Source organism: Pristiophorus japonicus, chromosome 15 (genome assembly GCF_044704955.1).
Source record: "Pristiophorus japonicus isolate sPriJap1 chromosome 15, sPriJap1.hap1, whole genome shotgun sequence".
Lineage (NCBI taxonomy): Eukaryota > Metazoa > Chordata > Chondrichthyes > Pristiophoridae > Pristiophorus > Pristiophorus japonicus.
This window is the reverse complement of record NC_091991.1, coordinates 162651506-162905585: the sequence shown is the minus strand read 5'-3', so window position 1 is coordinate 162905585 and position 254080 is coordinate 162651506. Positions and strand designations below refer to the sequence as shown.

Below are 254080 nucleotides of genomic sequence, written 5' to 3'. Positions count from 1 at the left end.
ATGCACTTTCACTACCCAGCACTTGTTTGGTCTCTCAATTCTTTTCTTAAGTCTGCAGTAGCTCATCTTAATAGGCTTTGTATTCATTTCATGTGAGAAAATTGTTTGTGTTTTAATCAATACCGTTGCAGCATTTAAAATTAATATAATCTTAGAGCTTCAATATTACAGATAGGAATTTAATTAAATTTAAAAACACAACCTAATCGGAAAACGTTACTACATGGATTCGATGGGCAGCTGACGAGTGTTTTGGTACAGTACAACTATCGAGCTGGCCAGAGCAAAGACAACAAGTAGATAATAGACCAAGCGTTATGCAGCTTATAGATAACTAAAGGTGGATACTTTATCCTGATATGGTCCGTAGATCAACAAAAAAGGTTAGATTACACTGCAGGTCCTTGTTTGATAAATCTGCTACAATTAGCGCTACCTAGCAACCTGCATCAAGTAGCAAGTGAGTGAAGTTTGAACATCTCCCAGCTTGAAAATAACAGGGAGTTACAAGACTGCTGACATCAGTTCCATCTTGAAATTTGTGTAGCTTCGAACTCATGCTCCCATTTGTTTTATTTAATATAGTTCCCACAACAAAAATGTAGCTCTTACGTAAATGAAAAAATGTTATTCTCATATGGTATAGTACACATGGTGATATAAGCAACTAGCAGAAAGAAAGAAAGACAGAAAGAAAGACTTGCATTTATATAGCGCCTTTCACGACAACCAGACGTCTCAAAGCGCTTTGCAGCCAATGGGGTACTTTTGGAGTGTAGTCACTGTTGTAATGTGGGAAACGTGGCAGCCAATTTGTGCACAGCAAGCTCCCACAAACAGCAATGTGATAATGACCAGATAATCTGTTTTTGTTAGGTTGAGGGATAAATATTGGCCAGGACACCAGGAATAACTCCCCTACTCTTCTTTGAAATAGTGCCACGGGATATTTTACGTCCACCTGAGAGAGCAGAAGGGGCTTCGGGTTAACGCCTCATCCGGAGGACGGCACCTCCACCAGTGCAGCACTCCCTCAGCACTGCACTGGGAGAAGCTACAAGGTGTATTTCTTGGCGTAAGCAAGCTGCAAGTTATCAGTCACATGACTAATAGAAGGGCCAACACAAAGCTCTTTTGCGAAGCTGTTGTACTGAAAATTATGCTTTGTCGCAAAATATTTTTAATCTCACAGTAGCACAAGACAAGCAGTACAACTTTGCTGAACTCACATTGATTCACAAGAGCCGATTTTAACGCCGGCCGCGAATCAGGCAGGCGGAACGAGCATGAAAACCCCCCCCCCCACCGAGTGTGAGGCAATGTCATGGGAGGGGCTTCATGTCTCTACGATTGCTGGGTGTGCCCAACTGATCGCATCAGGGAACGGGCAGCTAGCCCGCTTTATGCGCCCAATTTCCAGTAGGCCTCCCGAGGCCTTTTCTGAGCGAGAATGTATCTCTTAAAGCGAGGTTGCATTTCCTGAAGACAGACTGCATTTCAAGACTGTGCACAATTCTGCTGGGACTGAAGGGTCAGAGGGCTGTCCCCCCTCCCCACCCACCCCCCAGATTTTTTGATGTCTTCCTGGAGGTTCCTGTGGAGGAGGTCAGGGCTTGGAGAGAGGTAGGACCCCCCAGTACCAGCATGCCAATATCTTTATCCAGCTGACCTGGACAGGGGTGGCTGACAGGGTCAGTGCGGAAGCATTGACATCAGTGTAGGAAGAAGTTCAATGGCCTCAAAGAGCAGCAAGGATGACTACAGCTCTTCATCTCTCCAGTTCGCTTAACAGCCCCTTGACAACACTGGCCTTGCTAGGACTCCTGACAGTAACATTGGTGCACTCCAGCAATGCTGTCTCTGGTACTGAACTGGTACTGGTAAACATCTTGGGCCACATGTCTCAGTTCCATATTAGGCACTGAACCATCAGGACTTCCCTTCCCCCACCATTCTCAACAATTCCCTTACTTCCTTCACATCCTTCCGAATACAATCACAAGGGCACCTTATGACACCTCCCTTCCTCGTGCAAAGCACACTCACCTCTCTCTTTGCACCCTTCATACCACACATACCATACATCCCACATCCTAGCACTTACACAACCCCCGAGCCCTGCCGCCACACCTTTCTTACTTCACTTGGCTTTACATTCGGCACCTCCCCAGTCTCGCTCCACCTTGCTTCCCCACCTCTGAACACGTACACTATATGCACAAGCCCTACACATCTCCACTTACCTTTTCAACAGCCACTGACTAACTGTCACTCTCTCAGCTGGACAACACAGCACATAATGCAAGGGAGAGGAGCAAGGATGGAGCGTCCAAGAGCAAACAGAGCAAGAAGCCCTGGAGATTAGTGGCTCGGGCGAAGCCATGTGCAGCGGGGAAGGCGAGCCTGGTGGATTATCTGAGCAGGGTGCCTGCGTATTAATTGTAACCCTTCACTCTCCTCAGCAAATATTCAGCAAGCTTCACAACTTCAAGCTTCTCAAGATTCTCATTTGCTGTTGTCCAGCTTCTCAGTGGTCTCTCCTAACTCTTGTCCCTTTTCTCTTTCCTCTCGGTCCTTCTCAGCAGCAAGAGCTTCCTGAAGAAGACAACTCGGAGGAGGACAATCCTCCTGAGGGTGCATCTTCACGCGCTCCATCCATCTTAAGCACCAGTGGAGATATTAACACTCCATGTGGGATGGTTAATGAGGCAAAGGAGTCTGAGGGGCCAAATTTCGGCCTGAGTTGCTCCTGATTTTTTGGAGCAACTGGCTTAGAATGGAGTATCTTAGAAATTTAAATTCTCGGCATTTAGTTTGCTCCAGTTCTAGTCAGTTAGAACAGTTTCACTTTGGAACAGAATTTTTTTTTCAAAAGGGGGCGTGTCCGGCCACTTAAGCCTGTTTTCAAAGTTTAGGCAGTGAAAACTTACTCCAAACTAACTTAGAATGGAGTAAGTGAAGATTTTTGTACGTTCGAAAAAACCTTGTCTACACTTTAGAAAATCAGGCGTAGATTACAAATTAGGTGTAGGGAATGGAGGGGGGTGGGGGGTTTAAAGGGAAGTTTACAAACATTAAACACTTCAGTTTTACAAATAAAGAGCCATTATCAATAATAAATGATAAATACATCAATAAATCAACCAATAAATCAATCCAAAAAAATTAATAAAAAAATATATTTTTTTTAAAATCAATAAATAAAACATTTTCTACTTACTGACTGCAGCACGGGAGTCCTTCAACAGCATGCTGGGATGCACCCCCAGTGTGTCTCTGTCAGTGTCTCTATCTCTCTGTCTGTCTGTGTGTGTATCTCTCATTCTCTCTGTCTGTCAGTGTCTGTGTTTCTGACAGCGAGGGGAGGGGGAGAAGGTGGGTGGAAGGGGGAGTGGGGTTGAGGGGGTGGGGTGGAGGGGGAGGAGGGAGGAGGAGGGGGGGTGGGGGGTGGAGGGGGAGGAGGAGGGGGAGGGGGAGGGGGGAGGAGGAGGGGGTGGGGGTGAGGTGGAGGGGGGGAGTTGGAATGGGGTGGGGGGAGGTGGAGGGGGGAGCAGGAGGGGCAGGAGGGGGGTGGGGGGGGAAGAGGTGGGGTGGGGGGTAGGTGGAGGGGGGTGGGGGGGGAGGAGGAGGGGGAGGTGGAGGGGGGTAGTGTGGAGAGGAGGGGGAGGGGGGAGGGGGAAAAGGAAGAGAGGATGGAGGGAGGGGGGAGAAGGGAGAGAGGAGGGAGGGAGGGAAGGAAGGGAGAGAAGGAGGCTGAACGGCCGGTTCCAAGACTTCGGGCTAGATTTACAGGTATTACAGGTAGGTGGCGTCGGGTGTCGGGACGGGGGGGGGGGCGTCGCAGAGGTCCGGGGAGGGGGGTGGAGAGAGAGAGCCGCGGAGGTCCGGGGGGGCAGTCGCGGAGGTCACGGGGGGTGGGAAGAGAGAGAGTCGTGGGGTTGGGGGGGGGGGGGAGCAGTGGTGGGGTCGGGGGGGGAGCGGAGGTCGGGTCGCCGGGGGAGTGGGGCGGGGGGAAGTAGAGGTTGGGTGGGAGGAGCCTTATGCATGCAGCCCCAGCGAGGCCACACAGTTTTGGGCGCCTGGAGCTACTGCACATGCGTGCCCACTGTAGTGCGCATGTGCAGAGGTCCCGGCACCGTTTTCAGCGCAGGGACCTAGCTCCGCCCCCCACAGCTCGTGCTGCGCCGCGCCCGGCTCCAGAGGACCTGCAGGGAGCCAGAGAATAAGTACGTTTTTTTTCGGCGCACTTTGTGGCGCGAAAAACGGGTGTCCAGGTTCGGGCTGCGCCGTTTTAGGCATGGCCCGAAACTTGGGCCCTGAATGTGGTGAAATGCCAAGCACCAGTGAGCAGCAGCAAGTACTGGTGACAGGGGAAGCTCAGAAAACAGCAAGGTTCTTTTTCAGCTCTGCAGAGCTGGACAGAGATGAGGACTTCAGGGTCTCAGCCATAAAAAAAGAAAAAGCAGTTGTATGAGGTACTGGAAGGCCTGTCAAGGAATTTGAGCACTGTGGCTAAGAGTGTGGAGGCGTCCTCATGCAGCCTGTAGCTCTCTGATTCTGAAGTTTGTTGGTTCAAGTCCTGCTTCAGAGACTGGAACATAAAATCTAGGCTGACATTTTAGTGAAGGAGTGCTGCACTGTCGGAGATGCTGTCTTTCAGATGAGACATTGAACCAATAGATGTCTGCTCTCTCAGATGGATGTAAAAGATCCCATGGCACTATTTTGAAGAAGTTCTTCCCAGTAACCTAGCCAACATTTATGCCTCAACCAACATTACTAAAAGCAGATTATCTGGTCATTATCACATTACTACTTGTGGGACCTTTCTGTGCACAAATTGGCTGTCGTGTTTCCTATATTACAACAGTGACTACACTTCAAAGGAACGTAATTGGCTGCGCAGTGCTTTGCGATGTCCTAAGGTCTTCAAAAGCGCGATATAAATCCAAGGGGGAAAAATTTTGGTACCGCGAGGACGAGACTCAAGCAGAGTGCCGGGCTGAACGATCGAGGCATGGACCCCGTGTCGAAAGCACCAAGGGGCCCCAGGAAAAAGTGTCATCATTTTTTTCTAAATGCATTACACCTTCCCTTTAAGTTGAGCCCCACGAGCGGCCGGCCGCCCAGGATGTGTCCCTGAAGCTGTCGCAGTGTCAGGGGGTGATATCCAATTTAGGGTTTGGGGCACTGCGTGTGGCGATGACGTCATCATTGCCGGTGCAGCGGAGATGGGTGCTACGAGTTACCGCTGCCACTAAACCCCCCCCGAATTTAGCAGGAGTCGTTAGCGGTGCCGCGCCCAGGCGAAAAGTCACTTGTGCCCCATTGGTAACGGGAGGCATAAACAACCTGAATTTCTAGTCCCAAGTCTTTTTTGCTTTCTGTGTGGTGGCATCTCGCAGGCCATCAGTACTCTACAGTCCACCTTGAAGAGTGGGCTGGCCACCTCCAGGGATGTTGCAGCCAGGCCCACACAAAGGGAATCAGTGTCACCGGCCTTTGTAGCTTTAGTGGAAGCTCAAATGGCTGCCATACAAACCGTGGGCTGAAACTTGTGCTCTGCCTTGCAGGGTTAGACGTCCGCTTGGGACAGATTGGTGGAGCAAATGGATAGATGTTTTTCCAGAAATCAGCCATCTGCCCTCTCGCAGATCAGTGCAAGTGATAAGTCCGAGCCCCACTGACATGGCAGTGGCACAAGGCAAGCAGTGCATATTGTCCTCTTTTTGGATGACAGCACGTCTGCTCCTTTGCCACCCCCGCAACTAATACCCGCCATGGTGCCCACAAGTCAGCTGGGCCAGACTGCTCCGACAGCAGTCGAGGTGCAGCAATCTGTAGTCAGGCCCTCACAGGCTCGAGCACCTTGAGGTTACTGGCCACCAGCATCTCAAGGGTCCACACTTGAGCAACAGCAGATGTCCACTAGCTTTTCTGAGGCCCTGGAGCACATTATAGGAGTAGTCGAATTAGGAAACCTTCTTATATGAAAGGCACCATGGGTTGACACTTAGGCGAGAAATGAATGGAAGGCAATTCTTGTTTTGGGAACTAAATTAATCACATTTGACACTTTGATCCCCAGTGTGCTGTCCAATTCTGCATTGTTAATATGTCATTGATATAGAATCTGGCTGAATGGTTATAATGTGGTTACACGCCGCCCAATCTTTTCCACAACCACAATTTGAGGCCACATTTTATTGATTGGCTACGTAGCGCTTGCAGTGTGACCTCAAATTGCGCAAAGCTAAATTTTGCAACCTCGGAGTAGAATTCCTGATGGTCTACCGTAATTTAAGCGGAAGATCAGCGGAAACTCCGTGTATGCCATTTCTCCAGGGTTTTCCCAAATCTTCCACCAAATTTAAGGTGGATGATCGGGAGAGCCCCTGCGGAAATGAATGTCTTCAGTGTTAAAGATGGTTCATCGGAGCAACTGGCTTATTTTTCGAGTCAGAAAGTACCAATGACAATCAGCTCTTTTCGGTTATTGGAAACTTGCACCTGGAATTGCTGCGGAGGTTCTTCTGATCTGTGTTAATAGAATCGGCACATCGGGATTGTGCTGACCCTTTGAAACAGCTCTCCAACTTGTCCCACTCCCTGGTTTTTCCCCATAGCCCTGCAAATTTCTCCTTTTCAAGTAGTTATCCAATTCCCTTTTGAAAATTACTATTGAATCTGCTTCTACCTCCCTTTCAGGCAGGGCATTTCAGATCATAACAACTCACTGTGCAAACAAAAAAAATTATTCTAATTTCTCCCCTGGATTTTTTCCCAATTATCTTAAATCTGTGTCCTCTAGTTAATGACCCTCCTGCCACTGGAAACAGTTTCTCCCTATCTGCTCTATCAATGTTGAACACCTCTATTAAATCTCCCCTTAACCTTCTCTGCTCTAAGGAGAACAATCCCAGCTTCTCTAGATTCTCCACATAACTGAAGTCCTTCATTCCTGCTACCACTCTAGTAAATCTCCTCTGGACTCCCTCCAAGGCCTTGACATCCTTCCTTAAAGTGTGGCGCTTAGAATTGGATACAATACTGCAGCTGAGATCTAATCGGTGGTTTATTAAGGTTTACCATAACCATCTTGCTTTTGTAATCTATTATTAAGTAAACATCGTGGGCTGCCTTGACCTGTCTGAGAACACCACCGCAGATCAGGGTTATAAATAGAGCTGGGGCGCCAGGCCCTGGAATATCGTGAGCCGCCCCGACCTGTCTGAGAACACCACCGCAGATCAGGGCTATAAATAGAGCTGGGGCGCCAGGCCCTGGAATATTGTGGGCCGCCCCGACCTGTCTGAGAACACCACCGCAGATCAGGGTTATAAATAGAGCTGGAGCGCCGGGCCCTGGAATATTGTGGGCTGCCCCGACCTGTGTGAGAACACCACTGCAGATCAGGGCTATAAATAGAGCTGGAGCGCCGGGCCCTGGAATATTGTGGGCCGCCCCGACCTGTCTGAGAACACCACCGCAGGTTGGGGCTATAAATAGAGCTGGAGCGCCGGGCCCTGGAATATCGTGGGCCCCCCGACCTGTGTGAGAACACCACCACAGGTTGGGGCTATATATAGAGCTGGAGTGCCGGGGCCCTGGAACATTGTGGCAGAGGTGCAGCGAATGCGGGTACGGGGCCCAGATGAGCTGAGGGCCCATGGGAAGCACGGGTCAGCCCACACTGCGATATGTGTGCGTACTAGGCCTGTGCAGCAGAGCAGGTCTTCAGTCGTCCTGGTTCAACCCTTGCCACTGGATAAAGGCCTAGCTCTGTCAAGCCCGTGTGGTGGCTGATGTGCAACGGTCACCACATGTTAAAAAAATTCACGCACAGGCATCTTCCACCCCCTCAACTGGAGTTCAGGACTAGAACATCGGGTCCTTCATTGAAACATCTGTGAACTCTCGTGGAAGCAAGTCATCCTCGTTCGAGGGACCTATGATGATAAAGCCAACGATCCCGTATGCTTTTTAACAGCCTTATCAACTTGTCCTGCCACCTTCAAAGACTTGTGTATGTAGATCGCTCTGTTCCTGTGCACCTTTTAAAATTGTACTATTTAATTTATATTGCCTCTCCTCAATTTTCCTTCCAAAATGCATCACTTCACACGTTGCTGCTATGTGTCTGCCCATTACACCAGTCTGTCTATGTCCTCCTGAGGTCTGGAACTATTCTCCTCGCTGTTTACTACATCTCCAAGCTTTGTGTCATATGCAAACTTTGTAATTATGCTCCTATGCCCAAGTCCAGGTCATTGATGTATATCAGAAAGAGCAGTGGTCCCAATACCAACCTCTGGGAGACACCTCTGTATACCTCAGGCAAGACTGCATTTATTTCTCTTCCTTAGTTGCCCTGAGAAGATGGTGCTGGGCCTTGGCCTTGAAGCCCTGCAGTACGTGTGGTGTTGTTGCTGTCACAACGGTGCTGGGTAGGGAATTCCAGGATTTCAAAAACTTACCCTTTTGATAGCAGTCTCAAGGCCTAGTTTTACTGATCAGGTAATGTCAGTTGCCTCAGGGCAAACCAATCTTGCAGTGGGAGCCTCAAATAGGCATTTACATATGCAAAAGAGCTAATGCCCATTTTAGGGGTGGCCCATGGATGCCTATTTATTTCCTTCACCAATATGGTGACTGGCGCACTTCCGGCCAGAAATGCGCATGTGCTTCCTGCCCGCCATATCGGGGGCTTAGTAGCCAGGTTAGTGCGTGAAAAATGTATAGGCCTATGTCTGAAAATCCTAGTGTCTGCCTTCCAATAGTTCCCCCAGTGTTCTTCTACTTTTCCTTTCTTACATTTTTGATCGGCTTATTTATTAAAAAGAAATACTTGTGTATGATATAAAGCCAAGATGTTAGAACTTAGCTGAATGGCAATTTATGATTGAATTGAAGCCTCTGCATATAATGAAGACCAAAGAGAAGGATATTATTTGGCCCATTGAATCTATGAGTTCTGCAACTTCAATATTTGCTGCCTTGTGTTTCTATTTTATATTGCAAGGACAGTAACGTACAAGTCCAACACAGCTGAAAGGTATATGATTAATATTTAGGAAATCATTTTGAAATAAAAGGAAAGAACCACATCAGAAAACCCTTTAAAGGTGAATGTTCTTTAACATGATGCCAATGGAAGGAATGAAGTAATTCCGGGACCTTTCATCTCATGGAAATTGATAGCTCTGGTCAGTGGATGTCAGACACAGTAGGTTGTTTAACTAACTGTATCTGCACTGCCTGTGGCTATGTATAAATCGGTGACATTAAATAGCTCCCTAGGTTTCTGCTAACTGACTTAAAAGAGAGTGCAACTTTGCTATGATCACTTGTAATTAAATATGTCTCTCAAAAGGTTCCCAAACTTTCATTTTAAATGTGGACATGTTGAAAGCTTATTGGGACTCCTTAAAATTAGGTGATAGACAGAATTACTTCCAGTTGTCCCCAACTTACTGCCTTTTCATTTTATTTATGCTTCGCCCCAGTATATAAACCAATAAATAAGAAATAAGTAGTACCTTATTCTCATCCTTGTTTACAAATCCCTCCATGGCCTCGCCCCTCCCTAGCTCTATAATCTCCTTCAGCCTCACAACCCCCACCGCCCTCACCCCCCCCCATCCCCCCCCCCTGAGATATCTGCACTCCTCAAATTCTGCCTTCTTAAGCATCCCTCATTATAATCGCTCAACCATCGGTGGCTGTGCCTTTAGCTGCCTAGGCCCTAAGCTCTGGAACTCTCTCCCTAAACCTCTCCGCCTCTACCTCTCTTTCCTCCTTTAAGACGCTCTTTAAAACCTACCTCTTTGGTCATCTGTCGTAATTTCTTCTTATGTGGCTCAGTGTCAAATTTTTGTCTTATAACATTCCTGTGTAGTGCCTTGAGACGTTTTACCACGTTAAAGGCACTATATAAATAAAGTTGTTGTTGTTGTACATGGGGGACATAGTCTCAGAATAAGGGGCTGCTGATTTCAAACTGAGATGAGGTGGAATTTCTTCTCTTAGAGGGTTGTACATCTATGGAATTCTCTGCCCCAGAGAGCTGTGGAGGCTGGGTCATTGAATATATTTAAGGCGGAGATTGCCAGATTTTTGAGCGATAAGGGAATAAAGGGTTATGGGGAACGGGCAGGGAAGTGGAGCTGAGTCCGTGATCAGATCAGCCATGATCTTATTAAATGGTGGAGCAGGCTCAAGGGGCCAGGTGACCTATTCCTGCTCCTATTTCTTATGTTCTTATGTACCTGTATTAAAGGGAAAAGGGCTGCTCGGATTCATCAGAAACCTCCTTAACTAAAATTCTCTAGCTTTTAGCTTTTGGCTGGCCCTCGAGTCCTTGAAATTGTTCCTGCTATCTCCAGTTTCTAAAATGAACTGTTTGAAACATTATTCACAATCATTAATTGTTGTGGTGAAGGTTTGTTTAGGTCAAGTTGAGTCAATGCTGCTGGAGCTGGAAGTTGCTCATAACCCATCTATAAGTTTGTAAAGATCAATACAATGATTTTATTAACTGTTGCTATAACTAAGTTAGTGCCCTTGAATTAAGAGGTGTTCATCTTAATGGTCACCAAGGCATCCTGGCACGAAGGAACTCTGAATCGAATAGAAAATCACACAATTTAATCAATCTAATATTAATCGAAATTCAGTAAAATCTCAGTTGTTATTTGTCAATCCAATAACATTCAGAAAATACAAAACAAATTAGAAACATAGACGTATCAACTAATAGAATCTACGAGTCCTATATGAGCATTGAAACGTCCCACCAAGAAATGAAAGTTTTTAACAGTATAGCTAAACAAAAAACTTAAGGGAAAGATCATCAATAGTCCGGCACGGGCTCGACAGGCCGAATGGCCTCTTTCTGTGCTGAAACCATTCTATAATTCTATGAACTGATTTGGATTTTGGCTGTAAAGGAAGGAAATTATCCACTGACAATTTTAGTGAAAAAGCAATCGTGAGTCTTTAAATTGGCTGCACTTTGAAGAAGGACATCACAGGGGAAGATTTATTGTCAATCGTGAACTAGTGGGTCATAGTCTCAGGATAAGGGGTCGGCCATTTAAGACTGAGATGAGGAGAAATTTCACTCAGAGGGGTGTGAATCTTTGGAATTCTATGCCCCAAAAGGCTGTTTATGTTGAGTCAATGACTGAGATCAATAGATCTTTGGGATCGGACGGGAAAGGGGAGTTGATGTAGAAGATCAACCATGATCTTATTGAATGGCAGAGCAGGCTCAAGAGGCCATATGGCCTACTCCTGATCCTATTTCTTATGTTACATATAAGCCATACTAGGTGCTCAGAATCGACCATTGACAGGAAAATACATAAAAATAAATACCATGTAAAATTTTTAATTTTAAGTGTTTAATCAATTTGTGATAATGAAGCTGTGGTTCGGCAGTAAGAGGCAACTAAAGGCAGCAGTTTCATTGAAAGATAATTGTTCCTCCGTGAAGTAGGCTATCGTCAATCACAATTAATGAGTTCTCGCATGTCTATCATACAACAAGCTGACTTTACATTGCGCCTTTAATGTCAAAAAACATTCCAAGGATCTTCACAGAAGTGTAATCAGTCAAAAATGGATGCCAAGCCAAGGAAAGAGATATTCGGAAGGATGGCTAAAAGGTTGGACAAAGAGATGGGTTTTAAATAGGGTCTTAAAGGAAGAGAGGGAGGTGGAGAGGCCAAGGGGTATTAGAGAGGGAATTCCAGATGTGAGGGCAAGATGGCTGAATGTGAAGTGAGAGGGGTTGCACAAGACGGCAGAATCTTGTTGTGTGCGTGGTGCGTATGGGCTGCATAGCGGGTCGGGATCGCGATGTTCTGCTCAGCTCATTCTTCAGGGCAACTTTAACTTAATGGCCCCATTTAAAGCAGTCATGCGCGCTTCCCGGCCCAATTAAATGGAACGGGTGTGATGATGACTCGTTTCCAACACCAAAATTTAAAGCAGCATTGCACACAACTCATTTGAAGGTTGCTAGAGGAGTGTGAGAGCTGAAATACAAGTGGGCTGACTACTGTTCAAAACTACCAATGATGGATCGTCAAAGGCAGAAGGCTGCACCACGATTTTCTGACGCACCTCTGCATATTCTGGTGGAGGCAGTGAGTGCATGCAGGGAGGTCCTGTTCCCTGCAGATAGGCACAGGAGACCTCCCAAAGTCACCGAAAGGGCCTGGCTGGATGTAGCAGAGGGGATCAGCAGCAGGGATGTGGTCAGGAGGAGCTGGATCCAGTGAAGGAAACGATTCAATGATCTCAGGAGTTCAGGAAAGGTGAGTGCAATGCTACACACACCTTCATCCTGATGTGCCTGTCACCACATCCCCATCACTCTGCCTTCCCAAGCCTACTCCTGTACATCATTCCTCACACCAACATACCTTGCACATCCACCCATCCCTCTCTAAGTACATAGTCGCATCCCCATCTCACTAATCACCTCTGACACTCACCCTCATTCTAATGCAACCATAGCAAGTAACACTGCAGAAGGAGGCCATTTGGCAATGTCACCCCACTCCCTCAGTCACTCACTACAGATGTCACCCACACATTCCTTACACTCATTCCATCACTCTTACTCCAACTTCTCTTCTTTCCCTCCTTGCAGGAGAAAAGACCCCAGAACACGTGGGAGAAGCAGAGAACCGGAGGTGGCCCTCCAGTATTCACCCATCAACACCAGAAGAAGAGGAGATCCTGGAGATACCATGAGTTGCGCAACTGCTGATGGTGGGAGATGGAGAGAGGGGGACATCCCAGCAACCTGGTGATAGAATTACATCTCATGCAGCCACATGGCACACAGCAGTCAATCATTTGGTGACTGATGTCAGCAGCCAGTGAAATGCCATCATGTGCATAATGGTAACATTACCCAGTCTTATTATAACATCTCTAATTCATCTCTTTACTCTCACACAGGTCCATCAAGTGCCCAGACGACGACTCCTCAGAGGAACCTTCAGCCCCTGAGGGTGCACCATCAGCAGACCAAAACACAGCCAGCATAGAGCAAGGGACAAAGTGGCACCACCCATGAGTTAAGTTTCTTGTCAAAGCCAGGATGTCAATGCAATCGTCCACAATAAGTTCATGGATGGCAAGGGCCTTGTTCACGAGTGAACGGACATTCTTGAGGGAAATGCAGAGAGGGGCGATGATTGTTGTGTCCAAGGGGGCAGGGGTGGGCAGGGTGAGCGGGACGAGAAGGAGGTTGGCGAGATTAGCCTCTGGTGGACACTCTAGGGGGCAAGGTCTGCCCGAGAGTACGGAGATGGGCCAGTTGGGGTTCCTGCTCATAAGGAGGCTATGAGGGGGTCTTAATGGGGCCTTTATAGAGTGGCGTGGAAGGCACAGAGTGTAGCTGTAATATACTGATGGAAACCTTAGATTCATGAGCCTCTTACAACAGTGTAAATAATGAACATATCACTAGCTCTATAACAACTTGAGATTCCTACTCAGAGGCATCAAGCAAAATGGCAGAGAAACTGAGGGCAGTTTACAATGTTTCCAGCATAACGCATAACAATTAACTGTTTCTTATTTCAAATCAATGCACTTGTTATTGATCAGTTATGAATATTTCAGTTGGATGAGCAGATTAGATGGTTCTCAATAACACTGAGCCTCAATGCTCGTTAGTCACACACCGATCGTAAATCGCTTCAAACAGATCAACAAATGAACATTATTCCGTCTCAGCTCGACATGACCTCCTTATCAAAATCTTTCCAAAATTAAAAATTGCTTCTCATAAACCAAAATCAAATAGCAATAATGCAGTCAAACAGCAAGGAACTGCAGACAGACAGTTTGACATAAGGACAGCCTGATGGTCTCATCCTTCAGTCAAGATGACATTCCTCAATTATTTCTACACATCCATTATTACGGAGGACTACAGAGTATACATGCTCTATCCACAATACACACGAGCGGTCCATGGCTGCATTGACGGATAGCTTATTAAACAATTTCACATAATTTAGTCAGTAAGACAACATATTATAATCAGAGCTCACTATAATTTGGTTGGACATGTTTGTTTGCTTGGGGAGATATGTTGCTGTAGTTACAACAGATTTCAATTAAAAACTGCTGCTCTTAATGGCAATTTAATTGCATTCTTCCAATAGAGATGTGGTTGTAAACTGATTGACTTGGGGAAAATGAATCACAACATATGTTGCAGATTTATCAGTAATACTTTAATATTTCATTACAAAGAGAGTTAACTTATTATTTTTGTTAAAACTGGGGGAAAGGTAAAACTAGCACTCTATCATATTCAACATCCAAGAGGGTAGATTGTTGTAGAATAATAGATTGATTCAATTATAAAACAGGTTATGGTTAAACCTGTACTCGGTAGAAGTACTGTTTGGATATTGGGTTGCTTTTATCACTGTTTCTAACCCCACTCGACCATATCCAAGGCATTCACTACCACATGCTGCTTTTAATTGGAGAAGGGGGAGGTTACATCAACAGGAGAAATGATCAGGAACAGCTAGTTTCTGGGAGCGTTTTGATGAAGGGAAATGCTTCACCTAATTGAGCCACATCACATAGATTCCCGAGATTGGTAATATGCTTTGTTTTTTTTTTCAGTTCAAAGTCAAAAACAGCATGCAGGCCTTAAGGAACCGTCAAATATCTACACGGCCTGATTGGTCACTGGAAGCCGCATTACTACTTCTGTGAGCTTTTAGCTTGCTGCTAATGATAAAGTAATAAGAATAAGAATTAGGAGCAGAAGTAGGCCATTTGGTCCCTCAAGCCTGCTCCGTCATTCAATAAGATCATGGCTGATCTTCTACTTCACCAACACTTTCCTGCACAATCCCCATAATCCCTTGATTCCCTTAATATTGAAAAATCTATCGATCTCTGTCTTGAATATACTCAATGACTGAGCATCCACAGCCCTCTGGGATAGAGAATTCCAAAGATTCACCACCCTCTGAGTGAAGAAATTTCTCCTCATCTCAGTCCTAAATGACCTACCCCTTATCCTGAGACTGTGACCCCTGGTTCTAGACTCCCCAGACAGGGGAAACATCCTCCCTGCATACTGACATGCTTTAGTTTACCTTTCTTTCTCGCACCAGCTCCTCTCAAGATATTAATGGGACCTTCTCTCTGACTCTTAAGGAAAGATGGAAATTAGTGGAGGAAGACAGGGTATGACTATTGGTCCATCGTTTGGTTTACCTTATACAGTGGCTGAGACTGTGACATAGGAATATAGGGCTCAAGTTTCGAGCCGCGCCTAGAACGGCGCAGTCCCGACCTGGACGCCCGTTTTTCGCACTACAAAGTGCGCCTAAAAAAACCCTCCGTATTCTCCAACTCCCTGCAGGTCCTCTGGCCCTCGGCGCAGCGCAGCAGGAGCTGTAGGGGGCGGAGCCAGGTCCCTGCGCTGAAAACAGTGCCGGGACCTCTGCACATGTGCGCTACAGTGGGCACGCAAGTGCAGTAGCTCCAGGCGCCCGAAACTGTGTGGGAGGGGCCTGAAGCACGCAGCCCCTAGCCCTGGTCGAATGGCCTCACTGGGGCTGCGTGAATAAGGCTCCTCCCACGGCCAGCTCCTGCTTCCTCCCCCGACCAGACCCGACACCCGCTTCCCGCCCCCCGCCCCTGCCTCCGGACCGGACCCGACACCCACTCCCCGCCGCCCCCCCCCCGCCCCCTGACCGGACCCAACACCCGCTCCCCCCCCCCGCCCCGCCGCTCCCGGACCGGACCCGACACCCACTCCCCCCCCGCCCCCGAACCGGGACCGGACCCAACACCCGCTCCCCCCACCCGCCTCCGGGCTGGATCCGACCTGACCTCCCTCCCCCCGACCTGACCTCCCTCTCCCTCCCTCCCTCCCCCCCCCAGAACCGAACCGACTGCCCTCCCACCACCTCCCCGACCCGACCCAACGCCACCTACCTGTAAATCTGGTGCTGGGGACGGGCCCTGCCCGAAGTCTCGGGCCCGGCCCGTTCAGCCTCCCTCCCCCTTCTCCTTCCCCCCCCCCCATCTCCTTTCTCCCCTTCTCCCCCCCTCTCCCCCCCCACCTCCCCTCCCCTTCTCCCCCATCCCTCCCCCTTCTCCCCATCCCTCCCCCTTCTCCCCATCCCTCCCCTTCTCCCCCTTCCCTCCCCCTTCTCCCCCATCCCTCCCCCTTCCCTCCCTCTGCTCCCCCCCTCTCTCCCTCTACCCACTTCCTTCCCCTCCCCTCGCTGTCAGAAACACAGACACTGACAGACAGAGAATGAGAGACACACACAGACAGACAGACAGAGAGATAGAGACACTGACAGAGACACACTGAGAGGGGCATCCCAGCACGCTGTTGGAGGGCTCCCGGTGCTGCAGTCGGTAAGTAGAAAATGTTTTATTTATTGATTTAAAAAAAAAATTATTTCTTATTAATTTTTTTTTGATTGATTTATTGGTTGATTTATTGATGTATTTATCATTTATTATTGATGATGGCTCTTTATTTGTAAAACTGAAGTGTTTAATGTTTGTAAACTTCCCTTTAAACACTCCCCCCACCATTCCCTATGCCTGATTTGTAACCTACGCCTGATTTTCTAAAGTGTAGACAAGGTTTTTTCGAGCGTACAAAAATCTTCACTTACTCCATTCTAAGTTAGTTTGGAGTAAGTTTTCACTCACGAAACTTTGAAATCAGGCGTAAGTGGCCGGACACGCCCCCTTTTGAAAAAAAATTCTGTTCCAAAGTGAAACTGTTCTAACTGACTAGAACTGGAGCAAACTAAATGACGAGAATTCCGATTTCTAAGATACTCCGTTCTACACCAGTTGCTCCTAAAAATCAGGAGCAAATCATGTGGAAACTTGGGGCCATAATCAACAGGTGCCTGTTGCTATCCTCACTGCTGTGAGATTTTCCAAGAAGTAAATTTTTGAGCCTACTTATCCTAAAAGACAAGAGTCAATTCCAGTCTGTCAGCAACAGCCTGGGAAAATAATGTGAACATATTTAAATACTGTGACAACTCCCAGGAAGAGAAATTCAGAAATAAACCTGGAGCAGATTTTATGACGGCACCATTGTCACAAAACCCACTACTTCCCATTACAAAGCTACAGCCTTTAATGACCACTTAATCTCCAGTATCCATTAACGCCTCAGGAATTGTCACCAGATTTGTGAGGCATGATCATTGAAATAGTTATTTGCCTCCAAGATCTGTAAATATTTTTAATTTAAAAATTCTAACCATTATAGATAATCAATTATGATTGGATTCCACTACTGAGGTTATTATTGGACACCAAGGGCTAAATTATGAGGAGAGATCGCACAAACTAGGGTCAAATTCCCTGGAATTTAGAAGGTTAAGGGGTGATTTAATCAAAGTTTTCAAGATATTAAGGGGAACAGATGGGGTAGATGGAGAGAAACTATTTCTGCTGGTTGATGTGTCTAGGACTAGGAGGCATGGTCTAAAATTTAGAGCCAGGCCTTTCAGGAGTGAAATTAGGAAACACTTCTACACACAAAGGGTGGTAGAAGTTTGGAACTCTTTTCCGCAAATGGCAATTGATGCTAAATCAATTGTTCATTTTAAATCGGAGATTGATAGATTTTTGTTAACCAGAGCTATTAAGGGATATGGGGCAAAGGTGGGTATATGGAGTTAGGTCACAGATCAGGGACTGCAGGGAGGATGAGCAAACTGACCACAGCACCGTGGTACAGGGGGCTATTCAAGTGGAGCGAGTAAAAAAAAATGTAGTGGTAGTGATAGGGGACAGTATCATTAGGGGGATAGATGTGGTACTCTGCAGCTGAGAGCGTGAGTCCCGAAGGCTGTGTTGCCTGCCCGGTGCCAGGGTTAAGGACATCTCCTCAGGGCTGGAGAGGAACTTGGAGTGGGAGGGGCAAGATCCAGTTGTCGTAGTCCACGTGGATACCAACGACATAGATAGGACAAAGAACAGGTTCTGCTGAGAGAGTATGAGCAGCTAGGGGCCAAATTAAAAAGCACAACCACAAAGCTATTAAGGGGTATGGGGCAAAGGCGGGTATATGGAGTTAGGTCACAGATCAGAGACTGCAGGGAAGATGAGCAAACTGACCACAGTGCCGAGGTCTCTGGATTACTACCCGAGCCACGAGCAAATTTGCATAGGGTAAATAAGATCAGAAAGTTAAACACGTGGCTCAAAGAAATGGGTTTTGGCTAGTGGGGCAGTGGCACCAGTACTGGGGTAAGAGGGAGCTGTTCCATTGGGACGGGCTCCACTTAGACCGTGCTGGGACTAGGGTCCTGGTGAATCAAGTAACTCGGGCTGTAGAGAGGGCTTTAAACTAATTAGTGGGGGGGAGGATTCAGGTGAGCGAAAATTAAAAAAGTCAAAGAACAAGGAGAAGGCAATAGATCAGGGTAGCACCGGGGGAAATAAAAACCTGAGCGTGACAGGAAGGGACAGAGTGTATAAACATAAAGTTGAATCAGAAAGTGGGGTCAAAGCAGGAAAAAATGGTAAAAAAAAACTAATTTAAAAGCTCTTTATCTGAATGCGCATAGCATTCGTGATAAAATAGATGATTTGATGGCACAAATAGATACAAATGGGTATGATCTGATAGCCGTTACAGAGACATGGTTGCAAGGTGACCAGGACTGGGGTATTTGATAATTCAGAAGGACAGACAAAAAAGAAAAGGAGGTGGGGTAGCACTGTTAATAAAGGATGGGATCAGTGCGTTAGTGAGAAATGATATTGGCTCAGAAGATCAAGATGTTGAATCAGTTTGGATGGAGATAAGGAATAATAAGTGGAAAATGTTGCTGGTGGGCATAGTCTATAGGCCCCCTAACAGTAGCTACACTGTTGGACGAAGTATAAATCAAGAAATAATGGAGGATTGTAATAAGGGAACAGCAATAATCATGGGGGATTTTAACCTTCATATTGATTGGACCAAGCAAATTGGCCAGGGCAGCCTTGAGGAAGAGTTCATAGAGTGTTCCAGGATAGTTTCCTTGAACAGTACATTGCAGAACCAACCAGGGAGCAGGCTATCTTAGATCTGGTACTGTGTAATGAGACAGGATTAATAAATGATCTCCTAGTAAACGATCCACTAGGAATGAGTGACCATAACATGGTTGAATTTCAAATTCAGTTGGAGGGTGAAAAAGTTGGTTCTCAAAAGCTTAAATAAAGGAGACTACAAAGGTATGAGGGCAGAGTTGGCTAAAGTGGACTGGGAAAATAGACTAAAGTATGGAACGGTTGATGAGCAATGGCAGACATTTAAGGAGCTATTTCATAACTCGCAACAAAAATATATTCCAATGAGAAGGAAAGACTGTAAGAGAAGGGATAACCATCCGTGCCAACTAAGGAAATAAGGGATGGTATCAAATTGAAAACAAGGGCATACAATGTGGCCAAGACTAGTAGGGGGCCAAAGGATTGGGAAACTTTTAAAAGCCAGCAAAGAATGACTTAAAAAATGATAAAAAGAGGGAAGAAAGATTATGAAAGTAAACTAGCATGAAATATAAAAACAGATCCTAAGAGTTTCTACAGGTAAAGGAAAAGAGTGGTTAAAGTAAATGTTGGTCCCCTAGAGGATGAGACTGGGAAATTAATAATGGAGAACAGGGAAATTGCAGAGACATTGAACAAATATTTTGTATCGGTCTTCATGGTAGAAGACACTAAAAACATTCTAATAATAGATAATCAAGGGGCTATAGGGAGGGAGGAACTTAATGCAATCACTATCACTAATGAAATAGGATTCGGTAAAATAATGGGTTTAAAGGCGGACAAGTCCCCTGGACCTGATGGCTTACATCCTAGGGTCTTAAAAGAGGTGGCTGCAGAAATAGTGGATGCATTAGTTGTAATCTACCAAAATTCCCTGGATTCTGAGGTGGTCCTAGCGGATTGGAAAACCGCTATTTAAAGCCCCTATTTAAAAAAGGAGGCAAACAAAAAGCAGGAAACTATAGACCAGATGGCCTAACATCTGTCGTTGGGAAAATGCTGGAGTCCATTATTAAGGAAGCAACAGCGGGACATTTGGAAAAGCATAATTCAATCAAGCAGAGTCAGCATGCTTTTATGAAAGGGAAATCGTGTTTGATAAATTTGCTGGAGTTCTTTGAGGATGTAATGAGCAGGGTGGATAAGGGGACACCAGTGGATGTGGTGTATTTGGATTTCCAGAAGGCATTCAATAAGGTGCCACGTAAAAGGTTACTGCACAAGATAAAAGCTCACGGGGTTGGGGGTAATATATTAGCATGGATAGAGGATGGCTAACTAACAGAAAACAGAGAGTCGGGATAAATGGGTCATTTTCCAGTTGGCAAACTATTTACAATCTATATTAATGACTTGGATGAAGGGACCGAGTGCAATGTAGCCAAGTTTGCTGATGATACAAAGATGGGTGAGAAAGCAAATTGTGAGAAGGACACAAAAAATCTGCAAAGGGATATAGTCAGGCTAAGTGAGTGAGCAAAAATTTGGCAGATGGAGTATAATGTGGGAAAATGTGAGGTTATCCACTTTGGCAGAAAAAATAGAAAAGCAAATTACAATTTAAATGGAGAAAAATTGCAAAATACAGAGGGACCTGGAGGTCCTTGTGCATGAAACACAAAAAGTTAGTATGCAGATACAGCAAGTAATCAGGAAGGCAAATGGAATGTTAGCCTTTATTGCAAGTGGTATAGAATATAAAAGCAGAGAAGTCCTGCTACAACTGTACAGGGTATTGGTAAGGCCACACCTAGAGTACGGCATACTGTTTTGCTCTCCGTATTTAAGGAAGGATATACTGGCATTGGAGGCTGTTCAGAGAAGGTTCACTAGGTTGATTACGGAGATGAGGGGGTTGACTTATGAAGATAGGTTGAGTAGGTTGGGCCTATACACATTGGAGTTCAGAAAAATGAGAGGTGATCTTGTCAAAACATAAGATAATGAGGGGGCTCAACAAGGTGGATGCGGAAAGGATATTTCCATTCATAGGGGAAACTAAAACTAGAGGACATAGTCTCAGAATAAGAGGCCGCTCATTTAAAACTGAGATGAGGAGGAATTTCTTCTCTCAGACGGTTGTAAATCTATGGAATTCTCTGCCCCAGAGAGCTGTGGAGGCTGAGTCACTAAATATATTTAAGGTGGAGATAGACTGATTTTTGAGAGATAAGGGAGTAAAGGGTTATGGGGAGCAGGTGGGGCAGTGGAGCTGAGTCCATGGTGGAACAGGCTCGATGGACCAAATGGCCTACTCCTGTTCCTATTTCTTATGTTCTTATGTATCACACTTAATATTGACTTTTATTTTTTGGAGCGTGAATATGTTTCATATTTTATCTCCTTCCATTTTGTCAGGCCACTCATTGAACGACAGAGGGCTGAATGGCCTGCTCCTATTCCTATGGTCCTATGTTGACCCTTAATACCCTAGGTTTTGTTTTCACATCTTCTTAAAAAATACTTCAGAGTTTCACTAACCATCTGGATATATCCTCTGTTTATAAAATGTTATGAAAATGTATGTCAAAGCCTGATTACTCTCTTCATTCCTGGACAATTCCACGTGTTCTATCAGGTCTAAGTAACATCCAGTTCCATCAATTTCATTAGAATTGTTCCTTTACAGATATTTATGTCTGTTGTAGGATTTGATCATCCTGCTTACAGGATCTGGAGTCCGTTCTTCCAAGTTTCTGGCCCTATGTTAATAATAAACCACGATTATCCTTTACAGTACCAAATTGCTGTTTAATCTTTCACTTATTGTACATGAAATTAAAACATTTTTTACAAATTCCTTTGATGTCTCTTGCAATTGACTTCCCTCTTTTTCTCTTTTATCTGTTGTTTTCAGTCTGTAATTCTTGATTTATTTTTGTGTTTAACTTGTCTTTATCCCTTTCAGTTCTTTCCCTATTTAAAAACTGTCGCATTTTCACATATACTTCTCTTGATCTGACAATTCAACAAAATTATATATGAATTGCTTGCTTACTAGAGCGTATTTTAACTTCAAATCTTTTGTTTTTCCTTTCAGCATGTTATTTTCCCTCTATGTTATCACCTAACAAAGCTTTGCCAATTAATTCTGCCTAATAGTTGGTTGACATTTGGGTGCCCGACTTTAGAAAGCATGTCAAGGTCATGGAGAGGGTACAGAACAGATTTTCTAAGATGATACCAAGAATAAGGGAAGACAAAAGAGACGAGGGGCTGAATTTGGTCAAGGCCTCCACCCACCCAAGTGCCGCCCAAAGTGCCGCCCATGGCCACCGAGGTACCGGACAGTACTTACGGCGGGGTTTTCATCGCCGATGTCCCTCGAAGGTCGGCTGACAGCAAATGAACGACGTACGCCACCAATCTGGGTGGCAGCGGGCGGGAGGTCTCATTCTCGGCGGCAGAGGCGCTTGCCGCCCAAGCACCGCCGAGAATGGAGTCGAACAGCTGAAAATAAAAATCATGATGAAAAAATTCAGGGGATCCCATCCAGGTAAGTCGCCGTGGAAAAAAAAAAATGTTCACTAACCTTTTTTTCAGGATCTTCATACTTACCATCGGGGACAGACCAGCCTCCAGCCAACGCTCCACCCCCGTTCTGGCGCCAAGTCCCGCTCTCATGAATACGGGAGTTCGGCGGGCGGGAGGTCAGTTGTGCGACTTGCCTGCCCGCTGAGGTCAGCGGGCGCTTCCCGGCGACTCTCCTCTCCTGCCCGCTCCAGACCACCCCGAAAGTGGTACTGGGCGGATCTTGCGGAGGAATGTCGGCAGCAGTGGGCGATAAGTTGATCAATTTCGGTCCCTAGGGCTCACCAGAACTGAGAAAGTTAAGAGGAAATCTGATCGAAGTGTTCAAGCTATTAAGAGTTTTGATGAAGTAAATAGGGAAAACTATCTGCCACTAGTTGGTGAGCCAGTAACTAGAGGGCAGAAATATAAGATCATGACCAAAAGAATGAAGTGAGAATTTTTTTTTAAACTGATTCTTGTCAGGGCATGAAATGCCAAACCAGAAACAGTGGTGGAAGCAGAATCCATAATAGTTTTTAAAAGGGAAGTGGGTAAATATTTGTAAAATGATTTTAAAAGATATAAAGGATCGGGGAACAGGATTAAGTAGATAGCTCTTTCAGGCTTGATGGGCCAAATGGCTTACTCCTGCTCCTAATTTTTATTCTTATTACTTTATCATTAGCAGCAAGCTAAAAGTTCACAGAAGTAGTCACATAGTTTCCAGCTTTATAAATAAAGTAATCTGCTTTACTTTATTATGCTACTTCTAATTACATCACAAATCATGAGTCTTTCACACACTCCCATATCCCACTGGCTCACAATGATCCCTTGGACCAGGGTTTAACATCAAATTTGATGAAGTGAATTTCCTGTTGGCTTGTCCATGTGTGAAACAATCTACTTTAAAGTACAAAACTCATTTGAAAAAATGCAAATATTTTTAATTTTAAAATTCTAACCACTTATCCTAATTTGAAACACTGAATTATGATTATTGTGGACAGATCTCAATCTGTCATTATTTCATTACAAACTACCATCTGTTAGCAGTTTATTAAAAACTTCAAATCGGATGGTGGTAGAGTCAGAATGCTGTACTGTTAGCTCTTGGTCCAAATTAAAGGCCAGATTTGAAAGATGGGATAAATGTTTATTCTCTTTGATTGATATTGTAAGACAACGAGCTCTGTCAATCACACCAGATACATTTCATAGAAAATACAAGATAATTTCAGTGGACAGAACTACCTATAATCTGCACTATTTACGAAGCTTACTTAGAAAAATGTGTGTAATTAAAAATGACATTCTGGCCCATTGTGTGTGCTGGGCGACACAGCTCTAGTTGTTTTTGGATCAAGGAAAGTGTGTGAATAGTGCCAAAGTAAATATAGAATGCATCTGGTCCATGCTGCAACAGTCTGTTGGATTGTTTGAAAAAGTTTAAAGGCAAAGGTAATGACTGATTAGTGAATCAGGTTTTTCAGAGCTTGTGCTGGTCTGTGTGAACTTATGGCATGTTTGTTTGTGTCCAGTACAATTCCTCCAAGTCTTTCCCTGTCCCCAGCAACCACAGGAATAACTGATGAGACAAGTACTTCTTTACAGGTACTTTTGGCCCCATCTAGCAGTGCACCGTCTAATACTTTAGTTAGCTGATCTCACCCAGTGCCCCAGTAAAGGTCTCAGTGCACTAGATTAGGCAGGGGAATAGTCAAAGAAGGGTTCTCACTCCCGATTCCTATCTAGTGGTCCCTGCTGGAACCGTCTACATGTGGATATCAGGTGAGGTTAGATTCTCCTCCATCTGACATTACCAATCCTTCTGCCTGTTCTTTGATCTGACAGTGGTTCTTACTCTGGTCAGGAGAAAGAAAACATTTTCAACACCATCAAAATGTAGTTATTGTGCTGCTAATTAGTCACTCGAACTATTGGCCAAAAATAAATGAGAAGTAAGGGAATGGAAGGGAAAGGAAATGAAGGAAGTCGAAAGTGCTTTAAAACCAATGAATCACTTTTCAAATGTAGTTACTCTTGTTTTTTAGGTAAACATGGCAGTCAAATTATGCACAGCGAGATCCCACGGACAGCGACCAGTTAATCTGGTGGTGTTGGCTGAGGGATAAATATTGACCAGAACATCAGGAGAAGTGCCCTGCTCGTTTTTGAGTGGTGCTTTGGGATATTTTATATCCACCCGAGCAGCCAACAAGGGCCTCTGCTTCAAGTCTCATCTGATAAAACAGTATCACTGACAATGCAGCACTCCCTCTGTACTGCGTGGAGTGTCGGCCTTGATTATGTGCTTGAATTCTGGAGTGGGACTTGAACCCACAACCTTCTTGACTCACAGGCAAGAGTGCTACCCATTGAGGCAATGCTGGCTGTCCAGGTGTGGTAGTGCCATATTCATTGACGTAATTGGGTCAGGTTGGCCAGTTTTTGATGCCCCACTGGCCACTCCCGAAACTCTCTGTCAAGGCTCGCAAAGGAATAGTGGTTACTTAGAAGGGGGTCCCAGAGGATGAGCAAAACCATACCACTATTAGGGGTCAATGCCTTCAAGAGAGGAGGGGTGGGGAGAAATGTGATGAGAAGTTAAGTAGAATGTTCCATTCCCAGCATTGGCATTCCACAAAACATCAAGGTAAATTAACTTAAAAACATGTGACTTCTTCTAAAGAAACACATTTCACCATATACCCCATCTTGTAAATCTCGGTCCAACGAACTTCACTCTCATTTAAATTGCAGCTCATGTGCATTTAGTTAGACGTGAGAAATGTATTATCCATCTGTAATTTGGAGATTTCTACACTGACAAGTACATCTGTTGGACACTACATTAGGAATGTCTCAACAACAAAAAAGCCTAAAGGATTATATTAGTTCTATTGTTGCCATTTCAACAGTTCCTTTTGATGCTTTGACATTACATCATACATCTCTCAAGTTCTTGCCATTTCCATATTTCAGGTTGTATTACATTGGTATTTTTCCATTCATCCGTTTGAAAATTAACATTTGATATTCAGCTGATTCTATTGCTCATGAAGTAAAATAAGGGATGCTTAACACAGCTTATTTAGAAAAATTGTCTTATATTTCTCATGTATATATTTCAATGAATTGGTGAATTAGGTCTTGAAAATTCAAACTAATTTTGAAATGGATTTGAAAAAATGCACAAGCCTTTCCTGTACCTCATAAGTGAGAAATAAAATATAGTGCATCTTTAATGGCTTGCAATTATGTAATAAGAGACAGGATTTGAAAGGGATGGCATAAGTGCACATAAAAAGTATTTATGGTATGTCCTGGCTCATATTCAGTCTGGTTTTACTTTGAAAGCAATATTTTATCCCCGCACGCCCTTGCATTACCAATCCTACTGCGCATCCTTTGATCTGACAAGGGCTCTTACTCTGGATCTTTGGGACCAGAGAAAGGAAATAGTGTCCAACGGCTCCAAGATTTACAGTAATGGTGCACCAAATTAATTAATTGAACTGACAGCCAAAATAAATGAAAATAATTACTACAAAAAACCATCTAACCAACCATTCCATGCATGATAGTGTCATATTAATTGAAGTAATTAGATCAGCCATTCTGTGAGTAACTGGCCTGAAGGGCATCCTGCTAATCGAGCTCGCTTGTGTCCTAAATCGCACCAAGTCCCGCTCACCCATCATCATCATCATAGGCAGTCACTCGGAATCGAGGAAGCCTTGCTTCCACTCTTAAAATGAGTCCTTAGGTGGCTGAACAGTCCAATATGAGAACCACAGTCCCTGTCACAGGTGGGACAGATAGTCGTTGAGGGAAAGGGTGGATGGGACAGGTTTGACGCACGCTCTTTCCGCTGCCTGCGCTTGATTTCTGCATGCTCTCCTCGATGAGCCTCAAGCTGCTCAGCGCCCTCCTGGATGCACTTCCTCCACTTAGGGCGGTCTTTGACCAGGGACTCCCAGGTGTCAATGGGGATGTTGCACTTTTTCAGGGAGGCTTTGAGGGTGTCCCTGTTACGTTTCATCTGCCCACCTTTGGCTCGTTTGCCGTGAAGGAGTTCCGAGTATAGCGCTTGCTTTGGGAGTCTCGTGTCTGGCATGCGAACGATATGGCCTGCTCAGCGGAGCTGATCGAGTGTGGTCAGTGCTTCAATGCTGGGGATTTTGGCCTGATCGAGGCTGCTGATGTTGGTGCGTCTATCCTCCCAGGGGCTTGAGGTGTCTACTGTACATGGTCCATGTCATCATCATCATCATAGGCAGTCCCGCGGAATCGAGGAAGACTTGCTTCCACTCCTGAAGTGAGTTCTTTGGTGGCTGAACAGTCCCATACGAGAGACACAGACTCTGTCACAGGTGGGACAGATAGTCGTTGAGGGAAGGGGTGGGTGGGACTGGTTTTCCGCATGCTCTTTCCGCTGCCTGCACTTGATTTCTGCATGCTCTCCTCGATGAGACTCAAGCTGCTCAGCGCTCTCCCGGATGCACTTCCTCTACTTAGGGCAGTCTTTGGCCAGGGACTCCCAGGTGTCAGTGGGGATGTCACACTTTATCAGGGAGGCTTTGAGGGTGTCTTTGTAACATTTCCGCTGCCCACCTTTGGCTCGTTTGCCGTGAAAGAGCTTTGAGTAGAGCACTTGCTTTGGGAGTCTCGTGTCTGGCATGTGAACTATGTGGCCTGCCCAGCAGAGCTGATCGAGTGTGGCCAGTGCTTCAATGCTGGGGATGTTAGCCTGGATGAGGATGCTGGTGTTGGTGCGTCTATCCTCCCAGGGGATTTGTAGGATCTTGCAGAGACATCGTTGGTGATATTTTTCCAGTGACTTGAGGTGTCTACTGTACATGGTCCATGTCTCTGAGCCACACAGGAGGGCGGGTATTACTACAGCCCTTTAGACCATGAGCTTGGTGGCAGTTTTGAGGGCCCGGTCTTTAAACACTCTTTTCCTCAGGCGGCCGAAGGCTGCACTGGTGCACTGGAGGCAGTGTTGGATCTCGTCATCGATGCCTGCTCTTGTTGATAGGAGGCTCCCGAGATATGGGAAGTGGTCCATGGTGTACAGGGCTGCATCGTGGATCTTGATAACTGGGGGGTAGTGCTGTGTGGCAAGGACAGGCTGGTGGAGGATCTTTGTCTTACAGATGTTTAGCATAAGTCCCATGCTTTCATACGCCTCAGTAAATACGTCGACTATGTCCTGGAGTTCAGCCTCTATGTGTGCAGAGGCAGGCGTTGTCCGCGTACTATAGCTCGATGACAGAGGTTGGGGTGGTCTTGGACCTGGCCCGGAGATGGCGCAGGTTGAACAGGTTCCCACTGGTTCTGTAGTTTAGTTCCATGTACCCCTGTGCTCGCTGACCTACTTTGGCTTCTGGTTAAGCAATGCCTCAATTTCAAAATTCTCATCCTTGTTTTCAAATTCCTCCATGGCCTTCGATTCTCCCTATCTCTGTAATCTCCTCCAGCCCCACAACCCCCTCCCTCCCCCCCCACCCCGCCCCCGAGATGTCTGCGCTCTTCTAACTGTGCCCTCTTGAGCATCCCTGATTATAATTGCTCAACCATCGCTGGCCGTGCCTTCTATTGCCTAGGCCCTAAGCTCTGGAACTCCCTGCCTAAACCTCTCCTCCTCTCTACCTCTCTTTCCTCCTTCAAGACGCTCCTTAAAACCTACCTCTTTGACCAAGCTTTTGGTCACCTGCCCTAATTTCTCCTATGCGGCTCGGTGTCAAATGTTTTGTCCGATAATACGCCTGTGAAGCGCCTTGGGACGTTTCACTACTTTAAAGGCGCTATATAAATACAAGTTGTTGTTATTTTGATAGCAAATAATGTTCAAGATTTTGGGGTCAATATAGAAAATGCGTTTTACAATCCTTGCCTTTTCAGTGCACATGTAGAATTATACACATTTTTTCACATCAATATTTTAAACTATTAAATTAATTTGCCACAGGAAGTAACAATTCAAAGATCCACAAAATGGATGAATTCAGTCATCGTCACGTTTAACATAAAAATACAATGCTAATTGTCACTGAGGATGAGCTGAAAACTTTGATTTGATTGTTTTTTTGTTGAAAAGAGCTAAACTGGTGTGACAGATTGTAGGCAGCTTTCTCAACTTGGCTAGAGTTTTCCATTCTGCCCCAGAAGGCAGTTTGGCAGTTGGTAACATCAAGTCACAAGGTTGCGGATTCATGCACCACATTAGGCTTGAGCACGTAATCTAGGCCGAGCGCTGCAATGTTGCGAGGTAGTCGTTTAGAGTACAACAACAACTCACATTTATATCGCACCTTCAACACAGTAATACATCCCAAGGTGCTTCACAGGAGCATTATTAGACAAAGTGTGACATTGATTCGATTAGATTAGAAGTTAGACTGAGATTCTAATACAAAAGCAAAATACTGCGGATGCTGGAAATCTGAAATCAAAACAAAAAATGCTGGAAATCTCAGCGGGTCAGGCAGCATCTGTGGAGAGAGAAACTGACTGAGATTCTAGCTGCCTCTTCCAGAAGATTAGGATATTGTCCTGTGAATGTTCCCGCCTCAACCAACACCACCAAATACAGATTAATTGCTCATTCATCTCGTTTGTTTTATGTGAGATCTTGTTGTGCCAGAATTGCCTGCCACCGTTGCCTACATAACAACAGTAACTGCACTTCAAAAGCTTCTAACGAAAGGTCATTGACCTGAACCGTTAACTCTGTTTCTCTCTCCACAGATGCTGCCTGACCTGCTGAGTATTTCTAGCATTTTCTGCTTTTACTTCAGTTTTCCAGCATCCGCAGTATTTTGCTTTGGCTTCAGAAGAAATTCATTGACTGTGAAGCATTTTGGGACGTCCTGAGGACATCAACAGCACTATCGAAATGAAAGTTCATTCTTTTTTTTTCTGCCCAGGACCAATTTATTTTTTAGGCTTTGGCGCCCTTACCAAAATAGCTTACATGCTTACACGTGGCCGCAATGTGTTTAGCCTTCTGTCGCTGGTTCTCCATGGTTTCTTTTCTTCCTGCATCGGATTCATTGTGACCTGTTGTACGATCTCCCTATCATTGCCCTGTATCGATGTACAAGTTCCACATTTTAGTGCCATTTTTGTGATCGTTTCTTATTCATTTCGATGAACTCACTGAGTGATACGAGTGAGGCTGGGGTATTTCAACACGTTGTATAAAGAGGAATTAGCCAGCGTGTAGGAACTTACAATAGCGTATTTATTCAAGAATTCGCTTGGTGTATTCCAGTAATGCTAGCAAAGCATTCTTGACACTTTTAACAATAGGGCGTTGGAAAAATGTGGAGAGAATTCATGGGGGTAGCTTTAACTCACCCTGGCCGTTGGGACGGGCGCAGGCATGCAGTTAGACTTCCCGCCTCAATCCTGCTTGATTGCTGTCCACCGCCATCTTAATCGGGTGGCCTCCGGGACATGTGATTCCGGCCTCCTTAAAGTCCTCCAGCTGCTGCTTCCTGCTTGTTTCGGGCAGACAGCTGGCCAGCGGAATGCAATTGCAGCCTGAGAACGAAAATAGCCCGGGCCTCAAACAGACAACGCCCCCTGTTCACCCATAACCCGCTCCCAGTTAAAATCCCCCGCCATATTGGAAAGGTCAGCTGTGGGGGGAAAAAAAGATGTAACTTATACTGCGTGCAGAAAGGCAACGAACTGAGAGTATTTGTAAGAGTCTGGCTTATAGGCGCCCATCATCCATCTCTTAATTTCATACTGCGACCGTTCCATCAGTTCTTAATGATCTCTTTTTGATGAACATTCGCACAGTCCTCGGAAAGCCACAGCCAACGTCTTTGGTCAACCTCCCAGCTCAGTCTTGAGCTTTAGCAGGGATTCCATTATCTCAGGCCTTCTTCCCATCAGACGACCAACTTTTGTGTTTTCCTTTAATCTTGCAGCCTCGAATCTAAGTCTCAAAACCAGTGTAATGTAGGTACCTAACCAGTCTAAACCTGGAGATTAAACTTCACCCCTTGAAAGGGCAGTTGTTGCAAACATAGTGTAACAGAGTACTTCACCTCCTCTGATGCATGTTAATATGCCCCACAATGGTGTTAGGCACAAGTAAAGTCTTTCATCCACAAAACTGAAAACACAGAATTCCTGATTAAACTTGTCTACATGTGGTCTAATGGAATCTTTTCTGCTGTGACCACAAAGTTCAAATGTTGGAACAAGTGCTTTGGAAAGTATGAGTATCTGTGCCGAGATCTCACTGTTAATGGCAGCGGGAGCAGAGATCTGATGGACCAATTATGTTAAGCCCTTGAGTGCTCCATTAGTTGCCCTAGAAGCAGACCTGACAGTGTGTAAAGAAATGTTATTGTTTGAATGCTTAAAAAAAAACCTCTCTTTCCACATTGCCATTTAACCCCTTGCGCACTCAAGATTTCCATGTCAAAATAATACAAGATTAAAGCATTTCAATTGATTGTGAATTATACAATGCTTGTATTTCCCATTCTATGACATGGAAAGTCTTGTTGATGGACATTCCACAATACAGGACTAACACTGATATGAAATGGACATTCTGTTTTATTATTGGTGGTTTAAAACAGATTTGGAACCAGAGTTTATGTTACATACTGACATCTAACCTGTCAAGGGCCTTCTCTTTATCAACGAAAACTGCTCCCATTGCGGTGTACAATGTATGTAACAGAACTGAATGACTTCATGAATTCTTGGTATCATGGAAAAGAAAGAAGACTTGGATTTATATAGCGCTTTTCACAACCACCGGACGTCTCAAAGCACTTTACAGCCAATGAAGTACTTTTTGGAGTGTAGTCACTGTTGTAATGTGGGAAATGTGACAGCGAATTTGCGCACAGCAAACTCCCACAAACAGCAATGTGATAATGACCAGATACTTTGTTTTTTTGTTATGTTGATTGAGGGATAAATATTGGCCAGGACACCGGGGATAACTCCTCTGCTCTTCTTCGAAATAGTGCCATGGATCTTTTATGTCCATTTGAGAGAGAAGACGGGGCCACAGTTTAATGTCTCATCCAAAAGACGGCACCTCCGACAGTGCAGCACTCCCTCAGCATTGCACTGGGGCCATGGTGGCAGCGGTGAGCTGTGGCCTGGAGCAGCAAGGTACAGCGTGAGCTGGTGCAGGAGGGTGATGACAGCGAAGAGAGCAACTGGATTGGATGTCATCAAGGTCCAGGTCGCTGATTGGAGCGTGGGCAGGAACAGCAGGAGCGGCGAGTGATTGTGGAGCGACACGATCGGGGCCCAGGAGAGGCATGAGTGTGGGGCCAGAAGAGGCGAGGGCCCAGCTGCAGCACGGGCCAGCCCAGACTGTGATTGTGTGCGCACTGGATCCATGCAGCAGAGCTGGTCTCCAGTCATCTTGGTTAATCTTTGCCACTGGACCAAGACCTCACTCTGTCAAGCCTGTGTGGTGGCTGGTATGGAACGGCCACCACACGTTAAAAAAATCCACGCACAGGCATCTTCCACCCTTCAGGATGTAGTTCGGGACCTGGAATATTAGGTCCTTCTTTGAACCACCTGTGAACTCATCCCTTTTTGGCATGGAAGCAAGTCATCCTCGATATGAGGAACCGCCTATGATGGAGTGTCAGCCTAGATCTATGTGCTCAAGTTTCTGGAGTGGGACTTAAACCCACAACCTTCTGACTCAGAGGCGAGGGTGCTACCCACTGACCCACAGCTGACACTGCAGTGAAAGCCAATCATGAAGTGAAAACCAACTTGTTGCTCTCAGTTATAGAGAATAACTTTGGATCATTCTTTGCCAGAACTTTAGCTTGGCCTTTTACCCTGTTGAATAATGCTGGCCTTGCTAGTGATGCCCCTATCCCAAGAATGAACAAAAAATAAATAAAAGGAAGCTTCAGAAATTACCCACAACAAACTCTGTTATGTTTGTAATGCTGCATTCACGATTGTGTATTTATTATATCAAGCCTTGCACTGTGAACATTTTAACAGAATAACCCTGGCGCTGAGTTTGCACTGTACGTTCAATAGTACAAATCTTACTTTGTCGGTCCATTAGGGTAAAATTCCTAACATACATACACTTACAGAATGCTGTGAGCTCAGGAGCACCAGGATAACACTTTATTTACAGGACTGTTTTGACTGTCATGAAGCGTGTCACGTGACCAGGTCGCTGCCGTCACTACCCCATTCATATTTCTCTTCCTCCCAATCCCCTATATAAAAAAACGCGACACCAATACACAGAAATAAAGTTAAACATATGAAAACACCTACAAAGCCGAGCTGCAAGATTTAGGCTGACCCTTGTCCACAGCTCACGAATCACATTCAGCTACCGGCACTGCGACTGAATGAATCGCCACATGCTCTAAAGCATCCCCACACACTAATGATTATCAGAGTAAAGTAGTCCCTCAAATTCTTTAGGTTTTTCTCTAAGTCAATCTTTAAGAACAAAAAAACCCAGAATTATTTACCAATTATATAAATCTAACAGCCCCTGTTCTTGATAGTAGAAAAATCTCTTCGTAAGGCATACACAACAGGACTTGCAAAATCCACTATGAATTTATTCAGTATAAAATTCAACTCATAACTTACTGGAGGCATTTCCATTTAGAAAGGTTAATTTCCGATACACCCAGATAATTGCTGACAATATAAAACAAAGGAACATTTTAGCTTAATCTTTGGTCTTGTTGCTTAGTATGTCTAATCACCTCTTTTCTGAAGTTCTGAGATGCTTGTTATCAGAAGGTCTACTTTTAATAATTGTAAGTGGACAAAAGTTTCTCCTGTGCTTATTTAATGAAACATTCACTTTACGCAGAACACTCTTCTCTGCTACCCCTGACCCTGGGCCCACTTGACTAATTTGAATGTGATTAACTAATTGTGCAGTTGTTCACATTACGGTATAACCCTGTACTTAACCCTTTGATCCCTGTATTCCAATTCCAATTGATTTTTGGAAAATACTGCACCAGATCATCACTTTAATTATCCTAATCAACACAGTCACTACTGGTCAGAAAAGCATCATTACACTCAACAAATGGGCATTACTGATAATAGGCACAGTAATGAGCGAGCTAGTGCTCCTACAAGTAATGAGACCCATTTCAACATCTTTAAAGGAAATACGAATTTTGAATTTGATATCATTGATAATTGTTTGTGTCTTAGTCTTAGCCTTTTGCTCGTGTCATTGTCAATGACTATCACCGGGAAACTCTACTTTTCCTGTCGGACATTTCTCATCCTACTGTCATAGTGGGTCATGTAATGTATGTACCTTTGAGGATGCTCACAGATTTGTAGAGCTGTAAAAAACAAGGGGACACTTGATTGAAAGTTTTTGGAGTGTGACCCTCCCTTTAATCAGGGGACACTTGATTAATGTCCACAACTAAAATAGTTGTAGAGCTGTTGCATTGTGAGTGGCTTAGCCAAACACGTGATGTTCACAAGACTCAATAAAACCCCAGTCAGTTGGGTCTAGGTCATCCACGATGAAGTATGCTTAGTGGATGAACTGGCAATGTGTAGTGTGACTGTTAAACCTTTATTAATAAACCAACTAGTTCTTAATATGTTGCTATGAATTCTTAAGCAAAGAATCCATGAAGTAAATACATTACAGGTCGTGAAGCAAAGGAGAATGTTGAGAAAGAGGTAAGTGTACCTACCCCGGTCCATATGCACATGATCTGCCAATGAGGAAAAATAAATTCTCACCCTTTTTTGTTTTGTTTTGTCCTCCCTCCCCCAAAGGCAACAACTTACTCATAGCTCCACAGGTGCGCGCGGCCTTTCAGTACCTCACCTACGTGGCCGTTCGTTGCGCGACTGCCTTACAGAGAAGTGTCTTATTTTGCTCCACAGTAGCTGTCCCCCATGATAGCTGAGTGACAATGCTGATGGTGGCCATGGAGAAATCTGCAAGACACAACCACTTACCTTGCTGAAAGAACGTTGCAAATTGTAAATAAAAGGATTTGTCACAACACTATAATTTGGAATGGAGAAAGAGTTTATTTGCATCTCTCTCTTTGGCCTTTCTGGCTGGAATGTTGAAATAAGATTTCTAAAAGCAGATTATATGAGAATGAGATATCCATGTATCTTCTGCAACTGAGAATTACACTAATCATGGAAAAAAGACAGCAGAACATAATTTTGAGTCACAGATGGTAAAGTTCTTGCAGCATTACATTTTTTCAAATGACTGACTGACACTTCAGTGTGTGGCAAGATTTAATGAAATACGATTAGAATGTAAAGGAGAACGAGAAATTAACTTTCAAGAAATCTATTTCCTGTAATAAGTCTTCTGTATACTTTGTTATGTGGTCTGTAATTCTAGATTTACCATTTTGTTTTTTCTAGTAGATTACTTAAGAAATAAAATGAGTGCCTCATTAAGTAAGGGCTTAAGAACAATAGGATTTTTAGAAGATGCAAGACTCTTAAATCAAACAACTGCATCGCTTTCTGAGAGATCTCAATCCCACGAGTCCCTTCTTCCTCTCCAGAAATATATCTAATTGCCTCCTGAATCCATTTATACTGTCTGCTTCAATGGCCATCCTGGTAACTTATTCCACAACTCTATTACGCTTGTGTGATAAAGTTTCACTTGGCTTCCTTTCTTACTCCTAACTTCTTAATGTTTAACTTGTGTCCCCTGGTATTTCAAACTTTCCCAGCAGTGCACGATTTGCCTGCATCACTCTCATAACATTATAAATTTCAATTAGGGCACCTCAAAGCCTCCTCTTCACTAAAGAGAACAAGCCCAACCGATCTGTCCTTATAAATTAAATTCCTGGAATATTTTTTGCTGGTTTGCCTCTGTGCCTTCTCGGAGGCAATAAACAGCGCCTTCATGTGATTAGGTGCCCAGAGCTGCCACAGTACTCCAAATAGCATCCAGTCAATGCCTTATACAACATGTCATTGTTTTTTCATTTATTTTCGGTGCATTTTATTGTCTCACTCAAAATATGTAATTTTCCAAAATTAGTACTTCAGATATTGACTTGAAAATATCATTTGGATTACACTTTAATTTATTTTATAAATGTAACGATTTCTGACTGAGAAAAAAAAAAGCTGGCAACAGTCGCTGTGAATTCCCTGAAGCAATTGCGGACAGTTTTCCAGCAGTTATCTAAATTTACTTTTTTATATTTCTACACCTCACCTCCGATTGGATAAAATGGGGTAGAAATTGGACCTCATTGCACTAATTTCCTGGGTGGAAAACGAGGGTAAAAAGGACCAATTTTGCGGGGCCTTGTCTTGTGCCTGAAATGGGGTCAGCCGATTTTTCAGGCATTCCTGGCTGCTGCCTAAAACAGGGGTTAGACCCCTTGCATATGCTATTGAGGGACCTAACGCCTGTTTTAGGATCCTTTCCAAACATTGAACTGAGGTACCAGGCTTTCCCACAGTGGATGGGGTCTAACAAATGGCCGCCAACATAAAGTTATTTTTTTAAACTCCTCCTGGCTCCAGAATCCTTAGTAGGGTTGCCAATTCTGGTTGGCCATATTTCTGGAGGTTTTATCAAATGACTTTCTGCTTCCAAGGCTCCTGCCCACTCAAGCAGCCTTTTTTTCCCCCCATCGCTAATATTCTTATAACTAATAAAGAAAAGACTTCAAAGAAAATGGAGAGGGGATAAACTTTTTTCAAGACCCTTCGATTTTTCTCCTGGGTTTCTCGGAGCAGTGCCCTGGAGACTAATCGTTAGTTTCTGGAGATTCGTGGACAAGCCTGGAGGGTTGGTAACCCTACTCCTAAGGGCCACTGATAGCCCCGTTCACCCTGTCCTCTTCTCCTCCCCTCTCCCGGAACTTACTGGAGGGCAAAATTGGATGGATCGAAATGGACAAGGTGCCTCTGGAAGCTCCGGCAGCTCTCCCAATTATTACAATGATGCCTGAGCACAACAACAACTTGCATTTATATAGCACCTTTAATGTAGTAAAACATCCCAAGGTGCTTCACAGGAGCATTATGGAACAAAATTTGATACAGAGCCACATAGGAGTTATTAGGGCAAATGTTCAGAGAGCATCTTAAAGGAGGTTAGCGAGGTGGTGAGGTTTAGGGAGGGAATTCCAGGCCTCAGCAGCTGCAAGCATGGCCACCAATGGTGGAGTGATTAAAATTGTGAATGTGCAAGAGGCCAGAATTGGGGGAGCGCAGATATCTCGAAGGGTTGTGGGGCAGGAGAAGATTACAGAGATAGGGAGCGGTGAGGCCATGGAGGTATTTGAAAACAAAGATGAGAATTTTAAAATTGAGGCCTTGTTGGACCGGGAGCCAATGTAGGTCAGTGAGCATAAGGGATGGGTGAACTGGACTCGGTGCAAGTTAGGACACAGTTTTGGATGAACTTATGTTTATGGAGGCTGGAAGATGGGAGGCAGGCCAGTAGTCAAGTCTAGAGGTAACAAAGGCATAGATGAGGGTTTTGTAATATAGAGCGCCACCTAATGGACTACTGTGGTAATGCAAATGCTGCTGTAAATACAATAAAAGTCACGTGATGTGCTAGAGCCATCTTGTAAAGTCTGTGTTTGTGATGTCATAAAGAATATATCACATGGGCGACTGAGAATAGGAGAATCGGATTTCCTAGCTGAAATTTTTGTTGGTGAATGATCCAGCCAACCAACAGAGCGACTTTGAGAGGTTCTTTGTTTTGCAGCACAGCTAAAAATCCAAGGTAAATTACAAGCACACTTGGTTGAATTGCCAGAGTCCAGATGGCTGTGCCTATGGGAATAATAGGGCGCTTGTGACCGGGAGACTTTTGGGAGCATATGTGGAGCAGCTAGAAATGTTTTTCACTGAGAATAGTATCGTCAAAGTCCCCATATGATGAAAACTGTAACCGGGTGGTGTTAGAAACAAAACGGGCTATTTTCCTGACTGAAGCAGGCCCCGAGGTGTATGAAACTCTGAAAAAGGTGCTTATTCCCATCAAGCTGAAGGGCACGCCACTGAAGGCGATTCTAACCAAGTCAGAACACCACTACAGTCCTGAGCCCCTGGAATTTGCTTAAAGTTATCGTTTTGGAATACAGGACCAATTCATTGGTGAAAGTATCAGTGAGAACATTGTAGCTTTAAAAATACTATCCATTTACTGTCATTTCAGAAACTTTCAGGACCAAGCATTGCGTGATCGCTTTGTGGGATGAAAAATGAAGCAATCAAGAAAGTTGTTGATAACCCCTAACTTGACTTTTGATTTAGCTTGTCAGATACCTATGTCAATGGATATGGCCAACCAATACTCCCGAGAATTTCGCACCATTTCCAGTCATCAGACAGCCGAAGTGAATCACCTGCAGGTTAAAAGTAAACGGCAGTTGGGCCCCAAATCCTCAGCAACTAGCCAAGGTAACAGTGCATTTAAGTCGTGCTATTGGTGTCTGGGACAACACATTGCTCAAAGCTGTCCATATGTAAAGGCTGAGTGTTTCTTCTGCAAGAAAACTGGGCATCTTGAGAAGACATGCAGACTGGAGAGTAAACCGATGTTCAATGCTAAAAGTAGAAATCACCAGAGTATACATAGCATTGAAGAGAAGCAACAGGATGAGGAGGTTCTGGAGATACATGTCATCAGGAGCACGAGGGTATCTAACAGCGATTTGCAAAGTATCATCGTCCAAGTAGACGTTGCAGGAACCAGGATACCCATGGAAATCGACACTGGTGAGCATAGTACTAGAATCACTCTATCTTGACAAGTTGAGTGATTTTCCACTGGAGAAGTCAAAGATAGAACTGCGAGGCTACTCAGGAGAGCAAATTTATATAATAGGACGTGTCACCGTACCGGTGAAATACAAGGATCAGTTTCAGAGCTTGCCTCTCTTTGTAGTGGCAGGAGACAAGCCTGACTTAATAGGTAGAAATTGGTTGGGATCACTGAAGCTGGATTGGAATGGGATCTTTTGTGTTGAAATGAGATTTTCATCAAAAGCTGATGTCATCAAGCAATATTCCAAGATGTTCCACGAAACGGGCAGTCCGATCCAAAGCTTCAAGGCCTGTGTCAGAGTACAGAAGGACTCTGACACAGTGAGACCAGTTTACTGCAAACCACGTCCCGTACCACACACATTCAAGGAGAAAGTTGAACAAGAACTCAAAAGATAGAGACTGAGAACATTATCTCTAAGGTAGATCTAAGTAATTGGGCCACATCCATTGTTGTTATACCTAAGTCAGATGGTAATACTGATGCTATGTCCAGGTTGCCATCCCCATCACAAGTTACACACAATAGGGAAGAAGTGTTCTACTTTTCATACATTGATGAGCTGCCAGTCACAGCTGAAGAGATTGCTAGAGCAACCAAACATGACCCAGTTATGTCAAAGATGTATGATTACATAGCAAATGGCTGGCCAAATGAGGCATCAGAGAAAGATGTTCATCCTAATTTCGTAGGAATGAATTATCAGTGGATAAAGATTGTATCATGTGGGGTGCAAGAGTAGTTATCCCAAATAAGTTCCGGTCCAAATTATTTGGAGATCTTCATGACCAGCACCTGGGAATGTGCTGACCACGAGTTTTGCACACAGTTACTTATGGTGGTCAGGTCTAGATAAAGATATAGAGTACATCATTAGTCAGTGTACAACATGTCAATCGGTAAACAAGATACCACCATCATCAGTACCATTACAGCCATGGAAATGGCCTCCCAGGGTGTGGCAAAGGCTATATTAGATTTTGCTGAGCTAGAAGGACAACAATTGTTCATTGTGATTGATAGCCATTCGAAGTAGGTAGAGGTGTTTCCGATGTGGAAAATAACAACAAATATAACACTAGACAATTTGTGAAGATTGTTTTCTTCATATGGCCTCCCGGAAGAAATGGTGTCTGATAATAGACTGCAATTTTGTTCAGAAGAATTTGCACAGTTCACGAGCAGAAAAGGTGTGAAACATATCAAGGTTCCATCGTACCACCCTGCTTCAAATGGTGCAGCAGAGCGCACAGTACAAATTGTAAAACGTGCCCTCATCAAGCAAATGTTGGATCCAAATCCAAAGAAACAACAGTTGTCGTTGGACCACAAACTGGCAAATTTTCTAATGACTTATCATAACACTCCTCATACAATTAGCAGAGTTGTTTCTCAAACGAGAGCCACAAACCAGATTCTCATTGTTAAAACCAAACTTGGCATAGTCCGTAGTAGAGAAACAATTAAGACAGCAAGAGAATCATGATGGAGGTAGAGTAAGAGAGAAAAGTGTTAAATTGAATCAGAAGGTGAGAGAGAAGAACCATCACCATAAATGGTTAAAGTGATTACCAGGAAGAGTAGTGAAGATATGTGGCCCTCGCACATATTTGATCAAGATGTTTGATCATGGAAAGGTTAGATTTGTTCACATTGATTATATTTTACCTACAGATGTGGAAGGGGTTGACAGTTAGGAGGATTCAATTATTTCTGATGAGTCAGATAGTCTTGTTGCAAGTAGAGTATCAGTAGCAAATCCTACATCAGATATACTAGAAACAAGTCCAAGAGAAAGTCAGAATTTAAATCTGAGTCTGAGTCAGGCAGACAAACAGTCTGAAGTTGTAAAGAGTCCAAATGTAAATCAAGGGCATCCCTTGGAGAAAAATTCTCCTCAGGCTCAGCCTAGAATGAGTCTAAGTTCGACACCAAGTTTGGAAAGTTCTGCTCAAGAGTGAAAGTATCCTCTTCGAAACAGAAAACAAGTGGTTAAGTTTGATTTGTAAATATGGCAAAATAAGTCCATGGGCTAGAACCTCCACTTTTTTTGCATGCTTAATGGCCACTTTGCCACTAAAATGTCGTATAATGCCTGTATATCACCCATTTAACCAAAAAATGTAAACTGACGCTCATTTTTCGGAAAATTATCGCCGAGCGTTACTTTGTCCATGTGCTTAACGCCGGGAAAAAATAATACTGCCCGCCCACTTTTTTGGGGCAGAATCATCAGAATGGGCGAATACAACGCCCATAATATTGTCCAGCGTTAATTTCCGCACTGATTGAACACCGAGATTCAATAATACCGCCCGCCCACTTTTTTTTGTCGTAAAGAGCATATTTACCAAAACTAGCGGTCATGAGATCGCCCAGCATCACTTTCACCACTTCGCACATATATCGGCCACAATATCGCTCACCAGAACTAACTGGAACAAATCACAGCGTTATGGACGCTATGTTCTACATCACATGTCGCATCCTTTAAAAGGCTGCTGTGCTTCAACCTCGGGAGAGTTCGAATGTACTCTGAAGGTCATTGGAGTTGATGTGAACATCTGTACAAACATCTTGACCATACTGTGACCGATTGGAATGTAATAGGTGTCTTCGTTGGGACATTCATTGTTTGTGACCAATCGGTGGAAAACAGAGAGCTTCTGCAATGGGGCCTGTCCTTTCTCACCCTCTCTTGATGGCCAATTACATGCTGCAGACTCGAGATCGCTGAAGGTATGCTCCACAGCGTTAGGTGCCCAATGTAAGACGTGCCAGACTGATGAGGAGGACCAGACGTTACACCCCCCGCAAGTACAGGGAGAAGCAGTCTTACCTCAACTTGCCCGACACCACCTGCCTTCGGAGACTGCACTTCCACAAAAAGATTATCACTAAGGTATGCCAGCTGGTAAGGGGAGATCTGCAGCCTGCCAGCACCATCACTACTGCACTGTTTGTCGAGGTCAAAGTCACCGCGGCACTGTCGTTCTATGCCTCAGGTTCTTTTCAGGCCACAGCTGGCGACATTTGTGGACTTTCTCAGCATGCCACACATTGCTGCATTAGACAGGTCACTGAAGCCCTGTACACATGCAGGAGGAACTTGATCAGCTTCCTTATGACCAAAGAGGTACAGAGTGAGAGGGCTCTAGGATTCTCCAGAATTGAAAACTACCCCAAGGTGCAGGGAGCAATAGACTGTACGCACATCATGATGCGGGCACCTTTTCAGGATGCTGAGGTTTTCAGGAACTGCAAGGAACTCCACTCCCTGAATGTCCAACTCGTTGTCGACCATCAGCAAATTATTATGGCAGTGAATGCTAAATTTCCGGACAGCATCCATGATGCTCACATCCTGTGTGAGAGCACTGTATCTGACTTGTTTAACAATCAGCCACAAAATCAATGCTGGATGCTTGATGACAAAGGATATGGCCTCACCACCTGGCTGGTGACCCCCCTGCATGACACCCACACCGAAGCTGAGAGGCGATACAACGAGAGCCACAGAGCCACTCGCAATATCATGGAGAAAACCATTGGAGAGCTTAAGCAGCGCTTTAGATGCCTGGACCACTCAGGAGGCGAGCTCCAATACCACCCTGAGCAGGTAGCTCAATTTGTGGTGGTGTGCTCCATGCTGCACAACTTGGCTATCAGGAGGGGACAAGAATTGCCTGATGAGTCTGATAGTCCACCTCACCACAGAGAGGAAGAGGAGGACGAGGAGGCGGACGCTGACGTCGGGCCAGACAATCAGGCTGACGCTGAAGCCATGAGCCCGCCCCCTGTAGACTGCATGAAAGGGCCCGTGGTGGCATTATAGCTGCAAGAGCCTTAGATCAGGAGTTCATCAATGATCACTTTACCTGAAAGAACGGTGGTTTTATTTACAAGACTGACACACTGCTGGGTGTGCAGGTCATACATCAATGGTGGGCATCACCTTGAGTTAAGTTGATTGAAGTTAAGTGTCATTATACCCTTTGATGTTAAGGAATCACTAGCGTGTAACGGTGCAGCTATCTGAGCCAATGTGCAACAAGGTTTTGTTAAATAAAAAACATTTAAACCGAACATTTGTCTGAAATCACCAGTATTTCTGTAAAAACTAACCCTCCCCTTCCCCCCCCCCCCCCCGCTTCTCCTCCCCACCTCTACCCCTTTCTCTTCCCCACCTGGCCGAGGAGCTCCTCAGGCGATGCTTCATTGGGTGGGGGTTGACAGCCGAAACGCTGCTTGGACAGATACAGGAAAGGACGTTCCTGAGGGGAACGTGCTCCGAGCCAGAAGCAAGATGTTGCTGCTGGCTCTCATGTGTGGTTGGCAATAGGGGTGCGGCACCTTGGGGTGCAGTGACGCGCTTCGGGACCGCTGGGAACCCTCTGCCACCAGTGTTCCTGGCTATCAGCTCCAGGGCCTCCACCATCCCTTCTATGTGATATATTATCTTATTTGTTGAATAAAAACTCGGTGCCAACTATGTTCTGGGTGCTTAGTAGGCGTTTTGCTGCTGGTGAATCTCCCTCGTGCCTCCCACAACAGCCAAACAAGCACACACCACAGCCGCACATGCCTTCAGTCCCTCTCAGCTCCTTCTCTCTCTGTCTCTTCTTCTGCGCATGTCATGATGACGCCTGACCTCCTGAATCGTGGGAATCGATCGTTGCCATGCTGTTGCTAAGGACGGTGACACTTTACGGCAGAAGGTCAGCGAGATTTAACGCTACCGCCCATTTCCTATCGCTCATGGTAACGCCCATTTAAAAAAATGGAGACTAGGTGCTGTAAGAATGGGCGAGAAGCCGGCAATCTGAAAACCCCTTTTTTACCGCCCAAGTCGGAAATAACGCCCATTTCTGGGTGATAAGCACAAAAGTGGAGGTTCTAGCCCTGTGTCTTTTGTTGTGTATAAGCATGCAAGATATGTATGATGATTATTTTGTTGAGATTAATTCTCCATTAAGGAGGGAGAAGTGTAATATCGAGCTCCACTCTATCGACTCTGGATCAGTTCCCATGGACTGGAGGGTAGCTAATGTAACACCACTTTTTAAAAAAGAAGGGAGAGAGAAAATGGGTAATTATAGACCGGTTAGCCTGACATCAGTAGTGGAGAAAATGTTGGAATCGATCATGAAGGATGAAATAGCAGCGCATTTGGAAAGCGGTGACAGGATCGGACCAAGTCAACATGGATTTATGAAAGGGAAATCATGCTTGACGAATCTTCTGGAATTTTTTGAGGATGTAACTAGCAGAGTGGACAAGGGAGAACCAGTGAATGTGGTGTATTTGGACTTTCAGAAGGCTTTTGACAAGGTCCCGCACAAGAGATTGTTGTGCAAAATCAAAGCACATGGTACTGACGTGGATAGGGAACTGGTTGGCAGACAGGAAGCAGAGAGTCGGGATAAACGGGTTCTTTTCAGAATGGCAGGCAGTGACTAGTGGAGTGCCGCAGGGCTCAGTGCTGGGGCCCCAGCTCTTTACATTAACGATTTGGATGAAGGGATAGAGTGTAATATCTCCAAGTTTGTAGATGACACTAAACTGGGTGGCGGTGTGAGCTGTGAGGAGGATGCTAAGAGACTGCTGGGTGACTTGGACAGGTTAGGTGAGTGGGCAAATGCATGGCAGATGCAGTATAATGTGGATAAATGTGAGGTTATCCATTTTGGGGGCAAAAACACGAAGACAGAATATTATCTGAATGGCGGCAGATTAGGAAAAGGGGAGGTGCAACGAGACCTGGGTGTCATGGTACATCAGTCACTGAAAGTGGCCACTCAGGTACAGCAGGCGGTAAAGAAGGCAAATGGTATGTTGGCCTTCATAGCTAGGGGATTTGAATATAGAAGCAGGGAGGTCTTATTACAGTTGTACAGGGCCTTAGTGAGGCCTCACCTGGAATATTGTGTTCAGTTTTGGTCTCCTAGTCTGAAGGACGTTCTTGCTATTGAGGGAGTGCAGCGAAGGTTCACCAGACTGATTCCAGGGATGGCTGGGCTGTCATATGAGGAGAGACTGGACCAACTGGGCCTTTATTCACTGGAGTTTAGAAGGATGAGAGGGGATCTCATAAAAACATAGATTCTGACGGGACTGGACAGGTTAGATGTGGGAAGAATATTTCCGATGTTGGGGAAGTCCAGAACCAGGGGACATAGTCTTAGGATAAGGGGTAGGCCATTTAGGACTGAGATGAGGAGAAACTTCTTCACTCAGAGAGTTGTTAACCTGTGGAATTCCCTGCCGCAGAGAGTTGTTGATGCCAGTTCACTGGATATATTCAAGAGAGAGTTAGATATGGCTCTTACGGTTAAGTGGATCAAGGGGTATGGAGAGAAAGCAGGAACGGGGTACTGAAGGAATGATCAGCCATGATCTTATTGAAGGCGGTGCAGGCTCGAAGGGCCGAATGGCCTACTCCTGCACCTATTTTCTATGTTTCTATGTTTCTATTTCTGTGGTAATGCAAATGCTGCTGTAAATACAATAAAAGTCACATGATGTATTGGAGCCATCTTGGCATAAAGAATATATTATAGGTTTCAGCAGCAGTTGAGCTGAGGCAGAGTCAGAGTCGGGTGATGTTATGGAATTGGAAGTAGGCGGCCTTGGTGATGGCCCAGGTATGTGGTCGGAAGCTCATCTCAGGGTCAAGTACAACATTCAGTTATGAAGAGTCTGAGGCCTAGTTTCAGGCAAGCCTCGGACCTTCCAGTTTGTAATGAGCCTGAAAATGGTTCATAATTAATTTCTACACTGATATTTATCTAGCCTGATTGTATAATGCATGAGTTTGTTATTACAGTTCAATCCGTTCATTAAATAAATATTGTATTGAGTGGAACTCATGAATTTTTTTGTTTGTATATTTTAAAAAATATTTTCAGTTGTGGGCTCTGCTTGTATTCCAGGAATTATGTGTATGAAAGGGCAATAGAGCTTCTGTAATGTTCCTGCACTCTAGAAGTAGGCTGTTCTAGTGCTGGAGTTACCAGTCCACTTACAGATTTATCTAGAAAAGATTATGGGGCTGAAATTGCTCCTTTTTATAGCTTCGTTAGCACCCCTGGAGGACGCTAATGGGACGCAATGAAGTTTTTGCCCAGGTGAGGGGGGTGAATGCGCCTCCTGGGAAATTGCCCCGGAGATTTGGGGTCGCTGTGCCGGTAGTGCCACGCACAGTGATTAGTGCCCCGGGCCGGTATACACACGGTATCGCCGTGCGCACCGACCACTCACCGTACCGCGGGGGAAATTGCCCCCATGGGCCGCAAGAATGGCACCGGCGGATGTCACCGCCAGCTTCGCGGGGCATGAAGCTGGTGGACATCCGCCGCCGGGGCCCCTAGTGGTGGCCACCAAAGCTCCTGCAGAGTGCACAGCGTCCCTCCCTTTAATTGAAGGGGAGGGGTGTTGTAGCACGTCTGGAACATCTGCGTAGCTCTGCACTCCCTCCCCAGAAGCACCTCTCCAAGTACCCGGAATGCCGGAGACAGCACTCTGCTTCCTTGGAGGAGCACACGTGTCTAATTCGGCGTTGGGGGCGGGACCTCCGGGCCGGGCGATGTTGTGCAGCGCACAGCAGACCACGACGATTCTGGAGACCCTGGCTTGTGCGTACTGAAGGGCTCTTCCAGATCTGTCAAAGCATCTGAAGTGCATTTTCAGCATGCCTATTGTTTGCTCTATGACACATCTAGTGAACATGTGGCTCTCATTATATCTTTCCTCAGCCTCAGTACTTGGCCTCCAAGTGTATCATGAACCACACCTTCAGTGGATAGCCCTTACCTCCAAGCAGCCAGCCGGAAAGTCTGTTTGGTGGTGCGAAGAGCTGTGGGAGGGTGGACTGGCGCAACATGAAAGAATCTTGACAACTGCTCGGGAATTTGGCACACACTTGCACGATGATCTTCCGACGGTTGCAGACCAGCTGTACATTGAGGGAGTGGATGCCCTTGCGGTTCAGGCCGCTGTATTTATTGTGCTCTCCATGCTCCAGATTAATGACCTCGATCAATGGCCACTGAACTTTCACCTCTGCTACACAGACGTGGTTCCCGAGCTGCGTGATTCCCGTGGTCATGCAGTGAAATCCAAACCGTCTGGTTTAAAACACGATCACAGGTCTGACAACAGGTAATAATGATCTAAATTAGGTCACCCGCGTCTGCCGTTCGGGTCGCTGCCATGCTGGCAAAAGCGCCCGAGTTGAAGGCGCGAGGAGGCGGGATGTTGGTGGGTCCCCGACGCGCACCAATTTATTTCCACTTTTACTCCCGACCGGCTCCAATCCCACACGCATAGCAGCATGAAAATTCACGCCAGAAGGATGTGGGTTCAAGCCCAACTCCAGAGACTTGAGCAAAGGAACCAGGTTGATACCTTAGTGTTGTACTGTGGGAGTGCCACACTGTTGGAGATGCCATGTTTTGGATGAGACATTAGACCAAATCCCCGTCTGCCCTCATGGCATTAGTCGAAGAAGAGACAAAGGGATCTATTTTGATTTTGGGGTAAAATGTCCCCTCGATTTTGAGGCTCTGATTTCATTTGAATCTAGCAGATGCGGGGCGCTGAACAGGCATCCCAGTGCAGTTCTCCAGATTGACGGCACAAGATCTTGCCTGGGTATCTGGCAGCAAGGCGAGTTACAGGGGCCAGGGGGCGGTGGGGAGTCGAGTTTGCAGAGTTTGGGAGCCTCTGCGGCCCACAAAAATTATTTAACACTTACCTTGAGCAGCCCACTTGGGTTCCATCGCCTATGAACCTGGTTGGAGCAGTTTTGACTTAAAATGATATTGGGGGCCTATTTATGGTCTTAGGACCCTGACTTCTATATTAAATGGTCTCTATCGCCAGAAAGAGGTTTTGCTGTGCGCAAATTGTCTGGCACTTTTCTCTACATTACAATGGTGACTACACATCAGAAGTACTTGATTGCCTGTAAAGTGCTTTGAGACGTCGTGAGGTTGTGAAAGGCATTATATAAATACAAGTTTTTTCCTATCCTTCATTGAGACTCAAAAGTGAGGAATGGTTACTTGGACAAAGAACCATAGGGCAACGTATACAACCCTTGCAACATCATTAATGAGAAGAGGATTAAGAGAGGGGAAAAGAAAGTCATATTTAAATGGTTTGGCATTAATGACTACCTCCCACAGGAATAGATTTAGCATCAGGTTGGAAAATGAAATGGCCTGCACCACAGACTTTCCATCGTAATTAGCATTCCATCACCAGCGAACCACAAATGCTATTGTTCTTGTAAACGAAGTCTAACCATTCCTCCTGACCCACAGACTGGAACACCTCACCACTGCACTGAACTAGTGAGACTCATCTGATGAGACCAAAAAAGTTAGTGAAAGCTAAATCATTTGCTGTTCATTTAGTGAGTGTGAAATAATCTATTTCTAACAGCTGTTTTTATTTAATTTTAATGTGCAGAGTCCTCGTATTACTCCCATGCCATTCCCTGCTATAATTGTTATTGTACATTACGAGCGAGCAACAAAAATAATGTTTTCCATTATGAATAAGAATTCTTTCGGGACTAATGTGAAGATGAATGAAGATGGATGAAGATGGATGAAGTTATTATCTATCTAACACCCTTTAATATCATCCAGATGCAAGTTGATTTTGTAATATTAATTCGTGCGCACTCTAGAGTATTGTAATGACACATTGATAGTAAAGAGCACTCCAATACAAGAGAGGAACAATTGCAACCTATTTCAGAGAGGAAGGATGTTCTGATCAGTTACAGGTCTCTGCAGACAATACTTTATATAGCTCTGCCTACGTAAAACAAAATGGCTCTGAGCACTTTACATTGAGGGATTTGGACATTAAGAAGTAAGTAATGAATATGGGGAAGGGGGAAACTGAACCCATGATAGGACTCATTTCCTTGACCCTCATCTTTGGGGAAGTGCCCAGTCCTGGATTGTTGGGTCTCCAGGGCGCTATTTAAGATTACCGGACGATTTTTTAAGCCGAGATAGCACCAAAAAAAAATCTGAAATTTCGCCATTTTTCCGTTTTAATTTGGCGCTAGCTTCTGGGGTGGAGCTAATTGATAGCATCGAAAAACGGAGGCCCCGTTCTGTGCATGCCCAAGCATTTAGGTTTCCAGGGTAACGTGTAATTGTACAGCTTTACTCTGTAGCTAACTCGTGCTGATTTTTCCTGTGCTGACCTGCTGAGATTTCCAGCATTTTCCGTTTTTATTCCAGAATCCAATATTTTGCTTTAGTATCCATCCTCTACCTGCCCTTTTGATGCTGAAACTCCCCGTCCCAGCCAACAGCTCGCAAATGGCTGCCGCTGCCACCCCTACCCTGGCCGAATGACCCGCTGCCACCCCTACCCTGGCCAAATGACCCACTGCTGCCACCCCTACCCTGGCCGAATGACCCACTGCTGCCACCCCTACACTGGCCGAATGGCCCGCTGCTGCCACCCCTACCCTGGCCGAATGACCCGCTGCCACCCCTACCCTGGCCAAATGACCCAATGCTGCCACCCCTACCCTGACCGAATGGCCCGCTGCTGCCACCCCTACCCTGGCCGAATGACCCGCTGCTGCCACCCCTACCCTGGCCGAATGACCCACTGCTGCCACCCCTACCCTGGCCGAATGTCCCGCTGCTGCCACCCCTACCCTGGCCAAATGGCCCGCTGCTGCCACCCCTACCCTGGCCGAATGGCCCGCTGCTGCCACCCCTATCCCTGGCCGAATGACCCCCCTCATTGTCGCCCCTATCCCTGACCGAATGGCCTCCCGCCACAGCCGCCCCATCCCTGGCTGAATGACCCCCCCCCCATTGTCGCCCCATCCCTGGCTGAATGAAACCCCTCCCCCCCCATTGTCGCCTCTATCCCTGGCCGAATGGCTTGCTACTGCCACCCCTATCCTTGACCGAATGGCCTCCCCATTGTCACCCCTATCCCTGGCCGAATGGCTCCCCCCCCATTGTCGCCCCTATCAAGGGTCCCCGCTGCCGCCCCTCTCCTCGGCTTGGCTTCTACCCCTCCCCCGGGCTTCTTTGGAAGCTGAGCGCCGAGCTCCTGTGTCCGGCCGAGGGAGCGATCCCATTGGCCGGCGCGCCGACCCTGTGTGCCTCGAGCCCGCCCAGAGCAGCGGAGGAGACAGGACATTGGGTGGTGGTTCTGGTGGGACTTAAGCACATCCCTCTCGCAATTTTACTTTTTGACTGGAATAAAGTTTCTCTTTCCCCTCCACACATTTTAAGTAGTTTATATACATTATATGTATTGTTCCTTCCCTACAAAAGCTACCAGTTAGCGAGTCGGTAGCATCGATTTTGATGGGACACCCATCTGGTAAGGTAAGGTTTTTCACGGCGGTCCTCAGCGCCATTATGAAAAAATAATTTTTGGCGAAACTCGCAAAAACGGCCAAAAATGCCACTACGGGTGGGGTTGACCCCGAGTTATGTCAAAAAAATGTTAACTAAAACAATCGGTCGTTACCTGTTAAGGATGGCATTATACCCTCGGCGAAACTTACAAAATTAAGTTACCTCCAAAAATCACTGATACCGCCAAAAATTTGGCAAATTTTGGGCCGCCACTCTTTTAATCTCACCCATGACATCTGGGCCTTTCCTGGGAGGCAGCAGTGAGGTGGGAGAGGGGGCGGGCGGGGGAGTTTGGACTGCAGTAGACATAATCCAGTTGGAGGCATTTTCCTGTTTCCGATGGATCATCGGTTGGGCGTCCCAGTGCAGAGATATGTAGAAAACAAGGCAATGTGACTGTCTTCAGACCCCTGCCAACCAGCGTGTCTGTGTGGACCTGGGAACAAGTTAAAGTCTTTGTTTTTTAACCACACCCCTGCCCCAGGATGACTCAGTCAGTTGGGATCTTCTGGCTGCCGATGCAGATTGTCATACGATTGACATCATTTGCCCAAATAAATCTGCAAAGAAACATTGGCATAGTCTTCATTTCCCAGGGTTCTCCCTTCTAGGACAGCCTTCCATTGAACCAATGGGCACGACAAGGACCAATATACCAACGGCAGCACAAATAGGCCAAGTGAGGGTCGAATTGTTTCTTGATCTGAACAAAACAGTCTCTCAAGTAGTGGATGTGCTTCATATGTTTGACTTCTTGATGGATGTGTTGAAATTGCTATTGTGTCCAAAGAAATTAGGTAAACTGTGGATTGCGTGAGCAAAAATGTCAATCAACAAGGAGTTAAAAAATCATTGACACACTAATTGTTTAACATAAAAGTTTAAAGTTCATTCTAACCTTGTTTTAACTGTATCAAAACCCACACTGTGACCGGAGTTAAGCAATAAAGATTCATGATGGATAACCCCAACAACAGCTGTATTGTTTGATTTCTATCAGCAAAACTGGAATATCATTCAGTAAAACAGATGTTTTCTTCACACTTCATTACCACATCAAAGGCCGAATGTTTTCTGTTCTCAGACTAATTGAACCAGCATTAGATCTGCAGGTGGGATGAAATGATCTGATATTCCTCTGACCTTTCTGCTCCCTCAACTATCTGACTCTTAACTGAGAGCCACATTACACGGTTTGAGTAACAATGAGCAGAGTGTTAGCACTAACCACCAAACAAATGTCAACTTAAACTTTGGAGTTCAGAATCTTATTTGAAGAATTTCCTTTGCACATTTTCCATTGTAAAAAATGTGCGCAAGATGTCTGCTGTAACTTTCTAATAGAATATCACACCTTAGTGAAACATTAATAAGTTATGTTAGGATTCATATGTTTCTCTTCTAACTCTACTCCAAATGGCATTTGGTGAATTACAAGGCACTTGTACAATAGAAAAGTTCACACTTTTAAACTTTTGACTGAACCCAGATATCATAGAATGATACATAGAATTAAACAGCACAGAAAGAGGCCATCCGGCCCATCGTGGCCGAGTTGGATATATATGTATTTCCTACATTACAACAGTGACTACACTCCAAAGTACTTCATTGGCTGTAAAGTGCCGGTTACACACCCCGCCGGTTACACACCCTGTCGGTTACACACCCGCCGATTAAACACCCGCTCGTTACACACCCTGCCCGTTACACACCCCGCCCATTACACCTGTTACACACCCCGCCCGTTACACACCCCACCCATTACACCCATTACACACCCTGCCTGTTACACACCCGCCCATTACACACCCACCCATTACACAATCGCCCGTTACACACCCCTCCCTTTACACCCATTACACACCCCGTTATACACCCCACCTGTTACACACCCCGCCCGTTAAACACCACGTTATACACGCCATCCGTTACACACCCTGCCCGTTACACACCCCGCCTGTTACACACCCCGCCCATTACACCTGTTACACACCCTGCCCTTTACACACCCTGCCCGTTACGCAACCGCCTGTTACACACCCGCCGGTTACACACCTGCCCGTTACACACCCCTCCCTTTACACCCATTACACACCCCGTTACACACCCCACCCATTACACCTGTTACACACCCCGTTATACACCCCACCTGTTACACACCCCGCTCGTTACACCCATTATACATCCCGTTATACACACCATGCCAGCTACACACCCCGCCTGTTACACCCGTTACACACCCCATTACACACCCCGCCCGTTACATACCCCGCCCCATTGACTTCAGTGGAAAAGATTCAGGCAGTGTGTTTATTGGGTGGCTGTTCCACTATTGCCAGTTTTCCACCACCGCTGTAAGTGAAGATCGGCCCCTGTCTCACTTTAGGCACCCATTCAGCATCAAGTGCTCCCAGGTTAGATAATAGTGCAGCCAGCTGCTGAGTAAAACTCCTCCTGCTCTGGCTCACCATTGTGCTTCAGCCCCAGCATTAATACAAAGCCCCTACTGCACCAATGCAACATTTCCCTTTTGCCACACCAGCCATCCTTTGCCCTCTCCATGTGAGGCTGACATTATTTTTTCAGTTTAGCAGTTAGATGTTTTGTGCTATGAGGCCTTGTCCACTACAAACTGTCAAAATTAATTTCATGTTTGAACCTTACAACTGCAAAGTAATTCCTGAATTGTCACCACGAGTAAACACTTTCTACATCAGCAATATACCCAAAATGCCTTCTGTTGCCTGGGCCCTAAGGTCTGGAATTCCCTGCCTAAACCTCTATTTCCTCCTTTAAGACACTCCTTAAAACCTACCTCTTTGACCAAGCTTTTGGTTATCTGCCCTAATTTCTGCTTATGTGGCTCGGGGTCAATGTTTTTTGCTTTATAACACTCCCGTGAAGCGTCTCAGGACATTTTACTGCATTAAATACAAAAAAAAGATAGCGCCTTTAATGACCACCGGACGTCTTAAAAGACTTTACAGCCAATGAAGTACTTTTAGAGTGTAGTCACTGTTGTAATGTGGGAAATGCAGCAGCCAATTTGCACACAGCATGCTCCCTCATATAGCAATATGACAATGACCAGATAATCTGCTTTTTGTTATTTTGATTGAGGGATACATATTGGCCAGGACACCGGGGATAACTCCCCTGCTCTTCTCCAAAATAGTGCCATGGGATCTTTTACATCCACCTGAGAGAGGAAACAGGACCTCAATTTAACATCTCATCCAAACAACAACACCTCCAACAGTGCAGCACTCCCCCTATACTGCACTGGAGTGTCAGCCTAGAATTATGTACTCAAGTCACTGGCATGGTACTTGAACCTACAACCTTCAAACTCAGAGGCGAGAGTGCTACCCCTGAGCCACAACTGACACAGTAACAAGTGATTTTTGTTGAGATGCACTGTTGTGATAAAGAACACACACAATACATTTCCCACAAGGGCCACAGAGGTTGGCCATGTAGCTTTTATACATTTTTCTTCCTTTCCACTATATATCTCGTTTCCAGCACCCTTTTGTTACGTTTCTCTTTCTATCTTCGCACCTGAACCTGAACCAGTTGTTGAAATGTGTGCTTGATTTCTCTATCCTTGTCTTGCTGGAACAAGAGAAAGCTCGAGATAGCTGTGAAGGCAAGATTATCCCAGTACTGATAATGGTAGTAAATGTCTCTATTAAAACCATAAGGCTTTACTTTATGTTGTGAATGCTAAGATAGTTTTATTAGTGAAATAAAACAAGAGAAATGCTGGGAATTACTTGTGAAGTTCCACCAGGCGTGTAATTGCCTACAAAACAGTGACCACACTTCAAAAAGCATTTCATTGGATGTGAGGTGCTGTGAGGCGTCTTATGGAAGTGATAAATGTAATAGAGTTTTTTGAAGTACCTAATTGGATAGATCATGGTAGCTGCAGTAGATAGAGTGTGTATAGATCTTTAGAAGGCATTTGATGAGTTGTCTCACAACAGAAGTTTTAGGAAAAAAATCAGGCATATTTGTAGCAACTGCTGACTACAGGTGAGATTACAGCCAGTGACAAAGTAAAAAATACAATGGCCCAAAAATTGCGGCGGATGTCTCCGACCGTGATAATTTCTACGAAAGTACCTGGTGGTCCTGGAGGTTTGGTGACTTGCAGTCCTGGGGCTCTATGCGAAGGCCAGTGTAGGCGCCCGCGTATCCCAGGATCGTAAGGGTTTCGTACGGATCTCTGGGATCACGTGGGCCGGCCCAACCAATCAGAGTAGGGGGATCCCCATTCATACTTTTGGCAATTCGGTATGTACGGAGTTGCCGTAAGTATGAATGAGAATGCCCCCCAAAACATACAATGAAAATAAATTAAAATATCACATTATATATTTAAAATTAATTCAAATGCAATTCACTTAAATATTTTATACAAATTTTTTTTTAAAGAATTTAAATTTTTTTTAACAGGGCTATAAATAAACTTATCTTAATGGATAGGGGTTTTTAATATATAAACGAGTGATAACAATTAATTTTTCTATTTGTTAAAACTCTAACACTGATAAAAACAGGATTTGCGGCCAAATAGCCCAATTCTCCGCCCGGGGAGGCCCTTTTCTGCTGGATGCGCGCAATCTGTCAAGAGATTTTTTGACAGATCGCAAGTGGGGGGTTTAGGCACATGCACTTCGCATACTTAAACCCAGAACTTGCAGGGACCCCATGGGCACGTGTACACTGCGTACGTGGGGAGCGCGATTTCAGGCCCATTTCCAAAAATTGTATTCACAAGATACACATGCTTCTCGTGCTTAATGTTCACATTGACCAAATGCTTGTTCCAGGCATCTGTTTCATCCATATTGCCACTAAGGGATTTTCCCTGTATTGACTTATGTACAACAGTCATATGCACAGTTGCCTAATATCTAGGTTTTAGGAAACAACATATATTTATATCTTAATAAACATTCTTAATGGGTATATCAGTCATTGTGAAAAGCTTTGCAAAATATTTATCCAACTTCTAGAAAGACTGGTCTCAGAGTTAATGCCACTCATATAGGCTCTGTTATATCTTCAGGACAACTCACAAACACACACATAGCCTTAAGATGGCAGAACACTCCGGAACTCTAGTCAGGTGACCTGTTCTCTCTTTATTTGTACACAGCACTGGCTGCAGTGCCACAGTAGTCCACAGGTGGCGCTATATATATATATATAATACTTCTCCCTCCTTAATGAAGAAATAATTATAACAAAATAATCATCATACATAACTTGCATGGTTATACATAACAAAAGATATGGATTTATTTTGCCATATTTACAAATCAAGCTTAACCACTTGTTTTCTGTTTCGAAGAGGATTCTTTCACTCTCGAACAGAACCTTCCAAACATGGTGTTGAATTTAAACTCATTTGAGGCTGATCCTGAGGAAAGTTTTCCTCCAAGGGATGCCCTTGATTTCCATTTGAACTCTCTCTAACTTCAAACTGTTTGTCTGCCTGACTTGGACTCAGACTTAAATTCTGACTTTCTCTTGGATTTGTTTCCAGTATATTAGATGTAGGATATACTACTGGTACTCTACTTGTATCGAAACTATCTGATGAGTCAGAAATAATTAAATCATTCCCACCTTCAACTACTTTCACGTCTGTAGGTAAAATATGATCAATGTGAACAAACCTAACCTGTCCATGATCAAACATCTTGACCAAATATGTGCGAGGACCACATATCTTTACCACTCTTCCTGGTAACCACTTTAATCATTTATGGTGATGGTTCTTCACTCTTACCTTCTGATAATTCTTGATGACATCATCCTTTGATGCAAATCTCATTTCAACACGAAAAATCTCACTCCAATCCAGCTTGGTGGTAAAAACAGAGAGACAGACTATTATCTGAATGGTGACAGATTAGGAAAAGGGGAGGTGCAAAGAGACCTGGGTGTCATGGTACATCAGTCATTGAAGGTTGGCATGCAGATGCAGCAGGCGGTTAAGAAAGCAAATGGCATGTTGGCCTTCATAGCAAGGGGATTTGAGTACAGGGGCAGGGAGGTGTTGCTACAGTTGTACAGGGCATTGGTGAGGTCACACCTGGAGTATTGTGTACAGTTTTGGTCTCCTAACCTGAGGAAGGACATTCTTGCTATTGAGGGAGTGCAGCGAAGGTTCACCAGACTGATTCCCAGGATGGCGGGACTGACCTATCAAGAAAGACTGGATCAACTGGGCTTGTATTCACTGGAGTTCAGAAGAATGAGAGGGGACCTCATAGAAACATTTAAAATTCTGACGGGGTTAGACAGGTTAGATGCAGGAAGAATGTTCCCAATGTTGGGGAAGTCCAGAACCAGAGGTCACAGTCTAAGGATAAGGGGTAAGCCATTTAGGACCGAGATGCGGAGGAACTTCTTCACCCAGAGAGTGATGAACCTGTGGAATTCTCTACCACAGAAAGTTGTTGAGGCCAATTCACTAAATATATTCAAAAAGGAGTTAGATGAGGACCTTACTACTAGGGGGATCAAGGGGTATGGCGAGAAAGCAGGAATGGGGTACTGAAGTTGAATGTTCAGCCATGAACTCATTGAATGGCAGTGCAGGCTAGAAGGGCCGAATGGCCTGCTCCTGCACCTATTTTCTATGTTTCTATGTTTCTATGTTTCAGTGATCCCAACCAATTTCATCCTAGTAAGGCAGGCTTGGCTCCTGCCACTACTAATAGAGGCAAGCTCTGAAATTGATCCTTGTATTTCACCGGTATGGTGATATGACCTACCACAGGAATGTTCTCTCCTGAGTAGCCTCGCAGCTCTGTCTTGGATTTCTCCAATGGGAAATCACGCAATTTGTCAAGGTATAGCGATTCCGGTACTACACTCACGGATGTGCCAGTGTTGATTTCCATGGGTATCTTGGTTCCTGCAACATCTATGTGGATGATGAGACTTTTTGAATCGCTGTTAGTTAACCTCGTGCTCCTGATGATGTGTAACTTTAAAACCTCCTCGTCCTGTTGTTTTTCTTCCATGTCTCTGGGGATTTTTACTTATAGCTTTGAAAGCTGGTTTACCCTTCAGTTGGCATGCCTTTGCAAGATGATCAGTTTTCCTGCAGATGAAACACTCTGCCTTCACATATGGACAACTTTGAGCAATGTGTTGTCCCAGGCACCGATAGCAGGACTTCAATGCTCTGTTACCATTGCAAGTTTCGGAGACCTTGGGACCCAACTGCCTTTTACTTTAAAACCTGCAGGCCTCGGTTGTCTGATGACTGGAAATAGTATGAAATTCTCGGGAATATTGGTCAGCCATGTTCATTGACAGCTGTCTGACAAGCTAAATCAAAAGTCAAATTAGCAGTTGTCAATAACTTTCTTCTGATCGCATCATTTTTCATCCCACAAACAAAGCGGTCACACAATGCTCGGTCCTGAAAGTTTCCAAAATTACAGTGAATAGATAGCGTTTTTAATGCTACAATGTACTCACTGATATTTTTTTCAGTTAACTCATCTCGGATTCCGAAACGATAACTTTCAGTAATTTCCAGGGGCTCAGGGCTGTAGTGCTGGAATCTGCTTAAGAGTTGTGTCCTTTGGCTTGACAGGCACAAGCAAGTTTTTCAGGGTTTCATAAACCTCGGGCCCTGCTTCAGTTAAGAAAATCGCCCGCTGTCTTTCCAACACCTCCTGGTTATGGTTTTCATCATTGGGATTTCGATTATATTATTGGCAGTGAAAAACATTTCTAGCTGCTCCACATATGCTCCAAAACTTTCACGGTCATGTTGAAACTTCCCCCAAATGCCCTATTATTCCCACAGGCGCTGCCATCTGGACTCTGGCAGTTCAAACAAGTGTGCTTGTAATTTACCTTGGATTTGTAGCTGTTGATCAAAACAAAGAAACTCTCAAAGTCTCTCTGTCGGTTGGCTGAATCCTCCACCAACAAAAATTGCAGCTTTTTTCTCCTGATTATCCCATCCTCATCGCCATTGTTATATCTTCAGTACAACTCACAAACACACACACAGCCTTAAGGTGGCAGAACACTCCAGAACTCTAGTCAGGTGACCTGTTCCCTCTTTATTTGTACACAACACTAGCTGCAGTGCCACAGTAGTCCACAGGTGGAGCTATATATATTACAGGCTCAGACGTGGACCATATATGGTAGACACCTCAAAGCGCTGGAGAAGTACCATTAGCGCTGCCTCCGCAAGATCCTGCAAATCCACTGGGAGAATAGACGCACCAACATCAGTGTTCTCGCTCAGGCCAACATCTCCAGCATCGAAGAACTGACCATACACGACCAGCTCCATTGGGCGGGCCATATTGTCCTCATGCCCGACACGAGATTTCCAAAGCAAGCGCTCTACTCAGAACTCCTACACGGCAAGCGAGCTCCCAGGTGGGCAGAAGAAACGTTTCAAGGACACCCTCAAAGCCTTCTTGATAAAGTGCAACATCCTCACCGGCACCTGGGAATCCCTGGCCCGAGACCACCCTAAGTGGAGGATGAGCATCCGGAAGGGCGCTGAGCACCTCGAGTCTCATCGCCGAGAGCGTGCAGAAACCAAGCGCAGACAGCGGAAGGAGTGTGCGGCAAACCAGACTCCCCACCCACCCTTTCCTTCAACGACTGTCTGTCCCACCTGTGACAGAGACTGTAATTCCCACATTGGACTGTACAGCCACCTGAGAACTCACTTTTAGAGTGGAAGCAATGTCCCTTGATTTCGAGGGACTGCCTATGATGATGATGATCGTATTTGTAATAATTAGGGCTTGTTTTATTGTCACACTTAGTTGTTATTCAATCAATTATAGTGCCAAATTGTGTCAACTGAGAGTACACTTGGTAAAATACAATGCTACAATGTGCGCCAGCATAATTCAGTTAATTATAATTTTTTTAGATTTGTTTTTTTTTAGGTCATAGGGGGGCGTAACCTGACACCCGTGCCAATTCTGGCCATTTAAGCAAGTTTGGCCAGCTCCGATTTACTCCAACTCTTCTTAGGATGGCGTATGTGGCCTCTGGAAAAACCTTCTGGTGAGTTAAGAAAATCAGCGCAGTTAAGTAAATCAGCACAGCAGATGCAGTTCCAGGGCAGCAGCAAAGAGGTGAGAGAGAGGGAGGGGGAAGCCTTTCGAGGAAGCGGAGCTGAGTCCATGATCAGATCAGCCATGATCTTATTGAATGGCGGAGCAGGTTCAAGGGGCCAAATGGCCTACTCCTGCTCCTATTCCTTATGTTCTTATGATCCGGAAACTGATTGAGACGCACCCTGTTCACAGCAAGATCAGACAATTACTGTTTCTCTTGCTCCCACACCACTTCCCTATTAATCCAGAATTTAAAATGGACATATGATGGTGTATAACCAGGTATACATTAGACTCCACCCCTGGATTTCTGTCTCCTCCCCTGCACAACTCCCATATGGTACGTCTTTTTCAACCGCCGGAAGTCCCGTGGTTTTTGGGTGCTCCGTGTCGGCGGCGGCGAGGTGGTGCGGGAGCGAAGTGGAACAGCGGTGTGCAGCAGAGGAGGCCTATCAACTCGGGAATCTTTGGCTCCCAAGTTGTGCGTACACGGCTGTCAAGCTCCGCCCCCCCGAGAGGCACCGACGAGAGGCCAAAGACTGCCAGCCTGAGATCGCTGTGGGGGGGGGGGGAGGGGAAGAGTGAGATCGCTGTGGGGGGTGGGGGGGAGTGAGATCGCTGTGTGTGGGGGGGAGGGGAGGGGAAGAGTGAGATCGCTGTGGGGGGGGGGGGGGGAAGTGAGATCGCTGTGGGGGGGGGGGAGGGGAAGAGTGAGATCGCTGTGGGGGGTGGGGGGGAGTGAGATCGCTGTGTGTGGGGGGGAGGGGAGGGGAAGAGTGAGATCGCTGTGGGGGGGGGGGGGGGAAGTGAGATCGCTGTGGGGGGGGGGGGGGAGAGTGAGATCGCTGTGTGTGGGGGGGAGGGGAGGGGAAGAGTGAGATCGCTGTGGGGGGGGGAGGAAGTGAGATCGCTGTGGGGGGGGGAGAGTGAGATCGCTGTGTGTGGGGGAGAGGGGAAGAGTAAGATCGCTGTGGGGGGGGGAGTGAGATCGCTGTGGGGGGGGGAGAGTGAGATCGCTGTGGGGGGGGGAGTGAGATCACTGTGGGGGTGGGGAGTGAGATCGCTGTGGGGAGGGGAGTGGGGGAGAGTGAGATCGCTGTGGGGAGGGGGGGGGGGGAGAGTGAGATCACTGTGGGGGGGGAGAGTGAGATCGCTGTGGGGAGGGGGGGGGTGAGGGAGAGTGAGATCGCTGTGGGGGTGGGGGGGAGTGAGATCGCTGTGGGGGGGTGGGAGTGAGATCGCTGTGGGGAGGGGGGTGGGGGAGAGTGAGATCGCTGTGGGGGCGGGGGAGAGTGAGATCGCTGTGGGGAGGGGGGGGAGAGTGAGATCGCTGTGGGGAGGGGAGGAGTGAGATCGCTGTGGAGGGGGGGTGGAGTGAGATCGCTGTGGGGGGGGGGGAAGAGTGAGATCGCTGTGTGTGGGGGGGGGTGGGAGGGGAAGAGTGAGATCGCTGTGGGGGGGGGGAGTGAGATCGCTGTGGGTGGGGGAGTGAGATCGCTGTGGGGAGGGGGGGGTGGGGGAGAGTGAGATCGCTGTGGGGAGGGGTGGGAGAGTGAGATCGCTGTGGGGAGAGGGGGGGAGAGTGAGATCACTGTGGGGGGGGGGAGAGTGAGATCGCTGTGGGGAGGGGGGGTGGGGGAGAGTGAGATTGCTGTGGGGGGGGGGAGAGTGAGATCGCTGTGGGGAGAGGGGGGGGGGAGTGAGATCACTGTGGGGAGGGAGGGAGAGTGAGATCGCTGTGGGGAGGGGGGGGTGGGGGAGAGTGAGATCGCTGTGAGGAGGGGAGGGGGGAAGAGTGAGATCGCTGTGGGGAGGGGGGGGTGGTGGGGGTGAGTGAGATCGCTGTGAGGAGGGGGGGGAGAGTGAGATCGCTGTGGGGAGGGGGGGGGTGGGGGAGAGTGAGATCGCTGTGAGGAGGGGAGGGGGGAGAGTGAGATCGCTGTACCTGGGCGGTAAATGGCCGATTTGAGAGGAAACTTTAGCCCATAGAAGGTACAACATAAAAGAAACGGTCCATTCAACCCAATCTTTCTGTATCAGTGTTGACCTGCCACATGAGCAAATCATTAGCTCCCTTCAAACCCTTTTCCTGCATCCACCCATCCAATCTAACCTTGAACATCGATACAGTTTCTGCCTCAAAGGTATAAAAAGTAATCAAAAAGGCAAACGGAATGTTGGCCTTTATCTCAAAGTGGTTGGAATATAAAAATGAGGAAGTGATGCTTTAGTTGTACAGAGCCTTGGTCAGACCCCATCTGGAATATTGCATTCAGTTCTGGGCACCGCATCTCAGGAAGGATATAATGGCCTTGGAGAGAGTGCAGAGCAGATTCACCAGAGTGATGCAAGGCTTAAAGAGTTAAGTTATGAGGACAGATTGCATAAACATGGCTTGTATTCCCTTGAGTTTAGAAGGTTGAGGGATAACAAAAAGTCTGCTTTCTGCACCATTGTATCCTAACTATATCTCCATGCAACTCCCTGTCATTGAAATAGAGTTGCACAATATAATTTATATTATGGATTTAATACCATTCTACATTAATGACTTTGAAAGGGAAAATGCTTTCAGTTGATGGTCACTTCTGCAGAAAGTTACAAGAGAATTGAATGTTCACAAGCTGTGCCCGCTGTCTCCAACATTGTTGATCAGTACTACTGTAATATTCTGCTGTGCATATTCAAGTGCTATTCCAAGGCAGGTTACTGACAGCAGAAACTGTTTCTAAGCATTTATGTGAGCAACAAGAATTTAGTGAATTTACCTTTGGAACATTTTGTGCAGCGCTTAACATGGAAACCTTAATTGGAGTTTAATTTGTTTGTGCTTCTGGTCTGTAATTTGATTGAAGGAGAGCTCAATCTTTTTAAAAGATAATGATAAATTTGCATAGTTAACACACTGGCAGAATCCTTGACCCAGTCTCGGAGCTCTGTGCATCCGAGTTGTGGAATGGTTCGGTCCTGTGCATCTCTCCAGATATGGGTGAGGCAGGTTGACCTTTTGGAATCCTGCTCTATGCAAAATTGCTAAGCATAGGGTAGTACTGTAACGGAGGAGGTATGGTGAGGAGTTAGGGCTCTCTTTAGAAAGATTTACTGCAGTTCTCAAGCCTATTATAATGTTGCAGTTTTCAATGAGGGCTGACATTTTGCTAATCTTTTGTTTGCCTATTAACTTCCGTGCAGACAGGTTTTCCTATAGTCACGGTCCCAGGTGTGGCACATTATGCAGTGCACCAGACTGCAAAAAAGTATTTTGCAACCCAGTACGCTAGTTAATATGTCCCACCTGTGTCCATCTTCACCAGAAAAAACTACACACCAATTAAGTCAGACCAAAGAAGTAAAAACGTCACCACCCATGCATTGAAAAGTATGGGGATGATGCCAGCTGGACAATGCAGCTCCGGGCAGAGGATTACTAATGAAATGAAACATCTTTACAACAGGATTGAGTTTCCATTTAAATTTATTAAACTCTATTCATTGATTTTGATTTAAATGTTTATTAGAATTTATGGCGGCTTGAAAGCTGCTTGGAGTTGTACTAATGAGGTCACAGAAGAGTAAGGAAATATCTTGCATCCTTAGAGAATCGGTTATGTACATTTGTCTGTATTTGTTTACACATTTTCATTAAGTTGCTCTCTTCCAATATTTTATGACAGAAGCGTCCTACAGTAATTTGTGAACTGAACACAATTTGAGGTATTAGGGTGAGGGAGCGATTTCCAGAACTCACATTAATGAATCCAAAAGCTCCATCCCATTATTATGCCAATCTTTTTGAGGAATATAAAATTCTGTCTCCTCCCCCCATCTTTGGAACTGTGGTGACTCACGCAGTTACAGAAGCGGGACCAATTAAATCTGCTGTTTCTCATTCCAGTAGGTCTATGTAGGAGATTGAAAAAGAGTTCTGGATTTAGAATCATAAAATGGTTACAGCACAGAAGGAGGCCATTCAGCCCGTCGAGCCCTTGCCGGCTCTCTGCAAGAGCACTTCAGCCAGTCCCACTCCCCCGCCCTTTCCCGTAGCCCTGCAATTTTTTTTCTTTCAGGTAATTATCCAATCGTGAAAGCCACGATTGAGTCTGCCTCCACCACCCTATCAGACAGTGCATTCCAGATCCTAATCACTCGCTGCATAAAAAGGTTTCCCCTCATGTTGCCATTGGTTCCTTTGCCAATCACCTGAGTTTTTCGCCCAAAACTGGGCGTTATTTCCGGCATGGGCGGTAAAAAAGAGTTCTCAGATCGCCGGCTTCTTGCTCATTCTCAAAATAACTAGTTTACATTTTTGAAAATGGGTGTTACCGCACGCGATATCAAATGGGCAGTAGCGTTAAATTTTTCTGATCTTCTGCCGTAAAGTGTGGCATGGCAACTCTCGATTCCTGCGATTCAGGAGGTCAAGGGGTCATCATGACATGCACAGAAGAGGAGGCAGAGAGAGAGGAAGCTCAGAGGCATTGAAAGCCTGTGTGGCTGTGGTGTGTGTTTGTTTGACTGTTGTGGGAGGAATGACAGAGATTCACCAGCAGCAAAAAGCCCACTAAGCACCAAGAATATAGTTCTCACCGAGTTTTTGTCCAACAAATAACATATAAAATGGAAGGGATGGAGGAGGCCCTGGAGCTGGTAGCCAGGAACACTGGTGGCAGAGGGCTCCCAGTGGTCCCAGAGCACCGCACTGCACCCCAAGGTGACGCACCCCCATTGCCAACGTGAGAGCCAGCAGCAACATCTTCCTTATGCCTCGGAGCACACTCCCACCTCGGGACCGTTCTCCCTTGTATCTGTCCAAGCAGCACTTCGGCCATCACCCCCCACAATGAAGCATCGCCTGAGGAGCTCCTCGGCCAGGCAGCATGGAGTCAGGAGGGGAAGGGGAAGGGGGTAGAGGTGTGGAGGAGAAGCGGGGGCGGGGGGGGGGAGGGGGTGGTGGGGGGAAGGGTTGGTTTGTACAGAAATACAGACGATTTCAGACTAATGTTCGGTTTAAATGTTTTTTTTATTTAACAAAACCTTGCTCAGATAGCTGCACCATTACACACTGGTGATTCCTTAACATCTAAGGCTATAATCACACTTAACTTTAATCAACTTAAACTTTAAGTGTCACCAAGGTGATGCCCACCATTGATGAATGACCTGCACACCCAGCAGTGTGTCAGCCTTGTAAATACCATCGTTCTTTCGGGCAAAGTGCTCATTGATAAGCTCCTGATGTAAGGCTCTTGCAGCTATCATGCCACCATGGGCCCTTTCATGCGGTCTACAGGGGGGCGGGGGCATGGCTTCAGCATCAGCCTGATTGTCTGGCCCGATGTCAGCGTCCGCCTCCTCGTCCTCTCTCTGGTGAGGTGGACTGTCAGACTCATCAGGCAATTCTTGTTCCTTCCTGATAGCCAAGTTGTGTAGCATGGAGCAGACCACCACAAATTGAGCTACCTGCTCAGGGTGGTATTGGAGCTCGCCTCCTGAGTGGTCCAGGCATCTGAAGCGTTGCTTCAGCACTCCAATGGTTTTCTCTGCGATATTGTGAGTTGCTCTGTGGCTCTTGGTATATCGCCTCTCGACCTCGGTGTGGGTGTCACGCAATGGGGTCATCAGCCAGATGGCAAAGCAATATCCTTTGTCCCCAAGCATCCAGCATTGACCTTGTGGCTCATTGTTAACCAAGTCAGATACAATGCTCTCACGCAGGATATGCGCATCATGGATGCTGCCCGAAAATTGAGCATTCACAGCCAGTATAATTTACTGGTGGTCAACAACCAGCTGGACATTCAGGGAGTGGAATCCCTTGCGGTTCCTGAAAACCTCAGCATCCTGAAAAGGTGCCCGCATCGCGATGTGCCTATTGCTCCCTGCACCTTGGGGAAGTTTGCAATTCTGGAAAAATCCTCGAGCCCTCTCACTCTGTGATGGGGAAGCTGATCAAGTTCCTCCTTCATGCATACAGGGCTTCAGTGACCTGTCTAATGATGCGATGTGTGGCATGCTGAGAAAGTCCGCAAATGTCGCCAGCCGTGGCCTGAAAAGAACCCGAGGCATAGAACGACAGTGCCGCAGTAACTTTGACCTCGACGGACAGTGCAGTTCTGATGGTGCTGGCAGGCTGCAGAACTGCCCTTATCAGCTGGCATACCTCAGTGATAACCCCTTAGTGGAAGTGTAGTCTCCGAAGGCAGGTGGTGTCGGGTAAGTTGAAGTAAGAATGTTTCTCCTTGTACTTGCAGGGGATGTAACGTCTGGTCCTCCTCATCGGTCTGTCACTTCGTACATTGGGCACATAATGCAGTGCAGCGTTCCTTCGGCGATGTCGAGTTTGCTGCATGTATTTGGTCACCAAGAGAGGGTGAAAAAGGACAGGCCCCATTGCAGTAGTTCTCTGTTTTCCACCGATTGCACACAAACAAGGAATGTCCCGATGAACACACCTCTTCAATTCCAATCGGTCACAGTGTGGTCAAGATGTTTTTAAAGATGTTTACGTCAACTCCAATGACCTGAAGAGTCCTCCGAACTCTTCCGAGGTTGAAGCACAGCAGCCTTTTAAAGGACGCGACGTGATCTATAACATTGCGTCCATAACGCTGTGATTCGTTCCGGTTAGTTCCATTTTTTGTGGGCGGTTTTTTGAGCGAGTGATATTGTGGGTGAAATGTGTGCGAGATGGTGAAATTGACGATGGGCGATCTCCATGGCCGCTAATTTGGGTAAATATGCTCTTTACGACAAAAAACAGTTGCCGGGCGTTAATAATGAATCTCGGTGTTAATTCCATGCAGAAAGTAACACTGGGCGATATTATGGGCGTTGAATTCGTCCATCCTGCTGGTTCCGCCCCAAAATAGTGGGCGGGCGATAATATTTTTTCTCGGCGTTAAGCACATGGGGAAAGTAACGCTCAGCATTAAGTTTCCGAAAAATGCCCACCAGTTTCCATTTTGTGCCAAAATGGACGCTATATGGGCATTATACGTCATTTCAGCGGTAAAATGGGCGTTAAGCAGGCAAAAAAAGTGGAGGTTCTAGCCCATGAAATTTTTTAATAGAATGTATACAACATCAGGTTAATCGTCATCTTCTTTGTATTAAAGTCAACTTGCTCACTGATTGAAACACAGCAATACCTTTTCATTGATGTCTGAGCTGAACAGTTCAGACAGTGCAAAGCTGTGTAAAAATGAATTACATGATCCTGTATGCCACACATCGCGTTTAAACACTGTAGCCAATATCCTTTTTGATGGTGTCCACTAGCTTTAGTTGAAACTTTGTCTGAGCTCTACAATCACTCTACATGACAGTTTTACTTTGGCATTCATCAATATATTTCTTTGACAGAATGCGCAGCTCAGTACTGGATGTACATTCCTGAGGACAATTCACGGTGTTCACTAATACCGAATGCACACCCGATATTGGGCCTCAGGCCTCATTTACATGACTCGGATTTGAATTTCGGGTCGCTGTGTCGCGAAAGGGATGGAAGCGATCCTGCTCCTCCTGGCTCCATATCCAGGGAAGTCTTTTTTTTTAAACTTACCTTTTTGGAACAATCTCGAGCGTTCCCTTAGGTTAGGCCGCAGGTAGACTTGGTTTTCCTGAACGCAGCCAACCTGGCACCAGCAGCGTTCAGAGCAGACCGATTTTGGGAAGGGATCCAGAAACAGGCACTAGGCTCCTTATCTGCAAAGAGCCTAATACCTCTTTCAGGCGCGGATCTTGGATACTGTTTTTGCCTTCACCAATATGGCGGTAGGCGCACTTCCAGTGCAGAATGTGCGAGCGCACGCCGCCTAGGTAGCTGTTTTATGCCTGTAAAACGAGCGTGACATCAAACAATCTGTGTGCTATCCATTCCAAGCCCAGGCTTTTCGGAGATGCTGAGGCCTTAATGTTAAATATTTAACCAAGACATTAAAAGATGCAAAAGGCAATTCAATGAATAAAGGCAATCACCTTATTGTGAAATATCCAACTTTTAGAATTTTTTATTTTCTTATTTTGGACATTAGAAACCAGTTACTGATGAGAAAATATATTTGGAAAGCATTTGGAGTAATTTGTGGGAATTCAACAACAACAACTTATATAGCGCCTTTAATGTAGTAAAACATCCCAAGGTGCTTCACACAAGTATTATAAGACAAAATAATTCACACCAAGCCACACAAAGAGAAATTAGGGCAAGTGACCAAAAGCTTGGTCAAAGAGGTATGTTTTAAGGAGCGTCTTAAAGGAGGAAAGAGAGGTAGAGAGGCAGCGAAGTTTAGGCAGGGAATTCCAGAGCTTAGGGCATAGGCAATAGAAGGCACAGCCACCAATGGTGGAGCGATTATAAACAGGGATGCTAATGAAGGCAGAATTTGAGGATCGCAGACATCTCGGGGGGGTTGTAGGGTTGGAGGAGATTACAGAGATGGGGAGGGACGAGGCTATGGAGAGATTTGAAAACAAGGATGAGAATTTTGAAATCAAGGTGTTGCTTAACCGGGAGCCATGTAGGTCAGCAAGTACAGGTGTGATGGGTGAGTGGACTTGGTGCAAGTTAGGACACGGGCAGTCAATTTTTGGATCGCCTCAAGTTTATGTAGTGTAGAATGTGGGAGGCCAGCCAGGAATGCATAAGACCGGCCTAAGTGGAGGAAGTGCATCCGGGAGGGCGTTGAGCACCTCGAGTCTCGTCATCGAGAGCATACAGAAACCAAGCGCAGACAGCAGAAGAGGCATGCGGCAAACCAGACTCCCCACCCACCCTTTCCTTCAACCACTGTCTGTCCCACCTGTGACAAAGACTGTAATTCCCGTATTGGACTGTACAGTCACCTGAGAACTCACTTTTAGAGTGGAAGCAATCTTCCTCGATTTTGAGGGGCGGCCTATGATGATGATGATGGAATAGTCAAATCTAGAAGTAACAAAGGCATGGATGAGGGTTTCAGTAGCGGATGAGCTGAGGCAGGGGCGGAGACCGGCGATGTTACGGAGGTGGAAATAGGCGGTCTTAATTATGCTGTGGATATGTGGTCGGAAGCTCATTTCAGGATCAAGGTTGCGAACAATGTGCGATTCAGTGGCTAGATTGCATAATCAGAGTGATGAGTTTACATAGACAAAATCTATTCTAAATATGGACATAGGAATTATTAAATGGGAAACAGTGACACAAAAAGTGTGACTAAAATGTTACAATTGGAAGTCAAGTTGTGCAGATTGCAAATGCACACAGCTGTAAAAAAATTTAATATATTACCGATGTTTTTCAGTGAATTTAAAAGGATTGTCCAAGGGAGGAAAGAGAAAGAGAAAAGTTTTACTCTAGATTGTATTATCAGTCGAATGAGTGTTCTTGGTTTTAATTAGGTGCCATCACAGTACAATCAGGTGTCTTCTGACTGCAAGCTGTGAAAAACAAAGAATGTGTTTTATAATTTGCTTATCCCTCAGTTCTTATAACTTTAAGAAGCCACCCTGAAGGTTGCAGGAACATTCTAAAATTCAGGAACACCTCTAAAAGCAGGCTAACAGGACGAGATTCATATATATTCGCAAAGTTTGGCCAGTTCATAAAACTCCACTTTTTGACACATTAGACAGAATTCCTTCAGCATGAGGAGCATTGATAGATACAGCCATTATTAGCTTGGCTGCTATGTGCCTTTTGTTTCCCTGACAATGTACCCATTATTATTCAGAATCTTCACGACCGTTTATTTTATTCCATTGGAGCCACTTCACCCTTTAATTTAATAAAGACTTTGCTTTAATGGGGATCATATACAGTGAGTTACAAGGACACTTAGCCAAGACTAGACAAAAGTTTTGTTCCAATGGAATGTTCAGTGGCAATGTGCTGACGTACAACATACTCTGCTTCAAACTGGTAAAAATAACCTCATGTTCACAGCTGCTCTGTGTAGATAGGTGCTTCCCCACAAGGTGAGAGAGAAAACTGAAGGCTAAGTCATGCCCGGCCATTCTTCCCAGCAGCTTGTTGATGTGCAGAAGCTTGGGAGATGGGAATACCAATGCTTATAGACAGCTGAACAGAATAAAAAGTGTAAATTTAAATACATTTTATATAAAATACAGCATAAGCTTTGAACATGTTTGTTATAATGAAATCAGAGCGTCTAGTATTTTGATCCTGTTACCAGTGCGAGTTTCATATACTAAACAGTGAACTATAATTGTATTTTTAGTACAATATTACCACCAAGTGGCTATTAACAGTATTGCTACCATTTTAGTAATATTATTATGGCCCACATATTGCAGTAAAAATAATGGTGAGGCTCACCGTTATTGAGGAGTAAAACGGACAGCATCTTTCGGCGTCCGCACATGCGCAGTTCCTATGGAGTGGAGGGTAGCCAATGTAACCCCACTTTTTAAAAAAGGAGGGAGAGAGAAAACAGGGAATTATAGACCAGTCAGCCTGACATCGATAGTGGGTAAAATGATGGAATCAATTATTAAGGATGTCATAGCAGCGCATTTGGAAAGAGGTGACATGATAGGTCCAAGTCAGCATGGATTTGTGAAAGGGAAATCATGCTTGACAAACCTTCTGGAATTTTTTGAGGATGTTTCCAGTAGAGTGGACAAGGGAGAACCAGTTGATGTGGTGTATTTGGACTTTCAGAAGGCTTTCGACAAGGTCCCATACAAGAGATTAAAAGTTAAAGCACATGGGATTGGGGGTAGTGTGCTGACGTGGATTGAGAACTGGTTGTCAGACAGGAAGCAAAGAGTAGGAGTAAATGGGTACTTTTCAGAATGGCAGGCAGTGACTAGTGGGGTACCGCAAGGTTCTGTGCTGGGGCCCCAGCTGTTTATATTGTACATTAATGATTTAGACGAGGGGATTAAATGTATTATTTGCAAATTTGCGGATGACACTAAGTTGGGTGGCAGTGTGAGCTGCGAGGAGGATGCTATGAGGCTGCAGAGTGACTTAGATAGGTTAGGTGAGTGGGCAAATGCATGGCAGATGAAGTATAATGTGGATAAATGTGAGGTTATCCACTTTGGTGGTAAAAACAGAGAGACAGACTATTATCTGAATGATGACAGATTAGGAAAAGGGGAGATGCAAAGAGACCTGGGTGTCATGGGTACATCAGTCATTGAAGGTTGGCATGCAGGTACAGCAGGCGGTTAAGAAAGCAAATGGCATGTTGGCCTTCATATCGAGGGGATTTGAGTGTTAGGGAGGTATTACTACAGTTGTACAGGGCCTTGGTGAGGCCACACCTGGAGTATTGTGTACAGTTTTGGTCTCCTAACTTGAGGAAGGATATTCTTGCTATTGAGTGAGTGCAGCGAAGGTTCACCAGACTGATTCCCGGGATGGCGGGACTGACATATGAAGAAAGACTGGATCGTTGGGCTTGTATTCACTGGGGTTCAGAAGAATGAGAGGGGATCTCATAGAAACGTTTAAAATTCTGATGGATTTAGACAGGTTAGATGCAGGAAGAACGTTCCCAATGTTAGGGAAGTCCAGAACCAGGGGTCACAGTCTATGGATAAGGAGTAAGCCATTTAGGACCGAGATGAGGAGAAACTTCTTCACCCAGAGAGTGGTGAACCTGTGGAATTCTCTACTACAGAAAGTTGTTGAGGCCCATTCACTAAATATATTCAAAAAGGAGTTAGATGTAATCCTTACTACCAGGGGGATCAAGGGGTATGGTGAGAAAGCAGGAATGGGTACTGAAGTTGCATGTTCAGCCATGAACTCGTTGAATGGAGGTGCAGGCTCGAAGGGCTGAATAGAAACATAGAAACATAGAAAATAGGTGCAGGAGCAGGCCATTCAGCCCTTCTAGCCTGCACCGCCATTCAATGAGTTCATGGCTGAACATGAAACTTCAGTACCCCCTTCCCGCTTTCTTGCCATAACCCTTGATCCCCCGAGTAGTAAGGACTTCATCTAACTCCCTTTTGAATATATTTAGTGAATTGGCCTCAACTACTTTCTGTGGTAGAGAATTCCACAGGTTCACCACTCTCTAGGTGAAGAAGTTTCTCCTCATCTCGGTCCTAAATGGCTTACCCCTTATCCTCAGACTGTGACCCCTGGTTCTGGACTTCCCCAACATTGGGAACATTCTTCCTGCATCTAACCTGTCTAAACCCGTCAGAATTTTAAACGTTTCTATGAGGTCCCCTCTCATTCTTCTGAACTCCAGTGAATACAAGCCCAGTTGATCCAGTCTTTCTTGATAGGTCAGTCCCGCCATCCCGGGAATCAGTCTGGTGAATCTTCGCTGCACTCCCTCAATAGCAAGAATGTCCTTCCTCAAGTTAGGAGACCAAAACTGTACACAATACTCCAGGTGTGGCCTCACCAAGGCCCTGTACAACTGTAGCAACACCTCCCTGCCCCTGTATTCAAATCCCCTCGCTATGAAGGCCAACATGCCATTTGCTTTCTTAACCGCCTGCTGTACCTGCATGCTAACCTTCAATGACTGATGTACCATGACACCCAGGTCTCGTTGCACCTTCCCTTTTCCTAATCTGTCACCATTCAGATAATAGTCTGTCTCTCTGTTTTTACCACCAAAGTGGATAACCTCACATTTATCCACATTATACTTCATCTGCCATGCATTTGCCCACTCACCTAACCTATCCAAGTCACTCTGCAGCCTAATAGCATCCTCCTCGCAGCTCACACTGCCACCCAACTTAGTGTCATCCGCAAATTTGGAGATACTGCATTTAATCCCCTCGTCTAAATCATTAATGTACAATGTAAACAGCTGGGGCCCCAGCACAGAACCTTGCGGCACCCCACTAGTCACTGCCTGCCATTCTGAAAGGTACCCGTTTACTCCTACTCTTTTTTTCCTGTCTGACAACCAGTTCTCAATCCACGTCAGCACACTACCCCCAATCCCATGTGCTTTAACTTTGCACATTAATCTCTTGTGTGGGACCTTGTCGAAAGCCTTCTGAAAGTCCAAATATACCACATCAACTGGTTCTCCTTTGTCCACTTTACTGGAAACATCCTCAAAAAATTCCAGAAGATTTGTCAAGCATGATTTCCCTTTCACAAATCCATGCTGACTTGGACCTATCATGTCACCATTATCCAGATGCACTGCTATGACATCTTTAATAATTGATTCCATCATTTTACCCACTACTGAGGTCAGGCTGACCGGTCTATAATTCCCTGTTTTCTCTCTCCCTCCTTTTTTAAAAAGTGGGGTTACATTGGCTACCCTCCACTCCATAGGAACTGATCCAGAGTCAATGGAATGTTGGAAAATGACTGTCAATGCATCCGCTATTTCCAAGGCCACCTCCTTAAGTACTCTGGGATGCAGTCCATCAGGCCCTGGGGATTTATCGGCCTTCAATCCCATCAATTTCCCCAACACAATTTCCCGACTAATAAAGATTTCCCTCAGTTCCCCTCCTTACTAGACCCTCTGACCCCTTTTATATCCGGAAGGTTGTTTGTATCCTCCTTAGTGAATACCGAACCAAAGTACTTGTTCAATTGGTCTGCCATTTCTTTGTTCCCCGTTATGACTTCCCCTGATTCTGACTGCAGGGGACCTACGTTTGCCTACTCCTGCACCTATTTTCTATGTTTCTATGTTTCTAAATACAGCAATCAGGAATTTGCTGTCCGAGTTATCCAGAAGCTTCACTCTAACAGTATCTCGCACAGAGACTTGGCCATCAAACACATGAAGGGCGTGAAGTTGTGGTATTTACCCACTAGATACCCAATAAACACACCAGAAAAAGTTAGGGCTTATCCATTCAAGTGCAAGTGAACTTTTAACGATGTGCTATGTCTTAATGACTGCCAAACGACCATTCTGGCACTGAAAATGTACTTTTACAAGTGTGGAGTCTTATTCCTTCAGATTGTAATTACTGTTGGAGATATGAAAAAAATTAAAATAAAAATGTTTTAAATTGCGTTTTCTTTTAGTCTATTTTATCCCTCTCTCTTAATCCGATCTTTCTTTACATCTCTTTATTTTGCTTTCTGTACATGATTTTACATTGCATTCACTATTCTAACCGACACTTCCTGGTTTCAACACTACATGACTCAGTAAGGATTCTTCAATCTGATTGGTTAAGGAGATAAACAGTTCGCACACTCCTAAATACAGTGTAGAGGGCACCGCACTGTTTCGGCTCTCTAATATCAGCAAGTCGCAATGCTAAAGCACATAGAAAGTGACCGCAAAATCTAGGCAAATGTTGATTTAAGCCAGCCTTCCAGGCTTATGAGTCCTAAACTCAGACTCACTCATTCCTCAAAAAAAGGACTATCTTTATGTTGTCAAATTTAACCTGAAAGGTAACTGTTTGTTCATGATCTCTTCCAGCTCCCTTCCTAGTAACTGTAATTGGGCTACAATTTAGGTGCATAGTTACAAAATGGTATTTCCAAAGATACTTACATCTTTTTTTGAAAAAAATCCTGCATAGTTTTTGTGTTCTTTCACCTTTATGGGCTGCTGTTCACTGGAAGAAAATGACAATAGTTAAATGTGATTGGGGCAGGGCTACAGGATAATGTCCAGTGACAGATGGACTATCGAACCATTTGCTGTGCACTGCATTCGAGGCAATCTACAATAACAGCAAATTGCATTTATATAGCGCCTTTAACATAGTAAAATGTCCCAAAGCACTTCACAGGAGTGTTATCAAACAAATTTTGACACAAGCCACATGAGAATATATGAGAGCAAATGACCAAAAGCTCGGTAAAGAGAGAGGTTTTAAAGGAGGAGAGTGAGGTACAGGTTTAGGAAGGGAATTCCAGAGCTTAGGGCCCAGGCAGCTGAAGGCACAGCCACCAAGGGTGAAAATTGGGAATGCTCAAGAGGCCAGAATTGGAGGAGCGCCGAGATTTTGGGGGGTTGTAGGGCTGGAGGAGGTTACAGAGATAGGGAGGTGGGAGGCCATGAAGGGATTTGAAAACAAGGATGAGAATTTTTAAATTGACCAGGAGTCAATGTAGGTCGATGAGCATAGGGGTGGTGGGTGAACTGGACTTGGTTATAGCTAGGATACAGGCAGCAGTTTGGATGAGCTCAAGTTTACTGAGGGTGCAAGGAGAGGCCGGCCAGCAGAGCATCTAGTGAGATATTTGTCTGTGTTGGCATCTGGCCTATGGCATCCAATTTCCAGGCATCTGTTGGGTCCAAAATTTCAAAGTTCCCAACCGTCTAACACATTTGACCCTTCAGAGTTATCTAATAGTTCATCACGGTCCTTGTCCATTTTCTCCAGTCTTTGAGCAGTGTGTTGCAGTTCCTTAGTAATATAAGGAGGCTCTTTTTCAACTGGACAATTGCATTTTAAATTATTTTCAGATTTTGACCCTCCCAAAATTAAATCGAGTTTTATTTGGATCTTTCCTACATAATTATCTATAAATTCATTTTTATGACTGTGGTGTCCTTACTCCTTACTTATAGAGTCACACGAGGTATGTACTGCAGACAAGGTCACTACGTGACCTGAACCTTTATTCCCAGGACCAAGAAGTGCTGACCCTGCGTGGGGCCTCCCTTTATATACCTGGATGACCAGGTAAGGCGCGTCTCCCACAAGTTCACCCCCTGTGGTCAAGGTGTGCATTTCTCAGGTGTATACAGTGTACAGTGTTGTTACATAAAGGTTACAGTTATGTGAAGGTTACAAACATGACATCACCTCCCCCCCAACGTCTTTGGGTTAAAGATTGAGTCTTTCAGGCGGTCGACACTCTCTCGTGGAGCGCCGCAGTTGGGGCTCTGGTGGTTGGGCCTTGTCATGCGTCTCTGTTGCCTGAGGTGATTCCGGCCTGTCCGGGCTGGCCGCAAGGACTATGCATGCTGGTGAATGTCCTTGTTGCTCGTTCACTGGCAGTGGTGTGGGTAACATCCCATGATCTTCCTCAGGTTCCTCAGTGTCCATGCTGAACCTTCTCTTTACTTGGTCCAGATGTTTGGGGCATATCTGCCCATTGTTAAGTCTGACCACTATGACCCTATTCCCCTCTTTGCCAATTAGCATACCCTCAAGCCACAAAGCATGATTGAGAATGAATACAGGGTCATCGATTTCTATGCATCTCCCCACTGAGTTGTGATCATGGCACTCGATTTGGGACTGACATTTACCCTCAACAATGTCCGACAGGACTGGATGAATGAGGGACAGCCGCGTTTTAAGCGTGCGTTTCATGAGTAGTTCCGCAGGCAGGACTCCCGTGAGCGAATGCGGGCGGGACCTATAGACCAGCAGGAGGCGCGATAGGCGGTACTGAAGGGAGGGTCCTTGAATCTGAAGCATGCTCTGTTTTATGATTTGAACCGCCCGTTCCGCCTGGCCATTGGAAGCCGGCTTGAACGGTGCTGTCCTGACATGTTTGATACCATTACCAGACATAAACTCCTGGAATTCATAGCTAGTGAAGCGCGGGCCATTGTCGCTAACCAGGATGTCCGGCAAGCTATGGGTCGCAAAGACCGTATGCAGACTCTCCACAGTGGTGGATGTCGTGCACGAATTCAATATGATACACTTGATCCATTTTGAGTATGCATTGACAACAATCAGGAACATTTTTCCCATGAACGAGCCCGCGTAGTCTATGTGAATACGTGACCATGGCCTAGTGGGCCAGGGCCACGGGCTGAGTGGGGCCTCCCTGGGGACATTTCCCAGCTGAGCACACATCGTGCACCTGCGAACACAGTGTTCCAGGTCTGAGTCAATTTCCGGACACCATACATGTGACCGGGCAATGGCCTTCATTAGCACGATGCCTGGGTGCTCGCTGTGGAGTTCCCTGATGAATGCTTCCCTTTCTTTCTGGGGCATGACTACCCGGCTGCCCCATAGCAGGCAGTCGGCTTGGATGGAGAGCTCGTCCATCCATCTGTGAAACGGTCTGACCTCCTCGGGGCACGCTCCGTGTGCAGGCGCCCAATCCCCAGTTAGGACACATTTCTTTATCAAGGATAGGAGGGGATTTCTGATGGTCCAGATTTTGATCAGGCAGGCTGTGATGGGGGAGCCTGCGGTGTTGAAAGCCTCAATGGCCATGACCATCTCCGCGCTTTGCTCCGATGCCCCCTCAGTGGGAGCCTGCTGAGTGCGTCAGCGCAATTTTCGGTGCCTGACCGGTGCCGTATGGTGTAGTCATACGCAGCCAGCGTGAGGGCCCACCGCTGTATGCGAGCTGACGCATTGGCATTGACTGCCTTGCTGTCAGACAACAGGGATGTTAACGGCTTGTGGTCCGTTTCTAACTCGAACCTTCTGCCAAAAAGGTACTGGTGCATCTTTTCCACCCCGTAGACACATGCGAGTGCTTCCTTCTCAACCTTCCCATATCCCCGTTCTGCCTGGGAGAGCGACCTGGAGGCATAAGCCACAGGTTGGAGTTGGCCCTCATCATTACTCTGCTGCAACACGCACCCAACCCCATAGGATGATGCATCACACGTTAAAAACAGTTTCTTACAGGGGTTGTACAAGGTCAACAGCTTGTTAGAACAAAGCAGGTTCCTCGCCCGATTGAAAGCCCGTTCTTGACAGTCCCCCCAAAACCATTCGCAATCCTTACGCAGGAGCACGTGTAGCGGCTCCAACAATGTGCTTAAGTTCGGCAGAAAGTTCCCGAAGTAGTTCAAGAGTCCCAGGAATGACCGCAACGCCGATGGGTTTGTGGGCCTGGGTGCACGACGGATTGCCTCCATTTTGGATTCGGTAGGCCGGATCCCGTCTGCAACAACCCTCCTGCCCAAAAACTCAACCTCTGGGGCCAAAAACATGCACTTGGACTTCTTTAGTCGCAAGCCTACCTGGTCCAGTCGGCGTAGCACCTCCTCCAGGTTGTGGAGGTGTTCCTCGGTGTCTCGACCCGTGATTAGGATGTCATCTTGGAATACGATTGTTCCAAGGATGGATTTAAGCAAGCTTTCCATGTTCCTCTGGAAGATAACGGCCGCTGAGCAAATGCCAAACGGACACCTGTTGTAAACAAATAGCCCCTTGTGCGTTGTGATGGTGGTCAGAAGCTTGGATTCTTCAACCAGTTCCTGAGTCATGTAGACTGAAGTGAGGTCCAACTTGGTGAGCAGCTTGCCACCTGCCAGCGTGGCAAAAAGATCCTCCGCTCTCGGAAGCGGGTATTGGTCCTGTAGTGACACTCGGTTGATGGTGGCCTTGTAGTCGCCACAAATCCTGACCGAGCCATCCGCTTTAAGGACAGGGATGATGGGACTTGCCCAGTCACTGAATTAAACAGGCGAAATTATGCCCTCTCTTAGCAGCCTGTCCAACTCACTCTCAATTCTCTCATGCATCACATACGGCACGGTTCTGGCTTTGCGGTCACTGGTCTGGCGCCTGGGGTGATGCATATTACTACTTTGGTGCCCTTAAAAGTCCCGACACCTGGTTGAAAAAGTGACTTGAATTTCTGTAGGACCTGTGAGCAGGAACTTCGCTCCACAGATGAAATGGCGTGCACATCCCCCCATTTCCACTTCATCTCGGCCAACCAGCTCCTCCCCAAGAGCGCAGGACCATTCCCCGGGACAATCCAGAGTGGCAGCCGGTTCTCCGATCCATTGTGTGTGACCACCAAGTTTGCACTGCCTAGTACTGGGATGATTTCTCTGGTGTACATCCTTAACTGCATGTCAATGCGTTCCAGTTTGGGCCTGTTAGCTTTGAGTGGTCATAGTTTTTCAAATTGTTGGGCACTCATAAGTGATTGGCTGGCTCCTGTGTCCAGCTCCATGCGTACCGGGATGCCATTTAATAGGACTTTCATCATCATAGGTGGCGTTTTGGTACACGAGCTGTGAATGTCTGCCACATGAACCCGCTGGACTTCAGCGTCGATAGCTTTGCCCCAAGCATCAACCTGCCTTGCAGACCCCTCGTCTGGTTCCTCTGCCTCGTAAACCAACCTCGCTATGGGCTTTCTGCACATTCTGGCCAAATGTCCACTGAAGTTACAGTTTCTACAGATAAATTGTTGGAACCTACAGGTTTTCGCAGCATGTCTGCCACCGCACCTCCAGCATGAGCTGAGATTGTTGTGAACAAAGGAACTGTTACCAGGCATTCCTCTCTAATTGTCTCTTTGATTACTCCTGAGCACTCTGTTGGTGAGTGTCAATGGTTCCATCCTGGGACACATTGTCCCTTGTGATGGCGTGAATTGCCAATCCCCCTGCCATTGTCTCTGTTGCTGGCCCACTCTAGAGTCTGTTGCTGCCTGGGCGTTGTCGAATTGCCCTTGCCTGCCTGCGGGGTTCTGAGTCGCGTTTACAATGTTAACTCCCTGGTCCATCGCCACATTGGAATCAGGGCTGCGCATGTAAATTATCTTGCTCTCCTCTTCCCCTGCCATGAAGGTCTGAGCTATCAATGCTGCCCTTTCCAAAGTCAAGTCCTTGGTCTCAATAAGCTTCCTGAAAATCCCGGCATGACCAATGCCCTCAATGAAGAAATCCCTTAACATCTCCCCCCTGCCGGCGTCTGTGAACTTACAGAGGCTGGCGAATCGCTGAAGGTCCGCAATGAAGTCCGATATGCTTTGTCCCTCCCGATGCCGGTGTGTATAGAACTGGTGCCGGGCCATGTGTATACTGCTCGCTGGTTTGAGATGCTCACTAATCAGTGTGCTGAGCTCTTCAAAGGACTTGTCCGCCGGCTTCTCGGGTGCGAGCAGGTCTTTCATCAGCGCATACGTCTTGGATCCGCAGCTGGTCAGTAGATGCGCCCTCCACTTGTCAGCCGCTTCCTCTCCCAGCCAGTCCTTCGTGACAAAGCTCTGCTGGAACCCCTCAATGAAATCGTCCCAGTCCTCACCAACACAGTACCGTTCCTCTGTGCTACTGGTGGCCATCCTCGTGGGTCGTTGATTCCCGTTTCTCGTCGCCAAATGTGGTGTCCTTACACCTTACTATCACACGAGGTATGTACTGCAGACAAGGTCCCCACTGGACCTGAACCTTTATTCCCAGGACCAAGAAGTGCTGACACTGCATGGGACCTCCCTTTATATACCTGGATGACCAGGTGAGGAGTGTCTCCCACAAGTTCACCACTTGTGGTCAAAATGTGCATTTCTCAGGTGTATAAAGTGTACAATGTTGTTACATAAAGGTTACAGTTATGTGAAGGTTACAAACATGACAATGACGATAACTATGACCTTGCAGCACCCTCTAGTGGTCAATTGCACCATCACAAAATTACCCAAAACGCTTCATAGTCAATGAATTACGTTTGAAGTACAATCTGTTTTAGGGTGTTGGTTGAAGGATAAATGTTAGCCAGGCACGGAGAGAACTCCCCAGCAATCTTGAATAGTGCCATAGAATCTTTTACATCCACCTGAGATGGCGGACAGGACCTTGGTTTAACGTGTCAGACAGTAGCAGATCAACCATTGACTCTAATGCAAAGAAGAATCGGGGAAGGTGTGTAACGTGTAGGTCATCCTCTACCACCCTGAACGGTGTTGGGAGAGGTGATCTTCTAAATTGTGATTGTAAAGGGTTTAGAAAAAGTTATCCCCAAATATTATTTTCAATTACACTGCAGAAGTAGAATTGGGGCATACCAGTTCAAACTAGTAAACGGTCATTTTAGAAATGCTATCAGGAAATATTTCTTCATACAAAGAGTGATCAACACAGGAGGTAAACTTTCTGATAGAGTAGTGGAGGTAAAAACCGTAGAATTATTTAAGACACAATTGGATTCTACATGGGCGCTGGGGATTTGGATCCCTAGACGGATGATCTGAGATAGCCAAATGGCTTCCTTATCCATCATTATCTTGTGGGCTACTTTTTGAATAATAGCTTGGAAAACTATTTTATTTTTTTTAATCAAAAGTACAGGCAACTCTCGATTATTCGGGTCCCTCGGGGATTGGGCTATGCCAGGTAAACGATTTCTCCGTTAGAGCGTGTTGACATTAGAAAGTTAAAACTTCAATGAATAAATACTGTGCAATCAGCTACAAACAGTAACAAGGCAGTTCGGTATGGACATTACCAGCATGCATGCAGGTGGCCGAAAGGACTCTGAACGCACCGGCTTGATGCCTTCCTGGGCCTAAAGGACTCCGACATCAGCGGCGACCGCAAGAGACCGCGGCTGCAGCAGCACGCACACACACGGAATTTTAAATGCCGTTACAACGGTTTCCTGTTGCATCCGTGTGCGGATAATTGCCTGTACTATCTTTGTGATACTGCCTTCACCATGAAAGGTGAGCGTTCATTCATGTGGTCTCTTGCAGGACGCTTCGTAATAATTCCAATGGGGCTACAATTCAGGTGCATATTTTGGAAAAGTGCATTTATCTGGACCAGTCAATGGTTGACCTGCTGTTGTCTGTTTTGCACCCCTGCCAAAGTTGTATTCACCCTCCTTTTCGCTAGGCTGAAAATTCCAGATTTCTCCAACTTTTCCTCATAACTCGGACCCGGAAACTGGGGATCAGCCTAGTAGTTCTTCTATGCATTGGCTCTCCATCACTTCAATGTCTCTCTTATTTCTTGGTGACCCAGAACTGGATACACTATTCAAGGTGTACTGTGAGCAGAGCACTATGGAGTTTGATCATTATCTCCTCCAATTTGCACTTTACTGTTACGGGTATGTAGTTCAACATCCTTTTGGCTTTTGACGATTGCTGTACTGCAATAGTTGGATATGCTTAGCTTTGAGTATATGAAGACTCTTGCATCATTTTAGCGTTGTCCTTAGCTGTTTCAATACTATTCCTGGAGTACACATTTATCTTTTCTTCCTATTTATGACACTTTACACTTCTCTGCATTAAATTTCATCTGCCATTGTTTTAACAAACTTTATCCAATACATTTTGAGATTGAGCTTCATCCTCAGATTTCACTGCCACTTCTAGTATAATCATACTAGTACTGCACAGAAAGGGGCTATTTGGCCCATTGAGTCTGCCTCGACTCTTCTGAAGAGCAATCCAGTTAGTCCCACCCCCCACCCTTTCCCCATATCCCTGTACTTTTTCTCCTTCAAGTATTTATCCAATTCTCTTTTGAAGGCTACTATTGAATCTGTTTCCACCACCCTATCAGGCAGTGCATTTCAATTCCTAACCACTCGTTGCAGAGAAAAGTTTGCCCTCATTTCACCTCTGCTTCTTTTGCCAATCACCTTAAATCTGCACCCTCTGGTTATCGACCCTGCAGCCACTGGCAACAATTTCTCTTTATTTACTCCATCTAAACCCTTCATGATTTCATACACCTCTATCAAATCTCCCCTAGCCTTCCCTGCTCTGAGGAGAACTATCCAAGCTTCTCCAGTCTATTCACATACCTGTAATCTCTCATCCCTGGAACCATTCCAATAAATTTCTTCTGTAGTCTCTCCAAATCATTTGCAAACTTGGCTACTTTGAATTGAGTTTCTGAATCCAGGTCATTTATGTAAATTAGAAACAGTACTGATCCCCAGCACCAAGCCTTGAGACACCCCAGTAATTACTTGTCACATTATGACATAATTCCTCTAACAAGTTTCCTCTCCTTCAATTATTTGCAGTTTACCCTGAATCTCCACAGCTTTGAATTTAATTAATAGCATTTTGTATAAAACTTTATTGGAAGCCTTTTGGAAGTCAAGATACACCACGTTACATCACAGACCACTTGAGTAGTCATTGCCTCAAAGTCATTAAGGTTGGTCAGGCAGGATCTTCCTCTTCTGAATCCACGCTGACTACTGTTAACTAGGTTATTATTGTACAGATGATCCTCAAGTTTAATGGATAACTAATACCATTATTCTACATGGAATGGAAGATGAATAGGTCTGTAGCTGTTTCGTTATGCTTTTTGACTATGGGCACCAGTTTAAACTATTTCTTTTCTAGTGTCCATTGATTCCCCATAACAATTACCAGTACCTCACAGATATCATCCCTAATCTCTCTCAGGCTTCAGACACTGGCAAGATCATATTTATTGCCCATCTGTACTTGCTCTGAGAAGGTGATGGTGGACCTTCTCCTTGAATCGCTGCAGTCTTTGTGGTGATGATGCTTCCACAATGGTGCTAGGTAAGGAATTCCAGTGTATGGATCCAGCAGCAACAAAGGAGCAGCAATATAGATCCAAGTCAGACTGGTGCGCAACTTGGAGGTGATGGTGTTCCCACAACATTGCTGTGGTTGAGATTGCATGGAAGGAAGGTGTAGTCAATGTAATCTTGAGGAGTTGCGGAAGTGTAGGTTGTACATACTGCAGCTACATTTCACTGCTGATGGAATGGGTAGTGGCAGGGACTCCGATCAAGCAAACTGCTCTTTCTTTCTGTTAATCCATTTAGCGTCAGGTTTGCTTAGTTTGAGCTTTTTGATTTTAAGAATACATTTATCCTACATGCTCAATATTGTACACGTATTATTTTTCAAATATTTCCATTTCTCTTCTATTGAAGCGTTGTTGAATAACCTTACCCAACTTCCTTGTTTTAGTTGCTCTATCAAATTTAGCCTTAGCTCATGTCTGAGTCATGGGTTCAAGCCCCAGTTCAGAGATTTGAGCATGTGGGCTGACAATTCAGTGCAGTACTGTCAGAGGTGCTGCCTTTCAGATGAAACATTAAGGGCTAAGGTCATCTCAAATTCAGATTTCCAACTGAAATTTTATGACAATTGGTGACCAGTTAAAATTACAGTATTCATAATCTAAATTAAAGCGGATATTGGAACTTTCAAAGCTTGCTTTGTGTTAAATGAAAGAAACAGGTTTAGATCAAGCACATGTATAGTTAAACAGCAGGACTGAATGTATTCAAATTGCACTATATTAAAAATAAAACTTTTTGGCATTAGCTTACTTCAAATAAGGGAAGAAGTAATAGCTGTAGGCTGGCAAACAGCTACCAACATTAATGCATACAGCCTGCACTGCAAACACCTCACAATAGGTGTCAGCCTTGACACAACAGTAGTAATCTTGGCTGGGTCAGGTTATGTGTTCAAGGCCCATGGAATGTGTTGATAAACCAAATCTACCATCTCAGGGGGATGTAAAAGATCCATGCACTATTGGAAGAGAAGAAGAAGAGTTTTTCCGATGCTCTGGCCAACATTGAACCCTCAATCATTATTACTAAAACTGATCACTGGTCATTTATCTCAATGCTGTTTCCTGGACCCTGCACATACCTACAAAACACTAACTATGCTTCAAAAATAATGAATTGAGCGTAAAGCATTTTGGGATGCCTTGAGCATGTGAAAGGTGCAAGAAAAATGCATTTTCTTTTTCTAGTGAACTTAGTACAGATGTAACAAACACTACACCAGTACAACCTTCTCCCCTCAAATAGCAATTGAAAACTGGCCAGTATTAAAAATCCAAAATTTATCTGGCATTGTGAGTGTTAACAGAAGTCTGGTCTGAAATCAAACCTACAATAAATAGGATTCACAATGTGAAGACATTATACTGACATCCAATGTTCCCCGTAACATTTATTTTGAGCGGCACAGCCCCTTTAACGGCCAATTCAAACATCCGCACATGCACGTTTTTTTCAATTTAAAAGCCGGCTCACTGGCTGCGGAGGACATAAGAACATAAGAATTAGGAACAGGAGTAGGCCATCTAGCCCCTCGAGCCTGCTCTGCCATTCAACAAGATCATGGCTGATCTGGCCGTGGATTCCACTTACCCGCCCGCTCCCCGTAACCCTTAATTCCCTTATTAGTTAAAAATCTAATTATCTGTGATTTGAATACATTCAATGAGCTAGCCTCAACTGCTTCCTTGGGCAGAGAATTGCAGAGATTCACAACCCTCTGGGAGAAGAAATTCCTTCTCAACTCAGTTTTAAATTGGCTCCCCTGTATTTTGAGGCTGTGCCCCCTAGATCTAGTCTCCCCGACCAGTGGAAACACCCTCTCTGCCTCTATTTTGTCTATCCCTTTCATTATTTTAAATGTTTCTATAAGATACCCCCTCATCCTTCTGAACTCCAACGAGTAAAGTCCCAGTCTACTCAATCTATCATAAGGTAACCCCCTCATCTCCGGAATCAGCCTAGTGAATCGTCTCTGTACCCCCTTCCAAAGCTAGTATATCCTTCCTTAAGTAAAGTGACCAAAACTACACGCAGTACTCCAGGTACGGCTTCACCAATACCCTGTACAGTTGCAGCAGGATCTCCCTGCTTTTGTACTCCATCCCTCTCGCAATGAAGGCCAACATTCCATTCGCCTTCCTGATTACCTACTGCACATGCAAAATAACTTTTTGGGATTCATGCACAAGGACCCCCAGGTCCCTCTGCACCGCAGCATGTTGTAATTTCTCCCCATTCAAATAATATTCCCTTTTATTGTTTCCCCCCCCCCCCCCCCCCCCCCAAGGTGGATGACCTCACACTTTCCAACATTGTATTCCATCTGCCAAACCTTAGCCCATTCGCATAAACTATCTAAATCTCTCTACAGCCTCTGTGTCCTCTACACAACCCACTTTCCCATTAATCTTTGTGTCATCTGCAAATTTTGTTACACTACACCCTGTCCCCTCTTCCAGGTCATCTATGTATATTGTAAACAGTTGTGGTCCCAGCACCGATCCCTGTGGCACACCACTAACCACCGATTTCCAACCCGAAAAGGACCCATTTATCCTGACTCTGCTTTCTGTTAGCCCCTGGAGCAAAGCTGACATTCTCATTTTGTGTCTGTGCACTTGAGTTTTGAATGCTCCACAAGAATCAAAATAAACATTTACAGAATGAATAATCTTTTGCTTGCCATTACTATGTATGCTCATTTTCCATTTTAGCTCCTGTAACTTTAGAACGGTATGGGATGTTGAAAGGAAAAGTAAACAAAAGTACATACTTGCATTATAACTCTTTTCCCTGCAGAGTAGTCAGTTTTAAATTGACATGTTTCATTCCATACATGTCCATCCTTGTTGTCCCCCTCTCAATTTTGTCTCCTCTTATCCTGAAGAGGACTCAGTGCCACAAGTGCAAGCAGTACACTAGTACCTCACCACACGTTATTTTTCACGAGGACTCAGACAATGCGCACTGACATACTTCATCCTCGCCAATGGTCCAAGCAGACGAAAATTAGCATAGACTAGGCACCGTGATGCTACAACTCTTTTAGGGAGTACAAAATAAACATTAGATCGAGTGCCCCTCCCGATCTGGGGGACACTCCAGGCACTTATAACTGCCCTCTTTTTTTGGGGGGTTTTTGTGTTTTTTTTTCCTTTCGTGATTTTTTTTGGGGCATTAAAATCATAATTTACAAGTGCCCCCTATAAAAGGGGAGGGGGACACTAAAACCCGGCAATTAAAACAAATTAAACTTTAAAACATATCAAGTCAAATTAAAATTTGGTTGCCGGGGGTGATGATGCACTCCAGTCCCTCCGGCACCGTGATGCTACATATGGCTCAATAGCATACCAGGTGGTGCATTTACACACTTAACCATCTATAAGGGTTACACATTTCGTGACCAAGGCACAGCAAACAGCTGGGACCCAACATCTTCTCGAGCTCCACGAGCCTACAATCGACAACAGCAGCAACTGGCTGGATGGGTGATTGTATGTCTTCGATCCATCTCTCGGAAGTATTGTTCTGCAATTTTTAGTTGGTTTTTGTGTAATAAACTAACAGTTGGGTTTAAGCTTAAACTTTGCGTTACATGGAGCCCTTCCTGTAATTCCCGAGGTCTATGAACCAGAGTGGAAAACGAACACCCTACACATCAGGCAAGTTCATTTCCTCATGCCTACGTTACTTAATCATTTTTTTCCATTCACATTAAAGTCACTCCAAGTTAAAGAAAAGAAAGCAAAGCTGTTGGTGAAATAAATGAACTGCAAGATTCAAAATATTTTTTAATTTAGAAAAATCTACAGTACATATATTGTACATTTAAAATCCAAAGAGAAACATTTCATCCAAGCAAAGTGTATAATGCTAAAAGAACCAGTGAACAGGTAAACCTCAATCTTAAATTTTATTCTTCACTTGCTCCACCGCCAACACCCACCCCCACCCAATTTTTAAAAAATAAGTCTCAGAATATTAACCGGCTACTTATTCTCCACACCTTAAAGTAACATAGTTGAGGAAGGAGGGGTGGGGGTGGCACGAAGAGAAGAAAGAATCTAGTGGGCATGACCAACAGCAACCACAAATGACATCTGGTAACTAAGGGCTCAATTTCCCCCAACCCCTTTTTTTGGCGCACTTACCCTAGATGCGCCCAAAATGGAAAAAATGTGCCCCCACCCTCGCCACTCTGCTGTGTGTCCCGGGTCCTGGCGCGGCGTATAAAGTGCAGTATGGGGCGGAGCTACAGCCCTGCGCCGAAAACAGTGCCGACAGCTGCCCGAATGCGCAGTGGTGTCGCGTCCGATGTGTGCATATGCTCAGTAGCGCCGAAACTTAGCGCACGGCCATTTTTAAAGGTAATCGCAATTGGTTTTGTTTTCATGCCAGGAGAGCTCTGAACTGAATTAACTGCTGAATATAAGCAGCAGTGTCCTGCCTGTGTTGGTTCCTCAAATTAAGTGCTGCATGCCTGGAAAAGTGACAGAAGGTGCTGTTTGTATGCTAAGTAAGGACTGTGTTTGGGATCATTGTGTTTTGAAAAATCACCGTGTGTCTAAGTGCAGTGGAAAAGTGTATCAGAGCATTGCAAAAGTGCTGAGTGTCTCAGAGCAGCAACGTACACCAAGAACAAAGAATTTCTTGCATAACGAAATCGAAACTAGTTACTGTCATTGAGAACAGACGGCAGCACCTGGATACCAGCAGAGGTCACACAAAAGGGATGAAGAAACGCTGGAACCAAGTTGCAGAAGAATTCTGCACATCGGTGAACACCAAGAGATCTGGAAGCCAGTGTAAAAAGTGTCAGGACCTTGGTCAAGTAGTCAGTGTAATATTTCCATTTATTCAATGCAATTTCAATTGTAAATGTGACCAGCTGCATATGTTCCACCCAGCAGAAAGATACCCTCTCTAAAATGCTGCATTTTCATCTTTGCAGAAGAAACTATCCCACAACAAAAGGGAAACAACTCGAATAGGAGGAGGACCGGCAAGTCTGCACCCACTGACACCCTTGGAAGAGAGGGTCGCTGCTTTGATGGGTCCTGCCTGGAGAAAAACAATCAGCACTGCACAAGCTGGGCCCACACGCGAAGGGTAAGTCATGAGAATTCATCGTAGCCCTTCAAATCAACCTACTCATGCAACCCATCCTGCCCCCTCCTCTACTGCTGACCATTTGACTGTTCTGTTATATTTTGCAGAACTTGAGGACAATCCCGATGATCCAAATCATGATTCAGACGTGGAGGAGCCTGATGAGACGATCAACCCTCCAGACCAACATGGGCGTGAGGGGCACTTTGAGTGGATGGGGGAGGGGTTTGATGATAGGAGTGTTCTACTGAATCTTGGAGGTCAACATATCTGACTTGCCAGGCCCTTCTGTGATTAGCGGTTCGAAATTATAAGGTTTCCAGCGTCCGAGGGTGCGGGTTCCAGTGGTAGTGGCGTTATGCCACAGCATTGCACACCCATGGCCCCACCGTCCAAGGTTGCAGGTCTCAGTGGTGTTGGAAATCAGCAGGGAACACCCAGGGTCCCACCGTCCCACCGTCCCAGCCTATGCCTCCCACTGCGATGCTGTGAGCCAAATCTAGGGGCAGGGGAAGGAAGGAGAAATCGACCACGCTCTCCTGAGATGCAGGATGCAACAGATGTGGTTCAGATCATAGCATTGACCTTACCCGATCACTCCTGGACACCATAACTGGGGTGAGTGAGGACGTAGCGGGACTGGTGGGAGAAGTTAACATTAATGGCACGGGAAATGGAAACCATATCCGCTAACATCAGTGAGGGAATAGTGTCCCATCAGTGAGGGAATGGTGGCCATGAGGGATGGAATATCAGGAGGTAGTGGAAAGGACAACAGTTGCAATGACCAAGGCCATGAGGGAGGGAATGTTTCAGACTGGTGAGACACTGTCAGGGTGCATGAGACCATGCGTGAGTTAGCTGCTGCAATACGGGAACGTGCCCAGACCCCGCGCCCATTGACAGAATCAACTGCCACTCCAAACTCTGAACAGCCCAAAGCCACGCCCTCCAACGCTGCCTGGGCTCTCCAACTTGGCACGTGACGCTGACGCCCCCCCCACCCCTCAAGGAGGTGTCCAGTGGCCGAGATGTTTGAAAGAAGAATCTTGGTGTGTACCCCAGAAACACTGCACCATCGCCTGCGGGCAGGGGTGGTGGAGAATCCAAGACCAAACGCAGCGGGCGGCCTTAGACTAAGGGGGATGAGAGATGGGTGCAGCCTTTCTTTGCTGCTGCTATTTGTTTTTTATTATCACTTCACTCACTGTTCTAACTGTTCTTACATTTGATTTTTTTTGTAAGTTATGTAAGTTTACAAGTTTGTACGTAATCTTAGAGTAAAGTTTGATAAAATTATTCTTGTATTACACTAAAGTTAAGTGCATTGCAAAGTTTTGAATAAAATATATTTTACATTAAAACTGAATCATGTTCCATTAACACAACGCAAGATTAGGTAGAGCTCCAAAAAACAAACATGTCCATTTGGGATAGTTGTCACTGAGTCCTCAGGAATCAGCAAAGCGTTCACGGATGAACTACTGGCGCAAGGCTCGAGCAATTGTTAAGGGGACACGATTGCCCCCCTCCTCCGACATCCTGCTCCGGCCTAAGACACTTGCATGGTTTCCTCATCATCATCATCCTCCACCTGCTAGCCACCTGTATCTTCCACATCATCATCAGCCACTCTCACCTCAGGTGGGTCTTCTTCCACTAGCAGGTGCGACTGCCTCATGATGGCTAAGTTATGCAGCAGACAGTGAACTGACCAACAATCTCGGGGGAGTATTGCAAGTAACCTCCAGAATGGTCCAGGCATCGGAAACGCTGTTTCACGATCCTCTCTATGATGCTGCGCGTCGTAAGAGCCTGAGGCCGGAGCAGGACATCGGAGGAGGGCGGGCCATCGTGCCCCCTTAACGATTGCTCAAGCCTTGCGCCAGTAGCTCATCCGCGAATGCTTTGCTGATGCCCGAGGGCTCAGCGACAGCTATCCCGCATGGACGTGTTTATTTTTTGGAGCTGTTCCTAATCTTGTGTTGTGTTAATGATCCTCTCTATGATGCTGCGCGTCACAATTTGCAACTTGTATTCACGGTCAGCTTCCGTCCGGGTTACGCATAGGGGCGACATGAGCCAGGTGGTGAGGCCGTATCCAGTAGCCAGTTCTTCCCTTCTGGCTGCTGCTCAAACATTTCTGATATAAAGCTGTCGCGTAAGATGAACGCATCATGGATGCTACCAGGGTATCTTGCATCGACTGACATGATGCGATGCATGTCGTCACACATGAGCTTCACATTAATGGAGCGGAAGCCTTCTCTATTCCTGTACATCTCGGCATCCTCCAAAGGTGCTCGCAAGGCAATGTGGGTACAATCAATGGAGCCCTGTACCTTTGGGAAGCCAGCAATCCTTGAGAACCCCACAGTCCGCTCATACATTGCTTGGCCAGTCATTGGGAACTTGATGAAGTCATTCCTCCACGCACACAGTACAGCCGTGACTTGGTGAATGGAAACATGTATTGCACGTTGAGATATGGCACACACATCTCCAGTTGTAGATTGAAACGATCCGGAGGCATAGAAGGAAAGTGCAGCAGTAACCTTCACTTCAACTGACAAAGCAGTTCAACTGACAAAGCAGTCCACCTGCTGCTTCTTGGCTGTAGGTCTGGTCTCAGCAAGTCACAGATCTCACGGACAACTTCTGTGCGGAAACGCAGCCTTCTGACACACTTTCCATCACTCAGGTCCAGGTACGAACACCTGACTCGAAATTGCAGAGGTGGGTAAGGCCTCCTGCCCAGCAGCCTACGGGCTCTGATGTTCCTGATGTGATGAGCTCTAATCAATTGTCTCCTACATAGCACAATGACAATGATGCAGAACGCTCGCAAAAGGTATGGCATTGTGAGTATTGCTCCCATAAAGTTAAACTTTCAAAGGTCAAAGTAGGCAGCACAGCACAGGTTTGCAGTTCTCTCTCTCTCTCTCCAGATGGACCACACCCAAAGGTCCTTTGTCCTCTCCTTGGGTCTTGTAACCCCCCCCCCCCCCCCCCCCCCCCCCAGGTCTATGACCTGCCTCCCTCCTCCGCCCCCCTCCCCAGCCTCCCTGTTGATTTAAAGGGCAGTATCTCTCTCTCTCTCCTTCCTCCCCACCCCCACCGATGCCACGTTCGGTCGCTCTGCTTCGCCCCCCCACCCCCCAACCGATGCTGCGTTCAGTTGCTCTGCTTCCACACACCCCCGTTCATTTGCAGCCGCCCCTAGCTCTGGATGACTGGACTCCAGGTGCTCTTCTTGCCAAATGGCCTCACGCACAGGTCTTCCCGGGCCAACTTTAAAGATTAAGGTAGGATTTACTTAATTTCTATTAGTATTTTAATTGTTTGAGCTTTTCCTTGCAATGTTTGGTGCTTGGTTGTTTAGTTTCAGGTCCTCTCCGGTTCCCTTCCCTCCCCTCCCCTATCCCTGGCCTAATGTCCGCCGATGTACTAATGTGCGCCGCTTTCTTAACTGCCTGCAAGGTTTTTCAGAACTGGCCACATACGCTGACCCAAGTTGATTTGGAGTAAGTTTTAGCTGGCCAAAGTGACATAAATGACCAAAACTGGAACACCCCCTTTTGAAAAAAAAACCAAAAAAAAATCGTACCCAACGGATTTACTCTGGAGCAAGTTTATTGGGGAAAGTGACTTTTTTTAAACTTACGCCAGAAAAACCAACTTACTCCAAAAAAATTGGAGCAAGCCGTGGCCAAAATTGAGCCCCAAGAGCGGGCATAGTGATACAAACTGAGAGCTGAGGTCAGAGGTGAAAAGTCACTGCCTAATGCACTGGTGCCATTGCAATTAGTTCCCTACTTCATTATCAGCACTGACACCAACATTGGTCACAATGCCAAGATTTATAGTGGACCATAATTCCCTGTCAGCCATGGTGATTCTCCCCCATTAGTTTTCTTCTTTACTACAAAATATATTTTTTACACAGTACTTACAATAATTTAATACAATATATAAATGTATAGCTAAAGCAATGCTGGTTTTGCATCGTATTGCAAAATTTATCAGAGATACTATTTAGTTAAGATAACAAGTACAGTTTTTGCTTCAACTGATAAGTTCAAAACTAAAATGTTGCCTTAAGATACATGTGAACAAAACATAATTTTAACAAAAGATCAAGACTGATTTCTGTTGCAAATTCCAGAGAAAAATGTGCCATTCCAAAAGATTTCCTACCCCCACATTGTGTTTTGCTTGGCACTTTCAAAAATGATTAGATTATAACATTTAAAAATCATGCCCCACTTAACACAGCAAGTATTTTTGTCAGTGTAATCATGCAAGTATCTATTTCCTGGACATTCAAGGAAGAGTTTATCCAGAAAACTTCATGTAATGACTAACCACCAAAAAAATACCAACAGAGTTCTTTGTTGCTATTTCCTAGAGGAAATAGTAATTCTGTACTTTATATTTTTAGTTACAGGGCATTTTAAAAACATTATAATCTCCAATTGATGCAAAAAACCAGTTCCATGCTCGTCTTATTTTTCCACAAGTGGTCCATTGACTGCAAATGAAAAAAAGACAATTTATATTTTGCACATCAACACATTTATTATTTTTGGTCTTTTGATAACTGGTTCATTTGAAAGTATTTAAAATCTATTTAAAAAGTCCAATAAAAGTAGTCCAATAAAATCCAGTCAATTTGAAATGAAAAGGAACAATTTGCTTAGCAGTTTTACATTATTTTTATCTGCATCTACACCATATGCAGATAGCTTTAGAAATAACGACTAGAACAAGTCTACTGAATTACTGTATTTACTAGTCAAAACAATGACTATACATAAACAGAAAAAATCTCAATGAATCAGGCTTCACAGGTTTAAGTATTTCCAGACATTTGAAAAATACTAGCAGTACTATTTAAAATTAAATAACAATGAAATTAAGTCAAAATGCAAAAGGTTAAAAATTGGCACATCAACTTTGATACCATCCCCTTATCAAATACCTTAATGCAGTTAAAGCTACAATACTCTTAAATTAAACTTATAAATTTAAGACTACTACAGAAATGCTAACACTGAACTATTGGTGATGAGAGTTTTGCTCAAAATGCTTTTTGTTGTAAACCCCGTAGTCAGTCAGTTGCACCAAAACATTTGCTGGAGTTCATCCAAATGTGTTTAATTTGAACTAGCTTTTGATTTACCTTTAGACCATCTTGCGGGGCATCAGAGATCCCCTCTTAGTCACCTCCTTTCAAGCCTGAAAAGCCAGATTCCTCCAGTCTATCTTTATAACTCAGTCCTCACTAGGGCTCAGTTGTCTAACTCTCTCCGGGACCATTTCCAGGGCTTTAAATGCCTTCCTGTTGTCTCGTCACCAAAGCTGGGGTAGAACTCTGTAGGTGTAATATGACTAATGCACTGTATAGTTTAAACAATAACCTCCTCTGACTTCCACTCTTGTTTTGGCTATCTATTTGCTTTTATACTCCAGTATTCTAATTGCTTTGTTGCTTGTTGCCCTGCTCTGATTTGCTATTAAGCCATCATCATCATAGGGAGTCCCTCGGAATCGAGGAAAACTTGCTTCCACTTCTGAAGTGAGTTCTTTGGTGGCTGAACAGTCCAATACGAGAGCCACAGACTCGGTCACAGGTGGGACAGATAGTCGTTGAAGGAAGGGATGGGTGGGGCTGGTTTGCCGCACGCTCTTTCCGCTGCCTGCGCTTGATTTCTGCATGCTCTCGGTGATGAGACTCGAGGTGCTCAACACCCTCCTCCTGGATGCACTCTCTCCAATTAGAGCGGTCTTTGGCCAAGGACTCCCAGGTGTCAGTGGGGATGTTGCAATTTATCAGGGAGGCTTTGAGAATGTCCTTGTAACGTTTCCGCTGCCCACCTTTGGCTCGTTTGCCGTGAAGGAGCTCCAAGTAGAGCACTTGCTTTGGGAGTCTCGTGTCTGGCATGCGAACTATGTGGCCTGCCCAGCGAAGCTAAGAGTGTGGTCAGTGCTTCAATGCAGGGGATGTTAGCCTGGACGAGGACACCGATGTTAGTGCGCCTGTCCTCCCAGGGGATTTGTAGGATCTTGCGGAGACATCGTTGCTGATACATCTCCAGCGACTTGAGATGTCTTCTACATCGCCCATGCCTCTGAGCCATACAGGAGCGCGGGTATTACTACAGCCCTGCAAGACCATGAACTTGGTGATAGGTTTGAGGGTCGGGTCTTCGAACTCTTTTCCTCAGGCGGCCGAAGGTTGCACTGGAGGCAGTGTTGAATCTCTGGATCAATGTCTGCTTTTGTTGATAAGAGGCTCCTGAGGTATGGGAAATGGTCCACGTTGTCAAGTGCCGCACCATGGATCTTGATGATTGGGGGCAGTGCTGTACAGCGGGGACAGGCTGGTGAAGGACCTTTGTCTTACAGATGTTTAGCGTAAGGCCCATGCTTTCGTATGCCTCAGTAAATAGGTCGACTATATCCTGGAGTTCAGCTATTAAGAACCAAGTCTATTAATACCCAAAGATCTCGCTCAGCTTTATCCTTAGTTATTCTGAAAATACTTAAGCTGCTCAGTTTGCAGTAATTTGTACCTGTCCATATTAAATTCCATCTGCCATAGCTGCACATTTTATAAATCACGTGTTCCTTTATCAGATTCAACTGCGAGTTACATTTGATAAATGTAACAAGCATTTTTACTGGCAGAAAATCAAGCGGAATTGATTGCATGTTGAAATGTCAACATTAACAGCAGCAGCAAATAAACTTACTACCAAAAGCAGCATCCCAATTTGCTTCAACTTAAATGTGCAGGAAAAAAAGGATATTACAAGTCCAAAAATTATTTTTAAAGCCAAATTCGACTTTATTGGAGATGGGAAGAGATGCTGCAAAATCTAGATTGCAAACAGTTCTGATTCAGTTGATACAGGGATTTTATTAAGCACCATCATTTCTGATTTATCTTATTGCTCCTTACTGTAGGTTTCAGCTTCAAAGCTGGTTGAGGTGAACTGGATTTAAATTTATAAAACTAACCTGAAACGGGTATGTAAAATAAATGGAGAGAAAAAAAACAAAACCATACTAGTGAGAAATTACTGTTCTTCAGCCATATATTGAGCTGTTGCAAGTTGAATTGGCCACAATGCACTTACCACTAGGGACAAATTTCAACGAGCTGCTGAATATTCAGAAACGTGACTGGCCTCGCTTGGGCCCGTCATCGAGAAACTCGTGACCAAGACCATTCCCACACTTTCCACAAGAAACCTGGAATAGAAATTTGAAAATTAACATTTTCTACTTGGGCACCTTTTTCAAAATGATCACAACCATTACATGCAGACTTGCCAGAAGATGGGAGGTTCTCCAAAGATGACAAATTTTGTTACAAGCAGTCCTGGAGTTTTGTAATTGAGCAGGAAAGCGCCGTTCATTAATATGTGTGTTTTATTGCGAATTCTGTGATGTCAGAAAGTTCACGTAGTTCATTACTCACTGGCTAGTGGTTGTATATTTTTAAATAATACATGCTCTTTCCCCGCCCTCCATGCCCTCTTCACCCCTCATCTTTTATAGCGGTCAACTAGATAAGGTGCAAACCAGATCAGGAATTGGTCAAAAGCGGTCAGGCTTCCCATCCAAAAAGCAGAAAGTTATTTTAAGAGTTAAAAGGAGAGTCACATTGCACTGGCCATATATCACCGCTGATTATGGCCCAGACTAGGTAATATCAAATACTAACAGATATATTATCAGATATACGTGAAATAATCTTAAATATTCCATTTAATACCACATTGACATCCTACCTTTAGAGCATTTTTGCTTTCCATTTTTTTAGATAAACTATCTGGATGAATGGTTTCAGTAAAAGCAGGCCATGGTGAGGAATGGTCATATTTTGATTTACTTGAAAACAATTCATGCCCACACTTTGAACAGATGTATATACCTGCATTGAAAAGAAACAATGTTTAAAGGAGACTAACATTCTGCCAACAGAATTGAAAATGAACAAGCTGCACAATAACATTTAGAGCAATTGCAGAATACATGTCCCCATATCACTAAATAAATCTCTTGTAAGGTAAAATCACATTGGCAGTTTTCCCTACATCCCAATGAACACATACATTTTTACACCTGAAATATAAAATCTAATATATTGAAGTGAGTGTCATGAAATGAAATCAGCAAACACCAGTCTTCAGCTTACTCCAAAATAACTGAGAGCTACGTGACATTATTTTAAATGCCCCGTCAGTCGTGGATCAGTGGGTAGCACTCTTGTCTCGGAGCACATAAATCTAGTCTGTCACCCCACGGCATTACTGAGTTCGCTGCACTGTCGGAGGTGCTATCGGAGGAAACGTGAAACCGAGGCCCCGTCTGTCCTCTCGGCGGATGTGTTAGATCGCATGGCACTATTTCGAAGAGGAGTAGGGGAGTTATCCCCAGTGTCCTGGCCAATATTTATCTCAATTAACATCACTAAAAAGATTATCTGTCCATCATCACATTGCTGTTTGTGGGAGCTTGCTGTGCACAAATCGGCTAGCTCATTTCCTGCATTACAACAGTGACTACACTCCAAAAATAGCTTTGGGACGTCCCATGGTGATAAAAAGCGCTTTATAACCAAGTCTTTTTTTATTTGAACTACTCTGATTTACTGCAAACCCTCTTTCGGTCCCACAGTAACAGGTCAGCACAGATTTATCAATTTAAAACAAATCACTAAGTTATTGGCACAGTTTTGTGTCAAGGGTGAAACCAAATAATGCAGGAATAGATATCACAACCGTGGCTAAACTGTGAACTTTTCTCTGCTACTAAGCTCGGCGCGGCACTCGGTCCCACAGACTGAACTCTCTCTCGGTCCCACAGACTGAACTCTCTCTCGGTCCCACAGACTGAACTCTCTCTCTCTCGGTCCCACATATCTCTCGGTCCCACAGACTGAACTCTCTCTCTCTCTCGGTCCCACATATCTCTCGGTCCCACAGGTAATGAACTCTCTCTCTCTCGGTCCCACATATCGAACTCTCTCTCTCGGTCCCACATATCTCTCGGTCCCACATTTCGAACTCTCTCTCTCGGTCCCACATTTCGAACCCTCTCTCTCGGTCCCACATATCTCTCGGTCCCACAGACTGAACCCTCTCTCTCGGTCCCACATATCTCTCGGTCCCACAGACTGAACCCTCTCTCTCGGTCCCACATATCTCTCGGTCCCACATATCGAACTCTCTCTCTCGGTTTCACAGACGAATTTCAGGTGCAGAGCTGCTGCGCACTTTCTCCAAACTCGCCATTTTACCGCCAACTAAATCCCAAAGCATAGGGGGAGGGGGCGGGTGTGGGAGAAACACTCGCTCATCCCATCCCACTACCCCAGACTGACCGCTTTCAAAGTAATCCTTGTAAATCTCTCCGCCGAAGAAGGAACAGAACGCCATTTGCTGTCTCTGCGCTGACCCGCGGACGTTGGAAGCTCCGCTCGAGCCGGCGACAACCGTTGGAGCGCGCGCATGTGCGAGTCTCCGAGCTGCTGCGGGGGCGGGGGCGGGGCCAGGTGCTGGCGGGGGCGGGGCTAAAGCCTGGCCGCGCTGGCCAGCAAGCTGGGCCCCCGGACCCACCCTCCCGGGCCAGCTGCAGTCACGGCCTGGATCCGGCGAGGCCGCCACCGCGCGGCGGAAGCGAGCCAAGCAGCTGATCAATTAGGGAAAAAAGGAGCTCTTCGCAAGTTTATTCCCCCCCCCCACCCCCTTCAAAATATTTCTTTTCGGGGTGAGAGAAAGGCAGCATTTATGGCCCATACAACAACTTGTATTTATATCGTGCCTTTAACATAGTAAAACGTCCCAAGCCGCGTCACGGGAGCGTTATCAAACATGTTTTGACACCGAGTCACATAAGGAGACATTAGCGCAGGTGACCAAAAGCTTGGTCAAAGAGGTAGGTTTTAAGGAGCGTCTTAACAGAGAATAGAGGGGAGGAGAAGTTTTGGGAAGGAATTCCAGAACTTGTGGCCTAGGCAACAGCAGGCCGTCAATGGTGGAGTGATTAAAATCGGTGATGTGCAAGAGGCCAGAATTAAACAGCAGATATCTCGGAGGATTGTAGGCAATGTTCCCTTTAATTTTTTTCTGTGCGCGGTTCCTTTAAATTTGCTGCGCAGGTGGGTATTCTCTCCGGTGACAGCAGCTGGTGAGCGGCCAGCACAGGACCTCACGATCGGTACACAGCTGCACACCTTAGGGGGAACGTTGGTTGTAGGGCTGGACAGATTAACATAGTAAAAACATCCCAAGGTGCTTCACAGAAGCATTATCAAACAAAGCTTGAAAGAAAATTTGACACCAAGCCACATAAGGAGATATTAGAACAAAAACTTGGTCAAAGAGATCATAAGAACATAAGAAATAGAAGCAGGAGTAGGCCATTTAGTCCTCGAGCTTGCTCTGCCATCCAATAAGATCATGGCTGATGTGATCTTGGCCTCAACTCCACTTTCCTGCCCACTCCCCATAACACTTGACTCCCCTGTCGTTCAAAAATCTGTCAATCTCCACCTTAAATATATTCAATGACCCAGCCTCCACAGCTCTCTGAGATAGAGAATTCCAAAGATTCACGACCCTCTGAGAGGAGAAATTCCTCCTCATCTCTGTTTTAAATGGACGACCCCCTATTCTGAAACTATGCCCCCTAGTTCTAGATGCCCCCATGAGGGGAAACAACCTCTCTGCATCTACCCTATCAAGACCCTCAGAATCATATATGTCTCATAAGATCACCTCTCATTCTTCTGAACTCCAATGAGTATAGGCCCAACCTGCTCAACCTTTCCTCATAAGACAACCCCTTCATTTTATAAATTAACCTCGTGAGCCTTCACTGAACTGCTTCCAATGCAAATATAAAGCAGCGTGGAGGCCCCGACCTGCGAGAAACCACCAGCCACAGGTCGGGGCCATAAAAGGAGTGGAGGTGCAGCGGCCCAGGAGCAGCGTGGAGATATGCCAGTTCAGGGAGCAGCGCGAGCTGGTGCAGGAGGGCCCCGACTTGGAGAAGGGCGACTGGATTGGATGTCGCCAAAATCCAGGTCGCTGATTGGAGCGTGGGCAGGTACAGGAGGAGAGGCGGCAAGCAGCAGAGGAGTGGCCAGGTCGAGGCGAAGGAGCGGCGAGAGATTGTAGAGCGACATGATCGCGGCCCAGGAGAGGCGTGAGTTCAGGACCCGGAAGAGGCGAGGGCCTAGGGGCAGCACAAGCCAGCCCACATTGTGATATGTGTGCACACTAGGTCCATACAGCAGAGCTGGTCTCCAGTCGTCTAGGTTAATCCTTGTCAAGCCCGTGTGGTGGCTGGTGTGCAACGGCCACCCCACGTTAAAAAAATCCACGCACAGGCATCTTCCACCCTTCAACATGTAGTTCTGGACCTGGAATGTCAGGTCCTTCATTGAAACACCTGTGAACTCATCCCTTTTTGGTGTGGAAGCAAATTATCCTCGCTACGAGGGACCGTCTAAGATCCCTCCTTAAATAAGGAGACCAAAATTGTACGCAGTACTCCAGGTGTGGTCTCACCAACACCCTGTACAGTTGCAGCAAGACTTACCTACTTTCATACTCCATCCTCCTAGCAATAAGGTCGGTTTTAAGGAGCATCGTAAAGGAGAAGGAAGAGGTTTAGGGTGGGAATTTCAAAATTTAGGGCCTATGCAGATGAAGGCACGGCCTCCAATGGTGGATCAATTAAAACTGGGGATACGCAAGATAATTGGTGGAGATTAGAGAACTTGGAGGGTTGTGGGGCTGGAGGAGATTACAGAGATACGGAAGGGCGAGGCCATGGAGGGATTTGTAAACAGGGATGAGAATTTTAAAATCGAGGTGTTACTGGTCCGGGAGCCAATGTACCAGCGAGGACAGGGGTGATGGGTGATCGGGACTTTGTGCGAGTTAAAATACAGACAGCAGAGTTTTTTGATGAGCTCAAGTTTTTGGAGGGAGGGAAAGGGGAGACCGGCCAGAAGATCATTGGAATAGTCAGGTCTAGAGGTAACAAAGGCATGGGTGAGAGTTTCAGCAGCAGATCAGCTGAGGCAAGGTCAGAGATGGGCAATGTTACAGAGGTGGAAGTAGGTGAATTTGGTGATGGAGCTGATATGTGGTCAGAAGCTCGTCCCAGGGTTAAATAGGATGCCAAGGTTGTGATTGGTTTGGTTCAGCCTCAAACAGTGGCCAGAGAGAGGGATGGAGTCGGTGGCTAGGGAATGGAGTTTGTTGCAGGAACCAAAGACATTGGCTTCAGTCTTCCCAATAGTTTGTGGATGTTGGATAAACAGTCTGACAATTTAGAGACCATGGAGGGGTTGGGGGAAGTGGTGGTGGGGGAGAGCTGGGTGTCACCAGCGTACATGTGGAAACTGACACTGCGTTTCAGATTATGTCACCGAGGGGCAGCATGTAGATGAGAAATAGGAGGATAGATCCTTGGGGGACACCAGAAGTAATGATGTGGGAGCAGGAAGAGAAGCCATTGCAGGTGACTCTCTGACTAAGAATGGAACCAAGTGAGTGCAGTCCCACCCAGCTGGATGACGGAGGAGAGGCGGTGGAGGAGGATGGTGAGGTCAACCATGTCAACGGCTGCAGACAGGTCAAAAAAGACAAGGAGTAATAGTTTACCAATATCACAGTGATACAAGATGTAATTTGTGACTACGATAAGAGCAATTTCGGTACTGTGGCGGGGCAGAAACCTGATTAGAGAGATTCAAACATGGAACAGAGGGGTCAAGGGTTGTTTTTTTGAGGGGAGAGCTGATGACAGCAGATTTGAAGAGGAGGAGAGACAGTACCTGAGGAGAGGGAACATGTCAGCTAATAAGGTTGCCTTGAGGAAACTAAGAGCCAATCATATGGTGTGAGACTGGAGTCACATGTAGGCCAGTAAAGGAGGCAAACAAACTTCCTTCTGAAATAGTGAACCAGTTGGATTTTTAACAACAACATGAGAGCTTTCAAGGTGTGAGCCCACAACTTGCCATGTTAGGATCTGAACTTATGACCTCAGGGTTGCTAGTCTAATATCATAATCAGTAGGCTACTGCACCCTTAACTGTACTGAATATGGCAAATTAAATTAATTACAGTTAGAATCATAGAATAATACAGCGCAGAATGAGGTCATTCTGCACATCATGCCTGCGCCGGCTCTTTGCTAGAGCTATCCAATTAATGCCACTCCCCCGCTCTTTCCCCATAGCCCTGTAAATGTTTTCCCTTCAGGTATATATCCAATTCCCTTTTGAATGTTACTATTGAATCTGCTTCCACCATCCTTTCAGGCAGCGCATTCTAGATCATAATGACTCACTGAGTAAAAAAATGTTTCCTCATGTCACCTCTGGTTCTTTTACCAATTATCTTAAATCTGTGTCCTCTGGTTACTGATCCTTCTTCCACTGGACACAGTTTCTCCTTATTTACTCTAACAAAACCGTTCATGATTTTGAACACCTCTAGCAAATCTCCTCTTAACCTTCTCTGCTCTTAAGAGAGTAAACCCAGCTTCTCCAGTCTCTCCACATAACTGAAACCCTCATTCCTGGTACCATTCTGGTAAATCTCTTCTGCAAACTGTCTAAGGCCTTGACATCCTTCCTAAAGTGTGGTGCCCAGAATACTCCAGCTGAGTCCTAACCAGCGTTTGATAAAGGTTTAGTATAATTTCCTTGCTTTTGGTACTCTATTCCTCTATTAATAAAGCCAAGAATCAGATATGCTTTTTAACAGCTTTCTCAACTTGTCCTGCCATTTTCAAAGATTTGTTCCAGCAGCCCCTTTAAAATTGTACCATTTAGTTCATGTTGTCTCTCCTCATTCTTCCTAGCAAAATGTATAACTTCATATTTCTCTGCGTTAACTTTCATCTGTCATGTGTCTGCCCATTTCACCAGTCAGCCTATGCAGGAAGCAAAGGGCAATGGTTGGTGGGTGTTTTTGTGATTGGAAGGCTGTATCCTGTGGGGTTCCACAGGGCTCAGTACTGGTTCCTTTGCTTTTTGTGGTATATATCAATGACTTGGACTTGAATGTTGGGGGTATGATTAAGAAGTTTGCAGATGACACTAAAGTAGGTTGTGTGGTTGATAATGAAGAAGAAAGCTGCGGACTGCAGAAAGATATCAATGTACTGGGGATGGGGGGTAGGCCATTTGGGACCGGGATGGGGAGAGGCTTCGTCACCCGGGGAGTGGTGGACCTGTGGGGTTCTCTGCCACAGAGAGTTGTTGAGGCCAGTTCACTGAGTGTATTCAAGAAGGAGTTAGATGTAGTCCTTACTACTGGGGGGATCAAGGGGTATGGCGAGAAAGCAGGAATGGGGTACTGAAGTTGCATGTTCAGCCATGAACTCATTGAATGGCGGTGCAGGCTCGAAGGGCCGAATGGCCTACTCCTGCACCTATTTTCTATGTTTCTATGTTTCTATGTACTGGTCAGGTGGGCAGAACAGTGGCAAATGCAATTCAATCCGGATAAGTGTGAGGTAATGCATTTGGGGTGGTCTAACAAGGCAAGGGAATACACATTAAATGGTACAACACTGAAAAGTGTAGAGGAACAAAGGGAACTTGGAGTTCAGGTCCGCAGATCCCTGAAGGTAGCAGGCCAGGTAGATAAGATGGTTAAGAAGGCATATAGAATACTTGCCTTTATTAGTCGAGGCATGGAATGCAAGAGCAAGGAGGTTATGCTTGAACTAAATAAAACACCGCTTAGGCCGCAGCTGGAGTACTGTGTGTAGTTCTGGTCACCACATTACAGAAATGATGTGATTCCATGGAAAGGGTGCAGAGGAGATTTACAAGAATGTTGCTTGGACTGAACAATTTTAGCTATGAGGAAAGATTGAAAATGCTGGGTCTGTTTTCTTTGGAATAGGGGAGGCTGAGGGGAGACCTTATTGAGGTGAAAAAAATTATGAGGGGCCTAGATAGAGTGGATAGGAAGGACCTGTTTCCCTTGGCAGAGGGGTCAACACTAGGGGACAAAGATTTAAAGTAATTGGGGTCAGGTTTAGAGGAGATATGAGGGGAAATATCTTCACCCAGAGGGTGGTGGGGGTCTGAAACTCACTGCCTGAAAGGGTAATAGAGGCAGACAGCCTCACCACGTTTAAAAGATACTTGAATGTGCACTTAAAGTGCCGTAACCAAAGGGCTACGGACCAAGAGCTGGAAAGTGGGATTAGGCTGGATAGCTCTTGGTCGGCTGGCGTGGACACGATAGGCCGAAATGCTGTAAATTTGTATGATTCTATGATTCTCTGTCTTCCTGAAGTCTGTTACTTTCATCCTCATTGTTTATTACATTTCTGAGTTTCATATCATCTGCAAACTTTGAAATTATGTCTTGAATTCCCAAGTCCAGGTCATTAATATACATCAAAAAAACCAGTGGTCCTAATACCGACCCCTGGGGAACTTCCACTGTATACTTCCCTCTAGTCTGAAACATAAGCATACACCACTACTCTCTGCTTTCTGTCCTTTAGCCAATGTTGTATCCATGCTGCTATTTTCCCTTTCGATGCTGGTACTTCTACCTGCCCAAACAAAAAGAAAATATTTTTCTGAAATCTTTTTGATAATGACAGTTCATAACTATACCAGTATTTGTAGAAGCAGTCATAAATTTATGTGGAAATTGATGACACTGGTGTGGATCTTGCTGTATATGTGAGATCACATTAGTTTCCTCCCTGGATTTACTGTAGATTCAGCAATACAGTATTTTTTTAAGTTTTGAAGAAAATAAAAAGAACAGTCACCCTATCTAGTTCGTTATTCATTAGTTCAGAGCACAAGATAGTTTGTGCCAATGATTTAAAAAAAACTGGAAATACAAGTAATGGGGAATGAACCGGAGCAGATAAGAGAAGTAAAAGTAGGGGAGCATCTAGGCAATAGTGACCATAATATAATACGCTTTAAGATGATAATAGAGAAGGACATAAGTATGACGAAAACCAAGTTAATATATTGGTGAAAAACTAATTTTGAGGGGCTGAGACTAGAACTTGGGAAGATAAAATGCGCAACAATATTGGCAAACAATGATGTAGAACAACAATGGGAAACATTTTAAAATGGTGTTCAACAGAGTGGAAGAAAAATATATTCCGCTAATAGGAAAGAAAAAGCTTAACACTGATGAGACACCATGGATGAATAGAGACATAAGGGAACAATTGAGGGTAAGGAAAGAGGCATACATTAAGTACATCGACTGCAGAGCGTATAAGAGAGAATACAAAGGGATTAGGAGAGAAGTCAAAAAACAATTCGGAAGGCAAAGAGGAACTATGAAATTAAATTTATCAAGGAACATAAAATAAAATAGATTGGAGAAAAGCTGATTTTGATATTTTACAGACACATCAATAAAAGAGGGAAGGTTGGGATGGGAATAGGACCAATAAGAGATAGAGAGGACAATACCACAGGTAACAATGGGGAGATGGCAGAAATATTAAATCATTATCTCGCTTCAGTATTTACCAGCGAGATAGAACATTGTTGTGTATGGAGAACGAGTCAGACTGAACAATGTGAGCTCAAAGTAAAGTGTGACCTTAGTCTTTTATTGGAGGTCTCCAGAGTGCCTCTCCAACCTGTGAAGCCTCCTTAAATACCTGTGCTCCCAAGGGATTATAGGATCCCTTAGGACTCCAGGGGATGAGGCCTCTGGTGACTGTACAGAGTAAATACAAGTCCACATATATAACAACACTACCCCCCCCCCCCCCCCAAAGTCAATAGTGCAACTATTTACAATGTGAGTTGATCTGGGGCCCTTCTTGCCCTGGTTGATCGTCTCGGTGTAAAAGCTGATGTTGTTGAATCATTTGTTGGTCCCTCGTTGGGCTGCTGTGCAGCTGGCCTTGCTGGGTTGCCTGGTGTGTTGGGCCCTGCAAGACTGCTGTGGATGGTGGGTTCTGCTTTGTGGTCAACCGTGGTGTCAGTTGCCACTGGTGTGTGTGTTGGGGGATCAAAAAAGGTAGGGTCCAAGGTGGGTGCTCAGGATAGTCCGTGAATCTGAGTTTGATTTGGTCCAAGTATTTCTGGTAAATGAGTCCATTTGAAAGTTTGACCCGAAACACCCTGCTCCCCTCTTTGGCCACGACAGTGCCGGGAAGCCACTTGGGACCATGTCCATAATTTAATACAAATACAGGATCATTGATTTCAATCTCGCGTGACATATTTGCGCTATCATGGTATGCACTTTGTTGAAGCCGCCTGCTCTCTACCCTTTCATGTAGATCAAGGTGAACTAACGAGAGCCTTGTCTTAAGTGCTCTTTTCATGAGCAGTTCAGCAAGTGGGGTCTTGTGCGGTAGGTAAGCAGGACTCAGGATAGGCGAGTCTGCAGTGAGCCTTCAGTTACCCTCTTCAAGCCTTGCTTGATGGTTTGCACTGCTCTCTCTGCCTGACCATTGGACGCTGGTTTAAACGGGGCAGATGTGACATGTTTGATCCCGTTACAGGTCATGAATTCTTTGAACTCAGCACTGGTAAAACATGACCTATTGTCGCTCACCAGGACATCGGGTAAGCCGTGAGTGGCAAACATGGCCCGCAGGCTTTCAGTAGTGGCAGCGAACGTGCTAGCCGACATTATCTCACATTCAATCCACTTGGAGTACACGTCTGGAACCACAAGGAACATTTTACCCAAGAATGGGCCTGCATAGTCGACGTGTACCCTGGACCACGGTTTGGAGGACCAAGACCATAAACTTAACGGCGCCTCCCTGGGTACATTGCTTAACTGCGAGCATGTATTACATCTGTGAACGCAGGACTCTAAGTCCGCATCGATACTGGGCCACCACACGTGGGATCTGGCTATCGCTTTCATCATTATGATGCCTGGGTGGGTACTGTGGAGGTCACTGATGAAGGTGTCTCTGCCCTTCTTGGGGACTACTACTCGATTGCCCCACAGAAGGCAGTCTGCCTGTATAGACGTTTCATCTTTGCACCGCTGGAACAGCTTTATCTCTTCCTGCATTTCCACTGAGACACTGGACCAGCTCCCGAGAAGCACACAGCTTTTGACGAGAGATAATAAGGGGTCCTGGCTTGTCCAGGTTTTGATCTGCCGGGCAGTGACGGGTGATTGTTCAGTCTCAAATGCTTCCATAACCATGGCTAGATCTGTGGGCTGTGCCATTTTCACCCCCGTGGTGGGCAATGGCAGTCTACTGAGGGCATCGGCGCAGTTTTCTGTGCCTGGCCTGTGGCGGATGGCGTAGTTGTATCCGGACAACGTGAGCGCCCATCTCTGGATGCGGGCCAATGCGTTGGTATTTATCCCTTTACTCTCAGAAAACAGGGATATAAGTGGCTTATGGTCAGTTTCCAATTCGAATTTTAGCTCAAACAGGTATTGATGCATTTTCTTTATGCGATAGACACATACTAATGCTTCATTTTCAATCATGCTATAGGCTCTCTCAGCCCTTAGACAGACTCCTGGATGCATAAGCAACCGGTGGCAGTTTCCCAAAATCATTAGCTTGTTGCAATACACACCCGATGCCATATGACGACGCATCACATGCTAGTACCAAACGCTTACATGGATCATACAACACAAGCAATTTGTTTGATCATAACAATTTTCTCGCTTTTACAAAGGCATTTTCTTGGCTTTTGTCCCAAACCCATTCGCCCCCTTTTCATAGTAAGACATGTAGTGGTTCTAGCAGGGTGCTGAGACCCGGTAAGAAGTTACCAAAGTAGTTCAAGAGTCCCAGAAACGACTGCAGCTCCGGCACGTTCTGTGGCCTCGGTGCGTTCTCGATTGCCTCCGTCTTCGCATTGGTGGGCCTGATACCGTCCGCCGCAATCCTCCTTCCCAAGAACTCCACTTCAGGCGCCAGGAAAACGCACTTCGAGCATTTTAACCTGAGCCCCACGCAGTTGAGTCGACTAAGAACCTCCTCCAGGTTCTGCAGAGGCTCGACTGTGTTCCGACCTGTGGCCAAGATGTCGTCCTGGAAGACCACGGTGTGCAGGACAGACTTCAGTAAACTTTCCATGTTTCTCTGGAATATCGCTGCTGCTGATCGGATTCCAAATGGGCACCTGTTATAAACAAAAAGACCTTCGTGCGTGTTGATGCAGATGAGGGCCTTCGATGATTCTTCCAGTTCCTGCGTCATGTAGGCTGAAGTCAGATCCAGCTTCATGAACGTCTTTCCTCCCGCCAGCGTTGCAAAGAGGTCATCGGCTTTTGGTAGTGGGTATTGGTCCTGTAGGGAGAAACGATTGATAGTTACTTTGTAATCGCCACAGATTCTGACGGTGCCGTCTCCCTTGAGTTCTGGGACAATAGGACTGGCCCACTCGCTGAACTCGATTGGTGAAATGATGCCCTCTCGTTGCAGCTGGTCTAGCTCGATCTCTACCCTTTCTCTCATCATGTACGATACTGCCTTCGCCTTGTGATGGATGGGTTGCGCCCCCGGAATTAGGTGGATCTGCATTTTTCCTCCTTGGAATTTCCCAATGCCTGGTTCGAACAGTGAAGGAAATTTGTTTAAGACCTGGGCACACGAAGTGTCGTCAGCGGGCGACAGCGCTCGGACGTCGTCCCAGTTCCAGCGTACCTTGCCAAGCCAGCTCCTGTCGATCAGCGTGGGACCATTGCCTGGTACCACCCAGAGTGGTAGCTTGTGCACCGCTCCATCGTAGACCTTTACGGTAGCACTGCCGATTACAGGAATCAGTTCTTTAGTGTAAGTTCTTAGTTTCATGCGAACTGGAGTTAAGACTGGCCTTGAGGCCTTGTTGCACAACAACCTTTTGAAAGTCTTTTTGCCCATGATGGACTGGCTCGCGCCCGTGTCCAGCTCCATTGACACCGGGAGTTCATTTAGTTCAACATTCAGCATTATCGGGGGACAATTCGTGGTGAATGTGTGCACCCCATGTACCTCTGCCTCCTCTGTCTGAGGCTCTGGTTTGTCGTGATCCTCCGTGGATCTGTCCTCCTCTGCAACATGGTGATTTGCAGGTTCAACAGGCTTTGCAGCTCGCCTGCACACTCGTTGGAGGTGTTCCATTGTTCCACAGCCCTTGCAAACGTATTCTTTGAAGCGGCATGAATGGAAACGATCAACCCCGCAGCGCCAACAAGGTGTTAATGGCCTAGCATTCATCACCCTTGATGGTGGATTCTGAGTCATCTGCGGACGTGCAGCTGCAAGTATGTGTGACCTGCCCTGTACGTTACGATTCAAAAACAACATCACTTTGTTCACCGTACTTGTAGCAGTACTTGTATGCTGAGAGATTTGCTTCGTATTGTCACTGGTGGCAATGAACGCCTGGGCCATCACTATGGCCTTACTCAAGGTTGGGGTCTCTATAGTCAAAAGTTTGTGAAGTATGGTTTTGTGGTCAATGCCAAGTACGAAAAAGTCTCTGAGCATGTGCTCCATATGTTCTTCAAATTTGCAATGTCCCGCAAGGCGTCTTAGTTCGGCGACATAACTCGATAACTCGCCAATTCCTGGCCTTCAGACCTTTTGTAGGTGTAGAACCGGTACCTCGCCATCAGAACGCTTTCCTTCGGGTTCAAATTCTCTCGGACCAGTGTACACAAATCATCGTACGATTTCTCCATGGGTTTCGCTGTAGTGAGCAGATTCTTCATGAGGCCATACGTTGGTGCCCCACAGACGGTGAGGAGGATCGCCCTTTGTTTGGCAGCGCTCTCTTCCCCATTTTGCTCATTGGCCACGAAGTATTGGTTGAGTCGCTCCACAAATGTTTCCCTATCATCTCCCTCCAAGAATTTCTGCAGGATGTCTACTGTTCTCTGCATCTTTGGGTTCGCTATCTGTATCTCATCGCCAATTGTTGTGTATGGAGAAAGAGTCAGATTGAACACTGTGAGCTCAAACTAAAGTATGACCTTAGTGTTTTATTGCAGATGTCCAGAGTGCCTCTCCAATCTGTGAAGCCTCCTTAAATACCTTTGCTCCCAAGGGATTATGGGATCCCTTAGGACTCCAGGGGATGAGCCCTCTGGTGGCTGTACAGAGTAAATACAAGTCCACATATATAACAGACATGATATTAGATGATGAGATGAGTAATGCGATAAGTGCATTTAAAATAAAAAAGGGGATATATTAAATAAACTAATCAAATCAAACTGGATAAAACCCTTGGTCCGGATGGATTACATGCACACATTTTAAAAGAATCTAGGGAAGAGATAGCAGAGGCTTTATATATTTAATAATTCATTAGAAAAAGGTGTAGTGCCAGACAGCAAATGTAATACCTATGTTTAAGAGTGGGAATAGAACATATCCAGGGAATAATAAACCAGTCAGCTTACCATCGGAGAATCCCTACTAAAGGAGAGAATAGAAGACCATCTAGAAACAAAAAGTATAATAATGAATAGTCAGCATGGATTTTTTGAAGAGGTAACAGAGGGAGTAGACAATGGTAATGCAGTAGATGTAATTTATCTAGATTTTCAAAAGGCCTTCGATAAGGTACCCCATAATAGACTAATGAATAAGGTCCGAGAATGCAGAATCGGGGACAAGTAGCCGAATGGATAGCTAGCTGGCTTCAAGACAGAAAGCAGAGAGCAGGGGTAAAAGTTACTATTCACAATGGCAGAAGGTGGGTAGAGGTGTTTCACAAGGATCAGTGCTGGGACCACTGCTATTCACAATTTACATTAACGATTTAGACTTTGAAATCAAAAACACAATTTCTGAATTTGCGGAAGATACTAAATTGGGGCGATAGTCAATACTGAGGAGGATTGCAACAAATTACACGAGGACATTAATAAACTTGCAGAATGGGAAATAATTGGCAAATGAAGTTCAACATAGATAAATGTGAGGTAGTATATTTTGGTAGGACGAATAGAGAGGTCACTTGTTACTCAGAAGGTGCGAGTCTGGGTGGGGTAGAGGAACAAATGGATCTCAGAGTACAAATACACAAATCACTAAAAGTAGCGACGCAGGTTAGCAAGACCATAAAAAAGCAAACCAAGCACTAGGGTTTATTTCTAGAGGGATAGAACTGAAAGGTAGGGAAGTTATACTAAACCTGTATCGAACCTTGGTTAGACCACACTTGGAGTACTGCGTACAGTTCTGGTCGCAATATTATAAAAAGGATATAGAGAAGATTTACGAGGACGATACCAGAAACGCGAGGGTATACAGATCATGAATGGATAAACAGGCTGGGTCTCGTTTCTCTTGAAAAAAGAGGGATGACCTAATAAAGGTCTTTAAAATTATGAAAGGTTTTGATAGAGTGGCTACAGAGAGAATGTTTCCACTTGTGGGGAAGAAAAGAGAATAACTAGAGGACATCAATGTAAGATAGTCACCAGGAAATCCAATAGGGAATTCAGAAAAAACTTTTTTACCCAAAGAGTGGTGAGAATGTGGAACTCGCTACCACAGGGAGTGATTGAAGTGAATTGTATCGATGCATTTAAGGGGAGGCTAGACAAACATATGAGGGAGAAGGGAATAGAGGGTTATGTGGATAGATTTAGATGAGGAAAGACGGGAGGAGGCTCGAGTGGAGCAGAAATTCCAGCATGGACTGGTTGGGCCGAATGGCCTGTTTCTGTGCCGTATGTCCTGTGTAATCCTATGTACACAGAATACTTGTCAAATCTGCAAAGCAGAATGACAATTTAGTGTCTGTTAAAGAACCCCCTGCTCTTGTTTACATAATGCCATGGGATTTTTTTACATTTTTTTAAAAACAGCATCTTCTTGTTCAGTTCTCATTGACCAAGCTTTTGTTCACTCCTCCTTCCTTGGTTCAGCGTCCATTTTTTAATGACACCTTTGTGAAGCAGCAAGAACCATTTTTTGACATTAATTGCGCTGTTATTGGCATTGTTGTTCCTAAAGAGCGAAAAGATATTAACAACTGGAGACCAGTCACAGTTGGTCCCGATTTCCTTCAACATCCGAGTGAAAGGAGTTACAGCAGCTGTATCACCTAACCCCCATCAGAAAGTGTTTGTTTCCGACTTACCCCGCAGTTAAAGTGAAAAGAATACCATCCTTGATATCATCACATGAGGTTCAATCAATACAAATTGTGATGCTTGTGATTTTTGTTTTGACGTTGTGTGGCAGATTTTCTTGCTCCTGATCCTCCCAGCATAAATGGACCAGTACATGTTTGAGATGTGCCCAACTTGCTGCACCAAAAGAAGTGCTTTCTCCAGTGAAGCATACACAGCGCCTTTAAGAGCTGGGTTGCATGCTGCGGTCTCGTAGGGTTTTCGGACAGCTGATTGGTGGAGATACAAATCCTGAGCCCATGGTGACAGCTGGATGCGGCCTACAATTGGACTGTGGTTTCTCAAGAGCAGGAGCACATGCCAGGCATCTGGCGTTGCCCCTCAAAGTGCTACTCAAGTGGCAGATTGGATGCCCTTTATCCTCTGCCCAAGTCATTCCAAGGCCATTGGCCAATATTCTTTTGTGGAATATCTCAAAGTCTCACAGATACATTAGAAATTCAAAGGCCAAAGGGCTGTGCTTTTTGAAGTCTTGATGTGAATTTAAAAAGCTAATTTAAAAAGCTTGTTCAGAGTCATAAACCCCCACTATGTTCAAAAATGGTTTATATGCACAGTGCAATTAATCCTCCGGTTTCTTCGAAATTAGGCCATTCATTGGGCTCTCGACTGTTGAATTTGCTGTTTCAATTAATAGATTTTAAAAGGAAAAAATTAAGCTAGCTAGATTGGAACATTGACACTCTTTAATATGTAGAAATGCCAGCCAGGAACCTTAATCAAGATGTCTTTTAGAGTTCATTGGTGAAAGAGGCATGAAATATAAATCAGTGGAGTGATCTGATATTAATTTAAAATGAACCCACATAGCAGGAGGCTCGGTAAAGTGCTTGCTGAAATAATGTTGACATTTCGAGGCCAGTTCTTTGTGCCTTATAGATTTTGCTACCTAATCAACTTAATGCATCATCTCAATCAATAACTAAAGAAAGTTAAATGTGTTTGTGGCTTTCAAAAAATAAAAACAACATTGGCAACCCACTGCAGCAATGGATAGATGTAGCATCAGTATATGGATGTTAGAGGCTAGTAATTACTGTTGGTGATAATAGCAGGCTTGCGTTGGTTTGGCTTTTATCTCTCTGCTATTTTAACATACGTTAATTCCTCCAATAAATTATCAGGCAAGGAAATGTCATATGATCACATTATGTGTTCTTCCACTATTATTGCTAACAGTAATTTCGAGCTTTAGGTCTCTGTATTATATACATTACATATTCTCCAAATGTATGAGGTAATACCCCAAACCAAACCTCCCTATGGTGATATAGCTAAGACCATAAACTCATCATGGGGGCAGGGGTGAGAAGGAGAAGATGTCCACTGTACACGAGCTGTAACATCGTAAATGTGTTTATAAAGAACATTCTGCTACACCTAACATACAGAGGAAACATTCCTCCCAGGTGTGGGAAATTTCTTATTAGGTTTTGTGCTACCAACATGCCAACTTTCATATTAATATACTCACTAACATGTCTTTTATACCACTAGACTTATATCTGAAAACTAAAGAAGTAATGGACTCATATTTATCAGAGTTGAATGAAGCCATTTTCATCCTGGACCATCGACCTTCAAACTCGCATCCATTGATGTTGCGTCTGCAAGTTTAAAAATGAATGAAGTGCCTCTAAGAAGACAATGCAGCCACCTGAGGTGGTGGTCTGAGCACTTATTAAGTGAGAAAGTTACTTCAACAACACTAGCTGACTTATCAACTTTCTACTTGACGCGAAAGGAAAATAAATATGCTGCCTTAAATTCGCGAGATCCAGTTTCATAGATTCTTTGCTTAAGAATTCATAGCAACACATTGCTATTAAGAACTAGTTGGTTTATTAGCAAGGGAATGTCATATGACCACATTATGTGTCCATTCACACTACACATTACCAGTTCATCCACGAGGCTCACAACCACCTGCCTCATCATGGATCCCCTGAACCCAACTGGCTGGAGTTTTATTGAGTCTTGTGAATGTGACGTGACTGGCTAAGCCACTCACAATTCAACAGCTCTACAAACATATGAGCATACTCACAGGTGTATAGTTCAAGTAAATATTCTGAATATTTGTCCTTGCATTGGTGTACTTTTGGCTTTCTCCGATGCTTACATTCAGTCACACTCGATAAAGCTGATCTCATTCATTGGACAATCATAGTTTTATGCTCTGTTTAAGCAACATTACCGGTTCAATTATTTTACCCTGTCACAATGGACAAACATACTTTGTCCAATCAGTGTGATAACAGAAAAGCTTGCTCCACAAACTGCTGCTGTTGTATTTCTCGGTCTAAAGGAGCTGGAGGTGTTGGTGCACAGAGGACATGCTGGGTAAGAACAAAATCTGGGTAAGATCAGCCATGATCTCATTGAATGGCGAAGCAGGCTCGAGGGGCCAAATGGCCTATTCCTGCTCCTATTTCTTATGTTATAAAATAGGAAGATGACATTTGAATCTTGCCAAAAAAAATCCCCTCTATATAGATATGAAATGCATAACAGCCGCACATTTGTGACTCTCACCAAAAAGGAGTTGTGCAACAGTGTATGGGCTTGGTCACACCAAGTTATCTAATATAATTCCCTTCGTTTTCACGTACTGGCACATAAAAAGATTGTCCATAGAATTTGGTTTTTAGGACACTAGACTGAAGCTTAAAATCTGGCAGCAGCCCTTAAAGGGTTAGAGCACACCATTCAAGAGGAAGTTGGGATGGATCTGCAAAAGAGAATAATTATTCACAATGGCACAACAGGGATATGGGTAACACTGCTCCCTCTGATACTGAAGAGATGGCAGTCCTGCTGCAGGAGGTTAAAAGGAAGGTGGGCCTATTTGAGACCGTATGACAATCTCCAGTGATGTTTTAATAATGCAAGGAGGAGAATTTAAAAAAAGATTATTTTAAAAACATGTGGAACTCCTGTACCGGGTAAGACACAAGTTCCAAAAATACTTTAAAATGTCTTTGGGGTCTCTGAATTTATTTAGTAAAACTACCAGTAGTCATTGCATTCTCTCCTGCGTTTGGTTCAAATGGTGAGTGAAGTGGATCAGGAGCTGATTTAAGTTCCTTATTTAAATAACATTTAAGCTATTATATAGTGTCAGTTGTGGTACAGTGGGTAGCACACTAGTCTCTTAGTCAGATGGTTGTGGGTTCAAGTCCCACTCCAGGAACTTGAGCACAAAAGATAAATCTAGGCTGACACTCCAGTGCTGCACTGTCAGAGGTGCCACCTTTTGGGTGAGACATTAAACCGAGGCCCCGTCTGCTCTCTCAAGTGGACGTGAAAGATCCCATAGAAACATAGAAAATAGGTGCAGGAATAAGCCATTTGGCCCTTCGAGCCTGCACCACCATTCAATATGATCATGGCTGATCATGCACTTCAGTACCCCATTCCTGCTTTCTCTCCATACCCCTTTAGCCGTAAGGGCCACATCTAACTCCCTTTTGAATACATCTAACGAACTGGCCTCAACAACTTTCGGTAGAGAATTCCACACGCTCACAACTCTGAGCGAAGAAGTTTCTCCTCATTTCGGTCCTAAATGGCTTACCTCTTATCCTTAGACTGTGACCCCTGGTTCTGGACTTCCCCAACATCGGGAACATTCTTCCTGCATCTAACCTGTCCAATCCTATATTGTTTTTATATGTTTCTATGAGATCCCCTCTCATTCTTTTAAATTCCAGTAAATATAAGCCTAGTCGATCCAGTCTTTCTTCAGATGTCAGTCCTGCCATCCCGGGAATCAGTCTGGTGTACCTTCGCTGCACTCCCTCAATAGCAAGAATGTCCTTCCTCAGATTAGGAGACCAAAACTGCACACACTACTCAAGGTGTGGTCTCACCAAGGCCCTGTACAACTGTAGTAAGACCTCCCTGCTCCTATACTCAAATCCTCTCGCTATGAAGGCCAACATGCCATTTGCCTTCTTCACCGCCTGCTGTACCTGTTTGCCAACTTTCAATGACTGATGTACCATGACACCCAGGTCTCGTTGCACTCTGGGTGTCCCATGGCACAATTTCGAAAGGATGTTATTCCGGTTACCTGGCCAATATTTATTCCTCAATCAAAAAAATAGATTATCTGGTCATGATCACATTGCTGTTTGTGGGAGCTTGCTTGTGCGTAAATTAGCTGCCTCCTTTCCCACGTTATAACAGTGACTACACTCTAAAAGTACTTCATTGGCTGTAAAGCGCTTTGTGATGTCTTGTGGTCATGAAAGGCGCGATATAAATCCAAGTCTTTCTGTCTTTCTTTCGTGTTAGGATTATTAGTTTTGTTATTTGTGCTGCATTTGCCCAAAGTGCAGCAAATATAGCGTAAAATTGCATTTTAGGGAAAATATTGCCTATATATATTTTATTTATTGGAATTCTGTGGTGACTTTCTGTAGTCAGCAAATATCAGATTGGAGCACTTTCCACTGTTTGGCGTACAATATCAATGTAAAGCACGAATAACTCGGAGGCAATTTATAATATAAAGCTCCTTCTATTCTGTCTCCACAGATGTCTTAACCTCAATCTGAGGTTATTGCCCCGAGTGAACCAGTATAACATCTTCATTTCTACGCCTATTATCCTTGTGCCCTCACAGAACAAGCTTGCGAATCACTGACTAAGCCCACCCTGTCCAATATGCGCCAGCAACAGACGAGGTTGGTGACCACCAGCACATGTTCAAAAGGTTACCTCTTAGTGTTTCTGGCTAGATTTCAGTGTGGGAGCCTCCTTTTAATATTTAGAACATGTAAAGCAATAGCAAAACTATAGCAATTGGATAAGTAGCAAATATTATTTAAAGACTATTCTCCCAAGTAATATTAAACTAATGTTAAAGTACTTCTTGTCGAACAGAACGGAAAGGAATATTGAAAACTATGAAGCTGCTTGGTGAAGAACTGAGGAAAATTACAGTGACTTAACTCTGTACAGTGTTCAAATGATTTAAATAAAAACAATCCTTTATGGAAATAAAAACATGAAAATAAATAAACCCCATATTCTTGATCTATGATGATTAAACAGGCTTTCAAAACCTGGGAGAGCTCATAGAGTGATCCCTTGCATTTGGGTGAAACGATGATTAAATATTTCAGTGGATAAGGACTGGAAACCATCACACTGACCAATTGTGTTACTGTACACTGGATATATATTAATGGTTATTATGGTATTTTAACCATAGCGTGACTTGTTAAGCAGCTGGTTGGGCATTTGGTCAGTGACTTAATTATCAGAGTTTTCTGTTCAACAACCAAAAGCACAGGAATATCTACAAAATCAGATCATTGACAGCACTTAAAAGAAGAAATGAGGAACTAAATGGCATAGTACGTTAGCAGCATTCCTTTCACTTCAGTGGCCTACGTTTGAATTCAGCATGCATTGATGGGATAAAAGTCCTTTATCTCTGTTGGTGGTTGATGAATCCTATTTATTTGTACCTGTTGAGTTCGGAAAGTACAGTACAGGACGGGAAAAGATTCTACAGTCCATCCACGAGTCACAAAAACAAATGCTTCAAACACATGCTCCCGTAATTCCTCCTTAAATATTCCCACACTATCTGCCTTCACTGCTTCTCTGGGCAGACTGTTCTACATCTTCACCGCCTTCTCAGTGTCAGCCTTGGTTCAGTTGGTAGCACTCTCGCTTCTGCATCAAAAGGTTTCCACGGTCGAGTCCCACTCCAGAGACTTGAGCACATAATTTAGACTGACACTTCAGTGCAGTACTGAGGGACTGCTGCACCATCGGAGGTGAGATGTTAAACCGTGGCCCCATCTGCACTCTCAGCTAAATGTAAAAGATCCCATGGCACGATTCAATCTCTGTCTCCTGGCCAATACTTATCCCTCAACCAACGTGACTAAAACAGATTATCCGGTCATTACCTCATTGCAGTTTGTGGGACCATACTGTATGTAAATTGGCTGCTGCATTTTCCTACATTACAACAGTGGCTATACTTCAAAAGTACTCCATTGGTTGTAAATCGCTTTGGGACATCCTGAGGTTAGAAAAGATTCCTTCTTACTCTGGGGAAAGTAATTGGGGTAGAAGTTGCCATGTGTTGCACCAATTTTACAGCATGTAACAGCTGCAAAAGCATACCTGTGTAGCAGTGGGATGGCCTGCACCTAATCTGCACAGATGTCAATCCCACTTCTAAATTTGTGGGGAACATATTTTAGACGTCTTGGATGGATGCCTCAAACAGGCATTAGGCCCCTTAAATATATTAAGGAGGGGCCTAATTCCTGTTTAATGACCCCTGTATATCGGGAACGCTAGCATAATGCCGATGTTATTGGGTTAGTAATCCAGAGGCCTGGACTAATGATCCAGAGACATGTTCAAATCCCACCATGGCAACTGGGGAATTTAAATTCAGTAAATGAAATAAATCTGGAATTAAAACGCTAGTGTCAATAATGGTGACCGTGAAACTACTGGATTGTCATCAAAAGCCCATCTGGTTCATCAATGTCCTTACCCAGTCTGGCCTATACGTGACTCAAGACCCGCACCAATGTGGTTGACTCTTAACTGCCCTCTGAAATGGCCTAGCAAGCCACTCAGTTGTATCAAACCACCAGGAAAACATTCACGCATGGACTGCAGTGATTCAAGTGATGGCTCATACCACCAAGGGCAATTAGGGATGAGCAATAAATGCTGGCCTTGCCAGCGACGCCCACATCCTGTGAATTCATTAAAAAAATTATAAGATTAGTTATCAATGAACAGGACAAGCATTGGGCTCAGAATTCTTCAGTGGCCCCCACATCTACCAACAAAAGTTGTTTGTTTAAAAAAAAGGAGTGTTCCTTTGGGATTGTTCAATGGCCCCACCATTTTATTTTTCACCTGCTTGTTCCACATATATTTATAGAAACACTTTTTTAAATTATTCCGTTATGCTAATCTGATTTTCTGTTTTAGCTCTCCTACCATCTTATTAACCTATTTTTTATATTATTCCTGCTCCAGTAGCCACATCAACGTTAGCATAGTAAAACATCCCCAGGCACTTCATGGGACGTAATCAGAAACAAATTGATACCGAGCCAAAGAAGGAGACTTTAGGACAGGTGACCAAAAGTTTGGTCAAAGAGGTAGGTTACAAGGATAGTGTTCAAGGAGGAGAGAGAGGTGGAGAGGTTTAGGGAGAGAAACAGACTATTTTTTTGCCTTTACTCCCTGCGTTATTTCCATATATTGATAATATATAATATATATATTAAACCTAATTCATGTACACATGCATATGTGTGTGAAAAGCATTCTGTCAGTGTTAGGTAAACAATGAGGGTATAGGATGAGGGCAATACAGAAAGGATTTGAACTATGCATTACTAATTATTTGCATTGGGAAAAAATGCAGCTGAAAATCATTAATAATTTAATGGTTTACATTATATTACTGTCTTCTTTTTGTTTGCTGAATTGCTAACTTCTGTGGGGCAATTGATCAATCAACTCTTTGTATTCATGCAGATAGAAATAGTATCTCCCATGCAGAAAGTGGCCCAGAAATTCAGTGGAGACATGCCCGACATAACCAGGTGCCTACCTAAGCCTCCAATATGGCAGGCAGGAAGCACGCGCTCATTACTAGTCTGATTGGCTAAAATAACCACTAGCTGTGCTAATGTATTCAAAAATAAGCAGGAAACGCTACAATTCAGGAGCTAACCAATAATTTCTTTAAAGCAGCTACAACAACAAACTGCATTTATATAGCGCCTTTAACGTAGTAAAATGTCACAAGGTGCTTTGCAGAAGCATTATCAAACAAACTCTGACACTGAGCCACATAAGATATTAGGGCATATGACCAAAAGCTTGGTCGAAGAGGTAGGTTTTAAGGAGTGCCTTAAAGGAGGAAAGGGAGGCGGAGAGGTTTAGGGAGAAAATTCCAGAGCTTAGGACCTAGACAGCTGAAGCCACAGCCACCTATAGTGGGGCGATTAAAATCGAGAATGCACAAGAGGCCAGAATTGGAGGAGGGCAGATATCTCGGGGGATTGTGGGGCTGGAGGAGATTACAGAGATAGGGAGGGGCGAGGTCATGGAGGGATTTGAAGACAAGGATGAGAATTAAAAATTCGAGGCATTGTTCAACCAGAAGCCAATGTAGGTGAGCGAGCACAGGATTATGGGTGAGCGGGACTTGGTGCGAGTTAGGACATGGGCAACAGAGGTTTGGATGAGTTTAAGTTTATGAATGGCGGAAGATGGGACAATCTAGAAACATCAACTGACACCAAATAAACCAATTTAATTACAAACTATTTTTTACAATTTCTTTGAGCGCCCATATTGTTTCTTTAGGAGGCCAACTACAACACTTTTTGAAATGTAATCACAGTTATAATGTATAAATGCAGCAGCCGATTTGTGCTCAGTAAGATCCCACAAACAGCAATGAGATAATGACCAGAAAATCTGTTTTTAAGTGATGTTAGTTGAGGGATAAATATGGGTCCAGGACACGGGGGGGAATTCCCCTGCTCTTCTTCGAAATAGTGCCGTGGGATCTTTTATGAGGCGGATAGGGCCTCGGTTTAACATCTCATCTGAAAGACGGAAAACTTCACTGTGAGAAATGTCATAGGTGATCCCCTAATAATAGATGTACATGTTGTTTTCCTGTACCATACGGTGAAAAAAATCCTAAAACAAACGAATGTTGTAGCAATTCATTTCGCCCAATCGATCACTATAACTGCCGATCATTATTATCAGTTTCCTATATGTACTGCAGCACAAAGTGGCACTTTTTCCATCAGCACTTTAAATATCAGCTATTAATTTCAGGTGCGCCAAATGTTGCTGCATACTTTTGCTGCCGCATTTTAGTCCCAAACTGGTGCTTTGAACAAAACGTTCCTCAGCTGCTTAAAATGCTGGTGAGCTACGTTCTTCAATAGCTGAGCAGTACTGACCAGCTGTTTAAATATCTGTCTCATGTACAACATAAAACTGCAAAATCCTTTCATCTCTCTGTTCATTCTCCAGGGTGAAGTTAACATCTCGGGGTAAACGTTCTGAGTTGATATCAGCAGCAAGCCACCTTGCCTGCTGCCAGCACACAGTGGTAAACTGCAGAAGGCACTTCTGCCACATTCCGATGCATCATCAGAATCGAGGAAGACTTGCTTCCACTCCAAAACTGAGTTCTCAGATGACTGAACAGTCCAATACGGGGAATTACAGTCTCTGTCGCAGGTGGGACAGACAGTGGTTGAAGGAAAGGGTGGGTGGTTTTCTGCACGCTCCTTCCGCTGCCTGCGCTTGTTTTCTGCATGCTCTCGGCGACGAGACTCGAGGTGCTCAGTGCCCTCCCGGATACTCTTCCTCGACTTGGGGCGGTCTTTGGCCAGGGATTCCCAGGTGTCAGTGAGGATGTTGCATTTTAACAGGGAGGCTTTGAGGTTGTCCTTGAAACATTTCCTCTATCCACCTGGGGCTCGCTTGCCGTGTAGGAGCTCCAAGTAGAGCGCTTGCTTTGGGAATCTCGTGTCAGGTATGCGAACAACGCGGCCCGCCCAATGGAGCTGATCGGGTGTGGTCAGTTCTTCGATGCTTCACACTGACGACAAGTGAGAGGCACCTTACTGCCAGCTCATACTTGGAGTATTTACCCTTCAATGTCCTGTCAGTGTTTGAGCAGCACTTTACACAGAGTGCAAATTTTTTTTTTTCCTTACCATAGTTTCCTGGCCTCGGTGATTTTGAATTTTAATACTTTAATCAATCAATTGTCTAAACAGCTTGTCAGCACTCCTCTGCTGTTCTGTAATGTTGCTGACTAGCGCTTAAAATCAGCTGAGCAATGCGCTGGGTTTGGGTTGACAGCTGTCCCAGATAGCTTCAAAAACTATCACTATAGGGCAAGCAACTTGTACATTCAGTTGGCAAAGTACAGCTTTGAATGCAATGCAATTCTGGAATTTAAAAAATGGATTGTTACATTCAATAATCACTACAAGCGGAGACCACTACAGGAACAATGCATGGCATCACTGCTGGTCAAATAAATACAGTACACCTACAGCAACCCCTTGTCCACTTCTGAAATATGAGTACTAGCAGCCTTATCTCTACCATAGGAATCTTATCAACATTCTTTATGCATAAAACAGAATGGCCTAGAAATTGGCCCTCTTACCGCCACAAGTTTTCCCCGCGATCCAGTCTACAAATGGCGGCCGACATTCTAGTGCCCTTCTCTGGCGCGGGATTTGGCGCCCGCCATTTTGATGAGGGCTTTAGTGTTGCTGTTAGCAGTGTTGACCCTGGAATTGTAAATTAAGAGAGGGTGATGCACACCAACCTAATGCCATCTCAGTGAACTTGGACCTTAGCGCTGAGTCCTGAGCTCGCCATGAAAACCCAGCAATCAGCAGACTGACAGATATTATGTTGAGCTTCATTAGAATAGTGAAGGAGACCGAGGACAGAGAGGTCACCCCCTCCCCTTCCCACGGCACCTTCCCGTTTAAGTGCAGGAGATGCAACACCTGCCCTTCACCTCCTCCATTCCCACCGTCCAGGGCCCCAAATACTTCTTCCAGATGAAACAGTGATTTACTTGTACTTCTTTCAATTTAATATACTGTACATACTGTTCACAATGCGGTCTCCTCTACATTGGGGAGACCAAATGCAAATTGGGTGACCACATTGCAGAACACATATGTTCAATCTACAAGCGTGACCCTGTGCTGTTGGTCTCCTGTCACTTTAATTTCCTGCTCCACTCCCACTCTGATCTCTCGCTCCTCAGCCTCTTACACTGTTCCAATAAAGCTCAACAGAAGCTTGAGGAACATCACCTCATCTTTCGATGAGGCACTTTACGGCTTTGCAAACTCAAAATTAAGCTCAACAATTTCAGATAATAATCTTTTTTCAGACAGCAGGTGCTGATTCTGCTATTCCCAATTACACCTCCTATAGACCCAGCGTTTGTTTCTTTACTTGTCCTATTACACAAGAACATAAGAACATAAGAAATAGGAGCAGGAGTAGGCCATTCGGCTCCTCGAGCCTGCTCCACCATTCAATAAGATCATAGCTGATCTTCTACCTCAACTCCACTTTCCTGCACTATCCCCATATTCCTTGAGTCCCTCAATATCCAAAAATCTATTGATCTCTCTTGAATATACTCAACAACTGAGCCTCCACAGCTCTCTGGGGTAGAAAATTCCAATGACTCACCATCCCTCTGTGAAGAAATTTCTCCTCATCTCAGTTCTAAATGGCCAACTCCTATTCTGAGACTATGACCCCTGGTTCTAAATTCCCCAGCCAGGGTAAACATCCTCCCTGCATCTATCCTGTCAAGCCCTGTAAGAATGATGTATGTTTCAATGAGATCACCTCTCATCACCTTCTTCTAAACTCTAGAGAATCTAGGCCTAGTCTATTCAATCTTTCCTCATAGGACAATCCCCCCGTCCCAGGAATCAGTCTCTCTATGGCAAGTATATCCTTCCTTGGGTAAGGAGACCAAAACTATACACAATACTCCATGTGTGATTTAACCAGGGCCCTATAGAATTGCAGTAAGACATCATTACTCTTGTACTCAAATCCTCTTGTAATAAAGGCCAACATACCATTTGCTTTCTTAATTGCTTGCTGTACCTGCATGTTAACTTTCAGTGATCCCAGGTCCCTCTGAACACCAACATTTCCCAATCTCTCTCCATTTAAAAAATACTCTGCTTTTCTATTTTTCCTACCAAAGTGGATCACTTCACATTTCTCCACATTATATTCCATTTGCCATGTTCTTGCCCACTCACTGTCTATATCCCTTTGAAGCCTCTTTGCATCCTCCTCACAACTTACATTCCCACCTAGCTTTGTAACATCAGAAAACTTGGATATATTATATTTGGTCCCCTCATCCAAATCATTGACATAGATTGTGAATAGCTGAGGCCCAAGCACTGATCCTTGTGGTACCCCACTAGTTACAGCCTGGCCAACCCGAAAATGACCCGTTTATTCCTACTCTCTGTTTTCTGTCCATTAACCAATCCTCAATCCATGCTGCAGGTGCAACGTCCGGAATTCCGAAAACTGGAATTGTCCAAAAACCGGACATTTCGGCGAGCAGCGAGAAGCGAAGGATCGGCGGGCGGCAATGTCCGAAATCCATCAAAAGCTGAAATCCGGCATGGATTCGGTCTCGAGGATTCGGGATTTCAGGCTATTAATTTGCTTGTCTGAAATTCAGCAAAACCTAAAAACCAGCACGGACTCTGTCCTGAGGATTCCGGATTTGAGACGTTATACCTGTAGTACATTACCCCCAAACCCAGCATCACCTCTCATTCTTCTAAACCCGAGAGAATATAGGCCTTGTCTACTCAATCTCGCCTCATAGGACAATCCCCGCATCCCAGGAATCAGTCTGGTGAACCTTTGTTGCACTCCCTCAATGGCAAGTATCCAATCCCAATTGCCACCCTCTTCCACACTATCACAGACCTTCCCTTTTGTTGTTTCTTCCCAATCCCTCCTTTCTCTGTACTTGCTTAAATCCTGTTACATAGAAACATAGAAACATAAAAAATAGGTGCAGGAGTAAGCCATTCGGCCCTTCGAGCCTGCACCACCATTCAATAAGATCATGGCTGATCATTCCCTCAATACCCCTTTCCTGCTTTCTCTCCATACCCATTGATCCCTTTAGCCGTAAGGGCCATATCTAACTCCCTCTTGAATATATCCAATGAACTGGCATCAACAACTCTCTGCGGTAGGGAATTCCTCAGGTTAACAACTCTCTGAGTGAAGAAGTTTCTCCTCATCTCAGTCCGAAATGGCCTACCGCTTATCCTAAGACTGTGACCCCTGGTTCTGGACTTCCCCATCATCGGGGACGTTCTTCCCGCATCTAACCTGTCCAGTCCTGTCAGAATCTTCTAAGTTTCTATGAGATCCCCTCTCATCCATCTAAACTCCAGTGTATAAAGGCCCAGTTGATCCAGTCTCTCCTCATATGTTAGTTCCGCCTTCCCGGGAATCAGTCTGGTGAACCTTCACTGAACTCCCTCAATAGCAAGAACGTCCTTCCTCAGATTAGGAGACCAAAACTGAACACAATATTCCAGGTGAGGCCTCACCAAGGCCCTGTACAACTACAGTAAGACCTCCCTGCTCCTATACTCAAATCCCCTAGCTATGAAGGCCAACATACTATTTGGCTTCTTCACCGCCTGCTGTACCTGCATGCCAACTTTCAATGACTGATGAACCATGACACCCAGGTCTCGTTGCACCTCGCCCTTTCCTAATCTGCCGCCATTCAGATAATATTCTGCCTTCGTGTTTTTGCCCCCAAAGTGGATAACCTCACATTTATCCACATTATACTGCATCTGCCATGCATTTGCCCACTCACCTAACCTGTCCAAGTCACCCTGCAGCCTTTTAGCGTCCTCCTCACAGCTCACACCGCCACCCAGTTTAGTGTCATCTGCAAACTTAGAGATATTACACTCAATTCCTTCATCTAAATCATTAATGTATATTGTAAAGAGCTGGGGTCCCAGTACTGAGCCCTGCGGCACTCCACTAGTCACTGCCTGCCATTCTGAAAAGGATCCGTTTATCCCGACTCTCTGCTTCCTGTCTGCCAACCAGTTCTCTATCCACGTCAGTACATTACCCAGAATACCATGTGCTTTGATTTTGCACACCAATCTCTTGTGTGGGACCTTGTCAAAAGCCTTTTGAAAGTCCAAATACACCACATCCACTGGTTCTCTGTTTTCCACTCTACTAGTTACATCCTCAAAAAATTCCAGAAGATTTGTCAAGCATGATTTCCCTTTCATAAATCCATGCTGACTTGGACCGATCCTGTCACTGCTTTCTAAATGCGCTGCTATTTCATCTTTAATAACTGATTCCAACATTTTCCCCACTGCTGATGTCAGGCTAACCGGTCTATAATTACCCGTTTTCTCTCTCCCTTCTTTTTTGAACAGTGATGTTACATTAGCTACCCTGCAGTCCATAGGAACTGATCCAGAGTCGATAGACTGTTGGAAAATGATTACCAATGCATCCACTATTTCTAGGGCCACTTCTTTAAGTACTTTGGGATGCAGACCATCAGGCCCCGGGGATTTATCGGCCTTCAATCCCATCAATTTCCCGAACACAATTTCCTTCAGTTCCTCTTTCTCACTAGACCCTCGGTCCCCTAGTACTTCCACAAGGTTATTTGTGTCTTCCTTCGTGAAAACAGAACCAAAGTATTTGGTTAACTAGTCTGCCATTTCTTTGTTCCCCATTATAAATTCACCTGAATCTGACTGCAAGGAACCTAAGTTTGTTTTCACTAATCTTTTTCTCTTCACATATCTATAGAAGCTTTTGCAGTCAGTTTTTATGTTCACAGCAAGCTTCCTCTCATACTCTATTTTCCCCCTCCTAATTAAACCCTTTGTCATCCTCTGCTGCATTACAAAATTCTCCTAGTCCTCAGGGTTGTTGCTTTTTCTGGCCAATTTATATGTCTCTTTCTTGGATTTAACATTATCCTTAATTTCCCTTGTTAGCCACGGTTGAGCCACCTTCCCCGTTTTATTTTTACTCCAGACAGGAATGTACAATTGTTGAAGTTCATCCATGTGATCTTTAAATGCTTGCCATTGCCTATCCACCATCAACCCTTTAAGTATCACTCGCCAGTCTATTCTAGTCAATTCATGTCTCATACCATCAAAGTTACCTTTCCCCAAGTTCAGGACCCTAGTCTCTGAATTAACTGTGTCACTCTCCATCTTAATAAAGAATTCTACCATATTATGGTCACTCTTCCCCAAGGGGCCTCGCACAACAAGATTGTTAATTAGTCCTTTCTCATTACACATCACCCAGTCTAGGATGGCCAGCCCTCTAGTTGGTTCCTCGACATATTGGTCTAGAAAACCATCCCGAATATACTCCAGGACATCCTCCTCCATTGCCTTGCTACCAGTTTGGTTAGCCCAGTCAATATGTAGATTAAAGTCGCCTATGATAACTGCTGTACCTTTATTGCATGCATCCCAAATTTCTTGTTTGATGTTGTCCCCATCCTCATTACTACGGTTTGGTGGTCTGTACACAATTCCCACTAGCGTTTTCTGCCCTTTGGTATTCCGTAGCTCCACCCATACAGATTCCACATCATCCAAGCTAATGTCCTTTCTTACTATTGCATTAATTTCCTCTTTAACCAGCAACGTCACCCCACCTCCTTTTCCTTTCTGTCTATCCTTCCTAAATGTTGAATACCCTTGGATGTTGAGTTCCCAGCCTTGGTCACCCTGGAGCCATGTCTCTGTGATGCCAATTACATCATATCGTTAACTGCTATCTGCACAGTTATTTCATCCACCTTATTCCGAATACTCCTCGCATTGAGACACAGAGCCTTCAGGCTTGTCTTTTTAACACCCTTTGCCCCTTTAGGATTTTGCTGTAATGTGGCCCTTTTTGCTTTACATGTCGAACATTTTCCAGTTCTAACAAAAGGTGATCGACCTGGTACATTAACTCTCGCCACAGACGCTGCCTGACCCGCTGAGTATTTTCTGGTTTTATTTCAGATTTCTAGCACCCGCAGTATTTTGCTTAGGAATAAAAATGAATGGAACTGGCTCTTATCTATTTGGAGTTGTATTCAGGACCCAGATCTCGAATACCAGCTACTCATCAGATGGTGGGTGGGGGAACCTTTGGTTCTAGTATGGAGTGTTTCCTGAGTGTCTGAGACTGCATCGGCCACTAGTTAAGGATGGGAAATGTCAGCAACAAAAGAAAACTATGACCATAGCTTTGAGACACTCCAAACTTAGGCAGCCTCAGTTTTTTGGTGTAAATGGTGTAAACTACCTCCAACTTTCCATATTCATTTGGCTTTGGATGAGTCATACACTGCACAACTTACACCAGCAGAATTCGTTTTGAAAAAAGAAAGTCGTGCATTTATATAGCACCTTTCATGGCCCCCAGACGTCCCAAGGTGCTTTACAGCCGATGGAGTACTTTTGGAGTGTAGTCACTGTTATAATGTGGGAAACGCGGCAGCTAAATTGCGCACAGCAAGCTCCCACGAACAGCAATGTGATAATGACCAGATAATCTGTTTTTGTTGTGTTGATTGAGGGATAAATATTGGCCAAGTCACCGGGGATAACTCTCCTACTCTTCTTTGAAATAGTGGCCGTGGGATCTTTTACATCCACCTGAGAGAGCAGACAGCACCTCTGACAGTACAGCGCTCTCTCAGCACCGCACTGGAGTGTCAGCATGAATTTTTTTGTGCTCAAGTCTCTGGAGTGGGAATTGAACCCACAACCTTCTGACTCTGCCAAATGGGGCAGGCTTAACGACGTGAACACTTGGAATGTGGAAAGCAGCTCAGATACAGAATGCATGCTGGCTAAGCGGGGCTGGAGCAGAGATAATCACATGTATGCAGTCTCTCAGCTGCGGCAGCTGCTGTCTGACCCACAACATAGAGGACATAACATTGGGGCATTTCTCTTGCGGCATATTCCGAGCTAGGGTCCAGTCCACACACACACACACATTGTGCCACTTCCCCCTTTCGAAGACTTGAGCAAAAAAAAAACAAAGGAAGCAAAGAAAATGCCACTAACCGTTGGCGACAAGATAAGAATCTGTTCTCACGAAGGAATAAAATGCCAAAGCTGACTTGTTGGCAGGAAATTTACGGTGGGAAGATTTGTTAAAAGTCAAATAATGAAGCAGAAACATTGAGATATTTTTCATATATCGAACGGGAATGGATCCCGCTACCGCTCTCTTAACAAACTGGTAAGCTCTGGGGTTTTTTAATCTAGCTTTTCTGTTTAGTTACTGATATTTGTACAGGGTAGTCAATATAATATAATCAAGAATTAACTACAGGAAACTAGTTAAGTTTGTGTGCTGGGTGACGGGAAAGCCAACTATTTAACACAATGATATTTAATAACAAATCTGAGACGAATCTGTCTAATAGGATGGGTTTAAATCTCCAGTTATTCTCTTGTACCACTGCATTAAAAACCAGAGGGCAATATTGTTACAACCTGGCATCTGATCACTTCTTGTACACTGCTGTAACCACGCAACATTTTTGAAAAACCTGCATCATCTGCCTCACGGGTCAATTATTTTCCATTTGATGTTTCATTGTTTAGACAATTATTTGTACTGTCATTTAAATCTTCCATTTGCTGTACATTCTGTCTTGCAACGGTGGAACACTGCGTTAACCCTACGAGCACTGAGAGATTCGTTCAAATTGAGACAGCTTTTCTTTCACACGGGAGTGATTCTGTGTGCGTTTCTAATACCGAATCCAAGTGGGGAACTGTATTTCTTTATCCATAGCCTACGTTAGAATAAGATCAAAGGATTGGAACTGTAATCCATTTAATTTTGGTGGAGCAATGCTAATGCAGTTTTCATAGTTAAACCAACAAGGAATTTGAAATACAACTTCATTCATTGAAGAGTTCGTCGTTCAATGTTTATTAAGGAGAGCTCACATTTCCAGATAAACAGGAGATTTGTTCACAAGTAAATCATGTTGCTGAAAAAACACATGGTTAATCTGGAGAGGGTGGTTTCTTCCATGACTGGAATTAGTTTGAGCACAAGATGGCTAGAAACGATACCAGATTGTGTATCTTCTGGCGCAGTTTGGGATGTATCGGATAGATTGGGATGATGATCACACTCGAAATACAGCCAGATTTCTCTTTGCTTACATCGGGATTGTGAATTTGTGTGTTCCTGGTATTCACCAGTATCTTGGGAACCATTACACATTCTGCTGTTCATTGCAACTGAGGCATCCTGGACATTATCCTTCCCAAGCCTTGCTGATAAATTTAGAAAATCAATAATCCGTAAAGCATAGTAAGGTTAGAGCTCATCCTTATGCTAGTAATGCTTTATGAAGTATTGTCAACTCTTATCCTCACTGCCACCCAATGCCATGCATCAACGATCATAGCATTAAACTGTTGAGGAATTCAAGTGTAAATGGAATTAATGACCAGATAATCTTACATTTTGTAGGGATGTCGCAATTGAAGGAACCCATTGCTAATCAAGGTTTCATTGATGATGTCTCTGAATTCACTATAGAGCCACAACACTTGTGAGTGAATGTATAACATAAACTGATTATTAGAAATATATACAAAACCCCAAATCTGAATTTGAATGTGCCATTTTGAATTTGAATCAATCTAATTAAAAAGTGCAAATATAAACAAACAAGATACAAAGCAGTTCCATTGTTCTGTGAAACATTTCTGCTTACTAAGGTTGTCATAAGTTTATGGAGCTCCTGAAATAAATGTGGTGGTGGCTCAATAATGTTCATCCATTTTATGCCTATTTTTGTGGTTTGCGTCAGTTTTTCGTGAAGAGTGTCTTTTTGCTCAAACCCTACCTATTCTGTAAAATTGTTATGTACATATCTAATTCCAGGTGGTGTGGTGGGGGGAGAACCCTGGTATGCACACAATTCCTGCCAATTTAGCGTGAAGGGGATGTGGTCGGTATGTGTTACGAATGCCACTCTGATGCAGCCGGCATCTTTTTCTGCCCTCAGTGATGGTTGTACGGTAACTGAAATTAATGCCCTTTGCAAATGGGTGTCCATGACTGTTAAGGACTGCTAAGTGAAGTTAAAGGGCATTAAAGAAGATTCTTTCATCAACTGACCTATTTTCCATAATTTCCTTTGTTTTCATTTTCCCCGACACCTAGGTTCTTGTGAGCCTTTGTACCAGTTGTTTTACTGTTACGCCCTCAGCAGAATTGCTATCCATTGCAGTAGGAATCCCCCTGTGTGGAAAGAAGAGGCAGTCTACTGAAGGGATGCTAGACAAAGTGCTCTATGGCAACACGCCTAGTGCCAGTAACCACACATGTGAATCTTCCGACAGAGGTGACCAGATCTAGCTTTGGTAGATGATTAATGCCTGCGGAGACACAGCTGGCACTGCTTTGTGAAAAGACCTGATGAACTGTTCCGCTGGACGTTTTTTCAGAAGCATTGTAATCATAGCATCTCGTGCTTTATATAGTACTGCCCAAAAGAAGGCATGCCAATCGCCAACCATAAGGCCTGACTGGCTTCAGCTGCCAAGATGCCAATGCCCATATTGCATCTACCTGGAAAAGACTCTGTGGAAGTCTCTTCACCAGATCTGAGCCAGTAGAGAGCCAGATACTGAGCTGTGGCATCTTCTGGAAGGACACCTGCTGCTAAGATCCACCCGCAGGTCACCATTGGCTCAATGGTAGGACTTTATCCTCTGAATCACAAGGTTTTGTGTTCAATAATCCAGAAATGTCAGCACACAATCTAGGCTGGCACCTCAGTGTAGTCCTGAGCGAGTGCTGCACTGTTGGAGGTGCTGTTCTTTGGAAGTGGTATTAGACCAGGTCCCTCTCGGGTAAAAAATCCTGTGGAACAATTCCAAAAAAAAAAACTGGAGAGTTCAACTGGTGTCCTGGCCAATATTTATCCCTCAACCAACATCACTAAAATAGGTTATCTGGTCATTAGTGTTATTACTGTTTGAAGGACCTTGCTGTGTGAAAATTGGCATTTCCCTATATTTCAACAATGACTACACTTCAAAAAGTACTTCATTGGCTGTGAAGCCTTTAGGATGGGGGTCGTGAAAGATACTATTTAAATGAAAGTTCTTTGTTTCTTCTTATAAGGCTGGCACAGCTAGTGACAGAACTAGTCAGCTGTAGTCTCAAGCCTGCAGATGATGGTTCCTTTCCCGTTATTTTTGTTTGTTACTTCTTAATTTCCTGTCCCTTCAGGTGATTTTACACTCTGGCCTTCTCTTCCTGTGACTAAATCAGTATATGTATTACTGATTACCAGGTCAATTGGGTCATCAGAGGCTCCTCCCTGTTCCCAAGATAAGGCAGTAAGGTGTGTTTTAAGAATAATGCCTTTGGATATGGTATAGGACAACTTCAAAGTCAAGCAATAATGATTGTTTTTAATTCATTGCATTACAATCATTCCTTTGACAGTGCAGGGTCTATGCATAATTTACCAACACCTTTCATTATCCACAGTTTATGCCATTTCTGTTCAAATTACACTTGGCTCTTTCTCAAATGTCGATCATGAAAAAAAATGGATCAATACTTAATTTTACTTTTCTGCATTTCAAACTGCAAAACTCAAAAAGAGCTCAACAAACATGAAATGATAAGCATAACATTACTGTTTGTACCCTGACTTTGGGTCAGGGAAGTAGGCGAGTGAACTGCTTGGCTTGACAGGGGACATTGGCAGCATTGACTAGGGAACAAAAACATCTGATCTAAATGACACCACAGTGTAACATTTTCCAACACCCGTATTGTCAAAATTCCCTCATCACCATACATTCCCAAGACCATCATTACCAGCTGCTGTCGTCCCATTGAAATCAATTCCTGAGAACATATGTTGGAGGATAATTAAGCGTAAGCAAAAGCACTCAAATCTGAGATGTCCTTTTAAGGGCCAGTGGGTGATAAAGTTGTCTTTAAAAATCCCAGCAATTAATTTTGAAAATGTAGACTCCAATTTTAACTCCAGGTCAGTTTTGGGTGTGTGCGTTGGAAACTTGTGCCTCATTATGTATCCCCCATACACAAGTCAAAGTGACATTTATAATTACATGACTAGAATCGGACAGAAATAAGGGCATGCCTTAGTTACTGGTTTTACAGCAGCTTTAATAGAGGGATGCTTCCTTTATCTGAAAGCTATTTTGATTGCTTTTGGAATTGCAACATCATTGTGTCATCTTACAGTGTGTAATGTTAAATCATTTAATTCGGCGATAATGCTGCTACAATACAGAACTAAAAGTCGTTTTGAGAAAGATTTTGCACTGACAGCCTGTGACCATCATATTAATTTTGTACATGTTGGATGGGAATATACCTATTTCAGTGAGTTGTTCAACACAAAATGTACTTTGTCAACATTTAAGAGGAAGCTAGATAAGTACATGAGGGAGAAAGGAATTGAAGGTTGTAAAGAAAAGAAAGACTTGCATTTATAAAGCACCTTTCACAACCACCAAACGTCTCAAACATTTTACAGCCAATGAGATACTTTTTGAAGTAGGAAACACGGCAGCCAATTTGCACACTTCAAGCTCCCACAAACAGCAATGTGATAATGACCAGATAATCTGTTTTAGTGATGATTGAATGAGGGATAAATATTGGCTAGGACATTGGGGAGAACACCCATGCTCTTCTTCAAAATAGTATCATAGGATCGTTTGCTTCCACCTGAGAGACAGCACCTCCAGCAGTGCAGCACTCCCTCAGTACTGCCCTGGAGTGTCAGCTCAGATTTTTGTGCTCAAGCCCCTGGATTGAGACTTGAACCCACAACCTCCTGACTCAGAGGCAAGAGCACTACCTGCTGAGCCACAGCTGACACTGAACTGATAGGTTTAGATGAGGCGGGAGGAGGTTTGTGTGGAGCATAAGCACCCACATTGACAAATGACCTATGCCTGCACTGTAAATTCTATGTAATTCTAAGTATTTCTATGTAACATTGAGGGAAACAAAAATCTTACATTTTCCAACACAGTTGGGATTTTTGAGACTCCCCTCGACTCTCCACTAGGTCAGAAAATAACATGAGAGAGAGCATGACATACACGTACCTCTTACTTCATATATAGAACATGTATAGCACAGTTAATAACCTTTTGATATCAAATAATTCATGTTAAATAGATTATTAATCAATCAATCAAAAATGCATCACTGAATATCTTTAGATGTAATTTTAATATGCCGTTATTATTATTGAAGCAGTTATTGTTACTAGCAGTTAGTGCAATGTACTATCAGTTTATATTTATTGGTAAAAGCAGAGACATCACTGTAAAAAATCAAGAATCAAACCAATGCTGTAAAGACTGACATTGAGCTTTTAAATGAGCTTGTAAAGGGAAGAGGTTTTGTGACCCTTCCTCTCTTAGCGTCTCCTCCAGCAACAAAACTCTTTCAATTGGTATTCTTCTTGATGAACTCACCCATTTCAAAATGGATTCTGAAATGCTGAGGTTGTTTGTAAAAATTGGATAGCGGTTAGTGGACAAGAACTGCAGTGAAGGTGGCAGGATGCTGCACCAGACAAGACACACAGATAAAGCGCTGCATCACAACACAGCTGACAATTGCTATTGACAGCAATAAAACTTAGATCCAAACCCTTGACAGACCTATCATTCCTACTTGTGGCTGACAATTATTCCACACATGAACAGTGACCTGTCCTCCATGGAGAACGAGTGAGACAATCTATTAAAACACTAGCCTTCCAGCTTTAAAACCCAAGTTCAAATCCAGCCTAGACTAATGGAACATTAGGGGGGAGAAATTCGGGAGTGACCTGCTGGGGCGTTATCTTATTGAGGAGCGGGCAGGAAATTGGAGCTGAGTTCATGATCAGATCAGCCATGATCTTATTGAATGGCGCAGCAGGCTCGAGGGGCCAAATGGCCTACTCCTGCTCTATTTCTTATGTTCTTATGTTCTCATGCGCTGCACACATCCCGCTCAGCCAACGAAAGTAGGTTACGTGAAGATAGGAGAGACACCAAGGGAGGGTGAGGGCCTGATAACTGGAACAGAAAGGCAAATTTTAATGATTATTTCTTCCGTGTTACAAGTGTACAAAGAGGAATTATTCTGCTTTTGACTGGTAAAATGGGAAGCCTTTGCGATCTCCTCCTCTCTCCTGTACAGTGCAAGCAATGTTGAGAAGGCAGAAAGGTAGCACACAAGCACCCTTCCAGTGCTATCTGTATAACAGTGCATCATACTAACGCGTCTACGTGTAACCACAGCAAAATTTCAATTCAGTCCAAGCTTCGAATCAATAATGATGCTCGGATTCATTACTCCAACATTATATCGTGATCCCATCTATCTGTTGAAAAACTTGAAGCTTTCAATTATTTATGGTTGATTAAGGTTCTGCAGAGCTAAGTGCTTTTGATAATGATGAGAAGCTGGCAAGTACACATAGTAATTAGTTGACTGTTTACTTCAGGATGAGACAGTCCTAAAGTCCTAAAACATTGCTCTTTCATTTCTGTTTTTATCTTTTATCTTTATTGAAGAGCTGAGTCGGAAAACAAATTTCTTTCCTGCTCACTTGATTCTCATCACTCTCCCTACCTCCCCCTCCATTGCGCATTGGTCTGGATGACACCCATCCCAACAATAGCCCAGGTCAGCAGAGCTGTTGACCCTACTGGTCAGTGATCTTCACGGTCCCAGTTACAGATGGACGCCATATTAGAATGCAAATTCTGGCCTTATCTGAATCAAAGTTGGGCATTATTAGGCTCAGTTTATATAGAAATTTAATTCATTTTTTCGTGGAGGATTGAAGCTCCAAAGTTGCCACTGTGCAGCAGTGTGAACCTTTGTAGCGATGATTGGTTGGATTTGACTCCTCACTTTTAGTCAACAGGAAATCAGAACAATTGTTGTTAATTCAGCAATTGGCTTCTCGTACTGCACCACAACACGTCAATGGGAATAAAAAGCGGGAGATTTGTTTTCACCTATTTTACACTATCGCACAAAGTCAAAATCTACCCCTCTGAGTGTGAAGCAGTTTGATACACTAAACACCCATCATTTTCCAAGTCTGATCCATATTGTTATCTACAAAGGTAAAAATTTCAAATGGAATGTTTTCCACTCACCTGTTAGCAGCCACTTAGGGGGCGAAATTGCCCTGCGCCCCTATTGGGGGCAGTAACCTTCAGGGCCGGACTTTTAGTGCCCGGCATGGAAGCCCCGCCCCCGTTGCGACCCGCGAAGGTTGCGTTGACATCCTCTCGCGCCGGCCTGCGGGGCAATTTCCCCCGCGGGGCATTAAGGGGTCGGGGCGGTGAGGGATCGCCACGTACGGCGATGATGTTATTGCTGATTGCGCGGTGGCCCAGAGCGCTAACCACGGGGCATGGCGCTGCCATGACAACGCCTCCATAAACTCCCGGGAAATTTCCCGCGAGGCAGTAGCGCTCCCCTCCCCTGGGCTAAAAGTGCCGTGCACCGGAGGCACTAATGGGGCTATAAAAAGGGGCAATTTTTCCCCCTTAGTGTTTTAAAGAGATCATTAAAAACACTTGTTAGTGGAACAGAAATTAATCTCCTTCCTAATTAACTATCAATTGAGGCAAATTGTTTCGAACCCAGTTTTCCTTTATTTAAATGTATTTAAATTTAAACAAGTGGCTTAATCCCAAGGAGATGGAGGTAGTCTTAGGACACTTTCCCATTTCAAACACCCATGGGGCAATTTTAACGTGCCTAGCAGAAACCGGACGGACGGGCAGTGAAAAATGGCTGGATGACTCACCCACCTGGGTCCCACCTGGGTCCCGCCATCTTCTACCTTAACCTGCTTGTCAGTGCAAGTGACAAAGGCACCCGCCTGAAGCCAGAAAGGTCCTTCTTTAAATATGCAGATCAGGATATGATGGTACCATCAGTATCAGAGCTCAATTAAAGTATTGTTACAATACTGGGTTTGTGTCAATGTAAAACTGTTTCTACATTGATATGGAGCAGTTTCGGGTGTATATCGATGAGAAAGCAGCAGTATAACTTGGGAGCCAGGAATCAACTTTACCTCACAAGCGCACTAAAGCCAGAAGGTACAAGACCTCTCGGGTACTCGATAAACTTTTGAACAATTCTAGTCTTCAGGGAATACAAATAACAAACGTGCTCCCCTAATATTAAAAGTTAGCTGGCTGTGTACATGCCCGGAGCTCTCTCCCCTCTGGGCAGAATGCAAGGAACAGTGAACCTGGCAAACAGTATAACTCAGACCTGTCGCTGCACATTGCACTCTAGTACTGACAGATGCAAAGTAAAGCTCTATATTGCTTGGCCCAACATGTGCCTTAGCCCCCAAAACTCAGAAGAGCACTTTCCGACTGCCTCAGATATCCTAATTTCCTCTCTTGAATGAGACTGCCAATACTGTGCCAAACTGGAGTAGGTTGCACTGTGAGTACACACCCATTAGGAACGAGATCGAGGCTGCCTAAAATCATCTCAAACGCAACTTGTACATCCAACAAGAAGAGATTTTCATCCCATAGGTCCACACTGGTTTGAAAGCCAGTGCCCTAGTGTTGAAAGACCAGTGTGCTACCTGACTGCGACATGCTGTGCATCTCCGTCTACAGGCCGGCCTGTGGGGATGGTCGCTCTGGCTGCCCGCCTCTCGTCCGTGGTCTTGTCTGCGCCCGGCTGTCCCTGGAGAAGGAGCACGCGGTGTCCGCTTGAGGCCTTCCACAACCGCTGGACACTGTAGGGGCTGGAGTGTGTAGTGGATACAGGGAATAATAACGGCCCAGAAATTGCGGTCGGAGGCTTCCCGCAGGCAGATGCCGCCGACCTGAAACATTTCTACGAATCTACCTGGTGATCCTGGAGGAGCATGGGATTCCAGTGGGGAGGCCTTCTCTTCCCGCGTACGAAGCGCGCCCCCATCCTCCAGGTTCCCACGCAGAAGGTGCAGTCACGTGTGACTGCTCAGTCAATCAGGTACAGTATTCCACAGCTTCCACTCATTGCTATTAATAAGAAAAAAAACAAACACACTAAACATCATATTAAAAAATAAAAAAAATAATTGAAATTAAAATTAATAAAGGCCTTAGAAAAAAATATATTTTTCTGATTTTTTAAAAAAGGTTTTGTAGTTGGAGTTAAAAATGAACTTACCTTAGTGGGCAGGGTTTTTAACGATAAAATGTGTTTTTTTAATTTAATTAAATCTTATTAAATATTTTGTATGTTTTAAAACTCTTATGCCTGTAAAAGAGTTTTAAGGACATTCGCTGGGTAAATCCCGCAATCTTGCCCTTGCAAATGTCCTCGCTCCCGATATGCATTCCAGCTTGACAGATCGGAAAAAGCTGTTTTTCAGCACATGTGCATTGTGCGCTGAAAACCGGCTTTTGCGATGCCTTCCCTGGTTCGTAGACACTCCGTACGGGCCCAGGGAGGCCGGGATTTCCAGGCCATTATTATTTAAGCTTATAACTTAATACTGCAGATGCTGGAATCCGAAATAAAAGCAGAAAATGCTGGAAATACTCAGCAGGTTAGGCAGCATCTGTGGAAAGAGAAACAGAGTTAACGTTTCAGGTTGTTGAACCTTCGTCAGACCCTTTTCCTGCCCCTGCACTTGCTTAAAAACTTGTTACATCTTTTGCCTTTTTCCAGTTCTGATAAAGGGTCATCGACCTGAACCGTTAACTCTGTTTCTCTCTCCACAGATGCTGCTCGACCTGCCGAGTGTTTCCAGCATTTTCTGCTTTTATTTTAGTTCTTTATTAGTTGTGCTCTTCTAAAAAGGGGGCACTTTGGTTGTTTTTTTGTTTATGTCACTGAGGCAACCCAGTGTCTCCTTATTGGTTTAATTAGAAAAGGCACACAGTGTTCCTAATTGCTTCATTTTGAAATGATGGACTTTACGTTTGAAGTGAATTGCAGTTGTTAAGAGGTACACAAAGTATGCGCAAGCTGTTTAGTTGAAAGATGTGAAACTGCTTTGCGGGTACTGTATGCTCTGTTGTGATTATTTTCTGGGGAATCCCAGATACTGTCTCAGTTGGAGCACTCTTTGGTGATTGGGTTTAGGGCACATGATCAGGACAAGCTAGCCAACCCCAGCCTTACATCCAATGTTCAATGTTCCCTGTCCAATGTTCCCTATGAGCTGCGCTTTGCTCTGCATGGCCTGTTACTTTCAACGCATGATCCCTTATATTTCTGCGCATGTGTGGTATTTACAATGGAAAGGCCGGTGAGCGGCCTGCGCTGGACCTTTGCCAAATACTGTAATGAACGCAAAATAGAAAATATTCCATTCCTCAGCAATGTCACTTCACAATTTAATAAGTACGCCCATGCAGTGCTATGCCTACGGTCACACGCTCACACTCATACATATACAAACACAGAAACTAAGCTCTATTGTTCACATTAAAACACCACTAAAAATAGCTTCTTGTTAAGCTCTGTCACTTTTCAATGTCATATGAACTCTGTCATATTTGAAAACTAATGCTTCTTTCATTAAGCCAAAAAGGAAGCTTGTGAGGTTTAAATCTCTGTGACTAAGTGGGTTTTACAGTGGATAAGATTGAATCCAGTGCAATGAATTGCAAAAGGTTGCTGGTAATTGTTTTGCATATGACAAAATGTGATTACATAATTTAAAATAAAGGAAATAATACTTGGTAGAATCATAACTAGATGTAAAATACAGTCACAATTTTAAATATCTTTGGAATTAATTTCTCTAATTTGTGATGCTACATTGGACAGTCATTGCAAAATAGTTCACATATTGAATCACAGATTAGGGGTTTAACATGATATACTCCATTTATCGGGATAGTGGACATAACATGCATTAAGATTAACGGAGGGAGGGGGAATTTTAAACACCAAAAAAGGGCAGGTTTGGGTCGGGTGGGAGGTTCAAGTGGTAGAAATTTGAATACCGACCCGAACCTGAACCCAACCCGTCCACTTCTGGTTTTAACAAAGGTGGACGAGGGTCAGGCGGCCAATGCACTCCCAGGAGGCTGGTTGGCACTTAAAATATTATAATGAGGTTGTGTGCTTCATTTTGAATTTCCATTTTAAATTGAACTCTGGGCGGCCAGGTTTCCCGGGCCTCGGGGAACTCACTAACTAAAGAAAGGTGAGGATTGCTGGATCCAGGAATAAAGTGCCTTTCTTCAAAACCATACTCTCCAGATCAATTAGGATGTGTTACACTCCCATTTAAAAAAATCTAAAGAGCGTACTATCACTTCAGTTAAAAAGTTGCACTATTATCTATTCAGGTTTCCAGCATCGGCAGCATTTTACCTTTTGTTTTACATTATTATCTATCTCTTCTAATTTCATTTACAATCATTATCAAATAACACTTGTACAGAGGAGAGTTCAGACAAAGAGGAGTGGACAAATCACTGCCTAGATTTTTCCAATGAAATAGCGATGGTCATATAATAATAGTTAATATAGTCATGTCATATTATTATCTCTGCGCTCCTCTGATTCTGGCTCCAAAAAAGCTTGGTCAAATGGGTAGGTTTTAAGGGACGACTTAAAGGAGGAGAGAGAGGTTTAGGGAGGGAATTCCAGAGCTTAGGGCCCAGGAGGCTGAAGACACGTCCACCAATGGTGGGGTGATTTAAAAAAGGTTGCACACGAGGTGAGAATTGGAGGAGCGCAGAAATCTCGGAGGGTTTTAGGGCTGGAGAAGATCATCAGAGGTTTATTTTGTAGGACAAACAAACCAAACAATGTGGATATGTTGAGGGCAAAAATAAGGACTCCTACTGTCCAAGAACATTATTGTGTAGAAACGGGATGGGAAAAATACATCACTCACCATCTCCATTACTCAAATGAAAGAGTCCCTGAGCATAATTTATTCTTTACAAGTATTGGTATTAACTATCAGAGAAATGGCAGCATCAAGATCAAAAGGCACATTGGTGAGGTAAGAAGATGCTGATTCAATGTAACAAGCAGAAATAGTCCTTTGGAAAAAAATATATAAGACTCCGGCTGAATGTACCCAACAGCGCAGTTCAGTACATTGTGGCAAAGTGCAAAAGAGAAGAAAGGGCCAGAACTGAGCACTTAGGCTTAATAATCAGCCCAGTAACAGCCAAAGCATTTGTCAAAGAGCTGAATAGAAATCCCAGATATAAAGCCAAGGAGATTGCCCCAGATTTATTGAAGCAAGCTGTCACATAACATGCAGAAAGAACAGGAATGCTCAACAAAAATAGATACAGTACAATGGCAGAGATGCAACAATAAAAAGCACAACTGAGGATGAAGGAAAGAAAAATGTATTTATTATCTACCAAAGAGTCCACAGAAAATTATCTCTGTCCTATTGAAATTAAATGTTAAATAAAACAGTTTATCCAATCGGAAGAATTACATTTACTAATAAAATAAAAATGTTTCATATTTTGATGTAAGAAATACTTGTAATATTTCATGAAGTATGCTTTCCTCCATTCACTAATTTTAGCACAAAAAACATATGTGGGTATAAAGCCAATATTGAATCTGCTTCCACCACCCTTTCAGACCCTGCACTCGAGATCATAATAGCTTGGTGCGTAATACGAATTCTCCTCAACTCTCCCCTGGTTCATCCACCAATGATCTTAAATATGTGTTCTCTGGTTACCCGACCCTCCTGCCAGTGGAAACAGTTTCTCCCTATCTACTCTACCAGAACTCCGCAGTGTTCTCTAGGTCGACCCCCATCTCACCCCCCCCCCCGCCACCCTTCCCCCACTGCTCACCACCATCCACGTACCAGGAGGAAAACACATCCATCTGAGCATGCTGTGTTTACCATTCTTGCATAGACAATAATAAACAGTCAGTGGTGGCAGTGCTGCAAATGTTGGTTTGATGCCACTCGTCACCTTCTTAATTATTTCTTAATCGATCACTGGCTTATTTAGGCATACAGGATACATTTTGCCTCAGTTCTGTTGTTGCACAGTAGCTGACAGCAGCTAGGTGTGAGGCAACTGCACTGGATTGGAGGCCGTTGACCACACAGGGCAATGGGCTTATGATGTAGCAATGCCAAGTGTGCAATGGGTATCTGATGGAGGTGCAGAATTATAATCTGCACATTTTAACAATCAAACGTATGGTTTGGAGATATTCCCTGAAGGCTGCAATGGCAGTGGATCCTTTCTGGATGGAGACTTAAGACGGTCTCTTGCTGCCATTCTGGGGTGAGGGCCATTTGCATTTTGAGGGTGGGTCCCAGGGCCTCTGGATGGTGCTGCTGAGGTGCTGGTCCCAGGTGGAGGGGCAGGGAATTGCTCTGATGCCTTGCTGCATTGTAGGATTGTAAAAACCGTGAAATGTGTTTTTAAATTGCCACTTAGTGTAATGCAGCTGTGATGGAAAGACAAGTGATAGTGGCGCAAGGGCTGAATATTCACAGCATCATGTAACTGGTACTTAGTAAGTTCAGTTGTATTTCCTAATCAGAATACCGGAAAGTGGTGGCAGTGCTGCAAATGTTGGTTTGATGCCACTCGTCACCTTCTTAATTATTTCTTAATCGATCACTAGCTTATTTAGGCATACAGGATACATTTTGCCTCAAAGGCCATATACTTTGGGATGTTTTGAAATTAAACCAAAATCACAAGGTAACCAGACATTTCATCTCTCCCCCCCCCAGCCTATAGTAACACTGGATGCCAGGGACTCTCAGATATCCCTTGTGTCCACTGTTGCTAGGGTGCAAATGATTGGTAATACATTGTGTGGCATCATCCTGTTACCTCCCATTATAATACACCCATCTCTGTTTGGGTAGATATGCCCATGGTCACTTCTGGTGGGAAGTCCTGCAAATGGCATCGGGTAGTGGGGAGTTCGTTGAATGGCTCCCCGCCCAATTTCTCTCCCTTGCCTGTCAGGTTTGGCCCAATAATCTTTTATAAATAGAATAGGATAAATGACTTGATAAAGTAACTGATATATAGGATAATAGCTGGGAGTGAGTTACAAGACTAAAATTCAGTTGAGAGATTCGTATGATATGATAAACTATCAGTGCAACCTCCAGACTGATCTTTTAATAAAGTAAAATTTGCATTTATAATAGCACTTTTCACAACCTCCAGATATCCCAAAGCGATTTGTAGCCAATGATGTACTTTTGACGTGTAGCCCCTGTAGGAAACGTGGCAGCTAATTTGCGCATAGCAAGATTCCACAATCAGCAAAGTAATAATAACCAGATCATTTGTTTTTAGTGATGTTGGTTGAGGGATAAACATTAGCTAGGACACTGGAAGAACTCCCTTGCTCCTCTTCGAATAGTGCCTTGGAATCTTTTCCGTTCACTTGAGAGGGTAGAGAGGGGGACTTGTTTAATGTCTCATCCGAAAGACGGCACCTCCGACAGTGCAGCCCCCGTATTGTACTGGAATGTCAGCCTAGATTTTTGTGCTTAAGTCTCTTGAGTGGGGTTTAAACCTTCTGACCCAGAGCCAAGAGTGCACCAGCTGACACCTGAACTAAACTGAATTTACCACAAGCTTTTTGTTGTATGTAATTAAACTATTTGATTGTTGAGGTTTATATTTTTTTCACGAATTTAAGTCAGCGAGAGAAAAAGTGGGTAAAGCCAGCTGCAAACAAATCCATGTTTTCTCAGGTCAAAAATAAAACAGCATGTCCATCAGGTTTAATCAGGAAATCACAGCAAATTGGAAGCCACAGGACATTCAATGTGACAGTGAGCAATGGACTGGATCAGCAAGTGGCAATCTACCATTTGCTTGCTGTGTGATGTGAGACATCCTACTCACTTATGGTGATCTGATGCATTCATTTGGCTTGAAAACAATGTTCACATTTTTGGGTTCAATCTGCATTATGAAATTCATCTTTCAGATGGGGAATGCTAATTATCACATTTCATAAAGTTAATTATATAGTTAATCAGACATTTATGCACTCCATATAATTTTAGATCACAAAAGCTTACATAAAATAAAATCATTTGCTTTTCTTGTCTTAAAATGAAACTAATGACATTTAGATTCAATGTTGTTCGAGGTTACTTAGATACATGAGCAACATCGCTGCTGGTCTCCTGTCTCTTCAACAGAACTGAGAAAATTGAAAGTTAAACCGGAAAATAGCGAATGAAATGTTCAAAAATATTCTTCAGTATATCACTGACTAAATGCCAGGCAGTAATAATATGGATTGGACAACTGCACATTCTCAGATAGTAAATTAAATCTCACTGACTTAAATTGCTGTGTAATAAGTTGGCAAGCAGCAACATTAGTGAAATATCTCTTTGTATGCTTTGTTGCAAAATAAATGGAAAAATCAATTGAAATTGCATGAAAAATATAAATAATTCCATGAATTCGTCACTTAGATTAGAACCAATGTTGAAAATTAGATTCCTGGCAGTCTTTGCAACTGAATGTTAATAACTCTAATGATTTCTACTGGCTTTTCGTACAAACATTAGGGGTACTCTTTAAATAGTTGTCTGTTTGGAAATAACAGGATTCAACCAGGAACAGTACAAAATAAATTGACCAAACTACTAAACTGATTCTACCACTGGTTGCCTGGGAGCAGAAATTTCTCACTCGTAATTTTTTCATTCCACTTAAATTGAAATTAAATCTGCTAAATGGACTTTTGCTTGATTGTCTCCATGTTTGTCCCTTTCCATCGTGGCTGCACATCTCTGTGCAACTTCCTGCAGCTGGGTAAAGACCCAAGCCCTCTTTTATCTTTCTGTTTTCTTCTCCACTTTTGTCCACTATCCTTTAAAGTGCCCTGAGACTCCTCCCCATACACAAGGAGTGCTATAGAAATGTACGAGGTTGTTATTTAACAGAGTTCATCGGAAGCCAACGGTTCTAAGGGTGAAGGAAAGAAAGTGCCAGTTTTCATATAGTCAAGATCCATGAGACATCCCAACTAATGGCTCAGCTCGAAACTGACAAAGCATAGTAGATACATTTGAGTGTCCCGTACACACTAAAAAGACAAAAAGAGAGCTTTTAAGCCCCACATTTGATAATTGTAGAAAATGCTGGAAATCTCAACGGGTCAGGCTGCATCTGTGGAGAGAGAAACAGAGTTATCGTTTCAGATGAACCTTCGTCAGGATTCTGATAAAATCGACCTGAAACGTTAACTCTGTTTGTCTCCACAGATGCTGCCCGACCCACTGAGATATCCAGCATTTTCTGTTTTTATTTCAGATTCCAGCATCCGCAATATTTTGCTTTTGATAATTATACACCCTATATATATATATATAATTATATATTTATGAGTGAAACAAGTTATAGTTATTGATGATTACCAAGTGTGAAGCTCTGTGATTTTATTTATCTAGCAAACTAAATCAAATTTTTAATTCATTCACGGGATATGGGTGTTGCTGGCAAGGCCAGCATTTATTGCCCATCCCTAATTGCCCTCAAGAAGGTGGTGAGCTGTCTTCTTGAACTGCTGCAGTCCGTGTGGTGAAGGTACACCCACAATGCCGTTGTCTAGGGAGGTCCAGGATTTTGACCCAACGACGATGAAGGAACGGCGATATATGTGCAAGTTAGGATGGTCTATGACTTGGAGGAGAACATGGAGGTGATGGTGTGTCCCTGCAGCTGCTGCCCTTGTCCTTCTAGGTGGTAGAGGTGGTAGAGGTGCTTTCTAAAGTTCTGCAATTTAGGGTTTTGATTGAGTTTGTTACCAGCTATCCATAAAATGTCAACAATGCCATTGGGAATGAGTTCCTAAACTCAGTGCATTTGCTCAGGTTTAATCTAAAAGCCATTTCCTATAGTCAATAATAAAGTACTGACTGAGGCACTATATGTTCCCATACTGCAAACAACACCAAGTAATGGATCAAGGTCCTTTTGCTCAATGTTACGTATCATAGGTCATTGTGTTGTGCCCTGTACTGTAATGGCATGTCAAGCTTTCAAGTACAAATAAGGTTCAACTTTAAATTGAAAAATTGGAATTCAATAACAGAAAGGCAGGCCTTGCACATTATCTGTTATGTAATATGATAAATTGACAAGGCCACTTGGTGCTAATCCTTTATTTCAAATATATTCCAAATCAAGAAATTGGTCTACAGATCCTTAGAAAATTATAATTGCAGTTGCTGTTTTCCAGCTGTAGAAATTCTGTTCTAATTGAGACTGACAGTTGCGGGAACTGTCGAGTAAGCTAAATGGAAAGCCCTGTCTTTGATAGTCTTACAAATATCGAAGTTACATTTCAAATGAGTCATTTACTTGCAAACGTTTATACTTCATTCTGATGTCATCAGCATGACAGGCTTATCAAGTGAGAGGCTCCAACTGTATCACAAGTTACACAGCATAGCAGAATGCCCAATTTTGATCTTTCTTGTTGTTATAAGTTTAGGATATGCTGACATATCTTTGCTGCATGTAAACACTTTCTGCTAACTCTTCATGAGACTTTACTATGAAAATGTAGAGCAATCTCTGGTGTGAATGTGAACATTATAACGTGTGATGGACTCTGCATGCTAAGTGGATTAATGAAACAATTGAAAAGAGCCTGATAGCTCAGAACAAGGTCCCTTTAAACTGTTTGACAGGTCATAAAGTTGCGTCCATCTTAAGTAAAGTCAGTACATCATGCCCAGTAATGAATTATTAACCATGTAAAAGAGACAACCGTGCCAATATTTTCAGCAATAATTACTGGTACCAAGCTTAGCTGGTTTTATTATAAATTGACATGAGGTGAGTTTGTTTGAAAATTTTTATTTATGGCACTTTAGGAGTTTAAAATTTGCTCTATTGTAAAGTTTTCTGAACAAAGCCATTTATTGCAGAATAAATTGATGCACTAATACTAATTAAGTGTAAAATATCAATCATTGTACAACTGTAAATGTTAAGTAAATGTATATATCATTTAGTGACAGTTTGAAAATGCTGCATTCCGATTGGCTGACTGTGATATATTGACATTCAATTGAGAAGCCCCCAATGAGTTGCTATAATATGTGAATTGGAGTCAACTAATCATCCCTCCAGTGACAATGGAGAGTTTCCACTACAGTTTGAATACAAATAGAAATTCTAAAATACGAAGTGTTAATTGAATATTAATGGCAGCCAACCTCTGTTTCATGTTGTAAAATTAAGGATGCAAAGAAAAATTAAGGTACTCAGCCATCATGTCCTCTCATCCTTCAAATAGACCTGCTTACCCTCAATTAGTGCGTTTCACACAATAAATGACTTTGAAGTGCAGTAACTATTATGTAGACAAACACTGCATTTCACGACATGCCTGAGGAAAGAATGTTGTCCCCTAGGAAATCAGGAGAATTCCCTGGTCTTTAGCGAGTGCTATGAGATCTTAAGCTAAAGCCCTAATGAGTGGTTCAGAGGCTATACGTCCTATCCGTAGGACATCAGTTCTGACAATGTAGCACTTCTGGAGTCCCAGCCTAGATTATGAATTCAAAACCTAGGCTGGGATTTTGCAGGCACTCAGAGGATGGGATCGGTGGTGGGCCAGCTGTCAAACTGCCATCACGCTACTTTCCCAGATGTCGGGTCTGTCAACGCTGAACAGACACGACACGCAGCAGCGGGGGAGGCAATTTAGGTCATTATGACCTTGTTAAGAGCCTATTAAAAAAGATTTTTGAGCTGAACTTATAATTTTACCAGGTTGTCCATGAGGTTCACGCTGCTCGGGGATCATGTCAGGTATGGACATCGGGAGTTGTGTGACCATGAATTCATTTCTTTACTTGACAGCTGCAATTGTGTGATAAAAGCCGCCATCTCACAACTGTTCACTTTCCAAGATCAAAAGCTGCTGCTTACTGCATTTGGAAGACAGATTGAGCTTTATGAAGATTGCAAGTGTTTGGAGCAATCTCTCTATTCAGTGTCACCTCATTGGAACAACCTCTCTCACCATTGACAGATCGCTTCTGTCACCTCAAGTTCACCTACCATCTATTACATTAGCATCGGTGCCTTTGAAACTATCTCAACTTGGTCCTCAGAATCCTACCACAATCATCTCCAACACTTGTAGCACCAGGCACACCAGCAGCACCATCAACAACACCAACCTTCTCTGCAATGAACTGATGCTGTACAGGACAGAGGGCATCAGCACCGACCACATTGCTGCCCAGGATGCCAAGGATGGCCTCACCATGGCCAGATTTACTTCACTTGATGCTGTACACCCTGGCTGCCATATGATGCGCCAGGTTGACACCATCCCACACCAACACCATAAAGCATCCCTACAATTCCCAAGACATTCCTTTCACACTCATCACCTTTGGGTGGGGATGGGGGGGGGGGTGGTGGGTACCGTTATGGCTCACCATTCACTCCAACTCACTAAGTCACTTCCAAAGGTGCACACAAAGAACCCAATATGTTGAAAATAAAGGTTTCAATGTTTGACAACACATTAGCAGAAACTTCACATTAACATTGGATAAAACACCCAAGTGCCTACCCTTGTGTGTTGTTAGTTGGTATGATTGCACTAGGATGAGGGTGGCTAATGACATGGGTGTGGTAATGTAGATAGAGTGGGATGGGTGGAGGTGCAAGGTAAGTTGGTGTGGATAAGGATGTGCAGGAGTAGGGTCGGGAAGGCAGTGTGATGGGGATGTGAGGAGTGGCACAGCAAGATGAGATTGACTGTGGCTTTGCAGTAACGTTTTATGATCCATTGAAAGGTTTGTGCCACTGCAGCCTGGTCCTCCTGATGACATCCCTGCTTGTGTCCTCCTGTCAATATGCAACCAGGCTGTGTTGATCTCCTGGGGAGGTCCCTTCCGCCCATTGGAAGGGAAAAGGACCTCCCTGCATGCTGTGACTCTCTCTATAAGCATATGGAGGAAGTCATGGGAGAGCCTGGGTGCAGCCGTGCACCTCTGTGCAGTGTGTGTCAGTGTTTGCAGCACCTCAATGCTGTAGAACACTGACAACACAACTGTCAAAATTAATTTGGACATTGTCCCTTTAAGGAAGTCGGCTGATGACGCGTCCCGCTTCCTTTAATAGGCCTGGGAAACAAGCCCAAGCAGGATTAAGAAGCCCAATCAATGGAAAATCATTTTTAAACAGCGGGCTGGAGCCAGCAGTGAGATTAGGACCCATCACCGACCCCGGTCTCATCGGACCAACAGAGGTTGGGGAAATCACGGCCCTAGTGTGCGATTGAATCCACAACTTTCTGCCCCAGAAGTGGGAGCACGACCAACCACACTTACTGACACACACACTGTGCTGACAAAGTGGTAAAACTCTATGCAACACTTTGCTATGTTTTTCACTGGTCTAGTTCCAGCTTGAAATTAATTACAACAGAGACACCGTGTGCAATTTTTGAATCATAACATAATTACTTCTTTTTATTAGCTCTATGAACACAAATGAAATTGCCTATTATGACAATTAATCCTCTAATTGTATTAAATCACTAAAATCTCCATGTTTACCAATGCCACTCCATATATGGAATTTTCTTTCAGCAGACCACAGTTGAATTAAATTGACTTAACTGGAATAATCAAGTAATATTGAAAAATATTCATCTCTGGGAGTATATATAGATGTTGGAACTTTGCAAAAAAAACAAATATAGAAAATTGCTTATTGACTATTGGTGAATGGCAAGATTATTCTTAGATATCATTTCTATGTTTACATTATTTTCATCTAATTGCTAATCTAGGTCACTTAATATCACATTTATTTCAAGATCCTGTCAAATTATTATTCAGTCACAGCTTTCGCCAAAATTGTCATGAATATGCAAACTAGATTGTAACAAACTGAGACTCGAGGGATATGGGGATAATGAGGAAAGGCGGAGTTGAGGTCGAGGGTCAGCCATGATCTTATTGAAAGGTGGAGCAAGCTCGAAGGGTTTAATCGCCTACTCCTGCTTCTTAAGTTCTTAAATTTTATCATCATCCCGTATAAATAATGATATTGTCATTTTTCCATAGTCTCCGTTATTATAATATGATCCCTATCCAATCTTGCAATAATGTCATTCATTATCGCTAATTGTCACCTTTTTGTAAAATAATATGATCATTTAGTGATCATGACCTAATCATGTCTTTGTGCTGCAAATGTTTGGTGCTCCCTCAAAATGAACAGTGCAATCGGAATTCCTGCAAACCCAATGCGGCGTTCTCTAGAAACAAGTGGGACTGACATAACCTGCAGAGAATTTAATACAAAATGGTTCATTGCGAATGGGCCTCTGAGGAGAAGAGAGTTGATTGGAGCATAAAATATTCCGTCGTTATTCAATCTTTAATATGCTTACATAACTAAACCACTGTAGAATGTCACTTAGTCTTTGGGACATTTTAGAAGTGTCATGAATTCCATATAAAATTTGTTTCTGGGAAGAGTTTTCTGTTTTTGTTTCAATTGGATTGGCAAATGAATGGTTGAATAGGTTCCCCAGTGATTCAGTTGGGCAACACAGTGCACATCTAAACCATGCACATCATCAAACATCTGTGAGATTATGAACCTTGCTTTTGTATAGATGATAAAATGTCTTGTTAAATTGCTCTTACTGCTAAAGAGATACGACTGTTGGGGAGTGTAAGAATGTAAAGGGTTAACGCAGTAACTATAAGCTTTTTGCAAAACTAAGCTAATTGATAAACGAACAGATTCTGCAAAAGCAAGAGCAGACCACAGCTACTTCCTGTTATTGATAAGGTCGTTGAAAAGCCTATGTCGAAAGTAGACATTGAGATGAAGATGCCAGATGTGAAGTGTCAAATGATCAAAACTTCGAAGGATAAAAGGCGACAGTTTGACAGATGTAGAGAGACGGAGAAACAACGGAGACATCGCACGCTGCGCTGTCCAGTAACAAAATTTGGTAATATCTTTCAGAACTGTAAATTACTGTCACTTAATATTAGTCTGTGGCGGCTGTATAGCAATAAAATATCTACCGTGCCAAGATGGAGTCACGTTCGAATTATTACGCTTGAGGTCTAAAACCTCTTACAGAACAGTGATCACACTTCAAAAGTAGTTAATTGTCTGCTGGATTTATAGTTTTTTGAGTCTCACTCAGAGTCTGTATGCCCAACCTACCTACCAAAGCGAGAAGAATCACTTAGCAGCACGTGTTATAGTCCTGTTAGCCAATGGCAAGGGTTCTATGCTCAATCCTGGATATTGATATAGTTTACCTAGATATTGGTTCGGGAAATCAGGTTTCAACCCCTGCCACAGCACTGAAATAGCTCTAATCAAATAATATCCTCTGTGACTGCCGTGGTGCAGTATCCATCCTAGTCCTCCTTAATCTCTCTGCAGTCTTTGACATGATTAACCACACCACCCACCTCCAACGCCTCTCTGTTGTCCAGCTGGGTGGAATTGTCTTTGCTTGGTTCCACTCTTACCTATCCAAACCTACGCAGAGCATCTTCTGCATTGGCTTCCCTTCTCGCCCATTCCTTTACCTTTGTGTTCTCTCCTCTTCCTCACCTGTACGCTGCTCTAGGCAGATATCATCCACAGGCAGGGAGCTCAGTTCCTCATGTAACCAGACAACACCCAACTCTGATGAAGGGTTATCGACCCGAAACGTTAACTCTGCTTCTTCTCCACAGATGCTGCCTGACCCGCTGAGATTTCCAGCATTTTCTCTTTATATTAACACCCAACTCTACCTTGCTGGTAGCAAAGGGCCTTGAAAAGTTCTAACCACTCACATCTTGCTCCTAAATTCAGTACAGTTCAAAGGCATCTGAACCAGTGAATTTGATGAGGGTGATCTACTAACTGAACCCACACTTTGCAACAGCAACTATAGTACTTTTAGTGTCATAAAATGCCCCAAATCGCTTTGCAGAAGTGAAAATAAACAAAACACTGAGCAGAGCAATATTGGAGAGATGTGGCCAGGCTGCCCCTTCTCTACACAATTACGATCAGGGAGACACTTGTTGGCATCTAAGCCGAGCTTTTATATTAATGGCAGTAACAGAAAAACTGTTAGTGTGCACCAATCCACAAAGCCGGTTCTCCTACCTGTCTTGTTGCTTGAATCTCTTTGAATGAAACCTAAATACAGAGTTAGCTATCTCTTGTTGAACCAGGGTTGCTGGAGGACTTGATAGACTTTGGGCAATCTGTGACATGCCCTTTGGCATCTTATTACTGATTCTCAAAATCCACAGTTTTCAACAGGGGGTTATTGTCCAATGATGAGTCTGAGCATTTATTACTTATTTTGAAATGCATTCTTGTTTTTTTAAACAAGTTTAATTTCTGTCACACATAACAGAGTTGAGAAATGCAAGATTTAGGGGATTTTTAAGTGTGGTAGTCCAGGTAGAAAAGGACATATAAAGGGCAAATGCGATTTGTACACGGGTCATCAAATAGAAAAGCAAGGTAGTGATGTTGAATTTGTACAAGACATTAGTTAGACCACAGTTTAATTGTAGCATGCAATTCTGGGCTCTCCATTATAGGAAGGATATTAGTGTCATGGAAAGAGTAGAGTGAAGATTGACTGGGACGAAAGCAGGAATGAAAGTTTATAGTTGTGAAGGCTCAAAAAAAACAGAGAAGGTTAAGGGGGGAAATAGGAACATAAGTAGGCCAGTCAGCCCCTCAAGCCTGTCATTCAATTAGATCATGATTGATCTATACCTCAACTGTATATAATGGAGGTTTTCATAATTATGGCAAGATTTGAGAGGGTAAATAGTGAAAGATTGTTTCCACTGGTTGGCTAATTGGTAACAAGGAGACAACTCAGGATTATCTCCAGAAGCATAAAGGGGGATGCTACTTTTTCCACATGAAAGGTTATTAAAATGTGGAATGTTTTATTACAGGTGCCCAGTGAGACAGAGAGACTATAACATCATTTATAAGAGAATTGGATAAGTATTTGAAAAGGAAGATTATCTCAAAGATTATACGAAGGAAGAGCGGGGAAATGGAATTAGAGTTGATAGCTCCAGTTGAAAGGCTAGCACAGGCAAAATGTGCCCAACCAGCTGCTTCTGTGCTGCAACTTCTATGATTCTATAAATTCCGATAATGGTCATTATGCTAATTTACACTTAATTGGTCCAGCCCATGGCATTTCCTTCCCTGAAACAACATACACTGATTTTCTTTCCATCACTGTTCTCAAACAGGGCTTTGACAAGTTATTAGGAATACTATTTATAAGAGCAGAGGTGAAGCTGATGCTCTTCACTGATAGCAGGCAGTGGATGTGCACAGTATGTGTTCAATAACTGCAGAGTGCCATTTGCTTTCTCTGTGTGCATGCTGATTGGGAGGCATTTTACGTTAACCCGTCCCCATTAAATTCTGCTGCTTTCTGTATGAACACACAGCAGGGACAGATATTAGAATAAAACAGCCACTCTTGATTGGTGTGTGTTGGAGCTGAAATGCACAACTCAATGCCAGCACCTCTCAAAGGTTCCTGCCTAATGTAATTACAATAAAGTACTTTCTATCTCTCTACTCAGTCTCCTGGGTCCTGTGAAGTGGCCCCTTCAACTGGTGATTTGTTTCAGTATACTTCCTTTACACTGTTTTTTTTTTTGAGCACTAAAATCACAATTTTTCCCCAGTGCCCCCTATAAAAGGGAAGGGGACACTAAAAGCACCGGCAATTAAAACAAATTAACTTTAAAACGTAAAATCAAATTAAAATTTGGTTGCCGGGCGTGATTTCCTTTACACTGTTTCCTTTTCAAAAGTGACAGGTGGAACATTTTCATTATCCAAATTTTCCTGTGGGAATAATTGATTGGGATTTTTATTGGATAATTAGTTGGATAATTGACTGAGCAACAGCCGTGACTCAGTGGATAGCTCCTATGTCTCGGAGTCAGAGGGTTGTGGGTTCAAGTTCCACTCCAGAGACTTGAGCATAAAATCTAGGCAGACACTCCAGTGCAGTGCTGAGGGAATGCTGCACTGTCGGAGGTGCTGACTTTCAGATGAGACGTTAAACCGTGGCCCCGTCTGTCCTCTCAGGTGGACGTAAAATATTCCATGGCACTATTCAAAGAAGAGCAGGGGAGTTCTCCCCAGTGTCCTGGTTAATATTTATCCCTTAACCAACACCACTGAAACAGATTATCTGGTCATTATTATACTGCAGTTTGTGGGATCTTGCTGGGTGTAAATTGGGCTGCCGCGTTTCCTACATTACAACAGTGACTGCATTCAAAAGTTCTCCATTGGCTGTAAATCACTTTGGGACGTCTTGAGGTTGTGAAAGGTGCTATATAAATGCAAGTCTTTCTTTATTTGGTTGGTTTCTATGGTTTTTATTTCTGATGCCAAATTTGGCTTGTGGTACATTCTATCGACACCACCTTAGTTCAAAAAGATTGAACCACTGCTTGGTTCTACCTTCCGGAAAGCCGCTAAATTCTACCGTGGTTACTATGGCAACAAAGGGTTGTTAGTCCTGCAACAATAACTTCTGTGTGATTCTGGCCTGAGTGGTTTCAAACAACAAATTTTAATGTATGTTGAGTAATAACAGTATTATTTATACAACTATGCTATTAAATGAGAAGCAAGAAAATTACATGCAAGTTCCTAGACTGCAGAGTGATCAGTTCCGACTCTCTAGGCTGCCCATTTGGCTATGGATGTCCGACCTGTCCTGAGAACGCTCTAACTTTAGGGAGGGAACAAGCTCTATCTTTGTACTATTTGGCTACCTGAGGCTGCACGCACACACCCCTGTTCTTATCTTCTAGTTGTAAATTTCCCCATCATTCTAACTCTCTAGCTGACTGCTGATGTTGTGGCCGGAGACACAGTATGTACCTCTGAGGAATGCGCAAGATTACATTACCAAAGCATTAGTCATTTTATGGCCATCAAGTCCTACAAGCAAGAGCGGTTTCTCATGTTGGATATGTGGGTTTCCTAGCAACCAGCTTTCTTATCTAGGTAAGGGCCACCTCTTGACCTGGGACAGCTAAGAGAACTTCAGCATTCTATCGGGCAGAAATTAGCTAGCCCAATGCACATTTTAATGTGATTTTTTTCACATTAAAACTGCTCTTTTGTTCTTAAAATAAACTGCACAAAATTCCCCAAAATTTAAGAATGGTGCTTTCAAAATATCGCCATTTTCCGGATCGTCATTCCTTAAAAATAGGAACACCTAAATTTGGCCATTCAGCGAACCCGTGCTCGGATCAAAAAACAATGCATGGAAAAAGCAGGCATTGCAGCCTAATAAATGTCTTTCTTTTACAGCATTACCAGGTAGTTTTGCAAAATAGGCTCAGTTGCATAAGCTTGAGAGGTTAGGGAATTTTAACTGTCCTCACACAGCAGGAATGGAACAGGTGAGCAGTTAAAATGGGGTGGCTCCATTTCGCGCTCTGTTCCACTGATCTCCGATTCTGGCGTGGCTGGTTTTGGTGGCAGATGAGGCCTCCGTCTGACTCAGGCGGGAGCTTTCTGCATAAACACTAATCGGGGTCCTCCTCCGACAATAGGATCCTGATGGCATTTTAACTGGAGCTTGAGGGGGGGCAAACAGCCACGGCTTTTCTACCAAGCCAGTCAGCATCTGGTGGGAAGGACAAAGAAGTCCTTCACGCAAGCATAAAACTTACCTTTAATCAGGCCTGAAAAAGCAGAGCACGGCCAAGGTGGCCATTAGCAGGTCCAGGCAGTGGGCAGTCGAGGGGGTCGTTCAGCCCGACTGCCTGCCTCTCTTCCACAGTTACATCCGAGCCAGGATGTCCCTGGAGATGGAGCACGCGGTGTCCACCGGTACGCTCGCGGCCTTCCGCAAGAGGTGGGTGCCGGAGGGACTGAAGTGCATCATCACCCCCGGCAACCAAATTTTAATTTGATCTAAGTTTCCGTTAAAGTTTTATTTGGAAATTTGTGGGTTCCAGTGCCAAAAGGGGACACTTGATTTAAAGCTGCTACTTAAAATAGTTGAAGGAGCAGAAGTGCTCCACCAGGCCCCACAAGGAAAGTCGCAGCCTCCGCTGCCCCGGACCTGCCCCCCCACTCTCCCGCCCCGTCTGCCCGCCTCCCAGAAGACCCTTTCGAAACCCCCTACCCACCACTAACCGGCAAGCCAGCGGACGATGAAAGGATGCCTGATCTTTCCCTCCTGGCTGCTCTGGGACCTCTTCCTACACCTTCCAGGTGAGAAGTGGATCAGCTGCATTTAAATAAAGTCCTGGAGTTAAGACTCCAGCGTTTCAGGGGGGATGTGAACATTCACCTCTCTTTTTCAATGTTTCTTCGGCTGACCGTAGAGACTGAGGGTGAATTAGGAGCAGTGACAAAGAAATTAAACTTTCATTACCTAGATTATTCAATGCGTAAATCACGCACTGCAGAAATTTCAAATGAGTCTATTTTGAGATTGATAATTGAGTGCAACCCCACCACAATCTTTACAATAATATTGCTTTCCATAAATTCCAAGGTACAGCCTTGATATTGAAGCCTCTGAAACAAAACTGCTGAATTAACAACTGCATTTTGAGAATTCACCACACGACACCATGGGATATTAATCACTATGTAGGCATGTGCACAAAAGCCTTACTGCAGAAGAACAGATTCTGCAGATTAAAGTGAGTGATTATAATCACCGTCGCATTTTCTTTTGCAGAAACACCGATCAATCTACATGATGGCAGATTTCAGAAACGAGGAACAGGATGAGGAAGTGCTGACAGACCCTTCCTGCTCGCCACCAGCACCCAAAGTACAGGAAAAGCTGCATGAACAGCAGCCTATTGTCTCTCGGGGTAAAGGTATAGTCATCCACTTAACTTCTCCAGCAAACAGTGAGGGCTGGGAGAGTTTAGAAGAAAATGAACTGGCCTTTTCGATGGCTAGGGAGGATGATGGAGTAACTGCGGCAGTGGATAAAGAAGGAATATCAGAGAGGGATGTTCCCCAATCTGAGGAATGCTTAAACCTACCCTTGCCACCTTCGTCCCTGCCTTCCTCCCCTTCCGTTTCCGGATTTTTAGGTGAATTCTTTTTCCCAACAGTATCTTCTCCTGTGCTATCTTCAGCACACTCCTGTAGTTGTTCAGAATCAACGACTCTGATTAGCCTAGTTAAATCTCTGTCCACCGAAATCGAATCCAGAGATACATCTTCCCTGAGACCAAAGCCCTTGCTAAACCTGGTTAAGTCGATTTCCACTGAAATCTCACGCCATGAGCCAGAAGTCACGCAGTCAAAATCAGACTCCAAGCTAAACCTGTACCTTTGGCGCCAGTTAACACAGCCCAAGGGAAGAAATGGAGATTCAAAAACCGCTCCACCGTCGCCTCTGCTTTCACCCGCGGAGAGCAAAATTAGTTTCTTCAAAGTTCCTGAAGTAGAAGCCAAACTGGAAGACACAAAAAGAAAGTTCTCCGAGGCTATGCAAGAACCACTGAATATGCTCAGCAAGATGATTGGAGACGAAAGTAGTGGAAGCCCCAAATCCAGAGCATCGCAATCAAATGCCTGTGGCACGGATTCCTTCTGCGTCCCTGGGACTGACGGCTGTAGCAACGATACAGGCGGTAAGAACATAAGGTCTGGGCTTGAGAAGTTCAGAATGGAGATACTTAAAGCAGAAAAGAGAGAGAGCGATAGGCCGTCCAATACAGAGACATCTCCTGGAAAACATGCAAAAGGAAAGCCGAAGAAGCCATGTCTGTCCTTTACGCAGGGCTATGGGGACAATAACAGCACAAGGTACGAGATCTGTTCGTATGGGGATGTGCTACAGGTTGTAGAGGCTGAGCCCAGTGAAGACAGCACCTTGTGCAGACAAGAACCAATGTTCTCCTGCTCCAGTAGAATGTTGACTCCACTACCGCTTTCTCCAAAAGTGCCAAGTAAAACTCTAATGTGTTTTGCCACTCTCGCCTACAGCTATTTTGTATTCCCATTGCCATCGTTCTTCTCTGGCCTCTGCCTAGGACTTGCCTGTGGATTTATGATGGGCCTGCTAATTATCTCGCTGCACACCCCTAGGTTCTCACAACCTATCCATGTAATCCACCTGGGTAATGAAAATCTTCAATCAGATAACATAATTAGGGAACCCAAGGATCCTGAAGTTGTGAAGGTAAATTGCTCTGAAATTACGGGCTTAATATTTTACAAACTGTCCTCTAAAGTGTTAGGGTAGGATTTCTCTCAACAGAATTTCTTCTTTGGGGAAAACACTGTTCAATTATTATGCATGATGATTCAATCACAATATCATGAGTATTTCCTTCATTAAATGGCAGAATCATTGAAGCATTCCTTTCCCCACTTTTGATGTAGTGTACTGTAAATAAAATGGAAGGTAAAATAAACATACTATCAGGGAATTGTCATAGGAAATAAATGTTCTGTTATTAACATGTTATTATTCGAGAGTTTTACATTGCAACAGTGACCACACTCCAAAAGTACTTCATTGGCTGTAAAGCACTTTGAGACATCCGGTGGTCGTGAAAGGCGCTATATAAATCCAAGTCTTTCTTTCTTCACATAATAAATAGCCTATACTCTGGCAAATTCTGTTTTTGGAGATAGCCAAAATAATTTACCTGTCAGTGGGGCCTGAAACTTTCACGCTATGAAGAAGGATTCAGTATCAAAAAGTTAGTGAGTTGCAGTCGGTAGCAATCAAATATTACTGTAGACTGTTTCATGGCCAGATTTGATAGCAAACCCAGACAACTTTTGCCTTATTCTTGCAATAGTAGACCTGAAACTAAGTGGATTATACTCTGGTGCAACGTACTGTTTGTGGGGTGAGTTTCACAAGTACCTTTCTGGGTCAGTGAAGAACTGATTATCCATCTAATGCATCCAGCAGATGCTCCTTTTAATCAAGCAAGTAACACCTAATGTGATCCCTTTGACACCCGGTGCGGAGGGGAGCAGGCAGGTCGGAGGGTCTCCTCGTGGGACTGCTCCTGGGCCTGGCCAAGGTGGCCATTAACAGCTCCAGGTAGCGGGTGGTCGAGGGGATCATTCAGCCCGACTGCCTGCCTCTCTTTCATGGCTATGTAGGTGCCTGGGTGTCCCTGGAGATGGAGCACGAGATGTCCACTGGTACGCTCGAGGCCTTCCGCAACCGGTCGGCATCGGAGGGACTGGAGTGCATCATCACCCCCGGCAACCACATTTTGGTTTGATTTTTTAGGTTTTCTTAAACAATTTTGGTTAGCTTGTAGGTTCTCGTAGTTGTGCTCCCTTTAACAAGGGACACATGGTTGAATTGTATTAGTTAAATGAGTTGTGATCCCTTTGTTGTTCTCTAGATCTGAACGGAAGGCGCATGTTCACGGTTAATGAGCATTGCGGAAGAGTTCAAGCAACGAAAATAATTTCTTCTGAGTTCAATCTAGTTATTTTACTTTTGTACAAAGATTGGGCTTTCTGCGTCAGCAAAAGCACAAGTAAATAGCTGTTCAACGATATAGGTAAGAAAAGGGATGAGGTCCGACGAGACGAATTTAAGGAACTAGGAGCAAAATTAAAACGTAGGACCTCAAAAGTAGTAATCTCAGGATTGCTACCAGTGCCACGTGCTAGTCAGAGTAGGAATCGCAGGATAGCTCAGATGAATACGTGGCTTGAGCAGTGGTGCAGCAGGGAGGGATTCAAATTCCTGGGGCATTGGAACCGGTTCTGGGGGAGGTGGGACCAGTACAAACCGGACTGCACCTAGGCAGGACCGGAACCAATGTCCTAGGGGGAGTGTTTGCTTGTGCTGTTGGGGAGGAGTTAAACTAATATGGCAGGCGGATGAGAACAATGCAGGGAGACAGAGGGAAACAAAAAGGAGACAAAAGCAAAAGACAGAAAGGAGATGAGTAAAAGTGGAGGGCAGAGAAACCCAAGGCAAAAAACAAAAAGGGCCACTGAATATAAAGGGGCTGCAGGAGGGGTCAAAACTAAAAATCATGATTTAAAAACTAGTATTAAAACACTCTACCTAAACGCACGCAGCATTCGAAACAAAGTAAATGAGTTGACGGCACAAATCATTACAAATGGGTATGATTTGGTGTCCATTACAGAAACGTGGTTGCAGGGTGGCCAAGACTGGGGATTAAACATACAGGGGTATCTGACGATTCGGAAAGATAGACAAGAAGGGAAAGGAGGTGGGGTAGCTCTGTTAATAAAGGATGATATCAGGGCAGTTGTGAGAGACGATATTGGCTCTAATGAACAAAATGTTGAATCATTGTGGGTGGAGATTAGAGATAGTAAGGGGAAAAAGTCACTGGTGGGTGTAGTTTATAGGCCCCCAAATAATAACTTCACGGTGGGGCGGGCAATAATCAAGGAAATAATGGAGGCATGTGAAAAAGGAACGGCAGTAATCATGGGGGATTTTAACCTACATATCGATTGGTCAAATCAAATCGCACGGGGTAGCCTGGAGGAGGAATTCATAGAATGCATACGGGATTGTTTCTTAGAACAGTATGTTACAGAACCTACAAGGGAGCAAGCTATCTTAGATCTGGTCCTGTGTAATGAGACAGGAATAATAAACGATCTCCTAGTAAAAGATCCTCTCGGAATGAGTGATCACAGTATGGTTGAATTTGTAATACAGATTGAGGATGAGGAAGTAGTGTCTCAAACGAGCGTACTATGCTTAAACAAAGGGGACTACAGTGGGATGAGGGCAGAGTTGGCTAAAGTAGACTGCAAACACAGACTAAATGGTGGCACAATTGAGGAACAGTGGAGGACTTTTAAGGAGTTCTTTCATAGTGCTCAACAAAAATATATTCCAGTGAAAAAGAGCGATAAGAGAAGGGATAACCAGCCGTGGATAACCAAGAAATAAAGGAGAGTATCAAATTAAAAACCAATGCATATAAGGTGGTCAAGGTTCGTGGGAAAATAGAAGAGTGGGAAAATTTTAAACGACAGCAAAGAATGACTAAGAAAGCAATAAAGAAAGGAAAGATAGATTACGAAGGTAAACTTGCGCAAAACATAAAAACGGATAGTAAAAGCTTTTACAGATATATAAAACGGAAAAGAGTGACTAAAGTAAATGTTGGTCCCTTAGAAGATGAGAAGAGGGATTTAATAATGGGAAATGTGGAAATGGCTGAGACCTTAAACAATTATTTTGCTTCGGTCTTCACAGTGGAAGACACAAAAACCATGCCAAAAATTGCTGGTCACAGGAATGTGGGAGGGGAGGACCTTGAGACAATCACTATCACTAGGGGGGTAGTGCTGGACAGGCTAATGGGACTCAAGTTAGACAAGTCCCCTGGTCCTAATGAAATGCATCCCAGGGTATTAAAAGAGATGGCAGAAGTTATAGCAGATGCATTCGTTATAATCTACCAAAATTCTCTGGACTCTGGGGAGGTACCAGCGGATTGGAAAGCAGCTAATGTAACGCCCCTGTTTAAAAAAGGGGGCAGACAAAAGGCAGGTAACTATAGGCTGGTTAGTTTAACATCTGCAGTGGGGAAAATGCTTGAAACTATCATTAAGGAAGAAATAGCGAGACATCTAGATAGGAATAGTGCAATCAAGCAGACGCAGCATGGATTCATGAAGGGGAAATCATGTTTAACTAATTTACTGGAATTCTTTGAGGATATAACGAGCATGGTGGATAGAGGTATACCGATGGATGTGGTGTATTTAGATTTTCAAAAGGCATTCGATAAGGTGCCACACAAAAGGTTACCGCAGAAGATAGAGGTAAGCGGAGTCAGAGGAAATGTATTAGCATGGATAGAGAATTGGCTGGCGAACAGAAAGCAGAGAGTCGGGATAAATGGGTCCTTTTCGGGTTGGAAATCGGTGGTTAGTGGTGTGCCACAGAGATCGGTGCTGGAACCACAACTGTTTACAATATACATAGATGACCTGGAAGAGGGGACAGAGTGTAGTGTAACAAAATTTGCAGATGGCACAAAGATTAGTGGAAAGTGGGTTGTGTAGAGGACACAGAAAGGCTGCAAAGAGATTTAGATAGGTTAAGCGAATGGGCTAAGGTTTGGCAGATACAATGTCGGAAAGTGTGAGGTCATCCACCTTGGGAAAAAAACAGTAAAAGGGAATATTATTTGAATGGGGAGAAATTACAACATGCTGCAGTGCAGAGGGACCTGGGGGTCCTTGTGCATGAAACTCTTTTTGGAAAATTTCTGGCAGCCAGCTAATTGACCGAGGCAGGATTCGAAGCCGAAATCTTCTGATAACTTCGTGCTTATAATCGAAGTCAGACGCCTTAACCATTAGGCCAAGCGGCCTCTGCCAAAATCACCAGATATTGCCGAAACCCGGGATTGAACCAGGGACCTTTAGATCTTCAGTCTAACGCTCTCCCAACTGAGCTATTTCAGAATCCCAAAAAGTTAGTTTGCAGGTGCAGCAGGTAATCAGGAAGGCGAATGGAATGTTGGCCTTCATTGCGAGAGGGATGGAGTACAAAAGCAGGGCGGTCCTTCTGCAACTGTATAGGGTATTGGTGAGGCTGCACCTGGAGTAGTGCGTGCAGTTTTGGTCACCTTACTTAAGGAAGGATATACTAGCTTTGGAGGGGGTACAGAGACGATTCACTAGGCTGATTCTGGAGATGAGGGGGTTACCTTATGATGATAGATTGAGTAGACTGTGTCTTTACTCGTTGGAGTTCAGAAGGATGAGGGGTGATCTTATCGAAACATTTAAAATAATGAAAGGGATAGACAAGATAGAGGCAGAGAGGTTGTTTCCACTGGTCGGGGAGACTAGAACTAGGGGGCACAGCCTCAAAATACGGGGGAGCCAATTTAAAACCGAGTTGAGAAGGAATTTCTTCTCCCAGAGGATTGTGAATCTGTGGAATTCTCTGCCCAAGGAAGCAGTTGAGGCTGGCTCATTGAATGTATTCAAGTCACAAATAGATAGATTTTTAACCAATAAGGGAATTAAGGGTTATGGGGAGCAGGTGGGTAAGTGGAGCTGAGTCCATGGCCAGATCAGCCATGATCTTGTTAAATGGCGGAGCAGGCTCGAGGGGCTAGATGGCCTACTCCTGTTCCTAATTCTTATGTTATTATGTTCTTACGTTCTCAATATACTATGGATATTCCTCTCACAGTATCGTCTGGAAGAAAAATTATTTGAGTGTAGAAAGTATTACCGTGCTCCAAGAGCCAGTAGAGGTTTAAAGCACAGAAGGAGGCCATTCGGCCCACACTATCTGTGTCAGGTCTTTGCTCATGCAATCCCACTACACTCGGTCTTTCCGCATAGCCTTGTATCTTCCTCTGATTTAGATATTTATTCAATTGTAGACCTAATATAAAAGGGGTCAGAGGGTCTAGTAAGGAGGAGGAACTGAGGGAAATCTTTATTAGTCGGGAAATTGTGTTGGGGAAATTGATGGGATTGAAGGCCGATAAATCCCCAGGGCCTGATGGACTGCATCCCAGAGTACGTAAGGAGGTGGCCTTGGAAATAGCGGATGCATTGACAGTCATTTTCCAACATTCCATTGACTCTGGATCAGTTCCTATCGAGTGGAGGGTAGCCATGTAACCCCACTTTTTAAAAAAGAGGGAGAGAGAAAACAGGGAATTATAGACCGGTTCAGCCTGACCTCAGTAGTGGGTAAAATGATGGAATCAATTATTAAGGATGTCATAGCAGCGCATTTGGAAAGAGGTGACATGATAGGTCCAAGTCAGCATGGATTTGTGAAAGGGAAATCATGCTTGACAAATCTTCTGGAATTTTTTGAGGATGTTTCCAGTAGAGTGGACAAGGGAGAACCAGTTGATGTGGTATATTTGGACTTTCAGAAGACTTTCGACAAGGTCCCACACAAGAAATTAATGTGCAAAGTTAAAGCACATGGGATTGGGGGGAGTGTGCTGACGTGGATTGAGAACTGGTTGGCAGACAGGAAACAAAGAGTAGGAGTAAATGGGTACTTTTCAGAATGGCAGGCAGTGACTAGTGGGGTACCGCAAGGTTCTGTGCTGGGGCCCCAGCTGTTTACACTGTACATTAATGATTTAGACGAGGGGATTAAATGTAGTATCTCCAAATTTGCGGATGACACTAAGTTGGGTGGCAGTGTGAGCTGCGAGGAGGATGCTATGAGGCTGCAGAGTGACTTGGATAGGTTAGGTGAGTGGGCAAATGCATGGCGGATGAAGTATAATGTGGATAAATGTGAGGTTATCCACTTTGGTGGTAAAAACAGAGAGACAGACTATTATCTGAATGGTGACAGATTTGGAAAAGGGGAGGTGCAAAGAGACCTGGGTGTCATGGTACATCAGTCATTGAAGGTTGGCATGCAGGTACAGCAGGCAGTTAAGAAAGCAAATATCATGTTGGCCTTCATAGCGAGGGGATTTGAGTACAGGAGCAGGGAGGTGTTGCTACAATTGTACAGGGCCTTGGTGAGGCCACACCTGGAGTATTGTGTACAGTTTTGGTCTCCTAACTTGAGGAAGGACATTCTTGCTATTGAGGGAGTACAGCGAAGGTTCACCAGACTGATTCCCGGGATGGTGGGACTGACCTATCAAGAAAGACTGGATCAACTGGGCTTGTATTCACTGGAGTTCAGAAGAATGAGAGGGGACCTCAAAGAAACGTTTAAAATTCTGACGGGTTCAGACAGGTTAGATGCAGGAAGAATGTTCTCAATGTTGGGGAAGTCCAGAACCAGGGGTCACAGTCTAAGGATAAGGGGTAAGCCAATCTTATATCAAAACATATAAGATAATGAGAGGGCTCGACAAGGTGGATGCAGAGAGGATATTTCCACTCATAGGGGAAACTAAAACTAGGGAACATAATCTCAGAATAAGGGGCCGTCCATTTAAAACTGAGATGAGGGGGAATTTCTTCTCTCAGAGGGTTGTAAATCTGTGGAATTCTCTGCCCCAGAGAGCTGTGGAGGCTGGGACATTGAATATATTTAAGATGGAGATAGACAGATTTTGAACGATAAGGGAATAAAGGGTTATGGGGAGTGGGCAGGGAAGTGGAGTTGAAGCCAAGATCAGATCAGCCATGATCTTATTGAATGGCGGAGTAGGCCCGAGGGGCCAAATGACCTACTCCTGCTCCTAATTCTTATGTTCTTATGAGGGGATTGCCTAATGAGAAATGATTGAGTAGCCTGTATTTCCTAGAGTTTAGAAGAATGGGAGACGGTCTAATTGAAACATTCTGGGCTGGATTTTCCTGTCCATTGCACTCGGGGTTTCGCCCCAGAGCAGAGGGAAGGGCGGCGCTGAGGTCTCCTGCATCCCGTCGCGATCCTCCGGTCGGGTTTTGTGGTGGCGCTGAGCAGCAACGCCAGGAAGAGCTGCGCCGGGTGTGCAACGCCCATGATCGCGACGCCCAATCCGCCCGCAATGACCGCCTGGGAAATCAGTGCAGTCCAGCATAGCCAGCGGCGGTGAGGAAGGTAAATACTCCAAAGGGAAGGGCGAGTGTTCGTTCTTTTAATATTTTTAGCAATTTGTGTTGCGGTGGTGTGGGCAATGTTTTGTGAATGTTTTTGTGGATTTTTTTAATGGTTTCCCCCCTGCCCTCGGGCCTCTCTCGGAGCACACATGGCCCGGCTCTTTAGCTTGGGAGTTTTCCATCCTTATTCCACGAGAGGTGTACAACGCCTCCCTTAGCATTGCGCCCCCTGATGCAGGGCCCATATGCCCAAACTTACACACTAAAGCACAAACTATCCCCGGTCGATAACTTTTCCGCCCCGCCTCTGTTTTTGCCCCGAAAACAGAAAAGCCTAAAATCCAGCCCATAAAATTCTTAAGGGTCTTGACAGGATTAATACTGAGAATATGTTTCCCCTAGCTGGGGAGTCTAGAACCAGGGGTCACAGTCTCAGAATAAAGGGTCGGTGGGCCATTTAGGACTGAGACGAAGAGAAATGTCTTCACTCGAAGTGCTGTGAATCTTTGAAATTCTCCACCCTAAAGAGCCATGGATGATCAGTCATTGAATATATTCAAGACAAAGGTCAATAAATATTTGGGAACTAGGGGAATTAAGGGATGTGGGGGTAGAGTGGGAAGGTGGAGTTGAGGACTGGGAAAATAGATTAAAGTGTAGAACAGTTGATGAACAGTGGTGTACATTTAAGGAGATATTTCATAGCTCTCAAGAAAAATATATTCCAGTCAGGAGGAAACGCTGTAACTAAAGAAATAAAGGATGGCATCCAAATAAAAACAAGGGCATACAAAGTGGCCAAAACTAGTGGGAGGACAAAGACTGGGAAGCTTTTAAAAGCCAGCAAAGAATGACTAAAAAAATGATTAAGAAAGGGAAGATAGACTATGAAAGTAAACTAGCATGAAATATAAAAACAGATAGCAAGAGTTTCTATAGGTATATAAAAAGGAAAAGAGTGGCTAAAGTAAATGTTGGTCCCTTAGAGGACGAGACCGGGGAATTAGTAATGGGGAACATGGAGATGGCAGAAACTCTGAACAAATATTTTGTATCAGTCTTTACGGTAGAGGACACTAACAATAGTCAAGGGGCAATAGGCGGAACTTAACCACAATCACAATCACTAAGGAGGTGGTACTCAGTAAGATAATGGGACTAAAGGCGTATAAATCTCCTGGACCTGATGGCTTGCATCCTAGGGTCTTAAGAGAAGTAGCGGCAAGGATTGTGGATGCATTGGTTGTAATTTACCAAAATTCCCTGGATTCTGGGGATTCTGGGGAGGTCCCAGCAGATTGGCAAACTGCAACTGTAATGCCCCTACTTAAAAAAGGAGGCAGACAAAAAGCAGGAAACTATAGACCAGTTAGCCTAACATCTGTGGTTGGGAAAATGTTGGAGTCCATTATTAAAGAAGCAGTAGCAGGACATTTGGACGAGCAAAATTCGGTCAGGCAGAGTCAGCATGGATTTATGAAGGGAAAGTCATGCTTAACAAATTGATGGAGTTCTTTGAGGATGTAACGAACAGGGTGGATAAAGGGGAACCAGTGAATGTGGTATATTTGGACTTCCAGAAGGCATTTGACAAGGTCCCACATAAAAGATTACTGCACAAGATAAAAGTTCACTGGGTCGGGGGTAATATATTAGCATGGATAGAGGATTGGTTAACTAACAGAAAACAGAGTGTTGGGATAAATGTTTCATTCTCGGGTTGGCAACCAGTAACTAGTGGGATGCCATAGAGATCAGTGCTGGGACCCCAACTATTTACAATCTATATTAACAACTTGGATGAAGGGACCGAGTGTCACGTAGCCAAGTTTGCTGACGATACAAAGATGGGAGGAAAAGCAATGTGTGAGGAGGACACAAAAGACCTACAAAAGGACATAGACAGGCTAAGTGAGTGGGCAAAAATTTGGCAGATGGAGAATAATGTTGGAAAGTATAAGGCAAAAAAATCAAAGCGCAAGTTATTATTTAAATGGAGAAAAATTGCAAAGTGTTACAGTACAGCGGGACCTGGGGATCCTGGTGCACGAAACCCAAAAGGATAGTATGCAGGTACAGCAAGTGATCAGGAAGGCCAATGGAATCTTGGCCTTTATTGCAAAGGGGATGGAGTATAAAAGCAGGGCAGTCTTGCTACAGTTACACAGGGTATTGGTGAGACCACACCTGGAATACTGTGTACAGTTTTGGTTTCCATATTTAAGAAAGGGTATACTTGCTTTGGAGGCAGTTCAGAGACGGTTCACTCAGTTGATTCTGGAGATGAGGGGATTGACTTATGAGGAAAGGTTGAGTAGGTTGGGCCTCTACTCATTGGAATTCAGAAGAATGAGAGGTGATCTTATCGAAACGCATAAGATTCTGAGGGGGCTTGACAAGGTGGATGCAGAGTGGATGTTTCCACTGATGGGGGAGACTAGAACCAAGGGGTATAATCTTAGAATAAGGGGCCACCCATTTAAAACTGAGATGAGGAGGGATTTCTTCTCTCAGAGGGTTGTAAATCTGTGGAATTTACTGCCTTAGAGAGCTGTGGGAAGCTGGGTCATTGAATAAATTTAAGACAGAGATTGGCAGTTTTTTAACTGATAAGGAAATAAGGGGTTATGGGGAACAGGTAGGGAAGTGGACCTGAGTCCATGATCGGATCCGCCATGATCGTATTAAATGGCGGAGCTGGCTCGAGGGGCTGTATGGCCTACTCCTGCTCCTATTTCTCATGTTCTTATCTTAGCCTTATTTTCAAGTGTCTAAAGTATCATATTGTGACCTCTTGTGGCTTCTAGTTCTACATTTCAATTATTAACACAACAAAACTTTGACCTTGTCCGGCATGGGCAGGCCATATTAACTCTGCAATCTAATCACTAACAATAAGTCAGTTATGCAATTATAGGGTTACAGGAGCATGTGATCAATGAATTTACCCACGTACTTATACCCTGGCAGTTATTTGTGGAGCATGACAAACCAAGTCCCGTTTAAGATGCTTTGATTTGAGCTCTCTGCCGCATGTATTAGCAGCTTTGACAACATACTAGAGTGTTGTGGTATTCTCAGTCAGGTAATTCACTGCAGTCAAGCAATGCTCTAAAGTCAAAGGCATATATATTTATGCAAGGTGCTGATAAGTACTGTCTAATGTTGTTTAACGGATTTAACCAGGTGAGCCCACCCAATCCACATAAAGACATTAATAGAGGTGGGCACCGGAGGGACTGGAGTGCATCATCACGCCCGGCAACCAAATTTTAATTTGATTTTACGTTTTAAAGTTTAATTTGTTTTAATTGCCGGTGCTTTTAGTGTCCCCCTCTCCTTTTATAGGGGGCACTGGAAAAAGGAAAAATTTGATTTTAGTGCCAAAAAAAAAAAAAAGGGCCTTGTAAATGTCTGGTGTGTCATCCAGGTCGGGTGGCACGGATACATGTTTTATGTTTTTCAGGTAGACTCTAAAAGAGTTAAAGACATTAATCACAGTATAAGCGGCAGAGCAACTGGTGCATTTGCTTTACAAGCCACTGTGAGCGAGTGTCAAGCTGAGCTCTCTGCATAGGAAAGCCTGTACACTGAGAAATGCAGGGAACCCTGTGTCTCAAATATCCACCGTGAGTTCTCTATTTCAGCCCAACATTCTGAGCTTACTATTTGCGTAGTTGCAAATGCTGTATAAAGGGATCTGGTTACTCACTAATTACAGTGCACGATTCCCACCAATCTGTCGTGTCATTGTATCCCTGGGCTGCCTGCCACAGTTGGGATGAGTTTTTTCAGCTCCTGTCTGGATGGCCAACTCAACCAGCGTGCAAATGTGTTACCTCCACGCTGTTATTCAGCCAGGAGAGCCATATAACCTCCAGCGAATGCTGCTACTGACAGCAGCAAGGCTGCCAACAATGAAGGAGTGAGATTTGTGATTAGTAAAAGCGACACAGGTTGCAACCCCTTTAAAGAAACGGGAGGGGGAGTGGTAATTTGTAAGATTGGCTAACATCGGAATAAATTAGGCCAAAATGAGAGGCCTTTCTAACATTGGCATGTTAATTAGCTGCCTCCGCAAAATCCTGCAAATTCACTGGCAGGATAGGTGCACCAACTTCAGCGTTCTCTCTCAGGCCAACGTCCCCAGCATCAAGGCATTGAGCACGCTCGATCAGCTCCGATGGATGGGCCACATTGTCCACAAGTCCGATACTAGACTCCAGAAATAAGCGCTCTACTCCAAGCTATTTCACGGCAGGTGAGTCCCAGGGGGGGCCGAGAAAACGCTTCAAGGGCACTCTCAAAGCCTCCTTGAAAAAATGTAACATCCCCACCGACACCTGGGAATCCCTGGCCCAAGACCGCTCAAAGTGGAGGAGCAGCATCCGGGAGGGCAGCGAACACCTCGAGTCTCGTCGCCGGGAGCAGGCGGAAGCCAAGCGCAAACAACGGAAAGAGCGCACGACAACCCAAGCACCCGACCCCCCCCGTCCCCTCAACCACCGTCTGCCCCACCTGTGACAGAGACTGTAGATCCTGCATTGGTCTCATCAGTCACCTTAGGACTCATATTCATCTTCATCATCATCATCATCACAGGCAGTCCCTTGAAGCGAGGATGACGTGCTTCCACGCCAAAAAGGGATGAGTTCACAGGTGTTTCAATGAAGGATCTAATATTTCAGATCCCGAACTACACGTTGAAGGGTGGAAGATGCCTGTGCTTGGATTTTTTTAACGTGTGGTGGCCGTTGCACCCCACCATTGCACAAGCTAGGTCTTGGTCCAGTGGCAAGGATTACCCAAGACTAACTGGAGACCAGCTCTGGAGACCTGCACAGACCAAGTGCGCACACATATCGCAGTGTGGGCTGGCCCGTGCTGTCCCTGGGCCCTCGCCTCTTCTGGGCACCAGATTCACGCCTCTCCTGGGCCCCGATCACTTCCCTCTATGGACTCTTGCCACTTCTTCACCCCACCTGCTGTGCCCAGAAATATTATTGATCTTTTCTGGTAAATTGCTTTTTCCAGGACTGTTCCCATGAATTTATCAATATGCCTGCAGACCCAAACGCTTGGTTGCCTGTTTTATACTGATTGGAATAGACTGGATCTATAGACTGGCTATAATAAGAACAAGAATGCAATGTTGCAATCCTCAGAGCTCAGGGGTATGAGCAGCAAATCTGGAGAATGCAGCTAGATTCACAGAAAACACCCATCGCCCTCAAGGGAGGATGTGAATCATTGGCGAGCATAGGCCGGTTGTAGGGAGCCTCTGAAAATTCAGATATTGGCTTTCAAAGTAATTTTAGACTATTTTCAGTTGTGCCCGCAGATACCATTAGCTTGTCAAAAAAATAGATACAGTTGTATGAATAAGCGATTCAAAGACATTCAGTCTCCCCTCGGGGAGCCTGTGCATTCCCAGGCTATTATTTTTTTTTTAATGGATTGCAAGAAGCAACATCTTACAATGAAAAATGATTGCTAAATATTCTTATTATCTTTTCACCTGCAAAGGCAGCTGATGGTTTTGAAGGTTTTGTTTCCATATTGTAGAAACCTGTAATCAAGACTAAAGATTATTGCTTCAGCCAAGAAGACTAATCGCTTCATCTAATGTGATAAAGTGAATTGCTTGCTGCAATAGGCAGCTACCAAGAATAACAATGTGAAAGGAATAAGTATTTTATGAATAAGTATTTTATGAATATATGAATACTGCTTAGTATTTCCAGCATTTTCTGTTTATAGTTCAAATTTCCAGCATCCGCAGTATTCTGCCTTTGAAAGGAATAATAACTAGTTTCAGTGCAGGTTTTAAAGATATTTTCAGAAATCAATATATAATTATATTAACGACCAGTATCAGGACATGTTACGTTTGACTGAAGTGGTTAAATGGAATATCACCCGAAAACGTTGTGGGGATCGCAGTGCGTGATTAACCCATGCCTGTTCACTATGATGCATGAACCATGGTAAATTCATGCTGCCTGCTGTTTTAAATGATTGCCGCGTGTAGCGCTGATCATTGACTGCACGCATCAGCAAGGGCCCCATATCGCGAGTGGCTAGTGCTACTTAAAGGCAACCTGCACTTAATGTCAAGGAGCATGGAGGAACCCAGCACCAACATGGCACAGGGCTTTGCACAGAGCTTGGAGCCTATCCTTTCCAACATGGACCGAATGGTCACCTCCATCAGCACACCTGTGGAACCCACCATGGTACAGCATCTGGTGACTGATATCACAGCTTCTATTGCAGCACAAGCAGCTGCCATCAAAGGGCTGAGTGGAATCTCAGACTGCTGCCATTGTGGCTCTGGTAACCATTGTTCAAAGGGGATTCCATCAATCAGTTCTCCAAAAGATCACCAGGATTGCTGAGGTGCCGACCCGGGTAGCTCCATGGACCACGGACCTGCGGTCCTCTCTCAGGATCACAGTATTCCTGCTCCCATTCCTGCCACTCTGCCAGTGCCCTTGTTGTCGCCAGACTGCTGGAGCCCAGGATGATATGGTGCAGTCTGAAACCGGGCCCTCTCGGCCAGAGCGGCTCAAGGTCATTCTCCTCTCTCTTTCTCCCCCCCTCCACCCCCCCACCCCCGCACTCCCTGCCACACACACACACAAAGGGGAGGAGGAAGGGAGCCAAAAATGGGCAGAGGTTATGTTCTGAAATTGTTGAACTCGATGTTGAGTCCAGAAGGCTGTAAAGTCTTAAATGAAAGATGAGGTGCTATTCCTCGAGCTTGCGTTGAGCTTCATATAGGAGGCCGAGGACGCAGATATCAGAGTGGGAATGGAGCAGGGAATTAAAGTGACAGGCGACCGGAAGCTCAGGGTCACACTTACGGACTGAACGAAGGTGCCCCGCAAAGCGGTCACCCAATCTACACTTGGTTTCCTCAATGTAGAGGAGACCACATCGTGAGCAGTGAATACAGTATACTAAATTGAAAAAAGTACAAGTAAATCACTGTTTTACCTGGAAGGAGTGTTTGGGGCCCTGGATAGTGGGAAGGGAGGAGGTAAAAGGGCAGGTGTTGCATCTCCTGCACTTGCACGGGAAGGTGCTGTGGGAAGGGGAGGGGGTGCTGGGGTTGACTGCAGAATAGACCAGGGTGTTGCGGAGGGAGCGGTCCCTTCGGAATACTGAGGGGAGGGGAGGGAAAGATGTGATTGGTGGTGGGATCACGCTGGATGTGGCGGAAATGGCGGAGGATGATCCGTTGAACGTAGAAGCTGGTGGGGTGAAAGGTGAGGACAAGGGGAACCCTGTCATGGTTCTGAGAGGGAGGGGAAGGGGCGAGAGCAGAGGTGCGAGAAATAGAACAGACACTGTTGAGGACCATGTTATCATGGCGGAGGGGAATCCTCGGTTGAGGAGAAAGGAAGACATGTCAGAGACACTAGTGTGAAAGGTGGTGTCATCAGAGCAGATGCGACGGAGACGGAGACGGAGAAACTGGGAGAATGGAATGGAGTCCTTACAGGATGCGGGGTGGGAGGAAGTGTAGTCCAGGTAGCTGTGGGAGTCGGTGGGCTTTTCGTGGATACTGGTCGAAAACCTATCCCCAGAGATGGAGACAACGAAGTTGAGGAAGGGAAGGGAAGAGTTGGAGATGGATCATGTGAAGGTGAGGGAAGAGTGGAAATTGGATGTGAAGTGACTGAAATTTTCAAGTTCAGGGCGAGAGCAGGAAATGGCACCAATAGTCATCAATGTACCGGAAAAAGAGGTGAGGGAGGGGACCCGAGTAGGACTGGAACAAAGAATGTTCCACATATCCCACGAAAAGGCAGGCATAGCTCGGACCCATGCAGGTTCCCATAGCACCACCTTTAATTTGGAGAGAGTGAGTGGAGTTAAAGGAGAAGTTGTTCAATGTGAGAACAAGTTCAGCCAGGCGGAAGAGGGTGGTGGATGGGGACTGGTTGGGCCTCTGGGGGATGAAAGTGTAGAGGGATTGGGCATCCATGGTGAAAAGGAGACGGTTGGGGTCAGAAAACTGGAAACTGTTAAAAGTGACGGAGGGTGTCGGAGGAGTTGCGGATGTAAGTTGGAAGAGCGTGGACAAAGAGAGAAAAATTAGAGTTGGGATAGGAAGAAATAAGTTCTGTGGGGCAAGAACAGGCTGAAACAATGGGTCTACTGGGGCAGTCCTGTTTGTGGATCTTGGGAAGGAGGTAGAAGCAGGCTGTACGGGGTTGGAGGAACTATGAGGTTGGTGGCTGTGGAGGAAAGATCTCCAGAGGAGATGAGGTCAGTGACGGTCTGGGAAATGATGGCTTGATGTTCAGTGGTGGAGTCATGATCCAGGGGGAGGTAGGAGGAGGTGTCGGAGAGGTGCCGATCAGTCTCTGCAAGGTAGAGGTCGGTTCGCCAAACAACAACAGCGCCACCCTTGTCAGCAGGTTTGATGACAAAATTGGGGTTGGATCTCAGCAAGCGGAGTGCTGCAAGTTCAGAGGGAGGGAGGTTGGAGTGAGTGAGGGAAGCAGAGAAATTGAGACGGCCGATGTCCCGTTGGCAGTTTGCAATGAAGAGGTCTAGAGAGGGTAAGAGACCAGAGGGAGGGGGTCCAGGTAGAGCGAGAATTCTGAAAAGGGGAGAAAGGGTCAACTGTGCGGGAGGAAGACTCCTGGCCGAAGAAGTGGGCACGGAGGCGAAGGCGGCGGAAAAAGAGCTCGGCATCGTGCCAAGCTCGAAATTCATTGAGGTGGGGGTGTAAGGGGATGAAGCTCAGGCCTTTGCTGAGGACTGATCATTCGGGGTCAGAGAGGGGAAGGTCAGAGGGGATAGTGAAAACACGGCAGGGGGTGAGATTGGAAGAAGGGATGGGATCAGCGGGAAGTGTGGGGGAAGAAGATGCCGGAGGGGCGTTGGTGTCCAAAAGTTGTTGAAGTTTACGATCCTTGACACCTGAAAGGAAGGAAAAAAGCGCCGGATGAGGCGAAGGATGAAATGGAACTGCGGACCAGGATAGCTCAGAGAGTGAGTTGGTGCTGCTGAGAGAGAAGTTGAGAATGTGCATGTGGCAGCACATAGCGTTGGGTGTGGATCCCAGGATGCGGCGAGAGCAGCGGTTGGAGGAACGCTGAATATCTCGGAGCTATCTGTAATCCTGGGTGGATCCTAAACATGAAGGGTGGGATTTCAGTTGGAATCCACGCGGATTAAATCTGAGGCGGAGACAGTTATTGAGGAAAGAGATGTGGCTGTGAAAGCGAGTCTTGGCAGATACTTGATAAAACACGAGAAGGGAAACAGAAAGCAATGAAGATGAACGAGGTAAAAGAGACAAACGGAAATCCCGTCTGAGGGAAGAGCAGAACCTCTTCAAGCTGGGCACTTCTGGAAGAGAAGTGGCAGTGAATTAAACACCAATACAAAAGCAAAATACTGCGGATGCTGGAATCTGAAATAAAAACAGAAAATGCTGGAAATCTCAGCGAGTCAGGCAGCATCTGTGGAGAGTGAAACAGTGAATGTTTCAGGCACACCATCACCTCACTGTTTTGAATGCAGCCAGTGCTCGTTAGGTGTGTGTATGCAAACCCTTTACCAAGATGGCACCTTGCACATGTCTCGTCAGAAGTGTGTGCACTCATCTCAGATCCCATTTTCGAGCATTAGGTGGCCATGTAGCACCTAAAACACGGCCCAATGTTTTCAAAACTTAAGAGTAAAGGGGCAGTTTTCCACAAAAGGTTTTTTTGAGCTCTGTTTTGCTTGTGGATTGACAAGACCCAAAAAACTGGAGTCTTTTTCATAATAGTAATGTTACATACAAATATTTACACAGTTTGATGCAGAACTTATACCTGCTATCACAACTTATGAAAGTCACCAGCTTTAGAGGGGTAATATTGTTTATATCGGAAAGCCTGACAATGCTTTCCTTTTACAACATTTCAATGTCATCCTGTTTAACAAAGAAGTTTGACTGTTAAAACTTTTCACTCCCCAAGATGCCCAACATGCATCACTCCAGGATATCTAAAACATGAACACATCAAGTGGTTGGAACCACTAATCAAATTTAATTTGATTTATGATTAATTAAGCATTGGAGTTCAGATACAGATCAGCCATGATCTCATTGAATGGCGGAACAGGCGAAAGGGGCTGAATAGCCTCCTCCTGTTCCTATGTTCCTGACAAAATATACGAAAAACTGAGGAGATTTTCCATGGTGTTCTTCATGGGTTGTCCAGGATCTGCTGCTTCTGATGTGACAGCAGTTTGCCTCTTGTGTGATAGAGAAAATTTACTAAACATCACGTGGCTGACTGGTGTTGAAAGGCTACCCAACCCACTGGTAGTGCAAGCTACAGGTCTCACAGATATACATGCTCTGAAATTCCTTGGGGTTCTATCAGTCCCCAACTCTGACAGAAGACCAGCAGGACCTCCAGGAAAATGGGGACCTCCACTTGTGCTGGGTCCTCCTGTCCCAGACAAAGTAAATGCCGATGAAGGGGTGATGCCGGGGGCAGGGAGTTCCTACTCCAGGCTTTCCTAGTGCTCAGGCTGGTTTGGGGATACAGAATATCAGGGAAGGGTTTTATGACGAGTGAGTGGAGGCATACCAGGCCTGCCTGTGGGGACCAGGCCCGGGCAGCAGCCTGCACTCCTTAAGAGAGGAAATTAAAATGTGAAAAATCTGGATAGGCCCCCTTGATTAGTGAAACGTATCCAGTGTCAGGCAGGGTCAGGTCTGGCAACCACGCCCCCACACGGGCAGGCAAACACTAATGTTTCTGTTGGCCATGGAAAATACATGCACCATAAATAGTGGCGCTTACTCCCTTCTGCCCAATGCCGCTGATATTCCCTTGCCACTTACGCTGTAAATTCCTCGGAACGTTCTAACCCCTGGGATCACATGGCCAGGATGTTCAGAGCTCTAATATTTAAGAACATAAGAACATAAGAAATAGGAGCAGGAGTAGGCCATTTGACTCCGCCATTTAATAAGATTGTGGCTGATCCGATCATGGACTCAGCTCCACTTCCCTGCCCGCTCCCCATTACCCTTTATTTATAATTCCATTCACCTATCACTGCACAAATCCTGCTCAAGATGAATATAACTTTGTTCCTTCCTCCTTAAAAACCTCTTGGTTGCAGTTAATTACACTTTCTTTTGTTCTATAGTGGATTTACAGTATCTGCTTAAGAACCTCATCTATTTGGTTAATCTTCCCTCCCTTGAGCCATTCCCTTTTTTTCTCATTTGCGTGATTATAAAATATATTTTTGCCTCACGGTTACTTTTGTAAGAGTGATTAACAGTTCTTGCTGAAGCTCTCATTAACGTAGCACTGCACTGGGGACCTTCCCACTGTCAAGTCTCCGGTGACAAATACCTTCAGCAGATGGTCGTTCCCCATGATCCGCATTTGGTTGACTGGCTAACTCCAGCAACAATGTCTGCAGTCAGCAGCAAAATACCTCACAAGTATCTCCTTCTAGCCCCAAAGCAAACATTAGCATCCCCTTCCCCTTCAATGTCAAAAAGGAATACTCAACCCAAACACTCGGAATTTTTATTTAATGGTTTACACTGTAGTAAACAGCAATCCCCCCCAGGCACCCCCCCTCCATTGCCCGAATCTCTCGGTTGTAAATTGTAAATCTTCTACCTGGGCGTCATGCAGCACAGGTTGGCATGGCATTCTCCAGGTGCTGTAGCTCCAATGCAGGCCCGTGAAAACGACAGCTCCCTTTACATGTCCCTCACACGCACAAATCTCCTTACAGTAGCTAGGAATCTGCAGCACTTACGGCCCAGGCCAAAGTTCCAAATCAAACCCTTGGCCCCAGAAGGCCAGCCACTTGTTTTGGGCATTCCTATTATAAAAAGATCGATTGTATGTGTAAGTTTAGTGATTTTCTTTTCAGAATTAAGTAATTCTTTGATTGTGTCCTACCTGTTATTCTCACGCTGACCTGAGCAAGGAAGGAAAATGGCAGGCAAAAAAAGTGCAAAGAAGTTATTTGATCTAATTGTTTGACTTGATTTATTGCAATTGCTGATCCCAGCTTGACGGTTTTAAACAAAATGAGTAATTTGATTGGGTGGTTTTGTATTGCTTGCTTGTTGCCCATTGGAGGCTTTCTTATCTGCCTCGTGAAGGGAATCGGTATTTGAGAGCTTCACATTTAGTCAATGGGATACGTGAGCTGACCAGTGTGATTGGCTTAGCAGATAGTGGTTACTTGAGCCAATCATAATTTTTGTTTGCCTTACTGAGGTATGGTATTATTGAAGTGTTGACCCCTTTAAAAACTATGGACATATGGTAGATGCCCAAAAATTGATGATGTGGTTTACAAAGTGAAGCCAGTACACACCAGTTGGGGCTGAGACCTAAAACATGTTCAAGCCTGTGAAAGGAAGAAAGAACTCAGGATGTCTCAGGGTGCTTAAAGAACAATTAATTACTTTTGACGGGCAACCATGTGTGTAGGCAAATATAGCAGCCAATTTGCAAGTCCCCAGCTAATTTGTTGTTGTTGGTGTCAGATGAGAGAAGAATTTTGTCCACAGCACTGGGAGAACCAACCAGGCTACGGAGAATGCCCTGATGTGCTTCAAATAGTGCCATGCAATCTTTTACATCCACTGGAACGGGCAGACGAGGCTTCCCTCTAATATCTCATTGCGGCGGGGGGGGGGGGGGGCAGCCCCTCTAACAATGTAGCACCACCTCAGTACTGCACTGATGTTTCAGCCTAGATTTCCAGTCCTGCAGCAGGGGCTCGAATCCACAACTTTCTGACTCAGCGACGAGAGTGATACCAACTGAGCCAATTGGTGCTGTGGAAAAGCAGCCAATCCTCTCTGCCAATTGCTGTATGCATTAAACTGTGTGCAGGTATACACCACATAGCAAACTGTGTGTAGGTATACTCCACGTAGCAAACTGTGTGCAGGTATACTCCACATAGCAAACTGTGTGTAGGTATACTCCACGTAGCAAACTGTGTGCAGGTATACTCCACATAGCAAACTGTGTGCAGGTATACTTCACGTAGCAAACTGTGTGTAGGTATACTCCACATAGCAAACTGTGTGTAGGTATACTTCACGTAGCAAACTGTGTGTAGGTATACTCCAAGTAGCAAACTGTGTGCAGTTATACTTCACGTAGCAAACTGTGTGCAGGTATACTTCACGTAGCAAACTGTGTGCAGGTATATTTCACGTAGCAAACTGTGTACAGGTATACTTCACGTAGTGAACTGTGTGCAGGTATATTTCACGTAGCAAACTGTGCAGGTATATTTCACGTAGCAAACTGTGTGCAGGTATACTTCACGTAACGAACTGTGTGTAGGTATACTTCACGTAGCAAACTATGTGCAGGTATACTTCACGTAGCAAACTGTGTGTAGGTATACTCCACGTAGCAAACTGTGTAGGTATACTTCACGTAGCAAACTGTGTGTAGGTATACTTCACGTAGCAAACTGTGTGTAGGTATACTTCACGTAGCAAACTGTGTGTAGGTATACTTCACGTAGCAAACTGTGTGTAGGTATACTTCATGTAACGAACTGTGTGTCGGTATACTTCACGTGGCAAACTGTGTAGGTATACTTCACGTCGCAAACTGTGTGTAGGTATACTTCACATAACGGACTGTGTGTAGGTATACTTCACGTAGCAAACTGTGTGTAGGTATACTTCACGGAGAGATTAAAAGTCATGACATTATGACATTACAATGATGGAGGGCGATGATTGGTTCTTCCATAGTAATTGAATCAATGGACAGGGAATGAATTTTAAAGAAAGCTAAAAATATATTTATTTTGCTTCAATTGCAGATTTTCTAATTTTAAATTAAGGTATAATCATTGTATATATTAATTTTGTTTAATTATAATTAATCTTTATTATACTGATTTTACTATTGTATGCTCCTTATTGTATTATTTACAATGTAATTTGAATTTCTTTTTTTTAGTTTTTTCACCTGTGTCTATCTGCGTGCGCATTTTGGCTGTCACTTCGGACCCGAGCCTTTTACCTTTTACATTTCCTTCTCCCGCTTTTTCTCTCTTTCCCTCAATGGTCAATATCTAACGTGTTGTAACACTGTTTGAAGCGCCTTGGGACGTTTTACTGCATTAAAGGTGCTATATAAATAAAAGTTGTTGTTATTATAGGTACACAGCTTGGATCCAGTGTGTTCAGGAGTGCGCGCAGCCACAGTGCTGATTTACACCATTTTTGGAATAATTCAATAATATTTTTAGGCATGCTATCAAAACATTTCACGATGGTAAACAGAAGTCTGAAGATAAAGGCTGAGAGATTTTCTTTACAATCATGGAGTTACATCGAGTTCAGCCTTTCCGAGCTCATAGCTCACTTCACTGATAATGGTGTAAGTTGATCTGCTGATGAATCTGAAGGAAGGTTCTTCACAGCAATCAGTTCTGCAGCCTGGTCTTAATCCAAGTCTCTCCCTCAAGACACTGGTGTCAGCAGATTCCCAGGGATGTGACTGCCTCGGCAGGCAATGTCAAAGCAGAATGCAATTACTTGAAAGGACATTTAAGAATGATAAGCCGTATTAAACTTTAATGAGTAAAGGCTTCCAGCTTCCAATATTTCATCTTTATTTTCCTTTAAAGAGAACTTTGCAGAAAGTGTTTATTCACGAGTACAGCATCGCGCATCTACTATCAGCCGTTCCACTGGGAAGGTATTTCATTCGTGACATTGCAGTTTGTAGCACTGCTTGGGGGGAGGAGCAGCAAGACACTGCAGCAGCTAGTCCTTTGGTACAAAACAAGAGAAGGGGGTGGAAAGTCCTTGGACTTTATGGCACAGTCCCACCATAACCCCAATGGGGGTGCAGCAGAAGTGTCAGGAAATCGACCAGGGCCCGGAAATGCTGGGTCCCTGTCTTAAGATGATGATTCTTCTGGACTTTGTTTGTGGTGGGACCTCCGCCTACACCTTCAGAAGCTGGGACGCTGAGGAGAAATAGTTGCTGTGGGGCCCACCATGAGCATCCAGTCCGGGAACCTTGGCCTGGACTCCCGAAAAGGGCTGGACGGTTTGTTTTGTTAATTGTTACATACAGTCCCGTACAAAACACATCACTAGAGGCGCACTTTAATTGACGATCCTCGTGTTTCGTTTAAATACAAGCGCGTTCTACCATGTGTTCAGAGACGCAGAAACGAAGGGGCGGAAATTGATGAAGGGCAAGGGCCGCCCAAAGGTCGGCTGAGATATAGACGGTGCTCTGGGCGGGGTTTTCGACAAAAAGGTCCCTGAAAGGGCGGCCGGCAGCAAAAGAGGGACTTACAACGTCAATCTGGGCGGCAGCCGGCGGGAGCTCTCATTCGCGGCGGCAAAGGTGCTTGCCGCCAAGTGCCACTGAGGATGGAGTCGGGCCCACGGAGGGTCGAAGAGCTGCAAATAAAAAGCATCAAAAATAAATCGAAAGACCTTCAGGGGACCCCATCAAGGTAAAGTAAAACAGTTAAAATTGTTTACTAACCTTTTTTTTTTCAGCTCTTCATACTCACCGTCGGGGATAGAACAGCCTCCAGCCAGCAGTCCACCCCTGTTCTGGCGCCGCCTCCCACCGCCTCCCGCCTGCACCATTCTGGCATCTCGGCGGGCAGGAGGTCAGTTGAGCCTCTTGACCGTCCGTTGTTGTCAGCGGACGGTTCCCAGCCGCTCTCCCCTCCCGCCCGCTCCAGACCAAATCGAAACTGACACTGGGCGCAACCTGAGGAGGAAGATCGGCGGCAGTGGGCGGCAAGGCCATCAATTTCAGCCCCACAAAGATGCAACTTTCTCTGTGCAGTTTCCTTATTAACATCTCAGCAAATAGCAAACATAAATACTGCAGGATTGAATTGTTTTTGACTGTATTTGTGATGATACCAGTTGTGATAAAGCAGCACTCTGATCCTTGTGCTACCCTGCAAGGCTTTGACACAAATCTGAGTAATTTCAATCCAATAGCCTTTAATCAGGATAAATTGATGCCGGAATATCGATTTCATCCAAATGGGTTCAAAAAACTGTACTACAAAAACCTTTCGCTCATGAAGAGCAAAACGTATATCTTCCAAACAAAACACATAAGCATGATGTTTGGCACAGGTATTGATTCAATTATTTTTATGGGGCACATGTACCAATAAACAGTTGCCTTGCTCCATCTGTCTCAGGAAGCCAATTTTGTACAGTGTAGCAAGAGACAACTTCTTGCAGATTTCAGAGTATGTATGGATTTTGCCTGCACAATAGCAGGTGAGTCAAGTGTTGCATTTTCCTATCTGTCTCTCTTTATTACAGGGCTGGATGAATGAAATCTATAACTATGATCCTGAGACTTATCATCCATCACTGACCTTTTCCGTCTATGTAACACTCGAAGGTACTGCACTGAAACTCTCATACCCAAGGAGCAACATCTCTCGCCGTGCAACCTTCGATGAAGGCAAACATGATGTGGTATTCATCAGCCATCGATCCTGTGACCTAGCTGACAGCAAGGTAGGTGAGAACTTTCTTTGAAAAGCTCAGAGCTTTCCTTTATCTCATCCCATCAGAACAAGAGTCCCTAGTCCAGGACTCCCCCACAAGTGGAAGCATGTTCTCTTCGTCTACTCTATCAAATTCTCATAATCTTTGAGACCTCTATCAGGTCACCCCACAGCCGTCTCTTTTCTGGGGAAAAGAGCCCCAGCCTTGTAAATCTTGTTTGTTCTTTCTCCGGTACCTCTATATCCCTTTTTAGAATATGGAGTTCAGAACTGTGCACAGTACAATGGGTCAGATGTACATTTCTGAGGGTGGGGCTCAGGTAATTTGCCAGAGCAATGGCGTGGGCATTGTATTTAGGCCATGATTTCCTACATTACAACAGTGACTACACTTCAAAAGTAATTCATTGGCTGTAAGGCGTGTTGGGATGTCCTGAGGTCGTGAAAGGTGCTATAGAAATGCAACCAAACCAGCCATTTCAGTGCCTATTCCACAAACCTTTTCAGCCTTTGGACTGCAGTCAACCCTTTCAGTACGGAAATTGTGCCTTGCGCTGCTCCCTTCTTGAATTTGCCACAATTCCCACCCCCACCCCCACGGAGTATCTGGCCCCTGCTAGCGGGAATTTCATTCTTGTTCCCCTAGCGTTATTTAAATGAGTTGATGCCAGGATTTCTGACAAGGTCAGCTTCCTTCAATTTTAGCGGGCATTAATCTCACCTTGCTGTACTTACACCATTGCACGGCAACTCCGAGGTAAACTTGCCGGGATCTACTCAATTTGAAACGGGGAAAACCAAGTTACAGATAACCCTCAGAGAGAGCGATCAATTTACTCTGGTGCTGCCACTGGCTATGCCTGAAGTGTGTGCTGGGAGCTGATGCACGAACACAACATTAGAGTAACTTAGGCGACATGAGCACAAACGCTACTTGTCTCAAGTAAAGCTCGGAAGAACTGCTTCTCTTTCTCAGTGTGAGAGATGTGTGGAATCGATGTCCGCTGCCCAGTAAAAGCAGTTAATGCCATGTCAATCATTATCATCATCATAGGCAGCCCCTCGAAATCGAAATAGAGCTTCCACTCTAAAAGTGAGTTCTCAGGTGACTGAACAGTCCAATTCGGGAATTACAGTCTCTGTCACAGGTGGGGCAGGCAGTGGTTGAAGGAAAGGGTGGGTGGGGAGTCTGGTTTGCCGCACGCTCCTTCCGCTGCCTGCGCTTATTTTCTGCATGCTCTCGGCGCCCTCCCGGATGCTCTTCCTCCACTTAGGGTGGTTTTTGGCCAGGGACTCCCAGATGTCAGCAGGGATGTTGCACTTTATCTAGGAGGCTTTGAGGGTGTCCTTGAAACGTTTCCTCTGTAACAGCTGTAACAAAGAACTGGCTGAATGTATGTTTAGGGAGAGCATTGAAAGCCATTAGAATAAGTACAGATAGAGCTGGAGAAAGACTTGCATTTATATAGCACCTTTCATGACCACCGGACGTCCCAAAGCTCTTTACAGCCAATGAAGTACCTTTGGAATATAGTCACTGTTGTAATGTAGGAAACGCGGCAGCCAATTTCCACACAGCAAGGTCCCGCAAACAGAAATGTGATAATAAAAATATAAAATGCTGGAAATACTGAGCAGGTCGTACAGTATCTGTGGAGGGAGAAACAAAGTTAACGTTTCAGTTGTAGCAATGTGATAATTAATCAGATAATCTGTTTTTTTTAATGTTGACTGAGCGATAAATATTGGCCAAGACATCTTCTTCAAAATGGTGCCACGGGATCATTTATGTCCACCTGAGGGAGAAGACGGGGTCTCGGTTTAACATCTCACCCAAAAGATGGTGCCTCCAACAGTGCAGCACTCCACTGGCATGTCAGTCTAGATTTATGGGCTCAAGTCACTAGAGTAGGATTTGAACCCACAACCTTCTGGCTTAGAGGCAAGAGTGCTGCCCACTGAGCCACAGCTGACACCACAGTAAAGAACAAATGCTATTTAGTTTAGCATAGAAACCTTTAAGGAAAAACTATATAAGTACATGAGGGAGAAAGGAGGAGAAGGATGGGGTGAGATGAAGTCGGGTGGGAAGAAGCTCGTGGAGCATAAACACCAGCATAGAGCAGTTGGGCCAAATGGCCTGTTTCTGTGCTATAATTCTATGTAATATGGTTCTCGAATGATTGGCAATGTGACAATGATAGGATTCTGACGTTTTGTTTGATTTATCTCGAAGGGTAGGGAGAAAACTGGAAGAACTTTCCCCCGGGAAGTGAAATGATTTGGGCAGAGTCCCTGATTGAGCAGATTGTACACGGGTTGCAGAAGGAATGGGCTTGATGGGCTAAATGGCCTTTTGTCTTTCCATGTGTGTTTTTTCTTTAAAGTTGTTATATTTTCTGCAGATTTTTCTCGTCCCACCTGGCCTTGCAAAGAAAAGAATGTGGAATAAGAAGTATCCGATCTGTATTTTCCTCAGTGAGTCTGAGGCCTACAAATTGAAATGTTCTGGAGAGAGAGAGTTGAAGGCAGACGTGGACACTGAAGAGCAAAGGGAGAAGCCAGAGATCACGAGACAAGCGCCGACACCAGAGGTTCTGTTGAGACCTCCCGGAGAAGGTGGGGAAAGTGCACTCTTCCTCTTCGGAAGAACAGGAAGGGAAAAAGAAGAATGGTTTAGATACTTCCTGCTGGCTTCCAGAATGCAATCTGAGGACAAGCAGAACCTCAACAAAGGAGGTGGAAAATCTGGTAATAAAACTGGCATTGATGCTGATTTGAGCAGTCTCAGGAACTTTGACGTGTAGTTACAGAATTATACAATAGATAAGGCAGTGTTTCATTCTCTAACTTGTTTTTACTCAGAATTGCAACATTTTGGAACTCCTGATTTACCTGACTCTTCCATTTCTACCATATACAGACGTTTAAAATACAAGCTTAGCATCACCCAACCATTAACCCATCATTTATCTTGTCTCTTCTTCTATTCTTCTCAACATTTATGTTGTCCTCACAATATGCAAGGCCCTTCCTTGGAGTGTGACACCCAGTTGATTCATCTCTAGTTATAGTCTAATAATTCCGTCTGTTTAACCAAATATTGGTTGAATTTTAGAAATCTCTGAACTATTCTTATTGAAGCTGTCCAAACTTTCATAATTTTGACAAGCTTATCATCCGTTTTATTTTACAGTGCTCCATCTAAGTTTTGTTGCTAATACTCCAGGTATCTGGAGTACAGGTTGAACCTCCCTTATCGGGAACCCTCTGGACCTTGCCTGTTCTGGATAAGGGGTTTTGCCGGACGAGGGGTGGTCACGTTAAGTTGGATGGTACAGGTACTGAGCAAGGGGATATCGGGGCTGGCTGGCTTGGGGCTGGGAGTGCTGCAGAAAGATCATGTGGGCTGCGCGGTGGATCACGGGGTCAGGCCAGCGATTGTGGGAGTCGGCAGCGAGGAAGGACTTCAATTTGTTCATGTCAGAGTTCTGCGCATGCGCCACCCGGTGGCTGGGAATGGTTCTGGACGAGCGGTGGTTCTGGATAAGGGAGTTCTGGATAAGGGAGGTTCATCCTGTACTTAATTTTAATTTGACCAGTATTATAATTATGATAAAATTCAGTGTATTGGTTGCACTAGTGTAAATGTCACACTCATAACCTGATGCCCAACCCATCCATAAAATTCTATCATGCCTCCATGTTCAGCAGATAGACAAGCATGCACGGAGCTGTGGATTGTATACCAGGTTTTACGGTACTTAAATCTGCCCAAATGCCTGGAGCATTTTGATTATCTGACAGAGAGTAAAACACTCTGAGGTTAAAACTTTGTTGAGGTTCTGTACACTGGCAGCCAAGCATTGGACAAGCCCTGCAGAATGGCTGATGCTTGGTGCCATGGCAACAGCCTGGGGCCTAGTGAAAAAAAGCTCTTAGTTGAAGCAGCAAGGTGAAAACTGGTTAAACTGAGGGGGGAAAGGGAGCAAGAAAACATTGCCTAAATCCCCAAATAATTAAAAATGGCCATTTTGTGGGGGCATTTGTTATTTATGATTATTAGAGAAATATGTTTCTAATATCTTGCACTTGTATTTATTGCTTGGTTGTTAATGCAGCTCAAAATATTTTATTCACCTTAAGGAAAATATGAGGTGATAAAGCAGTCAGCAGATGTCGGGAAGATCTTCCCTTTTGATACTCCTGATGCACATCAGGGAGGCAATTTTGACTTTAGACGATTTCCCAACAGAAACGAGTATCAGCGGAGATGTTTAATGGGTGGACGGGCTGATAATGCACGTTTTACATCTTTGCCCAAAATCAAAATTAACCCCCACCACCCCTCCCCCACCCACCCGACCCTCAAGATTGCAATTCGGAAACAGCGCAACTTGAGGCTTGTGGCTTTTTGCCTGCTTAGACCATTTCATTTGCCTTACAGATCTTACAGAGAATCTCGACTCCAGCCCATTGGGGAGATCGGCCTACAGCAGCGGCAGCAGCAAAGGCAGCACAGAAGACCTCCCCTCCCTTTTTAAAACCAAGGACTTGGCTGCAAACATCAGGCAGAAGATTTTGCTGGACTACAGCACGTACATGTCTAAGTTGACTGTCTCCGACAGCTCCAGCCCTTTGCTGAGCCCCGACCACAGCACCATCAGCAGTCCCACCAAGAACCAGGTGAGACAAAAGGAGAAATTAAGCTGCTGCACACTTGGGCTTGTGAAGACAAACGATCACAGCGTGAATAACATGCCCACAGCTGGCCTGTTAAGCACCGCGGGGCCAGAAGTGTTGGCAAGAGACAGTGCAAAGCACCTTTTAACCTCACAGCTGTGCCATTGTCACATCTCAGCCCCCCTGTCACAATGGCCTTTGTCAGAAAGTTTGCCAAATTATTGTCAAATGCGTGCTGCACAAAATAAATCAGCAGGGTGATTATGAATCACTCACTTCCATGTGGAGAAAATTAAAACAAGCCTTTACAGTGGTCTTTAAAGCAGAGTCCCCTCCCCCATTTTCATCCTGACATTTATTCTCCACAAGCACAGGGAATTTATTAGACTGCTGATCCAACTGAGAAACAGACAGCCTTAATTTTATTGTAAATAAACGAAGAGAGAAGTTGTATTTCTTCCTGTCGCTAGATTTTACATTTTTGAGGGAAATGACTAAATACATAGAATCTCCCAGCACTGAAACAGGCCATTCGGCCCAAGAGGTCTGTGTCAGTGTTTGTGCTTCACACCAGCCTACTTCATCTATCCCTATATGCATAACCTCCTATTCCATGTACTCATCTTGCTCCTCCTGTTTCCTCTAATTCTCCTGTTTAAAACAGCTGAAGCACTGACTCAAAGGCTGAGCATGAAACATTTGGGGCTAGATTTTCGGTTGAGTAATTTTACGCCAAAATTACCGTCTTCACTGCGCTACCGTTTTCAGGCCTAACTTTCAGCCTTTCCTTCTCGGTAAAATCGGCATTGCACGTAGATTCGCGGCGCAGATCCCGAGTTTCGGCAACTTTAGGCCGAGGCCAGCAGTGCTGTGAGCGAGGCCTTGGGAGGGGGGAAAAAACAAACAATAAAATTGCAAAAACCAGAAAGAAAAATTCACAAGACATTCAGAAAACATTTACTCTAATAAATCGCTGCAAAATAATTAAAAAATAAAAACTGTTACTTACCTTTTTGCATACTTACCGCTGCTCAAAGGGCTGTACTGACAGTTTTGACCCTGTCGGTATTGTGGGCGTGGCATACGGGTCCCGACAGAGCCAAAAGTCCGACGGTAACGCAATCTGCAGCGTTGCATGTCGTTTCACGTCGGCGCTCCTCTCCCCGGCGGTACGTGAAAGTACCGCCGCAAAGATGGGGCCGAGGATCCCGCCGGCCGGATTTTCTACGTGGGGGGTCAAATCGCGGCGAAAACCCAGTGGTAGACCTGGCAAAAATTTAGCCGTTATTTACTCCAAACAAAGTTTGACTGACTTGATTTAAAATATCTGTAAGATCTAGGTACACATGCACTTACACCCTTGAGTGACAGGATGTACCCGTTTATGCTCTCGTGTTATTTCCCCTCTTCCTTTACACGGACCTTCCCACGTCAGACACTAACTGCAGGAGAGAAGGCAGTGAGAGGGAAACCTGCTTTTGGTCTGCATTGATCCTCCTCTCCAGCCAGCCACTCGAAGATGTCCGAGAATGCCTCGGCCGGCGGTAACTCAATCTTCGATTTTCTCTTCCCCTGTGGAAAAGTTCACTGTTTCCGTGCAGATCCACCCAAAACTCTGGCGTGAATTTTAACCCCCAAAACCATGAGGGTTGGGGTCGGGTGAAAATGTCAAACCCAGCCTCCAATCCGCCCACTTCCGCGTTTAACGGAGCCAGGACAAGGGGCGGGAACCGGGATGGCCATTTAACTATTTTAGTGAGGTTGGCAGCCTCAGATTTAACAGGTTTTAACCCAGGCTTTGGGAAACCCAGCAGCTCAAGGGAGGCAAGGCCTGCTTCGGGGAGAAGGTAAGTGCCTTTGCAACAGTGCTTGTGGGCCAGGAGGAGCAGGAGTGCTTTCCCCCCTGCCCACCCAACCCCAGGCTCACCAAGCTTATCTTCTTCCCTTGGTTTGGACCCATCCCCATCAGAACCACCCCCCCCCCTCCGCCAAAACGAAGAACCCCCAATCAGGGATCAGACCCCCTGCCCCCCAGGATCTGTTCCCCCCCCCCCCCCGGGTCATGGATCTGGGCCTCTACACGCCCACTAGCAGCTTCAAGCTCCTTACTTGAGGCTGTGGCCTACTCCAGCGTGCTCCCTGCCCCACTGTAAGTCTATCAGGTTGACTTCCGGGCAGGGATCCAGCTGTAAAAAAAAAATACACACACTTGTAGAGTCAAAACGCTACTGCATGTGGGGAAACCTGCACTTCGGGCTTTCCAGACCGAAACTCCCCCCCGCAATCCCACTGCCACAGTTAAGATCAAGGCAAATGTAACTGAGATTGACAGCTAAACTGAGTGCAGCAAGTCCCGTTCACCCATCACCCCTGTGCTCATTGACCTACATTGGCTCCCCGGTCCACCAACACCTCAAATTTAAACTTTTCCTCGTTGTGTGCAAACCCCGCCACAGCCTCGTCCCTCCCTATCTCTGTAACCTTCTCCAGCCCTGCAACCTCCCCCCGGGAGCTCTGCGTTCTTCCAATTCCAGCCTCCCCACCTTCCTTCGCCCCCACCATTGGCGTCTGTGTCTTCAGCTGTCCAGACCCCAAACTCTGCAATTCCATCCCTAACCCTCTCCACCTCTCCGCCTTCTGGAGACGCTAATGGGATGCTGAAGGGTTTACGCCCGGGCATGACCCAGAGCGCCCCCCCCCCCCCCCACTCCTGAGAATTGCACCCGGGGCTCAGCGCGTGAAAAGGGCTTTGCGGCCCGGCGCGGTGTAAGCATGGCGATGACATCATCATCGTGCGCGCCGACCCCTTATCGCCCCTCGTCAAGTCCTTTGCGCCCCGCGGGGGAAATCGCACCGCGGGACGCGAGGTTGGCGTGGGGCGATGCTACCGACAGCTTCACGGAGCAAGAAACTGTGGTGGCTGGGGCGCCCCGGCCACCTGTCAAGGGGCGATGATAGCACCGCCGCGGCTGCCATCTTTTCTGTGTTGGCCCGCCAATGGCGGCCGCACCGCCAACATACAGACCGGCACCCATCCGTGGGTGCCAGCCCGCTGGCCCAGCCGACACCCTCCCTTGGTGGCCCAGTGGGAGCTACTATAGTGGCTGCAGAGTTTGCAGCGGCCTACCCCTTTGAAAGAAAGGGAGGTAAGTTGTGACGTGTTAGTGTGACGCGGCATGTGAGCTCCGTGCTGATGTGTTCAGTGCAGCGCTGGTAGTCGCACTTCGCGACCGCCCCACACATTTTTTTTGCGCTAAGACCCCAATTTTGCGTGCTTTGGTGGTCCATCTCGCCGGGCGTTAAATTTTCCTATAATTAAAATTATACACCCCAAACCCAGCGCGGGGCAATTTCGGCCCACCTAATATCTCCTTCTTTGGCTTGACGTCAACTTGTTGGTCTGATTACGCTCCTATGAAACACCTTTGGATGCCTTTGTTAAGGTTCAATATAAATGCAAACTGTTGTTGTCAAAGGACTCACATGCTGATTAACGGTCTGATGGGCTTTACCATCGGTATACCAACCAATAGGGTGGTTCGTCCTATGTGACAAGGGGAGAGGGGAGGATTATGGAGGGGAGGGGGAGATTATATGGGGAGGGGAGGATTATGGGGGGATGGGGGGATTATGGAGGGAGGGTAGGATTATGGGGTGGAGGGGGGATTATGGGGGAGGGAAGGATTATGGGGGAGGGGGGATTATGGGGGGGAGGATTATGGGGGGAGGGGGAGGGGAGGATTATGGGGGGAGGGGAGGATTTTGGGTAGAGGATTATGGGGGGAGGGGAGGATTATGGGGGGAAGGGAGGATTATGGGGGGGAAGGGAGGATTATGGGGGAGATGAGGATTATAGGGGGGAGGGGAGGATTATGGGGGGGAGTGGAGGATTATGGGGGGAGTGGAGGATTATGGGGGGAGATAAGGATTATGGGGGGAGGGGAGGATTATGGGGGGGAGGATTATGTGGGGGGAAGGGAGGATTATGGGGGGGGAGTGGAGGATTATGGGGGATGGTGAGGATTATGGGTTACCACAACCTATGCGATGAGGGGAGGCCACTTACACCCACTGGTCATGAGTAGCCCCGTTGGATGTCAAGCCAGGATTCTGAGCCGGAACTCCAGTCTCCAATCGCCTGGATTGTCTGGAGTGAGATTCAAACTCAGAATCTTCTTCTCACCAAGAAACAATCGCTGAGTTCAAGCATCAACGATCAGTGCTGTTTGACTTTGGATTCTCTGCGCAGGAGTCTGACACCCTAATGTTAGAGGCACCAAACCATGAAAGCTAGAAATGACATTATTAGTCCCCTTTTACTGAAACTACTACAGGTTGCTAGGTTATTGGGCTATTGCCTAGCAACCGCTAGAAAATGATAATAAAGCACTTTGAAGCAAGATCAAGTCAGGTAATTGTAGCAAAACGGTGATGAGAAGTACAGTTAGCTTGAGGCACACATGTGTAAATAATCTACTATGCTCCAAACATGGCTCTTTGTTGAGACAGACCTGTTAAAATTGTGTCTATCTTTGAATGTAGGAACATTTTAACAGGAGCAGGCCATTTAACCCCATCGAGCCTGTTCTGCCATTCAATGAGATCAAGGCTGATCTGTGACCTAACTCCATATACCCGCCTTTGCCCCATATCCCTTAATAGCTCTGGTTAACAGAAAGCTATCAATCTCTGATTTAAAATTAACAATTGATCTAGCATCAACTGCTGTTTGCAGAAGAGAGTTCCAAACTTCTGTCACCCTTAGTTTCTCTCTGTCCAACCTATCAGTTCCCCTTAATATCTTGACAACTTTGATTAAATTATCCCTCAATCGTCTAAATTCCAGGGAATACAACTCTAGTTTGTGTAATGTCTCCTCATAATTTAACCCATGGAGTCCAGGTATCACTCCAGTAACAAAAAATGGATTATTTGGTCATTATTGCGTTGCTGTTTGTGGGAGCTTGCTGTGCGCATATTGGCTGCTGCGTTTCCCATGCTCCAACAGTGCCTACACTTCAATAAGTACGTCATTGTCTGTAAAGCGCTTTGAGACCTCCGTTGGTCATGAAAGGCAAAGTCTTTCTTTCTAAATCTATGCTGTACTCCCTCCAAGGTCTATATATCCTTCCTAAGGTGCGGTACCCAAAACTGAACACACTACTCCAGGTGTGGTCTAGCCAGGGCTTTGTATAGCCCTTGTATTCTAATCCTTTAGAAAAAAATGCCAGCATTCCATTAGCCGTTTTGATTATTTTTTGTACCTGTCTGACATTTTAATGATCTATGTACATGGACCTTTAAGTCTCTGGATCTCCACTGCTTCTACCCTTTCACCATTTAGAAAGTACTCTGATCTATCCTTTTTAGGTCCAAAGTGGATGACCTCACACTTGCCTATACTGAAGTCCTTTTGCCACGGTTTTGTCCATTCACTTAATCTGTTGATATCTCTTTGTAATTTTATGGTTCCATCTACACTGTCTACAGTACTGCCTCTCGTATCATTGGGCAACTTGGATATCTCGCTCTGTATCCCATCATCTAAGTCATTACTAAATTGGGTGAGTAGTTGAGGCCCCAACGCAGATCCCTGTGGGACGCCACTAATCACATCCTGCCAATTAGAGTACCTGTTTATTATCCCTACTCTCTGTCCCCTGCTGCTCAGTCAGTCTCCTAACCAAGTCAATAATTTGCCCTCAATTCCATGAGCTTCAACTTTAGAATGCCTTCTGGAAGTCCATATAAATAACATCCATAGACATTGCCCTGTCCACTACTTTAGTCACCTCTTCAAAAAATTCAATTAGGTTCATCAGACATGACCTACCCTTTACAAATCCATGCTGGCTCTCTCTGATCAGCTGAAAATTTTCAAGGTGTTCAGTCACCCTATCCTTAATTATAGACTCTAGTAATTACCCAACAAAGATGTTAGGCTAACTGGTTTCTCTCTTTCTCAATTGTCTTAAATAGCGGGGTGACGTGTAATATTTCAATCTAAAGGAGCGGTTCCTGAATCGATCAAGATTCTCGGGGACTTTTCTTTAACCCGAGAGCTGTACTCACTTTTTTTGTAACTGGAATGTTTTTACTTTAGCTCACGTAATACTTCAGTTTTGAAATCCAGCGGCACAGATACGAAGGGGAGATTAAGGTCACCATGCTAGGATCTTTGGTGGCCTGGAGATGGATGAGGACAACAAAAGAAGCCACTCTGGCAGGAAACCAGGCCAGCATTGACCCTGGTACGGTGTCATCTGTGACACAATAAATAATGCAAAATGTCACTCAGAGTACGTACAACAGTACAAATATAAAACAGTTGAAAGAAAGCTTTGACCAAGTAAGGCTCATTCAAACATTGAACCAATTCAATGGACTGGAAACATAGAACCATAGAAAATAGGTGATGGAGTAGGCCATTCGGCCCTTCGAGCTTGCACCACCATTCAATAAGATCATGGCTGATCATTCACCTCAGTACCCCTTTCCTGCTTTCTCTCCATACCCCTTGATCCCTTTAGCCGTAAGGGCCATATCTAACTCCCTCTTGAATCTATCCAATGAACTGGCATCAACAACTCTCTGTGGTAGGGAATTCCACAGGTTAACAACTCTCTGAGTGAAGAAGTTTCTCCTCATCTCAGTCCTAAATGGCTTACCCCTTATCCTTAGACTATGTCCCCTGGTTCTGGACTTCCCCAACATCGGGAACATTCTTCCTGCATCTAACCTGTCCAGTCTCGTCAGAATCTTATACGTTTCTATGAGATCCCCTCTCTTCCTTCTAAACTCCAGTGTGTAAAGGCCCAGTTGATCCAGTCTCTCCTCATATGTCAGTCCTGCCGTCCCGGGAATCAGTCTGGTGAACCTTTGCTGCAATCCCTCAATAGCAAGAACATCCTTCCTCAGATTAGGAGACCAAAACTGAACACAATATTCCAGAGTGGAGTTGAGGCCAAGCTCAGATCAGCCATGATCTTATTGACCATGGCTCGAGGTGCCAAATGGGCTACTCCTGCTTCTATTGTTCTTATGAACTACAGAGGGGGCTAAGTAGAATTATGACAGATGAGATACAATACAGATAAGTACAAGTACGAGGTGGAAAAAGAAATGCAGACATATTTCCTCAATAATGTTGAACTGGCTGGAGAAGGGACTGAAAGAGTTCTCGGGGCTTTGGTTCTGCAATAACCAACCAAACAAATAGAATGTTGAACTGTGCTGTCATATCAGAACAGATTAAGTCTGAGGCTGTGATGCTGTGATTAGGTACCATCTTATGTACTGTGTTCAGTTCCAGTCAACAACAACAACAACTTGCATATATATAGTGCCTTTTAGTAAAATGTCTCAGGTTCACCGGAGAGTAATCTGAGCCATATAAGGAGATGTTAGATCAGGTTTGGTCAAAGACATAGGCATTAATGAGTGCCTTAAAGGAGGAGAGACAGGTAGCAGAGATAATCGGGGATGCTCAAGAGGCCAGAGTTGGAGGAACACAGATTTCTCAGAGTTGTAGGGTTGGAGGAGGTCACAGAGATAGGGAGGGGGTGAGGCCATGGAGAGACATGAACACAAGGACCATGGTACAATGGAAGCAGCTAAGTCCTGGAGGTGGTGCAGAGAAGGACCACGGGACTGATCCCTAGTGTTAGAGAAACTGAGCGATGGCTAGGAAACATTCCCCTGCCCCCCACCCTCTCTACCACTGGAGGTGTGGCGGGGTGGGACCTCCAGCTGACAATCTCCTGTAGCCCAGACCCTGTCTCGAACACCGGAGCTGGTGTCATTTCACCAGAGCTGGTGTCATTTGCATAGAAGGCTGACGCCTGCATCATTTCCGGCGTTACTGGGGTGTCCACTCTGGCAGGAGTGACCCCCTGTCACAACATTACTGGACTGGCCCTTTGGTGAAAGAACCTTCAAAATTCTTTTTTTAATGTACAGATTTGAAGTTCCTGCTTTCCAAACATCCATCAATCACTCTGTAGTATCTCTTCGCAAATATAATTTGACATCCCAGGTGAATCCATGCTGCAGGCTTTAATTTCCTTTCTTTAATGTGGCGCCCAAAACTGCACTCAGTATCTAACAGTGACCGAACCAATATTTTGCTCACGACGGATGAGATGGCGCTAGTTCGCAGGCTGACAGTCGGAGTTCTCTCCGACTGGGAAAACATACAGGCCTGGCTTGTCCCCCTCGGGGTGGAGTGCCAGCGGGGCCAGACTTTCATCCAGCCCTCTGACTCCACTCGAACCCCCAGTCCCTGGTTCAGGGATCGTTGAAGATGCCTGCCATTAAGAGGGAGCTCCCCAGCCACACGACCCCAGCAGTACTCCAGCAGCCTCCACTGCAGCACCAGAAGAGGTGGTCAGTCATTTAACGGGGCAGGTGTACCCCGGAGATCAGGGAATCGGCAGCCTAGTGACAAAATGCACTTTAATCTCCCTGGGATCGATTACCTTTGTCATGAATGTACATGCTGTTTGTAGCCACCAGATGGTGTCATTGTTGGAGGCCACTGAGCAGCACGCACATGGTGCTGCTCTGGTATAAAAGGCCAGCCATTTTGTGAGTCAGGCACTTTGGGCCAAAATAAAGCAGAAGCAAGGTTGTACCTTGCTTAGTTAAACAGTACTCAGTTTGAACCTTTATTGCATAGATAACAACCTTAGTCTGGAGTTCTGGAACCTTTCCATGGGCCTCAGTAGAACTTATGCCAGATCACTATTGGTGAGAGTTTCATTAGGCCATACAAGGGCATAAAGTGCAGAATTGGTAGCAGCCTGGAACTTCCCCAGACGCACCACCTTTGAGGGAGAGGGTGGGTGGAAGGCTCAGCCACCCACTCCTCCTCCCACTTTTAGAATTTCTTGGGCAGATTACACAGAACAGAATCCCTGCCCTCCACTCTCTCCCACCCGCTCCCCGGAATTTCGTGCCCATAGCGTATAGTGCACCCGGCACGTACATTGTGGTAATGGGTGAGCTTTTACTGAGTGGCTGGAGTTGTGAACTACCCTGGGGTCGACTCCAGGTCAGGACTGGAGTGCTCGTGTGTCCTGCTGAACTCGCCCACTGTGCAAGTGTTTGGGAGTTTTCGGATGTGCCACCAAGTCTTGGGCAGTTATCCGATTTGAGCAGGATGGACTGCATCCAGGTGTCTGATGTGTTGTATATATGGGTAGGGGTGGGGGTGGGGGTGCTGTTGATGTGCAGTGTAGCTGCCGGCAATAAGTCAGGAACAGGAATTTTGAACAATTTCTCCTAGTTTACCTCAGGGAGTACATGACCTCCTCAGACTGAGCGATTTGCTGATGTCCCTCAGTCCACCTGGTGGGCTGGAGGTCCAAACGCTGCCACCTCAGTGAGTTGCGCCAATGTACTGCAGGTAGGTGGAAGACAATAAAGCTTGCCTGTGTTAGGATCTAGGGAGATAAGAATGGGAAGGTCGACAAGGGAGTGCACTGCTCTGGTTGCTAGGTGATTTTCTTGCTGTCAAATAGCACCTTTTGCCAGCAAGGCCGGATCTTTGGGAATGACCAGAAAATGTGGAGAATTGTGCGGTCTCTCCAACAGCCTCTCCAACAATCTCTCAGGGCTCCAGAATTCCACCTGTGCTGGTGGGCAGGGGGGTGGTATGCCCCAAGGTTAATTTTAATTTGCCCCTCTTTAGCGCCTGAACGACAGCAGCAACTGAGCACTCCACGGGAACTATTTTATCAGCTCTTAGTGTCCCCACCCCTTTCTTCACCATCCTCTTACTTCTGATGTACTTCGAAAAGCCTTTGCAGTTACACTTTATGTTGCTTCATACTCCGTCTAAGCCTTCCTAAAGTCCCTTGTTGCTCTATCCACACATATATTAGTCTGGTGTCCTGACCAATATTTGTCCCTCAATCAACACTAACAGCAGGTAATCTGGTCCTTACCACACTGTTTGTGGGAGCTTGCTGTGCGCTAATCGGTTGCTGCATTTTCTACATTACAACAGTGACTACACTTCAGAAGTATTTAATTGGCTTAAAATGCTTTGGGGCGTCTGGAGTTTGTGAATGGCGCTATATAAATGTAAGTTCTTATCATTTTTATATATATATATTATATATCCACACTCTTCAGCAATGTGTGCCATGTTAACAGTAAATATTCCCCAGCATCTCTCATCCCATTTTCTCTAATATCAATCAATAGGACTATATTCTGGAAAGATGCTGTAAATCAGGTTGAAGGCCAGTAGCTGGCGAGTCACATGCCACAGTATGAAGCAGTGTGCCATTTCACAAATTTGCAACACACAGCACTTCAGCATCTTTGTTGCTCCTTAGCTTGAAAGCAGTGCCAGTGAGAATTTTGACATCATTTATTTTGACTGCACCATCATTTTAATTTTTAAATCCTGTGAACAAATTATAGCTTTATCTACAACTCCCCACAGAATTCAGAGACATCAGCCAAAGCTGGGAGCCTATAGCCAAGTCTGTAGCCAAGCCTATGGTCAAGATATAAAGCTGCTGAACAATGCTGCCTTTATCTGACAATGAAGAATCATTTTACTGTTGGAGTTTATTTGCATCACGATTTAAATGTACATTTCCAATGTGCCAAACTATGTCCCATTCACTCCCATTCTATAGAATTTCTAATAGCATTCATAATGAAATATAAATTGTTCCCATTCACTGTGAAATATTCAGCACATTAGATGTAGTCAAACTGTAGCCAAACTCTACCTAGGGACATTAACACATTTTAGAAGTACAGTTAATTTTGTCTCAAATAGCTTTAGATTGAAGTGTTTTTTTAAATGTATGTTGAAATGCTGAATGAGCGATTGATTAAAGAGGTGTTGGCACAAAGGTTTTGTACTTACCCATTTTCAACTGTTGTGGATAGAAATCTTGTTCCCAGTGTATATTTCCTTGGCAAGTTATTAACAAGGAGTCAGCTGTGCTTTCATTATGTCTGCCCATCTGGGAAATTGCTACTGCTATAATAGCACAGGAGGAAAAGCTCCCCTTGGAGCAGAGCAAACCAAGAGAAGGTGCAAAGCAAAGATATGAGGACTGACCTGCAAATAGGGAAATTACAGGACAAGAGGGAATACACCTAACAGGAGGCGATAATGAAAATCAGAGGACTAGGTGGAAAGATTCATATATTAACATTCTGCGAAGGCTTCCAATTTTAACCCAAGTTAAAGTTATACCAAAAACATCGCATTAAATGTGTAGAAATCAGCGCGAACCTGTAATTATGCATTTAAATCAGTTCTCTTTAACTCTCCATTAAGAATTTACGAGACTTTTCAAAAGTGATATACGATACATATTTGCAGTAAAAGAAAATGATGAGCACACATTGTGTAGGAGGCCAATGATATACTTTTGATTGCAGCTGAATGAAGTCATGGGTCAACGATTTGTTCCCATATTTGCCTTTCAGAATAAAATGATTGAGTACAAATCGAAGTTGGGTTTTAGCGGCTGAATACCAGATTAAATAATAGCCCCCTCTTTTATCAGCTGAACTGCAGAACATGAAGCTTTATTACATACTGGAGCTGATAATGTGCTGCTTGGTGCCTGTAGCTGTGTTATCAGGTGCTGAGGCCTCCTTTATGCACAGCACATAATAATGTGGTAGGGAAATGCATCAGATGTACACAACCTCATTAAAGCCATGCAACAAATATTAATGAGGTCTTGGCCCTGTAATGTGTTCTCAGTGCCTGATCAGCACTCAGATCGCTGAGCATCGTTTTCAAATGGGCACAGATTGCCATGTTTCCTCAGCCCCGCTGGGCGCATTATCCTTAAGGGAAGCAATTTGGTAGTTGCAGGAAGGAGCCATAGTTTGATTCAGTGAATGGTTTTGCCCTGTTTGCTGTACTGCATGTTTTTCCAGATTGTTTAAGCTGCGTCTCATCTCCCAATTCCAAGTGTGAGGCAAGGCAGTACTGCTACTGCACCGCCTGAGGTTAGCCGTCCCATTGGGCATCCCTCTGTACCTACACCAGAGGAGGCACACGAGGATCATGAAATTGAGGGTTTTTTTACTCCGTAGGCAAATCGATAAGAACCTGCCCTTGTGAGGCCACTTATTTATCCTGGCCAAGGATGACTATTTGGATCCTTCCGAGGAGACATGTTTTTGGAAACCGAGGTCAACCATGACAAGACTGTGCTATCTCCTGCAACCAGCCCGACAATCCATTTCCAGGACAGGGCAGCGCAGGACGTGGCAGTCAAGATGACAGCTGCCTTGAAATTTTTCATCGTGCGATCCTTCCAAACGGAAGATATTATTCAATATTTTTCAACTACCTATTAAGTACAAAGAAAGCTCTGTACTTAAAAAGCATCCCATGAAGGTTTTTTTTTAATGAATGACATGAATAAATAAATGACCAGTGTTTGTTAACATCTGCTAAAGGTTGCAGTTGTGGTCGATGGAAAGGGGAAGCACAAATTAAGGCTAGTGGACATCGTCTCTCATTCAGCAATTTATCATTGTGCAGGTAACCAATGGGCTAGAACCTCCACTTTTTTTGCATGCTTAACGCCCACTTAATGCCCATTTTGGCACAAAATGGAAACTGACGAACTTTTTTAGGAAACTTATCGCCGAGCGTTATTTTCACAATGTGCTTAACGCCGGGAAAAAATATTACCACACGCCCACTTTTTTGGGGCAGAATCAGCAGAATGGGCAAAATCAATGCCCATAATATCGGCCAGCGTTACTTTCCGCACGGAATTAACGCCGAGATTCAATATGAATTTCGCACACTGGTTTTTGTCGTAAAGAGCATATTTACCCAAACTAGCGGCCATGGAGATCGTCCATCGTCAATTTCACCACTTCACGCACATATCGCCCACAATATCACTCACCAAAAATATGCCCACAAAAAGTGGCACTAACCGGAACGAACGCCATCAGTGTGGGTGGCATTTGTTAAATCCCACTCTTACGTGAGGAGCTGATATCTGAAGGATTTGCCTGAAAGAGCACTGATGTGAGTGACAACGCTGACACACTGCTGTGTGTGTGCAGCTCAGACATCAATGGTGCCCATCACCTTGGTGCCAGTTAAAGTTTACCTTGTTTGATGTTAAGCTGTATTTAACCCTTTCATGGTAAGGAATCACCAGTGTGTAATGGTCCAGCTGTCTGAGACAATGCGCAACAAGGTTATGTTCAATAACAAAAGTTTAATACCAACATTGGTCTGAAATCATAAGTATCACAGCCAATAACACCCAAACCCTGCCCACACCCCACTTTTTCCACCATTGACATAAATCACATGTTCAACATGTCCACCAACACAGAATACAAAGGCAAAGCAGGAGTGTGGTCCCCAGCCCCCATACATTGCAACGAATTACATACACCCAGATGGAGATATAACACAGCCATCACCTGCACACATGCACCTCACTTTCCTTCCCATCTCCCCTTCTTCTCCCCACCTCTACACCTTCCCCTCCTCGCTCCATGGCGCCTGGCCGAGGAGCTCCTCAGGCGGTGCCTCACTGGGGGGGATGAAGGCAGATGCAGTGGTTGCACGGGTACGGGAGTGGGGGGTGCCGAAGGGGCAACATTCTCTGATGCAGAAGCAGGATCTTGGTCCTTGCTCTCATCTGTTGTTTGCAGTGGTGGTGCGGAACCTAGGGGTGGAGTACCATGCTCGGGGACCACTGGGAAGCCTGTGGCAGCAGTGTTCCTGGCTATCATTTCCAGGGACTCCGCCATGCGCGGAATGTACTCGGTCATGGTGGCCAGCTGTCGGGATATGCCCCCCAATGCTTCGATGAGCTGGTCAGCAGTGTCTATAGTCCTCCTGGACAACTGTACCATCTCTCCGCTGTCATGTCGCGCTCGTGGAACAGACCTGCCGCGTCCACAAGGCCTCCGCGGGGTCAGCGCCGTCCTGGGGACCAATGGGGATGCCCTGTGGTGAGGTGCTTGGGGCCGGTACCTCCAGAGTGGAGGCGGGAATGACCGGAGGACCACTAGATGGCCTTGGAGTGGAATAGCTTCTGGAACATGGCGATTCAGGTTCTTCGAAGTCCACGCTCTCATCGTCGAGAACAGACCCAACGGATTGACGGGCGACAATCGGAGCTCCTCAGCACCAGATGTAGTATCGTCCGCCGACTCCGGCCCCGCGCCCCCACCTTCTGACCGCTGTGGTCTTGCCTGGGGCTGCGCTGCTGACTGAGCTGCAAAACACAAACTAAGTTAATAGAGAAGAGGGTGCTAGGGTGACAAGGTGAGTCCAGCGCTACACACAGCATATGCACGACAAAAGCACCACCGCTCTCAAAATTATCACAGCCATCACATTTCATGACCATCAACACATTGTGCATTGCAATGATTTTCATTAGGCCAGCATTATTTCTATGACAGTTTTAGAAATTATCTATCATATATAATTGTTCAGATATGAGTGGGTGTGTCATCTATTGACTTTACAACACGCAATGCTGTAAACTTTACTCATATGGCATCATTTCAGGGTCTGCAGATGTATCCATGGCTGTCCGGGGGTGCTTCCCCACGAGTGCGAGTACTCGCTCCTCCATCTCTGTGATGTCGCTGGGGACTGGTGGCCCCCTACCCATTCGCCTCTGCACAGACCTCATCGTCGATAGCTTCTTCTGTAAAAGGTGACAGGACGATATGGCATGAGATCATTGTGTGATATCATTGCTAGGTACTGTCACAGAGACTAATACAACACATAACCGACAGATGTAATCATGATTATTATGATTATTTTCATTCTCTACCTGAAGACGTACACCGTGACCGCAGGCTTTGAGTAAAACATGCAAGACCTCACATCTGCTGATAGTCATTCATGACTGTTACAAATCAAATTATATAAAAACGTAAGTACATGTAAATCAATGTAATACTTACTCTTGCGGATCCCACAAGGTCGTTCCATCGTTTGCGGCATTAGTTGCCCTCACGCACCTCGTTGGTCGCCGACGAGACCACCTCTGCTATCTCAGTCGATATCCTCTGGTCGGCCTTTGGGGTGGGCTTACCACACCCTCCCTGTGTCAAATCACCCCAGTGTAACTCGACCTCCTGCAGGAGGGAGGCATTTGCCTCATCCGAGAACCTCCTGGTTCTTTTGTGGCCTCCAATGTGCTCCTCTCCCACCGCACCTAACCTCAGAGGGTGCCTCATCATGAACAGCAAAGGCTTCCATTGTATCAGTGTACAGTTGGTACGTGACCACAGGAAGAAAACCATGCATATTAATGCTTGCCACCCGCCATGGGTTCCTTCATTTTACAGGAATCAGTGGTAGCCCATTGAGATGCTGGGAAGATTGGATGGACGCTAGCTAGTTCAATAAGGCTGATAACCCCTCTGTGGAAGATGGGCCAAACCTGAAGAAAGGTACAGAGCTGTTTGAATCTCGATGGAGGATACAGTCTGGTTGCTCAAGCACAGACTCTGGTCTCCTGACGCACATTTGGCAGAGTTCTGCGAACAGACTGTCCAAGATCTCCAAGGTTACTGCAGTCTGCTACTTAGGAAAGGGGCATTTCCGTGAAACAGGTTGACTAGGAGAGCAAAGCTGAATAGATTGCCGAAAGGCAACCAAGAAATAGAAGAATTTACACCATAGGGGATCAATAATGGCCTGCACTTATGAGGCAACCCATTTATTCTGGCCGAAGATGAGTTATTTGGTTATACCTCAGGAGATGTGCCTTTAGAAACTTGATTTTCTTCCTTATTTTCACCATGAATAGGGCATTAGTGGCTGAAAATTATTTTGTTTTAAATTTGTGTTGTTTTGCGCCCGAGGCCCGTCTGATGCAATTTTGGAGTAGGCCTCAATTTAGGTGGCCAGTGCTTCTGCCCAAAATAGGCGGGAGCCTCATTAAAATATTTAAATCCAAGTCCTAAGATGCATTTAGGACCCCGCTGCAAGTTTAGACTTCCAATGGGCATTGAGGTTCAAGCCAGCAGGCACCTACCCACCGCCCGTCCAACTTATTGATGGCTGAAAATCACCCCGTCGGTTCCCAGGGTAATCCATGACCGAACTGTGTTGCCTCCTGCCTCCTGACGCCAGACTTGGAGCCTACATCCAGGACATAATGAGTGTCTGTCAAGATGACAGCTCTTTTGAAGTCGTTTGCCATGGAGTCTTTCCAATGAAGAGAGGGAGATGTATGTCAAATCGTTCAATCTACTATTCAGTAGTGAATCATGCAGAGCCACCCACACAACCTGCAAGAGTCAAAGAGCAAGATCTCACTGAAGACACCTTCACTTAAGTCTTTCTAATATCCCAGATACAAAAGTCAATGGTACATGTGCCCAAAACTCTTGCAAACCCAACATTGCCTTCAGCTTATTTGAACGCCTACGAAGTTGTGCTTCGCTACTACATGAATGTTGGTTATTACCAAATTAACTCTCATGACACATTACCGTTCTAGTTGAGCAAAATATATGAACATTCACTGTGTATGGAGCAGGTGTGCTCAGTCTTTTTGTCCCCCCACTCCTATGATTCCACTCTTATGATAATGTAAGGTGCATGTCTTCTACTTCCTGTTCATAAGAACATAAGAACATAAGAAATAGGAGCAGGAGTGGGGCATTTGGCCCCTTGAGCCTGCTCCGCCATTTAATAAGATCATGGCTGATCTGATCATGGGCTCAGCTCCACTTCCCTGCCCACTCCCCATAACCCTTTGCTCCCTTATCGCTCAAAAATCTGTCTATCTCCACCTTAAATATATTCAATGACCCAGCCTCCACATCTCTCTGGGGCAGAGAATTCCATATATTTACAACCCTCAGAGAAGAAATTCCTCCTCATCTCAGTTTTAAATCGGTGGCCCCTTATTCTGAGACTATGTCCTCTAGTTTTAGTTTCCCTTATGAGTGGAAATATCCTCTCTGCATCCACCTTGTTGAGCCCCCTCATTATATTATATGTTTCGATAAGATCACTTCTCATTCTTCTGAACTCCAAATGTGTATAGGCCCAACCTACTCAACCTATCTTCATAAGTCAACCCCCTCATCTCTGGAATCAACCTAGTGAACCTTCTCTGAACAGCCTCCAATGCAAGTGTATCCTTCCTTAAATACGGAGACCAAAACTGTATGCAGTACTCCAGGTGTGGCCTCACCAATACCCTGTACAGTTGTAGCAGGACTTCTCTGCTTTTATACTCCATCCCCCTTGCAATAAAGGCCAACATTCCATTTGCCTTCCTGATTATTGCTGTACCTGCATACTAACTTTTTGTGTTTCATGCACAAGGACCCCCAGGTCCCTCTGTACTGCAGCACTTTGCAATTTTTCTCCATTTAAATTGTAATTTGATTTTCTATTTTTTCTGCCAAAGTGGATAACGTCACATTTTCCCACATTATACTCCATCTGCCAAATTTTTGCCCAATCACTTAGCCTGTCTATATCCCTCTGCAGATTTTTTGTGTCCTCCTCACAGTTTGCTTTCCCACCCATCTTTGTATCATCAGCAAACTTGGCTACATTACACTCGGTCCCTTCATCCAAGTCATTAATATAGATTGCCAATAGTTGAGGCCCCAGCACCGATCCCACTAGTTATTGTTTGCCAACCGGAAAATGACCCATTTATCCCGACTCTCTGTTTTCTGCTAGTTAGCCAATCCTCTATCCATGCTAATATATTACCCCCAACCCCGTGAACTTTTATCATGTGCAGTAACCTTTTATGTGCTCCATCTAAATGCTTCCCCCTTGAGAGGAAGAAATAAGGAGGATGGAAGTCATCCAGTAGCTTCTCGTGCTGGGGCAGATTGGGCCGGATTTTCGGCTTTGATAATTTTGGGGCGGTAATGGCGGCAGGGCTGTAAGGTTTGCGCCCGGGAACAGTTTGCGCCTCAGTCATCAAAATTGGGCAGCTGGGCCCTGAGTCTGGGTCGGAGCACTAAGGTAGACGTTGTACACCTTTCTTAGGAAAAATCCCGAGCTAAGGGGCCGGCCTGGGAGCGCACTGAGAGACGGCTGGGAGAAAAAAAAAACCTGAAAGAAACCCCACAAAAACATCCCCAATACACAACCCATGCCACCACAAAATAAATCGCAAAAAGATTGAAAGAAAAAACAATCACCCTTACCTTAGGACGGCATTATTTACCTCTCTGCAGTCGGTATAGGTTCCCTGCCCGATTTTCCTGGCGTTCACTGCGGGGCGCGCTGCGGGGCGTACGGGTCAGGCGGGAGTTAAAAACCGCACCAGCGTCGCAACCAGGGGCGTTGCACACTGCCGCCGGAAAACTGGCCCCGAAATCTCCCGTGAGGCGCTGGAGGCTGAACGCCCGCCCAGAAGACCTCACCGGCGGCTGCCATTGCCGCCGCTCCGGGGCGAAAAACGGAGCGCAAAGGACTAGAAAATCCACCCCAATGGCCCTGCAAGTACAGACATTATGGGTACTGTGAGCTGTCGAACATATCTGCGGTCAGTTAAGTATGGTGACTGATATGGCATCACCGCTATTAATGTGATAACAGGGATTTAAGGGAAGCCTCGAGTGCAGCTGGCACTGCCAGTGCATTACCGCTGATATTACAACGATCCCCACAGTCAGGGGCCGATTTTAATTCCCTGGTGTGAACGCAGGCTAGCGAGCAGTCGGCCGGCCCGTGAGCCACAGCGCGAGGCCCAGACGATTTTAACAGCCGAGCCTCATTATTATTCTGCAGGACGGATTCCTGCCTGAAGCTGCCGCAAATAATAAGGAGGGCAGCATGCGGGAGCAGGATTTAGGGCGGCAGGAACCCGAGGGAACGGACCCCGGCATAAGGTAAGTGGTCAGGAGGGGGGGCGTGGGATCCAGAGATGATACCAGTCGGGCGGAGGGGAGGCCTGGGCAGGGTTGGCCCAAGGTTTCATTGTGGGGCCCCAGAGGAGCAATCCTGCTTCTCCTGCCCTACAAGGAAACTACAAAAAATGTTCAACAAACCTACCTTGCCGGAGCTCTTCTTGCCCCGGCTCCTGTTCCAGGCAGAGAAGACACAGGGGCTTCCCCACACAGGCCTGGGGGTAATATTGCAGTCGGGCCCCAATGACATCATTGAAACAAAGACCCTGCTGGTTTCAGGTGGATGTCCCTTGGCTCGTGCAATTTAAAATGGCAGTCAGCAGGATCAGTTCGGGGGTGGGAGGGGTGCGGTGGGGGGGCAGCAGGTAAGTCACCCGTTCCATCTCTAGTCACGCCTCCAGCCCAGTTTCCACCAGGCCGTTGAGTTCAAATTCCCTCCTCAGTGTTAAGCTACTTTGTGCCAACTGTTCCTTGCGGAATAAATCGGACAGCCGTACCTAATAGACAAATCACTCACAAACAAACCAGTCGGTTATAAGCAGTCGCACTGTACTCAATAAAGTTCTTCTTGTGTGCCCTGTAAGAAATCCTACCGGACCAGCTCCTGTTTGACTTCGATGCTTTCTGCCCCTCAGATGCCCGGTGACGTCCCAGTCGGTGGAGAACCCCAAGTGTCGTGGGTCAACGCAGTGATTGGACGGATCTTCTGGGACTTTTTACGGGAAAAGTACTGGGCTGATCAAGTTGCTTGCAAGGTTCAGAAGAAGCTGAGCAAAATCCGGGTGAGCTGAATGAATGTTCAGAATGGCTGCCGTGTGTAATGGAAATGGCCGCAGAGGTCCGTGAGCCACTCGGTACGAAGGTTACTGGCATAGACCAGCTCTCTCAGATTATGTGTGGTGTGCAGATGAATCCTGCTTTAATTCATCAGTACAATTGTAAAAAATAAAGCACAGTGGGGAACTCATTTGGCCCAGCATGCCTGTGCTAATGCTTGAAGTGGATTTATTCTTATAATAACAAAAAAGAAGAAAAATATGATTTACATTATAAAATCATTAGGTCTGAAGCGAGCTGTCTCATTCTACTCGCTGTAATCACAGAGCATTCTCGCCTACTGAGTCTGATGGTTGTGGACTCAAGTCCCACTCCAGAGACTTGTGCACGAAATCTCAGCTGACATTTCAGTGCAGTGCTGAGGGAATGCTGCACTGTCAGATGAGACTTTAAACCGAGGATCCGTCTGCTCTCTCAGTTGGATGTAAAGATCCCATGGCACTATTTCAAAGAAGAGCAGGGGAGTTCTCTCAACCAACACCCACAACAGATTATCTGGCCGTGGACTCATTGCTGTTTGTGAGAGTTTGCTGTCATGTTTCCTACATTACAACACTGATTACACTTCATTGGCTATTAAATGCTGTGGGACATCTTGAGTTCATAAAAGGCACTACATAAATGCACAGTCCATTTTTATATCGGGAGGTTGTGCAGTCTGAGATGTAACATGGAACAATCCAAGATATTATCAGTGAGATAGTACCTTTGACACCATTGATAAGACCAGAAGTCATCAACTTAACTCTGGGCAACAGATGTATGAGTTGGTACCTGTGCAGAGACTGCTATTAAGAACAGAAGAAATAGGAACAAGAGTAGGCCATACGGCTCCTCGAGCCTGCTCCGCCGTTCAATAAGATTATCATCATCATCATAGGCAGTCCCTTGAAACCGAGGAAGACTTGCTTCCACTCTAAAAGTGAGTTCTCAGGTGGCTGTACAGTCCAATGCGGGAATTACAGTCTCTGTCACAGGTGGGACAGACAGTGGTTGAAGGAAAGGGTGGGTGGGTAGTCTGGTATGCCGCACGCTCCTTCCGCTGTCTGCGCTTGCTTTCTGCATGCTCTCGGCGACGAGACTCGAGATGCTCAGCGCCCTCCCGGATGTTCTGCCTCTATTTTGGGAAATCTTGGGCCAGGGATTCCCAGATGAGGGTGGTGATGTTGCATTTTATCAAGGAAGCTTTGAGGGTGTCCTTGAAACGTTTCCTCTGCCCACCTGGGGCTCGCTTGCCGTGTAGGAGTTCCGAGTAGTACGCTTGCTTTTGGAGTCTCGTTTCGGGCATGCAGACGTTGTGGCCCGCCCAACAGAGCTGGTCGCATGTGGTCAGTGCTTCAATGCTGGTGATGTTGGCCTGAGCAAAAACACTGACGTTGGTGCGCCTATCCTCCCAGTGGATTTGCGGAGGCGTTGGTGGTACTTCTCCAGTGCTTTGACCTCACAAAGATCTTTGACATTGTCAACCACGAGGGACTATGGAGCGTCCTCCTCCGTTTTGGCTGCCCCGAAAGTTTGTCACCATCCTCTGCCTGCTCCATGATGACATGCAAGCTATGATCCTAACCAACGAATCCAGCACAGACCCAAACCACATCCAGACCATGGTCAAGCAGGGCTGCATCATCGCACCAACCCTCTTCTCAATCTTCCTCACTGCAATGCTTCATCTCACTCTCAACAAGCTCCCCGCTGGAGTGAAACTAAATTATAGAACCAGTGGCAACCTGTTCAACCTTCGCCGCCTCCAAGCTAGATCCAAGACCCTCCCATCCTCCATCAATAAGATTATGGCTGATCATCGACCTCAATTCTACTTTCCCGCCCGATCTCCATATCCTGTGATTCCCCTAGACTCCAAAATATTATCTTTCTCAGCCTTGAATATATTTAGAGATTCAGCATCCAAAGCCCCCTAAAGATTCAAAAGCCTCTGAGTGAAGGAATTCCTCCTCATCCCTGTCCTGTATTTCCCTGTAACATGCAGCAAAATAAACTCAGCACCTCTGTAACTCAAACCTTGTGGTTCAATAGTCCCAATCGTATGGTTGGTTGTGGGAATCTACTGCCTCATTTCCTAAAACATCCTGTGAATAATTGGAGTAAGTTCAACTCTATATATTCTGAGCAAATACAGACTGTCCCAGTCAGTTCATCCAGTGAGTAACTCAGTCCAGGAAAGTTGCTGGTCAGTGTGCTGCTATCGTTGGTCTCAGTGCCTCTGGTTTATGAAGGTGAAAACTGGTCAGAGTTACGAACTTACGGACAATGACAGACAGGAAAAGACCCTCTGGTCCACCTAGCCTGTCCCATACAACTGCAATGCCTTATGCATCACAATAGATAGGCTCCTCATCCCACCCGAAAGCCATGTGATCTCCTGGGAGAGGTGAAAAACCCAGGGCAATTAGGGGGAGTTGGAGGGCAAACTGGAAAACTGCTCTCCGATCCACCTTAGGTGATCGAAACGAGTCCAGGAGAGCACACGGGTCCTGATTAATGTTATACAGTTCCCTATCCTGACTGCTATCCAACAACCCCTCATTGGAAGTATACATCTATGCACAATGGGTAAAGGCAATAGCGGGCTCAGAGGGGATTACATAGGAGATATGGCACAGAAACAGGACATTCGGCCCAACCAGTCCATGCCGGTTACGTTCCACTCGAGCCTCCTCCAGTTTTTCCTCATCTAACTCTGTCAGCATAACCCTCTGATCCCTTCTCCCTCATATGTTTATCTAGTCTCCCCTTAAATACATCTGTACTATTTGCCTCAATTACTCCCTGTGGTAGCGAGTTGCACATTCTCACCACTCTTTGGGTAAAGAAGTTTCTTCTAAATTCCCTATTGGATTTCTTGGTGACTATCTTATATTGATGGCCTCTAACTTTGCTCTTCCCCACAAGTGGAAACACTCTCTCTCTAACCACTCTATCAAAATCTTTCATAATTTTAAAGACCTCGCCTCTCAGCCTTCTTTTTTCAAGAGAAAAGCGACCCAGCCTGTTCATCCTTTCCTGATAGGCATACGCTCGCATTTCTGGTATCATCCTTGTAAATCTTCTCTGCACCCTCTCCAGTGCCTCTATGTCCTTTTTATAATATGGCGACCAGACCTGTACGCAGTACTCCAAGTGTGGTCTAGCCAAGGTTCGATACACGTTTGGCATAACTTCCCTACTGTTCAATTCTATACCTCTAGAAATAAACCCTAGTGCTTGGTTTGTTTTTTTTATGGCCAAGGTGATGTTACCCATGGTCAAATAGTTTACCAGTGCTCACTGTCGAGGTTCACACATGAACAATGGCTATTGGTGCAACGTTCCCTGAGAGCATGTGACACCTCTGGAAAAATGTCTCAGCAGGGATGAAACGTCGTCGAGGAAAAAATGACAAGAAAGGGTTAAGGAAAAGACAAATATAATCTGAAACACTTCCATTTGTGATTTGGTACATGGTCAGAACCTTTGAATGCAAGATTGCTTTGTAAGTCATATTCAAAATATACTGCATTTTATTTTCCAGAGAATCGCTCAATAAACGTGCATTGATATTCTCACAATCACTCATCCATTATTGAACATGTTGTCCTGTTTCATCCATGTTAAGTACAATGGTTTCTGTCTGTCGTGACACCTGTCACTATCTGAAAAACAGATTGTCTATAAATGACAGACACCTGGGAGTGATTTCAAGGGTGTCATTTTGTTTGAGGTTCAGATTAAAGTTTAAAACCGGTGAAGTCTCACTCTGCAGCTTATTGCTTCGTTTGAACTCTTCAATCAGACAGCTGCCTGCCAATCGTTCCTGGGTAGTCATTGTTCGGTGTATAGGCCAATCATTCCCTCCAGCCTGGCCATGCAGACAAGCTGCAGCAAATTACCTTCCAGTGCGAGTGTGCCCACTCTACTGAACATGTTCAAAGGCCCTGCAGCCCCAGGCAAACCGCTTTCTATCCCCTGTCGCTCTGACACTGAGGAAAGGTGACACTCCTGGGGCTGGTGCACACTGTCAGTGTACCATACTTTGATAAAGTGGTGTATGTGGCTGTAACTATCAATCCTATTCCTGTGCTTGCTGATTTGCATTGGCTCTCGGTCCAGCAATGCCTCGAATTTAAAATTCTCAACTTTGTGCTCAAATTTGTCCATGGCCTCACCCCTCTTTGGAACCTCCTCCAGCCCTCCAAATCTCCAAAATCTCTGCATTCCTCCAATTCTGGCTTCTTGTCGATCCCCCACTTTCTTCGCCCCACCATTGGCGGCCATGCCTTCAGCTGTCTAGGCCTTAAACCCTGGAATTCCCTCCCTAAACCTCTCCACCTCTCCCTCCTCCTTTAAGATGCTCCTTAAAACCTCCTCCTTTGACCAAGCTTTTGGTCACATGTCCCAATATCTCCTGACGTGACTCGGTGTAAATGCTTGTCTGATAACGCTCCTCTGAAAAGCCTTGGGGTGCTTCACTACGTTAAAGGCACTATATAAATGCAAGTTGTTGTTGACGATAAATTAAAAATTTAGATGATCACGGACGAGTCTATCTATTATGTCTCGTGTTATTTAAGAAGGCACATGAGTTATTAAGCAGTTTGATTTGACTTTATATCTTACACTAGCTGCCATACTTCATGAACGAGCTCACTCTCACTGAGTTGGACATGGGGACATTGCTACCTGTGGTCATCCGCACTTCCAGCCCATCTGTCAATCAAAAAGGTGAGTCGGTTCAAGCTACTCAGAGCTTTCTGTCAGACAACAAAGCTGTTCACCATCATCAGGCAACTGCTTGGTCAGACGAGGTAACAATCAATAATTAGAGTACCTAATATTTCAGTGTTCTTAAACAGTAAAGTTTTGCTTATGTAAAAAATCAAAAATCCTTAACTCATTTCCTACTAAGTTGCATAAAATCTGTTGCAGTTTGGCCCTTTTGAAAGGACGGAAACATGAAGGTTGCAGCAATAATATGCTTGCTGTCCAATGGACTTGATTCTCAAGCTGTCTGGGTGTCTATATGTATATTGAATGTATTCTTGCACTTTCGCAGCTGTTCACGGTTGTGAAGTATCAGATGCATGTGCTTAACGATGAGCTGGAGATTTGTAATAGCAATGCAGAGTTTGCAGCAAAACAAAGAGAACTGCTCCCCCTCCAATACACACACACACACACATTATCCTGCTAAATGAACCATGTGCAGCTCCAGCTGTTGCTCAGTGCCTAGCTATATTAAGCCGTACCAAGAAGGTCACCAGTATGATCCATGCACTGCTTCTACTTAGCTGATCTCAGGCAAGACACTGATAGGGGGTGCTTAAATTAGGCTCTGCACCATTGGGATAGGGAAGAGAGAAATAAATCAGCTCAGATTCCCAATTCAGGCTGAACACAGCGAGCTGTGCTGGAAAGTCAGCAGGTGTGGATGTTGGGTGAGTGCAGGATCAGACCCGGCTGGAATAGCTTCCATGATGGAATGGTCCGTTGAGAGTCACTGTGTAGGCTCCCACATGAAGAATGGCCACCTGGGCAAAATACCAAAGAGCATTTTCAGGTAACACAGAAATAATTGGAGAGACAGGAAGAAAAATAACTTTAATTGTGAGACTCGTTTGCCCAATAAAATGTAGATACTATACAGAGGTTTTCAGGGTAGCAATGTTGCTCCTCTTGGTGCCCCAATTGTTCTCCCATTTGGAATATTTATTTAGGCTTTACTATTTAAAAAAAAAAACATCCTTAGATAGCTCCTTCGATTTACTAAATTTAATAAAACCTTATCTCCAGCACTTGAGCAGCCGTATGAATGAGCCTCAAACTTTCCATTCATATCATTCACCTGTAACTGTGTTAGTGGAGCAGGAAGTGAGGGATGAATCACACATTGCAGAACACAACATAGACTGGATTTGGGGGAAGGGCATCAATGCAAAATGTGTAGGTTTGCTTAATGCACAGTTCATGTCTTTGAAGATCTTTAAAATTAGGATGTTTAAAGAAAGAAAGACTTGGATTTATATAGCGCCTATCATGACCACCGGACATCTCAAAGTGTTTTACAGCCAATGAAATACTTTTGGAGTGTAGTCACTGTTGTAATGTAGGAAACGCAGCAGCCAATTTGAACACAGCAAGCTCCCACAAACAGCAATGTGATAATGACCAGATAATCTGTTATGTTGTTATGTTGATTGAGGGATAAATATTGACCAGGATACCAGGGATAACTTCCCTGCTCTTCTTTGAAATAGTGCCATGGGATCTTTTACATCCACTAGAGAGAGCAGACGGGGCCTCTGTTTAATATCTCATCTGAAAGACAGCACCTCCGACAGTGCAGCACTCCCTCAGCACTGCACTGGGGGTGTCAGCCTGGATTTATGTGTTGGAGTGGGACTTGAACCCATCACCTTTTGACCCAGAGGCAAGTGTGCTACCCACTGAGCCACAGCTGACACTGAGGTGTTTGAGGAAGATAGTCCATTTATATATTCATGCCCCACTCTCTCCTGTGAGATTCAGAATTGTGCGAAGGTGGGATGAGTGACGTGATTAATAATGGGGTTGACCCTAACTGTTCCCGCCATGTATGAAACTGACTAGCTGCAGTTTGATTCCCACCTGATGGGAACAGTTAAAATCGACCCTAGTACTTTGTAGCAAGGTTGTATATAGTATAGACACCATGGGCTTTGGCACTTTGCATTGGTCTCTCATCAATAAAAGCATTAAACAAATATATTTTCTGATGCTTTTCCACGTCCACATGATCTTATGCAGCAAATGATAATTTAGGGCTTTCCTTCTGTCTTAGTGTTTAATGTATATAATATAAAATCTCTAACCAGTAGGCATATTCAACTGAATAATAAATCATTCAACATTGCTATATACAATATATTTAAAAGTATCTAACCTCTCTGAGCCATTCCTATCAACTGTTTCATGATAAAATTCCTATATGCACATTTATAATGGAACTATCTATGTAAGCCTGACACACTGTAATCGCACCTTCCACCCAGTAGTGGTGCTGACCACACTCGATCAGCTCCGATGGGAGAGGGGGGGCTCACATTGTCCACATGCCCAATACTAGACTCCCGAAGCGCTCTACTCTGGGCTACGTCACAGCAGGCGAGCCTCAGGAGGGCAGAGAAAACGCTTCAAGGACACCCTCAAAGTTTCCTTGAAAAAATGTAACATCCCCACCGACTCTTGGGAACAAAATCAGAAAATGCTGGAAATCTCAGCAGGTCAGGCAGCATCTGTGGAGAGGAAGCAGAGTTAACGTTTTAGGGTCAATGACCCTTCGTCAGAACTTGTCAGACTCTTGGGAACCCTGGCCCAAAACTGCACAAAGCAGTGGACCTGCATGGGAGCAGGAGCGGGAGCTGAGGCAAGGCGGAGTGCTTAAAAGGCCAGGCTCAACAGGCAACATTCGAAAGGGACGTCAGAGTTTCAAAGTGACATCGGCACAAGTGAAGTAGCTGATTGGTGAGTAGTGGGTGCGTGTGTTTTTTTTCTGTTAAGTTAGTACTTAGTCTTTAAATAAAGGTTAGTTCTTAGTCTTTTAAATAAAGGAGGCGCAATTAAATTGATAAGTGATATTTCTAATCCAAAAAATCGAATTAATTAAATCAGCTGATTGCTGAGTAGCTGCTGGCTGTGTTTTGCTAAGGTTTAGAGTTTATTTTTGCTTGATAGTTCCGAGTCTAACTAGAGCAATGGCAGGGCAGCTCGTTCTTGTGGACTGCACATCCTGTGGCATGTGGGAAGTCCTGGACGCTTCATGCAGCCTGGACGACCGTGTCTGCAGGAGGCGTCTCCAGCTGCAGCAACTCGAGCTCCACGTTTCAGAGCTTAAGCGGCGGCAGGAGTCACTGCGGTGCATCCGCGAGGCTGAGAGCTACGTGGATAGCACGTCTCTAGAGGTGGTCACCCCGCAGCTTAAGAGCGTGCAGTCAGTGAGGGAGTGGGTGACCAGCAGACAGAAGAGGAGGACTAGGCAGGTAGTGCAGGAGTCCCCTGAGTCCATCTCGTTCTCCAACCAGTATTCTATTCTGAGTAATGGTGGGGGCGATGGTTCCTCTGGGGAGTGCAGCCAGAGCCAAGTCCACGGCACCACGGGTGGCTCAGCTGCATAGGGAGGGAGAAAGAGCAATAGTGGTAGGGCATTCAATAGTCAGGGGAGCAGACAGGCGTTTCTGCGGCCGCAGACGTGACTCCAGGATGGTATGTTGCCTCCCTGGTGTCAGGGTCAAGGATGTCACTGAGCGGCTGCAGGGCATTCTGGGGGGAGAGGGTGAACAGCCAGAGGTCATGGTCCATAGAAAGAGGGATGAGTCCTGCAGGCAGAGTTTAGGGAGCTAGGAGAGTTTAGGGAGCTAGGGGGCAGTTGCTAGTGGTGTTCGGGAGGATTTAAACGAGCTTGGCATGGGGATGGGAACCTGAGAATAGATTCAGTCGGGAGGGGAGTAAAGCTGGAATTGGAAAGCATAAATATAGAAAGTGAATTTGAAGGACAGAGGAAACACGGGCTAGAAAGTAGTCAACAAGGAGGCTTTCCTGTACTAAATGGTATATAGTTCAATGCAAAGAGTATAGAGAATAAGGCAGATGAGCTGAGAGCACAGGTAGACACTTGGGAGTATGATATGATAGCTATTACAGAGACATGGCTAAAAGAGAGGCAGGTATGGCAGCTCAACATTCCTGGTTACAGGATCTTCAGACGGGATAGAGAGGGGGGTAAAAAGAGAGGGGTGGGGGGGGTCTTGGTATTGATTGAAGAAACTATTACAGCTGTGAGGAGGGATGATATGTTAGAGAGATCATCAAACGAGGCCATATGGGTCGACCTGAAAAACAACAAAGGGGCGATCACATTGCTGGGAGTGTACTATAGACCCCCAAACAGTGAGAGATAGAAGAGCAAATATGTAGGCAAATTTTTGAGAAGTGCAAAGACTATTGGGCAGTAATAGGAGATTTCAACTATCCTAATATTAACTGGGACAAAATTAATGTGAAGGCTACACAGGGTGCAGAATTGCTCAAATGCATTCAGGAGAACTTTTTTAGCCGGGAATGAAGCTGGGCAGGTGGAAGGGGTATCAGTGGGAGAGCATTTAGGTGCTAGTGACCATAATTCAGTTAGATTTAAGGTAGTTATGGAAAAGGACAAGGATAGACCAGTAATAAAAGTTCTAAATTGGGGAAAAGCCAACTTTGCTAAGCTGAGAGGTGATTTGACCACAGTGGCCTGGAAACAGCTACTTGAAGGTAAATCAGTGTCAGAGCAGTGGGAGGCATTCAAGGAGGAGATCCGGAGGGTTCAGGCCAAATATGCGCCCTTAAACAAAAAGGATGGGACAAACAAATCTAGAGCCCTCTGGATGTCAAGGGATATACAGGGTAGGATAAAGAAAAAAAAGGAGGCTTATGACAGATATTGAGGGCTAAATAATGCAGAATCTCTGGAGGAGCATAGAAATTGCAGGGGTGAAATTAAAAAGGATATTAGGAGAGCAAAGAGAGCATGAAAAATTTTTGGCAAGTAAAATCAAGGAAAACCCAAAAGTGTTTTTATAAATATATTAAGAGCAAGAGGATAACAAAAGAAAGGGTAGGGCCTATTAGAGACCATGAGGGTAATCTGTGTGTGGAGGCGGGAGATGTGGGTATGGTTCTTAATGAATACTTTGTGCCTGTTTTCATAAAGGAGAGGGGCGATACAGACACTGGTATCGTGGAGGAGTGTGAAATAGTAGATGAAATAAACATAGTGAGAGAGGAGGTATTAAGGTTGTTTAGCAGCTTTGAAGTTGGTAAGTCCCCAGGCCCGGATGAAATGTATCCCAGGCTGTTAAGAGAAGCAAGAGAGGAAATAGCAGAGGATTTGACCATCATTTTCCAATCCTCTCTGGCTTCAGGTGTGGTGCCAGAGGACTGGAGGACTGCTAATGTGGTACCTTTCTTTAAGAAGGGAGAAAGGGATAGACCGAGTAATTACAGGCCGGTCAGCCTAACCTCAGTGGTGGGAAAATTATTGGAAAAAATTCTGAAGGATAGGATAAATCTTCACTTAGAAAGACACTGATTCATCAAGGGCAGTCAGCACGGATTTGTTAAGGGAAGGTCGTGTCTGACTAACTTGATTGAATTTTTTGAGGAGGTAACCAGGACGGTCGATGGGGGCAAAGCGTTTGATGTAGTGTATATGGATTTTAGCAAAGCTTTTGATAAGGTCCCATATGGCAGACTGGTCACGAAAGTAAAAGCCCATGGTATCCAGGGCAAAGTGGCAAGTTGGATTCAAAATTGGCTCAGAGGCAGGAAGCAAAGGGTAATGATTGATGGGTGTTTTTGTGACTGGAATGATGTTTTCAGTGGGGTTCCGCAGGGCTCAGTACTAGGTCCCTTGCTTTTTGTGATATACATCAATGATCTAGACTTGAATATAGGGGGTATGATTAAGAAGTTTGCAGATGATACAAAAATTAGCCATGTGGTTGATAATGAAGAAAAAAGCTGTAGACTGCAGGAAGATATCAATCAACTGGTCAGGTGGGCAGAACAGTGGCAAATGGAATTTAATCTGGAAAAGAGTGAGGTAATGTATTTGGGGAGGGCTAACAAGGAAAGGGAATACACATTAAATGGTAGGACACTGAGAATTGTATAGGAACAAAGGGACCTTGGAGTGCCTGTCCACAGATCCCTGAAAGTAGCAGGCCAGGTAGATAAGGTGGTTAAGAAGGCATACAGAATGCTTGTCTTTATTAGCTGAGGCATAGAATACAAGAGCAGGGGGGTTATGCTTAAACTGTATAAAACACTGGTTAGGCCACAGCTAGAGTACTGCGTGCAGTTCTGGTCACCGCATTACAAGAAAGATGTGATTGCACAAGAGAGGGTACAGAGGAGATTTATGAGGATGTTGCCGGAAGTGGAGAATCTTAGCTATGAGGACAGATTGTATAGGCTGGATTTGTTTTCCTTGGCTGAGGGGAGGCCTCATTGAAGTGTATAAAATGATGAGGGGCCTAGATATAGTGGATAGAAAGGGCCTATTTCCCTTCGCAGAGTCAACAACCAGGGGGCATAAATTTAAAGTAATTGGTAGAAGATTTAGAGGGGATTTGAGGGGAAATTTCTTCACGCAGAGGGTTGTGGGGTCTGGAACTCACTGCCTGAGAGGGTGGTAGAGGCAGAAACCCTCACCACATTAAAAAAGTACTTAGCTGTGCTCTTGAAGTGCCGTAACCTGCAGGGCTACGGACCTAGAGCTGGAAAGTGGGATTAGGCTGGATAGCCTCTTGTTGGCCGGCACGGACACGATGGGCCGAAATGGCCTCCTTCTGTGCTGTAAACTTCTATGATTCTATGATTCTACAAACAGCGAAAAGAGTGGATGACAAATCAAACACCACACCCACCTTCCCCTTCAACAATCACCTGGCCCACCTGTGACAGAGACTGTAGATCCCGCATTGGTCTCATCAGTCACCTTAGAACTCATTTTAGTGTGGAAGCAAGTCATCCTCGACTCCGAGGGACTGCCTAAGAAGAAGAGGTACTGCAGTGCTACCACTGGAAGGAGGGTGTAATAACAGCATTCTATGTTTACAATTATTAACCTGAATTTACAAGAATTCTAACTTATCCCCTTAGCTTTCGAAAGGAATACAACTGCCTAGCCTAAGGAATTACTAAATTTGTAAATGATGAGTTAAATTGAAACGTGCAATCTTTCTAAACAGCCATCAGTCTGTAGATTATTTTCATTGATTTCTGCTTTGCTCTGTGTAATCTGTGATGAAAACGGCCTGGTTTTATCTGCAGCTCCCACATATGCATTTAGTTGTACTGATCTGGATTAGGCAAAAGATTAATCTGCCTCTACTGCTCAACACTGGGCTCCTTCCATCTGTGGTCCAGTTACAATGGAAAGTGCCTCAAACTTCGCAGTTTTCACTCAGTTTGCTTCACCATATGTCGAATGAGTTTACTGACAGAGGGGAATGGCGAGGGGGAAATGAAGTCTTTATGTTCTGAACTTGGTCGGGAAGGGGTGGGGCTTATGCATAGGCAGAAACTACTTGACCTCCTGAATAAACTACTGGCTGTGACATTCCGCTTATGCACCTGCCAGTCCTTGATTTGTCATTTAAAATGAATGAATGGGGGGGTTGGGGAGAGGGGGAATCGCAGGGGTTGGGGAGTGCACAAGTGGTAACTCATGGCCACTGTGTCCGAGCTCAACGATTGGATATTCAGGTCCATTCCCTTTCACATAAACCACTGTTACAGCAGCGTCAGTGGTATATGGTGATGACATCAAGCGCCATTAGAAGTTGGCGAAGAAGTGAGAGTTTGGTCATACCCGTGTACACCCAGCAACACCCGAGGCACAGGGAGGTATAAAACAAATAACAGAAACGTTACATTAAGGTTAATTTGTCTTCACCGCATGGGCGGTAATCTGGCAGATTGCTTCACCCACCCATTATAGAACCCGTACAATTTTCATTCCATCGGAATCAATGGCTTGAAAATGGAGCGGGACGTGTAACAGGCGGATGGAAATCTCACTAAACACGATGAACAGGTCCAGGTGGCCATCAGCCTGGTAGCAAGTAAGATCAGCACTGCGGCGAAGACAAGAATTGACCTTAATGTGTCTACTTATTCTCCGAGAAAAGGAGATGGAATAATAGCAACAATGAAAACATCAGCAGGCTGCGCAATGAGATGATGTGGCCAAAGTTCAGTCCCGCCAGAAAGCTGCCGCACCTACTCTTTTTTAAGAGTTTTTACCACCGTTTTGGAAGAGGTCCCCTGCATTTGCAAAATTCAGCTCTTTGTCTTTTTCTTTTAATCAGCCAGGAAGTCGGTCATGAAGTGGGGCGGAAGTGGAGGTGAGATGGATTCTCCGCCGCTGTCACAGCAGCGGAGCGGTGGTGATGTCATTGCGCGTCTGCATTACCACGTATCTCGTCTCGGTTAAAGGGGAGAGAATTGGCCATCAGTCGCGATCGGACACTGGGCCACCAGGGGGGGTGCCAGGCTCCCTATTGGCAGCCCAGCCGAACCAGGGGGCAGAATAGTCCAGCCGACGTGGAAGTTGGCCAGCAGAAAAATAAAATGGCGGCCGCGGCATTGGGCCCTTGCCTTTAATAGCCACCACACCGCTCGGTCTTAGAGGGAATCAAAGGTGCACCGACAGAAAAAGCTGTCGGGGGCACTGCTCAGCGGGCGTAAGATTTTTCGGGCTGAATTCCACGTGAGGTGGGGGGTGGGTGTTGGCGGTGCGCGCACTCACGGTCGCTCGGCAGCGGTGGGGAGGAAGTGGGGACCTCCAGAAAACCCGCCCTGCCGAATTTAGCTTGCGGAGGCCATTCGACCAGAAATCGGCAGCCGCTTGACTCTGCCGCGCAAACAGGCGGTAACGGGCCATATTCGGGAGCTGAATTTCGGCCTCCATGTCTCACATAGCAATTCTGGCTAGGGTGACTTGCCAACCCTCCAGGATTGTCCCAGAGACTCCAGGAATTAACGGTTAATCTCCGTGAGCAACTCTGGGAGAAAAATCATCGGGACATTAAAAAGAAAATTTTTTTTTTCATTTTGTTCGAACACTTTTGTTTACTAGTTAATAAAATATTGGAGATTAGAGAAAAAAGGCAGTTTGTCGACAGTCAAGAATCCTCCAATCGACTAATGAAGAGTCTGTTCACTTTCCAATTAATGTGGGAGGTAGTGTCCTGTGAGGGTGGACTTATCAGGTGACCAATGGTGGGGATGAGGCCATTGGTGGCAGGAGATCATGTGACGAAACCTCCAGGAATACCAACCAGAGTTAGCGACCCTAATTCTGGTGGATATTTGGAGAACTTATAATGGATATTCTGCTATAAGAGGACAACCTCAGGAATACGGGTTTCTTTTGATTGGAATGACTGTGTGTGTCACTGGCTCTATCCTTTCACAGGGCTGTGGGTGGATTTGGAAATTGCGTACAATGGGGCGTTGCAGATGACGCTGGAAACCAAAATGAACCTGTGCAAGTTGGGGAAAGAGCCGATGCCAGAAGGGGTGAGACTGGCTGACACAAGAACAGAGGGGTAAGCAGACTTTGTATTTTATTCCTGATGTTTTCATAAGAACATAAAAACATAAGAAATAGGAGTAAGCCTCCTGGCTCCTCGAGCATAAGAAATAGGAGCAGGAGTGGGGCATTTGGCCCCTCGAGCCTGCTCCGCCATCTAATAAGATCATGGCTGATCTGATCATGGACTCAGCTCCACTTCCCTGCCTGCTCCCCATAACCCTTTATTCCCTATCGCTCAAAAATCTGTCTATCGCTGCCTTAAATTTATTCAATGACCCAGCCTCCACCTCTCTCCTGGGCTGAGAATTCCACAGATTTACAACCCTCTAAGAGAAGAAATTCCTCCTCATCTCAGTTTTTAATGGGCGGACCCTTATTCTGAGACTATGTCCACTAGTTTTAGTTTCCCCTATCAGTGGAAATATCCTCTCTGCATCCACCTTGTCGAGCCCCCTCATTATCGTATATGTTTTGATAAGATCACCTCTCATTCTTCTGAACTCCAATGACTATAGGCCCATCCTACTCAACCTATCTTCATAAGTCAACCCCCTCATCTCTGGAATCAACCTAGTGAACCTTCTCTGAACAGCCTCCAATGCGTGTATATTCTTCCTTAAATACAGAGACCAAAATTGTACGCAGTACTCTAGGTGTGGCCTCACCAATACCCTGTACAGTTGTAGCAGGTCTTCTCTGCTTTTATACTCTATCCCCTCGTATTAAAGGCCAACATTCCATTTGCCTTCCTGATTACTTGCTGTGCCTGCATACTAACTTTTTGTGTTTCATGCACAAGTATCCCCAGGTCTCGCTGTATTGTAGCACTTTGCAATTTTTCTCCATTTAAATTATCATTTGCTTTTCTATTTTTTTCTGTCAAAGTGGCTAACCTCACATTTTCCCATATTATACTCCATCTGCCAAATTTTTGCCCACTCACTTAGCCTGTCTATGTCCTTTTGCAGATTTTTTGTGTCCTCCTCACACATTGTTTTTCCTCCCATCTTTGTATCGTCAGCATACTTGGCTATGTTACACTCAGTCCCTTCTTCCATGTCGTTTATATAGATTGTAAATAGTTGGGGTCCTAGCACTGATCCCTACGGCACCTCACTAGTTGCTAGTTGCCAACCAGAGAATGAACCATTTATCCCGACTCTCTGTTTTCTGTTAGTTAGCCAATACTCTATCCATGCTAATATATTACCCCCAACCCCGTGAACTTTTATCTTATGCAGTAACCTTTTATGTGGCACCTTGTCAAATGCCTTCTGGAAGTCCAAATACACCACATCCACTGGTTTCCTCTTATTCACCCTCAACATCCTCGTTACATCCTCGAAGAACTCCAGCAAATTTGTCAAACATGACTTCTCCTTCATAAATCCATGCTGACTGCCTGACCGAATTTTGCTTTTCCAAATGTCCTGCTACTGCTTCTTTAATAATGGACTCCAAGATTTTCCCAACCTCAGATGTTAGTCTAACTGGTCTATAGTTTCCTGCTTTTTGTCTGCCTCCTTTTTTAAATAGGAGCGTTACATTTGCAGTTTTCCAATCTACTGGGACCTCCCCAGAATCCAGGGAATTTTAGTAAATTACAACCAATGCATCCACAATCCCTGCCGCTACTTCTCATAAGACCCTAGGATGCAAGCCATTAGGTCCAGGGGATTTATCTGCTTTTAGTCCCATTATCTTACTGAGTACCACCTCCTTAGTGATTGTGATTGTGTTAAGTTCCTCCCCCACTATAGCCCCTAGACTATCCACTGTCAGACTGTTGTTAGTGTCCTCACCGTACGTTCCAAAGCGCTTTACAGCCAATGAAGTACTTTTTGAAGTGTAGTCACTGTTGTAATGTGGGAAACGGGGCAGCCAATTTGCGCACAGCAAGCTCCCACACACAGCAATGTGATCAAGATCAGATAATTTGTTTTAGTGATGTTGATTGAGGGATAAATATTGGCCAGGATATTGGGGAGAGGTCCCCTGCTCTACTTCTAAGTAGTGCCATGGGATCTTTTACGGCCACCTGAGAGAGAAGACGGGGCCTCGGTTTAACGTCTCATCCGAAAGACGGCATCTTTGATAGTGTAGCGCTCCCTCAGCACTGCCCTAGATTTTTGTGCTCATGTCTCTGGAGTGGGACTATGACCCCACAACTTTCTGGCTCAGAAGCGAGGGTGCTGCCCACTGAGCCATGGCTGACACTACATAGTAACAGTGTCGGGCGGAAGACGACCTGTGGTCCATCTAGCCCACCTATCCCCAGCATTCTCGGTGCATTTCTAATAACCCCGAATCCTATTTTCTGGCAAGAACCTGTCTAGTTCCTTCCTGAATCCCATTAAGATGTCTTGTTTCACCTGTGCTGGTCACCTATTCCACATACGCCACTCTTTTTAGTAAAAGGCATTTCCTATTTTTTTTATCCTTAATTTGTAAGTTAATTATTAGTTTGTAAATACAGGTACTGCTTAAATTCCGTACATGGCAGAAAAGCTTACTTGGATCCAATTTGTCCAAATCTTTCATAATTTTAAACACTTCTATCATATTCCCTCTCGGTCTTCTCTTTTCAAGGGAGATAAGACCCAGGGTAGTCAATCTTTTCTCATACATCGTTCCCTTAAGTTCTGGGATGAACCGTGGCGCCCTCCTTCATACCTTCTCCAATAACTGAATATCCTTTTTGGAATAGGGAGATTAAAACTACCGCAGTACTCCAGACATGGTCCCACCAGGGCCAAATACAGTTTTAAAATGACCTCTCTAGATTTAAACGTTATATCCTTTCCTCTACATCCCAACATTTGTTGTTTCACTTTATTGCACAAATTGGAAATTATTTAACGGTGCATTTTGTGAGTGAAACCAAAATTCTGCTTTCATCGTCTGACTGGACATAAAAGATGTGCTGTCGATAATGATGTAGGTGCTAATAGTGATCACCTTCCCTCCCCAGTGGCACTTTGGGAGAATCAAAATCTGAAAATAATTTACAATGCAGGTGTCCAGTTGAGAAAGAGCCTCCTGATTCTACTGAGGAACTGCAATGCACTGATCAATGACCACAGGAAATTGACAAGAACCATGATGAACCAGAAATGGCAGACCAATTGAACAAATACTTTGGTTCTGTCTTCACTAAGGAAGACACAAATAACCTTCCGGAAATACTAGGGGAGCGAGGGTCTAGCGAGAAGGAGGAACTAAAGGAAATCCTTATTAGTCAGCAAATTGCGTTAGGGAAATTGATGGGATTGAAGGCTGATAAATCCCCAGGGCCTGATAGTCTGCATCCCAGAGTACTTAAGGAAGTGGCCCTAGAAATAGTGGATGCATTGGTGGTCATTTTCCAACATTCTATAGACTCTGGATCAGTTGCTATGGACTGGAGGGTAGCTAATATAACCCCACTTTTTAAAAAAGGAGGGAGAGAGAAAACAGGGAATTATAGACCGGTCAGCCTGACATCGGTGGTGGGAAAAATGTTGGAATTAATTATTAAAGATGTAATAGCAGCGCATTTGGAAAGCAGTGACAGGATCGGTCCAAGTCAGCATGGATTTATGAAAGGGAAATCATGCTTGACAAATCTTCTAGAATTTTTTGAGGATGTAACAAGTAGAGTGGACAAGGGGGGTGCCAGTGGATGTGGTATATTTAAACTTTCAAAGGGCTTTTGACAAGGTTCCACATAAGAGATTGGTGTGCAAAATTAAAGCACATGGTGTTGGGGGTAATGTACTGATGTAGATCAAGAACTAGTTGGCAGACAGGAAGCAGAGAGTAGGAATAAACGGGTCCTTTTCAGAATGGCAGGCAGTGACTAGTGGGGTACCGCAAGGTTCAGTGCTGGGACCCCAGCTGTTTACATTAATGATTTAGATGAAGGAATTGAATGTAATATCTCCAAGTTTGCAGATGACACTAAGCTGGGTGGCAGTGTGAGCTGTGAGGAGGATGCTAAGAGGCTGCAGGGGGATTTGGATAGGTTAGGTGAATGGGCAAATGAAAGACAGAGGCAGTATAATGTGGATAAATGTGAGGTTATCCACTTTGGTGGTAAAAACAGGAGGGCTGATTATTATCTGAATGGTGAAAAATTGGTAAAGGGGGAGGTGCATTGAGACCTGGGTGTCATGGTACATCAGTCATTGAAGGTTGGCATACAGGTGCAGCAGGCGGTGAAGAAGGCAAATGACATGTTGGCCTTCATAGCGAGAGGATTTGAGTGTAGGAGCAGCGAGGTCATACTACAGTTGTACGGGGTTTTGGTAAGGCCACACCTTGAATATTGTGTATAGTTTTGGTCTCCTAATCTGAGGAAGGACACTCTTGCTATTGAGGGAGTGCAGCGAAGGTTCACCAGACTGATTCCCGGAATGACAGGACTGACATATGAAGAAAGACTGGATCGACTAGGCTTGTATTCAATGGAATTTAGAAGAATGAGAAGGGATCTCATAGAAACATATAAAATTTTGACAGGATTGGACAGGATAGATGCAGGAAGAATGTTCCCGATGTTGGGAAAGTCCAGAACCAGGGGTCACAGTCTAAGAATAAGGGGTAAGCCATTTAGGACCGAGATGAGGTGAAACTTCTTCACTCAGAGAGTTATGGACATGTGGAATTCTCTACCATAGAAAGTTGTTGAGGCCAGTTCGTTAGATATGTTCAAAAGGGAGTTAGATGTGGCCCTTATGGCTAAAGGGATCAAGGGGTATGGAGAGAAAGCAGGAATGGGGTACTAAAATGCATGATCAGCCATGATCATATTGAATGCTGGTGCAGGCTCGAAGGGCCAAATGGCCTATTCCTGCACCTATTTTCTATGTTTCTATGAAACTCTGATGAATCAAATGCTTTTTCTGTCAGATTTGTGTGGAGGCCTTGATCAAAAACTGTTGGGTGTTTCTGGTCCTGGTTGCTGTACCTGCTCAATGATTTCCTTGTACGCTCTCGTACTAATCTTTTCTATAAGCTCCAAACAAAATGATCTTCCCAGTCACATGCAAATGCACAGGCACCCACACACGTGGATACACATGTTTGTTGATGGGCAGTTTGCCCCTAGGCTGCGACCGTTGAATTTTCACACAAATTCTTAGCCTGTCCTGATGAGGCTTACCTTCGAAAGAAGGCGCTGTGTCACTGTTGTAGATTCAGATGCCAGATGTGTGCAGTGTCGGGCTTAAGGTGAAGCCCTCCAGAGTTGTACAGCTGGCAGATACCGACCCAAAAATCCACAGCTCGTCCGGCGTAGTCCTGATGGACCTTCAAAAGGAGTCTGCCAAAAAAGCCACATGTTCGGCTGGGACCTGGATGAGCCGAGTGCCAGCTTGGGTTGGAAATTCCCGCCTGCAGGGTTGGAAATTCCCAACCAGCAGGGGGAGGAGCCTCCGCCTGCCCAACACATGGCTACCTGCGAAAAGAGGGACTTCCCCAGATCAGAAGTTCCTCCATTCCCGGTGAGAACCAAACGTAGGTCCCGTGGTGAAATACGTGCTGCTGAATGGCATATGTTGGGGCCATGGGAGAGGCATCTATCAATTCTTTCTGAAGGGGGTGGAACCTGGCAGCCTCCTAGCACTGGCAGTCTCTGCCAGGATTTCCAGCCATGATGGGCATCCTAGATGCACCTCTAGTGGCACAGGGCGTGTGCCATTGGTAGGGTAATGAGGGAACTTCCCCCAGGTCTCCGGAAAGTCCAACAAGACCTGTGGCAGAGGTACACAGTGGGGACAGCTCAACTCCTAAAGTGGAATCCACCCTTGTGTGGATTTTCAGGGCCGAGATTATTGAACTAGTCCAGTCTAAATTTAAAGTTGTAAATGTTTCTGAGCTCTCATCCCTAGTAAGTACCCAGAACTATAGGAAATCCCACAAAAGCAATATAGAGACTGTTTGATCTGCGTTGCTACGTCTAATGATTCAGAAAATATGGCAATGCAAAGTAAATTCTCATGAGAAAGGAAAGTCTTCTTACACTGCATGTTCTACCACTTCTTCCTATCTTGAAATGTCAGGGAATGGTTGTAAGAGGGCAGGAGACTACTTCTCATTGGTAGATTATTTTGTTTCAGCCGGTTCACCTGCGGCTTCACAGTGTGGAAGCTTTCCCCAATCTTATCCACTATATCCAACACAATCCATTTGTTTCATCCGGATGTCAAGCTGTGATAATACTGTGGCATGATTAAAACATTGCGGATTAAGATAGGAGACCTCACTCTGACTCAGTGTCCATTTGCTTTATTCGGGTCATGCGCTAAGCTGAATGCCACTGAGTCCCTTCTCCAATCTCCAATGCTTATTGATGCGATACGGCAATTTAGAAAATCGGCTCCACTGGCTTGACAGCCTTTGTGACGTTCAGGAAAATTCTAAATTAGTTAAAGCCGCACAGGATTGTCTGCATCTGTAACTTTTCAGAAAATTAGGTTGATAGATATTGCCTTTTTTCCTGTGGCAGCTCTATGGTTCTCTAACCACATCCTCATCAAGATATTGTATAAAGGGATTTATGGGAATCCGAGAGATTTCTTTTCAAAACATTGTGTAATTTAAGATGCGAAATCAGGTCAGCTACAGAAACCGCCGTGAATCAATCTTAGAGCTTATTCTAGAACAGCATCACAAATCAGTGGTTCCCTTTTCGCAAAGTAGGTCTATTTAATCTACTACCTCCCTCCCGCTACTCTCCCCAAGTGCTGCTAATCACCACCCACTCTCCCAATCACCCTCTCCCTCCCAATCACCCCCCCTCTCCCCCTCCCAATCATCCCCCTCCCTCCCTCCCAATCACCTCCCCTCCCTCTCTCACAATCACCCCCCCTCTCCCCCTCCCAATCATCCCCCTCCCTCCCTCCCTCCCAATCACCCCCCCTCTCCCCCTCCCAATCACCCCCCCTCTCCCCCTCCCAATCACCCCGCCTCCCTCCCTCCCAATCACCCCCCCTCTCCCCCTCCCAATCATCCCCCTCCCTCCCTCCCAATCACCCCCCCTCTCCCCCTCCCAATCACTCCCCCTCCCTCCCTCCCAATCACCCCCCCTTTCCTCCTCCCAATCACCCCCCCTCTCCCCCTCCCAATCACCCCCCCTCCCTCCCTCCCAATCACCCCCCTCTCCCCCTCCCAATCACCCCCCCTCTCCCCCTCCCAATCACCCCCCCTCTCCACCTCCCAATCACCCCCCCTCTCCACCTCCCAATCACCCCCCCTCTCCCCCTCCCAATCATTCCCCTCCCTCCCTCCCAATCACCCCACCTCCCTCGCTCCCAATCACCCCCACCTCCCTCGCTCCCAATCATCCCCCTCCCTCCCTCCCTCCCTCCCAATCACCCCCCCTCTCTCCCTCCCAATCACCCCCCCTCTCCCCCTCCCAATCTTCCCCCTCTCCCCCTCCCAATCACCCCCCTCTCCCCCTCCCAATCACCCCCCTCTCTCCCTCCCAATCACCCCACCTCTCTCCCTCCCAATCACCCCCCTCTCTCCCTCCCAATCACCCCGGCTCTCCCCCTCCCAATCATCCCCCTCCCTCCCTCCCAATCACCCCCCTCTCTCCCTCCCAATCACCCCCCTCTCTCCCTCCCAATCACCCCTCCTCTCCCCCTCCCAACCACCCCACCTCCCTCCCTCCCAATCACCCCCCTCTCTCTCTCCCAATCATCCCCCTCCCTCCCTCCCAATCAACCCCCTCTCCCCCTCCCAATCATCCCCCTCCCTCCCTCCCAATCACCCCCCCTCTCTCCCTCCCAATCACCCCCCTCTCCCCCTCCCAATCATCCCCCTCCCTCCCTCCCAATCACCCCCCTCTCTCCCTCCCAATCACCCCCCCTCTCCCCCTCCAAATCATTCCCCTCCCTCCCTCCCAATCACCCCCACTCTCTCCCTCCCAATCACCCCCCCTCTCCCCCTCCCAATCACCCCCTCTCTCCCTCCCAATCACCCCACCTCTCTCCCTCCCAATCACCCCCCCTCTCTCCCTCCCAATCACCCCGGCTCTCCCCCTCCCAATCATCCCCCTCCCTCCCTCCCAATCACCCCCCTCTCTCCCTCCCAATCACCCCCCCTCTCCCCCTCCCAATCACCCCACCTCCCTCGCTCCCAATCACCCCCTTCCTCCGTCCCAATCATCCCCTTCCTCCGTCCCAATCATCCCCCTCCCTCCTTCCCAATCACCCCCCCTCTCTCCCTCCCAATCATCCCCCTCCCTCCCTCCCTCCCAATCACCCCCCCTCTTCCCCTCCCAATCATCCCCCTCCCTCCCTCCCAATCACCCCCCCTTTCCCCCTCCCAATCACCCCACCTCCCTCCCTCCCAATCACCCCCCCTCTCTCTCTCCCAATCATCCTGCTCCCTCCCTCCCAATCACCCCCCCTCTCCCCCTCCCAATCATCCCCCTCCCCCCCACCCAATCACCCCCGCTCTCTCCCTCCAAATCACCCCCCCTCTCCCCCTCCCAATCGCCCCACCTCTCTCGCTCCCAATCACCCCACCTCCCTCGCTCCCAATCACCCCACCTCCCTCGCTCCCAATCACCCCCTTCCTCCGTCCCAATCACCCCCTTCCTCCGTCCCAATCACCCCCTTCCTCCCTCCCAATCACCCCCCTCCCTCCCTCCCAATCATTCCCCCTCCCTCCCAATCACACCCCCTCCCTCCCAATCACACCCCCTCCCTCCCAATCACACCCCCTCCCTCCCAATCACACCCCCGCCCAATCACCACCCCCCCCAATCACCACCCCCCCCAATCACTGCCCCTCTCTCCCTCCCAATCACACCCCCTCCCTCCCGATCATCCCCCTCCCCCCCGATCACCCCCCTCCCTCCCAATCATCCCCCGTCCCAATCACCTCCCCCTTCCAATCACCCCCCATCACTTCCCCTCCCTCCCAATCACCGCCCCTCTCTCCCTCCCAGTCACCCACCCTCCCTCCCAATCACTGTGCCGCCTCCCTCACAATCACCCCCCCCAATCACCACCCCTCCCAATCACACCCCCCTCCCAATCACTTCCCTCCCTTCCAATCACCACCCCCCTCCCTCCCTCCCAGTCACACGCACTCCCTTCCGATCACTGCTCCCCTCTCTCCCAATCACCATTTCCCCCCCCCTCCCAATCACTCCCCCCTCCCTCCAAATTACACCCCCCTCCCAATCACCCCCTCTTCCCAATCACCCCTCCTCCCTCCCAATCACCCCCTCCCTCCCAATCACCCCCTTCCTCCCAATCAGCCCCTCTCTCCCGATCACCCCCCCCAATCACCATCCCTTCCCCCTCCCGATCACAACCCCTCCCTCCCAATTACTCCTCCACCTCCCAATCACCCCCCTCCCTCCCAATCACTCCCCCCAAACTCCCCCCCCTCCCTCCCGATCACCCCCCCCCTCCCAATCGCCCCCCCCCCCCCACCAATCGCACTCACTCTCTCCCAATAACCCTCCCCTTCCAATCACCCCCCTCCCTCCCAATCACCGCCTCTCTTTCTCACAATCATCGCCCCCCTCTCTCCCAAACACCGCTTTCCTCTATGGCCATGGCTCCCCAGGCAACATGAGCTCAGAAAATAGGTCTTATTTATCTCATCTCTTTATTACATTATAAGGACAATTATTTTCAGATATGGCAGGCTATTTGTCATATGAATTGTACACACACACTTTCGTATTGTTGTTTTACATAGAAACATAGAAAATAGGTGCAGGAGTCGGCCATTCAGCCCTTCTAGCCCGCACCGCTATTCAATGAGTTCATGGCTGAACATGCAACTTCAGTACCCCCTTCCTGCTTTCTCGCCATATCCCTTGATCCCCCGAGTAGTAAGGACTACATCTAACTCCTTTTTGAATATATTTAGTGAATTGGCCTCAACGACTTTCTGTGGTAGAGAATTCCACAGGTTCACCACTCTCTGGGTGAAGAAGTTTCTCCTCATCTCGGTCCTAAATGGCTTACCCCTTATCCTTAGACTGTCACCCCTGGTTCTGGACTTCCCCAACATTGGGAACATTCTTCCTGCATTTAACCTGTCTAAATCCGTCAGAATTTTAAACGTTTCTATGAGGTCCCCTCTCATTCTTCTGAACTCCAGTGAATACAAGCCCAGTTGATCCAGTCTTTCTTGATAGGTCAGTCCCACCATCCCAGGAATCAGTCTGGTGAATCTTCGCTGCACTCCCTCAATAGCAAGAATGTCCTTCCTCAAGTTAGGAGACCAAAACTGTACACAATACTCCAGGTGTGGCCTCACCAAGGCCCTGTACAACTGTAGCAACACCTCCCTGCTATGAAGGCCAACATGCCATTTGCTTTCTTAACTGCCTGCTGTACCTGCATGCCAACCTTCAATGACTGATGTACCATGACACCCAGGTCTCGTTGCACCTCCCCTTTTCCTAATCTGTCACCATTTAGATAATAGTCTGTCTCTCTGTTTTTACCACCAAAGTGGATAACCTCACATTTATCCACATTATACTTCATCTGCCATGCATTTGCCCACTCACCTAACCTATCCAAGTCACTCTGCAGCCTCATAGCATCCTCCTCGCAGCTCACACTGCCACCCAACTTAGTGTCATCCGCAAATTTGGAGATACTACATTTAATCCCCTCGTCTAAATCATTAATGTACAATGTAAACAGCTGGGGCCCCAGCATAGAACCTTGCGGTACCCCACTAGTCACTGCCTGCCATTCTGAAAAGTACCCATTTACTCCCACTCTTTGCTTCCTGTCTGACAACCAGTTCTCAATCCACGTCAGCACACAATCCCATGTGCTTTAACTTTGCACATTAATCTCTTGTGTGGGACCTTGTCGAAAGCCTTCTGAAAGTCCAAATATACCACATCAACTGGTTCTCCCTTGTCCACTCTACTGGAAACATCCTCAAAAAATTCCAGGTTTGTCAAGCATGATTTCCCTTTCACAAATCCATGCTGACTTGGACCTATCAATGCACTGCTATGACATCCTTAATAATTGATTCCATCATTTTACCCACTACTGAGGTCAGGCTGACCGGTCTATAATTCCCTGTTTTCTCTCTCCCTCCTTTTTTGAAAAGTGGGGTTGCATTGGCTACCCTCCACTCGATAGGAACTGATCCAGAGTCAATGGAATGTTGGAAAATGACTGTCAATGCATCCGCTATTTCCAAGGCCACTTCCTTAAGTACTCTGGGATGCAGTCCATCAGGCCCTGGGGATTTATCGGCCTTCAATCCCATCAATTTCCCCAACACAATTTCCCGACTAATAAAGATTTCCCTCAGTTCCTCCTCCTTACTAGACCCTCTGACCCCTTTTATATCCGGAAGGTTGTTGGTGAATACCGAACCAAAGTACTTGTTCAATTGGTCTGCCATTTCTTTGTTCCCCGTTATGACTTCCCCTGATTCTGACTGCAGGGGACCTACGTTTGTCTTTACTAACCTTTTTCTCTTTACATACCTATAGAAACTTTTGCAATCCGCCTTAATGTTCCCTGCTAGCTTCTTCTTGTACTCCATTTTCCCTGCCCTAATCAAACCCTTTGTCCTCCTCTGCTGAGTTCTAAATTTCTCCCAGTCCCCGGGTTCGCTGCTATTTCTGGCCAATTTGTATGCCACTTCCTTGGCTTTAATACTATCCCTGATTTCCCTTGATAGCCACGGTTGAGCCACCTTCCCTTTTTTATTTTTATGCCAGACAGGAATGTACAATTGTTGTAGTTCATCCATGCGGTCTCTAAATGTCTGCCATTGCCCATCCACAGTCAACCCCTTAAATATGATTCGCCAATCTATCCTAGCCAATTCACGCCTCATACCTTCAAAGTTACCCTTCTTTAAGTTCTGGACCATGGTCTCTGAATTAACTGTTTCATTCTCCATCCTAATGCAGAATTCCACCATATTATGGTCACTCTTCCCCAAGGGGCCTCGCACAATGAGATTGCTAATTAATCCTCTCTCATTACACAACACCCAGTCTAAGATGGCCTCCCCCCTAGTTGGTTCCTCGACATATTGGTCTGGAAAACCATCCCTTATGCACTCCAGGAAATCCTCCTCCACTGTATTGCTTCCAGTTTGGTTAGCCCAATCTATGTGCATATTAAAGTCACCCATTATAACTGCTGCACCTTTATTGCATGCACCCCTAATTTCCTGTTTGATACCCTCCCCAACATTACTACTACTGTTTGGAGGTCTGTACACAACTCCCATTAACGATTTTTGTCCTTTGGTGTTCTGCAGCTCTACCCATATAGATTCCACATCATCCAAGGTAATGTCCTTCCTAACTATTGCATTAATCTCCTCTTTAACCAGCAATGCTACCCCACCTCCTTTTCCTTTTATTCTATCCTTCCTGAATGTTGAATACCCCTGGATGTTGAGTTCCCAGCCCTGATCATCCTGGAGCCACGTCTCCGTAATCCCAATCACATCATATTTGTTAACATCTATTTGCACAGTTAATTCATCCACCTTATTGCGGATACTCCTTGCATTAAGACACAAAGCCTTCAGGCTTGTTTTTTTAACACCCTTTGTCCTTTTAGAATTTTGCTGTACAGTGGCCCTTTTTGTTCTTTGCCTTGGGTTTCTCTGCCCTCCACTTTTCCTCATCTCCTTTCTGTCTTTTGCTTTTGCCTCCTTTTTGTCTCCCTCTGTCTCCCTGCATTGGTTCCCATCCCCCTGCCATATTAGTTTAACTCCTCCCTAACAGCACTAGCAAACACTTCCCCTAGGACATTGGTTCCGGTCCTGCCCAGGTGCAGACCGTCCGGTTTGTACTGGTCCCACCTCCCCCAGAACCGGTTCCAATGCCCCAGGAATTTGAATCCCTCCCTGCTGCACCACTGCTCAAGCCACGTATTCATCTGTGCTATCCTGTGATTCCTACTCTGACTAGCACGTGGCACTGGTAGCAATTCCGAGATTACTACTTTTGAGGTCCTACTTTTTAATTTAGCTCCTAGCTCCTTAAATTCGTTTCGTAGGACCTCATCCCTTTTTTTACCTATGTCGTTGGTCCCTTTTCAGAATGTCCTACACACAAGCCTAGATTTTTAATTGGGCCTTATTTTAATGCCGGTTTAAAACAACAGCAATCGAAAAATCACGTTGAGTCAAAAATCATGCAGTCACTTAATCATGATTGATCTAATAAACTAGCTGAGACAGTGCTTCAGGTGACTAGAAGTCATATTTCATGAAAAGGGGGAATAAAGAATGATTAGCCAGCAGCTTTTAAATCTATTTCAGGATGTATTTAAAGTGCACCCTATTGTTATATTTATTATTTTACAAAGAGCCGCGCTCTGTTTTTTCATCCACTTTCTCTCTGTGTGGGACTTGCTGGGTCACTCTTCTTAAGCAGCTCGAAAAAGGGGCGGGGCAACCTGTGATTGTCATGTGACAGAAGCCCAGCAATGTGTTTTCCCTGACCCGTGGTGAGGTCCTCCACAGTGAGAATTCAAATGTTGGGAATTAAGCAGCGTGGGAGAGAAATTGCACCTTTGTTCTTCCCACCCGTGGACCTCCAAACCAGCTGTCCCAAACAGCCACCTTCTCGAAGTCCGCACCTCCCCACCGGTGTTCCCAGGAAGCTCCCAGGAAGCCATTCTTGCTCGACCGCCAATGCAGGAAAGCGCAGCAAGATGTGATTGGTGTATTTAGGGCAGCTAAATGCTCTGGGGAGTCACTTAATGAGAACAACTCGCGCAGTCAGAGCTCATTATTACAACCGCTGACGGTCCTCCTGTCATGGATTGAGTTTATTTGAAGACTAAAGCAGGACCAAGGGAAGAAATTGGGTGCAACAAAAGCTAATGAATATCGTGCTGATGGGTGTGAAATTTGCCTTTTTGCTGACTTGCTGATGCCTACTGTTGTATATGCTGACTATGGATGTACTCTATGTGTAGTCACTGTGAGATTGTATAAGATGGAGACTTGTTTACCTGATGTACTCTCAATAAGTTTCACACCGTGAACATATATGCTGGTACCACTAGCGGGTGCAACTGGTGGAGTCCGGGGGTTTCCTGCCCTGGTGGCAGGGCCCTGTATAAAAGGCTGCACACCAGGCTTGCACGGCACTCTGGAGTACAACACATTGCCTCGAGGAGTCATTCAAAAGTACACTATAGACATAACACTTACCCCTTCCTTCCTGCAGATCCAAACCCCGGGCATTTGTGCTGGCAGACAGCGATGAGGAATCTTCAAGTGCTGGATCTTCAGATGAAGAGGAAGTGCCTACAGCAGAACCACAAGGAACCATTGGAGACAAACTGTGTCCATCTGGTGTAGAGGGGTAAGTTGGGACCTTCTTCATTATCTGGTAGATGTTTATGTGCAAGGCAGCTGTTAATTTGTTTTTATTCATTCACGGGATGTGGGCATCGCTGGCAAGGCCAGCATTTATTGCCCATCCTTAATTGCCCTTGAGAAGATGGTGAAGAGCCGTCATTTAAGAGGGCAGTGAAGAGTCGACCACATTGCTGTGGGACTGGAATCACATATAGGCCAGACCGGGTAAGGACGGCAGATTTCCTTCCCTAAATGGCATTCGTGAACCAGATGGGTTTTTACAACAATCCGGTAGTCTCACGATCACCATGATACTACCTTTTTTTAAAAGAAATTCCAGATTTATTTAATTAACTGAATTTAAATTCCCCAGCTGCCGTGGTGGAACGCCTGTCTCTGGATCATTAGTCCAGGCCTTTGGATTACTAGTCCAGTAACATAACCGCTAGGTTACCGTTCCCTGTAATGGACTAGGAAGTAGTCTTCATCCAGCATATTTCACATTTTTGTACTTTTTTTCAAAAGAAGACATCAATTATAACGTTAAAAGGCTGGTATAGAGGCCATTTCACACATAAACCCATTTATGATTAATTATATTTATATTTTAAAATTCTGTCATAATCTCGGACATTTATACCATTACATGTCACGGAGCAACATGGAAAAGATCACATGACCGAACAGCAGCAGTAATGCAAGAAATGAGGGTCTGACTGTAAAGCCTTAGAAATAACAAATAATAGGCATGAACTGTGCATATTCTTACTGAGAACGTATTCAAGACCATAATACACTCTTGTGGTTAAGATGACTGTAAGTAGGTTGAGCTTCACTCTTGAGAACCTCTCAACTGCGTTACAGCTTAGTAATCCTTCCTCCCACCTGTCCAGTATTCTCACCAGTGTGAAATACAGCTGTGAGAGTACAGAGCACTCCAGTTCCTAGGCACCACGTTAGCTGGAATATCTGATTCATTCTCTTGACTTCCGCGGTTGAGCAGAAGCAGCTTGATAATGGGAACAGTTTGCACATCATGAGGCTTCCCATTCAACAGCTTATGGCAGCCAGATAGCAAGCTCTCATCCTGTTCTCATTCATTTGATGTGCATTATTGTTGCTGGGAAGGGGCGTCACACAGAGCAGGCTACTGTTTGATGTGACCTGAAAGAGGATTAAAGGGTGAGGGGGGAGGGGAGGAGGGGTGATGGTGGTGTGATGGTGGGGGGTTAGGGAGGGGGGGGTGGGGGAGGGGGGAGGGGATGGTGGTGTGGGAGTAGGGGGCAGTGGTGGGGTAGGAGAGGGGATGTTGGTGGGGGGGGATGGTGGTAGGGAAGGGTTATGGGGGATGGTGGGGTGGGGGAAGGGTTATGGGGGATGGTGGGGTGGGGGAGGGGTATGGGGGATGGTGGGGTGGGGGGAGGGGTATGGGGGATGGTGGGGGGGAGGGGGGATGATGGGTGGAGGGAGGGGGCAGTGGTGGGGGGGGAGGGGTAGGGGGAATGCAGTCCATGAAAGACTAAACAAGACTTAAAAAGAAACTCACGCCATTTGTATAACTAAACTTCCTTGTTCTTTCAGGTATGCTGCGGGAAGCAGCACCAGCAGAAAGATTCTCAGATTTGTGGATAAGATTGCCAAATCCAAATACTTTCAAAAAGCCACAGAGAATGAGTTCATCAAGAAGAAAATAGAGGAAGTGTCGAACACTCCACTGCTCCTGACTGTAGAGGTCCAGGAGTTAGCGGGAGTGCTGGCTGTCAACATCCCACCTCCTCCCACTGACCGAATATGGTACGTCCCATCCTGTTGTTTGAAAGTGAACCGTTCCAATGCTCACTGCTCTGTAGAGGCGAACAGTGTCTTTGCTCAATAAAATAATAACTCACACCCATGAATAACAGCCAGTTGTGCGTCACTTGGCAACTGACTTTGTGTACTAGAGTCAATACATCGACAACCAAAGCATTTGTGGATTGATTTAGATAGCAAATAGAGAGGTATGGGCGAGTACTGGGACTGGATGGAGGTGACGATGGCTGGAGCAGGCCCATGTCTGTAGATCTAAAACAGCAGTGTGAGCTAGTTGGCATTTTCTCGTTCTTATATAATAAACGTGATGTAAGAATTGTTTTTGAGGTGAAGCGATTTTTTTTTTAATGCTGTTCCCAGCGACACCACCTAAAAGGAAAATAAAATCCACAATCAAAATGTTATTTTCATGTGGAACTTGTGAAACTAGAGAACTAGTCAGATGACAAAATAATTAACCCATGAGTTACAGAGCTTTCAGCATCATGAATGAACACCAGCCCTCTGGCCAGACACTAGAAAGCTGGATTTTCGCCTTTTGAGATTTCAAGGTGGTAATGGCGACGGGGTGGTCCTGATACCGCCTGGGAAAAGTTAGCGCCCTTGTCTGCAAAATTCGGCCAAAAAATGAGGTTCCAAGATCGGGGGTGCAAATTCAGGCGTTACACAAGGGAGATTTTGCGCCGAGCCGAAAATCGCAGCGTTTAAAATGTTTTGTTGATTTAAGGAACTTCATTGTTACTTAATGCCCTGCAGCATAACGTTGTATATTGAATGGTTTTATTTTGGTGGGGGGAGTGTTGCAGTAAAATTTATGATTCGTCATTTGCCATTGGTGTCTTGCGCATCAGTCCAACGTTCACAAGGAGATGTGCCTTTATGGGGACACATACTGTGTCCAGTATTAGCTCTATCCCTCAGTTTCCTCCAATTAGGCGAACCGGTCCATTACGAGCTGGTGATGTGTGACACTTGGTCTGACAGCATCTCTACGCTGCCTGCCCCCTGTGGATGGTGTTGCTATCCGATGGGGGCCTCGCCAGGCTCCTCTTCATCGTCCTCCTCCTCCGAGGTAGGCCTGCAATCCCCACTGGCAATGCCTGGCCCCTCATGATGGCCGAGCTGTGCAACATGCAGCACACAACAATGAATTCGGAAACCTGTTGATGGGAATATTGAAGCCTGCCTCCAGAGCGGTCCAGGCATCGGTCTGCCTGTAGGAGATGGCGTATCTCTGTCAGCGCTTCCTTTCGGAAGCACAGCCTTCTCACCCACTGCTCATCAGAGAGCTGGAGGTCTGAGCATTGGTGCCTGTAAACCTGTCGGGGGTAAGCCCTCCTCCCCAGACATCTTCGGCCTCTCCTCATCCATGGGCTGACATGACCAAGAACCCTTCTTCTAGCTTGATGGCGCCTAGCAATAGCATGGAGCATGATATGCTGGTGAACTAGTACTGCTCCCATTAAGTTTTCGCACTCACCTTGTAAGGGCACTGTAATGGCAGATAAAAGTGTCGTTTGCAAGTCGGAGCTTCACACGGCGCGCTGTGCGCAACCGTTGCAGTAAATGTGACCTGCGATGTAAGAGCCTCATCCCTCCATTTAAATATACTGCCAATACTGCCTGCTGCACTCTGGGACTGCCTGGTTTTTCAGACGTTTCCTGGGGCGGGCGTTAAATGAAGTGTAAGGGCCGAATTTTGCATCCGGCACGCTAGTGGAGCATTGCGCGACGATTGACGTCATGATCTCAGTGAAATTAGAGGGCGGGATGGTAAGCTTTTGTGCCGCCACAAACCATGAGCCGAATTTACCGGCCGGGCGGTAAAAGCTGGATACTCAGCGTTATGCCTAGCAATGCCATTTACCGACCCTCCAGGCACAGAACAAGGCACAAATGAGCCAAAAATCCAGCCCAATAGTTTATGGTTATAAATCTTCAAAACCCCAAACAAACAAGCGGTTTCCATCTACGTTTTTCGGCCATATTTGTGACATGATATATTTGAAACATTTTTGGGTCCTGCACATCATTAACAGCTCATTGCTTCCTGTTAGTCACCTGTCTTTGTTATTGAGGTCTGCTTTTCACATGTATGTTTCGAACATTTCATAAATCTCCTTTTCCATGTCTTTTTCTTTCCCTGCCCACAATTTTCCCTTTTTCTCTCCTATTGTTCACACGAGGCCCATGCATCCATGGTTTCCTCTTTGTTTAAGAAGGTGAGATGGTAAAACCCTAAGCGTTTTCATGGGAGTCTTCAGTGTCACTCCTATCCTGACTGCATGGTTGGGGCTGTAAAGGGCCCCATCGGAACTCGTTTTCTCCTCCCATAGATGATATGGCCTCATCAAGAAAGACTGGATCAACTGGGCTTGTATTCACTGGAGTTCAGAAGAGTGAGAGGGGACCTCATAGAAACGTTTAAAATTCTGACGGGTTTGGACAGGTTGGATGCAGGAAGAATGTTCCCAATGTTGGGGAAGTCCAGAACCAGGGGTCACAGTCTAAGGATAAGGGGTAAGCTATTTAGGACCGAGATGAGGAGCAACTTCTTCACCCAGAGAGTGGTGAACCTGTGGAATTCTCTACCACAGAAAGTAGTTGAGGCCAATTCACTAAATATATTCAAAAGGGAGTTAGATGAAGTCCTTACTACTCGGGGGATCAAGGGGTATGGCGAGAAAGCAGGAAATGGTACTGAAGTTTCATGTTCAGCCATGAACTCATTGAATGGCGGTGCAGGCTAGAAGGGCTGAATGGCCTGCTCCTGCACCTATTTTCTATGTTTCTATGTTTCTATATAAGCCTTGAGGCAACTGTCAATCATGGCTAGAATTCACGCCTCTGTCTCCCAGGCCAACAGCTAAAGCCTTGCGGCTATGAAGCTCACTCCTCTCAATCTCTGTTCTTTGTAGAAGATTGTCATAACTCACTTTCACCTTTAGCACTGATGAGCAATGTGTCTTTCAAATTCACAATAGTGCAAACACTATTTATGCCATTCCATATGTACGGTGCAGAAACAAACCAAAAATAATATATTACATTCACGATTTATTAATATTTAAAGAATTCTCACACATTGTGCTGCTGTTCTGTTGTGTGGCCCAACCATAGGGATATATAAACCAACAGTAAAGCAAAGTTCTAGTTTAAACTTAGTTTGTTGATTGACATCTAGAAATTCTCTTGAAGAGTGCAGCTTATACAAAGCAAGCAGCCTGTTCTGTGCAGAACTCGGTATGGTATTTCTGTCTTTAACATTATCTGACTTGCGGGCCGAATCCAGCCCATCATTAACTAACCTAATTGGAACTTCTTTATTGCCATTCACATTCCAGTCCCTTTCCTTTACCACTGATCTCTATTAACATTGTAGCCACCCAGCCTTGTCATACAGCCTTCTTTCATAGAAACATAGAAATTAGGTGCAGGAGCAGACCATTCGGCCCTTGGAGCCTGTACCGCCATTCAGTAAGATCATGGCTGATCATTCAACCTCAGTACCCCTTTCCTGCTTTCTCTCCATACCCCTTGATCCCTTTTGAATATATCTAATGAACTTTCCTCAACAACTTTTTGCGGTAGAGAATTCCACCGGTTAACCACTCTATGAGTGAAGAAGTTTCTCCTCATCTCGTCCTAAATGGCTTACCCCTTATTATTAGACTGTGACCCCTGGTTCTGGAACTCTCCAGCAATGGGAACATTCTTCCTGCCTCTAACCTGTCTAATCCCGTCAGAATTTTATATGTTTCTATGAGATCCCCTCGCATTCTTCTAAACTCCAGTGGATACAAGCCCAGTTGATCCAGTCTCTCCTCATATGTCAGTCCTGCCATCCCGGGAATCAGTCTGTACTCCCTCAATAGCAATAATGTCCTTCCTCAGATTAGGAGACCAAAACTGAACACAATATTCTAGGTGTGGCCTCACCAAGGCTCTGTACAACTGCAGTAAGACCTTTCTGCTCCTATACTCAAATCCTCTAGCTATGAAGGCTAACATGCCATTTGCCTTCTTCACCGCCTGCTGTACCTGCATGCCAACCTTTCCGGAAGGTTATTTGTGTCTTCCTTCGTGAAGACAGATCCAAAGTATTTGTTCAATTGGTCTGCCATTTCTTTGTTCCCCATTATAAATTCACCTGATTCTGACAGCAAGAGACCTACGTTGGTCTTCACTAATCTTTTTCTATGTTTCTATATTTCCCCATGGGGACATGCTGGACTTACCTGAATCTGGAGGGCTCAGGCACAGTTTGCTTTAGGGACCCTAAGATGTGCGCAGGGGTTCTCAGCCAAAACAAGCTAACTGATCAGTTCAGAGTATTTTTTTTTAATGTATTTGTTCCAGGATGTGGGCGTCACTGGCAAGGCCAGCATTTATCGGCCATCCCTAATTGCTCTTGAGAAGGTGGTGGTAGTGAGCCAACAGGGTAGTTAAGAGTCAACCACATTGCTCTGGATCTGGAGTCACATATAGGGAAAGGCAGGCAGATTTCCTATCCCAAAGGACATTAGTGAACCAGATGGGTTTTTAACAACAATCCTGTAGTTTCATGGATAACATTTTTAAAAAATATATTCCAGATTTATTTAATTAACTGAATTTAAATTCCCCAGCAGGATTTGAACTCACATCTTCAGATTATTAGTCCAGTAACATTACCACTATGCTACCATTCCCTGCAGTGGGAAACTTACCATTGAATATCCAGCTAGGTCAACCCTACCCATTCAACCATTGGCTGGTAGTGTTATTTGTATATCTGGAAGCAAGGAGAAGAATTCTAACTCCAATGACAGGTCTACCTTGCCCATATTCTATTTATATACTAGGCTGGCTGGTTAATCGTCGACAGTGCCCTGGTGGACTGTGGACCTGCATGGTAAAGATATTGGAGAATCAGGTGCAGCACTGAGGGTTAACTTGATTTTAAACTTCCATTGCCAGATGTGTCACCTCAACTCCAAATTTACCTACTTATCTTCCTTCTGTTGTGGCTCAGTGGGTCGCACTCTCACTTTCTAGGTCAGAAGGTTGTGGGTTTCGAGTCCCACTCCAGGGACTTGAGCACAAAAATCTAGGTTGACACTCCAGTGTAGTGCTGAGGGAGTGCTACACTGTCGGAGGTGCTGTCTTTCGGATGAGACGTTAAGCCGCGTCTGCTGTCTCAGGTGGATGTAAAAGATCCTTTGACACTATTTCAAAGAGGAGTTATCCCCGGTGTCCTGGGGCCAATATTTATCCCTCAACCAACATAACAAAAACAGATTATTTGGTCATTATCGCATTGCTGTTTCTGAGATCTTGCTGTATTCAAATTGGCTGCTGTGTTTCCTGCATTACAACAGTGACCACAGTCCAAAAGTACTTCATTGGCTGTAAAGCACTTTGAGACATCCAGTGGATGTGACAGGTTCCATAAATGCAAGTCTGTCTTTTCTCTGAACTTAGGCACATGTTGGTCACTAGGCAACCGACGAGCACAGGTGTGAGTCCGCACCAGGTGGACAACAGGTAATGTTGAACAGCAGGACTTGCCACCTGTGACGCTCATAGGCAGTCCCTCGGGGTTAAGGGTGACTTGCCTCCACACTAAAAATGAGTACTCAGATGACTGATGAACTCATTTTAAACGGTGGAAGATGCCTGTGCATAAATTCGTTTAACGTGGGGTGGCCGTTGCACACCAGCCACCACACGGGCTTGACGGAGCAAGGTATTGGTCCAGTGGCAAGGGGATCCAAGACGACTGGAGACCAGGCTCTGCTACATGTGCCAATACATACACACAAACTCAAACATACTCCTACTGTCCTCCTTCCTTCCTCCTTCAAACAGGACCGCTCTCTACATGGAATTCATAGTACGCAATGTGAGCCCCAGGACCCTGGATGTGCAGTTGCTAGGAAGCTGAAAGTGCAACTTTAAAGGCACTATTCATGTGTGTGAGTTTTCCACATGCAGTTTGTTACTAGTCACTCTGGCTGGAATCTTTCCTTCAGTGGCAAGGCCATCACCTGTGAAACTATAGGAACGCTGTATGCCAAGCACCCAGCAGGAGCATTGGACAGCTCTGCAGACGGCAGCTGCCCGGGTAAATGAGGAAACCATCCTTTCCACCCAGTTCTGCTTTAAGTGCTCAATCATCTTGGGCCTGAGAGTTCAGTAAATCACTTAGTACCTTTAATAGAAAGTGAATGTGACTAGATACCAGCTGTAGCTCATTTCTACCAGCAATTTATATGCCTGCAGCAACTGGATGTAGTCTAATGAAATGGGTGAAATAAATTGAAATGATCTACCTTCACAAAACTAGTAAGGGGCCAACCTGTAGTGCCCACATTTATCGTCAAAGACACGTCTTAAAAAGCAACCAGCAGGCTCGTGTCTGGAGATAAGGTCATGTTGTCAATTTCTGAAATGAAAATGATTAGTAAAGTATAATAATCATGGTCATTAAAATTGGAAAGATTGCACTTAAAAATACAAGAAGTTTCAATTTATTTTCAAGCTGTGTTGAATTCATGAAATTTGCTTCATTATTAAATGCCAAAAATGTGTATTTCCGTTTATATTAAAAAACAGTATAATCATTCACAGAATGAAAGATATCTGGCAAAATCAGTTTTTTTCTTCCAAAACATTCAGGTGCTGATTCATGCCAGTGTACAGTTCTATTGGCACCAACCCACTGTTGAAATCTCGGCCTCTTCCCAATATTTCTTACTTGTGTTCAAAGCAAATTGTCAGCATCAGAGGCAGTCGTGCAGTTCTTGTGAACCACACCCTAATCTTACGGTAGTATCTGAGATAGCCTGTCACCGGGCAAACAATTACCACATTCTTTTTTAATATTCATTCTTGGGTTCTCGGGTTATGGGTGTCACTAACAAGGCCAGCATTTATTGTTCATCTCTAGTGGCCCTTGAGAAGGTGGTGGTGAGCCGTCTGCTTTGAACACGAGTAAGAAATATTGGGAAGAGGCCGAGATTTCAACAGTGGGTCAGTGCCAATAGAACTGTATACTGGCATAAATCAGCACCTGCAGGAGAGAATATTTTGGAAGAAAAAAACTGATTTTGTCAGATATCTTTCATTCTGTGAATGATTATACTGTATTTATATAAACGGAAATACACATTTTTGCAGCTGGATTGCAACTGTTCGAAAAATAAGTCTCACCACCACCTTCTCAAGGGTAACTAGGGATGGGTAATAAATGCGGGCTTTGTTAGTGACGCCCAAATCTCCAGAATGAATACATTTTAAAAATTAAACCATTGAGGTATACATCAGAAATAGAACAACCCACCAACTGTGTTCCCTGGATCTCTCCAAATCAGTGGACACCACCACACTCGAAGACCATATTGAATCTGTTAATCGAGTTTATTGCAAGAAGTAAAATTATACAGAAGCAATAATAAATCAGCAATTCAACATAACAAGTACAGTATTTAAAACTATTTGTTTCAAAACAATGTCCCGGAATTTGCAATTGCAATGACGGTGAAACTATCAGCATATGCTGTCATTACTCTGTGAATCAGACAGAAACTTCTGGAGTCTGCAAATGCACAGTTAACCGCGGAAATACAGAAGTTACTGTCAGTCATTCCCTGTTCCTCCACAGCATGCGCTGTTGAACTCCCCGGAACCGGCGATCAATTGAAATCACTGAACCGACGAGAACATAAGCTTTTACACTGGAATATAGCTCATAAAAACCCCAGAAAAAGTTAAGCCTTGTTGAACGAGGTGTAACTGGATTTTTAATGGTGTACTGAGTCATAATTACTGCTGAACAACCGTTCTGTGCCTGAAAACTAATTTTATATTTGTGGAATCTCAAATTTTTCCTTTATGATACAAATTCCATGATTTTTAAAATTTATTTTTAAAGTTTGTTTATGGTATTTCAGCTTCGACCTTAATCCTATTGGTATCATAGAATCAGAAAATTACGACACCGAATGAGGCCATTCAGCCCATCGTGTTTGTGCAGGTCAAAAAAGAGTTACCCAGCCTAATCCCACCTTCTGTTGCCTTGTAGATCACGACTCTTTAAGTGCACTTCCAAGTACCTTTTAAATGTGATGAGGGTTTCTGCCTCTACCACCCTATCACACAGTGAGTTCCAGACCCCCACCACCCTCTGGGTGAAGAAAGGTTTCCTCATCTCCCCTCTAATCCTTCTACCAACTACTTTAAATCTATGCCCCCTGGTTATTGAGCTCCCAGCTAAGGGAAATAGGTCCTTCCTATTCACTCTATCTAGGTCTCTCATAATTTTATACACCTCAATTAAATCTCCCCTCAGCCTCCTCTGTTCCAAGGAAAACAACTCCAATCTATCCAATTTTTCCTCATAGCTAAAGTTTTCCAGTCCTGGTAACATCCTCGTAAATCTCCTTTGCACCCATTCTAGTGCAATCACATCCTTCCTGTAATGTGGTGACCAGAACTGCACGTAGTACTCAAGCTGTGGCCTAACTAGTGTTGTATACAGTTCTAGCATAACTTCCCTGCTCTTGTATTCTATACCTTGGCTAATAAAGGAAAGCATTCCGTATGCCTTTTTAACGACCTTATCGACCTGTCCTGCTACCTTTAAGGACCTGTGGACATATACTCCATGGTCCCTCTGTTCCTCCGCACCTCTCAGTATCCTCCCATTTATTGTGTATTCCCTTGCCTTGTTGCCCCTCCCAAAGTGTGAGTGCATTACCTCACACTTTTCTGGATTGAATTCCCTTTGCCACGTTTCTGCCCAACTGACCAGTTCATCGTTAATCTTCCTGCAGTCTAGAGCTTTCCTCCTTACTGTCAACCACATGACCAATTTTTGTACCAAAGCGAATATCCCAAAACTTGGCCCAGCCCAGAGGCTCATGCCACATGTAAAAGAATTAGAAGGGCCACCTCCAGTGCCGAAACCCAGGAATGAACCAGGGACCTATAGATCTTCAGTCTAACGCGTTCCCAACTGAGCTATTTCAGCTGGTATGTCCCAATCTTTATTTTGCACTCTAAGATGATTAAAAAAACAAAGGAAACCCAGTGCATTTTACTTCCGGGTTTGCTGTCTGTGAGAATCCTTCAATGTGATTGGGCTGCTTATCCAGCTTGATGACATCACTGACACAGGAGATCCTCTAGAGTTGGCGTCCGATTCAAATTAACATCTGGAAAAGTGAAATCGATATCACAGAGATTGTTAAATCTTTGCGGACAGCTTTCTTCGAGGTCAGCGTGAGCGCTGAAACTTTGCCGCTGAATGCCAAATCCGGGCCATTTATCTGAGTGCCAGCAGTTTTCCTGAGTATCTTTTGAACATGAATCCATGATGACAAGCTTTACATGAGAAACAACCTTCACAGAATCCCTGTAAGCCTCCAACACAAAATAGGTAGACTGAAGAACAGGGGAGAAGGTTTCTCACTTTAATTTGATGTCCAAGCTACAATAAAGAAAGATATTTTTTAATGTTCTTCCCAATTAAACAGAACTGACCTACTTGAATTACTTCCTGCAGTGGCAGTCTAGAGCCAAAGGGGAATCCACAAATATAAACAACCTTAATCAGTGCACAGTTTGGTCAAACAAGATTTGACACAATTAGATTCAGATCCTGGGCAGTTTATTTGTCTAATTATCTAATGAGTAATGACTCAGAAATCAATCACTTCTTTTTAACAATGCACCTAACAGGGCCAATTTAAATTCATCATTAATGTGCAATGCTCCTAGGCAGAAGTGTATATTAGGCTTTGCCTCGAGCTAAAACATGCTATTCCACCATCGGGGCCATCATATTTGACCTGTCCTCATTCAACTTCCAAATATACACATTTTCCAAGGGTTGCTTAATAGCGAGTTTGAACCTTGGCCGATTTTTCCCTCTCTCTAGCCCGGGGATGGTGAAACTACTTGTATTACTGGCATCCACAAACATAGCAAAGAAACCGAAGAAAAGTGCCATACATGAGAGTTCTTCACTAACTAAGCCATTTGAGAGCCAGGCTCTCTGTACTTGATGCTGTCTAATTCTAAAGGGGTGACTAATGACTCACTGATTGACACAGTGCAAATCACTGCAACACTGAGGCTTAGGTTGACGTTGATGCCTGCTACATTAAAACATGAAGACAGGGCTGATTTATGAACCGTATTTGTCTGATTCAGCACTCAAATCTAAATGTTAGAGCTGTGTGTATACTTACCGCTGTTTCCTAATCATTTCTTGTCCTTATGTTTTGGTCCACGCTGCCTAGACGTAGGCAGTTTGTGCACATTTTTTCTTTCTGTGATGTAAATATAATGGAACAGACACTGTGGAATAATAAACACTGGACACTGGACAATGGACAAGTAGGGACAGTGGACTGTACTCTAACTTCTCACTTCTTGTGTTCAAATTGAGCCAGGGCCCCTCTTCATTAACAACAATTTTGACTACAAGTATAAATGTGAGGTTCTGAGGTTATTCTTATTACAAATGAATCTGCTTTTTTTTAAAGAGATGAAATTCTTATAGTCAAGGCATTGAGCCTTGTGTGATATGTGATATGTGTGTTGGCATATGGAATTTGGTTAATTCAGCTTCTGAAACGTGTTAATTCATATAATATAGTGGGGGGGGGGGGTGGATGTGTTTTGCATCATTAGAGCGAGAGAGAGAGAGATACAGATTTCACTTAGCAACAGCAGGGGGCTGAAATTGTCCCCCTCCTTAAACCCGTTACCACCCCTAGGAGGCCGTAACGGCAGTAAGGCCTTTCCGACCGGGGGAAGACCCATTAGATATTGCCCCCGAGCCGGGTTTGCACCCCGCTCGTGTTCCCGCCCCGTCAGTGCTGTCCCCTTTCCGCCCCGCGAGGGAAATTGCCCCGCGATAGCAGAGCCGCCGCTGCTCGGTGCCCCCGACAACTTGAAAAAGAAAAAGAGGGCAATTTCGTTAGATTCTCCGCCCCGAGGATTCTGCCGGAGAATAATCACTTAATTCAAAGTATCCGCCCCATTTGGGGCGGAGGGCAATTTCGGCCCTGTGGTGTCCACAACCAACCGGCCTCGGAAATGTTTCTGATAGAATGTTTAGATTAGAAATGTTATGATAAGAATGTCTAGAGTCTGAAAGGGTTATGCTTACCACAGCAAGACACAAGTTTACATTTTCTTCAACATACATCAACAATGTTAGATGCACATAAAAACATAGATGCATCTAACATTATTGATGTATGTTGAAGAAAATGTAAACTTGTGTCTCTGGACTATGCAGTAGCCATATTAGGCAATGCCAGTTCCAGTTTGAGAAGAAAACAGTGTATAAATATAAGCTTTTTCCTTTGTTCAAGGAGCATGAGAAGGGATCCATGCCTAGATACATGTGCTCTATTTGTGACTATACTCTGCTTGTAAATGGCTTTTTATGCTAAAGTTAAGATTGAATTTGTTACTACTTAAGTGAATGGCAGAACACTGTTTTAAAACAACACAGTGATATTACTGGGACAGGGGTAGCCCATTCATAGCATTTATTTTGCCACATTAGATCAGAATGGGAGCCCCAGTACCACAACATTTAAGAATAAGAGTTGTGGTTTATTGAAAAAAGGACACAAGCTGGACGAAGGGGAGATTTACAGCAAAACCAAAGCGTTTGAGCATTAGCTGCTTATCTGTTTGCAAGTTATGAGTGACTTTTCACTATTGGAGAACAGATATGTTTACAACTCTATACAACACTAGTTAGGCCACAGCTTGAGTACTGCACGCAATTCTGGTCACCACATTATAAGAAGGATGCGATTGCACTAGAGAGAGGAGATTTACGAGAATCTTGCTAGGAATGGAAAACTTTAGCTATGAGGAAAGATTGGATAGGCTGGGGTTGTTTTCCTTGGAACAGAGGAGGCTGAGAAGAGATTTAATTGAGGTGTATAAAATTATGAGGGGCCTAGATAGAGTGGATAGAAATGACCTATTTCCCTAAGCAGAGGGGTCAATAACCAGGGGGCATAGATTTAAAATAGTTGGTGGAAGGATTAGAGGGGAGATGAGGAATAATTTTTTCACCCAGAGGGTGGTGGGAGTCTGAACTCACTGCCTGAAAGGGTGGTAGAGGCAGAAACCTTCATCACATTTAAAATGTACTTGAATGTGCACTTAAAGAGCCATAACCTATAGGACTATGGATCTAGTGCTGGAAGGTGGGATTAGCTGGATGGATCTTTTTCAACCGGCACGGACACGATGGGCAGAATGGCCTCCTCTGTGTCGTATTTTTCTACGATTCTATTTTTTCATATCTCTAATTAGTAATGAAATAACTATACAAAAATAATAGGAGTTGAACATGACTGTGTTTGCACAGACAGTGTAACTATACCCTAAAACCAGATCATCAGAACGGGTTGAGAAACTGAATAGGAACAAAGGATGCAAATACTAGCTGTGTTTCTTGTAATTAGGTACAGCTTCCGGACTCCACCCCGACTGGAATTTAAGGTGCGGCCCAAGCTGGGCGAACGGGAAGTGACTTTCACACATGTGACTGAGTGGATTGAGAAGAAACTGCAGCACGAGTTCCAGGTAGGACAGAATCAGGAGGCATTCTGGTCTGCAAACAGGAATCTGACATTTTAACAGTCTGAGGACACGAGTGACATTTAACATCATATAATCATTAGAATTTTGCTGTAAGGAGGTGGCCAATCAGCCCATCGCACCAATGTCAGCTCTCTGAAGGAGTCAGCTACTTAGTTCGATTGCTCGGTACCCTTTCTGCACACGCTAACAATGTTTTTCTTTTTCAAATTCTCATCTACTTTCCTTTTAAAGCTATGATTATTCTTGCTCCACTACAGTTTTGTAGTTGTGCATTCCATGTCCTAGCAACCCTCTGAGGAAAAAGTGTTCACCTAACTGCTTAACTTTGTTCTGTTGGTGATGATCCTAAAGTCATGCCCTTTGCATTGGTTCACAAATAATCCTGACTGTATATAAAGTGCACAGTGCAAACTGAGACACGTTAGACACTCTGCATAGAACTTACAACATGGAAACAGGCTGTCAATCTTGGTGTTTAGCCTCCAAGTGAGCAATTAGTCCTAATGACATTTACCCACCCTATTTCCATGTTCCTTTATCCCTTTTTTCTTCATTCACCGATCCAATCTAATGTTGAATGTAGACACAGGCCTCGATTTGCCGAACCTCGGCGGGTCCGTGGCGGGCGACGTCGATGGCGGGTCACCGCCCCGGTGCTGTCTCCATCCCGGCGTCTGAAATGAAGTTCCCCGATTGGGCTTGTTAAGTTCACCCAGCGCGCCTGCCGGTCAATTAGAGGAAGCGGGTCTGGTGATGGCATTTGATGACGTGTCATCAGCCGGTTTCCTTAAAGGGACCACGTCCAAATTTATTTTGACAGTTGTGCTGTCAGTGGTCTACAGCATTGAGGTGCTGCAAACACTGACAATGACTGCACAGAGGTGCAGGGCTGCACCCAAGCTCTCCCATGACTCCCTCCATATGATTATGGAGGGAGTCACAGCACGCAGGGCAGCCTGTCAAATCCAAAAATCCGGGGAGGGGGGGGAAATCATTGCTAAGTAGCTGTAAACAAGCCACTAATGATTTTAATTGGCTTCCCCACTGCCACTGCGTGTCGGGTTTGCCCAGCGCTGGCAGACCCAACATTTGGTAAAGGCGCACGGCGGTGGGTTTACAACAGGATCCCGACCCGCTGGGAAAAAATACACTTTCCCATCCGACCTGCCACCGATCCCTCCCACTGACCGCGCCCCCCTGCCGCAATATCCAGCCCATAGTTTCTGCACCAAACGCTAACACTGGACATGATTTCCACAGCCTCACAACTCTCTGCAAATAAGCTTCTCTTTCTTGTTTGTCTGCTCTTAGCATCTTTATCATTCTTATTTTATTTACCCCCTCCCCCTTACTTCTTCCCTAGTTTCCTCACTGCAATCTATTCCTGTCAGACAGGTTGCGGAGGCAACAAACTCCCGTGGACCTGCCCACACTGCCACTCCGTCACTGGGACGTGGATGAATGTAACTTAGGAATGAATCTTGTGATGATTTTGTTCCTTCTCCTGTGAACTTGAAGCAAACTTCCATGCACCATCTGCACCCTCAGCACAGCCAAGTGGCGTTCCTTTTGTCGGCATTAGTTGAACCCACCTGCCACCTCTCAGTGGTACAATGTATTAGAACACACTGAGCCAGCACACCACACAATTCTGCCTTTTCACAGTACAGTCCACTAATCATCATCTTCTTGGAGGGATCAATGTATCTCATAAGAACCTAACAAAAGAAATAGGAGCAGGAGTAGGTCCTTTGGCCCCTCGAGCCTTCTCCACCATTTAATAAGATCATGGCTGATCTGATCCTGGCCTCAACTCCACCTCCTTGCCCGCTCCCCATAACCCTTTACCCCCTCAAACTAACTTGTGCTAACTTGAATATAGCCATGGACAGAACTTTTCCTCATGGACTACAAGTGGAGAGAAAGCTTTTATGCCGCATGTTAATTCAGTCTTTCAGCCTATAAGATCCTGTTCGCATTACATTTATTTACCCATGTCTTAGGTCAAATTGTAGAAACTAATTCTAAGTATGAATGGTGGGCAACTGAGGACGGTGAGCAAACGTCAATGTCATCGTCATAGGCAGTCCCTCGAAACGAGGATGACTTGCTTCCACGCCAAAAAAGGATGAGTTCACAGGTGTTTCAATGAAGGATCTAATATTCCAGATCCCGAACTACATCCTGAAGGGTGGAAGATGCCTGTGCGTGGATTTTTTTAACGTGTGGTGGCCGTTGCACACCAGCCACCACACGGGCTTGACAGAGCTAGGTCTTGGTCCAGTTGCAAGGAATAACCAAGACGGCTGGAGACCAGCTCTGCTGCACGGACCTCGTGCGCACACATATCGCAGTGTGGGCTGGCCCGTGCTGCCCCTGGGGCCCTCGGCTCTTCTGAGCCCCAAACTCACGCATCTCCTGGGCCCCTGTCACTTCCTTCTATAAGCTCTTGCCGCTCCTTCGCCCCTCCTGCTATACCTGCCCGCACTGCAGTCAGCCGCCGCCCTCCTGCAGCAGCACGCGCTGCTCCCTGTAGTGGTATGCTGCGGCACGCTGCTCCCTCCAATGGTCCCGGCCTGCTGCTGGTCTTGAAGGCCGGGACCACGCCAATTTCCAGGACCACGTCAATGTATCAGGTCAGTGAGAGCTGCAGTAATATCCACTAGAAAAAGAGTGCTCGGTTTTTTACACACTATAGTGATTCCCCAGGTCAAATCACATTTAAACCTCTTAATAGGTGTTTCACTGATACTTTTCATGACATACGAAAGGACTCATGGCTGTTCAATTTTGAAAATGATGTATAAAGATATCTTGCGGAAGAGAAAGGGGGATAATTGAAAGGTAGGATATAGGTCATTAAATATATTTAAGGTGGAGATAAACAGAGTTTTGAGCAATAAGGGAGTGAAGGGTTATGGGGAGCGGGCAGGGAAGTGGAGCTGAGCCCAAGATCAGATCAGCCATGATATTAAATGGCGGAGCAGGCTCGAGGGGCCATATGGCCTACTCCTGCTCCTATGTTCTATGATGGATCAATGGACTTCTGCCTGAGATACGATACTATGGTATTATGTAGTAAGTCGCATGCACCATGAATTGAAGTTCGCTTTCTGTAATCCTAATGCAGTCTATGTTTTTAATTACAGAAAGTTTTTGTGATGCCAAACATGGACGATATCTATATTCCTATCATGCACTCTGGCCTTGATAAACCAGACCAGTCCAGGCAATCTCCAGAGGATGTCACCGGAGAAGCCTTCTTTGACTCTGCCGACAGATTCTAAGAACTGATTCCTGGAAATAGCAGAGAAGTTTGGGGAAAAGGTGATTTTTTTTTTACCACTGATGTCTGCTGAGGAAATTGGATTCTTTTCCTGGTCCCCGGTATGTTTGCAAATTGCAAGTGGAGGACTAAATCTGATTGAATAGGCTCCTTTTTGAATTTGTGCCCTCTCTGGTGCAGATTCTGTGGTGAAAGTTGAGCTCTGTGTGTGCGAATGGTTCCTCCATACGTAGCATTGAAAATGTATTGTGAGGCACTAAATATAGAATTAGCACTTGGAGCAGCCAAGTTTATTCTAGGGGACTTCCACTGTGCATTTTCCCACCTGCAATGTCTCCTTTTTCCACCCTTTGCTCCTGACAGTGGTGATTCATGCTGGGGGTCAGTGCTATGGGTACCAGAAACCCTTTAGCACTTAGCTCAGGTGTCCGTATTCCACGTGTCACAATATGCAGTGAGTATTGATAGTTCATTCGCAGATTGACTGATGCGTTTCCTACATTATAACAGTGACCACACGTCAAAAGTACTTCATTGGTTATAAAACACTTTGGGAGATCCTGAGGTTGTGAAAGGCGCTATATAAATGCAAGGCTTTCTTTTTAATTCAATCATGGGGAGCTTCATGGCTGAGCTTGATTCTGTCTTCACACACTTTCCAGCAGAAGTCACTGGATGGCAAACAAGGGTGGGATCCATTCAGGAATTGGTGCCGATAGTTGGTACATTTTTTGTTTTCGTTTGCACAGTCTCAACTTATTTACCCTGCTGTGGATGGCTTGAAAAAAAAAGATTTCCAACAAGGATTAGGGGAAGAATTATCTCTTTAAAATCTATAAACTTGATTGCAAATTCTAATGAATTTCTGCTACGTTTTTGAATCTCGGAGTTTTTTTCAGGTCTATAAAGCCCCTGCCCAAGGTAGCTGAGAGCCTCATAGATTTATGCAAATTTGCGCAATGCTATTACGCCATTAGTACCCCGCGCCATCTTAACCAGGAAGTCAGCGGGTGCACCGACAGCAAGAGGTTAGTCAGACTATTGAAGAGGCTGAGGAAGCTATGTTTTAAGCTTTCCTTTTTGGGGCCAGGAGGATTAGGAATGCTCCTCTGGGTCCCACAAGGGAAGTGTAGGGCTTCCCAGCCCAGACTCCCTCCTCCCACCCCCCTCCCATTACCCAAACCACTGACCGCCCCAGAACCCCCGTCTTCCTCACTCCTGCACTCGCACTTACTTTGGGCGGCTTGACTTTCTACCGCTTCCACCCCCACCCCCCCCAAACAATTTCCCTGCAGTTTGTCATTAAAATCTGCCGCTCCCGGACTATTTGGCCACTCACTAGGCCACCTTCCCACCCAGGAGTTCAAAATTCCCACCCAAACTCCAATCTCTCTCACTTCCCCAGAGGTGGTGGTATTTATGCTGCAGAAGAAAATATCATTTTTATTTTTGGTAGCTGTGTGTCCATCATGCATGGGAACCCATAAACCTGATTAAGAAACATCAAGACCAAACTACTGAGCAATCCACTAAAGTAGGCTGATAACGGAGGGCACCTCTCCCTCCAAACGGAGACACTCCGCTTACCGAAGCCCAGAGAAGTTAAGCGCAAGTTGATAAGAGGCAAAACTGAGAGAACCTCGAGTGCTCATATGGAGTCTGAAGGAGCTTTAGCATCCAAAATCCCACAGCTTACCAGTACAAAAGATTATCTTGCAGCGTTATCTGCAGCCAAGTAAGAAGAATCCTCCCACTAGGATCTACAGATTGTTGGCTGTGTGTGGAAGAGTGTGACTCATAGAATCATAGAAAAATTACGACACAGAAGGAGGCCATTCGGCCCATCGTGTCCGCGCTGATTGAAAAAGAGCTATCCAGCCTAGTCCCACCTTCCAGCCCTAGGTCCATAGCCCCGTGGATTACGGCTCATTAGGTGCACATCCAAGTACTTTTTAAATGTGATGAGGGTTTCTGCCTCTACCACCCTTCCAGGCAGTGAGTTCCAGACTCCCATCACCCTCTGGGTCAAGAAATGTTTCCTCATCTCCCCTCTAATTCTCTACCAACTATGCCCCCTGGTTATTAACCCCTCTGCTAAGGGAAATATGTCCTTCCTATCCACTCTATCTGGGCCCCTCATAATTTTATACACCTCAATTAAATCTCCCCTCAACCTCCTCTGTTCCAAGGAAAACAACCCCAGCCTATCCAATCTTTCCTCATAGCTAAAATTTTCCAGTCCTGGCAACATCCTCGTAAATTTCCTCTGCACCTTTTCTAGTGCAATCACATCTTTCCTGTAACGTAGTGACCAGAACTGGACACAGTACTCAAGCTGTGGCTAACGACTGTTGTGTACAGTTCTAGCATAACTTCTCCACTCTTGTATTCTATGCCTCGGCTAAGAAAGGAAAGCATTCCGTATGTCATCAAATCTTAGTCAAATCCAGCTGCAAAATCACTCTCTGCACCCACCCCCCCCCCCCCCCCACCCCCGAGACCCCTGCAGGCTGATAGATCTGCTCGGCTGCACACATTTCTATTTCACCGCAGATATCAAGAACCCAGTGGCAACGGGAATCTACCAGAACTCGTGAAGCACAGTTTATTCTTAATTCAATTGGAACAGTTCAAGTTCAGATAAGCTCATATTTGGTGACGGGATTTGTGCTCATTCTAAACCACTGTGCATATTTATCAAAAAAGGCCTGCATGAGAAATGACCTGCTAGAGAGTCAGTGTGTGGGGGCTATTTTTAAAATGATTGTCTACCCTGAATATTCCTGTAATTATTTATAATAATTTATTCTTCTGTTACAAAGGATAGAAAAGTGATATTGTAAACCCTTTGCATTTTTGGTACAGACTGAAGCCACTTTCCTTCTTTTATTGATGCATGTTACGGTATTTGTACAAAGAAATGTGTTGCCTATTTATCCTGTCTTGTTTATTGAGGCTTGCGAATAACAAGCCAAGGTGTTAAGTGCAATAATCCTGAGTAATGTCACTAGTACAGTAATAGTGTTTTTTAAAAAAAGAATTCTCTTTGTATTAGTGGTCTATCGCCAGAAGGCATTTGTGTAAAGAATGATGACTGACAGGTGTGCATGTGGTATTTTTTAAATAAAACAAAGAGATATAGTTACCCCTGCAGACTGTGCAATTCGAAAGGTTCATTGTGTGGTACTGGAGCAAATGTATTTACTGGTGTCACTGATGCCTAGGTAATTTTGCTGTTCTGTGCGGCCTCTCCCTAAATGACCCTGTCATTA

General features: G+C 45.1%; 2 protein-coding genes and 1 non-coding gene across 5 annotated transcripts; 1 reads left to right on the top strand and 2 right to left on the bottom strand.

Annotated features, from left to right (window-relative positions):
* Positions 1-67021: 67021 nt before the first annotated feature.
* On the bottom strand, positions 67022-96792 carry msrb1a (methionine sulfoxide reductase B1a). Of its 3 annotated transcripts, none has more exons than XM_070901234.1 (5): positions 96655-96792; positions 95060-95202; positions 94403-94517; positions 73442-73505; positions 67022-69036 (listed from the first exon to the last, which is right to left on the bottom strand). In XM_070901234.1, the coding sequence occupies exons 1-4, from the start codon at positions 96707-96709 to the stop codon at positions 73489-73491; spliced, it is 330 nt and encodes a 109-aa protein (XP_070757335.1). In that variant the 5' UTR covers positions 96710-96792; the 3' UTR covers positions 67022-69036; positions 73442-73488. The 3 variants fall into 3 exon arrangements, with proteins under 3 accessions (XP_070757335.1, XP_070757336.1, XP_070757334.1); XM_070901235.1 differs by lacking the exon at positions 67022-69036 and adding an exon at positions 69364-69381; XM_070901233.1 differs by lacking the exons at positions 67022-69036; positions 73442-73505 and adding an exon at positions 90418-91791.
* A 30283-nt stretch (positions 96793-127075) lies between these two features.
* tex2l (testis expressed 2, like) lies at positions 127076-253574 on the top strand. The gene is made up of 12 exons (XM_070899986.1): positions 127076-127330; positions 154895-156358; positions 180050-180250; positions 182646-182991; positions 184688-184926; positions 204444-204590; positions 209265-209364; positions 218642-218774; positions 232953-233090; positions 234668-234880; positions 247384-247504; positions 250672-253574. The coding sequence occupies exons 2-12, from the start codon at positions 154913-154915 to the stop codon at positions 250807-250809; spliced, it is 3222 nt and encodes a 1073-aa protein (XP_070756087.1). The 5' UTR covers positions 127076-127330; positions 154895-154912; the 3' UTR covers positions 250810-253574.
* trnaf-gaa (transfer RNA phenylalanine (anticodon GAA)) lies at positions 160554-160626 on the bottom strand. Its single transcript has one exon. It is a non-coding gene; the product is annotated as a tRNA-Phe (tRNA).
* Positions 253575-254080: the final 506 nt, after the last annotated feature.

What these genes read in the sequence shown, in the direction of transcription:
- tex2l (XM_070899986.1), top strand. Translation starts at nt 154,913, where the DNA reads ATGATGGCAGATTTCAGAAACGAGGAACAGGATGAGGAAGTGCTGACA. An exon ending in CCTCCCACTGACCGAATATG is followed by an intron (nt 234,881 to 247,383) that starts GTACGTCCCATC and finishes TCTTGTAATTAG; the next exon opens with GTACAGCTTCCGGACTCCAC. An exon ending in AACTGCAGCACGAGTTCCAG is followed by an intron (nt 247,505 to 250,671) that starts GTAGGACAGAAT and finishes TTTTAATTACAG; the next exon opens with AAAGTTTTTGTGATGCCAAA.